This window comes from Melopsittacus undulatus, chromosome 7 (assembly GCF_012275295.1).
Source record: "Melopsittacus undulatus isolate bMelUnd1 chromosome 7, bMelUnd1.mat.Z, whole genome shotgun sequence".
NCBI lineage: Eukaryota > Metazoa > Chordata > Aves > Psittaciformes > Psittaculidae > Melopsittacus > Melopsittacus undulatus.
Genome location: NC_047533.1, coordinates 2,155,647 through 2,417,403, shown reverse-complemented (window position 1 = coordinate 2,417,403; position 261,757 = coordinate 2,155,647). Strand labels below are relative to the sequence as shown.

Genomic DNA, 261,757 nt, shown 5'->3' with positions numbered 1-261,757 from the left:
AAGGCTTTCCCAGGCTCCCTCTGCATCCAGTGCTCATGTAAAGAAGGGGCCATATCCTAACAGCTCATCCTTGTCCTTTCCCTGCAGCAAGCACCATCCTTAACATTTGGTTGCTGTGTTGGCTCCTTCCACCTTCTCTTTGAGATGCATCCAAGACCTCGATGGCCATGATCCATCACCATAGGGGTGTTCATGTGCCTGCCCAGGGGTGTGCAGAGATCCAAAACCACCCCACAGTGAGAGGAGAAGGGAAAGGGATCTTCCCAGAACAGGAGTTGGTGCAATTTTGCCCCCAAGGCTTTCCTTTCAGCCAGGAAGAGACATTTCACACCTCATGTATGGCACCAGGCTGTTAAATGCAGCCTTGCCTTTCCTTTGGGTGCAGGGCAATGCAGAAGCAGATTAACAGCCTGGAGAACACCCAACAGAGAGGTTGGACTTCCTGGAGAAGGAGTGATGTGGAAGGGAAAGGGATACCTGGCAGCAGGACTGGGAAAGGACACAACTATTGCTCCTGCTTCCCAGCATCCTGAGCTTCATTGTCCCACATTTTGAGGGCTGCAAGTGAATTAAATCCATACCAACTGCCAAAGGAAGGAAGAGGAAAGCAGAGTGCTTTGGAAAAGGGGGGAAAGCTGCTGATGGTGTTCCTTGGTGGATCCTCCTGACCTAGATCTTGTCCAACAGTAAACCACCAAATCTGGGTTAAGTCTCTGTTCACTTGACCTGATGGGGCTGTCTCTTGCTGTGCTTTTAGCTTGGATACCTCACCGTTGGCATCTGCCTATGGAAAGAGCTGTCTTTCCCCCTCTCCCATGCATACCTGACTATTATTAGCAAATCCCTGCTGCAGCAATGGGGAAAACAATGTTGGATACAGAGGCCAAAAATAGCTGTTGTTTGCCCCAAGCCGTGCACCTGGAGATGTCCTCCATTCCCTCATGGAAGAGGAATGCCAACCCCAGGCTGGAGGCTGCGCTTTGTTAAGGAATTAATGCATACACCCCTTGCTACTGGTATGTACCCAACCCTTCCCTGCAGAAGGCATTGGCTGTTGGTTTGTCAGCTGCAGGAAGGTTTTGGTGTCCTGATGTATGCCAAGGAGCCATCCAGGAGGACCTTCCAGGATGGTGGACCCCAGGTTACCAGCAGGAAGACCTTTCCCCATCCCTTGTGTTCAACAGGCAGCCCCAGAAATAACAGGGGAAGTTACAGCTCCAGCCCTGGTTCTTGCTCCTGTGCCAGGCAGAGCTGAGAGGCAGCTGGGAACCAGTGGCAGTGACAGCACAACAGCCACAAATAAAACAAACAGAACAGCTCTATGGCTTATACAAATCCTGCTGCCAGCTTCCAGCTGCCTAGGAGCCAAGGATCCATAGAACAGGTTGTGTTGGAAGGGACCTTAAATCCCATCCAGCTCCAACCCCTGCCACAGGCAGGGACCCCTTCCACTGGAGCAGCTGCTCCAAGCCCCTGTGTCCAACCTGGCCTTGAGCACTGCCAGGGATGGGGCAGCCACAGCTTCTCTGGGCACCCTGTGCCAGCGCCTCAGCACCCTCACAGGGAACAGCTTCTGCCTAAGAGCTCAGCTCAGTCTCCCCTCTCTGGGGCAGGTTCAAGCCATTCCCCTTGGCCTGTCCCTACAGGCCCTTGTCCCAAGCCCCTCTCCAGCTTTCCTGCAGCCCCTTTAGGCACTGGAGCTGCTCTGGGCTCTCCCCTTCAGGAGCCTTCTCTTGTCCAGGCTGCCCCAGCCCAGCTCTCTCAGCCTGGCTCCAGAGCAGAGCTGCTCCAGCCCTCGCAGCATCTCCATGGCCTCCTCTGGACCTGCTCCATAAGATCAACCAATACCCCCAAGTCCTCCTCCTCAGGCTGCTCCTTCCAGTGTCCCCCAGCCTCTGTTTCCACTGGGCATTGCCCTGACCCAGGTACAGGACCATCTTTGGGGGCTTTCAGTTCTCTTTCTCTTATCCCTGTATTAGCATCACAGATTCAAAGAGCCATTTTCCCACTCTAACAGCACTAGGAAATAGAGAGAAAAAATGAAGCATGGTGAACAAGCAAGGTAGTTCCCTGCTGCGTTTCACAAGTATTGGTTTTCCTTCCTTCTCTTCAGATTTATGGGATCCTGTTGCATTTATGGGATCCCACAAATGTTTCAGCAGAGCCCACCCTGCAGGCAGGGTCCCCATAGCAGCGGATGCTCGTATCAAGAACAAACTTGCCTCCTACAGAGCTCTCCATGGAAGAATCATGAATAGCACCAGGCAGGGATAAAACAAGAGGGTAATGAAAGTCTCCCACTTCTCATCTCCTGAGGGAGAATTAAATAGTAGATTATTATAGCAATAAAGAACCCCCTACTCCATTCATCCAAGTTCTTCGGGCTATAAGATCTTAGCCCTTCTCCAGTGCTATGCTGGGAGGAGAGATATGATGATTTCCTTTGCCCCTACTTTATTGGTTTATTCTCATTGCAAAAGGCAGCCCCCAAGTCAAAACAATAAAAAGGCGAGCTCATTCTCCAGCAAGCTGAGGTCTGCGTGTTTATATCACCATGAATCCGGCATCGTGCACCCATGGAACAGGATGGAGATGCAGGAGATGATGGAGACACTGAGGTCCTGTAAGCACAGGAAATGTACTACAGAAATAGCAGTGCTGACCCCGAGTTACCCAGGCTTTCATCCTTAGAGCCACCACTCTTTGTAAATAGAGAGTTAACCAAGGGAGAGATGATGCTGATGGTGACCGTGGGGTTTGTTAGGTGTTAGGAGGTTGTAATGAGGTGGGGCTCAGTCCCTTCTCCCAAGGAACAAGGGATGGGACAAGAGGAACCGGCCTCAAGCTGCACCAGGGCAGGTTTAGATGGAGCTGAGGAACAATTCCTGCCCCACAGGGTGCTCAGGCATTGGAACAGGCTGCCCAGGGCAGGGCTGCAGGCACCGGCCCTGCAAGTGTTCACACAGCGTGGAGACGAGGCCTCAGTGCCATGGGTTAGTGCTGGCCTTGGCAGTGATGGGAATGGTTGGATTTGGTCATCTGAAAGGTCTTTTCCAACCCAGCTGATTCTATGAGTCTATGTTTTATTTGCAATAGGTAACTCCATGCAAGGAGGGAATTTGGTGCTGTTTGCAGCCATTGCTGAAGCTGACTTCTTCAAGGATCATTGGAGCAGAGAGGTGCTATTGTAAGACACCTCTTGATGAAAAAGTAAAGATTAGTTTCTAGAGTTCTTTCCAGCTTAATTTCCATAGTTTTGCTCTGTTGGGCTCCATGGAATAAACCTCAAATCTCATCTACTCACTCACTGTGTGACCATGGAGGTTAAAGGCAACACTTTCTAAAGCTGTTTGGCAATACCAGATTGACCACTGTGGGAGTTTTGTGTCAAAACACAGGGAATAATTACCTGGAGTGATGTGCTAGCTTCACTAACACCCTGGGTGCTCTGGAAAGAGGAAACAGCCTGAATATATCTTAGGATCATGGGATCATAGGGAAATTCAGGTTGGAAAGGACCTCAAGAGGTGTCTCCTTCAACCTCCTGCTTGAAGCAGGATCAGCCATGAAGTCAGTCGCTCAGGGCTGGATTCAGTCTGCTCTTGAAAAACTCCAGGGATGGAGACAATGCAACCTCCTGGACCCCATACACCAAACCTCAGTGGGTTCCTTGGGGTCTGCTCCTCTTCATATGCTTGCCCATGGCAACCATGTACCCACCGCCAGCACTATGGCTGGCCTCCTGTTGGGAGGCCACCAGCTCTTGCAGGCCACCAGCTCTTCACCCACCTTTTCCTCTCCCTTTAGTAGAGTTGTTTAAGCCTCAGATGGAAGAGGAAGCCAGGACCTACAGCACTTGCTGTGTGGCCTCCCCTGCATCTTATTATCTCCAAGAACAGCTTCCCATTGCTCCTATCCCTCTTTCTCCAGGGCTCAAATCCCTCTCCTCACTGTGCTTCACCCTTCCAAGAGCCTCCTCTCAATGCTGCCTGGGGATACACTTAAAACACGATTTGAGCCAACAGCATCTGGTTTTAGAGCTCTCCAGCTCGCTCTCAAGTCCCTACCTGTTGGCCTCGACCATCAGGCTGGGGAGAGGCTGCAACTTCAGGCAATGCAATGCTTTCAAAGGCTGGATGTGGAAGTGAAGAGCATCTCTGAGCCTCTCCACGGTGGTCCTGGAGAGCTCAGGGCTTCTCCTAAGGGGCCCACAGAGGGTGGCTAAGGAAATCTGCCAGCAACCTTATACTTTAACTCCATTGCATCACACTGGAAACACACACTGCTCTATGAGGATCTGCATGAGCCATGCTGCCCTGCTGCCCCTCTCCTCTCAGTTTTCCTCTCCTAAAGTCTTCCAGAAGCTGTTTCTCTCCCACTGAGACCATTTCCGAGGAAACAGACACAATTTCTCTTTATCCAGAGTTTTTGCACTCCCTGTTTCCAGCATACAATGGTTTCTGGCTGAGCTGACAAGGCCACGGATGTCAGGAAGGGAAAATCCACCTAAGCATTTAATCTCATTTTGCCAACATTTCCTTTAAGTGAGATATTGATGCTGCTGATGCCAATATCAACGCTTCCCACATAGCACTATGTTCAGCCCAGTGCTGTCCACCTCCTTTGCAAGAGGAGGGAAACACCAACAGTGCATTGGGAAGTGGGATCTAACTCCTCTGAGACCCTTTCTCCCCTTCTTCATCAAAGAAGGATGTTTAGGTCCAAGACTCCATCACTAATTTTCATCCTGCAGAGTCACTGCTGCCTTTCCATCTCCTTTTAAACCTCTTTCAAGGCAAAAATCAGCTCCTGACCAGGGTTTCCCAGATCTCCAAAGAAGCAGTACCTCACTGACCACTTCGCTTGCTGGATCCAGGGGAAGGAAACAGCAATGAGATCATTTGGAAAGCTATTATTTGCTCTGTTTTGGCTTGCCCTGCGGAAACAAGCAAACTAGCAAACACTGAGCAGTGATTGCCTTCACTGTCTGTGATAAATTAAACCCATTTTCACTCATCTGTGAAAACGAAGGTGGTGATAATTAGAACCAGCAGCACTCCATCCTCCCCCATCCTTCCTCAGTCTAGAGGGAGAAAGCTCTCAATTCAACCACATATAGTGGAGGGGCCTTGGGTACCAGCGTGGACCCATGAGTGGGACAAAGCCAGCAGCCAAAGCATTGCTCTGAGCTCAGCTCCCAGGTTTTGTTCAGTGATGGATGGCAACTAATGCATTGTCCCCTCCCCGAGCCATTTATTCATGGATTTGATGTCCATCCTGCATCCCGGTGCTCTATCATAGGCAGCTGGGATGCGCTCAGCAAGCGTCTCTGCATGGCACCATTCAGGGCTCGCGAGCCTTCTGTTACCAAGACAAATTAGAGGAACACAGATAATTTTATGGCTTGCTCTGTTTGGATCTGCTTTAGATCCTAGCAAATGGATCCTTTACAAGTTAAATACATGCTTACAGAGATCTGGAAGGGAACATGCAGGGTAAAACATGTTGCATTGGGTCAATTCACTGCCCTTCATCGTGAGTCATTTTCACATCTGCAAGCAACAGAAACACCACCACTCATGTAGGAAACAATGAGCAGAGCCTAAAACACAGCCTTGGGAAGGAAAGCTGCTGAGAGCTTCCCCATTCCCAATTATCCTTGTGAAATACACAGCTTGGGAAAGCGCCCAGGCGTAACCAGCCCTAAATCTTGGTTTACTAATAAACTCTTCTCTCCTTTCCTCTAGGACAGTTACAGCTGGAAAGTGAAACGCTACAGCCAATTGCTTAACATGCTGGGGGGATCTGCACTGAAAAACAGAGCTGGCAGGCAGGCAGGCTGCAGAGACGCTCTATTCCAACATCAGCAAGCAACCTTTGTTGTGTTTCATGAGCTAAAGGATCTCCAGAGACTTAAGGGAAGGCATCTACAAGTAACAGCCAGTTGTGAAGAGCTTATGGGGAAGACACAGCACTGAGGGACCCTGTAAACACTGCTCTGGCCCAGCATCTTAGGAAACAGCAGCCCAAACAGCTGCTTTTTGGCTGCTCTGGGCTGCAGGACTGGATGCTGAATGTTGGAGGGGCTGGGATTTGTTGGAGCCAACTTCATGACTCAAGAAGCTTCAGGTCTTGCATCACCCCAGCCTCTATCATCAGTTTTCTGGTCCATGATGCAGGACAGATCCATTTGCCCAGAGAAGCTGTGGCTGCCCCATCCCTGGCAGTGCTCAAGGCCAGGTTGGACACAGGGGCTTGGAGCAGTGGAAGGGGTCCCTGCCCGTGGCAGGGGTTGGAGCTGGATGGGATTTAAGCTCCCTTCCAACACAAACCAGGCTGGGATTCTATGACAAGTGTAAAGCATTTGAACTGAGGATTACTTCACATTATTTCCCCTCTGCCAACCTGACCATGTTGTCCCACACCCCATGGTTCAAGTTCAAAGCTCAAACCCATGTCTTTCACAAGAAGAAAATCCCGACTGAATAGGGACAGCAGCACTGATTCCTCACCCCTGGGCACGGGCAGGAATTGTGTCACTGCGACTGGGAGCACAAAAGCCTTTGTGGGCTCTTTATCCCTTGCACTAAACCAGCACCAGCCTCTACAAGACCATGATTTACAACTTTCTATCCCTGCCGAGGGCTGTCCCAGCCAGCAAGGCAGTGATTTGAGCAGGAACAGCCATCCCAGTGGGTGTTGGTAAAGTGGGAGATGCAACAGAGAGGTATCACAATGGGGAATCCCACAGGCCTTAATGTATTATCATTAGTACTAATAATACTAATAGAGCAGCACAGAGATTGAAATACCCAGTGCACAAGCATAGAGAGTTTCTCAGAGCTCTGTCAGCTGTCAAATGGCTTGCTGCAAAGTGATGCCACCACTTCTTTAACCACACAGTGCTGCTCTTTTGTATTCCACCCCAAAGACAGCATCCATCCCCTCGCCCTTGATCCAGAGGGGGGGTTAAATCCCACATACGCCTGTCGCTGTCACCTAAGGTCAGTGCCTTTGATGGGCGGCTGGTTTACCCGTTCCCTAAGAAACGCAATGCAGAGCCAGCTGGGCAGCCTCTTCCCAAAGGCTTTTCCCACTGCTCCGGTTCACACTGCCAGCTTTCCTTGGGAAAGGGGCATTGTCAGCCCTTTCCTGGAAGTTCTGTGTGACACCGGGTGGCAGCAGCTGGGTTATTTATGTCGCTCTGCTTGTTGCCTGGAAATACAATGCACAGAATGGTCTCGAGTGACTCCTCGAGCAGGGATGCAGGGCACACAAGCAAAGCTGGAATCACAGCTCGCATTAAAGCAAAGGCTCTGCATGCTTCTGACCACCAGGAGAGGGAGAAAACAACAAACCCCTTTATAAAGATCACATGCTTTTCTTATGAGCCTCCTTCAACAGAGAATACAGTGAATGAACTGCAGCTATTATAATATTGCCTCATGTAAAGCTTCAATCCCTGAAGATATTGGTTGGATTGAATGGGGTTTGGAGTAACCTGGTGTAGTGGAAGATTTGCAGGGGCTGGAATTAGATGAGCTTTAAGGTCCCTTCTGACCCAAACCATTCTGGGGTTCTATGATTTTATGATCTTGGCCATTACTGGCACTGCAATATCACCTAGAAGCCACAAGAGAGATGTGGATGCACATCACAGGCAGTAGATGCTGCTCCCTGTATCCCCAGCAATAAGCACAACAATGGGGCTCAGCCAGGATCTCCTTTGTAACAGCAGGAGCTGGGGACCGGAGCAGTGATTTGAGCCATGGTAAATCCCTGGAAAAGGCATGAATTCACACAAAGCAACACCCAGGTCCCTGTCTCGCCTTAGATGAACCCCCAGTGCTTTGCTGCAAGCCACAAGCGTGCGGCACAGGCTGCATGAAACATATGGGGACCGAAAGGCAACCTCAAGTGTCATTAAGTGGGAGAATAAATACCCGGTAGGTGTCTGGCCTCCCTTGTCCAGTTTTATATCTGGAACTAATTTTGTCGTCATTCTGAGTGATGAGATAATTGCTGCAGCTGGGCTATTCAGCCCCTTCCAAAGAATCCCTCTTTTCATTAATTCAAGCCGTGATTACATACTCCAAGCCAAATTTCTTCGGCATGTAACACCATTAAGGCAGCTCCTTTACCCCTGGGATGGGCTTAGCCCTCCCTGTTTAAACAGCGTGTTCCCATTTCTTTGTTCTATGGGAGACAAAGGAAAAGCTTTTTTCCTAAACAGAAAACTGGAGGAAATGTGATGTCTTCCTGCACAAAAAGGGACGCTTGAGATGCAATCACAGATAGTGAAAAATGATCCATTCTTGTCCCTGAACCAGGAAAACGGCCAAATTACTGTCTTAAAAACACCTTTGGAATACAGAGAGCACTGGACAAGAGGAAGAAGGAGCGTGCTGCTCACTGGCACAACAGAGATGCTGCCTTTGCATGACAGATCTGGGGACAATGATCAGAAACTATTCCTCGACCAGCTGGGAGAGATTTGGAATCGAGGAATGCTTTATGCAGAGGCAGGGACTGCATAAAAGCAAGGCATAAAGAGAGGAGGGGTGAAGCTTCGTGGGGTGATGGCTGTGATAGCATCTGCACAAAGCCCTTCGTGTTGATGCTATGTGTCTTTTCCCCACACCAGCAGCATAATGCTCCTCTGTGCTGTGTGGGAAATAGAATAAAACAATTGAAGGTTTAAGGTTCAATGACAGAAAATGAAGTTTTATTGCTTCTTGTTTTCCTAACTGTAAACTAATGATGTGAGGAAATAGGATTGTGCTTTGTCTCTGCAAAATGCAGGTGGGGTTTGTGGGAATGGAACTGGTATTATTTACTGGCTAAAAAGGAGCTGAAATGAGAATTAAATCAGTGCTCTCCACTGACAGCACAGAGATAAAATTGCCCTATTGTCTAGAGAGGGGCATGAGGAATCTCCCATCTTTGACCTTGACTTTGACCTTGTCTGCCTTCCCCCTTGTGTTATCCTCAGCTTTTCAGCTCCTGCTTTACCTTGCTCCATCTTTAGAAAGGAAACAATAGGAACGGAGCTGTCAAGTTAAATGGCAATTTATAGCTGTTGCCTGCATCCGAAACAAAGGAGTTGGGCTTTTACTCCACGGCCTCCTGGCAGCCCATAACATGAAAGCCAACCACGGAGCTCATTAACAAACATGCTCCCAAGGCTCAGCTCTTCGGCTGCCAACACCATATGAAGTCTTGCAAAGGCCAATTATCCTATTCTTTGTCAAAAGGGGTGTTTTTACAATCAGATGGTGCATTGGAGATAGCTTTTATTATCACGGAGCTGTGTATAGAGTCCTGTGGGTGAGGAAGGTGGTATTTGGTATTCAGTGCAGAGGTACCTGCCTCTGCCCTGTCTCCATCAGGACTTTCTGTCTGCTTTCCGTGCAAATCACAGTGCTTTTGACCTTCCATTAAAACTATGGCAACACCCTGGAATTCTGTGTTGAACAGCTCGAAACTTGCTATGAAAGCAAAGCCTGAAACGTGTACCTTCAGGCAATGGCTTGGGAAAGAGGACGTTTCATGAAATCAATCTCATTTTCAACAGATAGCTTACACTTAGCTCTGCAGCATCTCCTCAGGCAGTAAGGGTGAGCTATGTGTCATCACAAATCCCTTTGTGGCGGCTAGAGCCAAGCAGGTTTTAATTCAACCATGTCATTGCAACTGGCCTTCATAGAGTCATAGACTGACAGAGTGCTTTGGGTTGGAAGGGAGCTTAAAGCTCCTCCAGCTCCAACCCCTGTCACGGGCAGGGACCCCTTCCACTGGAGCAGCTGCTCCAAGCCCCTGTGTCCAACCTGGCCTTGAGCACTGCCAGGGATGGGGCAGCCACAGCGTCTCTGGCCCAGTGCCTCAACACCCTCCCAGGGAAGAGCTCCTTCCTTACATCTATTCCTCCTAGGTTCACATTGGAACATCTCACTGCTGTTGCTGAGCTCATGTAGAGCAGTAGGGCTGAGGGGATAGGATTTCACTCTTTACTTCTAATTTAAGGGAAAAAGTAATGAAATCACCACACCTCACTTATCCCGTCATAAAATGCATCAGCCTTTGTAAAGCTCTTGATGACGAGTTAAAGCTATCCAAGGGCTTGCTCTTAGCATTGCAATTGCACTGTGAACCTTCCCACAATCAAACAGCCACAAAGAGCATCCTCTGGTGCCTCCCAGTATGCAAAAGTAGTTAGAAAACTCTCCTTGGGTTAGAAAAAAGAAATAAAGAGGTAAATATATGTAATATGTGTAAGGAGTTTCTTAGGAATACATCCCAAGAGAAAACAATGAACCATCTCCTGGTGACAGACAGGATTATGGCAGTGAGAGGTGAGGACCACCCGATGGAGCATTCACGTGTGGTTGCAGAGGATGGGGTAAGCTTCAGGAGCAGATTACACTGGGCTGGCTGCTCCACTGTTTAACAGGAGACAAGATTTCTGCTCTCTCTCGATTTATGTTTTCCCTTCTTAAGTTTCTCTGTTAATGCTCTTTCAATACAATGGAATAAATCAGCACCCGTGCTCAGAGCCGCATGTAGACACAAATGTCAAGCCCAAAACCACTGGGGATGTGCCTATCAAATATCCCCACTTTAGAAGCTGGCGACTGGTCATTTCCTGATCACATTTATGGTCTGAGGAAGATTCAGCCAAAGCACAGGAAAAGGCAGACAAGAATCAACAGGATGAGACTCAAGTGCCTACTGCATGTGCAAAACCCTCACTGGAGATGGGTTTATTTTCTCCCTAGATCAGCTTCAGAAATCAACGTTCAGTTAAATACATCCCATTGTTCACTTAAATAACACCTCCCATGCCCAAGAAAACTTTGCTCATGTAGGAAATTCTCTGCACCAGGAAGGCTTTTACCTCCCACTATCTGAATTCATTATAAACCCCTTTCTTTGTCAGCGCATCCTCTATGTGCATAGGTTGATAAGCTCCCAGTTTCTAAGAGCATCAACAATGAAGGCTGGCCCGAATGTGCTATCAAACAGCACAAAACACTGGGGGCTGGATTTGCATTGGGTCGTGATGTTTCCACCCCTGCAGATGCTTCGTGGCTCTCGCCTGGGCTGCTTGCACATAGTGCTGCTCCAGCTCCTTGCTTCACAGGCACCAGGAGGCAGCAAATACACAATAAAGGTGCAAAGCCAAAGAGAAAATACATCCTGGCTGTTGCTTTGTCTCTGTCACTATTCCTTTGCCTCCAATCACTATTGCTTAGCCGGGGTAGTAGCAAAACGTACCACTATGCTCCTGGTTGTATAATTGCAGCAGCTTCTCCCTTCTGTGTCTGCAGTTTTGCTGGCTCACACGGTCCCTTTCCTTCACCTCCAGGCAAAGCCTGACATTGCTTTTCACCCACAGCACAAGGTGCAGCTGGATCCTGGAACCAGCTCCATGCCATGGTGCCAGGGCTGGAAACTGCAGGAAAGTAATTGCCCCTCCTGACTTCTGCTTGGACACAGAGCCTGCTTCTGGGGGTAGAAAATACAGCCTCTGTTGTGTCACTCAGTGCCTTAAAGTTTGCCTGTTTGGTGTCACATGGGGGCTGTGATTTACACCTAGGAATGCAGGAATGGCTGCGCTGGACCCGGGGCAATCCCATTAGACAGTGCCCATTTGTGCAATGGGCACACACCAAGTGCCTTTTCTCCAAAGCCTCCCATAAGACAGTGATTGGGAGCTGGCTGAAGAACTGCTCTGAGCAGACAAGTATTGATGTCACCCTCAAAAATACCAGGGGGGGCAATCACAGGCGAGAAGCTCCCATATTAAGGTAAGGGATAAGGAGACCGTGCAAAGGTATCACCATGGACCACAAAATACGGGTGCAGCGGATCCCTGGGGCAAAACCACCCTCCTGTGATGGTTACATCCTCAAGGCAAGACATAGTCACGTCTGGAGGACAACACCACTGAGGCCTTATAGCAAAGTGTGAGCACTCAGTGAATTGTTTTCTCTGCTGCTTGCAAAAAGCAGTTTTCCTTTCTCCTCCCTATGCTAAAGAATCAGTCAGTGATAGCGAGAAGCCAAAAGGATGGGTAGAACCCAGATGTTGAAACAAGAACCTTAAGTGATTGCCATTGAGAACAGGATGCCCATCTACAGCAGAACGAACTCACACCAGCAGGCTTTTTCCTTCTGAAGCTATATACATTTGGGAACAGGGGGGTCTGAGCCATCAATGGCATCTAGGAACCAGAGACTCATGGAATCCTAGGTTAGAAGGGACCTCAAGAATCATCTGCTCCAGCCTTTCCAGGCAAAGCATCACCTAGACTGGATGTCCCAGCACCCTGTCCAGCCCAATCTTAACAGTGCTTAGCACTGGGAAGTCACCACTTCCGGGGGCAGATTATCCCAGTGTCTGGTTGTTTTCATTGGGAAGTACTTTCCTCTTGTGTCCAGTTGGAATCTCCCCAGCAGTAACTTGTGCCCATCCCCTCTTGTCTTTCCCATGGGACTACTTGTCCAAAGGGGCTCTGTCTTCTTTGTTGCCACCCTTTAAATACTGGACCATGGTGACAAGGTCTCCCTGAGCCTTCTCTTCTCCAGGCTGAACAGTCCCAGGTCCCTCAGCCTTTCCTCACTCGCTTCCCATTCCTTATTTATTACTTGCAGGATTTACCAAAGGAAGTGACTACCCCAGGTTTAGTTCCTGTATGTATTTTAAGGTGCATGTTTAAGATGTCCTTCTCTTCTGGAAGGGCTGACCACTCAGCAGAAGCCGTACAGTAATGACTTACAGCTACAACATGAACCCTCATGCTCCAGGTCCAGGCATTGGGCTGGGATCCCTAAGAGTGATCCCAGTATTTGTGACACGGGTCTGCAGATGCATGAGAAATAACATTTCCAACCAAAACAGGGAATCACAAACCTGGAAGAGAAGCTTTAAGTGATGTTTCTAAGGAGAAGAAAGACCCCATCGCTCCATCATGGCCCATGGGACTGCTCCTTCACACAGCTTTTAGTATCAACAGGCAGGTCTAAATGAATCACTGATGATCCAAAGGGCATTGAACTGGCCCTTTCTTTTCCTGCAGGAGGCCCTGAAAGCTCCTGGGATGCCTCTCTGAAGCATTTACAGCAAATACACACCTGAGATCTCTGGGTTCAAAGCACTGGGAGGTTTGCTCTGAGCAAAGCATCCAGCTCTTTCTCCATCTCTTTCTAGGGAGGTACCTTAAAGCTATTGACTCAGCAAAGCACAAAAGGAACTAACTAGCAATGCTGTGACTTATTGGTTATTTCCCTACTTCCTGTTTGGTCTCACTGTGGACCTTGAGTGATGCCAACTGCAAACAGCAGGATTGAAATGATGTTTGCTCTATCCCCAGCCTGCCTGCAGCACAGGCAAAAGCCCTGAGGACCCAAGCCCATTTCCTCCCTTAATTTGTATTAGGAATAAACCTATATTTCTTCCTCCCCATGAAAATCATTATCCTTCCAACCAAGAGCTTGAGGGATCCCATCAGGACAGCTGAGTCCATGGCTGGAGTTAAGAGGGATGGAAATGCACAAACTCTTTAGGATTCTACCCAAATTCTCCCACTGTGTAATTCACCTTGTCAGTACAGGATAATACAAACTTCTCTAACTTGATGAATGTCATAGATCATCTGCAGACTAAACAGATGCTCTGCTGAATAAATACACCTACAACTTATTCATTTTAGTGTGCTGAATGACATCCTTACTGCAGCTAGGGAGGAGGGAAGCGGAGGTACTGTAACACCCTGCTTGAAGGGGGCTGCCCTAATATTGATGCTGGATATTGCATCTAGGAAAGAGAAAGTTAGTATTCAGCTAAGCTTCCAGGCCCATTACTTTTCATTTTTAATACTTCAGCCTTATTTCCAAAGCTCAACACCCCTTTGGAATAAATCACTGCAGGAGGCACAAATGAAACTGTAGTTGAAGAGCAACTTGGGTTTATGAGCCTTTCTAATATTGCTGAGGTCCTTGCAATGCCCTGGATTTGTCTTCCCAATACAGATGTGGCAGAGATGCTCACATCATAGAGTAATGGAATCACACAACGGTTTGGGATGGAAAGGACCTTAAGATCATCCAGTTCCAACCCCCTGCCATGGGTAGGGACACCACACACTAAACCATGGCACCCAAGGCTTCATCCAACCTGGCCTTGTAGTGCAGAGTTGGTTGAAAGGTGTTTGAAACAAATACCAAGTTTATTTAAGCTTCAGTCTCTTATGGATTCCCTTAGAAATTTGGTACCCAAATGCTTTACAGGATTAGTGCTGAGTGACCTGATGCAGCTGGGTTAGAACTGAGCTTTCATTGCTGGGCTGCTTGGAGGCTAAAATCATCTGTGCCGGAGCTGTACCTCTGCAGGAGCTTTGCAGGGATTGAAAATCCAATTTCAGGTTATTCAGCCACTGTGAAGCCTTTAATGCTTGCAAAATTCAAGGTTAATAAAAAAGAGAAGGAAAGAAAAAGAAGCAAGAACAACGCATGGGCAGCTTCTCTATTGGCGTGACAGGACAAACAAATCCAACAAGGTAAAGTAATTGTGTGTGTGTCTGACAGGCCACAGGGCACAGCACGTCAGACTCAGAAACTCACTTTTGGCATTGATCTGCTTGGGATCAGAGCTTTTCCCCATCCTTGAATCACAAGCAGTGGCACAGACACGTTTGTGGGGTGCAGAGGAGGTGGGGATGCTCTAGGGCAGAATAGCCCATGCTGTAGGAATGGAGATGGATTTCAGTTTGAAGGGGTTGATGTTCAGCTGCAGAAGCAAAGCAGAGGGTTCATCATGCCCAACAGCCACTGCAAACACTGTGTAAAGAGCTTCTTCCTTAGATCTAATCTCAGTCTTCCCTCTTTCAGCTTATAGTCATTTCCCCCTATGACAGTGGCTCCACAGACAGCCCTGGGCTGATGGCAAAGGTTGGGATAAGAAGAGGGACCTCTGTCTTTAATGGATAAGCTCATACCTGAGCTTCCGAGGTTCAGACCTGCTCCTGTCTCTGCTAACTGCACTAACCCAGACTTAACTAGGAAGCATGAGCACCCAAACAGCAAACAATCCATCACTGCCTGACCAATGCTCGGCTGGGTTTCCTTCTACCTTCCTGGAGGTAGAAGCCAAAAACACCCTCAGCACAACACACTGTGTGTCGATCCCATCTCACACTGCTGCGAGCTGAGTCCATGTTCCAACCTGCAGGTCTTTTTAGCCTCATCACGCTAATGAAGACAACCACCTAGGCTGCCTCTTGTATAGTCCTCAGGCATCTCTGATTCCTATCTCACCACCTGGGTGCTTTACAAATGCCCTCTTTGAAGTCTGATGTGCAGAAATCTCTGCTGTTATCTTAGAATCATAGAATAGTTAGGGTTGGAAAGGACCTTAAGATCATCCAGTTCCAACCCCCCTGCCACGGGCAGGGACACCTCACACTAAACCATGGCACCCAAGGCTCTGTCCAGCCTGGCCTTGAACACTGCCAGGGATGGAGCATTCACAACCTCCCTGGGCAACCCATTCCAGTGCCTCAGCACCCTCACAGAAAAGAACTTCCTCCTTATATCCAATCTAAACTTTCCCTTTTAAAGTTTGAACCCATTACCCCTTGTCCTATCACTACAGTCCCTAATAAACAGTCCCTCACCAGCATCCCTGTAGGCCCCTTCAGACACTGGAAGCTGCTCTGAGGTCTCCATGCAGCTTCTCTTCTCCATGCTGAACAGCCCCAACTTTCTCAGCCTGTCTCCATACAGGAGCTGTTCCAGCCCCTGAGCATCCTCGTGGCCTCCTCTGGACTTGTTCCAACAGTTCCATGTCCTTTTGATGTTGAGGACACCAGAACTATTCTATCTTCAACTTCTGATGGCTGTACCTGGATCCTGAATAAAGGTTTGGTGTCCACTGGACCTGCAGAGAATGGATTCACCATCACTGCTCCCTCCTCCAAGCTCAAAGAGTTTCTCTAGTTGGCTTTTGCCACCTGCCCATGCACTTCCCTTCTACTGCTGCCAGCATGTGTGTACCAGCTACACCCAGGCTACTATAGGCAGTGTTTGTAAGTGCCAAAACCAAGGTGGGCTTCCTCTAGGAAAACTAAAGTCATTCAAATGAATAATAACCTGCCAGGATCTCACAATACAGGAACCAGCATTTTAAGCTCAGAGCTCATGAGGTCTCTACAGTCTGGCCTCGTAGGGCTTGGAACCTGGAAGAAACAGGTCTCAAATCATGGTGTGTTCATGCTTGGATTTTAATTGTCTCCACATGCAGACACTGTTTGAGCATTCCTCTTGAAGGCATGAGTTTGGGATAACCACACAATCCAAGGGAGGCAGTGAGTGAATGATACACTCCATCTATCCATCTATCACCCTCATGCGGTAGGATGAGGGGTGATGGTTTTAAACTACAAGAAGAGAGATTCAGGCTTGGTGGTGAAACCCTGGCACAGGTTGTCCAGAGAGGTGGTGGATGCCTCATACCTGGAGACATTCAAGGCCAGGCTGGACGTGGTTCTGAGCAACCTGGTCTAGTTGAAGGTGTCAATGCTCATTGCAAGGGGTTGGATTGGATGAGCTTTGAAGGTCTCTTCCAAACCAAACTATTCTATGGTTCTATGATTCTATGATCCTATGATCCATCTATCCAGATATAAATTATGCTTGAACGTGATTTCAAGACCCTGTCCCTTTATTAGAACCAGCTCACCCCAGCCTAGTAAACCTATGTGAAGGCAATGGAGAGGAAACCCAGCCCTGAGCTGCAAGGTCTGTAACAAGCTCCCAAACAGATGCTCTGTAAATCAGGGGACTTCCATGATCCTATAAATCATGACCCTGCTTTGGGTCAGAGGCTGCATGTGTTGCACACACCAATACTGCAGGATCGCAGTGATCCCATGGGAAGAAAGCCAGTGTTTCTCTCTATGGCAAACTGCAAATCACTGAGCTCTGCAAAGTCCTTGTCTCAGAGGAGTCCAGCACCAAACAGAATAAATCCTGGTCTTTTAGGGCTTCTGCTCTCACCTGATCGAGACATCCATCTCCAGAGGAGGAATAAGAAGAGCTGCATTGCCAGATTTAATATCTTATAATAGCACCAGTTGGAAGCTGCTCAGAGCTCTGCAATACAATAGGCAATCCTGGTGGAGATGGATTAGCAGGCAGAGTGCAGGAGAAGGGGCAGCCATGCAAAAGACAAGGAGTTTATCCACATTTCTGAGGCCCAGTAGCTACATAGAGCAATAATCTGTAATAGCTTCCCTGCTAGTATCAGCCACCGAAGAGTCTCGGCATGCTTGACATGCAGCAAGGCACTGACATGTGGCCCCATTGTCTGCCAGATAAAGATCAATTGGTTCATTTGAAGCCAAGGAAATAGGAATCCCATTATCCCAGCCAGGTTTGGGTTGGAAGGGACCTTAATCCCATCCAGCCATGGGCAGGGACCCCTTCCACTGGAGCAGCTGCTCCAAGCCCCTGTGTCCAACCTGGCCTTGAGCACTGCCAGGGATGGGGCAGCCACAGCTTCTCTGGGCACCCTGTGCCAGCGCCTCAGCACCCTCCCAGGGAACAGCTTCTGCCTAAGAGCTCAGCTCAGTCTCCCCTCTCTTGGGCAGGTTCAAGCCATTCCCCTTGGCCTGTCCCTACAGGCCCTTGTCCCAAGCCCCTCTCCAGCTTTCCTGCAGCCCCTTTAGGCACTGGCAGAGTAAATCAGCTTCAGTCATGCTCTCACCTGCACATCAAATAAACACAGCATTCTTTTCCCATCACTGCTTCTCTGTAAGAAACCCAATACATCTGTGAGCACTGTCTATCTGAAGGCACAGGATGGGCGCCAGACACAACCCAAGAGGACACAGACATCCAGAGATGCTGATGTTCCAGAGGAGGGATTATGCTGCAGGACCTAATTTATTTGCACAAGCAGGCATAGCTGGGACTCCTTGGGCCAGGCTTCATAGGCTACAGGGGAAGCAGAAACGTGCTGCCTGTTTAATACCCTTAATTTCTTGTTTGTTCAACACTCTACCAGGAAGAGCTGCAATTGCCTGCATTTAATGTGGGGCAGGTTACATCCTGCAGTGTAATTTCTTCAGTTGCTCTGGGTACGTGGAGCATGAATTTGATCGGCTCAAAGCTGCGCTGTGTTCACCAACCACAGCAACGAGGAAGGGAAAATCGATCCCAAACGGTAGCAGTGAATTTGCTGTGCCTGAATGCAAACAGACCCAAACAGCCTCTTAATTAGCTGGAGAGATAATGAAATCACTTGGTCAGGGATGCATGCACACATACACACACATAGATATACACAAGCCTGCTTTGGGAAGGTCTGCCAAGGGCCACCAGTGTAAAACATGGGGTATTTGACAGATCAGGCCTATAGGGAGCTAATAATTTTGGAGGAAGGAGGATCCATAGTGATGGAGTTTAACTCTTCCAGTGCTTCCTAAGCACTGATGCTCTGAGCTTTACTGTGCAGGTGAGACCAAGCCAGAGATTTGCAGAGGATCTGAAAGCATTAGGAACTTGGAATCACACGGAATGGTTTGTGTTGGAAGGGAACTTAAAGCTCCTCCAGCTCCAACCCCTGCCATGGGCAGGGACCCCTTCCACTGGAGCAGCTGCTCCAAGCCCCTGTGTCCAACCTGGCCTTGAGCACTGCCAGGGATGGGGCAGCCACAGCTTCTCTGGGCACCCTGTGCCAGCGCCTCAGCACCCTCCCAGGGAACAGCTTCTGCCTTAGATCCAACCTGAACATCCCCTATTGAAGTTTGAACTCATTGCCCCTGTCCTATCCCTACAGTCCCAACATCATCCTGAGTCTCAGGACTCTGTGCTGCCTCCCTCCTAAGGCTTTCATTTTCCCTATTAGAGTTTAGGATCTGCAGCCTCATGAGACAGCCCCGCATCCCTTCACATCTAAGCTGTAACCAGTCAGTCCCATCTTGCCATCTGCCTCTCCTCACAACCAGTCTCTCCCAGCCATGCCCATCTGACAGCAGGGTAAGCTGTTAGCTGTCGGACACAGCTCTGTTCCATACTCTAACCACTACCCAGAAGCTATCATATTGATGCAGGTGACAATACATTTACATATCAATGCTAAAATGAAAGCTGGAATCTCCTACAAGTGAGTGGCTCAACCCCACAGGTCTGGCTTTCCCCCTTTTCATGCCTAACTTGTGTAAAACACACTCCACATCCCCAGCAGCCTGGCTCAATGCAGCAATGTGTGACCAGTGCAAGCAATGACCTGAGAAGATGCTTTGCTTCAGAAAAGCTTTGCAAAGCTAACAGACATCTTATACAGCTCCTCATCCATAGTGCTGGAATACTGGGTTCAGGTTTGGTTCCCACTATAGAGAAAATCTGTGGATGGGCTGGAGATGGTCAAGGGAAGGGTCACAAAGATGATCCAAGGGCTGGGAAGTGTGTGAGGAAAGGCTGAGAGAGCTGGGAATGTTCAGCCTGGAGAAGGCTCAGGGAGACCTTGTCATCATGGTCCAGTGCTTAAAGGGTGGCTGCAAAGAAGATGGAGACTTCCTTTGGACAAGGAGTCCCATGAGAAAGACACGGGGTGATGGGCACAAGTTACTGCTGGGGAGATTCCAACTGGGCACAAGAGGAAAAGCTTTCCCAATGAAAACAACCAGACACTGGAGTAATCTCCCCAGGGAAGTGGTGACTTCCCAATGATGGACACTGTTAAGACTGAGCTGCACAGGGTGCTGGGACATCCAGTCTGGGTCATGCTGTGCCTGGAAACATTGGAGCAGATGCTGCTTGAGGTCCCTTCCAGCCTGGGGTTCCAGGATTCTATGATACTGCCAGTGAGAACAGCAGTTAGATCTGATCTAACAGGGGATGGAGGAGAAGAACAGACATGGGAAGGTGTTTTGGAGGAGCTGCCTCTTTCCCTAAATCACCACAGGGCCATAGAGGAAATAAAATGAACTAAATCTCCCTGAGAGGATGGAGAAGTCTCTAAAACTCATTTGGGGAAGGGAACACCACATTGTTTGGTCTGAGTCACACCAGGACCATCTGGAATCTGAGCTCAGCACCCCAAGGCACAACACACTTCGCATCCCAGTGCCTACTGCTTTGCAGGATGTGCTGGTGACTTTGGAGACAGGTTGTTCCCGTGAGGCTGAAGCTCTGTTAAAGTGGGACAGCAGCTGAGAGCCAGCACCTATGCTTGAGAGCAAAAATAACCTGAAGCAGGCACAGCCCTAATGGGGGATTGAAGAGGGGAATGGAAAGGAAAAAGGGCTTTTCCCGGTGCAGAAAGCAACTGGAGGTGGGCAGCACACTGCTTTCCTGAAGGATCATGGAGTCATAGGACAGGATGGGTTGGAAGGGAACTTAAAGCTCATCCCATTCCAACAGGCTATAGGCAGCTGTAGAGCTGGAGTCTTCTTTAACCTTGTGTGAAGATGCAAGTCAAGTTAGAATTGCTGAGCAGAGACAGCCCATGGTGCACGAGCCCTGCAAATCAGAACTGAGGCTGCACAGAATAAAGACTCTTATAGAATCAACAGCATGGTTTGTGTTGGATGGGAGCTTAAAGCTCATCCAGCTCCAACCCCTGCCACAGGCAGGGACCCCTTCCACTGGAGCAGCTGCTCCAAGCCCCTGTGTCCAACCTGGCCTTGAGCACTGCCAGGGATGGGGCAGCCACAGCTTCTCTGGGCACCCTGTGCCAGCGCCTCAGCACCCTCCCAGGGAACAGCTTCTGCCTAAGAGCTCAGCTCAGTCTCCCCTCTCTTGGGCAGGTTCAAGCCATTCCCCTTGGCCTGTCCCTCCAGGCCCTTGTCCCAAGCCCCTCTCCAGCTTTCCTGCAGCCCCTTTAGGCACTGGAGCTGCTCTGGGCTCTCCCCTTCAGGAGCCTTCTCTTGTCCAGGCTGCCCCAGCCCAGCTCTCTCAGCCTGGCTCCAGAGCAGAGCTGCTCCAGCCCTCGCAGCAGCTCCATGGCCTCCTCTGGCCTCTCTCCAGCAGCTCCACGTCCCTCTTGTGCTGCTGCCCCAGAGCTGGATCAGGGCTGCAGGGGGGGTCTCCCCACAGTGCAGTAGAAAGGGAACCAAAGCACTTGCACAGGACAGATGCTGTCCTGCAGGGTTATTTCTTATCACTTTAAACTAAAAAGAACTCCTCAGCACCTTTCCCCCCTTGGTTTCCTCCCATCCCTCAAAGACCCTATGAAGTTCTGCTGGATTTGCAGCATCTTATTCACTGCGATCCACAGCGGCTGCAGTGAGTGTGCTGTCCATGGGCAGATTTAGATAGGACCAGCTCTTTAGCATTCTCCTGGCTCTTATGAAATGCAGACAAATCCATCCCCCAGTCAGGTTTATTTGTGTCCTTTTATGTTGCATTTGGAATGTGTCATTCTGTGCATTTTCGCTGGAAAAGGAACGATCTGAAAGACGCATTAAATAATGAACTGCCCTACATAACAGCCCTACTGATACCACTACTGACTAGAAAGCTGTCATCTTTGGATAGAAGCACAACAATACATGGTGTTCTTGTGGATGTTTTAAGCACACATCAGCGAAACATCTGGAAGTTTAAGTTAGTGATTAAATAAACCTCTGAGCATCTTTTAGGGGGATAGTTTTAGAGTTACTGTTTTGATAAATAACCCACAGACATAAAGGGATGTTACATAAATAAACATCCTTAATCTTTCATTTCCTATTTTTTATGTCTCTTCAGTAGCTGGCAGCTGCAAAAATACATTTTTTTTATTGTCCCATTAATAACAGAGCATAAAAGGACAAAGAACTCCAATTCCAGCTGGGTACGGAGGGACTGATGCCAGTGTGGAATCTGGGTCGATTGACGTCTGCAGAGATGTTCAAGTGACACAGTAATTGGCTTGGTAATAATTCACTGAATGGAGGGAGAGCTGGAGATGTCGCACTCCCCACACTCTACATGAGAGCCAAGGGCCATGCTATTCACTTTGCTCCTTGTTAGGGACTGCAGTGATAGGACAGGGGGTGATGGGTTCAAGCTGAAATGGGGGAAGTTCAGGTTGGATCTAAGGCAGAAGCTGTTCCCTGGGAGGGTGCTGAGGCGCTGGCACAGGGTGCCCAGAGAAGCTGTGGCTGCCCCATCCCTGGCAGTGCTCAAGGCCAGGTTGGACACAGGGGCTTGGAGCAGCTGCTCCAGTGGAAGGGGTCCCTGCCTGTGGCCATGGAACTAGATGGGGTTTAAAGTCCTTTCCAACACAAACCATTCCACGGTTCTGTTGTGTGTTCTGGGTTGTCCCACCAGCATTGGAGAAATGAGAGGGTTTCACATCACCATCTGAGCATGCAATGCCTGGTTTCTCCCAAGCCAATATGATTCAGGAGAGCTGGTCCCTTCAACAGCGAGCCTCCTTCTAAATGGCAGAGAACGAACACCAATTGCAGCTATGAAAACAAAAAAGCACAGGACACAAGTGAAGAAACTGAAATAAAAGTCAGTTTTGGGGGTTTCTTATTTGCATTTGCAAATGTCAAAAGAAAGTTGTGTCTGGTTAAGAAGGTGTAAGCAAAGCTCCATCACAGAGCTGCCCTTATCAGCTTGTGATGTTGAAATGCAGTTGGATGATGACAGTAGTAAGATAAGGGGAACATAAGTAATGATGTGCCGTATAAATAACCTGCAGGAAGCTCTGCTGCCCCACCTCATGGGTGCTGCAGGGAGGAGATCTGTGCTGTAAGCATCAACCAAGCCAAAGACCCAGTGAGACTGGTCCAACTGGTGAGGACATTGACTTGTGGTGCAGTGGATGCCAACCCTGGTCATTGTCTAAAGCATTGTATGCAAGGTCAATTTGGATGAGTAGGGCATGGACAGGAGGTGTAGGGGTGAGGTCTACAACCCCCATGGCTTCTGTTCCCCATCCTGAATAAATAATGGGGTGTCCCTTGTGGGCAATCTGGTGGCTCTTACAGACAAGTCTTGACGACTTCCCAATGCAGTGTGATGTTAATGGGGAACCACAGGAAAAATAAAACACATGAGGAATCTCTGGAATTCTGGGATTTTAGGTTAATTCAAGCAAAATGGGGTGAGCTTTCCTTCTGGTCCATTGATTTCAGCTGAGTCTCTGATTTTCTTTCATAGTGGAGCTCTACCCCATTTGCCTTCTGCTTCCCCAAGGATGCTGGAGGAAAGGAGTGAGAGGACTGATCCCAGCAGAGCTTAGTGGTGAGCCCTTAGCTGGGCCTTCCAAGGACCTCCAAGGGGGGAGGCTTAAAGGTGCACATAAGATGTGGGCACTTCTGCTGTAGATATCAGGCCCTCAGGCACTAACGTCTTTATCACATTGTATTCAATAGTCATTCCTTACTGCATATTCATTTGATATTCTATGTCCACATAGAGCAATGTCTTCTTCAATTCCTTTCTTTGATGCACAGAGATCCCCAACCACCTCCTTGGCCCCATTTTGGAAGTGCTTCCCCATGCCCATCATGATGAAAGCTCCTCAGCCTTCTTCCCCATTCAGTCATGCCTCCCACAGATTAACCCATCTTTCTAACCCCTTTGGTGCCAGTTCCACAGGTTCCTTGTTCTCTGAGATATCAATATCCGGATGTCTGTGTGATTATTGCAGCCTCAGAAGTCTACAGCTGGAGGTCACCTCCAGACTTCTCCATAAATAAATCATAAAACATCATTATTTATATAGTGTCAACCATGTGAGAAGTGCAACATGAGGCAAATTCACTGTGGCAGCCAACTCTCGGTCTGTTTTCTCCCTGCACATTTCTGATCCAGCTAAATGGGGTGTTCTCTGTGCAATTGCTCAGCTCTTCTGAGAATCATAGAACCATAGAATGGTTTGGGTTGGAAAGGACCTGAAAGCTCATCCAGTTCCCAGCCCCTGCCACAGGCAGGGATGCCTCACAGTAGATGAGGTTTCTCCAAGCCCCATCCAATGTGGCCTTGAACACTGCCAGTGATGGAGGAGCAAGATTTAATCCTCTTGCAGTCAATGGGGTCTCGCTGTTGATTTCCATCTCATCCAGGATTCACCCCTTGTGTCTCTTCTCTCACATGAAGGGGCTGGGAGCACCTTTGCAATCTCATTTCCCCCCTGAACCATCCAGCCTGAGTACTGATGTCTATGATAGCAGTATCATGATGGTCAATTTGCTTGGCTCATAGACCACCACACCTCAGGATGTGTAAATGATGGGAACAAGTGTTAGAAACAGCTTGAGACAGGAGAGGTTTTCCATTTCTCACCAATCTGCTAAGCAATGAAGGCTGCAGGCAGCTTCTTGCCTTGAGCATCGTATGGAAATGCACAAACCCTCTGGGCCTGCACATGCAATGGAGCAACCATGGAGAGCCAGGGTTCAAAAGAGCACTTCACTCCCACTGCATCACAGATGTCAAGACATTTAGAGGCTCCAGTTAGGCAGAACCTCATCTGGCCAATTAGACACACACTTCCAAGGAGTCTTTCCCACTGAATAAGTTATTTCTGCTGCTGGGACAGTGTCCTATGAGAGGCAATAGCAACAGACTGGTTTATTCTAATTGCTTCGTTTAGTCTGTGTGGATACTGTCAGAAAGTGACCTTTAACATCTACCAGCGTGGTACAAAACCCTTCCCTGCACAAAACCCCTGTTTCATAGACCCTTTAACAACTGTATTTAAATCACCCAGGGGATGTTTCACTCTGAAAAGGAAAACTGGGCACTTCATAATAACTCACTAGCAAACATGTGCTTTAACTGGAGAACTGGTTGTGCTTCTCCTCCATGATGGGTTTGCACCAAGAAAGGATTAAACAGGGGAGGTTTAGATTGGATATAAGGAAGAAATTCTTTACTGTGAGGGTGCTGAGGCACTGGAATGGGTTGCCCAGGGAGGTTGTGAATGCTCCATCCCTGGCAGTGTTCAAGGCCAGGTTGGATGAAGCCTTGGGTGCCATGGTTTAGTGTGAGGTGTTCCTGCTGATGGCAGGGGGGTTGGAACTGGATGATCTTAAGGTCCTTTCCAACCTTAACTATCCCATGAACCCAAAGAGCAGCTGCAACCCAGACTTTGTGACTCTGGTGTTTCCCACAAGCAGACATCAAATAGACCAGCAGACCACAAGCTTCAGCTCCCAACTGACTGATACTGAGAGCTGCTCTTCCTCTGTGGCTGTTTGCATGCAGCTCCGCTTGTCCCCTTACATCTGCAGGCAGCAAACCTTGATCTGAATGCACCAGGACATGGTCAGGTTGAAGGCCAGGTTGGATGGGGAGCAACCTGAATGAGTGGAGGTGTCCACACTTGTGGCAGGGGCTGGAAATGGGTGAGCTTTAAGGTCCCTTCCAACACAAACCAGTTTGGGATGCTATCACTTCCCAGCTCCATCAAGATGAGAGCATCTCCAGAGCAGAGCTTGCTTTGTTCTTGTAGGCTTTGAAGAGAGAAACGCTGCCTGCAATGGCCTTACCTTCAATTTTGAGGGATAAAAAAGCAGCTTATACCTGCAGGGTACAAGGCAAATCCTTCAGATCCATATTTTCTACAGGTCCTATCTCTTAGTGGGCCAGGTTGGAATCACTGCCAAGGCAAATCAAAGAGGTGAATCTCCCTGAGAGCGAAGCTTTCATTAAAACAGGACTTGGAAACAGAAACCTGAGAAGCTCACAGATGTTTTAAAGGCACCAAACCAGAACATTTAACATTCAAGAGCGAGGCCTCTGTGTCTCTCATTTCAGAAGGGCTTTTATGTCAGTGTCTTAGGTACTGAAAAAGAAAACAGTCAAAATAGGAACAGAACAGTTTGATTGACCAGAAGGTTTGGGGGATTTTCAGTGGTACTCTCCAGGAGAGGCTGCGATGTTGTCTCTGACTCAGAGCAAGAACCTGATTTGGAAGTGTGGCATCTTTTCATGCTCAGATTGTGCCCTTGCTGTAACCCACTGGTGAGGAGAGAGGATTTACATGAGCGAAACGCAGGGGAGAAACGCAACCCTGTCATTTAGGGCAGGGAACAAAGAATGTTGGATCCCATGGAGGCAATGATGGGCTGGGAAGTGGGTTGGAAAACTTGGCTTCTCATTGCCAGCTTTTGGAAATAACGTGGACATCTTTCAGCGCTGTCAAGCTGCCCAGTTCTCAGCCTCATCCAAAAGCAGTGCATCCCACAGCATCGCCTAACACAGAACTGAAGAGATGCATCTGTACGAGCTCAGGGGACACAGTGTAAAAAAGCTTGGCATCCCATACTGGGTCAATGGGGCAACGGGTTTCCTCCCCTCTTCTCTCCAACTGATGTGCTCCAAGGGGTGTTGGCTGCCATGAGATGGTCACAGACTCACAGCCTGGTTTGGGTTGGAAGGGACCTTAAAGCTCCTCCAGCTCCAACCCCTGCCACGGGCAGGGACCCCTTCCACTGGAGCAGCTGCTCCAAGCCCCTGTGTCCAACCTGGCCTTGAGCACTGCCAGGGATGGGGCAGCCACAGCTTCTCTGGGCACCCTGTGCCAGCGCCTCAGCACCCTCCCAGGGAACAGCTTCTGCCTCAGAGCTCAGCTCAGTCTCCCCTCTCTTGGGCAGGTTCAAGCCATTCCCCTTGGCCTGTCCCTCCAGGCCCTTGTCCCAAGCCCCTCCCCAGCTTTCCTGCAGCCCCTTTAGGCACTGGAGCTGCTCTGGGCTCTCCCCTTGAGGAGCCTTCTCTTGTCCAGGCTGCCCCAGCCCAGCTCTCTCAGCCTGGCTCCAGAGCAGAGCTGCTCCAGCCCTCTCCAATGACCTTGGTGCAGTCCCTATGCATCCCATGGTCCCAATGGATTTTCTTCCTATAAGACTGAGCTGGAAAGAAAAACAACCCTACAGCCCTGACATTTCTGTTTTGAGGACTCTCAATGCTACCTGCATTGCAGTTCTGCAAATGAATCCTGTGGATGCTCACACACACACACACATATAGAGTCAGTATCAGCAGAGTCTGCACATGAGAACAAACTTGAGACTGCTGGTTGGAGGGGGAGAAATACAGACAGGGAGATCGATCTGCTCCACTCAGTGTATCAAAAGCACTGGAGAGAGTCCTGTCAATAACATACACACCAACCCACAAAACACCTTCACCTCCCTCCCTCCTCACACATTGGATCAGTGAATATAAGAGTACAGAAAGGTCAGGGGAAGAAAAGCAGCTGTAAAAGGTGATTGGCATCTCTGTGTGGTTGTTAACAAGAAAGAGAAGCAGAGAGAGCAGCAAAGCACGGATATCAAAGGGCCTTTGGATAAAAGACAACCTTGTTGGCATCCTTGATGATGAAGGAGTGCAGCTCATGATTGCAGAGACCTAAACCTATGATGTAAGCAGGCTCCCCCATCACTTATGCTTTGTGCCTCGCATTCTCCAGGAGAGAAAACTTAAACTTGAATAGGGGAAATCAAACTTAAACAGAGGAGATTTAGGTTGGATATAAGGCAGATAAGGTTGGATTCTTCCCTGGGAGGGTGCTGAGGCGCTGGCACAGGGTGCCCAGAGAAGCTGTGGCTGCCCCATCCCTGGCAGTGCTCAAGGCCAGGTTGGACACAGGGGCTTGGAGCAGCTGCTCCAGTGGAAGGGGTCCCTGCCCGTGGCAGGGGTTGGAGCTGGAGGAGCTTTAAGGTCCCTTCAACCCAAACCTCTCTGGGATTCTTTAGGGAGCCACAAACCTGGGGGCTGTGAACTGCAATAGGGGCAGCAAAGGACAAAGTAAAAGGTCTGTTTTCTGGGCTAGAGCAATGAGCATTTCCACAACCTCTTCACCTCCATCACCCAGGAGAGAGCAGCTGAGTCAAAATCTGCTGTCGAATTTTCTCTGCTTTAACAGAGATGATTGCAACCAATATGAATTAAAATTCAATGACTTCCCATTGATGCTGCTCATCTGCTGCTTGGCACATTCAGAGTGGACAGCAGAACACACAAGAGCTTTTGAGCCTCGGTGCCTCACTGCTAGCAGAAGGATTTCAGCCATGGACATCACTGTTTGGATTAGGTTTAACATGGAGGGCGCCTTGGATGTCACAAACAATATTCACATCCACTGAGACTGGAAGAGGAATGAACTGAGAAGTGACAGGCAGCAAAGAGCCCTGAAAGATGAGGAAGCAATATCAGAAGTGATAAAGAAGCAAAGAACTGATGAGCTGGGTGACATATTTGGGTGAAAAGCACAGCAGCAATCCCTGTCTGTGTGTCAGGCATCAGACACTTGCTAGGTGAGAAAAAAGGGAATGAAATGGAATTTGAACCAATTCACTGCATATTTTATCTCCTGTTTTCAGCCCTGTTAGCTCAAAAGGGGAAAAAACCAAACCAGAAAGCAACAACAACCTTCCTGGTGCTGCTGTGTTAAATATTCTGCCTTCCCAAACCCATGACAATGAAATTCTTCTTTCTCCTTCAGCCCTCCACCAGCTATTTTATCCCCTGTGCAGGAAAGCACTGTGAATGCATTAACATGTAGATGCACCTGATCCCTGCCTGCGTTAAAGACAAGGAGCTCGGCTGCATGGTGCAGCTGGAGCAATTATCACTTCACCAGCCTCAGAGACAGTAAAATTGGTCTGGGACATCAAAAAAGAAGGGAAAAGGGAGATGTGTTCCTGCAATTTAGCTGCGTGATGCCTCTCAATTAACACAGAATAAAGGGCTCATGTGAATTCAGCTTCATCCTCCACACCTCTGCTGCAGAGAATGAGCAGATCAGAAGAGAGAAATTCAAGACACAGACTTGTTGTTTTCCACATGGTTTTTGTTCAGTGCTTGGGGTATTTTTTCTACCTAGGTAATGAAATGAGAACATGTTCAGATTGGTTTTGGCTTATACAGAGATGTCTCATATCCCTGGTGGCTTGCTCTTTTCCCCACTGGACTGTTATAGGATCACCAGCATCACAGATGCTACACTTAAGAGGTGTCAATGCTATGACTACTTGGGCACTGCTCCAGCAGCTGGGCCCAAGGTTGGAGCCAGTAGTCCATAAAGCAGGTTTAATGAAGATCTAATGATCTCATATGCAAGGGAACAGACTTAGTCTGCAGAAGCAAGAGGACAGAAATGAAACCATCTTTGTCATCACCCCCTTGTGCAACCTGCCTGGGCACTGAATGAGGACATTACCAGGTGGAACAAGTCTTTTTGCAAGATCTCTGTGCATTTCTGCTTGGTTGGATTTTGAATCACAGAATCCCAGCCTGGTTTGGGTTGGAAGGGACCTTAAATCCCATCCAGCTCCAACCCCTGCCACGGGCAGGGACCCCTTCCACTGGAGCAGCTGCTCCAAGCCCCTGTGTCCAACCTGGCCTTGAGCACTGCCAGGGATGGGGCAGCCACAGCTTCTCTGGGCACCCTGTGCCAGCGCCTCAGCACCCTCCCAGGGAACAGCTTCTGCCTTTTATCTAACCTGAACTTCCCCTGTTCCAGTTTTAACCCATCACCCCTTGTCCTATCACTACAGTCCCTAATGAACAGTCCCTCTCCAGCATCCCTATATCCCCCCTTCAGACACTGGAAGCTGCTCTGAGGTCTCCACGCAGCTTCTCTTCTCCAGGCTGAACAGCTCCAACTTTCTCAGCCTGTCTCCATACAGGAGCTGCTCCAGCCCCTGAGCATCCTCGTGGCCTCCTCTGGACTTGTTCCAACAGCTCCATGTCCTTATGCTGGGGACACCAGAACTGTACATGGTACAGTGAAGGAATACTGAGAGTTTTACCACTTGTTGCAGCCCTTAGTGCCTGCAGGCTGCACGGTTGCTTTAGCACAGGGACAAGGCTCACCCCATGGTCTCTGATCCACCTGAGATGCTCATTCCTAACCCAGACACCAACCTGGCTGTACAAAGGCAGCACAGATGAAGCTCCATCCTGTCTCCTCCTTGGGGGAATTTGGCAGCCAGGTGGGATCCTAACGGCACTATCTGTCACTGACTCACTGTTTATATCACTGCACAGCCAATAAAGCTGCTATATGGAGGGGAAGCCACCCTATGCAATGTGGGTGCCATGTGGCACATCCAGAGCCACACAGATGACGGTGCATCCCTGAGGCTGGGTTGGGGATGGAGGAACAGGGAGGACATGGAGACCTGGCCCAATTCCATCCCTTCCCCTCCGTGGACCAGGAGGGCTTCATCCATGTCCAGTGTCCCGAGATGCTCCAGCATCCTCCTCACCTCCTTGCTGGATGGGAGATTGAGTGTTCAGGGTGGTTCAAGAGAGGAAAATCAGGAAAACCATGAAAATAAGCAAGCAATGGTATTTTTACCCTCCATGTACCAGTTAATGCTATGGGAATTTGCAGCTCTGGACACAAAGAGGGAGGCTTAAAGAAAGGCTGAGCAGGAACAACCTCTATTGTAGTGAAAAGGCGTCAGAGATGCTACACAAGCAGGCTAATTAATCACATTAATTAAATGACTGCAAGATACACTGGTAACGTGGCTTAGTGAAGGAAGAGGAGAAGAAAAGAGGGTGGAAATTGTGTATCTCTCAATAGAAAAATGCTGAATTCAGTCTCCCATGCCTTGGTTCAGCCACATGGATTCTAAACGTGCTCCAACCCGACCAAACCCCTTGTTGTCCTATAGACACAGCAGCCTAGGGTTATTTACCCAGGAACACACAAATTCCTTGGGCAAACCCTTCTTTAGGATGTAAGCCTTGGTTTTAATGGATGCTTGAATGCAGGCTGGAGCACTATCACCCTGACTTTCCCCCTTCCCTTGTGGAAACAAGCAAGGCAGTGTGTCATAAATGGGTTCATTTCCCTCCACAAAGAGAACATTTACTATTAACTGTCCCTGTTAATATCTTGCATTGCTGGTAATGAAATATTTAATGCCAAGGTCTTTTATACCAACCCCCAACTTGCCAAGACCATGAGGATGTGAATGAAGATATTAATTGCAGCACAAGAAAGAATAGGCCTGGAGAGGTCAAGGAAGCATCTTGGGAGGTGCCCAGGTGCAACAATAACAGAACATTTGTGATGAGCACGTTATTTCCATGGGAATGAGGTGTCCCATTGGAATACTGAGCAGTTTCATAGCCCAGCTTTACTGGCAAGCACTCACCTTGCTGGGGAGAGAGGATGTGCTAAGACATGGGGAGCCTGGCTGTCCCCAAGAGAGACACCTCCATAGACAGCTCAATGGCACCAGTAGATACTTGATGGCAATTTGATCTCTTTTCTTCACAAAATCCCTCTAAGTGGCAGTGTGAGGCTTCAAGGAAGCTCTTCATGGCTCTCTTCCCATCCAAGGAAGGGATGACCTGAAGGGGCCTACAAGGATGCTGGAGAGGGACTCTTCATCAAGGACCATAGCAATAGGACAAGGGGTGATGGGTTTGAACTGAAACAGGGGACGTTCAGGTTAGATCTCAGGCAGAAGCTGTTCCCTGGGAGGGTGCTGAGGCGCTGGCACAGGGTGCCCAGAGAAGCTGTGGCTGCCCCATCCCTGGCAGTGCTCAAGGCCAGGTTGGACACAGGGGCTTGGAGCAGCTGCTCCAGTGGAAAGGGTCCCTGCAGGGGTTGGAACTGGATGAGTTTTAGGGTCTTTTCCAACCCTAACCACTCTGAGACCCTATGATCCTGTGACTCAGGTTGATATGCAGGTGCAAAGCCTGAGGATTGCTTTTCCTACAGGTTTCTGCCCATGGAAGGGATGCTATTAACTTTTTTCCCATTGATCTAATCCAGGGAACTGGTTTTCCTCTCAGTCAGATGTGCTCTTGAGTCACTTGTAGCTCAGCAAGTGCAGTCATGGCAAATCAATGCAGCCCAAGCCCAGCTTCCCAATGAACCTGACCCTCCTCACAGAGACTTCAACCTCCATTAAGAGAAGCCTTGCTCTTTGACTGTTCCACTGTCAAATCACCTGTGCCCTCTCTGCTTTCATATATTATTCATACAGTTTCTGGCTTTTTTGAGCTGAAGCAGCCTCAATTTAAAGCAGTCACTGCACTCTGAGGGCCACATCTTCGACAGAGAACAGAATGGTTCCTGTTGGCTTCATTCATAGGTTTTTAGGCTGAAAGGGATCATTGTGCTTGTGTATTTGGACCCCCAGAATAATTCCAGACATGGGATTTGGCTGAATTAATCTACAATTCAAACATGGAGGTCTCAGAAGAAGATCCTACAAATGACCATGGGGGTCAGCCTAAAGCTTCTCTTAGCCCTGGATCTTGGCTGTCCCTAATAGCAGAGGGCAGAGTGGTCCTTCCCTGGCCATCCCCAGCTTGCAGCTCTCCATGGCTCAATGGGTGCCAGGGACAAACTGGCTGGTCCTGTGTGTGACAGAGCTGTCTGACTGCTTTCTGAACCAATGGAAAGCATTGGCATCCACATCTACCTACAGAAACCGGTCACACTGGTTAACCTCTCTGTTGGTTTAAACCCAGCCAAGCTATAATCTCACTTGATGGCCCCAAACTTGCATCACAGCAGCATGGTGGCTGCTCAACTCTTCTTTGTGCCTCTTCTCAAGAGCACAGCCCATAGGAAAAGCAAACCAGTCTTGACTTTGACCTTGGAGAAGCCATCACATCTAGGTTAAGGTATAGCTGGTGGTCAAAGGAAATGGGTTCTTCCTCCCAGTTGCAAACTGGAACCTATTCATGAACCATCCACCCTGTACCAGAGGGGTCCATCCTTCCTGAGGCCTGATGTAGTCTCCTCCTCACCCTGTGGCCAGTCCTGCTCTATTGCTTCTCTGAGTAATCACCAGCGCATCCATGGGCTCCCCAGATCCCACCTCATCGGTGGTGAGGGATCCCTGGTGCACCTTGTGTGTACCAGCGGCCATCCCCCTCCCCACTGCCTCCAGGATGTCCCTATAGAGTCATAGGTTAGGGTTGGAAAGGACCTTAAGATCATCCAGTCCCTTCCACAGCCCCTCTAGGCCAGGGGACCTCTTTAACCCTCAACCTGGACAAAACAAGATGGTGGGAGCATGGAAACTGCTCCCATCTCCAGGAATGCTCAGCTTGGTCTTCTCCCAGTGCATTCATTGAGCCCTTGGCCTTCAAACCCTTTCCTGCTTCTCATTAGTTTCAATTCCATTCATTCTCTACTAAAAAGAGAAGGGGAAAAGCCCCATTTCCCTGCACCTGCTTCTCCTGAGGGCAATCACAGATGTCAAACAGGACTTCACCAAACCACCAGTGCCCCAACAAAACCCCATCTACAGGTCCCTCTTATCACGAGCACTGTTGCAGCATCACCAGCTAAGCCAGGGTGACCACTTACCCAGGCACAGGAGGGACAAGTTCATTTCTTCACAGCAATATCCTGCTCTCTGCTTTACAACATCCCTGGCAGTGCTCAAGGCCAGGTTGGACACAGGGGCTTGGAGCAGCTGCTCTAGTGGAAGGAGTCCCTGCCCGTGGCAGGGGTTGGAGCTGGATGGGATATAAGCTCCCTTCCAACCCAAACCAGCCTGGGATTCTATGACACTATGTCTGAAGGAAAGGTCTCCAAACATCATAAACCACACAACACAAATGGAAGGTGCTCCAGGCTTACTCATAGGACACTTCTATTTTCCTCCCCACTTTTTCAACCCAGTATCTTCTCTTTCCACTCTTCCATCCCTCCAGGAAAGCTCTTATCTTTTTTGGCTGATCACCAGGTTTATGGCTGTAAGTGAACAGGCTCATACTGAAGAAACCAAATAGCCTATTGCAGGAATTGCCTGTCTAGGCACTGACATCCAAAGGGGTAAACCCCAACAGATGTCCATCCTTCTCAGTGCCGAAGGCCATGAGGCTCTATAGGAAAGGAGAGCCCTGCACCGCTGCACTTGGGGTGTATCTGAGCAAATCATGTAGGTACCTGCTTCATTTTAAAGTATGTACTTTATTTCCATGCTTAATTCCTTCCCCTGAGGTTTTCTTTCCCCAGCAAGAGCTGAGGCAAGCACCACCTTCAACTTCCATAGTATTCACCTGGAATTCTTCATGAGCCCTGCACTGGGTTAAAGTGCTTTTAATTCCTTCCCAGCAAACAAGCCTCTTTGGTTAATAAAACATGATTCCTCCTAGAGCAATCCAAGGCATCCTTTGATTTGCGCTCCTTGTGCAGGAACGAAGCTGCCTTGAGCTGTCCTTGAAGAGGAGCAGTGGAAAGGGACAGGATAACTTTATAAAGCTGCCAGCAATAAATTATTAAAACCTTTATGAATACAACATATTATCTGTGCTGGTGCCTTCAGGCCTTTTCTGTTCCTTTTGTGCTTTCAAAGCAATTAATCTTGCAACCAAGCATCACATTCCGAGCTGGTCTCACACGTCTGGAGAAGGTGTGAAAATGGAAGACATCACAGACTGCAATGGGGGGCAAGCTCAGGTCCCACCAATGTTGATTCACTGGATGGAAGCATCGTCAACGGGATGGTTGTGCCTATTGGAAATGACAGGTTCCCCATGCTGGGACGTCATCCTTTTCTTGAAGAGCTGTTAGGAAATGCATCTTCCTCAGCAGCCTGTTCTTCCTTCTTCCATTAACCACATTCATCCCAGCTCTCTCATCTGTGCGACCCTGAAGCACTGATTCCTTGTTGGCAATCCTTGTCTGCTTCCCAAGTGCCAAATAGCAAATTGCTCTGTTTTGTCTATTCCTTGTTATAACCCTCCCAAAATCCGTATCTTCATTTATTTCTGTGCTTGTCAGGAAAGTTTCACTTGACATAAAACCACATGGACCTCTATACAGCACACAAAAGACTCAGTTCTTTGTAGTCTTGCTGCTTATGCAGTATCGCACAGTGAGAGATACAGACCAGGGTGCTGCTCCAGAGCCCTAGCCAGGGAGATCCCAGGATCCCAGACAGAGCTGGAGCTGAGGGATGCTCTTCTCTATCTCTCTGCTGATACTGGGTAATTTTGTGTGAGTAATGAAAGAGAAAAGGGAAGGAATCTTTTATTTTCTCTTTTCTGGGAGAATTCCCTGCATTATCCACTAGAGCTGTTCCCAGCATCACCTTGGCAAATACTTAGAATCATAGAATCGTAGAATAGTTAGGGTTGGAAAGGACCTTAACATCATCCAGTTCCAACCCCCCTGCCATGGGCAGGGACACCTCACACTAAACCATATCACCCAAGGCTTCATCCAACCTGGCCTTGAACACTGCCAGGGATGGAGCATTCACAGCCTCCCTGGGCAACCCATTCCAGTGCCTCAGCACCCTCACAGGAAAGAATTTCTTCCTTAGATCCAATCTAAACCTCCCCTGTTTCAGTTTGAAACAGTTACCCCTTGTCCTATCACTACAGTCCCTCATGCACAGTCCCTCCCCAGCATCCCTATAGGCCCCTTCAGACACTGGAAGCTGCTCTGAGGTCTCCACGCAGCTTCTCTTCTCCAGGCTGAACAGCCCCAACTTTCTCAGCCTGTCTCCATACAGGAGCTGCTCCAGCCCCTGATCATCCTCGTGGCCTCCTCTGGACTTGTTCCAGCAGTTCCATGTCCTTTTTATGTTGAGGACACCAGAACTGCACACAATGCTCCAGGTGAGGTCTCACCAGAGCAGAGCAGAGGGGCAGGATCACCTCCTTTGACCTGCTGGTTACACTCCTGTGGATGCAGCCCAGGATACTGTTGGTTTCTGGGCTGTGAGCACACACTGCAGCCGGCTCATGTTCATTCTCTCATCACCAGCACCCCCAAGTCCTTCTCCATAGGGCTGCATTGAATTCCCTTTTCCCCAACCTGTAGCTGTGCCTGGGGTTGCTCTGACCCAGGTGTACATACTTGGTTGAATGAGTCAATCAGGACAAACCTCAAGAGAGCACTGATCCCTGGCAAGACACCAGAGAGCCTCGTTTTATGGCAAGGGAGAAGTGGTTTCAATTTAAGCACTGCTGCATGGATGGTAGGGACTCCAAGACTGCTCCTTCAGACTGTAGTGTGGGGTTGAAGGCATCTTATAGACCCACAGGGCCAGTCCCAGGGGCAGATTGGTGCAGCCATCACTGGTTCACCACTAAAATAGGGCTTCACCAGTGGTACCCTCAACCTCTGTGCCCAGATTCTGCAGGGGTTTGCTTGCCAAAACCCATTTGGTTTGATTTTTCAATAGCCTGAGATCCTAATTTTGGTAATTTTAACCTTGCAGATAAAGCTTCTCATGGCTACAATAGGGCTTCTCCAGACACTGTCATGATGGTTGCAAAGCGTCTTCCCAGTGGCATGGGAGGAGATCCAGTGCTTGGGACAGGGCTTCTCACCACGGGAGGTTGGAGCCATCAGCCTAATCCCCTGGAAAGTTCATCTAGAAGCTGCCATAGATCCGGCTTGATGGGTGAAGTACAGGATGATGGTACCCACCTCCAAAAGGAAGCTGATGGGGGTGATGAGATGGAGCCATTCAGTTTACAACAGGAGCACATCCTGCGGAAACCCCTCTGGGATGTGATTCCCCAGCTCTTTAGGAACGGGATATGCTAGAAAGCAGGGCTGCATGGGAAGTGTGCAGATGGAGCAGAGAAGGCTGGTGCTGTCCTTGCTGGGGGCCTGCAGTGCAGCAGGGCTGGGTGCAGTGGGTTTGCGGAGCAGCCAGGAGATGGAGCCCACATACAGGGCACCAGGAATGGAGCCTGATCCCAAGTCCCGACAGCCCATGGTGAATGGAGACCCGCAGCCTGGTGTTGGGGTGCTCTGCAGAGAGGCATCCATGGGCATCCTTCTGTAATGCAGAATGGCTCATGCCACCTCCCCATCTTCTCGAAGGTCTCCCAGACACAAGCAAAGAGCCACCAATGGCTTCTTGTTGTTGGCCTCAACACCCCTCCTTGCTACAAGCATCAAATGACCCACATGTAACCCCTTGCATGGTGCCGCAGGCACACACCACGGGCTGAGCCTCATGACTGGGGAACAGGACAGATGCTCTTGTGTCAAAGCAGAGGTTTGTGTGACCATTCTATGGCCACATCCGCCTTGTCTTGTGATGAGCGGGCTGGCATTGGGGTAGATCTTGTCATGAAACCAAGGGAAGAAGGAGGAAGGGCACCATTCTCAGAGCCCATGTGGGGTGTGTGGCTTCACCCTGCAGGGTTTGTGGTCCAGCAGTCTGAATGTGGAATCATGGAATCCCAGCCTGGTTTGTGTTGGAAGGGACCTTAAAGCTCCTCCAGCTCCAACCCCTGCCATGGGCAGGGACCCCTTCCACTGGAGCAGCTGCTCCAAGCCCCTGTGTCCAACCTGGCCTTGAGCACTGCCAGGGATGGGGCAGCCACAGCTTCTCTGGGCACCCTGTGCCAGCGCCTCAGCACCCTCACAGGGAACAGCTTGTGCCTAAGAGCTCAGCTCAGTCTCCCCTCTCTTGGGCAGGTTCAAGCCATTCCCCTTGGCCTGTCCCTATAGGCCCTTGTCCCAAGCCCCTCTCCAGGGAAGCTGCCACATGAACCAGCCTCCTCCTCCTGAAAGGCCTCACACCATCAACGAGGTGACACATCCTTCTAGTGTGACAAGAACACAGACAGGATGTGGGAGCTTCCATGTCATTACCAGCTGGCTCAATGAGACAACCCGAGATATGGAGGCAGGAAAACAGCCCTGAGCTTTAGACCATCCTTCCTGAGCAAAGCTATGGCCGGGTGGGCAATGCCCTGTGTCAGCATCTCAAGGCATCCAGACCTTCTGACAGAGAGACAACAGTCAGAGACCCTCCTGCAATGGGACACCAAGTCTGTGATGAAGCCTTCATTGTCTATAACACACTCATGCCTCCCTCCAGAGGCCAGCACTTCTTGCCTATTAGACCTTACTCATGCTGTGAAGTAACCAAAGATAAGGAAATTCCAGAGCCAAGGACCTGATTTGGGGCTGGGATACGATCACTAATACCCCATGAAGCAACAAGGACTGGATTTCACCATTTTCACAGCAAAGCAGGACTTTTGTGGTCTGGAACATCTGATCAGTGCTGCTCAAATGCTCTGCAGTGGAACCCAGACTCCTTCACCCCTATTTCAACCACTACATGGTCACACTCCAGTGGGTCTCACTGAGGCTGTTCAAGTTGGATCTCCCACTCAGCCTCACAAACAGCTTCCCTACTGACCAGCAGGATGCTCAGAGCAGGGAGAAGGGAGCAATAATCCCATCCCCAGCACATGGGAGCCTGGGTCCACACCAGCTCCAGCATAAGGAGATTCCTGCTTCCCGCAGCTCCCTGTAGGGAGAACCACCCTGGCACATCCCTCCTTCCTGCAGGGCCCCCCGCTCATAATGCCCCTTTATAAGGCTTCACAAAGCCCTTCTTGGTTCATATCCAGGCTGCTAAGAAAGGTTGCCAAGGGTGTCTCTGCAAACAATGAGGGGCCTCTGTTTGGAAGGCGGCTGCGGTCACAAGCACTATTTTGTGACTTCCAAAGGAAAATAGCTTCTTCTTTCCCAGCAGATCTCCTTCTTCTGTGTCTTCGAGTCCCATCTGAGTGCTGGAGGACACAAGGGCCTTTCTGCTGTCAGCACTGAGAGCTTGGGCGAAGAGCTCTGTCCGTTTGCTAGCATCCTTGCCAGCTGAGTCCTCCTTGTAAGCTTCTTTATTGCTTGTGGAGCCCAGGAGCCTCAAAGCCCAGTTGGCATCACCCAGCAATGCTCTTCACAGTGCAATAGTGTCAAGTGATTCAACAAGCTAGGTGAAAACACCTTTAAAATCATCACATCCAACCCCATGTAACAACACAAGCCCATGGCACTGAGAGCCACATCTACACCTCTTGTAAATACCCCCAGGGCCAGTGCCTGCAGCTCTGCCCTGGGCAGCCTGTTCCAATGCCTGAGCACCCTCTGGGGCAGGAATTGTTCCTCAGCTCCATCTAAACCTGCCCTGGTGCAGCTTGAGGCCGGTTCCTCTTGTCCCATCCCTTGTTCCTTGGGAGCAGAGCCCAGCCCCTCCTGGCTCCATCCTCCTGTCAGGCACTTGGAGGGAGCCATCAGGTCCCCCCTGAGCCTTCTCTTCTCCATCTGAACCCCCCAGGTCCCTCAGCCGTTCCCCATCTCTCTTGTGCTCCAGGCCCTGCACCAGCTCCAGTGCCCTGCTCCGGCCCCACTCCAGCCCCTCAAGGTCTCTCTTGTAGTGAGGGACTCAGAACTGAACACAGGATTCACAATCCTGCTGGACCCCCCGTGATGTGGGTGCCCCCCGGGCATGCCACCAGATCAGGCTGCTTGTGTGCCTGGAGAGCTCCCAGTTAAAGGCTTGAATCCATCTCCCAGTTGAGGCCACTGCTGCACAGGCACTTGGCACCCTGCATTACTGCTGGGTGCAGCTCCTGAAATCAAGGCTCCCAGCTATGCCACCAAAGGATGCTGTGTCTCCAAGAACCTGGCAGTGCTGGGAGGTGCCACAGTGGCCTCATAAATAATTCATTATCAAATTAATTTTAATTATATTCAATAAAAGAAAGATTTGCTATTGAGCTCTTCCCTGTGAGGGTGCTGAGGCGCTGGCACAGGGTGCCCAGAGAAGCTGTGGCTGCCCCATCCCTGGCAGTGCTCAAGGCCAGGTTGGACACAGGGGCTTGGAGCAGCTGCTCCAGTGGAAGGGGTCCCTGCCCGTGGCAGGGGTTGGAGCTGGAGGAGCTTTAAGGTCCCTTCAACACAAACCAGGCTGGGATTCTATGACAACCCTGCAGATGAATCATTCTGCTGAAATCCCATTTCTGCAGACAGGGATGGTTTTCCTGGGAAAAGGGAAGAGTTCCACACTTTGAAGGAAGGGCATCCGGGCTGCTCAGACATGGAAAAGATACCACTTGGAGCAGAGGCATGTGCAGCTACCTTTGGCTCTGCATTAACGTTCTGCCAACACATGGACTCGCACACTGGATTTGGTATAAACTCAGGCTTAATTTCCTTGGCTGAACTGCCTGGGAGAGCTGAGAACATCACTCTGCAGGCAGAGACACCTGGGGGTATAAATGTATGAGCTCATGTTACTGCACATTTGCCTGACTGATACTTCCCAACCTGGGATGTGTTTTCCTTGAAGAGCATCATCATCTATTAATTAACCTAAATGGCCAAACACATGCTTCCCTCTTAATGCACAACAAATAAAACCAGATGACCCCTGAATGAAGGATAAGATGGTGACATGCTCTGAGCAGCACTGTTGCATGATAAAGAGATACCGGCACAGCAGGATGGATTGCCCTGTGGTAAAAGATCAGGCCCAGGAGTGATGGACTTGGCTTCTTGAGCAACCCTGATATGGGCTTAAATAAATCACTGCAAGGCTGAGAATGGACCAGAATCCACAATGGCTGAGCAGTGATCAAGCATCATTCCAACCAGGTGACCATTAGCTTTGTGTGATGAGTTTAGTGGCCTCCCTAGACAGGTTGTTGCAGTGATGAATTGCCTTCTTTCCTTGTTATCTCATGAGGATTTGGTGATAGAGCCTGAACCCCTCCTCTCCATAAGGTGCAGAGCCAGGTTAGTTCAGGTGTGGGGTGAACTGCTCAGACAGAGACTTGTTCTGATGATGAATCCTTCAGGGACTAATCTATATATAATATAAACTCATTTACACTGGGAAAATTCCCTCCTGACCCACAGCAAAGGGGTGACTGGGTTTTGGCATGGAGACAAGCACTGAGGCATAGCAGCCTATGGCAATCTGTGCTAACCCTGCGAGCTCAGATGTCCATAAATTCACAACCCCTACCTCGAGCCAGCCTGGCATGGAGAACTTGCGGAGGAATTGGAAAGATTTGTCTTCAGGTTGTGCTGAATCCATCATTTTACTCCCATTACTTCATTAATTGCTGGAACTGAAGACCGGGGAGGAAAAGGGAGCGACAGCATCAGGATTTACATGCCAGCACTGCCTGCAGGCACATCAGTCCCTTCCTCTCTGCTCTCCATAGTTACCTGAGACACGAATATGATTGCTCAGGGTACACGGTATGCCTTTGATGGACAATCAGACAGAGATAGACTGGGACTATGCAAGCACTGGTCCTCAACTCTGAGCCATCTCCAACCCAAGCTTGAGGCGATGGCCCTCATCAGAGCATCCTGTCCTCTCATCACAGCTGCTGTAAAACCAGTTAGCATTAATACAACTCATACCTAGTAAAAGACATTAAGCTGCTCTCATAGAGAGAAACAGCATCTTCCAGGGTAAGTATCCCCCTCCAGGGTAAAGTGCAACCATTCACTTTCATGCCAACAGGCTCCTCTGCCCACCTCACTAACAGGGAGAGCTTTACCAAGCCCCTGACAATCTCAGCCCCTGATACCTCCATTACTCTTTGCAGCAGTGTCCTAAATCTGGGCTCGTCAGCTGCAGCCCTGACAGCCTGCGCAGCTCAGCTGGGAGGCAGGATAAATATCCCATCATTTCTATCACATTCCGGAGCCCCCAGGGCTGACACTGGGCTATTAGGAGACAAGGCTTGGAGATAGGAAGCGAGAGGAAAAATTGCTGCCTTGGGAGAGATATAGAGTAATGAGGGAAACTAATGATGTGGCTGAGGTGTCTGCAACACAGGGTCCTGCTGGTGTTGTCAGTCTGCACATAGGCACAGATAACAGCCTTGTGCATGCTGGAGATAAATCCCCATCTGTGGGTTGTGTGGATGTGAGGCTGGATGTAGGACATGGATGCAAGGGTAGAAGCCAGAATCTGCATCCTTTTAGCTGCTCCAGGATGTTGGGCTAAACCCAAAGTGCAGTAACATTTCCAATGAGAGGTTGTAGGAGGTCCCTCACCAGGATAATCCCTGGTGTCATCTGCCAGCATCTGCTTTCAAGCCAGAAGCCCAGGGTTTGTGCTTAGCAAGGTCTATCAATAGCTGCTCCAAGACACCAGGAAGGATGCTCTCTTCTGCACAGCTCAGAAAGCCAGAGATGCCATCATTGCTACGTGGGTCTCTGGTTACTACACTGCATCACCCTGGGGTATTTCAGATCCCAACCATCACTGATGGCCCCACTAAGGATACCTTGACACTGTCCCTTCCAAGGCTTCCAGAAGAACTGGAACACATCATGGAGAAGATACTCTTGTATCCATGGACCAGACTCTCTGCCTGTGCTGTCATTGGGATAAATATACCAGAAAAACATGACATTCCCACCAGTTTTCTTTGGCCAAATGCATATGAAATACACCCAATCCTGATGGCCAAGGATGTCAAGGGTGGCACGGGTGATGGAGATGGGGAGGAGGATGGAGCCACCAGCACTTGCAGACACTCGGGGCTGGAAGAAACACATGAGGATCTCCAAAACAAGGAACTAAAGAAACCAGATGCACAGGTCTTGTATTAATCCTGCAGTTAAGCTTTGGCAGTTCCTGACTCCAGAGTAGGAGAGGGTTAAGAGAATGCTCTGAGCCAGGCCTGCGCTCTCTGACTACATGGGATGCTCAGAAGGAAGAGCTGAAATCTCCCCAAAAGGCCTCCAACCCTTTTGATCAGGCTCAAAAGAGAATGTCTCTCACCATTAAAGTCAGTTCTTCCCTGATGGCAAGAAGGGGCATTTTCATGGCTGATTAGCTATGTAAAGCTCAGACCAATTCAGCTGCTATGGGGAGATACATTGTCCTCCTGCCTTGCAATAGCCAGCCTGGAGCAAGCAATCAGTGATGCTCAGTGTGTGCATGGAGCAGGAGCCACTGCACCAAAATTACTGCACTGGGCAAATAGCAAAGCTTCAAAGCAGGATCTGAACCCCTGAAGTCTCTTGCTTCTTGTCCTGGCTGTGGCTGGTAGATACCTACATTGAACTAAAGCTAAGGCCAGAGCCAAGGGAATGCTGTGAGAACAGGGCAGAGAATGAGTATAAGATGCTGTGTTCTGGAAAGCAAAGTCTGATTTCAATAAGCTTTTCCTTTTTATCTCCTCTTCCTTTTCATTTCCCTTCTGTTCCCCTTCCTTCCAGCAATGCCAATAGGGAACCAAATCCCATAGGACAAATTCCCACCTGGCCTTCCCATAGCATCTCCCATTCGAAGCAGCTCATCTGCTCTTTGGGGAAGACAAGGCTCCTCCAGATGCTGTGAGGCTGTGAAGCTGGTGGGAGCTGATGCCTTCTCCAGGGCATTTCCTGCTGCAGAAGGCTTTGTTCCCAGTTACTGATGCTGTTGATTTAAATGCTGCATGGAAAACCCTTCCTCCATCTGATGCAAACAGGAACTCATTGAACCTGTCTGCAGCTGGAGTGAGCCAGGGAAGGTTAAGTGCAAAGCACAGAGTCTCTGTGTGCAGAATGAGGGATTTCTGGCTATCTGAGATGCTGTACCTTTGCTTGAGCGAGCTGGAAAGGAGAGGTGGTTGCTGACACTGTAGGCATCCAGTGCAAGCTGGAGTGGATTTCAGTGTGATCCTGATGGCTTCAGAGGGATACATCAGGAGTAATCAGGAAGAGATGGGAAAGCAGAGGGCTTTGTCCTGTCCCTGCAAGACTGTTTTGATCTTAGAGTCAGACACCAGGAGCAGATTTACAAGAGAAGCCATGGTACTGGGATGTGTGATGTTCTGTGCAAAGGACAGCTGCAGCATCCCTGGAAATGTTCTTTATGGGATTGACCCAGGCACTTGGTACAGAAACAGAGCAATGCTGGTGGGATGGATGAGTCCTATGGGGAATTACAGAAGATGTGGGGGACACAGAAGATGCCAGGGTGTTGTTTGTGAATGCAGGGTGCTGGCAGAGCCACTGGGCTGCTCTCTGTGTATCTGTCCACATGCAGCTTGGTTTAATTCAGCAGTGAAGAAGCTGGAAACAGAGAACCTCACAGGCTAATTCCTGCATGTTCTTGGTCCTGATTCTATCACCCTGTAGTGGGAACAGGCTGAAGTGATGGTGACCTGAAGTGTGTCTGCGCTGTTCTATCCCAACTCAATGACCTGTGTACAATGGTTTAAGGCAGCAAACACACAAGTCAGGGCATCCTGATCTCAAGACTCACATATGAGAAAAGGTCCCTCTGCTCCAGCACTGATCTGCAGACCTAGTGAGGAAAACCACTGGAACCATGAACAGCTTTTCCAGTCCATACTTTGAGACTTCCCCCCAAATGGCTGCCAACCCTGCTGGTCATCTCCAGTGACACTGCTTTGGTGGCTTCTCCACCCATCTGATATCAGAGCTTCATTACCCTGACCATGCCCTAGGAAATACTCCCTCACTGACTAACTCCAACCTCCTTCATTTCAGCTTAAGCCTGTGTTTGACCTGTTCAATGGGTCATGGAGGACAGCTTCCCTCTGGGGATGAGAGGTGGCCAATGATCCATGAAATCCCAGGGACTGTCAGCACAAGAACCTTCTCCACTAAGTGAAGTTCTGTAACAGAACTAAACCCTGCCTGACAAAGATTAAAGTTCATTATCTCAGTGTCTACAAAGAGAGTTAATTGCTTTGAGAGCACTTGGCTTCTGAGTCACCCTCATCCAACCTCCTGCCTTGCCCCTTTATCAGCCATCAGCACTTTCTAGGTAGATGGGTGACTTTTGCAGCATCATCTCACCCAAGGCAAATCCTCTAAGCGAAGGCAGTGAAGCATTTAGTCGCTGTCCCCAAAGCGATGCTCATCCAAAGGCAAGACCAGCTCCCCTCCCTAAGCCTTTTTAATCCTCATGCCTCTAACGTGAAACATCAGGCTGAGGAAAATAACATCAGAAGTCCCAGTTCTTGGATTGGGTGCTCTCCAGAAACTTTTCTGACCACCAACCATGGGTTCATTGCACTCTGTGGCTTGTGAAGAAGAAGAAGAAGAAGAAGAAGGCGGTGGCATTTAAACACCAGGAGAAAAAGAATATAGAGATAGGAACAATACATTAACATCTCTCACAGGACAGTTTTGCTGTTCTCCAGGGTGAAGTACTCCCTAAAATGATGTCAGTCATGCACTGATCACAGCACAGTGATCAATGGCACAGTACAAGTAGGCAGATTGAGGAGTCTGCGGTGCTAAAGCTATGGCAGAAGAGAATCATAGAATGGTTTGGGTTGGAAGGGACCTTAAAGCCCATCCAGCTCCAACCCCTGCCACGGACAGGGACCCCTTCCACTGGAGCAGCTGCTCCAAGCCCCTGTGTCCAACCTGGCCTTGAGCACTGCCAGGGATGGGGCAGCCACAGCTTCTCTGGGCACCCTGTGCCAGCGCCTCAGCACCCTCCCAGGGAACAGCTTCTGCCTTAGATCCATCCTGAACTTCCCCTGTTTCAGTCTGAACCCATCACCCCTTGTCCTGTCCCTGCAGTCCCTAATGAACAGTCCCTCTCCAGCATCCCTATAGGCCCCCTTCAGACACTGGAAGCTGCTCTGAAATCTCCACCCAGCTTCTCTTCTCCATGCTGAACAGCCCCAATGAGGTTTGCATCTGGGTATTTGCTGTAAAATACTTCCCCTTCACCTCTTTTCTGTCATTTTTATAGGACAAGGTAAAAATCCTTATATTCAACAAAGCCATTTGCTGTTTGTTTAAGTAACAACCATGGAGCTTGCAGGCATTTCCTGCAGATAACCTTCTGGTGAGGAGCCTTCGTGTCTGAACTGCTCATGAATTCCCCAGTGAACATCCTGGTCTGACACCATTATCGAGACTGCTGCATGCTCACTGGTGACACTCGGATGCCATCACTTAATGGCAGGCTGTTATTTTTCAGCACTTTATTATAGCAGGGGGTTTGTTGTGTGTCATTAAAATTACTCCATCAGAAAGATCCCTGTTCTTAACCCCTTGTTCCCACTCCTGACTCCAGCTGAGTTATCTCCCCCTTGTGCTCCCCACTCCAGAGATGATCTGTGCACATCTATGTTTTTGCTCTTCTTGCCCCCAAGAAAGTCCATTCATTTCTGAGCAAAGGGACAGTAGAAAAGATAATAAAACATAATTCATGGGTCTTATTATGAAAAAGAGACACTTTCCATGGTCATGAGGCTTCTGTGCAAGCCAAACGGATGGAAGCTGGCCCGAGGGGCAGCGTTATTTATAGCAGCTCCCCATGAGCATGTTGGGACTCCTGCACAAAGCATTGCTGCTGGGATCATCTTCCCAGCTCATCGCTCAAAAGCAGTGCCCTTGTGACTCCATCCTTCCATGGCCTCACTGGTTGAGCCTGCACAACACAACGGCTCCTTCTTCTCGGTTGTAGCTGCCTCCTCCATGGAGCTGCACACTTGGGACATTTTGGTCTGCTTTTTCCTTAACTCTTTCCCCAGTCTTGCCTGTGGAACTCCCCTCCAAAGCCTCCTCTTGCTGTAGTCTGCAAAGCACAAGCCTGAAATCACAGCTTTTCATAGCATCACAGCATGGGTTGGGCTAGAAGGGAGCTTAAAGCTCATCCAGTTCCATGGGTAGGAACACCTTCCACTGGAACACCTTGCTCCAAGCCACTGTCTGCTTCAGACAGTTTGGTCTTCCAGTGAAGTGGATCATTACCATCAGCCTGAGGCATTGCAGTGCTGAAACCTGAAGCAGGAGCTCTGGAGCTCAGGCTGTGCCATGGGGAAGATACTACAGGCTGTCCTCACGCAGGAATGAGCCTTTCCATTGGAGGTGATGACCCTAAAGGTCTTTCCAACCCAGTGGATTCTATGATTCTATGATTAAAGCAAAACTCTGCCATGCTTCAGTCTGCAGATGACTGTGAGAGGGATCCAGGCAGGTCTGGACAACTTCTGCAGTCCCAGGAGACAGTACATGCCATAGGGCTGCAATGGAGACATCCATGCAAAGCAGCTCAAGCAAATCCCATGCTGAAACATCTACAGTTCCCTGCTGACTACAGAGCAAACCTCTGGGACCAGCTCGGATGGAGCCGTCTGCATTGTCAATGTCTGAGGCCAGCTGAGGTGAGTCCAACCCTTTGAGACAGAGGCAGTGCTATTGAAAAGCTATCAAATAACCTGGAGCTGATGCAGCACTTGCGGGCTGGAGTATCCATGTTTCACAAAGGCCATCACTGCCTACTCATCCCTGGAACAATGTTCAGCCAAGGAATGCATTCTCTTGGCTCTCCCTGGCTGTTCAGGGCTTAACCACAACAACTTCTTAACGCTGACCTCTGCATGCTGCTGGTCCTATCGATTGCCTGAGTCTCAAAGCTGTTCCTTCGAGATGGGAATTACTCTGTGTGCTTAAACAGCACATTTAGCTCCCAATACTGAACATAAGCTGACTCACGGGTCCCCAGATAGTGCCTCTATCCAGTGTTGTTACTAAAAACACACAATAACGCTATAAAGACACTTGTTGATGAAGAGCCCCCTCCGTTTTCCATCTGCACTCCCAAACACAACCGCAGCAGCAGCCACCTTTGTGTGTGCACAGTCAATCCTTTCAGCAAACAGCTGCTGCACAAGATGGCTCTGCTCTTCCCAAGCCAACAATCCCTATTTTGGCAGCTTTCTCTTTGCCTCCCAATAGTCTTCAACCTGCACTTGCACAGCAGGGAGAACACAGTGGCCATAATCCACCTCCAAGCTTGCTCCCTTTGCTGGTGGAGCATCCCAGTGCAGGGATGTGCAACAGGTGATGTGCTGAATGAGGGCAGTTTTGTCCCATTCCTTGCCCCCCATCTTTCCTCCTCTGTTGCCTTTGCTCAGGCTGAGCACTCACATAATAAAGATGATGAGAAGAACTCAAAGCAGTGGAAGAAAAGACCAAAGGGCTTTTATATTTCTCTTATAAATCACAACACATTTTACATTTTAGCACTATTAAACTGGGGAAAATAATGAAACCAAACCCAGCCCCCCAGCCCTTTCTGGATTATAATGAGACACTGTTTCCTCCCAGGAAGCCGAAGGGATTCCACAGCAATGTGTTTCTTGAGCCAGACTTCCTTGAGCAGCTGCACAGGGCTCAAATTGCAGTGATAATCACCCCAAATTGTGCCACAGAGCTGAGCTTTTACAGCAGCACTGGGGAGCCCAGAGCTGTGAGACCCTCTGGGGCTGCAGATGGAATGGGAATATCATTCACACCTTGGGCAGGGGCAACAGGATGGAGGCAAAGAGCTGTGGATGCAGGAAGTGAGCTGCAATGATCTAATGGTCCCTCCTGCCTCCATCTCCATGAACCATCATAAACCCTACACAGAACAGACCCCTACACTCCCATCTGTTTTCACCTTCCCACACAACCTTAGACCCTTGGTTTTGCAATGACTCAAAGCTACTCCCAGCAGTTTACTCCTCCTCCCCATGCCTCCCAAAAAACCATGCCCTGGTGATGCTCCTCTGGTCAGAGTTACATTGAGTTAAACACATGAGGAGTGAGCATCCCTCCTTCCAAGCTTCTTTCATTCCTAAAATTGGCTTAATTCTTTGCTAAGCCAAATGATACGTAGGTATCTGTGGCTGGACTGGAGTTAAGTAGCATGAAGCCATTAATCTTGCTTTAGTGGTCAGAGGTGTTGACTAGCCATTTATTTGCAAGCCCTAAAGAGGGATCTGAGATGGTTTGAGCTGCTTGGTAGGAAGGGAGAGGGTTGGACAAAGAGATTCCTTCCAACACAGTTTTCCTGTGTTTCCACAATTGCTTTCTCCATCCATAAGAAAATTTACCCCTGTATCTGTGCTCTTTAAGTAATTGTGCATCCCCTTCTTTCAGGCATTTCCTATTTCCTAGTGCTGTCCATGCAAAATACCTGCACAAATGCTGTTATTATCCAAGGCTTTATTATCCCAATTGTACTATCACAACTATCTTGCACTGAGGTGCAGACGACATTGGGAGAACTGGTTCCAATTTAAAACCAGTAACTCCTTACTGGTTTGTCCTGTCACGATAGGAGGAAGCAAAATGTGTTGATCTAATCTAGAGGCCACGCTCCTCCTGTGGTGGTTCACCAGGGTATGAGCAAGCCCACAGGGAAGTTTCACTCTCCTTAAGTTGCAGGCACAGGTTTAATTGCATGTCCAGCCACTCCTATGGAAGTCAGCCTCACCATTCACCCTCTTAATTACTAGTCCAGGTGTAAAAGGTTGGGTAAAGTTGCAGTTTAATAAACCTGGTGTCAATGCAAGGCTCCGAATCCCAGAGGAACTCTGCTTGATGAAACCAAATTAGCCTGAGGTGGCTGAACAACAGTGGAACCCAGTCCCCAGACAATGTTAAGTTGATTTAAACCAGCATAATTTCATGAATCACAGAATCCCAGACTGGTTTGTGTTGGAATCAACCTTAAAGCTCCTCCAGCTCCAACCCCTGTCATGACAGGGACCCCTTCTACTGGAGCAGCTGCTCCAAGCCCCTATGTCCAACCTGGCCTTGAGCACTGCCAGGGATGGGGCAGCCACAGCTTCTCTGGGCACCCTGTGCCAGCGCCTCAGCACCCTCCCAGGGAAGAACTTTCCCTAATATCCAATCTAAATCTTTTCCCAGACAGTGAATAAGATTCAGTTGTCTTTCCCAAGAGCTAGAATGAGACAACATAATGTGTGACACACAGAGTTAAAGAGAAAGAAGAGGTAGCAGAGCTAAGAGATGGAAGTAAAGCTAACTGGTGTCTACAGGTGTACTTATGCTTTAATCCCTAGTTAATTACTGCCCGTTGGTGGAACTGTACTCAGTAGAGGTTAGGTACTGCACAGGGTCTGTCTGTGCACAGCCTCAAAGGCACCTCCATCCCTGGACCGGTGCCTGACCTCCCCGTAATCCCTCTGTTGGGGTGACTCCAGTTCACGGGCAGTGAAAGCTGCCATGGAGATGGTGGTGCCAGGGGCGGATTAGGGAAGGTGATTCCATCCTGTGTATGTGAGTCAGTCAGAGCCAGGTTGCATGTCAAGGGTAGAGATTGCGTTTCCTTTTAGCAGTGTCACCCAGGGTTGGGCAGCACTGCTTGACTCCTAGAAAGGGCAAAGTCAAGCAAGTGATGGCGCTTGTAAGAGCCACTGCAAATCTCCCCCTCTGCTGTGCTCTGGGGAGACCCCCCCTGCAGCCCTGCTCCAGCTCTGGGGCAGCAGCACAAGAGGGACGTGGAGCTGCTGGAGAGAGGCCAGAGGAGGCCATGGAGCTGCTGCAAGGGCTGGAGCAGCTCTGCTCTGGAGCCAGGCTGAGAGAGCTGGGCTGGGGCAGCCTGGACAAGAGAAGGCTCCTGAAGGGGAGACCCCAGAGCAGCTCCAGTGCCTAAAGGGGCTGCAGGAAAGCTGGAGAGGGGCTTGGGACAAGGGCCTGTAGGGACAGGCCAAGGGGAATGGCTTGAACCTGCCCAAGAGAGGGGAGACTGAGCTGAGCTCTTAGGCAGAAGCTGTTCCCTGGGAGGGTGCTGAGGCGCTGGCACAGGGTGCCCAAAGAAGCTGTGGCTGCCCCATCCCTGGCAGTGCTCAAGGCCAGGTTGGACACAGGGGCTTGGAGCAGCTGCTCCAGTGGAAGGGGTCCCTGCCCATGGCAGGGGTTGGAGCTGGATGGGATTTAAGCTCCCTTCCAACACAAACCAGGCTGGGATGCTGTGAGTCTATGAAATGAGCTGGGAAAGAGGAAAGGATTGAGAGGCATGAACGCAGTACCACCTCCTTCCCTCCCTCTCTTCCTCACCAATCCGATCTCTCTATGGGAGACAAGACCTCCTCAAACACCCCATACCATCTGCTTGTCTGAGATGCACCCTTGGGACGGTGTTATGAGCAGGGTGTCAGTCTGGCACCCATCAATGCTGCCACGGCTCTCACTGTACCAAGCCACTACGGTCACCAGCTGCTCTGCCAGCCCTGATGTCACAGGAGAGTGTCACTGAGGTCAGACATAGCATAGGATGCTTCTCAGCGAGAAATACAGCACGTCTGGCATGGCCCCTCACAATACACAGCCTATCTTTGCTGTTTTATTCAGGTTTTTGTCTTGAACACACAAAACTCCCTTGCCTCCCTTTATTCCTCCCAAGAATACCCCACACAATGGCAGCAGCTCTTCTCTTTTCAGCCCCTTCGCTCCAGCTGAAGTGCAGAGGGTCACATTAGACCGGGCTTTGGTGCAGGCTCTGAATGCCTTTCGTTATCCTCTCGCTGGGCTCGGTTTTGGGAGGAAGGAGGGAAGACAGAGCTATTTTCATAGCATCTCGGCTCTCTCCAGACTGCATCTCACTTGCTATTGTTGGTCAATGATCTTTCAATTACTTGCTATGCTTGGGACTTTGCTCTGTTCTTACAAAGAAAGGGCCGATGCATTCAACACTCTCTTCCCAAAGAGCAGGCTGGAACTGGACAATTAGGCTCCTCTTGCAAACAAAGCCTTTATTTTTATAAACACCAGAGTTTAAAAGTGCAGTCGGCTTTTGGTTCTGCAGCAGATTTAGCATTCTGTAATGGTGTTCAAACAATATCCATCAAGATGGCATGCTGGAGTGGCTTTTCTCTTCCCAAGAAGCACAACTTACTTACTTTTGAGGTCTTCCCCCCCTTTTTCCTCCTTACACTTTACACAATACTCTGATTTTCTTTATTAAGCTGAGGTTATCTCAAAATCCACCAGGATTTCAGAGGAGTGGCTTTACAGGGATTGTGGCTCCGGGCTGGGAGCCATACTTGCCAGGTTTGGACCTAATTTTAGTCCCTAGCCTATACAAATTGACATTTGCCCAAACAGATGCTCTGTTCTCATAGTTACCCAACTTGAAGCAATCAGATGCTGGTCTTCAGAGCCCACACATCTATCCACTGAAATCAGACGCAGATATGTGGGTCAAATCTTTCCATAAAGCTCTTTGAAGACATCACCTGAAAATAGAAAACCTACAAGGAAAAACAGCAGCAAAGCAGATACACTGTGAGTAACAGTGCTCCTGCGATGCTTTTGCTGAACCTGCATTGATCCAGCAGCCTTTGTGGTGCTGCAGACTTGTACAGTAGGAAATGGAGTTTCTTTTGAATTAGATATAAATCCAACATCCTCACATTTGTAATCACTAGAGCTCTTAGAGGGCTTTGCATAGACACAAGTGCTACAACCCACATCTATATGGGGTTGATACCATCTCACCAACCATTGCTAACTGTTCCATTTCCACAACAGCTTTGGAAGGGAGAAATGTTCTTCCTTTTCTCTCCTATTTTCTGCAGTTCAATCCAGTTTTATCATCAGTTTCCCCTGACCCTCACAATGAAAGATCTAAAGCAGCTGTGCAGATGCAGGGATTTGTCAGCTATTCATCATTACAGTGCCTGCAAATCTATCAGACCTTTGTTCCCGGCAGCACTTCAGTTTCTATATCTCATCCCTTATTAAGTGCATTTTCGAAGGACCTTTGGTCATTACATCCATATCTAAATGAAGGAAAAAGAGAGGTCAAACTAAACCCCCAGCAGACTCTAAGTGTAAGCCTAAATGTGCTTAATAATTGGATGTGTGTTGTCAAACAGGCTCCCGGCAGGATTTCCAGGTGGGTGGATAGAAAATAGAGGGTTTCTGTGCTTACTCCTGCTGTTCTACACTTGTATCAGCTGGGGAGCTGGTGGAAAAGCTCCTGATTTGCATGAGAGAAGGAGGACTTGTGGCACTGTGGGGTCTGGGATGTGAGCACAGAAACCTAAGGAAAACAAGGGTGAGTGTTTCAGGAAGCCTGAATTATGGGCAGCGGAAAAACACCATGAAACAAGCCCTTCATATGACCCAGGGAGTGTTTGGAAGGAGGATCACGTGCAGTTGTTAAGTGTAGGGTTGGCTCGCACACCTCCCAGACAGCAAACAAGCATCTCAGGTGAATGTATTTTGATCTGGTCTGATCCTGCTCAGACTCACTGACACTGCAGGGGTGAAGCACTGAGGGAAGAGGAGCTGTGGGGAAAATGGGGTTTTGTTTTGGGCCATCTTGGCTTGATGTTGCATTTAAGAAGGGTTTTAGTGCTGTGTATGTGAGCTGCTTTTTACAGTAGCAAGGATTCCTTTCTTGCTGTTTTATTCAGGCTGAGGTGAGGAATTCCTGATGGGGTGTGAGGGATGATTTCAGTGGTGGATAATAGGATATCCTCCTTTCTCCTGCTGGTTGTAGAGCAAGGAGGATGTTTTAGATAGACAGCAAGGACACACTGGTGGAGCCAGCTTGCTCCATGTCATCTGGATATAAGCAGGGCAGTTGGAAAGACATTCAACACAGTCACAGACTCATAGAATACTTCATGTTGGAAAGGACCTTAGGATCATCTGTGAGATCTATGGATTTGGGAACATGGACAGTGGTTGCAGAGGGTGGAATCAGCAGGTTGGGTGAGGAACATTAAAACTGGCAATGCTGGGTTATGAGCTAATTGGATATAGCTGGTTCCAGACCCTTGGGAAGGGAGTTATTTCTGGAGTGAAAGGCTCCTGTGAAGCAGCTCATCGCAACAGAAGGTAAAAAACAGGTATAGTGCAGCCTGATGGCTATGGCTTCAAGTGATTTTTGACCCCAGATATCACCATATCTTGGTCTATTTTGCATGGCACAGATAAACAGACCAAGCAAGCAGCTTCCCAAGGCAGCTCCATTGTTTACACACCCAGCGATACCCAGCTCAGCTGTGACTCAGCCATCAGCAATGATGTTCTGACCTTATTAATATCAAAGGGAGTCTTCTTAACGAGGCCATAATTTCACCCCAGAGGCCCATTTGTTAATGAGCATCTCTGGCTATCCTGTCATTGCCCATATGAAGAGGGTAGTAACTTGATTTATATACTGAGCAAATATGTGATGAGTAAATACGCACTCAATTGCATGTACAATGATGGGCCATAAAAGTCTGGCAGGAAGAGTGAACAGGATCCAACAGGATCCAAAAGGATCCAAAAAGGATCCAGTGCTGGTGGTACTTCCTCTTGTCTAAAATCCATGCCTAAGGAAATGCTTCCTTAATCAGTTGTTGATCTCATGTGCAAAAAGACACTTCAGTGCTGCTCTGATGACACTGCATCTTTAGTTGTGATACCCAGGACTAGTCCATCCCTCAGCGCAATCCCCTCCCTATGTGTGGCTTGCAAAACACCATTGTCCTGCTGTGTCTCTTGCCAGGAAAGGCTGTTCTAACCATTGGAGTATATCTATTATGAAATATTTCTGTTTTCTGGAACAAAAATAGCCTGGCCTGCACTCTGGGCTAACCCCAACTCCTCCCCTTCCAAAGTGTATTGTCAGGTCAGGCAGTTTCCTGCTAATAGAAGAAGCAAACAAAAAAGTGTTTTTGAACATTCTTTGCATGTTAAAATTGAACAGATTCAGCTTCATTTAACAGTAATGATCTCCCACAGTTAATGTTTCATGCAGACAGCAACAGGGCACAGTGCGCTCACTAACAAGGTCAGGGAAGGATTTCTTCCATTGCACAACATACACGGATGTTAGTCTTCTCTCAAGTATTTGAGGTTGGCCACAGCAGCTGATGAATCCTCCATTAGCTTGGCTGTTGGCTTGCCACGGTGTGAGAACTCTCCCTTCCTGCTGGAGGAGCTTTCAAAATGCTTGATTTAAGAGAGTTAAAGTTTGCTTGATAAACACCAGCCATCAACCAGTGCATAGATCTGATTATGTTAAACTGAAACAGGGGAAGTTCAGGTTGGACATAAGGAGGAAGCTCTTCCTTGTGAAGGTGCTGGCACAGGGTGCCCAGAGAAGCTGTGGCTGCCCCATCCCTGGCAGTGCTCAAGGCCAGGTTGGACACAGGGGCTTGGAGCAGCTGCTCCAGTGGAAGGGGTCCCTGCCCGTGGCAGGGGTTGGAGCTGGAGGAGCTTTAAGCTCCCTTCCAACACAAACCAGGCTGGGATTCTATTTTAGTTATTTGGTAGTAAATCTGGCCCCACTCCAGCACCTCAATGTCTCCCTTGTAGTGAGAGGCCTGAAGCTGAACACAGGATTCAAGGTGCAGCCTCCCCAGTGCCTATCACAGGGGCACAATCCCTGCCCTGGCCCTGCTGCCACACTGGTGCTGATCCAGACCAGGATGCTGGTGCCTTCTTGGCTGCCTGGGCACACACTGCTCATGTTCAGCTCCATCAATCCATGTCCTTTTCAATGAGCTGTTTCCAGCCACCTTTCCCCAATCCTGGAGCATTGTATGGGGCTGTTGTGTGCCAAGTGCAAGCTGTTTGACACCTAGCACCTCATACAGCTGACCTCAGCCCATGGATCCAGCCTGCCCACATAACGCTGCAGAGCCGCCCTATCCTTCAACACTCCCACCCTACTTGGTGTCAGCTCCAAACCCACTCAGGGTGCACTCGATCCCCTTCTCCACATAGAATCATAGAATGGTTTGGGTTGGAAAGGACCTTAAGATCATCCAGTTCCAACCCCTCTGCCATGGGCAGGGACACCTCACACTAAACCATGGCACCCAAGGCTTCATCCCAACCTGGCCTTGAACACTGCCAGGGATGGAGCATTCACAACCTCCCTGGGCAACCCATTCCAGTGCCTCAGCACCCTCACAGGAAAGAATTTCTTTCTTACATCCAATCTAAACTTCCCCTGTTTCAGTTTGAACCCATCACCCCTTGTCCTGTCACTACAGTCCCTAATGAAGAGTCTCTCCCCAGCATCCCTGTAGCCCCCTTCAGATACTGGAAGCTGCTCTGAGGTCTCCACGCAGCTTCTCTTCTCCAGGCTGAACAGCCCCAACTTTCTCAGCCTGTCTCCATACAGGAGCTGCTCCAGCCCCTGAGCATCCTCGTGGCCTCCTCTGGACTTGTTCCAACAGCTCCATGTCCTTTTTATGTTGAGGACACCAGAACTGCACACAATGCTCCAGGTGAGGTCTCATGAGAACAGAGCAGAGGGGCAGGATCACCTCCTTTGACCTGCTGGTCACACTCCTTTTGATGCAGCCCAGGATACAGTTGGTTTCTGGGCTGTGAGCACACATTACAGCCGGATCATGTTCATTTTCTCATCACCAACACCCCCAAGTCCTTCTCCTTGGGCTGCTCTGAATTCCCTGTTGCCAACAACCCCATTTAACAACACTGTGGCTAACCCCGATCCCTGCAGACACCACCAGTGCCCGGTCACCACCGTCAGGCTCAGCCCTATGGGGTGCCGAGCCCGCGGGGACACCCCCAGGCCGGTAGGGGGCGCACTGATCTCTATGCCCCCGCACCGCAGAGCTGCCCTGCACGGCGCCGCTCTCTCCACCCCACTCTCTGCTCCTGCCAGCGGGGGTGAACGGCAACCCGGCCGCCGGCGGCCTGCGTGCGGGTGACGTCATCGGCTGCGCGCTCCTCCCGTCCCCCCTCCCCTTCTCGGCCACCGTAGAGCGGCGGGGGCCCCCCCCTCGCCGGCCACCGTCCCGGGAGGCTCCGCGGCGGATGCTCCGCGTTGTCCCGGCCGCCCCTTCCCCATGGCTCGGAGGGGCCCGGGCTGGCGGGGCCGGAGGCCGCCGCGGCTGCCGTTGGTGATGATGATGATGGTAATGGTGATGATGATGATGCCGGCGCTGCCCGGCTTGGGCCCCGCTGCAGCCGCCGCTGCCGCCGCCGCTGAGGAGGTGGCGGCGGCAGCGAAGGAATGCGACAAGCCGTGCGCCAACGGCGGGCGGTGCCAGCCGGCCAGCGGGCAGTGCGAGTGCCAGCCCGGCTGGGTGGGCGACCAGTGCCAGCACTGCGGGGGACGCTTCAGGTGAGGGGCCTGGGGGCGGGGGGGACGTTATGGGGGGTATGGGGACGCTATGGGGCGTGCGGGAGTGCGGGGGGGTGTTAGGGGTTGGGTAGGAGGAGTGTTCCTAGGGGTTTAGTGGTTCTGGTTCCAGCTGCCCCTAGGGACACTTAGGGGGAAAGGGGAGGTGGATTTGGGGTCCGCGCACCACCCCCTGCTCTGTTTAATCCCCTCCTGTGAGGGCAGTGGGGCTATGGGTATAGGGAGACAGGCTGCGGTGAGGATGAGGGTGCAGGTGGGAGCGCATGGAGGGGACAGCAGCGGTGTCAATGGCTCTGGTGGAGGCTGCCAAGGGGCAAGTCTGAGGGCAAGGAGGGGATCGGGGGTGTAAAGGGTTGAGGAGGAGACAACAGGGATTTGGGTGCATAAAAGGAGCGTGTGGCTGTGAGGGAGCAGGTTTGAGGGGTGATAGAGGGTGATGGGAGTGCATAAGGCTGGGTCTGTGGTGGGCAGTGGATGGGGCTGCATGGGAGAGGTCGGGGAGCAATGGGATGTGGGATGTTTGTACCCGAAAGGGGTGTTTCTGAGGGGACAGTTTTGGGTGCTGGGGTTGCAGAGAGGTGACAGGGAGTAGTTGAAGGGGCTGTGGCTGTGTTGGAGAAGGGGTGTGGGTGTAAGGCATGGGGTGGGTGGGGATCTGGGCGTGATGGACTGTGCAGGGCTGAGCCTGGGGATGATGGGCTCTGACTGTAAGTGGGTTTGTTTGCAGTAGGTCTGGAGAGAATGTAGGAGGGGAGGGGATGGGGTAAGGGGATGTATTTGAGGCAGCAGGGTTAGGTTTGGGGTTGGGAAGTGTATGAGCGGATGAAGGATGGTGGGTGGATGTCCCATGCCCCATCCCTGGCAGTGCTCAAGGCCAGGTTGGACACAGGGGCTTGGAGCAGCTGCTCCAGTGGAAGCTGTCCCTGCCCGTGGCAGGGGTTGGAGCTGGAGGAGCTTTAAGCTCCCTTCCAACACAAAGTATTCTGTGAGTAAGGACTGGTTTTGTGTATGGAGATGGATGCAGATGGGAGCAGTGAGGAGTGGGTGCTCTCGGTGGAGGACAGTGTGGGTGTGGGGCCAGATAAGGGAGAAAGATAGACGTGGGGATGGGAACTGCATCTGTCAGGGAGCAGTTGAGGTGGGAGAGGAAGGGCAAGCAAGCAGGTGCTACGGCTGGGTGTAGGCAATAGGAGTGTTACAGGGGTTTAAGCAAGCTCATCGTTGCAGATAGCTTAAGTAGGTGTTGGTTTGGGGTAAGGGCAGGTTTGGGAGAGGTAGACGTGGGGAGAGAAGCAGCATCTTTAAGAGGACATCTGGCATGTGGGGAGAGGAGTGTGTGCTGGCTCCTGGGGAGGGACAGTGGGAATAACAGGTTGGTGGAGGGGAATTCCCTGCTTTGCTGGAGGATAAGGCCAGAGCTGGGCAGCTGGAGGGCATCAAGCAGGACAGGTGTGATGTGAGGGCCCTTTGTACTGGTGAAAGTGATCTCTGGGCTCTCCGATCCTGGAAGGCTCCTTGCTTGCAGTGCCAAGGCCAGTTTAGGTGGTGATGGGATGCTTAGTTGGGTTGTGTGCCTGATGCCTATCCCATAGGATGAGACATTGGGAATGTTCATGGGAACAGGCTGTGGAAATGCACTGAAAACTCAGGTTTTCAGTGGAAGGGGTTGCTGTAAGATGGTTACTTGCTTTGCTTTTATCAGCTGTGGCAGCCAGAGAGCCAGTGTGTTTGTGTGCGTTAGGAGAATTCCCTGTGCAGGGCTGGTTCCTGACGAAGAAGGAAATGAAAAAAGGCTGAGTATTGAAGGTAGTGATTGCTTTCTTAGGGAGCTCCTTATGGAAAGTACCAAGCACCCTGCAGCGATGCTCCCTGTACATCTGGGGGAATGAATGCTGCCTGTATAAGCCGGATTCCTGGAGGAAAACCACTTTGTATGCTTTAGGAGTTGAGGTTTCTATTTACTTACTAGTATTTATTTGACAGGCGGTAGATTTGTGTGTGAGCAGCTAATTTGAAAGGAGTTTAGTGTGGAAATGATGCCAGGCTAAGCAAGCCCTGGAAGTCGAATGTGTTTTAATGTGTTTTTTGTCACTGTCACGATAAGAATTTGCTTCTAGTTGATGGAGAGCATTGTGAAACAGCCACTTACCTGTTACATTCCTCAAGCGGTTTAGGCTGTTGGGCACTTAAAAGAGACTTAGATTTGAATATAGGCAGAGGCTTCGTGTCTGAATGGTAAAACTGGTGCTGTTGAGTAAAAGAATTGGTGTATGTGTATTGCTAAAGGCCTTTTATTTTTAGCTTGGTATCTATTGTTCTAAGGCTTCTTGTTTGTTTGTCACATATAATAATGGTCTAAAATGGTAACTGAAAACATAATGCATGTTTTTCTCTCTAGGGGTTTTACTTAGCTGTTCATTTATTTATTAGGGAGCTGTTTTTAAACTTGGAGCTCCCAGATGTGCAAACAAGTGTGTTTAACAATGTTCAGAGCTCTGCAGCCACAACTTTCACATGAGTTTATTCTATTTCTTGTCAAAATGGCACTGGAGGGTTGTTCTTTTGGGGCTTGGTTATAAAGAGCTTGGCTTTAAGTGTTATTAGATGCAAATGGGAAGTAGAAGGGCAGGTGAAAATTGTTTAGTAAGTGTGGTATGTTCCACATGCTTATCTGCTTGCCTGAGAGATGTAATTAAGTTTTGGCATGGTAATCTTCCTGTCCTGATCTAGATGTGTATGATGACTCGATTTGTGGCCTTGACTTTATTTACATTGAATACTGAGGTTGTGATGATACAACTTGTGCTTCGCTGACCTACTAATCCTGCATGTCTTCCAGTTTTAGCTGTGAAGAGAGAGCATCGTAGCTCTGTGTCTCCACTAACATCGTTGTATCTCCACTAACATTCTACTTGCCTTCTCCATTGGGAAAGTCTGTTTATTTAGACTGCGGTCAGAGAGATAGGTAACAAACCTGGGGTGGCCAGTTTCCTTCCTTGGTTCATCCCAACCACAAAAGGGGGTCATGTGCTGTTCTTATGTGGATGTGCAGGGTGTTTTTAAGCTCGTGTGGCATGCTGAGATTTCTTACAAAGGAAAGGGCAGAGCAGAAGTGTACCTGCATGTGATCATTCTTGGTGGTAGGCATGGAAAGCATTGACCTCTGCACACATCAGTGATGCTCTTGAGGGGGCAGAAGATTGAGTTAGGAAGGACTCGAGGTGATTTCCTTGTGTTTAAGGTGTGCAACCAACCACCTGAGTTCTTTAAAGGCGAAGATCTTGGTTTTAAAGGAAGCTGAAGTAGAAAACAGGGGATGTGCCTGATGCGCTTGTGTTTTCTGTTTCTGCACAAACCCCCAGCAGGCTTCTGTGCAGGCTGGAGTCTGCTGCAGGTCAGTGGCTTCAAGCTGGAAGAGGAGAAGCTGTCTGCAGGGAGGGATGAGAAACCTCCCAGTCACAGAGCTGCAGCAACACGCTGGAGATAACATTTCCAAGCAGGGAGAGCTCAGGAGCACCATACTGGAGAGTGAACTTGCCAGCGTTGGGTGTTGTGCAGTCAAAAGGATGCTGCAAGCCTGCAGACCACGGACTCTTCAGTGTGCTTTCTGTAGCTCAGTGACACAACCTCTTGTCCTGCTTGAATTGGATTCTTTCAGCCAGCTGCCTCATCCACAGGCAGACAAAGGATGCTGGGGGAGGTAAAGCCCAGCTTAAGAAATGACCACTATTTTACATAGATTTACTGGCCAGAGACTGGATTCACAAACACAGGCTAGTGCTTGGCTTCTGGACCATTAATTGTGTGTGGATTATGTATTTATGCATAGAAATGGCAGTTTGGTATATGATTGTAGCTGAAAACATGTTCAAGGCTGAGTTGGATGGGGCTTGGAGCAACCTGGTCTAATGGAAGGTGTCCCTGCCCATGGCAGGGGCTTGGAACTGGATGAGCTTTATGATCCCTTCCAACCCATTCTATGATAATAAACCACAAATGATTCCAGAGAGCTGTTTCTTGTGTGTAACAGCACTACTCCTTTCATGGTAATACTTTTGTGGGGTTTTTCTTTTCTGAGGTGGGAGATAGAAAATGCAAAGCAGTGCTTAAAATGCAGCGTGACAGTTGGAAGGGGAGGGAAGAAGAAGATGAGTGTGTCTTTTCAACTATCGTCTTATTAATTTAATGGAGGCAGTTATGGGCTGCTGATTGAACATTAGTAAAGAGTTGGTGGTAATAAAGTGTCCTTGGCCAAAGAATATTACAGTGAAGAGGGATTTTATCTCTGGAAGATGTGGGTAAATCAGAACTTGAGAGAGTTGCTGGCAAGAAGCTATCACAGTTGCAGTTCTTCAGTGAATGGGAGCTTTTGGTCAAAGGGTGGTATACACAAACCCCTTCTCTTTACAAAGCTATGTGAGGCAGTTTAAGGCTTTAGGGAAGCCAGGAAAGTACAGAATATATCCTAAGGATGTAGGCAGTTTGAACCAAATCAATTTAGTTGCTCAAATTAGATGGGAGTGCTGCGTTTGTGCCTGATGCCCCATTCTATTTCTCTTTTCATTAGCACTTTATCATGCTTTAAAATGATCTTTCCCTTCCATGTTGCTGTGTGAAGGGCTCGCTCAAATGTTGTGCACTGGTACTAAAAGAATAAGCCATTCAAGCAGGAAATACTTAAGCATTATCAATTTAAAAGAATACATTGGGGGGGGGAAGAACCTTTTATGTGCTTCCATTTAGTTCTTGGAAGCATTGTTTCCAACTCTGGATTTATAATCTTGCTAGGTGTGTGCTTTTATATCTGTCTGACATTGCTGTTTCTATATATATGTATTTAAATGGCCTGTTCATTGAGAGAGAAACTCGGGGCTAATATTTCTTGTGAGTTCCCACTGTTTTATTGTTTCTCTGGCTGATTTATTGGACAGTGATGTTTTATTAGGGCCATTTGAAGAACAAAAAATCCCTGTGAAATAACTCAGCATTGTTGAAATATCTGCTCTGTTCGACACTTCTCGCCTTGCACTGAGCAGCCAGCATCAATATCTGAATTGCATGAGGCTTTGTTAATGTTTGCAAGGAGCTCACTTCTTACCATGGTTTTTTCAGTCTGCTCTATAGCAAGGAGTGGTATATATAGTGGTAAACTCAGAACAGTAAGATAATGCAGTGCTAGATCCCTCCTGTCATCTCTGCTTCATGCACATCAAATGTCTTCAGCACTGGAGCATTAGTTAATGGAATTAATGAGCTGCTCATGGTTTTAACCTGTGGGGGAGAGGAGTGAGTAGCATCCAGCTGCTGTCTTCCTGCTGAGCACTGGGACCTCCAGGAGTAGTGCAGGTAGAGGATAACATTGCTGTGCCTGACAGGTACAGGAGCACAGCACTGCCTCAGACCAATGCCTCAGACTTGATCCTAAGCATCTCCTTTCCTGCAGTGGTCAATATAAGAGATTTCTGTCTTGTTTCTCTATGACTGAATACTGGGGAGCCGCTGCCTGAGTCAGCTTAGAGGTTGTCAGACACTGCTCTAGATTTTTCTGTTGCTTCTTTCATTATGGATCTAAAATAATCACAGAATCCCAGCCTGGTTTGGGTGGAAAAGGAGCTTAAAGCTCATCCAGCTCCAACCCCTGCCACGGGCAGGGACCCCTTCCACTGGAGCAGCTGCTCCAAGCCCCTGTGTCCAACCTGGCCTTGAGCACTGCCAGGGATGGGGCAGCCACAGCTTCTCTGGGCACCCTGTGCCAGCGCCTCAGCACCCTCCCAGGGAACAGCTTCTGCTGCTCATGCTCTAGGGGTGCAGCCCAACACACTGCTCATGTCCAGCTGGGTGTTTGTTGCCATCTTAGTCAATTTACATTTAATCCAAATAACTCTGATTCAGATATCAAGAAAGGACTGAGGGTAACTCTGTGCTCACAGAACTGGCTTTTCCTTTTGAAGCATTCAGGAGCTTGGACCAGCCATGCTTTTATCGTGCTTCCTGATAAGGTTAAATAACATTTGGAATGCATGTGACAGATTTCACTTTCCTGCCTTGTTCCTCTGAAGCCTTCATGAGCACTCGCATTGAAAACCATGAGCTTACTGTGCCTAACGTAAGGGTCTATGGAGAGGCATGCTGAAAATCCTCTGTGTATTGAGATAATGCTGCTGCTGACCAAGCTGTTGTATTATTGCATTAATTTATGATGCCCTTGGGTGCTCTTTTCTTAAACAGCCAGTTTCCTTGAAGGATTTTTTCCCATTTGAAGTCCCAAGCACAATGCTTGGAATTAGCTTCTTGATCTGGGAGAGCTTTGCTCTTTCCTCCTGCACACAAATGTGCCCAGCACGTAGCTCTTTAGGAGCTCTTCAATCCCATCTTCTAAAGCCTAGTGCAAAATACAGTGAAAAGTGCAGAAGATGGGATGGAGAATGATGTGATTTGGGAGGTGAAACGGTGTTGGTGGAGCTTTGAGTTGCTGCAAGCTGGAATTCACCCTAAGAAGGACCGTGACAATTTCATTGCAGTACTTTGTTCTTATAGAGCCACATGCCAACATCTGCCACTGGAACCACTGCAGAGCCTTAAAGCAGGGCTGGAAAATTTGATAATCAATTTTACAGCGTGGAACAGAGATGGTAATTTGCTGTGTGCATGGCTTTGAATCAAATGCTCATTTAGTCACTGAAAGACTGAAGCAGTAATGATGTTTGCTTTTTGTTTCCTGCTTTTGTTCCCTTGCTTTGTTTGGGGCTGATGCACATGGAGTTCCTTTGGAGTCTACTTGAGGCTGTAATAATGCCCTTCCCTCCCTTTGCTTCCAATAAATATTTAGTTGATAGAGATGCAGCTTGCTGTGAGGGTTTCACTGGATGTGCCTGTGATACAGAGCATGGATTGGGTTTGTGGAACCTGAAATCCTTGGAATGAACAAAACAGAAGGGCTCTGTCCTGATTATGGAGTTGTGAAATCATTAAGGTTGGTAAGAGATTGTAATTGCACACAGAGCAGCCTTCATGTGCAAATCTGATAGGCTAAATCTGGTACATTGGAGCAATGAGGGAATTCTTAGAATAATCTCTTAAAGAAAATGGACTTGGAGTTTTGGGCTGATAACGGCCTTGGTGCATCTCACATGATGAAGAATCATAGAATCCCAGAGAGGTTTGTGTTGGAAGGGACCTTAAAGCTCCTCCAGCTCCAACCCCTGCCACAGGCAGGGACCCCTTCCACTGGAGCAGCTGCTCCAAGCCCCTGTGTCCAGCCTGGCCTTGAGCACTGCCAGGGATGGGGCAGCCACAGCTTCTCTGGGCACCCTGTGCCAGCGCCTCAGCACCCTCCCAGGGAACAGCTTCTGCCTAAGAGCTCAGCTCAGTCTCCCCTCTCTGGGGCAGGTTCAAGCCATTCCCCTTGGCCTGTCCCTCCAGGCCCTTGTCCCAAGCCCCTCTCCAGCTTTCCTGCAGCCCCTTTAGGCACTGGAGCTGCTCTGGGCTCTCCCCTTCAGGAGCCTTCTCTTGTCCAGGCTGCCCCAGCCCAGCTCTCTCAGCCTGGCTCCAGAGCAGAGCTGCTCCAGCCCTCGCAGCAGCCCCATGGCCTCCTCTGGCCTCTCTCCAGCAGCTCCACGTCCCTCTTGTGCTGCTGCCCCAGAGCTGGAGCAGGGCTGCAGGGGGGGTCTCCCCAGAGCACAGCAGAGGGGAAGAAGAATTTACATGTGTTACTGATTGGCTTAGCAGTTTTCATGCTAAAGAAGAGCAGCTGATCTCTAAATCAGACTGTAAGAATCACGCTCAGCACACTGCAGGATGTAGTTAAGGTTCCTGATACTGCTTGTGGCTTAGTTTGGTAAGACATGTTTCTTGTGGCAGCATCAGATTGAGAATTTCCAGTTCTCTGACAATGCAGAAGTAGGATTAAGCTGCTTTAGGGGTGATCATGCTTGTGGAGGCCCATCTGAGTGTTTGAACCAAGGGTTTTCCAATGTGTAAATTCCCTTTTTTTCCCTATCATGTCTGCTGAGCTCATGGTTGCAGAAGAAACAGCATTGCTGTACACCACACATCTCAGGTGTGCTTCTTGCATGTCCAGACCATTCAAATAGGGGTTGATGCTTTGTGTTATATGTCCTTTTAGGGTGAAAATTAGCTGTAATGTCTCTTACCATTAGCCAGTGCCACCGCTCAGACTGTTGCAGGGTGTGTAACACAGCTGTGAACATCTCAGCTCTTCTGTTATTTGTCTTCTCTTTCCATTTCCCATCCAATGTTTTTAATTTGCTGCCTTCTATAATGCAAAAGGACACAAAATGAGGAAGGCAGCTTTAGGAAAGCACCCTTTTGAAGACTTGCTCATTAGTCAGTGTTTGTCCTGCATGGAGAGTTCATACCCATCGCCAGGGTGGTGCTTGTCTACACGACATGCAAGGAGATGGATTAGCATCTTCCTGTAAACACCTTCCATGAGCTCATATGCAGAAGGTGAAAACTATTTTTGCCATTCAGAAAATGGAGTTTGGGTTGAATATTCTTGCATTATGAAGGCAAAGAATAACCGCGTCCTCAATTACTCTGCTTCTAAAGCTGTAGTAGTTTCCATCCCTGCTGTTTTGCAGTCATTAGTATTGCTACGAGGGAAAAAATTACACCTCCAGTGGATTTAGCTTTGAGTTGCTGTTGGTATAATGTAGAGCTGTGGATTGAGTGGGGTTTTTCTCCCCCTCCCCACTATTTCTTTGTGCATGTGTCATTATATTCCTCCTTTCACCGTGTTATAATGCTCAAAGTGTTGCTATTTTGGCGCTGCTGCCAGATATTTTGCATGTAATTGCTTTATCTGGAGAAAACCCCATGATTGATGTTCACCCTGAGTGCAGTTTGTGGATTTCATTGCTTGCTATGACTGAGAATGTGGTTGAGCTCTTCTCAAATAAACTTTTCAGCATGGATTTGTGAAGGTTTCTCCTGTAGCAGTGTGCAGCACCTGCCTCTTTAATGATTCATTTACACCACTGATACCTTATGAATGCAGAGTGGAGAGTGTCATGGGAAGTTTATAGCGATTCCAGAGGTTAGGATCTCTGATGGTTGCTTTTGTTGCAGGCTTTGAGCTGGTGTGGGATCAGCAAAGGCGTGCCAAGAGATAAAACTCCTAGCTATTACAAGACCTGAGATGCAGAGTAGCCTAGGACTGAAGTGCTGACTGTGCAAGTCTGCAGTAAGAGTAGTAAAATCAGGGACAACTTTGGTGTTATTTGCCATCAACTAACTCGGTGCTCCTAGAAAAGATATTCCACTGTATCCAAACTGCGAGAGACATTGAGATTGCTGGTCTGCTGGAAGAGAAATATTAGACTCATACAATCCCAGCCTGGTTTGTGTTGGAAGGGAGCTTGAAGCTCCTCCAGCTCCAACCCCTGCCATGGGCAGGGACACCTTCCACTGTGCCTATAGGCCCTTGTCCCAAGCCCCTCTCCAGCTTTCCTGCAGCCCCTTTAGGCACTGGAGCTGCTCTGGGGTCTCCCCTTGAGGAGCCTTCTCTTGTCCAGGCTGCCCCAGCCCAGCTCTCTCAGCCTGGCTCCAGAGCAGAGCTGCTCCAGCCCTCGCAGCAGCTCCATGGCCTCCTCTGGCCTCTCTCCAGCAGCTCCAGGTCCCTCTTGTGCTGCTGCCCCAGAGCTGGAGCAGGGCTGCAGGGGGGGTCTCCCAAGAGCACAGCAGAGGGGCAGGATCCCCTTCTCTTTTATATTCTGAATAATAAAGTAGGAAATAATGACTTTTGAGGGCAGTGATGGTTCTTTGATCCTTTCATTATTTTTCAGATGGAGATTAGGAACAAGCATATTTGAGCAGTGGCTTTTAGTTTTGTTGAAAAATTTGGAGCTGGATTTATTGTTGTAGAAGGCACTCTGTTCAGTTTTGGTCCCAGCTGTACAAAAGATATAAATGCATATATGTATAAAAGATGTGGATGTGCTGGAGGGGGTCCAGAAAGGATCACAAAGATGATCCAAGGGCTGGGAAGTGGGTGAGGAAAGGCTGAGAGAGCTGGGACTGTTCAGCCTAGAGAACAGGCAGCTCAAGGAGACCTTGTCAACGTGTTCCAGTGTTTATAGGGTGGCTGCAAAGAAGATGGAGACTCCCTTTGGACAAGGACTCCCATGGGAAAGACAAGGGGTGATGGGCACAAGTTACTGCTGGGGAGATTCCGACTGGCCACAAGAGGAAAATGCTTCCCAATGAGAACAAGCAGCCATTGGAATAATCTCGTCAAGGAAGTGTTGACTCCCCAATGTTGGACACTTAAGATTGGGCTGGACAGGGTGCTGGGCCATCTAGTGTAGGTGATGCTTTGCCTGGAAAGGTTGGACCAGCTGGTCCTTGAGGTCCTTCCAATCTGGGATTCCAGGATTCTATGATGCTATGATACACTATTTCCATATGCATTTATTTATAGGTACTGCCTGCTTGCTTGACAGTATGTTAGTGCCCTTTTGTTAACTGATTGATTTATTCCATTCAGACACGTAACAGGCACATCTTTAAATCTGGGTCACTTGGTGTCTGTTTCTCACAAGCACAGGTTGCATCCATTCGTTCGAGTGAGTGGTTTTCATTTTGGGAATGGGAATGGGTGTTTAACTGTGCCCTTGTTCAACTTGGGGAGAATGAATCATTTTGAGGAGGTGTTGAAGTGGTTCAGAGTCAGAAACAGAACTTGACTCTCCGCCTATGCACATGCATCCTAAAACATCCATAGAACGTTGCTGGAAGTTATCTATATGTATTTTTACCAGTGGATATTGCTGATCTGAACTTAGAATCATGGAATCATTTAGGCTGAAAAAGACCTTAAAGAACGTTATTTTACCTAATTTTTTATGGCTAGCCCAAAGAAAACTTGGAGCTCTGTAAAACAACATTAAAATAGTAATTCTTGCATCATTTTCAGCTATTCTCAGTAACTTGAACTCTTGATGATTTCTGGGGGAGCAACAGATAATACGTGCGTGATTCCCTAATGCAAATGGTGTAATGATTTCTCTGCAGGTTTGGTGTTTGCGTGTGAAAGGATGGGGAGTTGGATTGCGGGTGGAAAACGGGGATGTGTGATCCAGCTGAAAAAGATGTGGCTTTGTAGCCTGTAATGTTTCCAATGGCACCTAATGAAGAATAGAAAGGGAGTAAGAGGATGTAAGTCCTGAAAAGGTGAAGGGAATGAATGAATGAGTGAATGAATGAAGAACTGCCCAATGCTGACGCGCTGGTTGATTTTGTTAATCTGGAGAGGGGCTTTGGACAAGGGCCTGTAGGGACAGGCCAAGGGGAATGGCTTGAACCTGCCCAAGAGAGGGGAGACTGAGCTGAGCTCTTAGGCAGAAGCTGTTCCCTGGGAGGGTGCTGAGGCGCTGGCACAGGGTGCCCAGAGAAGCTGTGGCTGCCCCATCCCTGGCAGTGCTCAAGGCCAGGTTGGACACAGGGGCTTGGAGCAGCTGCTCCAGTGGAAGGGGTCCCTGCCCGTTGCAGGGGTTGGAGCTGGATGGGATTTAAGCTCCCTTCCAACACAAACCTCTCTGGGGCTCTGTGATTTTATGACTGCCCAAACTGAAATCCCTTCAGGGCTTTGGTTGCTGTGGGTAGACTTCCGGAGAAGAAAATGTGGGTTCCCCTTATGTAACGCCAGCTGGAAAGGAGGTGTGATGTGTTCTGGTAGCTTGAATATAGAGAGCAGCTTTTCGTCTTTGTCCATGTTTCCTGGTAAAGTCTTCTTTCAGGCAGAGATACTTAGATATTATACTGCTGTAAGTTGTGGGAGTGTCTCCTCTGAAAGACAAGGATGGTCTCAGAGCCAGTGCTGCTTCCACTCAATCCTCAGTTCTGCCAAATTCCAAGGACCACCATATCAGTTCATTTGTGTTCTACTTTGACGACGTTTGGAGTGAAGCTGTCACATTGATTGTATATGATTCCCTTGAGTGTATATGGCCACATATCTTGAGGAATCAAACAGTAGTATGGTTCACCATCTAATCTTCATGATTTGATTTCCTCATACATGAAATAAGGGCAAGTTAGAGGCTTTAAAGATATGCGGATGATGATGCTCTTTAAGTAGGAATTTTGAGGTTTAAAAGCATTTTGAAAGACAGTTTCGTGTGTCAAGTGGTATCCAACTTATTCTGAGAATTCCACTGCCCTATAGAAGAAATATCATTAATTTTACTGTAAATATGCCTAAATCATCTTCACTGAGCCTTACGTAAAAGGATACTGTGTGATAAAAGTGATGAAGTTCAAATGTGATCTTAATTCCCCCCATTCAGTGTTCCCAGGAATTTGTCATGTGGAATTACAAGCAAAATAAGTCACTTGGAGAAAATTATCTGATCAAAGGTGGTCAAGGTGTCAGGTATCTTTAGAGCCTGAGGTTTGCTTGCTTTCAATGCAAGATTTGTATGTATGAGAGTAGGCATGAGATGAGACGTGCTGAAGAACACATCCTTTGTTGTACTCCTGGCCCCCTATAACCTACTGATCTTTCCTTATTACAAGGCAGCTAGGACAGCAACATGATGAAACACCAGTGCAGATGTGGAGTTATAGTGGCTTACCCTAAAAACTGTATCTTAAGCTGTATTTTGCCATAAGGTTCACCAAAGCTGGCAAGATCTTACAGGAGGTGTACTGCTGCTGATGCCATCTACGTGCAGGCTTTATGCAGCCTTTGAGTCAGGAGCTGCGTTTCTGTCATCTCTTGAAGAAGGGTTTGAGATCTTCCCTTTACACCATGTGTGAGGAGGAGGGAAGGATGCTCTGCCCCTGTTGTTCTGCAGATCTAAACTGTGGTTTGGAAATTGAGGTGTACGGAGTGAGCTTCCCCTTTCGAGAGGGACTCTTCATCAGGGACTGTAGCAATAGGACAAGGAGTAATGGGTTTAAACTGAAACAGGGGAAGTTCAGGTTAAGAGATAAGGCAGAAGCTGTTCCCTGGGAGGGTGCTGAGGCGCTGGCACAGGGTGCCCAGAGAAGCTGTGGCTGCCCCATCCCTGGCAGTGCTCAAGGCCAGGTTGGACACAGGGGCTTGGAGCAGCTGCTCCAGTGGAAGGGGTCCCTGCCCATGGCAGGGGTTGGAGCTGGAGGAGCTTTAAGGTCCCTTCCGACCCAAACCATTCTATGATTCCGAGATTCACTTCTGTGTACACCCTCATTCTGCAGCTTTATCTGAAAAGAGATTTATTTTTCCCTCTGTCGAGGCTGGAGAACAGGAGAAGGTGGCTCCTGGAAAGGGATTCCTTGCTTTTACCTGTAGATTTGAAGAAGTAATTCTGTAGGAGACAGCTATGTGAGTGTCTATTGATTTCTGTTTACACTTTATTTTCTCATGCATCTTCTATCGATTTAAAGTTATGATGGAGCCATGGACATCAGCAAACTTGCAAAAGCTTTAGTACTTTATAGCATGGCTTTGTGGGGCTCCTCTTTGGGCTATCTTGCTTTTCTGCAGCAAGGTGAATAAGTGAACTACTGTCATTCACTGAAGGAAATCTCACTCTTCAGGAGTAGGAAGATTACAGGATGCTGTAGACACAATGGGAGGAGAATCGTAGCATTCCAGCCTGGTTTGTGCTGGAATGGAGCTTAAATCCTATCCAGCTCCGACCCCTGCCACGGGTGGGGACCCCTTCCACTGGAGCAGCTGCTCCAAGCCCCTGTGTCCAACCTGGCCTTGAGCACTGCCAGGGATGGGGCAGCCACAGCTTCTCTGGGCACCCTGTGCCAGCGCCTCAGCACCCTCCCAGGGAAGAGCTTCTGCCTAAGAGCTCAGCTCAGTCTCCCCTCTCTTGGGCAGGTTCAAGCCATTCTGCTTGGCCTGGCCCTACAGGCCCTTGTCCCAAGCCCCTCTCATCCGGTAGATAAAGGCCACTATGGATAGTGAATGATATAAACCACTGTGAAGTTCCTCTGGTATCTTTGTCATATCTGAGTCAGAAAAACCCTTCATTTTGAGGCTAAGAAGTATTGTGTTGAAGTTTTTGGTTCTCCTAATTCACACATGTGATAAGCATAGTACAAGGTGCTGTGCCTAACAAACAGACTGAGTATTGGGAGCCTGTTGGCAGTCGGGCTGTTGATGGGCTTGTGATGGGCTAAAGATTAACAGCAGGTCAGGACTGTGATTTGGCACAAGATGCTTTTCCCTTAATCTCCAATTAAATCAGAAACCCCTGATAGCTGTAATTTTAGTGGGGTTAAGTATATACACACATACACATATATCTCTGTCTTCAGTGACTCCCTGGCATCCTGACAGAGGTTCTCCTTTCTGCTAATGGCTTGGAGTAGGAATCACCTTGTAGTTATAAGTCTTTTTCTAAGCTTTTTCCCTTGGTCATGCATGTTCATTATTGGCTCTGTAATAGAATCATAGAATAGTTAGGGTTGGAAAGGACCTTAAGATCATCCAGTTCCAACCCCCCTGCCATGGGCAGGGACACCTCACACTAAACCATGGCACCCAAGGCTTCATCCAACCTGGCCTTGAACACTGCCAGGGATGGAGCATTCACAACCTCCCTGGGCAACCCATTCCAGTGCCTCAGCACCCTCACAGGAAAGAATTTCTTCCTTAGATCCAATCTAAACTTCCCCTGTTTAAGTTTGAACCCATTACCCCTTTTCCTATCACTACAGTCCCTAATGAACAGTCCCTCCCCAGCATCCTTATAGCCCCCTTTCAGATACTGGAAGGCTGCTCTGAGGTAATATATAGGTAAAGTCTTTTAAAACAAATTCTGGGCAAGTTTGCCCCTGATTACTTTTGTGTTCTGTGTGCAATGAAAATGCAGGAGTGGTAAGTTCCTAATTTTAATTGTTGGGATGTTCTTTTGGCAGTTACATCAGTGCCTGTTATGTGTAAAACACTTGTAGGTAAAGCTGTGTATGCTTTACATGTGGAGTTAAAATACTTAGTGTGCAGGCACTTGTTATTTAGTGTGTTTTATTGTATTTAAGTGAAGGAGCTAAGGAGGTGAGAAAACCAGGTCAGCAATGTGAAGCAGTTGTCCAGAGTAGTTTTGATATATATAATGTGAAGTATATCATGTATTATCTCATTCTATCATCCTGTTAGCAGAGGTCTTCCTGATTACACAATAAAGTATCTTAAAGACACAGTTGCTGGCTCTGATGTCATTTAAGATGTGTACTTACACGTGAGCTAAACCCAGACTATCGTATTCTGAAATTAAACCCTGATTGGGATCTAAACATGAATTAAACTGTTGTGCAGATGCCTTTTGAGGAACACTGCCCATGGAATGCATGGGAGGTGACCATGGTAAAAGAGGCACTGAGCATTTTAGGTGTGACTGAAGGTAGGTGATGGCAATATGCCTCTTCAGCCTGATTTAATCTGCAGGAGCTCAGTGTGTGTGGATGAAACACTGCTTCCAGGGCAGACCTGAGAGCAGCTCCAGTGCCTAAAGGGGCTGCAGGAAAGCTGGAGAGGGGCTTGGGACAAGGGCCTGTAAGGACAGGCCAAGGGGAATGGCTTGAACCTGCCCAAGAGAGGGGAGACTGAGCTGAGCTCTTAGGCAGAAGCTGTTCCCTGGGAGGGTGCTGAGGCGCTGGCACAGGGTGCCCAGAGAAGCTGTGGCTGCCCCATCCCTGGCAGTGTTCAAGGCCAGGTTGGACACAGGGGCTTGGAGCAGCTGCTCCAGTGGAAGGGGTCCCTACCTGTGGCAGGGGTTGGAGCTGGAGGAGCTTTAAGCTCCCTTCCAACCCAAACCAGGCTGGGATTCTATGAGACCAGTGAGTGTGAGCTCATGGCAACAAGTTGCATCAGGATTGAAACTGGTGAAAGAAAATCACTGTGCATCTCTCAGTCTGGTATATATTTTTACTTTAATCTTTCTATTCCCCAAGTTGTGGTTTGTACCTTGACCTCCCTGTGTTCTCAGTGATGGTTCACTTCAGAAACCCGTGGCACACTTCCCTCTGCAAGTGAATTCATGCAGGCTGGAGTTACAGCATTGATTTATGAACCGATTAGCTGCATTGATGCCCAGTTGATTCAATACAAGCAGGTACTTTGCAGCCTGTGTAGACTGAGGCTGGGCTGTTGCCAGGCTTCTGATGTAAATCACAGTCGGAGATGTCAATCTTAAGCTGGTCTGAGAGCTGTTTTCCACACCAGTGTTCTGGGGAAGCCAGAGTCTGACTGTTCAACTGCAGAGCTCATCCCAAGTGCTGGAAATGGGAACGTGGTACATATGGATACATATCGTATTACTTATTTGTACGGAGGGAGTATGTAGGAGTCCTAGTCATAACATTGGATTGTGTTCCCCCTAAAATAGTCCAAGTTGTACTTCCTTTATGATTATTTGTACCGACGGGATTCACGTTCTCTGCTTCAAATCTAATTTTATGCCTTTTTCATTGCTACTCTTCTTATATTGATGCTTTGGTTAGATTTTCAGAAGTTGTGTTATAGGCTTTATGTCCTTAATTCACTTTAAAACATACTTCTGCCATGTAATTATAATGGAATTGTGCCTTTGGGTATTCCATAGGCTTTTAAGAGCAGTTTAAAAAATAGTGGGGATGAAGAGCTGGTCATTGAAAGTAACATTGGTTGAGTCTTTGGACTTCGGAGTAGTGATGTGGGGTGTCTGTTTAGAAGGGAGTAGTTGTGGGAACGATAATCTATATCTACAGACATGTCAATCTGACCTTGGGAGCAACTGAGGTTTTCAGGCACGTTAAAGGCAGGAATGATTGGAGATGGACAGAGATTACCGGATAATTTGCAAGGGCTACATCAAGAGGAGCATGCCCAGCAGGTCAAAGGAGGTGATCCTGCCCCTCTATTCTGCTCCCGTCAGACCTCACCTGGAGCATTGTGTGCAGTTCTGGTGTCCTCAGCATAAAAAGGACATGGAACTGTTGGAACAAGTGCAGAGGAGGCCACGAGGATGCTCAGGGGCTGGAGCAGCTCCTGTATGGAGACAGGCTGAGAAAGTTGGGGCTGTTCAGCCTGGAGAAGAGAAGCTGCGTGGAGACCTCAGAGCAGCTTCCAGTGTCTGAAGGGGCTACAGGGATGCTGGTGAGGGACTGTTCGTTAGGGACTGTAGTGATAGGACAAGGGGTAAAGAGGTTAAAAGTGAAACAGGGGAAGTTTAGATTTGATATAGGGAGGTCTTTCCTGTGAGGGTGGTGAGGCACTGGAATGGGTTGCCCAGGGAGGTTGTGAATGCTCCATCCCTGGCAGTGTTCAAGGCCAGGTTGGACAGAGCCTTGGGTGCCATGGTTTAGTGTGAGGTGTCCCTGCCCATGGCAGGGGGATTGGAACTGACTGATCTTCAGGTCTTTTCCAACCCTAACTATTCCATGATTCTATGCTATTTTCAACAAAATAAGTCTTTTGCAAGAGTGCTCATAATAAATGTGTGAAGTGGTCTTTAAGCATTGAGGCTGAAGGCATCTATAACAGAAATACTTTCTGGACTTTGAAAGCCCATTTGATTCTGTGGCACCTGGAGGAGTATTCAAATCCATGACACTATGTGATGTTGGAAGAACTTTCCACCTTTGGTGTGGCAGCCAGGAAAAATAGAATAAGCTGATAAGCAAGTTTATCTTCTGTTTCTATTGACGTAAAATTAATCAGGCTCTTTCTCCAGTAATAGATATTGAAGGGCAGCAGTAGATAAGGTGCTAAATAGGTGGTAGAAACATTATACTTGGTCAATAAGGACAAGTCCAGGTCTTGCCCCTGGGTAAGCACAAGTGTAGCACAGACTGGGACCTGCTTGGCTGGGAACAGTTGTGGAAGGGGACCTGTGGGTCCTGGACACAAGCTCAGCAGGAGTGACCAATGTGTGGCTGTGGCCAAGAAAGCAAACAGGGTGCTGCGGAACATCAACAAGGGCATCACCAGCAGAGATAAGGGTGCCATGGTCTCACTCTGCTCAGTGCTGGTCTGGCCACCCCTGCAATATTGGATTTGGTTTTGGTTCCCACTGTACAAAAAAGCTGTGGATGGGGTAGAGAGGGTCCAGAAAGGGCCACAGAAATGATCCAAGGACCGGGAAGTGTGTGAGGAAAGGCTGAGAGAGCTGGGACTGTTCAGCCTGGAGAGAAGGCTCAAGGAGACCTTGTCACCATGTTCCAGTGCTTAAAGGGTGGCTACAAAGAAGATGGGGACTCCCTTTTTACAAGGAGTCCCATGGGAAAGACAAGGGGTGATGGGCACAAGTTACTGCTGGGGAGATTCCCACTGGGCACAAGAGGAAGATGTTTCCCATTGAGAACAAGCAGCCACTGGAATAATCTTCCCAGGGAAATTGTGACTCCCCAGCGTTGGTCATGGTTACGATTGGGCTGGACAGGGTGCTGGGCCATCCGGTGTAGGTGATGCTTTGCCTGTAAAGGTTGGACCAGCTGGTCCTTGAGGTCCCTTCCAACCTGGGATTCCAGGATTCTGTGATTGGAGTTTAAAGGGAAGTATTTCCTGGCAAGAAGGTGAAGCAGGAATCTGCTTTATTCATTGATGCACTGGGTAGAGCACACAGATGTGCACTGATGACATCATTTATGACATCAGAAGGGAGCCTGGATAGAGGGATCACAGTCAGCCTGGAAAATGAGGATGAATGAAATGACAGAATGGGCATGAAACAGGGCTGTGCAATGCAGTGATGTGCAGAAATCCTCTTAGAATGAAGATATACCACAAAGACCCAGGAACAGTAATTGTTCTTTGAATGGTTGTTATTTGTCAGCATGATGCATTTCCAAAGACACATTAAAAAGGCAGGGAGAAGGGGAGGGAAAATGATGTTATGGTTCAAAACAATGGGAAGAGCATCCCCTGGGTAATATCATCAACCGCTGATCAAATGCATTTCCTTTTAATCACCAGTTAACAAAGAGGATTCTTCTGCTCTTAGTTTTAGGGGTCTGGTTGTAATTTATGCTTAAGTTCTTTATGTCTGTTGATTAACAAATGCTTTTGCTTGCAGCTATTTGTTATCAGCATAAGAAATAAGTGGTGTTCATTCAGCAATGCTTCATGAGTGCTATAAGGCTCTAGGGAGAACTTAGAGCAGCTCCAGTGCCTACAGGGTTAGCAGGAAAGCTGGAGAGGGGCTTGGGACAAGGGCCTGTAGGGACAGGCCAAGGGGAATGGCTTGAACCTGCCCAAGAGAGGGGAGACTGAGCTGAGCTCTTAGGCAGAAGCTCTTCCCTGGGAGGGTGCTGAGGCACTGGCACAGGGTGCCCAGAGAAGCTGTGGCTGCCCCATCCCTGGCAGTGCTCAAGGCCAGGTTGGACACAGGGGCTTGGAGCAGCTGCTCCAGTGGAAGGGGTCCCTGCCCGTGGCAGGGGTTGGGACTGGATGAGCTTTAAGGTCCCTTCCAATGCAAACCAGGCTGTGATTGTAAACAGGAACTATTATTTCAGTTACTGAAGGTGCACTTTGCCAAACGTGTGTCACTTGTCCTGAGATGTGGAAAAATGGAGCAAATACTGATTGATGTATTCTCTGAAACAAGTGCTGTTGTTTAATCCAGAGAGATTATGAATCACTTCAGCACCAGTCACTGATCCTGCTCATCGCTGGCTGTACAACCCAGCAACATCCACTCAGACATGTTACAAATGGATGCCAGTGATTGCATTTTCTCATGCAGTCTTCTCTTTTAAAACTTACTGTTTTCTAAGTCTTTATTTTCCCCACATGCTCTTCTCCAGCTCACAGCTTAGATGGGAACAGATACAGATTCACTGTTCCCAAACTGTTGCTGTTGTCGGGATTTTCCCAAATGGAAAAAGTATTTTTACATTAAAATTTAACTGTGTGGGTTGTTCTAAAAAAACTTGTAACACTCTTAATATAGAACAACAGCCTTGAATGGAAACAATTAAAGCCAAATAATGTGTTTGTGTTATCTCTTGGTATTGTTTGCCGTGGTGAACCTCTGATGGGCTGTGTATTCCCACTCCATGCTTTCCATCCAGAGCTGAATTAACCGCATAACCACTGCTTGAGAGAGCTGAGCTTTTTGGGGACTTCACAACCGGTCTCGGGTGCCCTTCTCTATAGAAATGTAATTTTCAGGCAGTCATTTAGTTGTTTGCAATATTTGGGCTTTTATTTCAGGTCAAGGTTTTATGTTTCCAGTTTTCTGCTGGAGTTTTCTCCTGGGTTTTGTCACTTTTGTGATGGATTCAATAGCGCATGTAGTCAGTGTTCAGGTGATACAGTTGAAGTGTTTAAGTGCCCATAGGGTTGAACATTAATTTCAGCTATTTTAGCTTTTAATGATTTGCAAAATCCAAATAGAATCTGATGTGGGATGTTACATATTGGTGAGGGAGGGTGGAACTTGCACAACAACAGGTCTGTGTTATAGTTCTTATGTAGTATTTCAGTAAAGCATAGAACCATAGCATCACAGTGTGGTTTATGTTGGAAGGGACCTCATCCAGTTCCAATCTGTGCCATGGGCAAGGACCCCTTCCACTGGAGCAGCTGCTCCAACCCCTGTGTCCAACCTGGCCTTGAGCACTGCCAGGGATGGGGCAGCCACAGCTTCTCTACGCACCCTGTGCTGATACAGCCGATGTGATGAGGACAGGCAGGATGCTAACTGTTTTGCAGCAAATGAGTGGCTGGAGGAGGTTTAGGAGCATCAGGGCTGTGCTGACAGAGCACTGTTTGCTTGCTGAGAAGTCACAGTGCTGCTCATGGAGAAATAATTCTACCTCCAGAGAGAAGAGGACAAAGAGCCATGGGAAAGTGCCTGTATTTCAGCTCAGTACAGGGCAGTGAGGATCACAGGGAAAGGACGGTGCTGAGCCAAATGCCTAATGAATGCATCAGCTGGGACTCGTGCTGCCCACTCTCCATGTGCCAATTATTTATTGATTATTAAGCCAGGCAACATTAACAGTGTGAAATCCCCTGTCTCACCGAGGTAGTAAACCTGTCATGCCAACACTAGCTAAATACACTTGGCTTTGGAAGCAACAGCAGCGTTTAACTCGCAAATGTTGTCTGAACTCTGCCAAACTGGCCTGTCTGCTCTCTGATGTTAAAGGGGCTGTTGTGCAAGGTGCTGTCCTGCATTGGGTGGGTGAGTTTAATAATTGTCTTTGGCCAAAGAGCACTGTCTGCTTTCAAGGGTTTCCCATGTTTGCTGTCCATGAAACGTGTCTGAATTTGGTGTTAAAACTGTTGGCCACGCATAGCAGAACATAGATGGCTCAAGTTGAGCTTGTACATGAATGGCTGTCCTGGGTTCAGCAATAGCAGACAGTTTTTCTCCTTGGTAGCTGGTGCAGTGCTGTGTTTTGACTTTCGGGCTGGGAACGGTGCTGATAGCACTGATGTTTGTAGTTACTGCTCAGATGTTTACTCTGGCCAAGGACTTTCTGAGCCTCATGCTCTGCCAGGGAGGAGGGGAGGCCGGGAGGAAGCAGAGACAGGACACCTGACCCAGGCTGGCCAAAGAGATATTCCATACCATAGCACGTCATACCCAGGAGGTAACCTGGAGAGACCTGGAAGGGCTGGAGCTCTGGGGGGATGGAGGAGGTATTGGTCGGTGCTCAGTCGGGCATGGTGGAGTGAGTTATGGGTCGGTGGCTGATGAGGTGTTGTATTCTCTTCACTTGTTATTTGCTTTATCATTATTATTCTTATTGGTGGTAGCAGCAGTGATTTGTGTTATACCTTAGTTATTAAACTGTTCTTATCTCAACCCGTGGGGGCTACGTTCTTTGGATTCTCTTCCCCAGCTCTCCAGGAGTTGGGGGAGAAAGGGGGGAAGTGAGTGAACGAGCTGTGTGGATTGGGATTAAACAACGACAATGGCGCAGCTCTTAAATATGCTGAGCATTCAGTATTTATCAGTTTGCTCTTTTTCTGTCCTTAACATACATACAACCCCAGACTGGTTTGGGTTGAAGGGACCTTAAAGCTCCTCCAGCTCCAACCCCTGCCATGGGCAGGTACCCCTTCCACTGGAGCAGCTGCTCCAAGCCCTGTGTCCAACCTGGCCTTGAGCACTGCCAGGGATGGGGCAGCCACAGCTTCTCTGGGCACCCTGTGCCAGCGCCTCAGCACCCTCCCAGGGAACAGCTTCTGCCTAAGAGCTCAGCTCAGTCTCCCCTGGGTCATCTTAAAGCCATCTATCTGAATGCTTCCACTCTAAAATAGGGGGTCTAATTAGTGGAACAATTTGACCAGGAGCCAGTTTGAACAGCTTGGCTTAATCTAAATAAAACCCACATGCTTTGGGCAAGTTTGTCTCCCCTTTTCCCAACTGGGACTTTAATAAATACATTAAATAATGAGATGCAAAAGCTTAAAATAGCACTGCAGAGCTCTTGTGGGCCAGAACACATCTGTTCCTGCAGCCAGGGTGAAGCGGAAAACCAAACTGGGGCTCCAGCATCATCTTGCTTGGCCTTGTGGTGGTCTGCTGTGATGGCTTTCTTTCATCCTTGAGCTCATCCCGGTTGATAAAGCTCCTGGGAGCAGGGCATCACCTTTCCCTCTGCTTTCCTGTGAATCGTGTTTGCCTTTTGAGGTTGCAGCTTGGTGTATTCGAGTATAAAAGGGCTCTGCCATGATCTGGGTGATGGGATCCATACCCAACCAAGTTTGGTCTTGATGCTTGGGGTGCTTGGAATGGCTCTGGAATTGGATGTATCAGTTTTAAGTTCTCTGAGGAAACGTTATGCAGCCATCATCTTGATGGCATTTTGGTCTTTGAAATCACTGCATGTGAATCTTTTGAAGCCCATAGTTAAAAACAGGGTGTAGAGTCCACAATGAAACTTGTCCACTATGAAACTTCTCCACCGTGTCAGAAGTGGTTGCAAGCCTATTAAACATTCCCAACTGCCTTTAAACTGAAATAGAGCTTTTATTTATACCTTTGCAAAGATAATTTTAGCCTAAGAACAATACAGTTCCTGAAAACTGTTATCCAGTGACTGGTACCTTTGTATTTTTCATGTGTCAAAGAGGAACTTAGTACCACTATCGTCTCACTCCTTGTTCTGTAAATTATCTCTGAGAGATTGATTTAAACACAGGGCATGAGAGGAAGTTACAGACCTCATGATGCATTGATATGTCTGTGGTTAGCTCTGGCAGTCATTCAGCTTGAAATTTCCTCTTTTGAATAACTTGAAGTTTGGTAGTTATTGTGTTAAATAGCAGAAATGAGGAGTAAGGCACCACGACTGCCCTCAGTGCTATGTCTGGGTGCATTCGTCAGCCCAGCAACAAGACAGAGAGCTGCTTTGCGCCAGGGAAGAAGAAAACACCCTTATAAATACACAAGCCACATCACCTTCAAGTCCTACCCATGAAGGCATAGTGTGGTTGGGCGGACAATGCTGCAGTGTTTGTGAGTGCCAAAGGGAAGCACTCGATGTGAAGTGGGTTAGTGCTTTCTGTGCTGGAGAACTCTGCTTGAGTGGTTCTGATCCTTCCTGGTAGGGTACATTGAAGTGTCTCGTCTTAGTTTCCGCAGTTTAAAGGCAGGAATGAACTTCTCTTACAGGGCTTCAGGGTGTTTGCAAGATGTGTTTGATGTTTCTCTTATAAATAGTCATAGAACCCAGCCTGGTTTGTGTTGGAAGGGAGCTTAAATCCCATCCAGCTCCAACCCCTGCCACAGGCAGGGACCCCTTCCACTGGAGCAGCTGCTCCAAGCCCCTGTGTCCAACCTGGCCTTGAGCACTGCCAGGGATGGGGCAGCCACAGCATCTCTGGGCACCCTGTGCCAGCACCTCAGCACCCTCATGGGGAACAGCTTCTGCCTAAGAGCTCAGCTCAGTCTCCCCTCTCTTGGGCAGGTTCAAGCCATTCCCCTTGGCCTGTCCCTGTAGGATAAAAGCCCCTCTCCTAATTTCTTGTTAAGACATTTAAAGGCATCTCAGTTAAAAAAGAGATAACAAAATGAAAACGTAAGAAGGTAGCTGGGAAACTGGAATGAGGCAAAATCCTTCCTTATTTTTCTTAATAAACCCATGTGAACAGAACAACATTTTGTGCAGAATTCCTCATTAGTGCAAAGATGCTTTTTCTGTGGATGTTACTGGAAGGTACTTGTGATGCCTGAATCCTAAATAGGCAGGTGGGATGCTTGTTTAGAGACAGTTAGTTGAGAGCTGGCCTGTAAATCATGCTCAGCTTGGTAGTGAAGTGAGGGGTTACTTCACAGCTCTGTAAGTCATGTTGAGCCACTGTCTTTGTTTTTCTTGGTATAAATCTGTTGGGAGCAGATGGAATTTCATTTTTTTCCTGCTGCTGTCCAAGAATAACTCCTTTCCAAGTCATTTCAGAGGCAACAGGGAAGGTGCACACAGTAGATGTGGAGTTGGAAGCAGTGATTTTTGCAGCTATGCCTTCCCTTGGGGAGTTTGGCTCTTTGTTGGGGGGCTCGAAGGATGCCCATAGTGGTGTTAGGTTCTGGATTGACCCCACTGTTGGTTTAGTACTTAGCCTGTTGGATTTGGTGGTTTGTAGTTTGGGGTTTATGTTGGTTGTTTGTATTTATGGGAGGGTTTCTTTGCTCTGGAGTGGTTGTCAATAGAGCTATATATAAGACACTGCCTCACTACAAGGGAAGAGGGATAAGAAACCCAATCCATGTCTGCACATCCACCTCCACAGCAGAGAAATCAGTAGGCTGGAGGTTGTCACCTTCCCTGCCCTGCTGAGCTGTCTCATAGACAAGCACTCCATAACTACTTATATAAAGATCTTGGATGATACAGATGTTGTAGTGAGTCTGTTGCTAAGGCTGCATTGACACAACCCATAAATTCTGTATCATGTGCCAATGAGTTCGTTGTTTCCAAATTTCCCATGTTTATTCCAAAAAGCTAATGGTTTCTCATAGTATTTGCTGGATGAAAATGCACTTTAAAAGTTTATTCTTTGCCAGAATTATGTTTTTATAGTCAGATTTCTTGCTGCCTTTTCCATCACAGTAAGGAATCAAGGCTTGGTGTTACAATAGCCAAGTATGTGCCTCTGTGGGTTAGGAAATACCTTATATGCACTGTAACACTTATCTTGCAGAAGCGCTTCATAAAGCAGACCAGTTTATAGTGGCTAAAAGCACTGCTTTTCCTAAGGGATTTACACTTGCTGGTCACAGCGAGGCAGACAAACGTGCTCTGGTATTTAAAAATCACTCCAAATCTTCACTTCCATGGGCTCAGAGCTGTTGTCACTGGATGGCTTTCACATTGGCTTTATTTTTCAGGCTCTTAAGTAAGCATTGTGATGGTTTGAGTGGCGTGGGTTTACTTCAGGCTTGCAAAAAGCTGGTGGAAAAGCTTAGGCGAGATGGTGGAGTGAACTGAGTGTGGTTAAACCGCTTGGTGCCAGCAATAGGAAGTTTTCATTTAAGGGATTAAGATGATTTAACTAAATCTGTGTCCCCAGCACAAGAGGGACCTGGAGCTGCTGGAGAGAGGCCAGAGGAGGCCATGGAGCTGCTGCGAGGGCTGGAGCAGCTCTGCTCTGGAGCCAGGCTGAGAGAGCTGGCCTGGGGCAGCCTGGACAAGAGAAGGCTCCTGAAGGGGAGAGCCCAGAGCAGCTCCAGTGCCTAAAGGGGCTGCAGGAAAGCTGGAGAGGGGCTTGGGACAAGGGCCTGTAGGGACAGGCCAAGGGGAATGGCTTGAACCTGCCCAAGAGAGGGGAGACTGAGCTGAGCTCTTAGGCAGAAGCTGTTCCCTGGGAGGGTGCTGAGGCGCTGGCACAGGGTGCCCAGAGAAGCTGTGGCTGCCCCATCCCTGGCAGTGCTCAAGGCCAGGTTGGACACAGGGGCTTGGAGCAGCTGCTCCAGTGGAAGGGGTCCCTGCCCGTGGCAGGGGTTGGAGCTGGAGGAGCTTTAAGCTCCCTTCAACCCAAGCATGTCTATGATTAGAGTCTGTCCTTTTCTCCATTTGCTAAGCCAGGACACTGGGTGCATGTTTGTGTGGAAACTGGCACCCATGGTTTGCCACTTGGTAGCTGTGAACAGCATCCCATCAAAAGCTGTATTTCTTTACAGCAGTAACAATATGAGGGATCTGTAGAGCATTCATGGGGTTGATGACATCTGTTGACTCTTTCAGTTGAATTTAACCAGCCATTTAACTGATAAAAGCCTCCAGAGGGTTTGTATAGAGTGAGGTTTTATGCTCACCAAACATACAGCTTTACGAGGCTGATCTTCAGTATCAGTATTACTGGTGTGGAGTTGAACACAGAGGTTGATGTAAGCTTATAGACGTGCTGGAGCTGCGTTTTGATAGCAGATTGCTTCTTGAGGAGCCTTAGAATTCAATATACTCTTGCCTTACTTTCCCTTTCCCCCTTGTTTCCCATCTGAATACCAGCTTGTTTCACATTGCTATGTGACCTACTTGGCAGCAGTGTGACTGAGTTTGGTGGTGTGTGGAGTCATGAGCCCAGCACACTGCTGCAGCAGCAGCGAAGTGAGAAGATGTAACTGGACAATATCTGCTGTTTTAGTATCTAAATGGAGACCTGCCTAAGTTTGCGTCATCTGAGTTATCTTTTGAGTTCTGTTCGACTTAAAAGGGACTTCTCAAGGAAGCTAACTGTGTACATCTGCCTTAATGAAATACTTCAAGTGTTCAATATTTAGCTCCTGCTTTTCTACTTGGTGTGAAATTGCTTTCATTAAAAATGAGTCATTTGGGGAAAATACCACTTGTGCTTTTCTTCAAGGGGTTGCAAATCATTCTTCTTTCTCCTTGGGATTAAGAATTAAGCACCACAAGCCCTGGGATAGAACAGCTGCTTGAACTGGAAAATCACAGAGTGGTTTGAGTTGGAAGGGGCCTTAAAGCTCATCCATGTTCCATTCCCCTGCCATGGGCAGGGACACCTTCAACTAGAGCAGGTTGCTCCAAGCCCCATCCAACCTGGCCTTGAGCACTGCCAGGGATGGGAGTGTAAGGGAAGGGGGGGAATGGAAGGGGGAATGTAAGGAACAGAGTATTTCGTAACACTTTGTGTGTTGTATGTGACTACAATTTTGCTCCAGTATTTGTGTGGAAATGAGAAGTTCTTTTAAAAGTAGAAATTAGAAGACAAAGCTTTTTGTTCCCATCTTTTCTGCTTCTGGATATTGACAATCTTAAATGTCTGTTTCATCCCTGTCAGTGTTCAAGGTTGGATGGGGCTTGGAGCAAGCTGCTCTAGTGGAAGGTGTCCCTGCCCATGCCAAGGGGTTGGAACTGGGTGAGGTTTAAGATCCCTTCAATCCAAACCATTCTGTGTTTCCATGAGATCGAAGGAGGTGATCCTGCCCCTCTGCTCTGCTCTTGTAAGACCTCACCTGGAGCATTGTGTGCAGTTCTGGTGTCCTCAACATAAAAAGGACTTGAAACTGTTGGAACAAGTCCAGAGGAGGCCACGAGGATGCTCAGGGGCTGGAGCAGCTCCTGTATGGAGACAGGCTGAGAAAGTTGGGGCTGTTCAGCCTGGAGAAGAGAAGGCTGCGTGGAGACCTCAGAGCAGCTTCCAGTGTCTGAAGGGGCCTACAGGGATGCTGGAGAGGGACTGTTCATTAGGGACTGTAGTGACAGGACAAGGGGTAATGGGTTCAAACTGAAATAGGGAAAGTTTAGATTGGATAGAAGGTAGAAGTTCTTTTCTGTTAGGTTGGTGAGGCACTGGAATGGGTTGCCCAGGGAGGTTGTGAATGCTCCATCCCTGGCAGTGTTCAAGGCCAGGTTGGATGAAGCCTTGGGTGATATGGTTTAGTGTGAGGTGTCCCTGCCCATGGCAGGGGGGTTGGAACTGGATGATCTTGAGGTCCTTTCCAATCCTAACTATTCTATGATTCTATGATTCCTATTTGACTGTCAATTCCCAGCTCTTTTCATGACCTTCTCTGTGTCACTTCAGCCAGAAACCTGCTTTAAACCATCCGAGATTGTCATTCTGTCAGTTCACCAAGCCCTGTCTGCATCTTGGGACGTACTTTTACTATTTTAGTGATCTACACCTGAGGCTCTACGTCAGCATCCTGGTTTTTCAGGTCAGCACCAAGTGGAAGTTAACCTTCACGCCGAGCTGTTTCCGAAGTGAGTTTTTCTTAGGGAACAATCTTCCCAGCAGGTAGCGCTGATCCGTAGTCGCTTAGTAGGAATCAGGCAGGAAATAAAAGGAATGATTTCTATCCCTGTTAGGAAAGTGGGTCAGGCCGTGGTATTTATTTATAGGATGTCTTAATACTTTCATTTTCCTTTTCTTGCTGCAAAACTGGCTGATCTTTGCTTGAGCTCTTCTCTAAACGCTACTACAAGGTACTGTGCTCTGCATCTGGCCTGGAAGTCAGCAGTGATGGTGAGGGGCACCTGTGCAGTTAACACTGAACTTAAACATGCTTCTTGAGGGTTTCAATTGAGTATTTTGAGGTGGAAGGGTTAGGAAGAGGTGGGAAGCTTTGGAAAGGGGAAGGGATTGCTGCTGCTGAATCAGTTTTCCTGGTAGGGAGTTGGTGGTTTTTGTATGTGTCTTGGCAAACTGCAGTAGGACAATGGTCATTGCGCCATGGGGATGGCCTTGAATTCCATATCCTTCTGATTCCTGCTGGATGGAAGGTTATATCAGCAGCTCAGCCCCATTTCCAGGTTGGATACCCAACATGGGATGGGGCTTAGGAGCAAGCTGCTACAGTGGAAGGTGTCCCTGCCCGTGGCAGGGGTTGGAACTGGATGAGCTTTAAGGCCCCTTCCAACGCAGACCACTCTGTGATGTTGTGATTTCATTCGCCATACAACACACGTCCCACGAGTGAACACTTTTGCCTGTGTTTAAATGCAGGACTGGTGACTTCAAAGCCTATCAGACTAAAGTGCTCTTCAGCTGGAGGAGAATATTGACGTGTCTGTCAGTTCTGAGTGTGCGTGCTTTAAAAGCTGGAATTCCGATGCTTTATTTCCAAGGTACACAGAGGAGGTGAATTGCAGCAGAAATCCGCATACATGTACTGAAGATACATTTTTGACTAATTAAATGCTTCTAATTTTGACGAAGTGTTGAAAAATCATCCAACAAACCTTGTGTTCTCTTTGCAACCAATGGAGCATCACGATTAACTTCTGAAACAGGAGGGAGGGCGGAATAACGAATGGAATGATGTTGACTGCTGGAAAAAGGGATTCAAATTGATAGAATCAGAAGTGCATCATGAAACAGAATCCCAGCCTGGTTTGTGTTGGAAGGGACCTTAAAGCTCCTCCAGCTCCAACCCCTGCCACAGGCAGGGACCCCTTCCACTGGAGCAGCTGCTCCAAGCCCCTGTGTCCAACCTGGCCTTGAGCACTGCCAGGGATGGGGCAGCCACAGCTTCTCTGGTCAAAGACATAGTGTGTGTCTTGCATATTATCTGTAGTTGGGCTGGATCATCTAATGCCATGAATTTGTTTTCATTTCCCAGTGATACACCTCAATGGTACCTGTTTGGTTCTGTAGATCGTTTTTCATTAGACCTTGCTGATTTTCTTTGATGATCGCAATAATGTGCTTTCTCCTTACTTTCGTCTTGCAGGGTGTTGGGGTTTGGGGTATGCTGTATGGGATGTATTGTGTAAGATTGCTTACGAGGGCTCCTGGACACAGGTTATAAGGATTCATTGTGTGCAAGGAACAGAGGGGATGCTGTATTCCTTTTTCTGCTGCAGAGGCAAATGGTTTAATGGGATCTAACCTCCCAGCCAAAGTTATTGTCTGACTTTATCTAATTTCACCTAAAGGGAACCTACAAGACACTTGGAGAGGGACTGTAGGACAAAGGGAATGGCTTGAACCTGCCCAAGGGGAGACTGAGCTGAGCTCTTAGGCAGAAACTCTTCTCTGTGAGGATGCTGAGGCGCTGGCACAGGGTGCCCAGAGAAGCTGTGGCTGCCCCATCCCTGGCAGTGCTCAAGGCCAGGTTGGACACAGGGGCTTGGAGCAGCTGCTCCAGTGGAAGGGGTCCCTGCCTGTGGCAGGGGTTGGAGCTGGAGGAGCTTTAAGCTCCCTTCCAACCCAAATCAGTCTTTATTTCCTTCTGCTCTGCACTGTTGTCTTCTTCTGCCAGGTGTGAAGCACCCAACTTACTGCTATAGACTCCAGGAGCATTTCAGAACCACCAGTGAAAGACGACAGTCGAGTTTCTTCAGGCATTACAAACACTTGCAGCTAAATTATCTTGATTTGAGAGAACTAGGGCAAGATGCATTAAAGGGATTTGTGAACAGATGGGGAAAGCAGAGTGCAACTGTTAGATCAGCTGAACAGACAACTGTTGTAGCGTGCACCATCTGCATGGCCGTTGTCTCCTGTATGGTTGTTGGATGAAGGTGGGCTTCGGAGGGACGTCACGAAGTGGCCTTTTGTCATGATAACGTTTCTGCTTATAATAGTGGCAGTGGGGAGGGTGTCTGGGAGATAAAAACAGACTGATGATCAAGAGTGGAGCTGTTGCAGTATGGAGGCACAGCAATGAAATGAAGCAGAGCAAAGCCACCAAACCCTGCACTTAACAACAGGTTGCGTGAAGAAGATGCTCCTGCAGTGTAATGATATTTATGATGTCTTTCCTTCTTTGTTTTCCCCCATAAATGTGACTGTGGGGAAGAACTTGCTGTAGTCAAGGTACACAGTAATCTACATTTACATTTCAGCTTGGATGTTTGGTTCGACAGAGGGAGAGCTGAGGTGCTGGGGTGAACAGGGCTGCTTTGTTGCTTTGGAGATGGGGCTGGAAATAAAGAAATGGGAAGATAGACATGGATATACCTTTGGGATGTTTCCAGTTTGATATAATGGGTGGAGAAACTCCGAGGCAAGAGCATTAGGTGGAGCTCCAGTGCGTTTCTGACGTGTCCAAATGTGGGTGTTATTACAGGGCAGTATCTTTAACTAGTGGTTGTAAAACAGGTGCAATGCTGGTTGGTTTGGGGATGCAGTAGTTTCTCACTATTTCTATGTCCTCTGACATGAGGACATGGTTTTGGAGGAGGGAAACCAACTTTTCTTCCTTGTTTGTTTCTGTTGTCTGAGTATTGAGGTTGGGTTAATTTGGTGCCTTGTCAAATGATTTCGCCCTGGATATAAGTCACTGGTGTACAGGGTAAGAGATAAACCAGGCTCCTCTAATAAAGAGGATTTGAAGTGTGTTTCTAGATTAAATGCCTTTGAAATTCCTCTCCTTCTCCAGCAGAAGAGCTGGTTGGGCCAGCAGGATGTTAAAGGAACAACTGGGAGGAGCTCAGGTGTGCCTCAAGAGTACTTAAGGGAAGGTGGAGGAAGCGTTTCCAGATTGATGCTGTTAATGATGCTGAAAGCTTGGGGCAGCTCTGGTGGTATAATGGCAGAGGGACCAGCCAGACCATCACCAAAGAGATGAGTTTGGTGGCATTCACTGTTGGTGATAGCAGAAGCGCAGGAGCTGGACAGTGTGTCATGACTGGGGCATGATGGAGATATTGGTGGCCAACTGGAGAGGAGCAGCCTTTGAAAATGATGGGTTTTAGCCTTTTGACTCACTGGTGGGTTAGTTACTGAAAGCCAACTGTGACCCATCAGTGTGCACTGCAGCCCAGAACCCCCCCGTATGCTGGGCTGCACCCCCAGAGTGTGAGCAGCAGCTCAGGGAGGGGATCCTGCCCCTCTGCTGTGCTCTGTGAGACCCCTCTTGCAGCCCTGCTCCAGCTCTGGGGCAGCAGCACAAGAGGGACGTGGAGCTGCTGGAGAGAGGCCAGAGGAGGCCATGGAGCTGCTGCGAGGGCTGGAGCAGCTCTGCTCTGGAGCCAGGCTGAGAGAGCTGGGCTGGGGCAGCCTGGACAAGAGAAGGCTCCTGAAGGGGAGAGCCCAGAGCAGCTCCAGTGCCTAAAGGGGCTGCAGGAAAGCTGGAGAGGGGCTTGGGACAAGGGCCTGGAGGGACAGGCCAAGGGGAATGGCTTGAACCTGCCCAAGAGAGGGGAGACTGAGCTGAGCTCTGAGGCAGAAGCTGTTCCCTGGGAGGGTGCTGAGGCGCTGGCACAGGGTGCCCAGAGAAGCTGTGGCTGCCCCATCCCTGGCAGTGCTCAAGGCCAGGTTGGACACAGGGGCTTGGAGCAGCTGCTCCAGTGGAAGGGGTCCCTGCCCGTGGCAGGGGTTGGAGCTGGATGGGATTTAAGGTCTTTTCCAACCCAAACCCTTCCATGATTCTATGATTTCTAAGATTGTAGGAACAAATGCTATGTTTGTTCCTCCTGATCTCTCTCAGCCTGTCCATGGTCGTTCATTCTTCTTTGGAGCACAGCAGCTTGTCAGATTAAGGCCTATCTTTCAGGAGCAAAGAGGGATTTAGCAGGTTTGTGAGCACCAGTGCCGCAGGTTGTGACTCAGACAGAAGAGGCTGTGTTGATACCTGCTGCAGTGCTTTACCTGCTGCAGTTTCCCTAAGCATCCTTTGTCAGACCTCGAAGGGTTTTCCAGGCTTTGCCCTTATCTCTGATCAGCAGCCAGGAAATCACTTTCCATATATTTACATATCTCACACAGAAGGACAAACTAATCTTTTCCTTGGGAGAAATCGTGTTTCCCATTTCAAACTGTGTCAGTCATCTGTTTTTTTCAAAGCCAGACACCTCCGTAGCATCAATTTAACTCTGCCATGGAAAGTGGGATGCAAACAGCAGATAGTGAACATAGGGACTGATTGTCCCTCCTCTCTGACCTTGTGCCATGGTGAGATTGGTGTAGTGCAGAGTGACCTTGAGATACTCAATCCTCTCTGGGAGGAAAACCGTGATGAAGGCAATGCAGAGGATGGTTTGTGAGCACTGGAACAGCAGCATCATGCTGTGAGAATGGTTGAAGATGCTTTTTGCTTGCAAAGCCGTCAGGCTTTGTAGGGATTTTGTGGCTGTGTACCTTTGTGTTAAGGAGTATGGCACTTCTGTGGGAATATTGAGCTCGGGCTGTCCAACTTGAGTGTTTAGATGGGCTGTAGTTGTAGCTCACTAATGGAGTCACCTTCATCTGCTTGTAGCTTGCAAAGTGCTTGTGTGCTTTTTGGAGCTGTTGAGGAGTGTTCCCATTGAAGTCAGGACCTTTCTTCAGATCCTGTGTCAAGCCACCATTACCCCAGTGTGAGGAGATGAGCTGGGCTTCTTGGAGATGGAGATGCACACCAGAAGGTCTTACCCCAGAGTTTTGGAAATCACAGGGTAGAGCTGTCCTTAAGGTGATGCAGAAACCGATGTGATGGCACCATGGAGGAGTAATTGGAAAAGCTTTAGGGTGAAGAAGTGACTTTGCACCCTTTGTTGTAGACAGACTGTGAGTGACCTGGGGCTGCTCAGAGAAGGGAAGGCTCTGGTGAGACCTGAGAGCAGCTCCAGTGCTTAAAGGGGCTGCAGGAAAGCTGGAGAGGGGCTTGGGACAAGGGCCTGGAGGGACAGGCCAAGGGGAATGGCTTGAACCTGCCCAAGAGAGGGGAGACTGAGCTGAGCTCTGAGGCAGAAGCTGTTCCCTGGGAGGGTGCTGAGGCGCTGGCACAGGGTGCCCAGAGAAGCTGTGGCTGCCCCATCCCTGGCAGTGCTCAAGGCCAGGTTGGACACAGGGGCTTGGAGCAGCTGCTCCAGTGGAAGGGGTCCCTGCCTGTGGCAGGGGTTGGAGCTGGAGGAGCTTTAAGATCCCTTCCAACCCAAGCCAGGCTGGGATTCTATGATGTGATTCTACAATAGATGTGACGCTCTGGGATTATGGTGAGCAGTGAGTTTTGCATGAGTTCACTCCCCTTGAGGACTCTCTTAGGTGCGCTGGAGGCATTGGAGTCTCTGTACACCCAGAGTTGTTCATCTTTTCCTTTTCCTGCAGAGGTTAAATCCTTATGGAACTTGATTTTGCACTGATACCATTACCCTCATCGGTGTGAGAGCTGGGATATAATGAATTTCTCTTCCCAGCTGTGCCCACGGTGTGGCAGAAGAGGGGATTTAGCTGTTACACATTCAAAACTCATCAAGTACCTGCATAGATTAAATTCATCTGCTTCCTCATCCCCTATTGTTGCTGAGCATCCTTCCCTGCCTTTAAGTGAGGGCATTTGCTTATAGCAGACCCTAGAAGGATATATCTATCCTTCAACCTCAGGCGTTTAGAGAGCAAATGAACAAAGCTAAATTGTTAATCAATTGAGGCTGGAATGCCATTGTTCTGGTAATAGGCTGTAACAGCCCTTTCTTTATTGGCTTCAACTTCAGATTTACCCGAAACAATGGCTTTTAATTGTGGTGTTCTTGAGGCAGCAAAGCATCTCTTGGGAAGGAAAGGGGGGAGAGGAGGAAAACTCATTGTTTGCATCAGTGTCAGATTTAGCAAGTTCAAAATTAGGATGAGAACTGGGTTTGGGGTTTGTTTTTTTGTGTGGTTTTATGGGTGGAAAAGCTGTGCTAAAGCTCTCCAGACAATAATGGTGATAATTCTTCTGTGCTGTTGTAAGTGTCAGTGCAGTTTTAGTGAATGCAGTACAAAGCAATCTTGAGATCCATTGGTGACCTCTTAGAGGTTAAGGTTTAATGTGTTATGTAAACCAAACAAGGCAGTGTGCCTTTTCTGGGTAGTGAATTAAAACCAGCCTGCATTTTACCTCTTCACAGAATCCCAGCCTGGTTTGTGTTGGAAGGGACCTTAAAGCTCCTCCAGCCCCAACCCCTGCCACAGGCAGGGACCCCTTCCACTGGAGCAGCTGCTCCAAGCCCCTGTGTCCAACCTGGCCTTGAGCACTGCCAGGGATGGGGCAGCCACAGCTTCTCTGGGCACCCTGTGCCAGCGCCTCAGCACCCTCCCAGGGAACAGCTTCTGCCTCAGAGCTCAGCTCAGTCTCCCCTCTCTTGGGCAGGTTCAAGCCATTCCCCTTGGCCTGTCCCTCCAGGCCCTTGTCCCAAGCCCCTCTCCAGCTTTCCTGCAGCCCCTTTAGGCACTGGAGCTGCTCTGGGCTCTCCCCTTGAGGAGCCTTCTCTTGTCCAGGCTGCCCCAGCCCAGCTCTCTCAGCCTGGCTCCAGAGCAGAGCTGCTCCAGCCCTCGCAGCAGCTCCATGGCCTCCTCTGGCCTCTCTCCAGCAGCTCCACGTCCCTCTTGTGCTGCTGCCCCAGAGCTGGAGCAGGGCTGCAGGGGGGGTCTCCCCAGAGCACAGCAGAGGGGCAGGATCCCCTCCCTGAGCTGCTGCTCATGCTCTGGGGGTGCAGCCCAGCACACGGGGGGGTTCTGGGCTCAAGAGCTCACTGGAGCTGGCTCATGGGGAGCTTCTGCTCACCCAACAGCCCCAAGTGCTGCTCGTCAGGGCTGCTCCATCCCATCTCCTCCAGTGAACATGAATTTATACAGCACCCCGTTGCCATCACGTACCTTCACTGTTGCAGTGCTTTGGAAGGGAGTGCTGCGGAATGATTTTATCCCACGTTATAATTTATTCTCAACTTTGTGACTTTTTGTCCTCGGCTGTTAACAAGAGGAATCACTTTAGATTCATTAGATGGTAATTAGAAAACAGCTTGGAGTCTTTGCCTAGTTGTGCATTTCACGTCTCTGTAGGAACTTTGTTGCTGTGTGCTAATCTGTGTTTGAGAAATGCATATGTCTGTTATTACTTGTGCTGTATTGAAACATGGATTTATCTGATCTTTTCCAGTATCACATCTGGCTTTTTACCCAGGAGATGCTATTGTTTGTATCCTATTCTCTTGCATTAATGTTGTGCTTGTCAGGGATTCCCAGAACTAGCAGGGAGTAGCTGAACACACAGAACTCTTTAATGTACAGTCTCTCCCTTTGAAGTTCTCTTTTGCTGTCTCCATCCCTTTCCTTGCTTCCCTTTTGCCTTTGTCTTACAAGATACGGAACCAGGCATCACTCAAGGTGGAAGCCCTTGGAATTCAGCTCTCAAATCCCTTTTTTCCCCTTTAAGTATTGCAGCCCATGTGAAAATCAGTGCAAAACTCACACCTGCTCTACAGAACACTGCTTCCACCTGTAAGAGTTGGAAACAAGCCTTAAGTAGTGCGTGCATGCACATGAGGATATGGATATGGTTTTCAATGTGGAGTTTTATAAACAGATCTTTGCAATTGTTTTTGCACCTGGAGGTTTTAAAGTTAATATTGTGGCTTTGTAGGTGCTAAATGCATTACTGAGGCTTTGTGTGTTTTCCCACCTGTGTGTATGGGTGTTTATGCAACAGGAAGCACTTAAAGGACCTTGCTTTTTGTTTTCTTAGAGTGTAGCACCTGCACCTTGTAGGGTAAGAGCTGGAACACCCAAGTAGTGCATAAGTGCTTCTAGCAGAGAAGCATCACATCCTATTAGTTAGCAAAGACAGACAGGAATTGATATTCTCCTTGCTTCCTTGTGTCTAAGTCTTGCATCTGAATGATGAAGTTGTGAATGCTCCATCTCTGTCAGTGTTCAAGGCCAGGCTGGATGGAGCCTTGGGTGCCATGGTTTAGTGTGAGGTATCCCTGCCTATGGCAAGGGGGTTGGAACTGGATGATCTTGAGGTCCTTTCTAATCCTAACCATTCTATGATTCTATGATATAACAAATATGCTGAAGGTATTTAGTAGGGAAAAGACTTCAGAGCCTGGTGGTGTTTGTGGCATCTTACCTGGGGGGTAGGTGTCTTCTAGTGTGTGTTGTGAGAGTATTACAGTATCACAGAATAGTTAGGTTTGGAAAGGACCTTAAGATCATCCAGTTCCAACCCCCTGCCATGGGCAGGGACACCTCACACTAAACCATGGCACCCAAGGCTTCATCCAAGCTGGTCTTGAACACTGCCAGGGATGGAGCATTCACAACTTCCTTGGGCAACCCATTCCAGTGCCTCAGCACCCTCACAGTAAAGAATTTCTTCCTTAGATCCAATCTAAACTTCCCCTTTTTTCAGTCTGAACCCATTACCCCTTGTCCTATCACTGCAGTCCCTAATGAACAGTCCCTCCCCAGCATCCCTGTAGCCCCCTTCAGACACTGGAAGCTGCTCTGAGGTCTCCACGCAGCTTCTCTTCTCCAGGCTGAACAGCCCCAACTTTCTCAGCCTGTCTCCATACAGGAGCTGCTCCAGCCCCTGAGCATCCTCGTGGCCTCCTCTGGACTTGTTCCAACAGTTCCATGTCCTTTTTATGTTGAGGACACCAGAACTGCACACAATGCTGCATGTGGAGTCTCACTTATGTATAGCCCCATGTATGTTAGGAGAATGTCCTGTGCTGAAGTACTTCATTCCTAGAGTGTTTTCGCTCCTCGAGTTACTTGTTTATTCCATTCCTGAGCCTTTCAATGTGGACAAAGCCAAAACGTTGTATAGGATATATCCTGGTTATCAGTGCCCACCAGTGCTGGTGTCATGTAAAGCCCAACCAGGACTGAGTTGGAAACAACAAGGAGTTTGTTTGCCCTTTTTACTAGAGCTGGGACATCAGTTTAGCTTTCCCTATTGAATGTAAAGACAGAATTCCTTCTACATTATGTCTTCTTTCTAAAAGCTTCAGTTTGCTTTTAGTGCTTTGTGTTCATTTCTTTCTTGGAGCATGTCTGTAGGAGGCTGTTCATAGAGTAACATCGTTTTGCTGATGCCCTCCTCATACCAGGCAGTATGTGGGTAAGAGCTCAGTCCCAATTCCTTTTGCTTTCAGAGATGTCAACTCTGATTATTACTACTATTTTAATACTCTTTATTTGCTCATCATGGCAGCAGCTTCTTAAGCTTAGTAAAGAATTTGGTAACTTGCAGTTGAACGTCTTTGATATGGTATTTGTTAAATACTTGGGTTTGGTTATTATTTTAGGAGCTAAATCCCATGGTTTATTTTTATATTGCTGAACTATCATAGAATCATAGCATCCCAAGCCTGGTTTGGGTTGAAGGGAGCTTAAAGCTCCTCCAGCTCCAACCCCTGCCATGGGCAGGGACCCCTTCCACTGGAGCAGCTGCTCCAAGCCCCTGTGTCCAACCTGGCCTTGAACACTGCCAGGGATGGGGCAGCCACAGCTTCTCTGGGCACCCTGTGCCAGCACCTCAGCACCCTCCCAGGGAACAGCTTCTGCCTAAGAGCTCAGCTCAGTCTCCCCTCTCTTGGGCAGGTTCAAGCCATTCCCCTTGGCCTGTCCCTACAAACCACTGTCAAAAGTCCTTATGTTCCCTATAAAAATACCTAAATATGATTAAATTATGCTGATGTTGAAATGCTCTTTTTTCCCCCCATGATATGACATAGCTGGGGCTGTATTACTAACAGCATTGCTGTACTTTTTGTTCCTATCACTCTTGATAGCATTTCTGTGGTGAATGGTTTAATAATAGTTTCCAGAGAAGATTGTTCCAAGGGTTTCCTGAGCAGAGACTCTGTGAAGGCTGCATTAGCTCATTTTGTGCTTGTGGGACTTGCTCAGGTTTCCAGAGTCTCTTTATGCTGTCAGTACCGAAGTGTTGATACAGATGGATTCCTTCCTTTTCCACAGGTATTATTATCCAGGGGGTGAATTTACAGATAAAAAGCCCATATGTTATTGTGTACAGCTTAGAATTGACATCTGGATTTGCAAATTCCTGCTCAGGAAATAACAAATGTGGCTTTTCAAAGCCTTAAATAAATATATATTCAGTACCTGCCTTTTGAAAATATTGCACTGAGTCTGAGGTTGAAAAGTGTTATAAGAAATGGATACGAAGGGGAAGGGGGTTGTCAAAATCTGTGGGTTTTGCCTTGTTAATTTGGATGAGGGATGAACCTTCAAGTGCTTTATGGAAAAGATTGTGGAAAATCATTTGGGCTCAGGCCAGCTATTTCAGAATGATTACATGATGGCATTAACAGATCACTTGGAAAAGACACAGCAATAGGTTCCAAGATATGGGCTGTGGAAACTTCTGATCTTGTTTCCTTCTCTTTTCTGCCAAATACGATTTTGCAGTGGTCTTGGTTTGCTACAAGTGTGTTGCAGGTGGGATGATGTAGGTTTACCACAAGGCTGTGTTGTGCTCCTTCCACCTGCTGATGGTGGAGTTTATCACCTCCATAGGTTCAGGTGCCAGTCCTGCTTCGGGTGCTGGTAAGGGTTCTTCCAGACCATAGTGGTTGGGCATCTGCAAATACCGCTTCCATTTGAGGTCATCCTGCCCTGTTAATGTATCTTCAGCTGGTTCTGCCATACTTCAGCTATTTGTTGAGGACAATCTGGAATACTTTGACTCATGTATATGAGATGGGAGCATGTATCTCAATGATCTGGCTCTTGCCTTTGTCTTGTGCCTATGTATGTTCCTACCAGCCTCTGTGTGAAGGCAGTAGATGCAGAACCTCAGTGCCTGTTCTTTTGGAGCCCAGTGATATATCTGGTACTTCAAATTCCTGCTAGATCCTTCTCCTTCAGCATTGATGAAGTGTGATTGTCGTCTCTGTTGGCCATGAGAATAGAACCCGAGACCGTTTTGTGTTGAAGGGACCTTAAAGCTCATCCAGTTCCAACCCCAGCCATGGGCAGGGACCCCTTCCACTGGAGCCGCTTGCTCCAAGCCCCTGTGTCCAACCTGCCCTTTGGAGACCTTTGCAGAAAATATACCTCATTAGAATCTATGGAGAGGAGAAGCTGCAGCTGCAGCCAGTGGATAGTTAACTTCAGTGATGTGGATGTGTTTGGTTGTCACGTTTGGAGGGTAGGAGTAATGGAAACATGAATGCAGAGTTTGTGTGGCTTCACTCACTCTTTCCTATGTCCCTAATTCGTGGTCATTACATGTGATGAGCATTCCAAGTGCCGAGCCTGAATATCCATTTCCTTGGTACCACAACAAAGGGCTGAACGTAGTTCTGAGATGTGCTGCCAACTGTTCATCAGAGCACCCTTCTGACCTATGGGGTTTGCTGCTTCTGTTTGGACAGCCCTGCAAGCAGTGGCCAGACAGTGCAGTTGTATAGACTTTGCATGACTTTTTGTATGGTGCTTTGCAGATGTTGACACAACTGAGTCCTTTGTTGGCTTTGTTCCCTTCTCTCTTTCAGTGGCACCTTAATTTTTCATGGTTTTAAGTGGTGCAGGTCACTGAGTGTCCTGGGATGACTGATACAAACTGTACTTTCTGCTTTTACCTCCTTCTCCACAGCCTTTTGCTGCTGTCAAGTTGTCAACATGTAATTACAGATGCACGGGGGAAAGGATGTTCATAGAGTTGTCCTGGCACTGTTCTGGCAGTGGGGACCACTCAGCTCTAGGATTTCAGTCACTTAATATGGGATGATATGGGGATGAAGGTGGTGGCTGCCTGCAGCTGCCATGCTCTGGTGTCCTGAGTGATGCAGCTCTTGGTGCTTGAGGAATGAAGGTCTTAATTTGCACTAAAGGGTTATAGGGATCAGTCTTTTGGTCAGGAGGTCATAAAGGAGCTTTGTGAGGAGTCAGGTAGTGAATGGGTGAGAGGTTGCATTCATGGACTTCATCCAAGCCTTATGCAAGAATCGTGTTGTTTGTATAAAGGAATAAGGGATATATATTGTATAGGAACAATTTTAGCTTTTCTGTTAGGAAATTCAACTTTCTGGTTATGTGATGTCTCCATAGATACAGATTTGAAACCATACCATTGGTCTGGTTGAGAAACCATCACTCTCAACTGTTGTTCTTCAAGGGCAATCATCAGAAAGCATGCCCAGAATTTAACAGGAGAACCCAATTGCTCAGCTGTGTTTTGTTGAGCTGTTGGTTTGTTTGTAGTGGCTCTGAAGTAACCAAAACCCTTATGATGGATCTTCCAAACTTAGGAAAACCTTCATGAATGCTTCGTTCTGCTGGAGACTAATGCTTGTCTTTGGTTTTTCATTACAGACTCACTGGACCTTCAGGATATGTCACGGATGGGCCTGGGAATTACAAATACAAAACAAAATGCACGTGGCTCATTGAAGGAAGGTGAGTGCAGAAAACCTAGGGCTTAGTGTTGCTTATTGTGAATTTTAGATGAGGTTTATCTGCATTGACTGATGTTAGATCTTTTGTGCTATCCTTAAAACTAAATAGAGCAGCATTTAGTCTGTTTTTTTGTGCAGCTGAGCCTACCAAAGTGACTTCTGAATTACAGATTTGCTGTGTAAAATACCCCACGTGTTGAGGCTGCATGTGGAACATGAAAATCCATGCATTTGTGTAAATAAATGAAGAATCATGATTCATTTAACTGTTACTCTATCAGGCCATTCGGATCTTGGGCTTGAAGCCCATGAATGGGACTCTTTGGCAGTATGTTAAAAAATAGAGCAAACTAAAGCCTCTTATTCATGAAGAATCAGTTTCTGTATGATGCACTTCAGATGCTTATTTATTCCCTGGGTCATGAAGACTTCAGGGGTACCACTAACCTGTTTTGCAAAGGCTTCCTAAACTGCAGAAGACCCTTGGACCTCCTCCCCTGGTTTGCTTCCTTTCCTGTGTTTGATCCTCATCTTCCTTATAGTGATTTCTTGCAGAGAATTTTAGGAGTAACATATTTAGTGCATCCCCTCTGACTGTCCTGTGATTGATGGTGCAGCAGTTCAGAGCATCTGATTTGTTGGAATACAGTTTTCATAGGTGCATTCTGATGCCAGGTCTGTGAAACCACTTTGTTTAGTTTCTCAGCCTTTACAAGGTCAGTTATGATGCTGTGTGATAACAGCTATGTATTGAGTTACATTCCATGCTGTTCCCTGAATCTGTACGTAGAGCACTTTGTGGATTGGAATGACTCATATAAGAGAGTGGACTTGCATTGAATGCCTGTAAGCTGAGGTCTCTTGGCATCTTAGAACCATAGGAATCCCAGCCTGGAAGGGAGCTTAAAGCTGCTCCAGCTCCAAACCCTGCCACGGGCAGGGACCCCTTCCACTGGAGCAGCTGCTCCAAGCCCCTGTGTCCAACCTGGCCTTGAGCACTGCCAGGGATGGGGCAGCCACAGCTTCTCTGGGCACCCTGTGCCAGCGCCTCAGCACCCTCCCAGGGAACAGCTTCTGCCTAAGAGCTCAGCTCAGTCTCCCCTCTCTTGGGCAGGTTCAAGCCATTCTCTTGGCCTGTCCCTACAGGCCCTTGTTCCAAGCCCCTCTCCAGCTTTCTTATAGGCACCGGAGCTGCTCTAAGTTCTCCCCTTGAGGAGCCTTCTTTTGTCCAGGCTGACCCCGTCCAGCTCTCTCAGTGTTGGAGGATCTGCTCTTGGTGGATGAGAACTTTTTAAAAGCCCAGAGTACACTTTTCCTTAGTGTTCTCTGTGTGTTTGGGATGTTTGATGGGCGAAAGGCAGTTGACATTCACATCATCTGCTTCAGACATTTATTTTGGATGAGTAAGTTACATGCCTAAGCTCCTGAGATACTCCAAGGTGAGGGTTAAGCTGTTCCAGAGCACCATCCAGAACACTGAAACCAGGAGCCTACCACTCACTATTAACCAAATAAGGAGCCCAGTTCTTTAATGTGGTTAAGATCAAAAGTGAGATGCAACACCTCTTCAGTTTTGTAGGTAATAAGAAGACATCTGCAACCAGTTTGGAATTACAAGTAATTAAAGTAGGTTTTGCAGGAATGCTATTGCAGACAGCCCAGCCTCAGCAGTTCCAGTCCAGCCAGCTTAACTCTCAGTACTTCTTCTATAGGATAGCATGACTCATATTTTTATCAGAAGTGCTGCTCATGTGTCCCTGATAATGTCACCATAACTGTTCCTTCAGCCTTTGTTTGCTCTGCTGAGGAGCTTCCTAGAGAGCTATCACTTTGTGGGCTTTCAAGTGAGATCTTACTTGCTGTGAAGAGGTGGGCAAAAACGTTCCTTCTTTCATAGCCAAGCCTTTAAGTCGGTGTCCTTTTCCTGATTGCTTGTCCCCTGCTGTGAGAGGATAGTGGTAAACAGAAAGGAGATCATCAGGCTGATTCAAGCAGCTGAAATAGGCACCCTTGGGAAAATAGCCCAAGCTCTCTGCCAAAAGTGAAATTCCCAGAGAGATGTGGACTTGGGAAACAACATCTGCAGAGCTGTTAAATTCTGCTGGGTGCCCTCACCTCGTTGCTAGCATGTCAGCATATGGAGGGGTTTTGGGGTTAGCAAGTAAAGGTACAACCCAGTCATGCACTGGAGACACTGGATACATCCAGATGTGAAATAAGCCGTGTGTTCCCTGCTATATTCACTCTTGCTCCATTCTTGATTCTTCTGTGCTATGTCCTCATCCTGGGGTGTCCTCCTCATTTTTTCCCAGCAGGATGAGCCAAGGCAGGTGAGATCCATCCAGCCTGAGGATCCCTTCTGGGGCAGAACCTGTAGCCATGCACCTTGCCGTCCTGCAGATGAGTCGTGTCTGATAATGAGTTGTTAGTTGTATCGAAGAGAATCTCTTTTTGTTCTTGGCCTAAAGATTTTATTGATTGTTTCTGCTCTTCAGCTGTCAGAGCATTACATTAGCAGCAACCCCCCTATAATTTCATAGCTGCTCCCTTTTGAAACAAGTCCTCTTTATAGCTTTTCTTTAAACAAGATGTTATGCTTGAGTTGTGCCTGCTGCTCTCTTTCCATAGGTCTGGGGTAGATCATTGTGCCTATCAAAAAGGACTCTCTTTGCAGAATAACTCCCTAAAGAATTACCCTTCTGTGGGAAGGAGGGGACTCTATGGCAGGCTGACACGTTATTAATTTATTTGATTAGGATGAACAAGGATTTCATCTGAACCTGAGGGCAAATGCTATTGAAGACCTCTTAATCACATCTATCCTTTCAACAGCCCCAGCTGTGGGTAGGAAATATCAGGGCTCTATGGAGTCACTTTCCTTTTATCTTGGGGTCCAAGCACAATGCTAGTGTTATTTTCATCCTCCTTGTGCTAAGCCCTAAATTAGGTATCTGCCATGGCTTCTGTGCGATTCTCTTTAGATGTTTCTTTGCTCATTAGCCATGAAACTAATAGTGTCTAAACTTGGTTATGGCTTAGTGAGCATCTTTTATGTGTGGAGTGAAAGAAGTGCTGAGAAGCTTTGGTGTCTGAACTAGTGTTTTCATCCTCAGATCAAGGAGCTAAAACCTTTTTCCTGTTGGTGCATCTTGGAGGATCAAGCATCCAGATGGTCTTCCCTTGACTTAGTGAGTCAACAGAGTACATCATAAAATCACAACATGGTTTGTGTTTGAAGGGATCTTAAAGCTCATCCAGTTCCAACCCCTGCCACCCACAGGGGCACCTTACACTAGAGCAGCTTGTCCAAGCCCTGTAGATGCTTCTTGAAGGGTGGTGTTAACACTGGGGTGTGCTGGGCCAGCTGCATTCATCAGGAAGGCTGCAAGTGAGGGGCAGTGAGTGCTTAGTGCGTGTTGACAGTCTGCGTAACAACCAAAAACCTTCTTTTTGGCTAAAGTTAAAGCTCCAGGGCCTTCCATCCTGTAGAATATGGGTCTCCTCTGCATTCTTCTGCCCTCTTTAGTCACGTTCCCAGAAGATGGAGAGCAAGATGGATAGTTTCTTAGGTTAGCATCCACTGAGGTGTATTTCTGGTTTCAGTTTGGAGGGGCTTCCCTCAGCAAGCTGTCTGTACTGCACAAGTAATAATGTAATAAAAGAAGGATTTCTTCCAGCTTCTGGGCAAATAAATAATCTCAGGTCATCTTAATCATGTCAATTGGTAGAAAACAGCTTTAAACTCTGGTGAGTTCCCTGATGGTGGCTGTGATTTTTCATGGGTAATGTACCTACAGGATTTCCTTCCTTGCCCCTGCAAAGCCTTGACATTGAGTCAGCACTGGTGAAGAGCAATGCTTGTCCCCATCAGCAGAACTGAAGAGCAAGTTTAAGGACATGGTTTTTTTTCTGTCCATGAAGAACATGTTGCTTAATCCCATGAGAACATGGACCTAAATGAAGAAAGCCACATGTCTGATGCACCTACAGTTACACCAAGTCACTCAGTTTTAGTCTTGTTTAAAGCAGAGCTTCACACCAGACAAGTTTGTTGGAGGGACTTTGCCATGTGTGTCAAAGAGGCTAATTACAACCTTGTTGTTCATTATTGTGTTTTTACAGGCCAAACACAATCCTCAGGCTTCGGTTCAATCACTTTGCCACAGAGTGCAGTTGGGACCACTTGTATGTGTATGATGGAGACTCAATTTATGCTCCCTTACTGGCAGCTTTTAGGTAAGTGCCTCTTGGTAAGAATCTGACTTGATGCAATGATATTTCTTCAGTTTAGAGCCTGAAACAAATGTGGCTCCCAGCAGTCTAAATATGTTCCAGTAATCTAAATATATCATACTGCTAAGACAGCACATAGAGCAAGTGTCCTTTTGTGCAGTCGTCATCAGCATCAACAATTAAGGGGTTGTTTTTGCTTGTACAATGGACAAATCATGTTACTGCACTGTAGCATGTAAAGTATTATGTTTTCATTTCCAAATCCTGATTATTTGAGAGACAAAAAATGATTGTCATCTGATGGAGCTTGAGATGCTTTGGTATGCAGGCTGCTTCTCAAGCAGAAAGCTGCCCCATTTAGCAGGTTTGAACATGACTTAAGTTTAACTCATTGTATGTCAATGCTGATGGAAGGCAAAAGCCAATTAATCAGTGTTGCAGATGTACAAGTCTCCCCTCTGGCAGGTTAAAGCCATTCCTCCTTGTCCTGTCTCTACAGGCCCTTGTCCCAAGCCCCTCTCCAGCTTTCCTGCAGCCCCTTTAGGCACTGGAGCTGCTCTAAGGTCTCCCCTTGAGGAGCCTTCTCTTGTCCAGGCTGACCAAGCTCAGCTCTCTCAGCCTATCTTCATCTTATGTACCTTAAACTTTACGTTCCTGAACTCTTTGGAACATGTTCAGAAACAGCAGTGATGGGTCAGGGAACCTGCTAAAAACAAAAGATACTAATCTCTGATGGATGAGTGGGATTTGGCTTGTCTGTCTGTGATGAGAGGCCCATTTGTGGATGCTGGTCAACAGTAAATATGATGAATCCTCTTTGTACCTGTGCCTTTATGTACTTCACTCTTGCAGTGACAATCACCCTCTTATGTTTTCTGGCTTTAGCTGAAATTAGAGAAACTAATCCCAAGTTGTGTATGGAAAAACTAATGTTTCCCTTTGGACTCTGCTTGTTCCAAGTGACTGAGTAACTGTTTCCCGAATTAACCTTCTGCTGTGCTTCCTTTCATTTGTGAAATGAAGTTCTAAAAATACTTCATGTTTGTTCTAAAAAACCCTTGTAATCTCCATGAGAAGAGGTCAGCAAAGGAACAAAAAGTTGATGAAAACATGGAAAACACCATGTGTTTTCCCTTGCCTTCAACTGAAAATCCAGAGTTGTTTTGTCTTGAAAGAATGCTCCCTTGTAAACCATCAGCCTAACTGAAGTCAAAACAGGACACACAAATCAGTTATTGTCTTATTCTCACCACATCTGAAGAAGGGGAAACCTTTCCTCTAAAAGCCTCTAAAAACCTGCAAGTACAGTCTGGAAGCACCCTCCTGGTGTCATGCACTGAACTGATCTGTGGCAAGAGGAAGAAATGTCATCCTTTGAGTCATAGTCATTTTGCTCTTCTCAAGCTCATTTTCAATACACTGGTGATTTGTGCCTATAGTTTCTCTTGTGTTTCCCCAAAATGAATAGGCCTTTGAAACTGAGGTTATAAGTAGTTCATAGCATTAGCAGTTATGGTTCAGGCTTTAAAGTCCTCAGTAAATCATTAGGAAATCTGTGCCTGAGGACAAGCTTAATACAATGATATTTTTGAGGTAGGAAAAGATGTCACCTATTTGTTTAATTGCTTCTTTAGATGACATTAAAATTACATCTTTATTAGTCATGAGCTGTGCTGTTCATAGAATCATAGAATAGTTAGGGTTGGAAAGGACCTTAAGATCATCCAGTTCCAACCCCCCTGCCATGGGCAGGGACACCTCACACTAAACCATATCACCCAAGGCTCTGTCCAACCTGGCCTTGAACGCTGCCAGGGATGGAGCATTCACAACCTCCCTGGACAACCCATTCCAGTGCCTCAGCAACCTCACAGTAAAGAATTTCTTCCTTATATCCAATCTAAACCTCTGCTGTTTCAGTTTGAACCCGTTACCTCTTGTCCTGTCACTGCAGTCCCTAATGAAGAGTCCCTCCCCAGCATCCCTGTAGGCACCCTTCAGACACTGGCAGCTGCTCTGAGGTCTCCACGCAGCTTCTCTTCTCCAGGCTGAACAGCCCCAACTTTCTCAGCCTGTCTCCATACAGGAAGATACTGTTCATTAAACCAAGTGCAGGAACACAGCCTTGAGCAACATGGTCTAGTGTGAGGCATCTCTGCCCATGGCAGGGGGTTGAATCTTAAGTTCCTTTCCAACCCAAACCATTCTATGAAATAGCAGAAGCTTCTTATTGGGATGAAATGCAAAATAAAACTCTGTTTGAAGGCATGTTTTTCTAATAGAAAAAGAAATACACAAGAATTTTTCAAGGGCAGTCTTCATATTTTAGCTGTTTTCTTTGCTTATAACAGATTTTACTATTAACCATAACCACATCTCACTCTTTACTGTTTATGCTCCATGCCAGTGGATTTACAAGGCCAAGCTTTGTACAGTTGGACACTGTTGATAAACACTGTAAATTCCTCCCTCTAAAGCTCAGTTCTTGGTACCTCCCTTGGCTTCTAACAGCACTTTCCCGAGCCCTGTCTTCCTTCCCTGCTCTCATCTTGTATTCTTGACCTTCTGATGCTTGCTTGTGTTTGCTCACAATATGGTGTTTACCCTGACTCTAAATAAGACAATATTGGAAATCCTCAGCACTGGACTATGGAGAAACTTGAAATGGGTTTTATCAGTTTTAAGCTGTGCTGCATCTTTGCATAATGCAAACATTTGCACAGTGCAAGTGTCTGTAGAAGCTGTTTACTAAACTGCTGGTAGTCTGACTGCCCCTGGGGCAGTCTGGGCCTCTACGTGAAGCTGTTTTGCTATTAAAGGGTTTTCTATCAGGCTTGGTTAAAAATATCTTTGCTGGTTGATGTTTGTGATTAAAGGCAACAGGAGGGTGGGTAAATGTGCTGCTGCAGAAATGCACTAAAATAATGGGGAGGAAGTGGAGAGTCCAGCGTGTTCTGCACAGAATGAAGCAATCTGATGCAGGTGACCTGCACTCATCATCTGTGAACTTTTTTAACTCGATTCCATGTTAAACATTGACTGGAGCTGCTTTTGCACCTTTAGTTTCACTTTGTGCTGGGCAGTTGGGGGTGTTTTCCTCTTTAAAACCAATGCTTCTTGTGCAAGACCTTTGGCCGTGGCTCATCCCTTGACACCGGGGGTGAAGCTGCTTGGGAGCACCTCGTGGTTGCTGTCTGATGCCAGATGGATGGGTCTGGTGGCCAAATGGATGGGTCTGGTGGCCAAATGGATGGTCCTGGTTGTCAGGTGGATGGTCCTGGTTGCCAAATGGACAGTTCAGGTTGGCAGATGGATGTCTTGGTGACGGCTCTGATGGATGGCAGTGGCTGCCCTATGGCTTCTTGCTGAGCTATGGTGCTTCTTGTGCCCTCAGAAAACAGGAGCTACTCACCTTCCTTTTGTTACTTGCAGGTGGATGTGACACTTGTCCACCCAGATTTGAGTGTAGGTGCAGAACATGTCCGAGTTGGAAGGGACCCTGGTCTGATAATTCAAAGTCAGTGTCGTGTAGGTTCAGCCCCTTGCTCAAGACTTTGCCCACTGAGGTGGGCAATTTCTCTAAAGGATGGAAATCTCATTGATCCTTTGGAGCAGTGCCCAGTGCTTGGCTGCCCTCATAATCATAGAATGGTTTGGGTTGCTTGGTTAGGCTTGAAGCTGAAAGAGGGGAGACTGAGCTGAGCTCTTAGGCAGAAGCTGTTCCCTGGGAGGGTGCTGAGGCGCTGGCACAGGGTGCCCAGAGAAGCTGTGGCTGCCCCATCCCTGGCAGTGCTCAAGGCCAGGTTGGACACAGGGGCTTGGAGCAGCTGCTCCAGTGGAAGGGGTCCCTGCCCGTGGCAGGGGTTGGAGCTGGAGGAGCTTTAAAGTCCCTTCCAACCCAAACCAGTCTGGGATTCTATATGACATTAAAACCCTGTGCTGGACCGTGTTGCAATACAGTCATCATGATCACACAGTTCATGGAGCAGCCTGTCCTCTACATATTCATTCTTTTGCTCTATTCGTTTTCTTTGTATCCCCAATAACTTCTGGAATATTGAATAAAAGAAGGGATTGGTATAAGGTGAGAAGCAAATGTATTTGTGGTTTTGCTAGAGATGTACCTGCTGAGTGACGTTCCCTTGTTCACATTTACTCCGTAAGCCATCTAATCCTTGGATTGCATGGGGATTGATTAATCAAAGTGTCTTTGTGGTTGAAAGTCAGATTTCTCAGAGAATTATAAATGCATTGTATCAGATTTGCTTTTGTTCACTAAACCTGTAATCCCCTTCAAAACCACCAAATCAGTTTGATGGGGTGGAGCGAGAGAGATGCTATTTTAGGGTTTGGAACAGATAAATCCTCCGAGTTAAATCAAAGCGCATCAAGGAAGTTGAGAGCAGAAAGTTGCTTCACTTCCTCACTTGCTTGATTCTTTTAAACTGTTTCTGAAGACTCTTAAGTTTGTTTTCGTTGATTCAGGTATCCTGTACCGAGCTGCATGGGTATTGGATGAGAAGAACGGTCTTTAGGTTTAATCAAGGAAGGGGATTTGCACTATTGCCGCTAGCATGGTCTGCCTCTCCAGCACTAGGAACTAAAATAACTTTTTGACTTTTAAAGTACTTCTTCACTGTAATGGCAACAAAGGTGATAGAACTGCTTCCTAAGAGCTCAGCTCAGTCTCCCCTCTCTTTGGCAGATTCAAGCCATTCCCCTTGGCCTGTCCCTCCAGGCCCTTGTCCCAAGCCCCTCTCCAGCTTTCCTGCAGCCCCTTTAGGCACTGGAGCTGCTCTGGGGTCTCCCTTCCCTTCAGGAGCCTTCTCTTGTCCAGGCTGCCCCAGCCCAGCTCTCTCAGCCTGGCTCCAGAGCAGAGCTGCTCCAGCCCTCGCAGCAGCTCCATGGCCTCCTCTGGACCTGTTCCAAGAGGTCAGCCACCATCCCCAAGTCCTCCTCATTGGGACTTCTCCATCCAGGGACAGGACCTTGCACTTGGTCTGGTTCAACTGCATGATATTCACACAGTCCAACCTCTCCAGCCTGTTCAGGTCCCTCTGGATCCCATCCCTTCCTTCCAGCTTGTGGACCTCACCACACAGTGTGGTATTGCTGGCAAACTTGCTGAGGGTCTCGATCCCATTGTCCATGTTGCTGACAGAGATGTTGAACAGTGCCAGTCCCAACACCAATCCCTGAGAAACACCACTTGTCCCTGCTCTCATATTGGGCATGGAGCCTTTGACCACAGCTCTTTGAGTGTGACTGTTCAGCTAATTCCTTATCCACTGAGTGGTCCATCCATCAAATCCCTGCCTCTCCAGTTTAGAGATGTTTGCGATGTCAAGGGTGCTGTATGGGGCAGAGTCTAATGGTTTGCCCAAGTGCATGTAGATACCAATCACTCTTCCCTTATCCACCAATGTAACCCCACTATGAAGGCCACCAAATTTATCAGGCATGATTTACCCTTAGTGAAGCCATGTTGGCTCTCACCAATCACATCCTTATTGTCCATGTCCATTGCACATGTTTCAGCAAGATGTGCTCTGTGATCCGGCCAGGTACAGAGGGTGATTGCTTTGTTTCCTTCAAGTCTGGGAGTCATTTTGCTGCACGAGTATTGGAGCTTTTCCTTTAAGAGAATAAATTTGAGGTCTCCTTATTTTCTCCCTCCCTTTTGGATGTTTTGGCACTGATTTACTTGTAGTCTCTTGTCATTCCTATTTTGGGCTTGTTTATTTTCAGTCTTGTCGTTGTGTGTATAAGGTGAGATGCATGAACTGTTTTAATTAGGGAGAAATGGTGTCGTTTTGCTTATGTGTGTGGCCAGATGGATCAAAGTATTGAAAACTTAGGGGAAGAGCATTGCTTAACATTGCATTTTGGTGGATTGAAAATACTGATTTTTCACTATCCTCTTTATCCTTTCACTTCTCCATGATCCATACAATCTGATCTAGTTGAAGATATCCTTGCTCATTGCAGGGGGGTTGGACTAGGTGACCTTTGAAGGTCCCTTCCAATCCACCCTGTTCTATGATCCATACACTGTCTTTTCATCCTTTCCTTTCATGGCTCCCATCTTCTTCCTTTGTGGCTCTTTTCTTCTCAGCAGATCTTCTTGTGCTTTTGATCTCTGCCACTCTGGCAGGTTGTGTCTCAGGAGAAAATGATGAATACACCATCACCATGCTGCTTGCATAGCAAATGAAGGAAAAATAATAGAGGAGATGCTCTTTGCTTGAAATAATGGCCATTATTTTCTATGGTGTAGCGGAGAGAACAAAGGAAGTGGCATATGCATGGTGATGGAGAAAGTTGGAGATGCTCTTTCTCACTGTGCCACTGACTGCAAGCCCAGCACACGTTACACAGGAGCTGTTTCAGGGCAGAGCAGAGGCTTGCCTTTCAGTGTGTGAGGAATAACGTCATTAGACAGCTTAACTGAGTAGGAGTATTTATTTGCTTTGGAGTAGTGATGATTGTGAAATGTTTGGAAACCTCATGAAAAGAAACAGAAAGGGGACGTTGTGAAATAGCTGCTCTGGGCCAGCCAAGCTCCAAGACATTCCGGGTTGGAGTTTAAAGGGAGTTTTGCATAATCCTTGATCGTTCTGATTCTGTCTGGGCTTTTCTTCGGGGCAGATCACATAAAGTCTGCTTGTGCTGGTGTATTCAAAAGGCTGCTGTGCACACACTGGTTTATTTGTGGCTTTCAAGGTTCTACCTTTCATGGACCTGATTGTTGTTGTGTTCGGCTCCCTCATGGCTTTCTCTGGAAGAAATTACAATCTCCATAGGTTTTATCCGGCTGTTTTGAGCTGGTGGAGGTGGGATAACGTCCTCTTTAACATATTTACGTGTGTATCATCAGGAGAAGGAAAGAAAAGGAGCAAGTGGGAGATGCGGTGAGAGCATCTGCTATGGAGGTACCTGCCTTCATCTGAAACAGATCCCAAATCAAGATCTGTAAGAGAAAACAAACTGTCCAGTGCTATTCCCTTTATTAGGAAAGGTTATTGGGAGGGATCTTTGTCTTCTCTCACTGCCACTCTTCACTCTGGACTTTTATTCTTTGCTGTTATTATTTTCCCCTCTCCAGAGTCTTCCTAGATTGCCCTGTAATATCAGTGATGAGCACTGCAAGAATAAGACTGGAGAAGAATAAACCAGAACAAAGGAATTTTCTCCTGTCCCCCAGCTGCACTTTGCCTTACCCTCAGTTGTGTTCACTTGTCTGTTTTCCCGTGGCACACACATCTACAGTTTGCATTACAAAGGGAAACTATGAACCCAATAGCAAAGTGAAGTTTATTAGCCCTTTTGTTCTTCAGCATTGCAGGAGATGGTCTTTTGGGAGAGATGATCTTCACATCACAAACCTATGGAATAGGCTCTTACACATGGAGCAAAAGGCAGTGAATTTTACCTCTTAACCCTGTATCCTTGAGGTCTGCAATAGGACATGAACAGCTGGCTTTCTCACAGGGAAATACTTCTTGAGCTGCATGTCAGCAAATGTGCTGGAGTTGTTTGGCCAAAACATGGGATCAGGTTACTCTGGTATTATGGCGTGTTGGTAAAATGAAGGATTTCTTTTTGTCCACAGGAAGATACATTGTGCAGAAAGGGCTGTTTGCAGCCTTGTCCAGATGTAGGTAACCCCTTCATCTGTCAGTGCTGGTGCAAACATCCCCAACTTCAACCCTTCATCAGGGACTGGACAAGGGGTGATGGGTTCATACTGAAACAGGGGAGACTGAGATGGGCCTGTAGGGCCAGGCCAAGGGGAATGGCTTGAACCTGCCCAAGAGAGGGGAGACTGAGCTGAGCTCTGAGGCAGAAGCTGTTCCCTGGGAGGGTGCTGAGGCGCTGGCACAGGGTGCCCAGAGAAGCTGTGGCTGCCCCATCCCTGGCAGTGCTCAAGGCCAGGTTGGACACAGGGGCTTGGAGCAGCTGCTCCAGTGGAAGGGGTCCCTGCCCGTGGCAGGGGTTGGAACTGGAGGAGCTTTGAGGTCCTTTCCAACCCAAACCAGGCTGGGATTCTGTGATGTATTGTGTGATTCTGTCATCCTTTCTATGATTCTAACTTCTATAGCAAAAGCTTTTAGAAAGAATAACAGACACTCAGTGATCCTTCGAGTGCAGCAGTGTCTTCTGTTGCATTTGAACAGCAAAATTCAGGTCACAAAAGAGCACTTTGCAGGCAATATGAATGGGCTGCTGTGGAGAGCTGTGAGTGTTTTCTTTGGGAATGGAAACTCATTTATCCTGTCCTCAACTGCATTTGCTTTCGGTTCTGAATAGATGTAAGAAGAGGAAAAGTTCTTTTCAGGGGGGAAAATTCTTTACATCGTTGGTTTTTAGTCAGTGGTACCCTCGGATATTCAGAAGTCACAGGGCACAAAACCAGGCTTGGCAGCTTTCCCAAGCCTTTCTGGGGCTGCCTTTGGTTCTCGGCATGAAATGCTCCTCTCTGGGATGTGAAGTCCCCCCTGTTTGTCAAAAAGCTTCAACTTTGCCTCTGTGAGTAGGGCTGAGGCTGAGGAAAGATGCTTCTGTAGGAGGGAATGAGAGCTGATATGACTAGTTGATGGTAAACAGCATTCTTTGCTTAGATAAAGGCTCTTGAGAATATAAATTCAATAGACTTCAAATTTATGCTTGCTCTTATGTCTTTTGTGTGAGGGAAGAATCGACTACTTTCTCTTGTTGTCAGGCTTCTGTTAAGAGGGATAAGCATTCCCTTTCATATACAAACTATTTGCTACAATTGGTAAATAGGTAGTAGTTACTCTATTCAGGAGACATTCAGTCTCTGTGTCAGCTTACTCCAGTTCTTTTGGCAGATCATTGTATGGGTCTATACTGTGTCCAGTCTCAAACACTGTAAGTAGTCTTGCCCAGCATCCTCACTTCTCTCTGCCAGCCCTGGAGAACTAAAAGACTGGAGGATCTCACGGAACATGGAAGGATGTAAAGAAACAGCCAGAGACATCCAGAAGTGTGAAGCAATGAGTGAGGTGGGAATAGAGTGTGAGAGTCTTTAGGATAGGAAAGAAATGTGGATGTGTGGTGAGTCAGATGGAGCTTTATAAGACAGCGGGTGGTGGGAAGATGATAGAATCACAGCATGGTTTGCTTTGGAAGGGATCTTAAGGCTCCTCCAGTTCCAACCCCCTGCCACGGGCAGGGACACCTTCCACTGGAGCAGTTGCTAAGCCCTGTCCAGCCTTGCCTTGAGTAATTCCAGGGATGGAATACTTCGAATCCACATTTACCTTTCAGGAGAGCCACGTTGATCACTTCAGGGTTTTGTATTTACACTTCTTTCTGCAGCCATTCCTTCTTGTAGAACGAGTGATAGCCTCAATAGCCTCTACATCCCAAGTTGTCTGCATTCCTTGGTCAGTGACATGGCTGCTGTAGTGCAGATAATTAAGCCAAGCAAGAGGGCTTAATAAACAGATCCCTAAAGAATGTGGCTTTATCTTCTTGAGATGGTCTTAAGGGTTCTTACACCTCTGAGACTGGGCTTGTTCTGAGGGTTGGTTGGCTATCCATGTTCACATTGGTCAGGTGTTGGAGTACTTAAGGAGTGCTGTTAAAGAAAAACAATCTGAGAACACTGCTCTATGAAAATGGTGATTACTCAAATTCATTTTACTACGAATGCACATAAATACCTTCAGTTTAAACTGTTTTGTTAATACTGATACATTTCTTGTTGTTGCTTTGCTCCCTTTTGTCTCCCTTCTAACGTTGTTTTCTTTTTCTTCTTTTCCAGTGGTCTTATTGTTCCTGAGAAAGAGAGCAATGAAACGGTACCAGAAGTTGTAGCTACTTCTGGATATGCTCTTCTGCACTTCTTCAGCGATGCTGCTTATAATTTAACAGGGTTTAACATCACATATAAGTAAGTAGTCCCGCTTCAGAGTGATGCTGCAGGTTGAGTAAAGGAGGTTTCTCTTTTCTCAGTTCTGTCCTGAAATAAAGCAATTGCCACTGAAGCACATCATTATGAGTAGATATTTATACTTATATTTGTATCTTTATTATAGCCTTGCAGCAGCTAATAACTGTAATGTACTCGACATTACCTTCAGTTGTCAATTGCAAGCGTGGGCAAATGTTTGCTCTGAAAGGCATCGTGTTGTGTATTTTATGTTATTAGCTGTGTTTGGTTGTATTCAGTCAACCAGAATTGATGTGTATTGTGCACGTGGGTGTTCTTATGCATTCTGCATAGATACGTCTGAGCAAACACACCTATGCCTAAGCACGTTTGCCTTGGGACACTGGACTGTGCCTGCAGTTGAGGATGCTCAAGCAGTTTTCTTTGGGATGCTCTTACTAAGTCCTTGGATTGAATCACTTACTCTGGCATCCTTTTTGCTATGGTCTTTGCTTCATATATTAAATGTTATAGGCAGATTGTTCTGTTTCGAATCATAGAATAGTTGGGGTTGAGTACCTTAAGAGCATCCAGTTCCAACCCCCCTGCCAATGGGCAGGGAACCCATACCTCCAAGGGAGACATAGACTACTAATATACATTTAATCCTTATTGATAAGCTTTTATAAATTGTTCTAGGGTATTCTCTAATTCATCGACTGCTTTTGGAAAAGTTTTGTTTGGAATTAAATGATGCCAGTGTGGACATACTAACAGAGATAGAATATCCAGCTTCCTGTGAGGATCATGTATATGTAGGAACAAAAACGTTCAAAGCCCAATTCGTGCTCATGCTGCTGTGGGAGATGTGAATTTGGGTGTAAATTGCAGAAGTTCTCATCACTTATTTCAAGAAGAAATCCTTGGTCACAACGGGAATTGTGCAAAAATTGAATGTTCTCCTTCACATGAGGGGTTTGAACACCCATCTTGGTGCTTTCACAAGCACATAAATGTACAGTGGACTCTTAGCCTTTGAAAAGTGTGGGGTATCCAGCACCCCTCGAGAGCTCCCGAAGGAAATGTAACCCACAGATTGCTTGGAACAGCCGCTGCGGCTGCAGCGTTGTCACAGTCTGGTTGATCCCATAAACCATGTCACCATCTACTGCCCGTTGTGTGCATTGCACCCTTACGGTACAAGGGGGATGATCTCTTCGGGAATAACGTGCCGGTTATAAATTCCTTTCAGATACTCTTTTATTTCGTTAACTCTTCTTATTGATTATTTCAAATACAAGTACTGGGTTGTTTGTATTTTTTTTGGGGGGGGGGTGTTAATGTCCTATGTGTTCTGGTCATAAGGTTTGCTAATACTTCTGCAGGCAGCAGATAAAAAGATGTATCTGTTCCTTTTCAGTTTCAGAGAGTCCCAGCCTGGTTTGGGTTGGAAGGGAGCTTAAATCCCATCCAGCTCCAACCCCTGCCACGGGCAGGGACCCAACAAGCACTAGTGAAGTTAGGGTCTTGGAGCCAGTGACTCCACTTGTCACATGACAGTCAGGATATTGTGAGTTATGCTGATTGATGCCCTGTCAAAAACTGGAATTTAGAAATGAATAGGATCTCTGAATCTGGATCTTCACCAAGGATGTGTCTGGTGTTGCCCAGCTACATTACAGATACTGTATAATTAGAAATGATGCAAAACAGACCCATCTTTGGCTCGGGATTCATTTCAAGTGTGTTCCCTTGCATAGCTGATCCCAGAATAGCACCTAATTGTGAGTAGTTTAAGTATAAATTGCATAGACACCACAAAAGCCTTATGCACTGATTAAACTCCTCACTGTTGGGTGTTTTAAGGCAATTCATTCGCATCACCAATGGCTAGAAACATTGATACTTGTTTCAGAGGAGTTGTAAGTTTAACTCATTAGGTGAGTAGCTGTATAGATGATAGGCAACAAATCCCTGCAGGTCCATGACCTCAGGTTGTAGATGAGGAGCTCTTGTGGGTTTGTACGTTAACACACAGCTGTAGTAACTTCTATATTGTACTCATTAATAAGAGCAACAGCTTGGGAATCTGTTTCATTACTGACAGAGCTCCTTTCCCTGATGTTTGCAGTTTCAATATGTGTCCCAATAATTGCTCGGGCCGAGGGGAGTGCAAGCTCAATAACAGCAGCAATGCTCTGGAATGTGAATGTGCCAAATACTGGAAGGGAGAAGCTTGTGATATTCCCTATTGCGCAGATGACTGTGGGGCACCTGAGAGAGGACACTGCAACTTCAATGATACCAAGGCATGTTTGTGCTCTGCAGGCTGGCAAGGTGAGTCTCCTGATCAATGTTTGATGCCTTATCTATGCTCTTTCAGGTTAATTCAGAGTGTTTGAGTGTTCTGCTGGACATATATTAGCATTTCAGCTAGAAGCATTTTAGCTAGAAGCAGAGCATTGTTTTTATACCAAAAGATCATACTTGATTTGTATTAAATGCCTTTAAAAGCAACTATTATAGGTTGGTGCTTTTAAAAGGAACTGTTACAGATTGGTGCTTTTAAAAGTACCAACCTGTTGTGTACAGGCATCGGATAAAAGCCTTAAACCTTGTTCCTGTGTACCTAAAGCAGATTGAGCCTGGTACCAGCATTAACCTTTTTAAACACACAAAATGCCTTTTCATGTCAGCTGTGCTGGACAGCCCTATCTTAGCAACAGTTTGGACCAAACTTGCATATTCCCTTTGCAAAGATAGACTGATGTGCATGAATTAGTCTTATATGAAATGCAGTCAGCTTCAGCACTGGCAGCACCTCCTTCCACCACTGAGCTGTGCTGCAGAAACTGGCAGTGTGTTAGGCAGTGTGGAAAGAATCCAGGTTACCAAAATGAGCATCCTGATGAGAAGGAACCAGGTACTGATGTTAGCACATCTGCCTCTTGGATATAAAACCAGCCACAAGTGTACTTCAGGGCTTGTACTCAGCTGGGGAGACCACATCCCCTTATCACAGAATCATGGACTAGTTTGGGATGGAAGGGTTCATAAAGCTCATCTCTTTGCCAGCCCTAGGAAACTAAAAGGCTGGAGGGTACCACAGAACATGGAAGTGTGTAAAGAAACAGCCAGAGGCATCCAGAAGTGTTCAGGAATAAATGAGGTGGGAATAGTGAGAGCCTCTAGGATAGAAAAGAAATGTGGATGTGATGAATCAGATGGAGCTTTATGAAAGAGCAGGTGGTGGGAAGATCATGGAATGGTTTGGGTTGAAAGGGAGGTTAAAGCTCCTCCAGCTCCAACCGCTGCCATGGGCAGGGACCCCTTCCACTGGAGCAGCTGCTCCAAGCCCCTGTGTCCAACCTGGCCTTGAGCACTGCCAGGGATGGGGCAGCCACAGCTTCTCTGGGCACCCTGTGCCAGCGCCTCAGCACCCTCCCAGGGAAGAGCTTGTGCCTAAGAGCTCAGCTCAGTCTCCCCTCTCTTGGGCAGGTTCAAGCCATTCCCCTTGGCCTGTCCCTACAGGCCCTTGTCCCAAGCCCCTCTCCAGCTTTCCTGCAGCCCCTTTAGGCACTGGAGCTGCTCTGGGGTCTCCCCTTCAGGAGCCTTCTCTTGTGAGGCTGCCCCAGCCCAGCTCTCTCAGCCTGGCTCCAGAGCAGAGCTGCTCCAGCCCTTGTATCATTTCTGTTGGTCTTCCTTTTATGCAGTTTAGTGCCTTCGAGGCTTTTCTGGAGTCTGGTTGGTCACTGACAGCATGGAGAGGTCACAGGGAACTGCCTGGCAGTGAGGAAGATGGCTTTGAAAGCAGCAGAAATACAGGAAAAAAGAAGTGAGCAGTTCATGACTGGGAAGGAGAGGAATAAAAAGAGGGGAAGAGAGTTATAGACCCTTGGGTTTTTACAGCATGCTGCTGAGCAGCAATTCTGAAGCTTTTGCAAGCTGTGTTGGGGCTTTTGTGGTGGGCACATGGTAGGTAGGAAAGTGCTGAAGATACCCAGTTAGTGTGGAGGGGGAAGGGGTATGCATCGTGCTGCTTCAAATCACAGGAGGGGAGAGCTGAGCTCTATTACCTGTTTGTCACCCTTGGTGCAGGTTATTGACCTTTAGCTAAATACAGGCTTTGGAAAGGAATCAACCTGATTTTAAAACCTTATTTTCCCAGGTCCTGGCTGTTCAATCCCTGTTCCTGCCAACCAGTCATTTTGGACCCGGGAGGAATATTCTCTTCCCAAACTTCCTAGAGCATCTCACAAAACAGTCATCCACGACAATAAAATGTGGATTGTTGGAGGCTATGTCTTCAATCATTCTGACTCTCAGAAGGTTTTAGCGTGAGTATAAACCCAGATAATAAAGTCTAAGTAGAGGAACTCAGATATGGGGATTATTTTTAGCAGATGCCATCTGACATGCTGTGCTTTGTCCCCAGGGGAAAACAGCCCTAATAAAAACTGGGATTCATGATTGAGGGGTGGGAAAACGTTGCTGAAGGGTGCTAATTTTGGAAGAGGAAAGGTATGAGGTTCCTGATGTTCAGTGAATCTTTGATTCATTGGCTTCTGACAGCATTTAACTGTTCACTGTGGATTTCTAGGCTCTCTCCTTGATTATATCTAGTATTCCAAGATTATATCTTGCATTCCAAGAGGGGAGGTCTGCTTCAGTGTTATTAGCCCTTCTTTCTATTATATCTGTGCGACTTCAGAGTGCTTGGTTCCTTAATTAATGCATACTGATTGCTATAGATGTTTACCCATAATGGTTGGGATGCCAAACAGGTATTGACATTTGGGATGATGACATGTATGCAATTAAGAGATTTAACAGTAACTAAGATAGCAAATGGAAATCCCTCATTAAATATAAAAGCAAACAACCCAAACAGAAAGAAAAGCCCAAACATTTCAGGTTCCTCTTGTGCTTGATGGGATTTGGGCAGATTTAGGCAAAAGCTGGGTTTTCTTTATCAAGGTTACCTGCATACCTCACTTTAAAGGGCCTAAGCATGAGCTATGTGTCCTGTATTTGGGTCCAGAGGTTATAGTTCCTGTAGAGGAAGTTCAAGAGGAGCTGAAAATGCACCCTTAGTTATAGAATTACATGCACGATGCACCCTTAAGTTGCTGATCACATCCACAATTTACTGTTTCAAAGTCATGCCTGAGTTTTCAGTATATACCCTGTGGCTTCATTGAGTGCTCTCTCAGAGGTGATTTTATCTTCTAAAGCTGTCAGCCTGGGCAAGCATAGTTCATGCTTTTATCTCGAAAGCCACAGGCCATTTTCAGGGCAGAGGGTTTATCTTGTTTCAAGTTCACAGCAAAAATACACTTGAATGACAAAAGCATAATTAAAAAGTGCCTTTAAAACCAGGGCAGGTTTTATTTAATCAAGTAGTTGGAACTTATCTGAGCTTAGTGTAAAGTTGTTCTGCTGTTCTGGGTGGACCATGTGGTATAAGTTAAGTCCTAGCTTAATAGACAATGCATTGGCATTCCCACAAGCAGTCAGTTTCTTAACTTCAGTACATCTCAGAAGGTGAATTCAGTTTGTATTATACAGGTATGATCTGATATCTGAAGAGTGGCTCCCACTGGCCAACACTGTGAACTCAGTAGAGATGAGATATGGTCATTCCCTGGCATTACATGAGGTAAGTTCAGTGCTGCAGCCTCACTTCCCAGCTGGTTTTCCCTTCTTCTGCTCACCCCTTGGAACAAATCAGTTTTGCTTTGGGAGAAGCATTTCTCATTCAAGGCTTGTCCATGATTGGCCCTATGTGTACTTGTGCTCCAGGCAGTCCTTGTGTTGGTGTCAGTGGAATTCTGTAGTGCTTTTGCTGTGTGTTGCTCCTTTGCCCTTTCCTCAGAGATATTAAGGCTGACTGAGGTCAGTGAGTGCATTATTTCCTTGCTGTCTGTGCTTACAAGACATGCCTGATGTCTGGAGTCTGCTGGAGTTCATCTGCTTCCCCATCAGCCTTTTGTGTAGACCACATAAATATGTTCCTGAGCACCCTTGTCCAAGGCACCAAATCAGAGCTGGTGAATTAAGGACTTACGGAGCCTGCTTTGCTTCTGCATTAGACCCATGGATGTGTTCTTCCAGCATCTGAAACCAGAAGTGGATTTGCCTGTTGCTCACCTCATTCCTCACCTGCATGCCTTGCTGTGGGTACAGACCTGTGAGAGCAGGATGGCAAGGTCTTTGAGAAGGAAATGAGCTCATCCTTTACTGACCTTTGGTTTTGAAATGTTAATTAGCTCAGTACACTGCAAGCCTATGTAGAGCATAATTAGAAACACTTGAAGCAACTCCAGGCAGCACTGCTCACAAACAGAACACTTGAGGAACCTGAGAGGATGGAAATCCCCACCTGTGAGGGCTCAATGCACAGTAACTGTTGGAAAGCAGGGAATGGTGAGTGGTTTATCACCAATGATGGGCAGCAGTTCCCAGGAAGTTCCCAGGAAGCACCAGCTATAATAGAGAATTTCCTTTTCCAAGGTTGCCACCTTGTCCATACGGAGACAGTGGTCCACTACACACTTCGGTGGATTCCGAGATGCCTGGAGAACCCTCACAAAGGAGACTGGATAGGGTTTTGGAACCTAGCTTTTACAGGATCTTTACTATAACTATCCTGGCTCTTTTTGTTGCAAAGGGTGCTCATTTTTTGTCAGTACATTAACTTGGACTTGGTAGACAAAGTACTTTTAATTTACATACACAGGCATTTCCATCATAACTGCCTTTCTTATCAGCTATCTTCTGCTGCTTGCGTTTGCAAGCTGTGGGAGGGCTTCAGACTGACTTCAGGTGCTAACTTTGAGTGCCTTTGAGACCCTCTGAAGCTCCATTTATAGTGAAAACAGACCTAGTCAGGACAGGTAGTGAAATCCAAAGGGCAAGTCAGCTCACCCCAAAGTAGGCACATCTTGCCTCCTTTTGATAGCTGAATTATTCTCCAGGCTCCACTATATAGCCTGTATCAGCACCAGTGCGGCAGCAGGGCCAGGGCAGGGATTGTGCCTCTGCACTGGGCACTGGGGAGGCTGCACCTTGAATCCTGTGTTCTGCTCTGGAATCCTCACTCCAAGAGAGACATTGAGGGGCTGGAGCGGGACCAGAGAAGGGAATGGAGCTGGTGCAGGGCCTGGAGCACAAGAGAGATGGGGAACGGCTGAGGGACCTGGGGGGTTCAGATGGAGAAGAGAAGGCTCAGGGGGGACCTGATGGCTCCCTGCAAGTGCCTGAGAGGAGGATGGAGCCAGGAGGGGCTGGGCTCTGCTCCCAAGGAACAAGGGATGGGACAAGAGGAACTGGCCTCAAGCTGCACCAGGGCAGGTTTAGATGGAGCTGAGGAACATTTCCTGCCCCAGAGGGTGCTCAGGCATTGGAACAGGCTGCCCAGGGCAGGGCTGCAGGCACCGGCCCTGCAAGTGTTCACACAGCGTGGAGACAAGGCCTCAGTGCCATGGGTTAGTGCTGGCCTTGGCAGTGCTGGGAATGGTTGGACTGGATGAGCTTAAAGGGTATTTCCAACCATTGCTTTTCTGTCTGTTACTTGAAGGCCAGTCCTGCCCCACACACCTTTCCTCTCCATACCTTGATACTGGGTGAATTGTGTATCTTTTAGGTATTCTGACATTACAGAATTAACTACAAACCCTGGCAGTTGTGGGTGCTTTCATATAAAATGTGATTGGTGAAGGGGGCATGTTTCTCTTCGAGAGAGAAGAAGAGCTTATGCTGAGAGATGATAAAGCATAACATCTTTATTATGTGTGTATTAGCAAGTTGAGCTGTTTCCTTAATGCCAAACTCACTGCCTTTATTTTCAATGTTAAATCTGCTTCCTTTCAGGATGACATCTACATGTATGGTGGAAAAATAGATGCGACAGGGAACGTGACCAGCCAGCTGTGGGTGTTCCACATTCCCACCCAGACCTGGGCTCAAGTGACACCGCAAGCCAAGGAGCAGTATGCAGTTGTTGGCCACTCAGCTCACATCATCAGCGGGCCAGGGGACAGCGCAGTCATGCTGGTCATCTTTGGCCACTGCCCTCTTTATGGGTATATCAGCAACGTCCAGGAGTACAACCTGAGTGAGTGGGGCCCTGTCATAGATGGAGTCTCTCTTCTCTCATAAGAGAGAAGTGGCAAGATATTGATACAGAACAGTGATTTTAACCAAGTTTGGTGTTAAATGTGACAATGATTTAACGAGATTCAATAGGAAGTGAATATGCAGGTCAATTCTTATTGAGTCATGAGGTTTAGAAAGGACCCCTTTGTGTTCTAAATTTCTCAGAGAGCCAGAGCTGGATCCAGAGTTAGTCTTGACTTGGTCAGTGGTTTATGTCTGAAGGATTTAGATTTAGACTTGTAGGTTGTTTTACCCAGAGAGGGCATGTACTGGCAGGACAAGGGGGAATGGCTTTAAACTGACAGAGGGGAGTTTGAGATGAGATCTTAGGCACAAGTTCTTCCCTGTGAGGGTGGTGAGGCGCTGGTTTTAGGGTCCAAAGGTTTCTGGTATTGCCAGTGGAGAAGTGTAGGAATATCTCCAGATGAACTGAGCTTGTGCCTAACTTAGCTGCTCTGATATGTCACTCTGGAGCCACGTCCCTTGCTCTGCTTGCAAGAGAACACAGTTAAGCACAGGATGTTCCCAACAGGGATATATTGGTTATTGCCAGAAACAGTGGCCCTACCTGCTCATTGGACCTGTTATCTCTGTCCTTTGGTTCATCCTGATCCAGAGGTTCTATTGAGTCCACTGCTGTCCAGTTGAGTGAGTTCTCCTCCCCTGGAGAAAACCAGGATGTGTGTGGCAGTGATTTGGTTTTCCCATATGTGACCTTGTAGACTATCTAATTCCTTTGCCTTTTGTGTGCCTGATCTTTCCTGGCGTTGGGAAACCTGTGGGAGGTTTTCATTCTGCACTTGCTCCAGAGATTTGATATGTAATTTGACATTTTTGTTTCAGCTGCCATTATATTATGTCTAGAGTGCTTCAAACCAATGTTATTTTAGTGAGTGAGATATAGGACCATTAATCACATATTAGTTTTTAACTGCAGTGTTCTTCGCAGTCATACTTGTCTTCAGTGCTGCCTGGCTTTATATATATATAGATATAAAATGAAAGTGCTCTTGGGTGCTATTCCAAATCAAGCCATTTTCATGTCATTGAAATACAATGTATTATTTCTGTGTTTTTTCCCCTCATTTTTACTTAGCTTGTCTGAAAAGAATGTAAGAAATGGCTGTAGAAGAGATATTTCTGCTCTAATTAAAGATACTTGACAATAGTTCTTGGCAACAAACTCCTTGAAGGAGGATACTTCTGGGTATGAAGTGATAGAGACAGTGTCTAGATCCCAGTTAAGAGAAAACCCAGTTTGTTCCACAGTGAGATTTGTTAGCAAGTTCTTATTAATGGGGATGAATTAACCATATTCTATCACCTTTTTCATTTCTCAGCCACAAATACATGGAGCATTTTACAGACGAGTGGAGCTTTGGTGCAAGGAGGGTATGGTCACAGTAGTGTTTATGACACACATACGAGATCCATTTATATCCATGGAGGTTACAAAGCATTCAGTGCCAACAAATACAGGCTGGCAGATGACTTGTACAAATATGAAGTTGATACCCGTATGTGGTAAGTAGTTCTTCTTCCTGTATGCCACTCATCATCTGTGTTTGTCATGGACAGGAGGATGGGGTATTGGATAAGGTTGCAGTAGTACAGTTATCTGCATTCAAGGTAGACACTGTGCTCTTCTATCTGTGATTGTTATGTCCCTTTATGAATAGGGAATCATGTAATCACATATAATCAAGGCTGTGAATGAGCCGAGAAATCCATTTTAATCTATTGTTGTATTAAAGATGAAAAGAGAAACCATTGGCTGGGATTTTCTTGTCAGCAGTACAGACTGTGCAGATGAGTGTGGCTGCTGCAGTCAAGTGAGTGATAATTCATTCCACAGTTAAATCTGCAACAGGATTTCTATTATAACCCCATTTTCTCCTGGCTCTGTAATGTTCATTTCTTAAGCTGAAATCTTCAGTGATTTATTTCTGCCCAAAGGTGAGTTTTATTAAAAACCTACAGCAAAACTTCACAACTTTGAGCTGTGGAGGTGAAATACATTTTCCTCAATTCGGAAAGTTGTTTTTCAATGCTCCTGACAAAAAGGAGACTGAATTTTGAGCATGGGAACTGTATTTTGAACATTTACACATGTAAATTAGGGTGACCGTATCTCTTCTGTGAGACGTAAGAAATAGCCTGTACTTCTGCAACAACTGGGAGTCCATACGATGAGTAAAGTAACCAGTGACTAATTGCCAAAACCCTTCCTTCCTGCTCCATTATACATCCAGGAATAGCCATGCTTCCTTCTGTGGTTCATTCAGTCCTCTACTTCAGCCATGAGCAGCCAAATCTGGCTGAATAGGCAGCAAATGATCACAAATGTGACAGTATTCCCCCAAACCACTGCAGCATCGACTTCCTTTATTTTGCCAGTCTCATGAGGGTGCTGAGGCACTGGCACAGGGTGCCCAGAGAAGCTGTGGCTGCCCCATCCCTGGCAGTGCTCAAGGCCAGGTTGGACACAGGGGCTTGGAGCAGCTGCTCCAGTGGAAGGGGTCCCTGCCCATGGCAGGGGTTGGAGCTGGAGGAGCTTTAAAGCTTCCTTCCAACCTAAACTGTTCTATGATGGTATGGATGTGGCCACATCAGGGCTTCCCTGCAATCCCACCCTCTCAAGGTAGGAGAGGAATTCCACAACAGGTGACCCTCTGTATTCAGTGCCATTGATCAAGCTGACTAAAGGTGATGTGAGCAGCAAGTCTGATTAATGCTCTCCATGATTTAGTCATGGATGAGGCTTTGAGCTTTGCAGGTATTAAGCTTGTCAGCAACTGCACAGATTGCGTTAAAATAGGAGGTTTATTTTAGTTTTGAGCAGCAAATGATGCCCAGTTTGAAAGGATTCTTTAGGCTGCTCTAAAAGTAGAGTTACTATGATATTTGTATGACTATTTAATATTTACTATGAGTATTTCATGCTTACTATGAAATTACTGGACTGTTCCCAGGCAGTGCCTGAATCAGCAGGTTTAGCCGATCATGCTCAAAACCCCAGTTAGTGTGAAAACTTGGCAATGCCTAGGGAAGGAATTGATGGATTTCAGCTCCATAGCTTTGGAAAGAAGCTTTGCTCGATTATTTCTCCTAGAGACTGGCAAGCAGGTGGGCAGATGAGAGAATGAAATTACAGAAGGAATTAAACAGCATGGGAATGAAGTTAAATACTTCCCCCACACCTTTTTGATCCCCTAAACCTGCTTCAACTTAGATGTATGGATGGTCCTGTCTTTTCCAGCTACGAATCAGTGTTATTAACACATATCCCCTTATTTTTGTAGGACTATACTTAAAGACAGCAGATTTTTCCGCTACTTGCACACGGCTGTGATAGTGAGTGGAACCATGCTGGTGTTTGGAGGAAACACGCACAACGACACCTCCATGAGCCACGGTGCAAAGTGCTTCTCTTCCGATTTTATGGCGTATGATATTGGTAAGTTGTCACAAAAATGATCATAATAATAAAAAAGCATCTTGGATAGACAAAAAGAGCTGTCATGGACTCGTTTCCATGCTGAGTAGATTATACCAAATGCTACTAAGAGTGCTGCAGAAGAATGTGTAATGAGCAGAGGCTCATTTACCTCGCTATACATTACCAAGCATATGAGCTGGTGCAGTGATTTCCAGGCAAATACAGCAGCAGTTATTTGGTCAAATGTTCAAACCTAACCTTGGCTATTAAAAGTTATTTCTTAAATGGTAAGCATATTGTTCTACCATCTCAGCCATAAAGCTGTCCTGATGCTTTAAGTGTGTTTTAATCAATGATTTATCAAAAGTGCAGGCTGTTAGGACAGTTACAAGCACTGGACCCTGCTGAAACTCCACTTGTATAATGCACGCTCTTGTTTTAACTGCAGCCGGGCTGACTTGTTTGGCTGTGCTGTTTGTAATGTCCATTTGTTTTATAAGCACAAATATCCCCATAAGTGCTCTTAAACAATAAAGCCAAACGATTAAATTTTATTTGGAAGAATTGGGTTCAGTGAGTTTGAAAAGCCAGAAGAGGGCAGCATTTATTTGTGAATTTGGAGTTCAGAGAAGGTGCAGTGAAGAAGAAGAAACAAAGATATGAAATTATATAAAGGAAGGTGGAAGAGAAGCTCCCCTTTACCCAGCCATGTACACTGCAGTCCTGCATCCTGCTCTGGAGCATGGATGTGGAGCTGCTGGAGAGAGGCCAGAGGAAGCCATGGAGCTGCTGCGAGGGCTGGAGCAGCTCTGCTCTGGAGCCAGGCTGAGAGAGCTGGGCTGGGGCAGCCTGGACAAGAGAAGGCTCCTGAAGGGGAGACCCCAGAGCAGCTCCAGTGCCTAAAGGGGCTGCAGGAAAGCTGGAGAGGGGCTTGGGACAAGGGCCTGTAGGGACAGGCCAAGGGGAATGGCTTGAACCTGCCCAAGAGAGGGGAGACTGAGCTGAGCTCTTAGGCAGAAGCTGTTCCCTGGGAGGGTGCTGAGGCGCTGGCACAGGGTGCCCAGAGAAGCTGTGGCTGCCCCATCCCTGGCAGTGCTCAAGGCCAGGTTGGACACAGGGGCTTGGAGCAGCTGCTCCAGTGGAAGGGGTTGGAGCTGGAGGAGCTTTAAGCTCCCTTCCAACACAAACCAGGCTGGGATTCTGTACTTCACAGGCAGAATGTTAAGATAACTTCAGAATGCAGTTTCTGTGTTAAGTAACCATTCTTTCTTATTTCTAAGCAAGTTTTTACTTTATGTTGTTTTCTCTTTTCAACCTCAGCATGAAATATTCATGTAGTGGCCATACTTGTATAATGATCTGTTCTCCCCACAGGAGGGAAATTAAAACTTTTTTATTTATCCCATCAAAAATTCAGTTGTGATGACAAACTGGATGTTTCTATAGCAGATGTGTTCTGTTTGAACAGCATGTTTAATAAATCCTGGGCTTTGTAAGGTTTAGGCTTGGCTTAACCCTTTAGTCAGGAAGGAGAGGATTCTGTGTACTTTCGGACTTGTTCATTTTTTCCAATACTTGAGCTTTGGTTAAAGATGGGGAAGAAGCTTAGAAAGCAAAACATTCCAGGCCTTCTATTAATCCAGAATAATATGTTCCTTGGCCTCACATAACTCACAGCTTAATGGATATAAAATTGCAAATTGCTGTCCAATTTTGCTTAGGTCTCCTGTTAAGAATTGGAACCAGGCATGTTTGTCTCAGGAGTGATGCTGGACTCAGTTTAACTCTTTGAGAAAGGCTCAGATGATGTCTATAAACCAAGTTCAACATCACAATTTGTATTAAATCCAGCCAACTGGGTTCTCTTGTGTTTATTTATCAGCCCTCTTGAATGGAAGCTTCTGCTGGATCAGGGATTGGGGTCAGTGTTTTTACCCAGCTAAAATGGGACAAAAAAGAAAGAGGTTGTTTTTCTTTGCCCTCTCTATGTACTAGTTTGGGGGCTTTTTATTTTAGAGGTTTGGTCCATGGCACAGCAGTTTCATCTTGTATTTATCTTTTCATCATGGACTGCAATGATAGGACAAGGGGTGATGGGCTCAAACTGAAACGGGAAGTTCAGGTTAGATATAAGGAAGAAGTTTGTCCCCATGAGGCTGGTGAGGCACTGGAATGGGTTGCCAAAAGCAGTGGTAAATGCTCCATCCCTGGCAGTGTTCAAGGCCAGGTTGGATGTAGCCTTAGGTGACATGGTCTAGCATGAGGCATCCCTGCCCATTGTGGGGGGGGTTAGAACTGGATGATCTTAAGGTCCTTTCCAACCCAAACCAGTCTGGGATTCCATGATTCTATTAAAGCATCTTTTGAGTATTTGAGGGCTCTGCAGATCTTTACAGCAGATTGACTTTTCTGTTTTAATTGCATAAATTGCATACAACAGCCTCCGGGGTACTGGCCACGGAGGTGATCCCATGCACTGCCCAAAGTTTAAGTGATCAGAATTAGACTGACTTCTCCTGCTTTTGTTTCTTTGATTGCTCAGTGGCTTATATGTTTCTTAGGTTGTTTCTTTTGCTGCCTAAAGGAAGAAATTACCTGAGAAACCAAGTCAAAACTGAAGCAGAGCTTAGAAATGTTATGCTAATAGAAAAAGGGTGGAATAATCTCACATTATGTTAAAAGAGAAAAACAACCACAAATCCTAAAGCTATGACGAGTGAAGAATATTTCGAAAAACATGGATCTCTGCCCTTTAGGAACATAATTGCAATGGAAAAAGAAAAAAATAAACCAGATAAGTCTCTGTTCTCGGTGATGCTGGTTTGGGGCAAAACTGCAAATAAATCACTTCGCAACAGATACAACCTGAACTTGTTACACAGTGAAAAATTCCACTAGTAATGAAGAAAAAGCAGCTCAAGCCAATGCTGTTTGATTACACGTGATTGCCAAAAAGCTAATAACCCCTTCATCACAGTGCCCTGGAACTTCCCTTTGATGAGGTGTTTAGATGATGGAGCAGAGCCATTGCATCCATCCCTTTTTGTCGCACTGTGGCAGCTGGGGTGAGGACTGAGCATTCTGCCTTGCGAAGGAAGATAACGCAGAGCTTCTGTGTACTGATTCACTCAAGATCTGCATTTTGGTGGTGGGTGGAATGGTTTCTCTATAGACATTAGAGTGGAATTGTAGAATCATTGGTTGGTAAAGCCCTTCAAGCTCATCCAGTCCAACCATTCCCAGCCCTGCCAAGGCCAGCACTAACCCATGGCACTGAGGCCTCGTCTCCACGCTGTGTGAACACTTGCAGGGCTGGTGCCTGCAGCCCTGCCCTGGGCAGCCTGTTCCAATGCCTGAGCACCCTCTGGGGCAGGAATTGTTCCTCAGCTCCATCTAAACCTGCCCTGGTGCAGCTTGAGGCCGGTTCCTCTTGTCCCATCCCTTGTTCCTTGGGAGCAGAGCCCAGCCCCTCCTGGCTCCATCCTCCTCTCAGGCACTTGGAGGGAGCCAACAGGTCCCCCCTGAGCCTTCTCTTCTCCATCTGAACCCCCCAGCTCCCTCAGCCATTCCCCATCTCTCTTGTGCTCCAGGCCCTGCACCAGCTCCAGTGCCCTGCTCTGGCCCCACTCCAGCCCCTCAATGTCTCCCTCCATGTACAGCCTCTCCAGTGCCCAGTGCAGGGGCACAATCACTGCCCTGGCTCTGCTGCTGCACTGGTGCTGGTACAGACCAGGATGCTGGGGGCTTCTTGGCTGCTTGGGCACAAGTTGCTTATGTTCAGCCACTGTTGACCAACACCCCCAGGTCCTTTTTCCTGAGGAGCTTTCCAGCTGCTCTTCCCCAAGCCTGGAGTGTTCAATGGGGTTCCAAGTGCAGAAGATCCTGAGTATTTAGGGATCTATCAGGAAGAAATGTGCTACGTAAGTTGAGTCATGACTTATACTGAGAAACTACTCTGACATGAGCTTTTATTTCATCCTAGCATGTGATCGGTGGCATGTCCTTCCTCGCCCGGGTCTCCATCACGATGTGAACAGGTTTGGACATTCCGCTGTGCTGTACAACAGGTAAGGTTACAAACAAGCTGTGAGCTGTTGGCATTTCTCATACATCAGTAAGTGTCTGCACGTTGATCAGTAACACTGAGACTGGATCTGTTGCAAATCTCTCAAAGCTCCCAGATCTTCACTCTTGTTATGTCTTTAGTATCTACCCGTTCCTGTCAGCCCTTCTTCAATTGACTAAATTGTTTCAGCTCATTTCTTTCTAAAATCTGTGGTTTTTGTGATATTTCTATTCCTTATTTATCTTATAATTTTGTGATTTCATTTATTTCATAATTCTATATTAGCTGCACTGACAACTTTTATCTTCCCTCATGCTTTCTAAATCTGTCCCTATTTCACTTTATGTAGTTTGTGATTCTTCTTTACATTCATGTGAGGTACAGTATTTAGGTGCAATGATAGGTGAGATTTCTGTTGTTAAGCATTACATCATTGTAATAATATCTGTGCTTTCAGCTGAGCATCTGTTATTGTGTTTGAGTCTGTGGAACCAAGCTTGAGGAGTGATATTTCGTAGGAGTCTTTCGTTCTGGTTCCTTTATCCTTTGAGGATACTTTCTGTAAATCACTAACGTTATTTAAAGCTCAGTTTAAGCCAGGCAGATAACTGTCACTGCCTTGGAAAAGAGGGCTTGCTTCTAGATACTCCTTTTGCTTCTGAAAACTCACTACCTGCTTGTTTTGGTGTACTGAATACCAGTCATACATTTACTTCCATGAAGGACAGCTAAGCCTTTGCATCAGTCCTTTTCATCCAGAAATAGGATGAAAATTGTATTTATAAATACTTATTATTCAACCAAACCCTTTCTTTTCAGTTACACTGACTCTTCTTTGCTCTCTTTTAAATGAGCATTTTACAGACATGGATGCACAGAGGCTTTTCTTGGGTGGCATTTTTGTGTAGCTAATGAAATTTGGTGTTTTCCCTAAAGCAGTTGAGATACTAAAGAAGGCTTAAAAACCCCCATCTTCCCCCTCCTCTAAGTATTATTTGGTTTTGGGGTTTGGTGGTGTTTTGGTTTTGCTTTTGGTTGACACAATGACTCCTTGCTCTGTGTCTGAGAGCCATGAAAATGACTGATTTTGTCACAGCAGCGTAGGGAGATGTGGCAACACTGAGTAGTTCTGTCACAGTTTCTGCACGCTGGTCTAATGGTGTGAAACCATCTCCCTCATATTTAGCCTTCCTCCCTCTCTTACCACTGTTCTTTGCAGGAGGATCTTGCATTCCTGCAGCATTTCATGTATAGTCACATTGATGAGGTGCCACTCGGAGCTTTGGCTGATGGGAGAGGGTTGGTCCATGACCTCGGATAGGTTCGACTCATGCAGCACCCTTGTGTTGAGACTTTGTGTGTTCTCTGAAACAGTGGAACTCAACTCTCCTTGCCTTTAGTGTCTTCCTTAACCATGAGCTGTTTATCTGGATGTATACATTCTGGAGTGTTGTAAACCACTTTACTCACACCTTGGATCACATTGACCCAGAGCAGCACGTGGTCCACAAACACAGATGTGAGTTTTTATCCCCTCTGTTTTGTCTAGCACCATGTATGTGTTTGGAGGCTTCAACAGCCTCCTCCTGAGTGACATCCTGAAGTACACACCTGAGAAATGTGAAGCTTTTGACAACGAAACAGCCTGTGTGAGAACAGGTCGTGGTGTCAGATGTGTGTGGGTCAGAGTTCCCCCTCACTGCATCCCCTGGGAAATGGCATCCATAAAGCAGCAGCAAAAGGTCTTTGAAGACTGTCCTCCCAAGCCAGGTATGTGCCACGTTTCTCTTTCCAAAAGGCATGAAGGGTCCTTTTCTTTCCCATATTCTGCTCTATATTAGTTGTATGCCATTATCAGACCAAGTATAAAATGATGGGGTCACGCTTCCTTACATGCCCTGGGAGACTTTCCTCTGACCAAGTGCCTGCAGTGATGTGGATATGTTTCCATCTCTCACTCCTTCTGAAGCTGCTTGCTCATCGGATTTGTTTTCTACCATACTGCTTGTACTTACTTTCCCATCCTAAACAGACATCATCAGTCGGGAATCAAGCTTGGACCATTGCTCTGTAGATGTTTGCTCCAGGAACTGGCCCTGTGAGAGGCACCAATTCGCTGATGGGCACCGTGGGGCAGGGGAGGATGATTTGGGTCCTGCAGCGTTATCCCATGCTCTTCAAGACAGACAGCAGGAATAGTGTTTTAAAAAGTTACTTTATTTTTCCTTCTACAGTACTATAAGGATAAGGGCATACAAAAAGAATGCTTGTTTTAAGGTCCAGTTCCTGTGTTCTCCGTAATGATAATTTCTAGATAACTTCTCAATGCTTTATCCTGATGCATTCCTTGCTTGGAATTGAATTGTATGAACCTTGATTCTGGAAGAGATGGCAGCCTTTAATTATTTAATAGAAATTGATGTAAAGAGACATTGCTTTGATGGGCTCTCCATGTACAGTAAATTTTCACAATACACAGGCAATAAGCCATTGGAAAGATGAAGTGGAAAGTTCAGGCTCTGCATGAAAATGCTCCATGCAGTCGAAGGCCCAGGCTTGCTGCAGCATGGTGGGAGATGTTCCCTTTCCTTGTGGATTGTCTTCTGGCATCATTTGCATGGGCATTGACTGAACATGCTTAGATACCTTGGTGCATTTTGTGGTGGTGTTTTACTGCTCCTCAGGCACTAAAACTGATTGATGCTGCAAATGAATGTGCTTTTCTATCAGTTCAATCACATGAGAGCATCTGATTCACCAAGTAGCTGATAACGGAAAATCCACAGGCACTGCTGTTTGGTTGTATCTTTTGCTGTATGTAATCAAGTTCTTAGAGCTCTGTCAGGAAATGCCTGTTTTTGGTCATGCAGGTTTTTTTCTTTAATAGCTGTAGACAGTGAAAAATGTGATCAGATTACAGACTGCTATAGCTGTACAGCCAATACAAACAACTGCCAATGGTGCACTGACCAGTGCGTCTCAATACACAACAACTGCACAGAGGAACAGGTAAAGTCTCTCTAATACTTCTGTAGTTTGAACGAATTTGAAATAGCAAATGTCTGTCTGTCAGTATTCTGACCCTTGTTTTGTTATTTCTAGCTCTAAAACTGGTTTTGAGTTGGTCCAAGGGCTTTTGGTGGGAGTCTGCCCCTTATGTTGGGAGGATGGCCATGGGTAGGGGAAGAGGTGGAGGTTTCATGATGGTGTGGTTATCAGTAAGGCACCTTACTTGGGTTTGCTATTAGTAGAGTATTCCTTAAGGAAAAACCCTTTTGTAGCAGCTCTGGTAAGGATAATGTATAATGATGGCTTGGGGGAATACCTTGGATACAGAGTACAGTCTATGCCCAGAGTCACAGCTTTTGAATACATGGGTTGCTATGTAGGTCTGAACTGTGAAGTTTAGTGTAGTAAGGATGGCTGTTATAAACTGGCTTTGTTTGGATGGGGAAAAAGCCTCACCTGTGCTATTTCTTGTAGGTTCCTATTACTGTCTATGACAATTGTCCAAAGGATAACCCTGCCTATTACTGTAACAAAAAGACAAGTTGTAAAAGCTGTGCCATGGATCAAAACTGCCAGTGGGAACCTAGGAATCAGGAGTGCATCGCTTTACCAGGTGGGTACTGGTTGTATTTGTATGAGAAAAAAAACCCTAATTCACCCAGTCCAAAAGCTGTGGGGCTTTTTACTGTTATTTTTGGGTTTTTTACCTCCCAAATGTGTAATATTGAGTGCTAAGCTGGAGTAAATAATGTTGCTCAATCAGATCAGCTTTAATATGAAACTTTATTTCCAGTCAAGCCTGATGGAATATTTTTCAGTCCCAATTGTCTGAAGAGGAGTCTGATCATTTGTGTAATTATAAGGCTGTATTTCATCTCTCTCTTTTCATTTGATGAAAGTGGGACTGTTGATATAATAGGCTTCTGCAAGTTATTAGATTTAATAATGCATGCTATTTAATTTTAGCAAGTAGACTTGTGCAAAGGCGTAATGGCACATACTGGACGAATTAGCTGAGTAACAGCTAAAGTGTATAAGGGAAGTTCTCTTATTAGACTGTTTCCAGTGGGAGATCATCAGAATAGAGTATTAGTCCCCCTGTAGTAAGTCTTTTTCTTCTTTCCCCGGTAGTTGGGAAATAAATGTAACATCTTCAGTGATTAACGTCTGGAGTTAATAAAGAATAGGGAAAGGGGAAAACTCAACCCAAACAGGACCTTTTAATGGGCATGGAAAGCCTTCCCCTGGTAACTCTGGTACATCTGATGTGTGCTAGTCTGGAAGTGAGACAAAATGAAGAGACTTCGGAGAATCACAGAATCCCAGCCTGGTTTGTGCTGGAAGGGACTTTAAAGCTCCTCCAGCTCCAACCCCTGCCACGGGCAGGGACCCCTTCCACTGGAGCAGCTGCTCCAAGCCCTGTGTCCAACCTGGCCTTGAGCACTGCCAGGGATGGGGCAGCCACAGCTTCTCTGGGCACCCTGTGCCAGCGCCTCAGCACCCTCCCAGGGAAGAGCTTCTGCCTAAGAGCTCAGCTCAGTCTCCCCTCTCTTGGGCAGGTTCAAGCCATTCCCCTTGGCCTGTCCCTACAGGCCCTTGTCCCAAGCCCCTCTGCAGCTTTCCTGCAGCCCCTTTAGGCACTGGAGCTGCTCTGGGCTCTCCCCTTCAGGAGCCTTCTCTTGTCCAGGCTGTCCCAGCCCAGCTCTCTCAGCCTGGCAGAGGGGCAGGATCTCCTCCCTGAGCTGCTGCTCACGCTCTGGGGGTGCAGCCCAGCACACGGGGGGGTTCTGGGCTCAAGCGCTCACTGAAGCTGGGTCATGGGGAGCTGCTCCTCACCCAGCACCCCCAAGTCCTTCTGCTCAGGCTGCTCCATCCACTCTTCACCCTCTGCAGTTTCTCAGGAGAGCCATTAGAGTGAGAAAACCATCTTTTAATGAGATAAAGAACTTAGTCTGTTTAATTTGTTGTAGAAAAGGGGGTGACTTGATCATAGGTGTAAAAAGCCCATCTAAAAAACTGACACTTGAGAGCTTTTCAATCTGTTAAATCTAAACCAAGATGTTGGAGCTAGACGTCAGCTCTGCAGAAATTCACACTGAATATGTCCATCAGGTTTGCTGTCAGGGAAATAATTAACCCCAAAGCATAAGGAGTTCTTTAGTAGCAGGGATGGCTGTGCTCAATCTGAAACAGGGATTAATCCTGCAAGTTGGAAGCTGTTGACAGGATTAGCCCATCAACCCTCTTCTGCTGCTTGGTATCCTAATAACTGTGGTTGAATAAGTGGCTTTAAACCATCAGCAAAATACTCATTTGCTTTCCTCTGCTTGCTCTTCTCCAATGGTTTTACTATTTGATGTTGAAACGAGTGCTTTGACCACCTACTGTGGATAACTGAAGTACTGATGTCACACTTCAGCTCCCCTAAAGAGCTTCCCTTTTCCTCTGGGATTATCCTACATAGATACTGGTGAGCATGCCAATAAGTCATGCTCATGGGATGGGGCTAGAGGTTTTCTTGTGCTGGAAGGTTTCTTCCAGTGCTTTATATGTCCTGAAGGTCACTTGCATCCCTTATCCTCCCCTCTAGAAAACATCTGTGGAACAAACTGGCATTTGGTTGGCAACTCCTGCTTGAAAATCACAAACGCAAAGGAGACCTATGATCACGCCAAACTGTCCTGCAGATCCAACGGTGCTTTGCTGGCTTCACTCACGACCCAGAAAAAGGTGGAATTTGTTCTCAAGGAGCTGCAGAAGATGCAGTCTTCGGTGAGTGTTTCTCTTTTCTGTCTCCTGAGTAAGCTCTATCTGCAGAGAAGTCCTTGCTATGGTATGGTATGTGCGGTGCAGAATAGACATGCCTCTTCAGTGCTCTTTCTTTTGAAATTCAGCATCCCCTCTGGGTGCTTTTGAACTGAAATTGTAGAGAATGTAAATGGGGAAGATAAACATAAACACACACTGTGCCTCAAAGGTATCGCATCTGTAATGGCATCACACACACACACGTCTCTTGTGGCGATACATGACTGCGGCAGGGCTCCTCTCGTGACTTGTACACAACAGTTGATAAAGAAAGGTCCCTTTGGGGCACCAGAGGTGCTTCATGTAAAGCATTTAAAGTTGTTTATTCTGCTTAGAAAAGGAGCTGTGTAAAATGTTGGCTTCTTACACCGCAGAGCTACATGGCTCATTTAGAATTTAGCTTTGGTTTAGTGGCAGGTGCTTTTCTGTTGGAACCAGTGAGAAGAGAATTGGAATCTGTCCCTCTTTATACATCAAGAAAATAAATACTTATTTACTTCCTGGTCCCCAGCAGAAATTCATAGAATCATAGAATAGTTAGGGTTGGAAAGGACCTTACGGTCATCTAAATCCAACCCCCCTGCCATGGGCAAGGACACCTCACATTAACCATGGCACCCAAGGCTCTGTCCAGCCTGGCCTTGAACACTGCCAGGGATGGAGCATTCACAACCTCCCTGGGCAACCCATTCCAGTGCCTCAGCACCCTCACAGTAAAGAATTTCTTCCTTATATCCAATCTAAATTTCCCCTGTTTCAGTTTGAACCAATTTAAACCAGTTTGGAGGTTTTCAGGGCAGGTTGTGTAGCTGATGCTGAAGCCCTAACAAGAGTGAAGCTGGGCGGCTTTGCTGAAAGCCTGGGTTAGACTGCAGAGCTGCTGAGGCTTCATAGCACATCAGGCTAACTCCTCATGGGTCCCGAGGATGCTGTGGGCTGGGCTGGCAATCAGGGAGAGCTTTATATTGGGAAAGATTGGGCAGTAGGAAGGAATTCTTTACTATGAGAGTTATGAGCACAGAGGAGCTGTGGCTGCCCCATCCCTGGCCGTGTTCAAGGCCAGGTTGGACACAGGGGCTTGGAGCAGCTGCTCCAGTGGAAGGGATCCCTGCCTGTGACAGGGGTTGGAGCTGGATGAGCTTTAATATCCGTTCCAAGCCCAGATCCTTCTGTGATTCTACGATCCAATGAAAAATGAGGCTGGAGGCAGTAGCATTGCTGCTTTCCACAGAATACACTTGAATACTAAAGAGCAATACTGAAAAATATCCCTGCTTTGATTCTCTTTGTCATTTTAAAGTGGCATTTCCACAATTACGGGGTTTTAGAGGGGTTTCAATTTAGCCAGAAAAAGGTAAAGTGCGATTCCAGCAAGATTGTTTGTTAAATCCTTTGTAAAAAGGGGAAGTCAAACCTGGGATGCACTAAAAGTGTGTGGGTCGGACAGCTCCAGGTGTTTCTGGGTGTGCCAGTTGTTAAGTGTAGTGTAAATCCCTAAAGACACATGGCAACTCTTGCCTAATAATGTTTGAACCAGTACACTGGGGAGAAGAAAGCTGATAATCTACAGGTTTTTTTGTTCTATAGTGTCTTTTAAAAAGAGAGCCTTGGAAATCTAAAGGGACTGTAAGTTCTTTTTGGTGGGTATCAGTAGGGAATGTTTGTAATGTGGGAAAATGCCTTTGCTAAAATCCAGCCTGTGTCTGGTATGTGAACCTGTGCCACTTCCTGGCACACTGTGACTGTTCTAGGGGCAGGCTGTGGTTTGCAGTTGTTCCTTTAAATAAGCTCTGTCTAGATGTTTTGGAGTAGTATCTGTAATATAGGTGATAACACCAGTATTCCACTAATGGGGCTGCAAGAAACCTGGAGAGAGGCTTGGAACAAGGGCCTGCAGGGACAGGCCAAGGGGAATGGCTTGAACCTGCCCAAGAGAGGGGAGACTGAGCTGAGCTCTTAGGCAGAAGCTGTTCCCTGTGAGGGTGCTGAGGCGCTGGCACAGGGTGCCCAGAGAAGCTGTGGCTGCCCCATCCCTGGCAGTGCTCAAGGCCAGGTTGGACACAGGGGCTTGGAGCAGCTGCTCCAGTGGAAGGGGTCCCTCCTGTGGCAGGGGTTGGGACTTTAAGCTCCCTTCCAATCCAAACCAGTCTGCGATTCTGTATCAAAAGAGTTAAACTGCTTTTCCCCAATATGAGTATGCTAAAAAAGAAATTGCCAGTAGGAATAACTGTGTTATGAGTTCCTCATATGGAGAATTTTATTACCAGCAACACAAATTCAGATTTGCCCTGCTCTATCTCTCCACCCATCCATATATACAGGCTGTTAAAAAGCAGAGGTCTCCCAGTCACACTGTAGAGTAAGAAGATTGTATCATTTAAATTGTACAGGGGACAGCTAGTTTTCTTCCTCATGTCAAACTGTAGCTCCCAAATTTCTTTTCCTATCTCTAGCCATTTATAGGAGTCACAAGCATATAAAGAGCAATGAAACTTGCAGTTAATGTCAGCCACTGTGAAGGTTTGATTTGCTCTCCTCTTGGTTCGGATAACAAGAAATTTAGTTGGGGAAAGAACCAGTGGTCTTTCCTGTAGGATTTCTCTGTCTCTGGCATTTAATCCTGATAGCACTGGGAAACAGCTACTCCCCTCATCTGTTTTTGCAATACCTAACCTGGCAATGTTGTTATGAGCATTATATGGTGATGTGTATTTTCTTTTCATACCCAAGGTAATAAAACTGAGCATTATATCTGCTGTTTTCCTTTATTTCTAGCCCAAAACTTTGACTCCGTGGGTTGGCCTGAGGAAGATCAACGTGTCTTATTGGTGCTGGGAAGACATGTCGCCCTTCACCAACAGCCTCCTCAAGTGGCTCCCCAGTGAACCAAGCGATGCTGGCTTTTGTGGTTATTTAGCTGAGCTTTCCAATGAGGGCCTGAAGGCAGCAACGTGCATCAATGAGGTCAATGGCAGTGTCTGCGAGAGGCCAGGTGATGAGATCCAACTCGTGTGTCGCATGGGAGCAGGGGAGCTGATCAGTATTTATATGTCCTATAGAGAGCAAGGAGGATCTCATTCATTAGATTGGCTGCATCATGATGGGTCCACAGAAAGGCACTGGAGCTGGTGCAGGGCCTGGAGCACAAGAGAGATGGGAACAGCTGAGGGACCTGGGGGGGTTCAGATGGAGAAGAGAAGGCTCAGGGGGCACCTGATGGCTCCCTCCAAGTGCCTGAGAGGAGGATGGAGCCAGGAGGGGTTGGGCTCTGCTCCCAAGGAACAAGGGATGGGACAAGAGGAACCGGCCTCAAGCTGCACCAGGGCAGGTTTAGATGGAGCTGAGGAACAATTCCTGCCCCACAGGGTGCTCAGGCATTGGAACAGGCTGCCCAGGGCAGGGCTGCAGGCACCGGCCCTGCAGGTGTTCACACAGCGTGGAGACGAGGCCTCAGTGCCATGGGTTAGTGGTGGCCTTGGCAGTGCTGGGAATGGTTGGACTTGATCCTCTTAAAGGTCTTTTCCAACTTGGCTGATTCTCTGTTTCTATGACATTGCCAAAGAAAAGTGGTTCTGGAAAAGTGTCTTGTGTAGGTATTTCATGCAGGAATTGGAGATCTTAATTTTACATTGTTAGCTGTAAACTGCTCCACGTACATTATAGTTTAATTATTTTTATCTAAATTGCATACCTGAATGTGACATTTAGGTTAATTATAGCATGGAGCAGTCTCCCATTTATAAATGAAATAAATCAAAGCTACTTTCCAGCTGAACTCCCCCTTCCTTCCTCCCTTGCTCTGTAGCCAGAGGAGGATTTTATCAGACTTTGAAATGAACTGGGAAGAACACTTTGGAAATGTGAGAACTTTGACAAAGAACCCCTGTGCTTTGGGGAGAAGCCTTCAAGTGTCATTGGAACCACCTCTCCTTTCTAAGGGCTTGCTCTGTTACCTCTCCATCATAGCTGATTATTTCTGAATGCCTCTTTAAGTTCTAAGAAAGCTGGCTGATTGCATGGAATTTCTACAATTCCATGTAATCAGCCACCACTTTAAATCATTCTCTGTGGAAGAGCAGGATGCAGATCATGGATGTGGAACCTGACCTCAAAGACTTGTATATTTTGACTTGCAGCACTGCGAATTCATTTAAGCTTTAACTTGTTTTTTATGGTCTGAGAACAGCCACTTGAAATGGTTGATAAAGCATTGGCTCACAGCAGAAACTCCTGAGTTAGAGCTGCTTTCAGTGCTCATTTTATGTGTGGAACTGATCAAATAACTTAGAACACGTCCCAGTGTGCTCACATAAAAAGTGGGATTCCTTCCCAGAGCTTTGGTTGAGAGGACAGCTAAGGAGACCATTTACACAGCTGCAGACAGATTAAGACCACATTCATACACCATTTAAGTTGTTTTCTGCCCACCTTAGAAAGGTATTAACACTTGGAGAATACATGAAGAGGGAAGTATTCTGCAGCACATACTGCATTTCTAATACTCACTATTGAAAAGCTATCTCCAGCTCCATCCAGCATCACCGCATCCCAGAGGAAGTGTTTCAGATCTCTGATACTGAACTGTTTTTCATCCTCAATATTAGTCAAGGCTTTTCTATCTTCTGTCTTTCCATCTTGGGGCTTGTTGCCTGTTTCCTTCTGAGGAAAGCTGACTGTTGTGTGTGTGCCTCCTGCAGCTAACCACAGTGCCAAGCAGTGCCGCACACCCTGTGCCCTGCGGACCATGTGCGGGGAGTGCACGAGCGGCAGCTCCGAGTGCATGTGGTGCAGCAACATGAAACAGTGCGTGGACTCCAACGCTTACGTGGCCTCCTTCCCTTACGGGCAGTGCATGGAGTGGTACACCATGAGCAGTTGTCCACGTGAGTAATTGCTTCTGCGTCTTGGTGGGTGGGATGGAGTCGTGTGGCTGCTGACATGTCATGGAATGGTTTGTGTTGGAAGGGAGCTTAAAGCTCCTCCAGCTCCAAGCCCTGCCACAGGCAGGGACCCCTTCCACTGGAGCAGCTGCTCCAAGCCCCTGTGTCCAACCTGGCCTTGAGCACTGCCAGGGATGGGGCAGCCACAGCTTCTCTGGGCACCCTGTGCCAGCGCCTCAGCACCCTCCCAGGGAAGAGCTTCTGCCTAAGAGCTCAGCTCAGTCTCCTCTCTCTTGGGCTGGTTCAAGCCATTCCCATTTTCCTGTTGCTCCCTTGACCTGCTCACACTCTGGGGGTGCAGCCCAGCACATGGAGGGGTTCTGGGCTCAAGCACCCACTAAAGCCGGGTCATGGGGAGCTTCTCCTCACCCAACACCCCCAAGTCCTTCTCCTCAGGGATGCTCTCTGTGCATTCTTTTCCAGGCTAGAGATGTGGTTGCGATTGCCCTCACCTAGTACCTTGCACTTGGCCTTGTTGAGCTCCATGAGGTTTGCACAGTCCCATGTCTCCAGCCTGTCCAGGTCTTTCTGGATTCCATCCCTTTCCTCTAGTGTGCACCACACAGCTTGGTGTTGTCATTAAACCTGCTGAGGGTGGTAGCAGAAGTCATCAAGCCACACATCAGTCACAGTGAAAATCCACTGGACAAAGGTGACAAGTGCCTGACCCCAAGAGCTCCGTGTGTCCACCTCAGTCTTGCATCATATAAAGCATTAAACAGCATTATGTCCCAGTGATGGGAACTATCAGTTAAGCGAAATGGCACATAGTGAAGGCTTTCATGTGAGATGATGGATCCTCCACTTTTTGTTTTACATGAAGTACTCGTGTCGTTATTTAAATTCCCATCCTTCAAATTAATTGTTGCATAATTTCATGTGATTAATTGCTTTTATAGCTCTTCTGCATCTCTTTTATTCACATATGGAGCCGTGTAATTTAATATTAGACTGTCAAATCCAGGTTAGGGTTTACAGGACTGATTTATTCTGAAGTATTGTCCACATACAGCCCAAAATAGGAATTTCTGACTTATTTTAAATGAATCATTTCCTTTTTACCCTTTAGGTTGATGTGAGCAAAGCACCAGAGATTGATAGTGCTTTGGAACATTGTTTTTTGGTTTCAAATTAGGGTGAAATAGCCTAGAAATTAATGAAGCTTATGAAGAGCTTTAGAAGTTATTTCTCTTTGAGTCCTTTAGGAGCTGTGTGTAGGCAGGAGAGTTGGGAAAGCCAGGAGTGCCTGGATAGCATAGGGAGAGAAGTGCGTGTGATCCCCAGGAGGGAAGTTGGGCAGTTGGAGATTGCTGTGTTTTCTCCAGGAACATTTGGAAGCTGATGAGAATTAGCTCAAAAGTGTTGCAAAATCCAGGAAATTAGTTTCAGGTAACAGTCACACATGAGAGTGTGAACTTCCCATATTGCCAAAGGTCAGGAGCTGAAGGAAGCATCAGGCAGCAGATGCATTATTTCAATAGACTGAAATAATGGAAAACAATGGTTTTCTACTGCTTTTTCTCTTAAAGGCAAATACGATTTATTTAAACATTACTGTTTATTTAGCTGGGTTCAGTGTGTACTCACAGCCCAGAAACCAACTGTATCCTGGGCTGCATCCAAAGGAGCGTGACCAGCAGGTCAAAGGAGGTGATCCTGCCCCTCTGCTCTGCTCTAGTGAGACCTCACCTGGAGCATTGTGTGCAGTTCTGGTGCCCTCAGCATAAAAAGGACATGGAACTGTTGGAACAAGTCCAGAGGAGGCCACGAGGATGCTCAGGGGCTGGAGCAGCTCCTGTATGGAGACAGGCTGAGAAAGTTGGGGCTGTTCAGCCTGGAGAAGAGAAGCTGCGTGGAGACCTCAGAGCAGCTTCCAGTGTCTGAGGGGGGCTATAAGGATGCTGGAGAGGGACTCTTCATTAGGGACTGTAGTGATAGGACAAGGGGTAATGGGTTCAAACTGAAACAGGGGAAGTTTAGATTAGATCTAAGGAAGAAATTCTTTACTGTGAGGGTGCTGAGGCACTGGAATGGGTTGCCCAGGGAGGTTGTGAATGCTCCATCCCTGGTAGTGTTCAAGGCCAGGTTGGATGAAGCCTTGGGTGATATGGTTTAGTGTGAGGTGTCCCTGCCCATGGCAGGGGGATTCAAACTGGATGATCTTAAGGTCCCTTCCAACCCAAACCATTCTATGGTTCTATGAAACATCAAGATGGAACACCAAGAATCTAAAATATCTTTTCTAAGATGGGATGGGGAAAGGAATAGAGAAACATTTCTGTATGGAAAGAATTTGTCACCACTGAAATGCGATACCATTTGGGAAGGGAATGGTGAAAGGATGAGGATGGATTTTACCTGATATAGCTGATTGCTGGACCCAGGCATCTATCTGCATGTGACACTCTGGGCATCCTAAGACAGATCTCAATCTCTATTTGTGTTCTATGAATATGGCTCAATAAATACTTTCAAGAGTAGCATGGGATATTAAAGCCTATGGTAAGAAGAGACTCAAAGCGAGTAAACAAACTGGTTTTTAGTCTTTGCTTCCAGATGGCTGATTTTATCATCTGATGTGTTGTAAATCAGACATCTTTTGTAGCTGGGAACATTAACCTCTGGTTTCAGTGGGTGGTGTGCAATGGTTAGAAAAAACCTTTATGTGTGTGTATTGTGTTGTTTCATAACATCCAGCTCCAGCCCTCTGCCATAGGCAGTGACACCTTCCACTAGAGCAGGTTGCTTCAAGACCCTGTATCCAACCTGGCCATGAACACTGCCAGGGATGGGGCAACCATAACAAATATGCTGATATGAATGAATATATATGTATTAATTCAATGAGTGTGTATGTGTATATATGTATATGTATATCTATATCTATGTACTCATTCAGGCATGTAAGGCTCAGACAAGGAGAATGGCCTTAAACTGACAGAGGGGAGATGTGGATTAGATCTCAGGCAGAAGTTCTTCCCTGTGAGGGTGCTGAGGCGCTGGCACAGGGTGCCCAGAGAGCTGTGGCTGCCTCATCCCTGGCAGTGTTCAACTAGAGCATTGGAACTGGATGATCTTCAAGGTTCCTTCCAACCCAAACCGTTTTATGATTCTCATATATATGTTAATGTGAATATCAGAATAAATATTTACAGATTTGGTGCCATAAATGCTTAAGGTCGGAAAGGACATCAAAGGGTTTCTATTTCCATTCTTGTCTGTGTTTTGGGCCAGTGATTTATGCCACAATTTGATGTTTGATTTTGTCTTTATAGCTGAAAACTGCTCAGGTTACTGCACGTGTGCTCACTGTCTGGAGCAGCCTGGCTGCGGTTGGTGCACGGATCCGAGCAACACAGGCAAAGGGAAGTGCATTGAAGGCTTCTACAGAGGTCCGGTGAAGATGCCAACCCCATCCTCAACAGGGAAACATAGCTTGGAGCCCATCCTCAATGTCAGCATGTGTGCTGTGGAGAAAAACTCTAATTGGTCCTTTATTCAGTGTCCAGGTAAATGAGCAATGTTTAATTGTTCAAATAATTCAACCATAGCAACAATTAAATGCGAGGGGAGAGACTGTTTCAGACTGTTGTGTTGTCTGTGGTCCCTCCTGTTCATGGAGGGACGAAAAGAGCTTGGAAGACAAAAATAACACCTTTTGAGGTGGAAGGAGTGATGCAAGTATCTGCAGGGGAGCTGAATCAAGGCTTACTATGCATTACTGCAGTGAAATGTTCCCTTTCTGTGCAAACCTTTACTGAGTTTTTAACTTTAGTTTGCTTATTTGGCTTAGGGTTGTTGGAAAAGAAGGCAGTTCTCTCTCTGAAGGGTGATTTAGCTGTTAGTAATGCTCAGGGGGGTTCTGAAATAACACTTTTGACACCAAACGTATGGAGTGAAATTACATGGACTGCTGCTAAACCCTTTCTTCTCCATTCCTCTTTGTAAACCTGTCCCACCAGCTGCTTCCCATCCTGTCTTCCCAGTATGCACATAATGTTTTGGAGCTTGGTTTTTCATGTATTACTTTAAATCTCATGTTTTCAACACACACCTTTCTGAGCTCATGGGTCTCTAGCAAGACTGCATGAACCAATTTGGAAGGTGCATGAAACGGGTTCATTCAGGCTCTGCAGAACACAGAGCTCTGAGGATCTAATGAACTACTATGAGCACAGATACTCATCCTTTCCTCTTTCCTGCAGCCTGCCAATGTAATGGGCACAGTAAGTGTGTCAATGAAAGCATCTGTGAGAAGTGTGAAAATCTGACGACTGGCAAACACTGTGAAACTTGTATCTCAGGCTACTACGGTGATCCTACTAATGGAGGAACATGTCAGCGTAAGTGATGCCTTAAATCTTCCTGCACTGAAGTCTTTGGTGTTTTCTCTCTTTACTCATTCCTCTGCTATCTTAACCAAAATGATACCCTGATAATACGTGATGGCTATCCTGCAAGCAAGGCACAATCCTTGTTTCTTCAAATGAAAGATAGGCAGTGCTTGATGAAATTTGACTTCATTGCATGGGATGAAGATGGTTTTTTGCTGTCCTTCATAAACTTGAGGTGACCACAGTGAAAACCATGTGATTTTTAGTGGCTGACAGTCTCATTTTGAAAAGAAACACTGTTAATCCCAATGTCTTGAACAAATTCCTGCTTATCTAAATCCCACCTTCTATTACATTTGGTTAATGTGTTGTGTGCTTATTGCTGTAATTGTCTCGGCATAAAAGGCCATATTGCACGGAGGAGTTGGCTGGATTTCAGTTGAGGATTAGGTGAACCCTTGTTAAAACTGCATCTTAAGTTTGTCAAGTGCTGTGGGTCTCTTTGGCACGAAGAAGTTTTTGTGGTTGTGCAAGATCCAGTTAAGAAGCAGGGAAATAATCTTTCTTGAGGGAGCAATCCAGGTAAATACTGAGAAATGAACATGAGGGATTGGGAATTTTGCCCTTGAACCTTGCAACATTATTCAGAATTACTGTGAATTTTGTAGTTGTAGCATGGGAAGATGAGTTGTAAACCTGAATCCAGCTGTCATAGGTGATATACAAGTATATGGGAAGGTGCTTCTTACTCTGAAGAGCTTTAATGGACTGTTGTTAGGTGGAGTGATACAGTTCATAGAATCCCAGCCTGGTTTGGGTTGAAGGGAGCTTAAAGCTCCTCCAGCTCCAACCCCTGCCATGGGCAGGGACCCCTTCCACTGGAGCAGCTGCTCCAAGCCCCTGTGTCCAACCTGGCCTTGAGCACTGCCAGGGATGGGGCAGCCACAGCTTCTCTGGGCACCCTGTGCCAGCGCCTCAGCACCCTCTCAGGGAAGAGCTTCTGCCTAAGAGCTCAGCTCAGTCTCTCCTTTGGCCAAGGTTAAAGCCATTCCCACTTGTTCTATCCTTGCATGCCCTTGTAAAGGACCTCATTTAGTCCAGGGCATTGCTGGAAATCAGTGCTGCTTGAGTAGAACCTCCGGGATCAGTTCAGTCTCACATTCTGGAGACATCCCAAAAGCAGCTCTGCTGCTTCATCATCATGTAACCCTCAGCCTCCTCCTCCATGGCTAGATACAGTGATGGGAAAGGGAGAACCAAATAACATCATTCACTGTCAGGGTGATATCAGAGATAAAAGAGTGCGGATGTTTTTTAGGCATCTCAGAAGAAATAAGGGAACACAATTAATGAGGGGACATTGAAGACTTTGAGTTGCTCCTTCCAAGTGTGGAGACAATCCAGTAGAAAATACTTGGAGATACATGAAATTCCATTGACCTTTTGGGTGAAGATGAGAGTCAGTAGCTGGAGCACGAACATCCTGTTTCCTAAAGGAAGAGCATGTTGGTGGCAAATGAGGCAATGAAGAACCTTCAAGTGGATGCATTTGAGGAGGGGGGTGAAAAGATCACAGACAGGGAGGAGGCTGCTTTGCTTGGAGAAAAGGGTGCTGCAGTAGGGATATGGATATGAAATTACAGCAGGCAGCACAACAGCACGGCTGCAAAGGAGAAGGTGCATCTCTGACACTTTATTCCAGAGCATTATCTGCAAGATTAAATACCACTGATATATGTAAACTCATTTTGTGTGAAGATAATTTGAAGTGCAGGAGTGAATAAATTGAGGCTGAGTTGGCCTGAGAAGAGACACAATTCTACTCATTCAGGTTTAATCACTGAATCGCAACGTGCCTTTTGATATTTGTTGCTTTTCTATGTGTATGGAAATTGAGAGTAAGTTCCTTTGGACTCTTTCACATCAGGATTGTCCAAACCCCGTTTATTGTAGAGATAATGAATGATAGACTAAAGTCATCCAGATGCCTGAAAAAGAAATTCAGAGATGTGTTGAGAGACTGTGGAACAGCATTCATTTGTTATCAGATGAAACCAGTAGCTCATGTCAAAAGTGCTTTGCTCTCAAGTGCTTTGGACCCAGGGTTTTAATTTGCTGTGATTTAACAGTATTTACTGTGAAGGTGAAAGAGAGAGGAAAGCAGGAAGCTGGGCAGAAAGACTGAGGTGGGTTGGAAAAGGGAAAGCAAGAGGAAACCATCTGTCTGATGCAGTCAGAGCCACTGCTGTATATTTTCCTTGATGAGAAGGTTTCCAGAGGACAATTCCTCACGTAAGGAATGGCTGATGGGCAACAGAGCCAACTCCAGCTTTTTCCCTCCTCCAAGCCTAGTCCTTTCCCATTAATGATGTGCTGATTCCACTTTGTGTATTCTATGTCCAGTGTTTTGTGTTGTGCTGTTTTTAGAGCCCATGGTTACATCTGTGTTGGAGATGGTTGTTGATACCCTCCACCCTGATGCACAAGCATCTGTGTGTTTGTGCACACATGAATGCCTTGTGTGAGTCCTTGTACTTTGAGGTGTAGATCTGTAGCATCAGCCCAGTGGCCCCAGCAACATGGGGACCATAAATGTCACAGAATGACAGCATCATCAGGGTTGGAAGGGACCTCTGATAAGCTGTAGTTACTTCTCTGAAAGAATTGGTTGCATATCATCATGGGCATTGGTGTTTGCAGAGCTGGGCAGATAATAACTAAATGGGAGGTAAATCACTCCTCAGCAGTTGCTTTTAGGTAGTGTCCAACGTAGAGGAGTGTTAATCGGGAAGAGCAGGAAATGCAGCACATCAAATGTAAAAATAGCTGCAAGGGACTTTCTCTGCATTCAGGATTTAGAATTCTTCTGATTAAAGTTTCACAGGAAAATATGTTAGGGGTAGATAAGGAAGTCATTTGCAAGAGAAGGGAAGGCACTATTATGCCTGAAATCAGATTGCTGCGGCTGTAGCGCTTCTGAATGCCTCTGTGGAGCGTGTGCTGGTGGCCCATGATGAGCTATAGTGCTGTGGCCCTGCCTGCTCTCTGCTGCCAGGTTGGCCTTAGAGGATGGTCGGAGCACTTGGAGCGGATAAATGGGGTTTTGGTTGGATAAAGTGGATAAATGGGGGAAGCTAGACCATTATGACTGCAGGAAGAGGAGCACAGATCCTTGTGAACATCTTGGAACAAGATCCTGACCCATGGCTTGGGAAGAAGGTGGAAAGAGACTCATTGTGAGGTGGTTCATTGTCAGACCATGCTTCACAGTTATAGGATCATTGAATGGTTTGGGTTGGAAAGGACCTTAAGATCATCCAGTCCCAACCCCCTGCCATGGGCAGGGACCCCTTCCACTGGAGCAGCTGCTCCAAGCCCCTGTGTCCAACCTGGCCTTGAGCACTGCCAGGGATGGGGCAGCCACAGCTTCTCTGGGCACCCTGTGCCAGCGCCTCAGCACCCTCCCAGGGAAGAACATCTTCCTTACATCTAACCTGAGTTTCTTCTGTTTCAATCTGAACCCATTGCCCCTTGTCCTGTCACTGCAGTCCCTAATGAAGGTCCCTCTCCAGCATCCTTGTAGGCCAGTCAAGAAGTTATTTCCAATAGTTGTGCCTTTCTGCTCTGGCATCAGACTCTGGAGAGAAATACTCATTTGTAGATGGCAGTGTCTAATACCTCTTGTCCATACTTTGTTTCCAAACTCCATAGTTGTTTGAAAATCCATGGGAAGATTTCTCTTTGGGCATATTCTAGTCCTTTAGTCAATAATCTCCAGTTACAGGGCTCCTAGGAAAAGACATGAATAGACTCTGTTGTTTTAAGTAGAGATCTCAGGGTGTTCGTTCTCCTTGATAAGCATGTGGTTATCACAGGGTGAAGAAACATCAATGTGAGTACTCGAGATACTGTGATCTGCATCTAAACATCATGAAATTCAGGATTTCTTAGTTGTTCTGTATGTTAATGTTGACTATTGGTCAGGTTTCACCTTGCTTACCTTTTGCAGAGCGTAAGGAAGGAAGTACAGAGCATCCTCAATAGTATGAAGGGCTATTTTTGTTGAAGTGCCACTAATGAGAATTGTGTTTGCTTCACAGAGTACAATTATTTTGTCAAATCTCCCTTCAATCTACTTGTTCCCACAATAGGCCTTTATACTTCTTCCTATTTCGTTCCGTGTTGCTGCTAGGAAACCACTCATCCACATCTGAGAAGCACAATTAAGTGTCCCTGATACAATAGAGCTTCCATTACATGCCAATATAAGGAAGACATCAAAAGGGTTCATAAAATAAGCTTCAAGGTTGGCAAGGATATATAGGATGGGTACTTCATGTCTAAGAATTTGCTGGTACATTGAGTGGCTTGTGTCTTCTTAATGAGAAGGCATATGTCTTCATAGCAAGGAGGTTTGGCAGCCTTTGAAGCATGCTATTTCCAGCAAGCTCAGGGACACCAAATGAAGGATCTTCTCTATGCACTTTTCCCCTTCTTATATTGTACGCTCTCCCATGTGGAGCTCAAATGAAAGCATCTTCCAGTTTGTTGGTAGAACGACATATAAAAGGCATCTACCTTCTGGGAAAAGATGTTATATCCATTCTTGTAGTTACAGTGAACATTATATCAAAGACAACTGCTTGTATTGGTTTTGTTGTTGATATGTTGGTTTGGTTTTGGGGTGTTCTTGCATGTACTTTCTCTACTTCTTTATGAGTAAAAGGCTTAAAGGGTATCAATGGTAGCAGCTTAATGTTGATTGAGAGTGTTCTTTTGGAGCACATCTCCCTTACATCCCAATGTCATATATTGGTTTGCATCTCAAGCAGGCTCAGAGCATATGAGCTGGTCTGTTTTGGGCAGGACACAAACCTGATGTAGTCTAGGGGCAGGTTGCTTTGCTTCTAACACAACTGAGTGGCGTTGAGTTCATGAGACCAGGCTAAAGCTCAGACACATTTGGTATATGCCTCAAACCACTTACAGTGTGGTTTCATAGCATTGTCCACTTCATGCTGCAGATACATTGACGTTGTTGATAATGCCATTATTTTCTAAAAGGCCTATTTGTCTCTGGAAAAGTCACCACGAGCTTTGCTTGATTTGCAAAAATAGTCTCCGCTCAAGAGCTTTGAGTTAGACTGAAAAGTGGTACCAAGCCCTAAACTATTCAAATATTGGCTTTTTCTTTTATGTTATAGAACCATAGAATAGTTAGGGTTGGAAAGGACCTTAAGATCATCCAGTTCCAACCCCCCTGCCATGGGCAGGGACACCTCACACTAAACCATGGCACCCAAGGCTTCATCCAACCTGGCCTTGAACACAGCCAGGGATGGAGCATTCACAACCTCCCTGGGCAGCCCATTCCAGTGCCTCAGCACCCTCACAGTAAAGAATTTCTTCCTCATACCCAATCAAAACTTCCCCAGTTTCAGTTTTAACCCGTTACCCCTTGTCCTATCACTACAGTCCTTAACAAAGAGTCCCTCACCAGCATTCCTATAGCCAACCCCCTTCAGACACTGGAAGCTGCTCTGAGGTCTCCATGCAGCTTCTCTTCTCCAGGCTGAACAGCCCCAACTTTCTCAGCCTGTCTCCATACAGGAGCTGCTCCAGCCCCTGAGCATCCTCGTGGCCTCCTCTGGACTTGTTCCAACAGTTCTACATCCTTTCTATGTTGAGGACACCGGAACTGTAACAGAACTTTGCACTATCTAACAACAAGAGAGGAAGTTAAGTAAATTTTGAGGCTAAAAAACACAGTCTGATCATGATTTCATGCAAATCATCAGTCCTGGAGCCCTCACTCAGTTTTGACGCACAGTTCTATTTCTAGCTGCCTTCTGCATCACAAAGAAACCAAAGAGCACCAAATGGGTTTTTGTATCCACTTCAGTTGTTGATGTCTCTCAGTTTGGCAACTAAAGCACTTAATTGCTATGGAATCAGTGTCTTTTGCTTCATTCAACATTGCATCTTTTTCTCCCTCTGCTCAACAGCTTGCAAATGCAATGGCCACGCGTCCGTCTGCAACACAAATACAGGGAAATGTTTCTGCACCACAAAGGGAATAAAAGGAGATGAGTGTCAACTGTGAGTTCATTTCACTTTGTTACTTGAAATCAAAAGGCTGTGCACATACTGGCATAGAATCCCTGCATTTTTTAATCATTGTATTTGTGATGTATCTGCTACTGTCTTCCTGCTGACAGTTGACTGACTCCATTGATGGTGCAAGCGGCCATGCTTCCCCCAGGGGCATGACATGAACAAAATGATTTCCTGAAGATTTCCATTTTTAAGAACATTTCAACCAGGAATGTCATGCAGAAGGGATGGGGTGGAAAAATAATGCCACCAGCCATACAAACTGTACATAGAATGATAGACTGGTTTGGGTTGGAAGGGAGCTTAAAGCTCCTCCAGCTCCAACCCCTGCCACGGGCAGGGACCACTTCCACTGGAGCAGCTGCTCCAAGCCCCTGTGTCCAACCTGGCCTTGAGCACTGCCAGGGATGGGGCAGCCACAGCTTCTCTGGGCACCCTGTGCCAGCGCCTCAGCACCCTCCCAGGGAACAGCTTCTGCCTAAGAGCTCAGCTCAGTCTCCCCTCTCTTGGGCAGGTTCAAGCCATTCCCCTTGGGCTGTCCCTACAGGCCCTTCTCCCAAACCCCTCTCCAGCTTTCCTGCAGCCCCTTTAGGCACTGGAGCTGCTCTGGGGTCTCCCCTTGAGGAGCCTTCTCTTGTCCAGGCTGCCCCAGCCCAGCTCTCTCAGCCTGGCTCCAGAGCAGAGCTGCTCCAGCCCTCGCAGCAGCTCCATGGCCTACTGTGGCCTTGCTCCAGTTCACTTTATCCCTCTTAATTGTTAGATTTTTATGATCTGTGCACTCTGATGCTGTTCTGGGGGAGTGTAAATATACCTGAAGTAAGAATGTGACGTTCCAACATTTTAATGGAGCAGTTTGAGAGCAACAAATGTGCTGCAGGGTTCCCTGTAACAGAACAGAGATGCTTTTTAGTGTAATGTTAGTGGGAATAATTTCATTCCAAATAATTTCATTGCCAGGTTTATTTTTAAAGGCTTGTTCACATGAGTAAGCGTTTGTAGGACTAGATCCTGGAATAGCCATAAATGTAAATGGAGACTTTGGTTTGGGTGTTTTAATCCAGTTCCATGCATTGCAAAGAGCTCATAATGAAATCATGGGTTGGGTTGGAAAGGACCTTAAAATCATCTAGTTCCAAACCCCTTGCTATGGGCAGGCACACCACACACTGAACCATATCATACATACATTCCATGTGATGCAAAGGTTCATAGCCAGGATTTCATATCTAATTCTTGCTGCATAACTTGTTTTGACCATGGATTTTCTGGCCTGGACCATGGTCGTGACCATGATCTGGAGCAGTCTGGTGTAGCTCCGAAATGCATCTACTACTTTTAATTGCATGCTGTTACATGCCTGGGTGGTGTTTTCTGGTTTGTAGTGGCTGGGAATAGATAGAAGGAGAGAGAAAAAAATTCATTTATTAAAAATATGTGTTCTTTTTAGGTGTGAAGTTGAAAACAGATATCAGGGAAATCCACTTAAAGGAACGTGTTACTGTGAGTACTCTTGGGGTTTTATTTGTCAGATAGAAAATGTGTTTGAAGTCTAAAATATCTTATTTGAAGCCAGTTTTGGTTGCCTCAGCACCTATTTAAAATACAGGGGATTAAGGGGAGGATTTAAAACGAGTTTAAAAACCTTCAGTTTTCACAAAAGTATTGTTTAAAGAGACTGAAAATACTTCTCTTGATAAGGTTTGTGTGATGATTGGATCTGTAAGAACAAACTTGTGAATGTTTTTCACACAGCTTTGAAATGAAACCTGGTCTTTTGGAGAATAACACTAAACTATATAGCTAAGAACTCAAACCCAAAGCGTGTCTTCAGAACTGTTGTAAGTGTAAAATAGTGTTGTTTAACATCCTGCTCCATGTTAGCCTGGGTAAGGTTTCAAACTTGCCACGTTTCCTCTGAAATGAACAGTTGGATTCTTGTGCAACTCCACAAGATCCTTTGCCAAGATTCACATTACTAAATGGAAACTCTCCAACTTCTATTTGCAAATATTAGCAATCAGCTCACTGGCATGCACAGATCTTAAATGACTTAAGGATGCAAGTCTCAAATAGTGATTTTGTGCAATACAAATTATCCTCATGCTTTCTTTAACAAGTTTAGATTCCCCTTCCACAGGCAAACAAGTGCTCTGATGGCTTCTCACAACAGTCTCATTGGAGGAACCATAGAATGGTTTGGGTTGGAAAGGACTTTAAGATCATCCAGTTCCAACCTCCTGCCACAGGCACACTAGACCATGTCACCCATGTCCATGACCAAATTCATTGCTGCCAGTGGGGATAAAGTGGGAAAAAGAGGGAAACAGGCAGAGCATAACAACTCTTACAGGAACAACCTTGTGTTATAACCTCGCTTGGTTTTCTTCCTTGAAAGTTCCTTAGTGTTCATAGATGTTAGGTAGAAGGTGGTGGTGTTCATCAGAAGGTCATCCAGCTTGTGTCTATCCAACAAGGGGTCTTCAGGAGGCAATAAGAGAAAAATAACACCTAGTCTATAGCTTCATATGTATTATTGCTTGGAATCTATGCAAGGCTTTGGGAATATGTACAAGTCCTACAAGTGTGTTTTAACAGAAGGATGCTGAGACTGGTGGATGTGTCCCCAGACTGGCTGTTCGCTGCTGGTTGATGGAGAGGTGATACCCCAGCCTGAGGCAGACATGAGTATAGGAGGGCATAGACCAAAAAGTGGTCCTGGCATGACTGAGGATGATGTGATTTGGAGTAGGATGGTAGCTTGGTCCATTATCAAGCTGCTGCTCTGTAGAAATCCCCCCTTTGAAGTCCAGTGGTGTATAGAAACATCTAATGTGTGGAACTTTGTCCCCTGCAAGTGGGGATTACACAGCTATTTCATTGTTGTAGTATTCCCTTAGAACATAGAGGTATTGTGGTAAGGAAATAGTAAATGTCTTGGCATGCTTATGCTTTTTACAATGTATTGGTGTGAATGTTCATTTAGGTTAAGGCTGGGGGCTCTTGCTGGAAAATCTAAGTTGCCTCTTTTCCCTTTTTAGGCTTAACTTAAATCTTTGTCCCTTTTGTACTGGAATCGTTTGTAGCAGTGTGGTGACTCCTGGTTATGCTCTTAGTGCAAGAAGCACTTCAGCAGCATCATGCCTTGCATTACATGATGCAATATACTTTGGTATATTCCAAGACATGGAATAATTCTGTCCATGCATTCCTTACAGATACTCTCCTCATTGACTATCAGTTCACCTTCAGCCTTTCTCAAGAGGACGATCGCTATTACACAGCAATCAACTTTGTAGCAACACCTGAAGAGGTAAACTCTCTATTTTCCCTTTAAACTTCATCCTTTCCATGTATTTTTGTCCTGTCTTGGCCATGGAGGTGATGAATCATTACAGCTCTGTGAGTCTTCAGCTTTAGTTTGGTGATGTGCATGTTTGCCCAGTTCCACAAAGCAAGAACCTTTTGACCTTGGTTTGGCCATACATATGCACACCTTCATGGTAGAATTTCACAACGAACCACAATTGGTTCTTTACAGTTGTTAGAACCTCTGAGTTACTCCAGTTCTGCTTATTCACCCCATACTTTGTGTCTCAATTCATATTCTAGGCACGTGTCTTGTTCTATCCTTTATTATGCTTTCCTTGGGGAGGAGAATACTGCTTTCAGAAAATGTAAATAGCTTTTTGCTTGATGTCTTCATGTCAGTAACAAATTCCAAGATTATTTTATTTTGCACCTAAGATTTGTGAGGAAACAGTAAAATTGCTTATCCTAAAAATGGGCTTTCGTTTTCTTCCCTCTGTAGCAAAACAGAGACCTGGACATGTTTATCAATGCATCTAAAAACTTCAACCTCAACATTACGTGGTCCACGAGTTTTGCAGGTAAAATGAGCATGATCCTAGTTGCTTGGTAGCTTGTTTCAGTTATCTGTTTCTGAGAAACACAGATTTAATTGGGGAAACAGTTTTGGTTTTCAACCTATGAACTTGTTGTTTAGTTCTTAAATGTTGGCCCTGGAGGCAGAGATAGACTGTTAAAAAGAATTATGTTTTCCATCTCAATAATGTATTTTGGAAACATCAGAGGTGCAAATTTGATTATTAGTAATGCAATAGGTTGGCATATACAGCGTCAGTTGTGGAGACCTCAGAGCAGCCTTCCAGGGGGCCTATAAGGATGCTGGGGAGGGACTCTTCATTAGGGACTAGTGATAGGACAAGGGGTAACAGGTTAAAACTGAAACAGGGGAAGTTTGGATTGGATATAAGGAAGAAATTCTTTACTGTGAGGGTGCTGAGGTACTGGAATGGGTTGCCCAGGGAGGTTGTGAATGCTCCATCCCTGGCAGTGTTCAAGGCCAGGTTGGATGAAGCCTTGGGTGCCATGGTTTAGTGTGAGGTGTCCCTGCCCATGGCAGGGGGGTTGGAACTGGATGATCTTAAGGTCCTTTCCAACCCAAACCATTCTATGATAATCATTTAGAATAGTCATGTTCAGATGAGTAATTGATTTTGTAACATTAGAATCTGGGATGATTTGCCTTTTTGCTTGTCGTTTAAAATATGCATTAAGACATCTTTTGTTGCTTTCTGACATTTGATACAGCTGGCACACAGGCTGGGGAGGAGATGCCAGTCGTTTCGAGAACCAATATAAAGGAATACAAGGACAGCTTCTCCAATGAGAAGTTTGATTTCCGCAACAATCCCAACATCACTTTCTTCGTCTACGTCAGCAATTTCACCTGGCCGATAAAAATCCAGGTAGGAGCTGTTACCATGTGTATCATCACTTGGAAGAGCTTTTTGGTTTCTCTCAGGGCAATTTGCTTTGTTCTTTGTGGTCCAAGCTCTAAGTACAGCTCCGCAGCAGACAGAGGGGTTGATGTTGCTGATTAAGAGCAAAATGTGTTATCCTCTGACATTGTGTTCTCATCTAACATTGCGTCGCCTTCTGATGTTGCCTCAGCCCAGTTGGGCTGTGTTTCACTGGAGGGGAGAGTTAGTTTCCTTCCCAGTAGCTGGTTATGGGGCTGCATTGTGGATTTGTGCTGGGAGCAGTGTTGATAACTTAGGGGTGTTTTTGGTATTGTTGAGCAGGGCTTGCACAGGGTGAAGGCGTTTTCTGCTCTTCACCCCACCAGTGAGGAGGCTGGGTGAGGCATAAGGAGTGGGGAGGGACACAGCTGTGACACAAGAGGTATTCTAAACCAGATGGCATCACACTCAGCATATAAAGCTGGAGGAAGAAGGAGGAAGGGGGAATATTTGACCTCACCTGGAGCATTGTGTGCAGTTCTGGTGTCCTCAACATAAAAAGGACATGGAACTGTTGGAACAAGTCCAGAGGAGGCCACGAGGATGCTCAGGGGCTGGAGCAGCTCCTGTATGGAGACAGACTGAGAAAGTTGGGGCTGTTGAGCCTGGAGAAGAGAAGGCTGCGTGGAGACCTCAGAGCAGCTTCCAGTGTCTGAAGGGGGCCAATAGGGATGCTGGAGAGGGACTCTTCATTAGGGACTGTAGTGACAGGACAAGGGGTGATGGGTTCAGGCTGAAATGGGGGGGGTTTAGGTTGGATATAAGGAAGAAATTCTTTACTGTGAGGGTGCTGAGGCACTGGAATGGGTTGCCCAGGGAAGCTGTGAATGCTCCATCCCTGGCAGTGTTCAAGGCCAGGTTGGACAGAGCCTTGGGTGCCATGGTTTAGTGTGAGGTGTCCCTGCCCATGGCAGGGGGGTTGGAACTGGATGATCTTACCGTCCTTTCCAACCCTAACTATTCTGTGATTCTATGATTTGGAGTGATGGTGCTTGTCTTTGCAAGTCACTGTTACCTGTGATGGATTCCTGCTGTCCTGGGGATTGCTGAACACCTGCCTGTGATGGGAAGTGCTGAATAAACTCCTTGTTCTGCTTTGCTTGTGCACAGCTTTTGCTTTACCTGTTAAATTGTCTTTATCTCAAGCCAAAAGTTTTCTCACTTTTACCTTCCCACTTTCTCCTCATCCCACCAAGGAGGAATGAGTGAGAGGCTGCATGGGGCTTGGCTGCCAGCTGGGGTTAAACCTCAACATCAGTGGCTCTAAAACTGTGCTGTGAAATGAAGTAGGATGCTCACTTTACTAACAGGGCTGTGTTCTAACAGGGTGTCTGACTTTAAACATGTAGATATTGATGTTGAAGAAAACTGAGTCATGCATCCAAAACCTGAGCCTGGAATGAGCAAACAGAGGAAATGTTCTTTGTGTCTCCTTTTAACATCTTGTTCTCAGAAGTCACAGCTCAAGGGCCATCCCCTCTCTCCTTGTGCTGCCCAAGACTGGTGGTACCTGCAAGAATGAAATGGAGCTCATTCTTTCCCTTAATTTAGTGCAGTCCATTAACACATGTGTTGCCTGAGGTGTCAGACTGACTGTGATGATAAGGTTAGTGCTGATGAAGCTTGGTGGATCATGAAAACACTCATAGATCACAGAGTGCAATCACAGAGGCTCTGCAACCACCACAGCAGCTAATAATTCAGAGAAACCTCAGCCACCTTCTTGCTCTGGGCTAACTCAAGTGTCAACCCATCGTGTACTCTGTGATACAGAGGCCCTTTGAAAGGCAAAAGTATTTCTTGGTCTGGAACTGACTCAAGTGAGACTCTGAATTCTTCCTTTTAAAGTAGCTTAACCAAAAGTGGGGACCAAATTCTTCCACCTTCACCCTTATTCAACCAATTCTATGAAAGATGGTAACTTCACAGTTACTTCCTTGATAGTTCAGACCCATCAGTCACACAGTCTCACCATAGGGATCACTTCCAACAAGAATAATGCACATTGTAATATTGAGCAAGGAATTAGGTCCTCCTGGAATAAAGATCTTTGTAATGATATTTTTCAAGGTATTTCCTGAACTTTCTAGAAACTCGTAGGGATACTTGGGCTGCATCACATAGTGGTAAAGACAGTGGGGTTTAAGTACTGATAAACCTTGTCCTGTTGCTCAGTCCATTTGGTAAGCTGACTTAGGGCAGCATTTTGGTACTTTGGAATATCACTTATAGTACTGGCAATTATCTTCCAGCTGGAGAGGTTTTACTTACACATTGGTAAAGTCTTGCTTCATTGTCACAGCCTCATTTTTACGTATGGGGGAGTTTGCAAGAGCTGCAAGGTAAAACATTTGTGTCACTGGATACTCAAGCAGTGAGTACTATGCCTCATAGTTTCATTTAAGTACTGCTTCCAATAGAGAAAGTAACATTCTGTGTACAAAGCTGGGCACTGTGATCTACTTAATGGCTTATTTAAATAGTCAGGCTTCTCTGTTATCAAATTGGTAATCACAGGGGTCAGAAAAAAGTCATATTTTATGTGACTTAGAGGTTCTGTTGGCTGATAGTTTGCTTTCCATAAGCAGTGCTGTACTGTACCTTCCCCTGATTTATCTGTTTGCTATTTCTTGATGCAGAACTGTGTGTTCGGACTTTGTAGGTGTTTGAGAGCAGTGCTTCCTCCTGTCCCTTAAGTCCCTTAAGCTTTCCTGTGTTTACTGCAGCCTCCACCCCACCTGTACTTAGAATGAATTTCTGCTAGCTTTTCCTATGTCCGTGTTGTCATTGAGCTTAAATGTCCTCTCCATCGTCTTGTTTGTCTCCTGCTTCCCTGGATGAATTAGGACAGGTCATATCCTCTCTCAGCCTTTACTGTTTGTTGGCTTGAGCAAGACAAACCCTCTTCATCTCATCCTGTGAAACAGGATATTCAGGTTCAATTGCCTCATTTGTTTTTCCACTGCACTCACTTATATTAATCTCTCTTGTATACTTTTGGTCAGCCATGTGTAAGGTCATGGAGATCAGTGCTTGCCACTGCTTTGCAGAGTGGTATCTCTGAGTTCTTACAGACCTTACTAGATCTGCTTTGTATTGTGCTAGAACTGTTTTGTTTTGCTCATTCTCGTGGCTGCAGTAATTAATAGTCCTTATTCATTTTCAAATGGACTAATACACCTTGTTCTTTCACATCCTCTGCTTCCAGATGATGAGCTCCCAGTCTTGGTAGTGAACGTTCTTCTCAGTCCCTAATAGCATCACAGAATCCCAGCCTGGTTTGTGTTGGAAGGGACCTTAAAGCTCCTCCAGCTCCAACCCCTGCCCTGGGCAGGGACCCCTTCCACTGGAGCAGCTGCTCCAAGCCCCTGTGTCCAACCTGGCCTTGAGCACTGCCAGGGATGGGGCAGCCACAGCTTCTCTGGGCACCCTGTGCCAGCGCCTCAGCACCCTCCCAGGGAAGAGCTTGTGCCTAAGAGCTCAGCTCAGTCTCCCCTCTCTTGGGCAGGTTCAAGCCATTCCCCTTGGCCTGTCCCTACAGGCCCTTGTCCCAAGCCCCTCTCCAGCTTTCCTGCAGCCCCTTTAGGCACTGGAGCTGCTCTGGGCTCTCCCCTTCAGGAGCCTTCTCTTGTCCAGGCTGCCCCAGCCCAGCTCTCTCAGCCTGGCTCCAGAGCAGAGGTAAATTGAGAAATGTTATCTCCCTGGTGTTACTGGATAATAACAGCAGTGCTGAAGATCATCAGGGTGTTCTTTTTTTGTGGTTCTTTTGTGTATTTTCATTGATGGACCCCTTCAACTTTATCAGCAGGTTGTGATGTTAGCACACTTTCTTTTTGGGTGTGTAATTAATGGATATATCAGCAAAATGTCTAAATGAACTAACTTCTATACTGTTTTAAGTCCTGTGATTCTTGAAATGATCTTCTCCACCTTCATCTTGCCTAGGAATTCCCAATGTATTGATATCCATAATGAAATTTGGAGTAGCTCAGCTGTACCGCTTAGGTCTATACAATTAATTCTTATTGCAGGCAGAAAATACTGGGCTAGTATGGTGCAGATGATTGTTGTCAGCTCTGTTGCTTGATGGGTTTGGTCTTTCATTGACTATTTCAGCTCTCTATTCAAAACTTGTCCTGAAACTTTGCATAATGTTGAGGTCTTGGAAGCATGGATATCTGGATTCTCCTTCCTCTTCTAAATACAAGCTTTAAGTGGCTCAGCTGGTAGATTCCTTTAACTGTCTTGCTATCAGATGTGTTATTTCACGTGCCATTTGGGGTGCTGGGATGCTCACTGTCTGCTTTCAGTGACTTCAAACACATGGAAACATCTAAGTTCTGTCTCCACCTTGGTTGTGTGTCTTCTTACAACCTCCTTCCCATTCAACGCTTTGCCTTGCACCTATGTTCAGTGCCCTTGTCCTTAATGAAAGCTCTAAATCAGCTTTAGGGATGCAGCTGACTGGTTTTAATCTCCTGCCTATCCTCAGAGCATGCCCTCTTCCCCTTTCCTTTCTGGTCTCCTTTACTTGTGTGGCTGAAGCATCTCATGCTATTTTGTTTATCCTTTGCTGGGGTCTAGCACAGCCTGACATTTAGCAGTTCTTATTTTCTCTCTGTACTACTTGCTGGGTTCTAAGGCATTGCTAATGAATCCTTTCCTCTCCATAATAAGTAGACTCTTTAGTTGTTCCTGATGTCCTTTTTAAGGTCAGTTCTGAGGATACAGCTTTCAAATCGTTTTGCATCTTTGACCTGAAAGAAGTACTTAGATGGCCACTTTCCCATTCCCTATCTCCTCAGTCCACTTGATTTTACTGTCTTACTTAATTTCTCATAGTTAAAGAGTGAACTTTGATTCTCTTACAACACTTACCTCATTTTGCCCTTAATTTAATGAATGTGCCTCTGTGCACTCAATCCAAGGTAATTTTGTAGCACCAGCTCTTCTTAATGTCCTTGTTACTTGCCAAAACACAGCCTAAAATAGCATCAGCTCTTACAGGTTGAGACCCTTTTAGTGAAGAAGCCTGGCAGTGATGCAGCATCCAGGAGCATGTGGTCCTTATGATTTCTAGTATCTTGTTTTTCATTTCATAGTGAAGAAACTTGTTTCCTCGCACTAAAGTTTTTCTGTCTTATGTCTACAAATACTGATTGGTGTTGGCTCAGTCCTTTCTCCTGTTTGCAGTAACAGTTCTTTGTTACTTTGCTATGGCTTTGTTATCCTTCTCCAGGAAGCCCACCTGTACCTCCTTTCGCTGGATGTACCATCATCACTCAACACAGCATTCATCCCTTCTTCCTCAAAGCAACCCAGCAGTGTTTGAGTGTGAGATAAAACCAGTGGTTCTGAACTGATGGAAGGCTTCCCTGCTCACTGCAGGGGGGTTGGATTAGATGAGCTTTGAAGGTCCCTTCCAACCCAGACTGTTCTGTGACTCTGTGACTTTGCATTCCTTAATTTGACAAACAGCCTGATCATCTTCACAGAATCCCAGCGTGGTTGAGATTGGAAGGGACCTCTGGAAGTCATCAATGCAAACTCCTGCTCAAACAGGGCCACCTAAAGCTAGCTGCCAAGAGCCATGAACACACAGCTTTTGAGTATTTCCAAGGATGGAAGCTCCACAACCTCCCTGGACAACCTGCTCCAGTGTTAGATCATGCTTGTAGTAAAACAAGTGTTTCCTCATAGAATCATGGAACAGTTTGGGTTGGAAAGGACCTCCAAAGATCATCTAGTCCAACCCCCTTGCAATGAGCAGCAGAGTCATCTTCATTGAGATGCTTGTCACGGATAGGCACATATGGGACTGGTCATTGTACAGATGTTCTTACGGTCAAAGAGACCCTCTGTTGTGCTCAGTTTGTGCCCATCACCCCTTGTCCTCTCACTGGGCTCCCCTGGAAAGAGCCTGAAAGGTCTTTTTTGCGCCCTCCCTTTTGGGGTTTATACACATTGAGCCCTGTGCTGAAGCCACCTCTGCTCCAGGCTGAACAATCCCAGCTCTCTCAGCCACTTCTTATAGCAGAGATTCTCCAGCCCCTGAATCATCTCTGTGGCTCCTTGTTGGGAGTTCTCTCTGTCCATGTCTCTCTTGTACTGGGAAGTGCAGAACTGGACCCAGTACTCCAGGTGCTGATATGCTTTTGGCTGGTATCACACTGTACTTTGAGTCCATTCACCACTGGGTGTAACAGCACTATCAGATTTGATGCCACATGAAAGCTTTTCCATACTGGCTACTAAGATGCTGTAGAATACAGTTGGACACTGCCCTTCTCACACCGCTCTGGGGTTCTGCTTTACTCCAGTTTCTTCTCCCTCCTCAGCATCCTTATCAGTTTCTCAAAGCAGTTGATGAGCAGGAGATGGATTATGAAAAGTAATGGTTGCAGAGAGGAAGGACTGGAGAAAAGTCAATAAAAAGGTATGATTTGTCTCCAGGACTCCCTGTGTCCTTTCAGGTCCTGTGCAATCTTCTGTGCTGGATTGAGCTGCCCTCAATTGCCCTTAATAGCAATCTGTGTCCCTGCCTGTCCTTGCTGTACCTCCTTCCTATTTGCTTTCCCTGTTTTTTCTCCCTTTCTTGTAAAGTCTTGGCTCTCTGTAGAAGTTTATCTTCCATGAGATAAAATAGAAGATAAATCGTGGTATGGATTTTCAGGGGGAAAAGACTTCCCAGCAATCAGTCCTTGGCTGGGGTTCACCACAAGATTTAAGAGAAAGCCATAAAGAGACTTCTTCCTTCTTGACCTCTCTGCTTCCCATGACTGCTCCTTCAGCACTTGTCTCACACCAGCAAAACTACTCCTTTCTTCTCAGGAAGAGTTTGTACTCAGAACTTTTCCATGCTCATAGCATCCCAGCCTGGTTTGTGTTGGAAGGGAGCTTAAAGCTCCTCCAGCTCCAACCCCTGCCACAGGCAGGGACCCCTTCCACTGGAGCAGCTGCTCCAAGCCCCTGTGTCCAACCTGGCCTTGAGCACTGCCAGGGATGGGGCAGCCACAGCTTCTCTGGGCACCCTGTGCCAGCGCCTCAGCACCCTCCCAGGGAACAGCTTCTGCCTTAGAGCTCAGCTCAGTCTCCCCTCTCTTGGGCAGGTTCAAGCCATTCCCCTTGGCCTGTCCCTCCAGGCCCTTGTCCCAAGCCCCTCTCCAGCTTTCCTGCAGCCCCTTTAGGCACTGGAGCTGCTCTGGGGTCTCCCCTTGAGGAGCCTTCTCTTGTCCAGGCTGCCCCAGCCCAGCTCTCTCAGCCTGGCTCCAGAGCAGAGCTGCTCCAGCCCTCGCAGCAGCTCCATGACCTCCTCTTCTAAGTTACTGTCACTTATTTCACTGCATAAAAGTTCCAGTGCAGTTGAGTTTAGTCCTTCAGGGCAAGCTAAGGCATTAATTAAAGCCCCATGTTGCACTGTGGCCAGAATGCAAACTGCTTTTCTTATCTCAGAGACCATCTCCTCCAGGTTTGCTTACTGCAGCTACACAAGATGTTTCAGGTTCCCTTTGGAAAACGGGTGGTTTTAATAGAAGAAATAGGATGAAGTCAGTGGAACTCTGTTACTGCCAGACTGCTGGAAAATACTCCCTGTGTGTGTGTGTGTGTGCATCACCTTGTAGCTTACGCATGTACTTGGGTTGTTCCTGTATGTGTCCAATGGGTAGTTTGGGGGTTTCTTTGTTTGAATAGAATAATAAGCAGTCATTGTACCTACACACTCTTATCCTGGCTTATTTTCAGTTTAGGTACAGTAAGTGTAGCTAAACAGAAGGATTTGTATCTACACAAAACCTTGCAACAGAGAACTTCAGAAATGAACAGGCTTTACTGCAGAGCACTGCATCTACACAGTGTAATTTTAAGCATTAGGAACTTAATTCTCAAGTCCCTGATGGAAATCTGTCTCTCTTTCCCACTCTTCTTGCCTGTTAAAGTGTGGACTTGGAGAGTATAAATGCTCTTTTGTGTTAGAGATAGCCGTGTCCCTGCCAATGCTGAATGCTGGCTTTTTCCCCCCCTCTTGCTCCACCTCCCTTCAAAACCACTTCAGTTGGGGTGTTGTTAAGTGCACTGGTTTAAGATGTCTTTCCCTGCTGCCTTTAATGACTTGAAATGATGATTTTGTAAAAGCACTAAAGCTGCAAAATGCAGCAAGCCTTTAAACACAGCGATCTGCTTCCTAACACCTCTTGGCTGAGTGGATTCAAGGGATGAAGGCTGCGCTGCGGAGTTCTCTTACAACCTGTGCTTGCCAAGCTCTCGTCAAAATCCAGGTAAGGTCTTGTTGAGAGCATCTCAGGATCTCCATTCTCTGCTTTGCAGCTCCTCCTTGCTGCCAGACTTGGTCTGGAACAGCCACAGAGGCTTCATAAGCATCGTGCAAACTCCAGCTCTTCACTTACGTCTCTTTTCCTTGGAAAGAACTGCCCTAAATATTCCTCATCTGTTACCCAGCTGTGAATGCACCCATTAGAAAAGGACATTACTGGATGCTGCTATGGTTGATGCTTTTTCTGGAGTCATGTAAATCTAGGATTATCTATTTCCCCCACTATTTTTTCTGTTTTCTTAATCTTCATTGCAAGTTTGCTCCATAATTCTTTCATAGTATATCTTAGATTACAAAGGGGCTATGGAACACAAAGAACCAGCTCTACCACATTACACCAAGAGCAAGGAAATTCAAATGCAGAAACTTCCAGAGGATTCATTTCCATGGATTTCAGTCCACACGAATTGGCTCACCCAGAAGTGAAACATCACTTCTGGAGCTGACAAGTAGTTAATGGTCAGAGTTTGAACCTCTCTTTAATAGTAGTGCACATGTCAGCAGTTCTGAACATTTAAACTGGTGTGTATTTACCTGGAGCTGCTTCCAGTGAGTGAGTCCCTCTCATGAATGCACAGGGTGAAAATTAGACTTGATAATACAGCAAACTTCAACCCCTTGTAATGCCTGTAAGCTTTCTGCTCCATCACAGCTTACTGCTGATGGTGTTTTCTACCACTCACTGTATATAAGCCTGTGTTCTTGTCTTGTTTCATTCCCAAACTATTGTTTGCATTAACATTCTGTCCCATGTGATTTTAGATCTTTCTCCCAAATCCAGAGTCCTCACTAAGGAGTCCTTTTGCATTGATCTCTGCTTTCTGAGTGTCTGGAAGTCGCCTAGGAGCTGATTAAGGGAAAGCCACAGTTTGTAATTGTATCATTAACTGTCAATTGCCTCTGCTCTTTCCCTCACGTTGGTTGAAGTATTTTAATTTCAATGTGCTTAAACCTTAATTATGAGCAAATGCTTCAAGGAACAAAAAGAAGCGAATGGATTTTACAACCTCTTGCATACAAAAGACACCATTTGTAAAATCTCATCCAATAGTCACTACATGTTCTTTGCCTGACAATTCATTATAGAATCCCAGCCTGATTTGGGTTGGAAGAGACCTTAAAGCTCCTCCAGCTCCAACCCCTGCCACAGGCAGGGACCCCTTCCAATGGAGCAGCTGCTCCAAGCCCCTGTGTCCAACCTGGCCTTGAGCACTGCCAGGGATGGGGCAGCCACAGCTTCTCTGGGCACCCTGTGCCAGCGCCTCAGCACCCTCCCAGGGAACAGCTTCTGCCTAAGAGCTCAGCTCAATCTGCCCTCTTTCCATTTAAGCCATTCCTGCTTGTCCTGTCACTGTAGGCCTTGTATCATCACCATGACTACGTAGCATCTCTGCACATGCTGCTTGGTGGAGCACTGCAACACCATTAGACAGCTTACACTGTTGGAGGACATAATTGATAATCAGTGGAAAATTTCCAAGTCACTTAAATTGTTTCCTTCCACTCTGATTTCATAAATGCTGTAGTAGAAAACCAGCTAAAATTGCTTCTGCTGTCTACAGTTTGTAGTTTCCCAAAGTTTTGCATGGGCTGTTGAAGCTGTTTCCTGGGTTCTTCCAGTTGATTTATTTCAGGACTGTGGGTCTGTATAGTCTCTTCTAAAGCTTAATTCCCTTCTACACAGGAAGTTAATGCACTGTGGATAGTTTAATTCATAGAATCATATCAAAGAATTATAGGTTGGTTTGTGTTAGGAGGGATCTTAAAGCTCCCCCAGTTCCAAACCCCTGCCATGGGTAGGGACACCTTCCACTAGGGTGCTCCAACCCCATCCAACTTCACGTAGTGAACACTGCAGGTATGGGGCATCTACTTGAGTTATCATCATTGCTCTCAATGTTTCAAAATACACTGTCTGCTGCCATAGGGAAATATTTATGATCCCAGCCCAAGTGTTGAATTGCTGCCTAGTTCCTCTACTGAATCTGTGAATGGTGAAGTGAAAGGTGGAAGCAATCCCTCTCCCTTAACTTGATTGCTGCTTTCCAAGGAGAAGGTCCAGCGCAGAAACCATACCAAATGGGTGACCTGGAGGAGAACCTCAATTGTTCTGTCTTCAAATCAGTCTCTTGTGCTTTTGGAGCTGCTCTGGGAGACCATCACTATCCTATGTGTGCACGCAGTGCCACGTGTAAGGAATGCAGTGTGAACCACTGGATGCAAACCACTTGGATGATGTTCTCTACAACAGGCTACCTGCCTTTGGGTCCCTCCCATCACTGCCTTAGGTTGCTGTTGTTCTGGCAACAGACATTGCCAGGATGACTCCATCCAAGTTGGGAAGCTGAAATGTGCATTTTAGTGCTCCAGTTAAGAGCTGCACTGCTGTGATTGAATAAGATTTCATATAGATGTGGGAGTACGATGCGGCTCTGGGTAAAGCTTCCAGCAATGACACTTTCTTGGCTTTGAATGCTTTGTATATTATGCCTGTGACTACTAATTCTGATACAGTTTTAAGACCTTTTCTTCTTTCCTTAGTTGTTAGATTAAGGGAACAGACTAAGCTCTGTTTATTCCCGTGCATCAAAGGACTTCTCCTCTGCCTCTCATTTTGAGTTTGCTCTGGGATTGTATTATTTTCTCTAATGGGCTCCTTTGACCTGTATTGCTGTTCCCAGTGGTTTACAATGATATGCTGAACATCTATGTAGGAAGGTAAGAGAGCAGATTCTCTGCATCTGTTTGGCTTTGCAGAGCTGGCAGTGACATTGTAAATGTGTCTTTTCCTTAAGCCAGTAGCTATTCCCTGTGTTAGTATGTAGGCAACGTTCACGCGGAGCCATATGCTGCTGGTGTCAGCTGGATTTCAAAGTAGAGATGAATTATAAGCTGGGTTCTTCTAAGGAATAGCTGTCTGGCTGATTAAAGCAGGTTCGTTTTCTCTTATGCTGAATGTGGCTTTTTAAGTGGGAAATAGTAGCCAATATTTTCTAAAGCACCAGGAATTCCATTCCTGAAAAGACTTCACAATCCCCCAAGCTCTTACTCTTTAGCATCATTATCTTAATGTTACATGGTTCATGTGTCCAGCGGTGTGCCAATACTGACATCTTCCCAAGTTCTCATTTTTCAAAGGAGATCTCCTTCATTAAAGCAGCTTTGGATTGAATTTCTTCTCCTGATGTTCCTTCCCCCATCCTTCTATTTTTATTGGCTCTGTTACCCATAAAGCAGGTGGTCTCCATTAGCACGGATCTTAATACCAGTTTCAATTAAGCTTTCATTTTGCCATTCTGTGTTTAATGTGGTTCAGGAAGCATGTGTTTTCTTGCAGCATTAAATGATGGATGGCACTTTGCTACAGCCAAGGAAGGTGTCGGGGTACCCTTAGCTCCTGCCAGGCAAGGAAGACTCAGAAACAGAAGCGGAGGAATGTCACATCCCATGCTCCCACCTTCCTTTTGTATTCAGCTTTCAGCCTCTTTAAGGTGACATGAATAGCACCAGCAGTGCTGCTCTCTAGGGTTACCTCAGTGGGGTTTACAGCCTAACGAAAAGGCTTTGATAATGCACATAATAAGATAGAGAGAAGAAACAGAATCACAGTTAAAAAGTCTGTAGCTGACTCTAATCCCCTGATTTGTCTCTGGGGGAAGCACTATGTATTTGATACAGGGCATAAATATCCCTAAGGAACAGATATGACCCATGGAGGTGTCCAGCTTTCCTCTAAACTAATGTCGTTCTGTAATGAAAAGCTCTGGGTTAATCGAATGAAAGCTCTCAGTAAGGGTAAAGGGAATGAAAAAACATCTTTGTTGTTGGCCAAAGAGAATGAAATACATATAGATAGGTAGTGATTGCTTTGATAAAATAATTATGTAGGCTTGAAACCATACTGAGGCTGGTGATCTCGCTAGCATTCCTGCCAGGTCCTCAGCGTGCCTCATGCACCGTTAATGAGGAATAGATGTAGGTGGGGAGATAAAATCATCCTTAGCTCTCTGGGACCCTTCTGTTCCAAAAATGTTCTTTTTCCTTTGCTTCGGAAAGCAGTGGAATGCCAAAGTTGTTTGCTAATGATGTCCCTTGCCTTTATTTAGCTATAACTGCAGGTGCTTTTGAGCCCCTTCCTCCGCAGCCCGCTCGCTGCGGTGAGCGCTTTGCTTTAAACCCAACAATGAAACGTAAATCAATTTGTTAATCTGATGAAATTTGCTGTTGGATGTAATTACTTTTTGGAGACATGCAATTACATGCTGGGTTTTCAGAGCAGGCAAACTGACATCTTCTACCGGGGAGGGAAAGATGTAAACCACAACAGTTAAATGGTACTTTAAAACATGAAACAGCTGCTTCCTTTTTATCCGCTCCCGCCGCCTTATTTTTGGCATCACCCGGTGATATTTTCCCATTATAGAAGTTGTTCCCTTTCATACATAAGTAGTATTGTTGCAAGCAGCGTCTTAAAATCCTAAAAACTGAGGGTTTCTCCCAGAAGCTGTTAACCCTTTTGTAGGATGGGTTGGTAACTTCAGGACTTTTCACTGGAGATGGTGGTTTCAGCAACCTTAAAACTGGCTCACTAAACTGTCACAGGATCCCAGCCTGGTTTGGGTTGGAAGGGAGCTCAAAGCTCCTCCAGCTCCAACCCCTGCCACAGGCAGGGACCCCTTCCACTGGAGCAGCTGCTCCAAGCCCCTGTGTCCAACCTGGCCTTGAGCACTGCCAGGGATGGGGCAGCCACAGCTTCTCTGGGCACCCTGTGCCAGCGCCTCAGCACCCTCCCAGGGAACAGCTTCTGCCTAAGAGCTCAGTTCAGTCTCCCCTCTCTTGGGCAGGTTCAAGCCATTCCCCTTGGCCTGTCCCTCCAGGCCCTTGTCCCAAGCCCCTCTCCAGCTTTCCTGCAGCCCCTTTAGGCACTGGAGCTGCTCTGGGCTCTCCCCTTCAGGAGCCTTCTCTTGTCCAGGCTGCCCCAGCCCAGCTCTCTCAGCCTGGCTCCAGAGCAGAGCTGCTCCAGCCCTCGCAGCATCTTTATGTTCACCTCTGGGCTCACTTCTGGAGTGTTGTGCAGTTGCATTGGTTTTTTAATCCTTTCACCCATTGAGATCTTGGGGGTTTATATCTACGACTTGTGCTATACATGGATGAACTGTAGTAACTCACCTATCGTTGTTTGCCAGCTATACTATAGCACCTTCGTGCAGCTTTGGAAGTCTCCTCATGTGGCTGTTGCAAACCATCAGCTGCATAAATAAGACAAGTTAGAGGAGAACAGAGAGACGCAGACTGAGAGTCAGATTTAATAATACCAGGAGGATTTCTTCAGATGGGTTTTTTTTCAGATATGAGCATAAGATATGTATGGATTGTCCTATTTTTAAGGCTCTTTTTTCTGCCTATTTAAGATGCAGGGCTGGGACATGCTATCAAAACACTGCAGAATTAATGTTCTATGGAAGCAAAGTCCACATTAGGCAGGTAACTTCTCCTGGGTGAGGCTGGGGGTGATGGTGTGCTGGTTGCTTGCACTTGGTGTACTTCGGTGCTGTATAGCTCTTGAAAATACAGTATGCCACTGGCTGAGTGTAAATGTAAAGCTCAGGTTCAGGTGTGTTGCAGGAAACGAGCCATGTGGGCCATGGCTGGGAAGCTTTTACAGCTATCAGAAGAGCTGGATGTATTTCCTTTTATACCAAAGCTTATTTAAAGAGTCAAAGAATAGTAAGCAGAGTTAATGAAGGGGAGAAAAGCACGCTGCTAATAAAAGGGAAGACACCAACAGGCTCAGATGCAACAGGAGGTAAAGCATGGGTAGATCCTGGAGGGGGGAATGTGTCCTGGGTGAGAAAACCAAAAAGCCTCAGGCTTGTTTAACCACGAGACGTGAAGACAGAGGCACCAGTGCTGGAATAACAGCTCTCAGATGGCTCTGTGGGTCTGCTCTTGTTCAAAACAAACCATTCCTGGAATGTCACTAAAACTCCTTTTTCTTTCCCTTAGTTTCCTGATTTCTTATATGATGTTTTCTTTAACCATACTGGCAAATCTTGCTCACAGCAGCCTTGGCAGCCAGCGTGGAGAGCTGGGATCAGGGGGTTAGTGCAATCACAGCCCTGTATAATAGATTCTGGGATGACTAGGGGGTTTTGGTGGGTTGTTTTCCCCTAAATTGGTTTCTTCTTTCCTTTTTTCACCTTATCTATGAGTGTCATATATAGTTTCTTAAAACAGTCTGTTTTGTGTATGGGACTAGCACCATCCTGGTTCCTATACCTGGCCCCAAACTATCTTTAGGCTACATGACTATTTTGACTGTGGGGATTGAAATGCATCAGAATAGATTGATTTATCAGTTCACTTCTTTACCAGGAAGTTTCTCAAGACACAGTGGTGAACTAGATGCTCTAGAAAGCCCTTAGTGGTAGATAGTAACTACCTCTCCTTAATGCCAACATGAGAGCTCGTATATGTAGACATCATTTTTCCCTACCCAGCAGTGTTATCTTCTTCATATTAAGATTTCCTTAGCATAAATTCATAGCTGCTGCTCTCAACAAATAAAACCTGGAGTAAAACAGCCCAGGCTGTGATTTCTGACTTCACAGCTCCCTCAAAGCTGAGGCTGCAGGATGAGGCAGCCCTTTGATCAGTCCTTGCGTGAGCTCAGACATGGTGCTCCACAGCATCAGATTACCTTTCAAAGAACATTGTGGTTTTCCTCAGGTATGATGATTGAAACACAGATCAAGCTCCAAGTGCTGCTGCTTATGGATGTTCATTAACGCTCTGAGCATTTTAATTGCATAAGTATGTTAGTGTGTAGAATCATGGAATGGTTTGGGCTGGAAAGGACCTTAAATCCCATCCAGCTCCAACCCCTGCCACGGGCAGGGACCCCTTCCACTGGAGCAGCTGCTCCAAGCCCCTGTGTCCAACCTGGCCTTGAGCACTGCCAGGGATGGGGCAGCCACAGCTTCTCTGGGCACCCTGTGCCAGCGCCTCAGCACCCTCCCAGGGAACAGCTTCTGCCTAAGAGCTCAGCTCAGTCTCCCCTCTCTTGGGCAGGTTCAAGCCATTCCCCTTGGCCTGTCCCTACAGGCCCTTGTCCCAAGCCCCTCTCCAGCTTTCCTGCAGCCCCTTTAGGCACTGGAGCTGCTCTCAGGTCTCCCTGGAACATTTGCATTTAAAAAAATCCTAAAATGAGTTAAAGACAGGCACAATAATTTAAAGTTTGATTCTTTTATCGTATTTTTTTTCTCCCTCCAAATATGCAGTTTGAAAGTAATTTTGGCTTTGGTTTTTACTTTTTATTAGTGTCACATCACTTCACATAGTAATGCAACACCAGGTTTGAAATAGCGTGTGGCTTCTGTATTGCTCAGTAATGTGAGAAATATTGTCACTAAAAGGTATTTTTACTTGGTAATTTATATAAATCTGTACCTGTTTTACCTTGAACTGTATATATAGTTTGTCTATTCAGTGTATATAAATATACGTACTCATTTTACTACTATATTTTATTAAGGATATAAAATACTTAGAGTTGCTGTAGAGCCTCCTGCAGCTGGTGCATTGCAAAGCCTTTTGTGATACAGATTGATAAGCATTTTTAATCTGTCATCACACATGATCCTGCGAACTCAAAGCATCCGTAGCGAAGGAGGCAGAGCTTTTCTCCGCTAATACCCACTGCAGCACCGAGTTCGGGCTGTCGTATGTTCCTAGTGTTTTGTCTGGTCAGAAATGATGCAAGACATAAGGTTTGGCCCATTTCCATCTGTCAGCTAGTTTGCAGCCTAAAAAGAATGGATTTGTTGCTTTGCTTTTTTTTCTGTTCTTGTGTATTTCCATTGCAGGCTCTTTAGGAAAGCAACTTTTAATCCTTCTCAGCTTCTGACAAAGCACAAGTTGGAGATTGTAAAGCTCATCTTTTTGCTGGACTTTCAGGTTCTGAGGGAATCTTTGAGCTGTTGTGTGCTGAGGTTTTAATGTTTTCCATGTGGAAGCTCTGCAGAAATAGTTGGTATGCTGACGAACTTCACTTCTCCTGCATGCAGATGGTGTCAGAGCTCTGCTCGGCTCAAAGCCAAGGAATGGAATCCTTCACAAGTGCATCCACACAGCAACATCTGGTACTTCAGGGAGGGATTTCATAGAATAGTTTGTGTTCAAAATGACCTTAAATCCCATCCAGCCCCAACCCCTGCCACTGGCAGGGACCCCTTCCACTGGAGCAGCTGCTCCAAGCCCCTGTGTCCAACCTGGCCTTGAGCACTGCCAGGGATGGGGCAGCCACAGCTTCTCTGGGCACCCTGTGCCAGCGCCTCAGCACCCTCCCAGGGAACAGCTTCTGCCTCAGAGCTCAGCTCAGTCTCCCCTCTCTTGGGCAGGTTCAAGCCATTCCCCTTGGCCTGTCCCTACAGGCCTTTGTCCCAAGCCCCTCTCCAGCTTTCCTGCAGCCCCTTTAGGCACTGGAGCTGCTCTGGGGTCTCCCCTTCAGGAGCCTTCTCTTGTCCAGGCTGCCCCAGCCCAGCTCTCTCAGCCTGGCTCCAGAGCAGAGCTGCTCCAGCCCTTGCAGCAGCTCCATGGCCTCCTTTGGCCTCTCTCCAGCAGCTCCACATCCCTGTTGTGTTGGGGAACTTCTTTTTCCTCTTCTTTGAGGACTTGCATCTAGGGAGAGTGGAGCGTTTTAATGCTCGCAGCTCACTTGCTGTGTCTAGTTAGGGCATTAGTTTAGTTTGGGCATTTTTATTTGTACCAGTATTTTCCAAAGTAGCTCAGAACTGCCTTGTCTCCAGAATTATTTTTGCAGTCGCATGTAAATCCACATCCCTCTAAAATAAGGAACACATCAGCATTTTTCTCTTTAAAGCCTCTCACAGTGGCAAGAAAGCTCGCTCTGTAACCAAAATGTTATCCTCAGCTGCAGATTATAGCCTTTCTCTTCTTTCTGTGGCTAAGCTGAGTGCTTTGTGCTTTATGAGTGAGCCCAGCTTTGCTGCTGGGGCTTGTGTTGGGGTCCCTATTCTGAGTTGATGCACCCTTGCAAGCCTCCTGCAGCTATCCATTGCTCAGGGCAACACATGGGTGCAGGATCCCTACTGCCAAGATTAAGGTAACTCTAACCGCATCTGATGTCCAATATAAGGGTTGATGTTTATACACATTCTGAATGAGTCTTTCCCTTTGGAAGCTGCTGCTTTTAAACCAAGCAGTGGAAAATGTGCATTTTTATTTGTTTTATAAATGAGGGGGTTTATTGCATTGTTTTTCTCAGCTGAATTCCTCTTAAAGGAGTGAATTCCGTACCTGCACTTCATTCAATATGCAAGACTGTTTAGCAAAGAGGTTTTTCCCTCTAGTTGAGCATTTACCGTAGAAATGGCATGAAGTTTCTCTGCTGTGCTTGTGAAGGTACCATTGCCTGGGTATTGCAGAATTAAGGCAATGTAGATTGCTCCAAGAATCCCTTTTCAAGTGACTTCTACCAAACCTATGGGTCAGTCTTCATGGTTAAGTGCAGACTAGAGTTTGTAAGCAGCAGGGGTTCCCTTCTTGGACAAAAAGAAGCTCTTAGGAAGTGAGTTGTTTAGGGGCAAAAGCAATGTGGTAAGTGTATCCTGGCCTGCACCCCCAGAGCGTGAGCAGCAGGTCATGGAAGTGATTCCCTCTACTATGCTCTGGGAAGACATCTTCCCCCTTGCAGTCCTGATCCAGCTCTGGGGCAATAACACCCTTCTCCTTCTGAATTTCAAGCACCAGATTTGCATTCAGAGTTATTCTTATGGGCCCCTCACCAGTGCTTGGATTTTGGGAAGGCCAAGGGTAAGCACAGATTTTCTTCTACCAGCAGTGTATGAGGTTGAGGGAGTCTTGACCATTCGATTCTGTTCCCAAAGCCTTAAATACTCCTAAAGGAGATATTCCTTTCTATACGGAAATCTGTGGTGCTGTTTACTGCTAGAAGTGATTAATGTTGTTAGTTTCTGTCTCCAGTTGATGATAGTAATTTGTCTGAACTTAATTGCCGTTATCATGAAATGCACTATTTTTAACTTCAGTCGTAAGCATGAGTGATTATGTGAAGATTCACCAGGATTCAACAACAACAAGTTGAAACAACTGAGTAACTGGTTCACTTGTTTGCAGGAACACAAATGAAGCAGAGTTCTTTGAGTCCTGTGCTCTTTGCTTTGGGGAACCAAAGCCTGGGGGAGTTGAAGTGCACCTTAGAGGTCATCTTCCCCATGGAAGGGAGCTTAAAGTGCATCCAGTTCCAGCCTTCTCCCATAGGCAGGGACACCTTCCACTGGAGCAGCTGCTCCAAGCCCCTGTGTCCAACCTGGCCTTGAACACTGCCAGGGATGGGGCAGCCCCAGCTTCTCTGGAACCTCATGGAGCTTTTCATGGTAACTTGGCCATCTCAGGTTGTTGCATCTCCTCCTCATCCTCTCATCTGCTCTCATCCTCTGCCTCTTTGCTGAATGTTCTCTCAAGCTTTACAAAGCCAATGGGGATTTTTGGTGAAGTACTTTTAGAAGGTAATACCTACATCTTCAATCTCACTTTGGCCGCTGTGTCTATGGAGTCACCTGCAAGGATGGACTTACTGCTGCAGCACAAAACACAGGGCTCTGGTGGAAAGTCACCACCTTGTAGATCAGCCTGAGAAGTTTGCATTTGCAGTTCTTGGATAGAATTAGAAGTGTGAATTCCTTCTCTAACCCTCCTTGGAGGCTGCTTACCTCCTGATTGAGGACAGTACCTCTTAACCCGCTGTAGCAAGGTTTATCAGCAGCCTTTCCCATCATAGAGTCCCAGACTGGTTTGTATTGGAAGGGACCTCAAAGTTCATCCAGTTCCAACCCCCTGCTATGGGCAAGGACACCTTCTACTAGAGCAGGTTGCTCCAAGCCCCTGTATGAAACCTGGCTTTGATGCTGCAGAAGTCTATGGGAGCAAATGATCTTCAGCTTTACTGTATTTGCCTGACATTCAGAACTGATTTTTTTCCAGCCCTACCTTATGTTTCTTGTGGCATTTGGTGCTGGGTGAGTGTAATGAGTACGTGTGCAGGGTCTGAGCTGAGATTGCTATTCCAATTACGGGACTTTCCAGAACATTGTTTGCTAGTGCACTTTAAATTTAGATGAGCATCCCTCTTCAACCCCTGGCTGTTTATTGAACAAATACTTCCCCTTTGTCATATTTGTGTAGCAGTTTCTTTTGATGCAGAGAAATGAGGGACTAAATCTCGAGCACTCTATGTAATATACAGACAGCTATGCCCATCTTTACTCTGCTGAGCAACCTGAGGGTTCACATGGGGAGACAAAGCCTTTATAATTGGCATTTCGGAGCCAACTGCCAACTGCACCAATTAGCTGAAAAGTGACGATTTGTGACTGCTGCAGAAAGGCAGCACAGTATTGGAATGTAAATCGATTTCCATCTCATGTAAGTTCAGAAGTGAACCAAGTTTTCTATTTGCACAGGATCAAGTGTTTGTGCCATAAAGCTCAATGGCTTAGTTAATATTGCAGCAAGTGAGGAGGAAGACATTTATCTCTTTCATTGGTCCTTCGCGCAGGAGCAACGTGGCTTGTAGTTGTAGGTGTGAAAATCAAATTTTAGTGGGGGTTTTATTGGGGCTTGTTGTAGAATGTAAATCTGAGCCTGTGAACCCCTTCAGCTGCACCAAGGAGGCAGGAGTTTATCTTCTGCAGAATGTAAAGCAGCAATCTGTTGAGTGTGCTTGGATGCAGATTGGGTTTTAAGCTTCTGATGAGCAATGAGTAATTCCTTTAATGCAAGCAGTGACAGCTCAATCTGGATTTATGTCTGGGACTTAAATGCTTTCTATGACCCAAGTCTCCTGGTCTTCTAGCTGTCAGGTCAGTTGGTGTTGCAGCTATGGATGGATATCCCGTACTCACATGTGCCGACTTGCAATTGAGCATCACAACTCTTTCCGACGTCCACACCTGCACCATCAGGTGTAGGTTTGTGTTAGAAACTCCAGGATCTCCCACCTCTGAATCATAGAATCCAGGAATGGTTTGGGTTAGAAGGGACCCTAAAGCTTATCCAGTTCCGACCCCCTGCCATGGGCAGGGACACCTTCCACTGGAGCAGCTTGCTCCAAGCCCCATACAACTGGGTTGTATTGGTGAACACATGAAACAGCAGCAGCAGTATGTGGCAGAGCTGATACCACCTTTTAGGTGGTGGAACTGGATTGCTGGCTTGGCTCAGTGTTCCTTGAAATCCCATCACCCAGGTTGTTGGACTTGGCTCACTACTCCTGCTGAGTGGAGAGCACCAAGAACAACACATGTTCTCTGCTATGTGTTTTACTAGAGCGTGTTGTGTTTGTGTTTAAAGGAGAACTGAAGCAGGGAATGACGTTTGTCTTGAGCAGAAGAGCAGTTTTTCCCTCCGTCACTATCACAGAGGGCAGAGTGAATGTTTTGATGACTTTGGCATCACTCAAGAATACTTAAAACCCATTTGTTTTTCAGCAGGTCCTTTGACAGCAGCACAGGCACTCAGCATTCAGGCCACAGCATCCTGCTACTCTTGTCTGTATTCTCCAAGGTCAGATTGAATCCTTGCCTCTAACCATAAAAATGGATAAAAAAGGAAGAGGCAGTGGAGATGCTGAGGAAGAAACAGAGGAAGATGTACATACATGTCACCTGCAGCTTGTTTGGCTGTTGGCTTTGTCTCTTTGGGAGCCTGTGGAGCTCCCAGGCTTTCATTCTTGCATGCTGCTTCTTCATTCATTAACTTTGTCATTGGGGCTGTATTCACATAAAGGCAAAGCAGCCTCAAATCCCTGAATTCCCGTGCTTTTCCATGCTTTGTGGTCCTGTAGACATTAGAAACACGAGTGCTGTAGCATCCTCCCACCTGCTAGCTGAGGTTAATGGATGTAGCAGGAGGGACCTTTTGATATCTCCTGAATGCGCAGCAAGCACTGAGCTCCATAGCCTGCTTCACGTTGTGCCTTCTCTGTTGTGCTTCTCTGGTTTCATAACTTAATTAGACTTTCACTTCCCTCTCCTTCATAATTCTGTTCTAAGAGTGTGCCCTGTTGAAAATATCATTTCCAATTTCCCTTTTCCTCATCCCTAATGCAAAGTAGGGTTTGAGAAGAAGGGCAGCACTGATACTGAGTCACTTAATACAATAGTTGAGAAAGGCAAAAATGCAGCCTATGAATGCCCCTGAATTGTTAGCAGGGAAAGAAGAGTTGTAAAAACAACGTTTTCTGTCTTCCTTTGTGTTCTCTTAAGCATTTAGATCCCCAAAATGTACCAAAATATGTTAGGGAAATGCCATTCTTAAGTACATCAGGAGTTCTGCAGTTAAGAAGTTTAGGTTAAGAGTACTGATATTATGTATAGTATTAGAATATTATGTAGAGTAGTAGAAATTATTTAGGTTTGGATAGAGATTTACCCCATCCCTGCTGTGGTTATTAGTTGGGCTTTTATTTCTCTGAAATAACAGAAACTTCCAGCACAAGTGAGAAGAGTTATGTTGTGGTGCAATATATATATATATATATATATATATATATATGCTGGAGGGAAGGGATGCCATTCAGAGGGACCTCGACACGCTTGTGAGATGGGCTGATGCCAACCTCATGAAGTTTAACCATGCCAAGTGCAAGGTCCTACACCTGGGTCGGAGCAATCCCAGGCACAGCTACAGGTTGGGCAGAGAAGAGATTCAGAGCAGCCCAAGGACAAGGACTTGGGGGTGTTGGTCAATGAGAAAATGAACATGAGCCGGCTGCAGTGTGTGCTTACAGCCCAGAAACTAACTGTACTCTGGGCTGCATCAAAAGGAGCGTGACCAGCAGGTCAAAGGAGGTGATCCTGCCCCTCTGCTCTGCTCTGGTGAGACCTCACCTGGAGCATTGTGTGCAGTTCTGGTGTCCTCAACATAAAAAGGACATGGAGCTGTTGGAACAAGTCCAGAGGAGGCCACGAGGATGCTCAGGGGCTGGAGCAGCTCCTGTATGGAGACAGGCTGAGAAAGTTGGGGCTGTTCAGCCTGGAGAAGAGAAGCTGCGTGGAGACCTCAGAGCAGCTTCCAGTGTCTGAAGGGGGCTACAGGGATGCTGGGGAGGGACTGTTCATTAGGGACTGTAGTGATAGGACAAGGGGTAACGGGTTCAAACTTAAACAGGGGAAGTTTAGATTGGATAAAAGGAAGAAATTCTTTACTGTGAGGGTGCTGAGACACTGGAATGGGTTGCCCAGGGAGGTTGTGAATGCTCCATCCCTGACAGTGTTGAAGGCCAGGTTGGACAAAGCCTTGGGTGCCATGGTGTAGTGTGAGGTGTCCCTGCCCATGGCAGGGGGGTTGGAACTGGATGATCTTAAGGTCCTTTCCAACCCTAACTATTCTATGGGTTATGTTGTGATGCGAGATATATATATATGCACATATATATAATATTATTAATAATATATATAATATATAACAGCTAAGTGAGAGGAGTTACTCAGATTTGTTTCTTGCTGTCTTTATTGAAAAACCATATTTCTACAGCATTTCTCATTGGGTTGGTGTAATTTTTCTTTGGGGTATGTGAAATTCAAGTACTTTTTAATGAGTTGAAAGTGTGTGGAAATGAAAAGAATTGAGGCTTAAATAACATTATGGTTGCATTTCCAGGCTTTAGGCAAACTTGTTTCAAAGTAAGGACTTGAGTATGAGTCAGCTGGACCCATTTTGGTACAGAATTGTGCTCTTGGAATGATTCTCAGGTTTCCTTTCTCCCGAAGCACAAACCCAGGTACTGATGCAAAGCAGCTCCTGGGTTTTAATCGTCGCAGTTTGTTTGTCAAAGCTGATAGTAGTCACAGGCTGTAGTTTTAACTCCAGAAGCATTTGGAGTTTGAAATACCAACTGTTACTGGAACATCAGTTGGGTTCAAATTGCTTGTCCTTTACTCAGAAGACTGTGGGGCTGAGTACTTGGCCGGTTCACTCCATTGAAATGTGTGTGTGCTGATTACAAAACCAGGGCGCTTTGAGATGTAGGGGCAGCCAAATTTTCTCCTTGGCTTCATATTTTATGCTAATCAAATAATAAAGAAAATAAAGCTCAAAACTCTATAGTTTTACCCGTTCTATAGCCAGCTATTTCTGTTCATCTGGAAAGCAGCCAGATTTCTGCCTTGCTTCAAATGATGTGGCATTAAAAGAAGCGTGGTCGCCTGGTTTGCTTTTGCAGGTACTTCTTCAGATCAGATAAACACCGGCTTTATAATATTCTCTGGAATTAATGTAATTAAATTTTGGGTGTTTTTTCATCTCAGCTGCTTGAGGATGCTGCATTTATTCCTAAGAATGTAGCATAAAGCATCCTTGAAGGAGGGTGCTGAGGCGCTGGCACAGGGTGCCCAGAGAAGCTGTGGCTGCCCCATCCCTGGCAGTGCTCAAGGCCAGGTTGGACACAGGGGTTTGGAGCAGCTGCTCCAGTGGAAGGGGTCCCTGCCCATGGCAGGGGTTGGAACTGGATGGGATTTAAGCTCCCTTCCAACCCAAAGCATCCCACGATTCCATGACATGGATGTTATGGAAGTGGCAGTTTGATTTTGCAACTGAGCTGAAGTTCTGCTCAGTACCTGCTGGAGGCTCTCCCAGCCCTCAGCATAAGGTACACGGTGTTTTCCTGCTTTTCCGCTGCTTATTCCTTTGGTACAAAATGAGTTGCTTGGAGAATGGTTAAATGAATCTCTTACTGTCATTTAAAAGTAATTAAAAATCCATACAGCAAAGGAATTTCTGCCATATTTTTCCTGTATCCAGACTGAACCTTCTACTTCTCACAGCTATTTCGAACCAAACTTTGTCTGTAACTGAATTAATTAAGTCCTAGGAACAGATTATATTAGGGGAAATTAAGCTCTAAGTAAGCAAACCATTAACAATTATGATACTAAATTGCCTGTGACACAGATTGGTCAGGTTTAATAACACAAAGTGTTTTCAGCTTGTGAGAAGTAAATTGCAGAAACCAACCTAGGCTCTTGCTTTTTTAACCCATGTATGAGGTACAGATCCTCTGTTGGTCCTTGCAAGAGAAGAGCTCTGACAGGTAGGGACAAGAACCAGCATTGGGAAAGCGTTTATAGTGCTTCTGTGTGAAGAAACCCACATTTTCCTTCTCTGTTTTGTTTGGTTTCCTACAATTGTATTACCAAAAATGAGAAGCCCTTCTCTGGTGAGTCGAGAGATGAGATTTCAGTCTCATTAATCTTTCATAGAACCTTCAAATGAGCAGATACTCGTTTCTTCTTCTAATTTGGAGCAGGCTTTGGTTTCCATCACAGCAACTGGTCTATCAGTCTTCAAAGGACTGGCCTGCTAATGGTTTCTTTGTGCTTTTAGTTTTGAATGTAAGCTGTTGGTACATAATAAGGTCCTCATTTTGGAATGCATCTTTTACAGTTGGTCAGCATCGTCGTTATTGTCAAGCTGTGTTTCTATATGCTGAGTGTATGTTTGTGGTTTTGGATGTGATATTGGTGCACTTGGGCAGTCCTGGGGTAAAGGTTGGACTTGAGGATGATGTGAAAGGTCTTTTTCCAAGTTAGTTCATAATTCTGTGATTTTAGGAAGGGAATTCTTTGCCTTAAAGAGACACCAGAATAGTTCCGTGGATATAAAACCATCTCTCTGAGTTTTAGAACACAAAGTGAAATCATGCTCTCTTTTCCTAATTGGAAAGCTATTGGGAAGCACTTTACAAAGAACAAGATCAGCAAGAAGCTATGTGTTTTCTTGTCTTTTGTAGGCTGCAGTAACTGAGGTCCCAAGCATCTGGTCTGCAGGTTTTGAGCTCGCTTTCCAACGAAACACAAGTTATGTGCTGTAAAAACCTTTCAGCTTTAGAGCATTTTGTTATATTTACAAGCAAATTGGCTTTGGTCAGCTTCTGTGCCAAGTGACAGTGGATGTTTAAAGCAAGTACGATGCTAGAAGGTGTTCCAGAGCAAGAGAAATCCAAGCAACAACTCCTTTTGCCTGTATTTGTCTGTTTTGCAGTGTGATTATTGCTGGGTGGGGAGTTTTGTATTTATGCTAATGGCACCCTGAAATGCAGTTCATTAAGGAAATAAAGAACAACGACTAATGCCTTAAATGAGTTCCATATCCATGGAAAACTTTGGGAAGTGCAGCGTTCAGTTTGGTTTTGAAAGCAGCTCAGTTCCTTCCTGAAAGAGTTAATACCCTGTTGTGGTGCTGAGATTGATAGTCAGAGGAAATAGGAGGTACCTGGAAAGAACTTCTGATTCCTAATGCAGAAGTTGCCTTTCTGTTGGCTTGCCTCCCCTCGGCTTTGTGATTTTTAACCAGGCTCCCTAATCTTTCCCTTTGCCTCTGACCACCTCCCAGTTTCCTGTTCGCTTTCTTCCCTCTGTTTCTCATCCAAAATACTCGGTTGTTTTCCACTTTCCTTTGCAGTTGGAGTGGATTGGAGGAAAGTGAGTTAAGATGAATGCCATAGCTGTTTTTACAGTATCTATTATCTTCTGTGTTTCATGCCTCTTTGCTGCTCTCGGTGTAAGTTCCTTATTCAAGGAAATTTCAATGTATGACTATTGTTTGAATGGGAGCATGTGTGTGGAACTTTTAATGCTGTACTTTGGGTTGCTGTGTATACACTGATTAAAACTGCTCTGTTTTTAGCTTTATATAACTTGTGTGTTATAACTTCTTGAGCTAGTGTTTTCCCTGTGGTAGCTAATGTGCACTGAAGGTTATTCCTGGGACATCGCAGGGAGGATGCTCCTTGTTTAGGCTTATTTCTTGGATATATGGTTTCAAAATGATGGGAATTTACAGTTTGTTTTCTTTTCCCTCAGCATATTTCAGTGCTATTCCCAAATTAACAAAAACATTCACTGACTGAAGTAAAGGTGTATTTTATTGTCATTTTTCAACCCAGCAACAAGGCAGCTGAAATATGAATTTCCTTTTCAGTAATTGAAAGCATTTGCTTTTCTCTTGCAGATTGCATTCTCACAGCACAGCAACTTTATGGACCTGGTACAGTTCTTTGTGACATTCTTCAGGTACTTTTCCTTTATGTTTCTTCTTTAGGAAAGCTCGTTGGGTTTGAGTGTGGTGGTTGGTTTGTTGTGGTTATGGGGTTTTTACTTAAGCATCCTGCTTGCATCACGGCCCAGAAAATGGCAATCTCCACTCTGTGTAATGTATTTAATGAGGAAATATGCTGAGAAAATTGGATGCCCATCTGTGCATCTTGTGCTGTGCATGCAGGGAAGGGGAGTTTGGAGGTGGGGAAGGTGTTTTCAAAGGGAGAGCTTCTAAAGTGCTATAGAAGATGCTTCCTAAGTTACCACCTCATACAAACAATGTGTGACTTATAGAAGCTGCTGATACTCATATGTGACACAAATCATAAAGTAAGGAGGTGATTTTGCAAAGAGTTAAGCACTTGTTGGTTTCAGGCTCTTTAGGTGGCACCTTTTGGTTTTCAGCTGGACTCTGAAAGCACATCAAGGTAAATACAAGCATACATCTCAACGTTGAAGCTAAACACCCTCCTGTCCTTCTGCTGCTTGGTGAAGTTCATGTGTAGTAAGAAGCAAATGGATTATTCCACAGGAGTTGGAACCACCAGAATCAGTTTTAATACTTGTTTTGGCTTCCATCCTTCAGAAAGAATATAGCCCTAACAAAGAGGTTAAATATCTCCTGAAGCATAGCAGTACATTTCTATAAGGCTTCTAAATCTACTGTGTTAGCCTCTGTTTTAGGAACTGTTAATACTTCACATATATAAACCAACACTTGATCAATAAGAAGTCCCTCAAAGGGATGTACATGGAGTAAACAGTACTCCAGATCTTAAATCGTGGTTAAAGGAGGCAATATTATGCCTATTTGAAAATGAGCAGTGGGAATAGTATCTTAGAATCATAGACCAGTTGGGGTTGGAAAGGACCTTATGGGCAGGGACACCTACACTAAACCATATCACCCAAGGCTCTGTCCAGCCTGGCCTTGAACACTGCCAGGAATTCCATGCTAAATTTAGTTAAAGCAAGGAGCTTCAGATGGGTCCTTCAGACTAATGGTTTATATCAGTTTTATGTTTTTAGGATGTAGCTTTTGCAGAGTTGAACGTGCTTTAGTACAATCCTGGATACACAGCAGGCTGGGATCACCACTTCCACTGATAGGGTGTAAATGCTTACTCCTGGACCAGACTTAAGCATTTGTTCTGCTGAATCCATCACAGTCAAGGTCTTCCCTAAAAATCTTGGTGACAGGTAATTGCTTATAAGGGGAACAAATGAGGAAGCAGTAGGTTACTTAATTCCTTTTTGAAGGCATAAGATCAATCCACGCTATAAAAACCTCCCATAGTTCTTTCCAGACCCAGATCCACCTGCCTATGAGAGTTTGCAACTCTTCAATAAGGGTGATTCCTTCAGTCCCATTGCTGGAAGAGAATCACAGTTTGAAGCAGAAGAAAGGTGAATTATATATCCCAATGAGCACATGCAGCTGAAAACACATGTCCAACAGTCAATCAGGCTGAAGATAGTCAACAGTGCTTTTCCTTCCCTCCATCACTGGAGGGATCACATCCATCACATGGATCTCCTTGAGAAGTAATGTTGCAGTATTAAGATTCTGCTATGCCAAGGGAATAAGGAATGTGTATTTGGGAGAAGAGAGTTTATTGGTGTTTTCCAAGGAAGCATTTATGATGTATTAAAAGTGCTTTGATTCTTTAACTGTAGCTACTGCTTAGTTCCTTTTCCTCTTTTATTTTACAACTCACTAATTAAGCAGTATATTAGAACAGCATGATCCATCTCTGCTATTTGTAGGGGAAACTACTGAAACGCTGGCATTTTTAATGCTCCAGGGTGCATTTCGTAATTACACTTGAATCCAAGTTGCATCATAAATAAGTAATATCTGATAGCCCCCTGTGATGTTAATGAGATGGAGTTGGCTGAACATTTACACATGGAGTAGAGGCAATGAAAATGTTTCCTGCAAAGCCTAAAGGTAGGTGGTAAAACCACCTTTGGGATACAGGCCACCTCTAACTAGGAAACTGAGAGGTATATCAGTACTTGGAGTGCAATCATGGAATAGTTAGGGTTGGAAGGGACCTTCAAAGGTCATCTAGTCCAACCCCCTGCAATGAGCAGGGACACCTTCAACTAGATCAGGTTGCCCAGAACCACATCCAGCCTGGCCTTGGATACCTCCAGGGATGGCACATCTACAACCTCTTTGGGCAACCTGTTCCATGTTTTACCATAATGGACACAAAAAGAGAGTTTGTTCTGGAAAACGGATGTTTGGAATCACTTTGTGTTGGCATGTTCAAGGGGCTTGCTTCATTTTGCCCTTCTGCAGGTAGTTTAGGGGATTTTTTCTGTGCTGGTGATGCTGTGGCACATTGCATCTTGTAGAGGCCACATCCTCCATTGTAACCCTCCATTTGGTTTAGTGTGAGGTGTCCCTGCCCATGGCAGGAGGGTTGGAACTAGATGATCTTAAGGTCCTTTCCAACCCTAACTACTCTGTGATTCTATGAACCCCATCCTAAACGTGCTCTTCCACCATGCTGCTGGGAGAAACAGCTGTGCCTTGAGCTGCATGGGGAACCATGTACTGAAACATGGGGGTTAGATTTTCAGTGTCATTGCTGACACTGGTGATGATTGAGGTCAAATCAGTCCTTCCTATGGGCACTGCAGACCAAGCTGGATTCCCACACTCCAGCACTGCTGAGTTTATGGAGTATGTCCAGCATTGGCTGGACGTGGTGAGGCATCTAATGTGATGGAGAAACCAGAAACCTGACTATACAACATCAATGTGGGGCAACATCAATATGGGGCAAGATGAAACAAGTCTCATGGATCTGATGCCATTTCAGGAAGGGCCAGATTACTGTGGGTTAGAGGTGGGGTGTTCCTCACATTTGGAGGTGCTGTTATACTTGTGGAGCTCCTTCTGGAGTCAGTGTTCAATGCAAAGCAGGGCATGTGGCTGTGTGTTACCAGTATGTGTGTTGCATCACGTTAATGTTTTATTTCAAGCTATGAAAATGTCAGTGGATAAAGGTTGGGTAGAACGGTGCAGTTAGGGGGTCATTAATACTGCGTTGTAATTGGAGCTGCAGGAGCAATGATGTTCATATTTGCAGAGCTGAATAAATTGCAGGCAAACTGGGTTCTTCTGTTTCCTCCTCTTTACTTTTCATAACACAGCTCTTTAATTTACAGATGTCCTGGGTTAACAGATGTTGCTTGGAAGGGACTTCCAGGATCATCTGGTCCAACCTTTCCAGGCAAAGCATGACCTAGACCAGATGTTCCAGGACCCTGTCCAGCCCAGTCTTAACAGTGTCCAACACTGTGGAGTCACCACTTCCCTGGGGAGATTATTCCAATGGTTGTTCTCACTGGCGAATATTTCCCTCTTGTGTCCAGTGGGAATCTCCCCAGCAGTAACTTGTGCCCATCACCCCTTGTCTGACCCACAGGACTCCTTCTCCAAAGGGAGTCTCCATCTGCTTTGAGCCACCCTTTAAATACTGGAGCATGGTGACAAGATCTCTCTAAGTCTTCTCCAAGCTGAACAGTACCAGCTCTCTCAGCCTTTCCTCTAAAGGCTTCCCAGCCCTTGGATCATCGTTGTGTCATTTCTCTGGGGAGGAGCTTCGCTGTTGTCTTTCAGCAGATAGTTTGAGCTCTTTTGGCAGTCTCTAGTGAGTATCTGTGCTTCCTTATCTTCCAGAAAATCCATGCATGCCACCGCACCTATCTAAGAAAGATGGGAAGAGACTTTTTAGTAGGGCCTGTAGCAGTAGGACAAAGGGAATGGCTTGAACCTGCCCAAGAGAGGGGAGACTGAGCTGAGCTCTGAGGCAGAAGCTGTTCCCTGGGAGGGTGCTGAGGCGCTGGCACAGGGTGCCCAGAGAAGCTGTGGCTGCCCCATCCCTGGCAGTGCTCAAGGCCAGGTTGGACACAGGGGCTTGGAGCAGCTGCTCCAGTGGAAGGGGTCCCTGCATGTGGCAGGGGTTGGAGCTGGATGGGATTTAAGCTCCCTTCCAACACAAACCAGTCAGGATCTGATTCTTTCTAGAATCTTATCCTGAGCTTTGTTAAACTGATGTACTACAGAGTTCTGATGTCTTCTGCTGCACTTCTGTGTCCTCACATGCATAGTTTTACCCCATTTCTCAACTGCTGTATGTCTTGTTTTTCATGTCTGCCCTTCAGGCATCCTTCTAAGGGTGCTCATCGCTGACTTTCTCTAGTTCCATCTTATTCTCACAATGATTATTAGAGAAATGGGCCTGTTTCCTGAAAGGAACAAAAGTTGCCAGTTTTGTGTTTCCATCACATCAGACATCTTGTGTCTCTCCTAAGGTCTGAATATCGAACAGTGTAATTTTAGTTCAGTGCAAATAATTGAACTAGTTCCTCAGAAGACTTATGGGAGAGCAGTATTGGTCTCTGTGCAAGTCAGGCAGATGGTTTAATGTGCTGTATATTGTTTTTCCTGGCTGTAAGCACTTACCCAGTGTTTTCAATAAGTGGGAATGACCTGTGTCAATAATTCAGATCTAAAGTTGTGCTGCAGGTATGTTATTTACTCTTTTTACTTATTAAGTATTTTTTTACTGCAGCACAAACGTCTAAAATACAGTCTGAAGTTGGAGGAAAAGGAAGAGCTTGGGAATATCTTCATATTATATCTAATGAGAAGGAAGTTTAACAGTTCAGCATCCCTCTTGTTTTCCATGTTGTCTTATAGAATCATAGAACAGTTTGGGTTGGAAAGGACCTTAAGATCATCCAGTTCCAAGCCCCCTGCCATGGGCAGGGACACCTCACACTAAACCATGGCACCCAAGGCTCTGTCCAACCTGGCCTTGAACACTGCCAGGGATGGAGCATTCACAACCTCCCTGGGCAACCCATTCCAGTGCCTCAGCACCCTCACAGTAAAGAATTTCTTCCTTAGATCCAATCTAAACCTCTGCTGTTTCAGTTTCAACCCCTTACCCCTTGTCCTATCACTGCAGTCCCTAATGAACAGTCCCTCCCCAGCATCCCTGTATCCCCCTTCAGACACTGGAAGCTGCTCTGAGGTCTCCACGCAGCTTCTCTTCTCCAGGCTGAACAGCCCCAACTTTCTCAGCCTGGCTCCATACAGGAGCTGCTCCAGCCCCTGAGCATCCTCGTGGCCTCCTCTGGACTTGTTCCAACAGTTCCATGTCCTTTTCATGCTGAGGACACCAGAACTGCACACAATGCTCCAGGTGAGGTCTCACGAGAGCAGAGCAGAGGGGCAGGATCACCTCCTTTGACCTGCTGGTCACACTTCATCACTCTCTACTCTGTCCTCTGCAGTGATCACATTCAGGCCAAAGCACTGAGGCCATTTGGTCTCTCCTCCATTCCTTAGTCCCACCATTGTCTGCACTTATTAATACTTTTGGACTTGAAAGTCTCCTGTGACAACATCGTGGTTTAGAGGGTGATAAAACCACTTTGGGGTTTTAAACCTTTGTTTTGTGGGATTTAGTTTATAGTTTTTACACTCTTTATTTAGGTTTCTCTGTGTTGAAGCTCTTTTAATCAGCACAGCTGACAGACACCAAAGAGCAGGTTGGTCAGCAGACATAGTGTCCACATCGCTCTACACTGACTTTAATTCATTTTGGTATTTATGATGAGTTAAGTTGTCAAGATGAGCAGGGTAGTGGAAAGACTGCAGAAAAGGAGAAATAAGAATGGAAGGAATCACCATGGCCAACACCATGCTCGGTCCCCAGTCCTACTCATAGCTACAGCCTGCTCAGACTTCCCTGCCTTTGGAATAGCTTGTTTTCCTATCTGAAAATAGTATAGGGAAAAGCCTTCAAAGCACAGGTCAAAATAACCCTGATTTCCATTCCAGTTTCATGATGTGTCCCATGATTTTTAATGTGTTTGCTTGAAGCTCCATCTTCTAGACCTGCAAGATGACTTCTTCCCTTTATCTAATGTTATGCTCAAGAAGGATGTGCAAATCTGAATGCTAAAAAGCAAACCAAACCCAAGTTAAAATATGCAAACAAAGAAAATGCAGACAAATATACTAATACCTGCTTTCCCAAAAGACCTCTGGTTAGACTGATGTATTTATGGAAGCTGCCACTGTTTCACATAGTGTCAGATGGTTTGTGCTAGCCAAGAAGTAGCTTCTTAAAACAGACACAATGAGAAATAGCATCCTCTGCTATAAAGAAAGTGGGTTGTGGCTTGTTAAACCTTGGTGCTGTCTGCTGTTGGCTGCAGATACCTGTTTGGCAAACCATGGGTGCTCCTCCTGCATTATGTACATACACCAATCATTTTGAGGTTTAATGCATCAGGTACTTAAAAATGTGTCCTGTAACTCTCCAGCAGATTTAAATTTACTTTTAAATAGCCCTTCAATAGCTCCCAATTCATCAAAATAATTTGGGATGTGTTTCTAGGAATCATTGCAGTGCTTCCTGATATTATTAAGTAACCTATATATGTTAAAGCATATTAGTACTGATGCTGCTGTATATCTTGGCATTTAAACCTGCCATTTTTTACTAGCAATTTAGATGTTGATAAACATTGTAGGAGAGGTTAATAATTGGGCCCTAATATGCCAGATGGATTTCCTTCTCTCCTCCTGAGAATGCATCATCTCAAAGTGCTGATGAAGTTTTCCAGCCTTTTAGAAATGAAAAGTAGGTATTTGAAGAGCTCTAAGGATACCTGGAGTGGAGAAAATATCTTCCCTGCTATGAAAAAAGAGCTTTGAGTATAGAATAAAACCAGACAGGGGGGTAAAGTTCAGGGTTTTGGCCAAGGTGGGAATACCCTGTGGTATAAAGAGAGCTGAAGGTCTATCAACTAGCGATTAATGGACGTGTTGAGGACAGCTATGGGGAGATAACTTACAAGCCTGTAGCTTGTTGACTGGACTTAAATAACCTAAGAAATAGTTAAGAATTACTTAGGCTATTTATCAAATAGAATAATGTCCATAAAATATAAATGGGACTTCCCCCTATATTCCAGTATTTATGCTGCGTAAGCATAAGTCTTTATAACTTGTATAGATCAATGAAAGTTATCTTGTACCTAAAAGATGAGTAAAAGGATGAAAAACTCTCAAGGGGTGTTATATGGCTGCAGACAGCTTGTTCTTTCCAACTGGTTTCACTGAATCACAGAATGGTTTGGGTTGGAAGGGACCTTAAGATCATCAGGCCAGGTTGCTCCAAGCCATATCCAACCTGACTTTGAGCACTTCCAGGGATGGGGCAGCCACAGCTTCTCTGGGCACCCTGTGCCAGTGCCTCAGCACCCTCACAGGAAGAGCTTCTTCCTTATATCTAACCTAAATCTCCCCTGTTTCAGTCTGAACCCATCACCTCTTGTCCTGTCGCTACAGTCCCTGATGAAGAGTTCCTCCTCAGCATCCTTGTAGCCCCCTTCAGATACTGGAAGGTTGCTCTGATGTCTCCACACAGCTTCTCTTAAGGCTGAATTTTCTGGTTTCCTCTTTTTCTGTTGTAAAATTTGAACTGCTCTCAAATGGGGCTCATCAGTGGCCTTAGGAACATGAGAATACAAAAGCTGATAGTTCAGGTACAGCTACTGGATGTGCTGTTTTGCCCATACGTGCTTGCAGGAATGCACTGGGATGTTACAATCCCAAGAACATTTCCATCTCCTTTACCTTCTGTTCAGTGAGATGTGTGAGGAGAAGCAATGTTTGAGATAGAGGAAGGTGTAGAAAGAGGACTTGAACCAACAGGGATGAAGGAGGCTCTTGGTAGGCTGTTATTTTTGGTGGAGCAAGGAACAGATGGAGAAGGTAAAGCAAGTCCTGCAGTGAAGGTTTCTTTATAAAGCCATTTGGAAATGGGTGGCACATTCATCACTGGCACAGAGATTGCTGAGGCAGTTAAGGACAGAGCATGGACCAGGACCAGGACTCTGCCAACCATAGGCTTTCACTCCACATCATGTTCCAAGGCAGCTCTCATTCCATGCAGCAGTTTCTTTCCACTGGCTCCATATTTACACAGTTGCTTTCCAAGAGAAAGTATGGAGAAAAATAAGCTTCTTTAAAGCTGCTGATGTGAGGACAAGTCTTCATACCTTATTTCAGGAGAGTTTAGGCTGAGTAAACCCAACACATAGATCTTGACTTTGCTCTACCCGCAGGGCTCCTCCAGTAGGTGATGGGCTGAAGCCCAGCAAATGGGTGCTGCATTTTATTCCTCCCTTTGCTGCCAAAGGGATGTGGTGCAAGGGGGAAAATGTATTTCTTTAGAGATTTTATAGCTTTTGTGGGTATTTGCTGCCTCCTTGTGACGGTACAAAGATGTATGGTGCTGTTCCTGTGAAATACAGGGGACTGTGGTTTAGGAGGAGTTTTTATTAGTCCCTAATTGTTAATTCCTGACTGTGCTTTCTTCAGGAAGTCTTAGCTGTGGTGCCAGAAGTGAGGCAGGAAAGAGAAACCTGTGAGGTTCTGGCATGTACAATCTCATGCAATGTTGGGGGATTTAATATAAGGATATAGAATTATTTAATATTTATATTATATATATATACAAGATATATTTAAGGGTAAAGGTGATGCTCTTAGTTCTTCACTCCAGCCTTCTTCTCTAAGAGACTAAGCGTAAATGAGTATTTAAGGAGACACCATATTCAGAATGTAGAATCCCAGACTGGGTTGGAAGGGACCTTAAAGCTCCTCCAGTTCCAGCCCCTGCCATGGGCAGGGACCCCTTCCACTGGAGCAGCTGCTCCAAGCCCCTGTGTCCAACCTGGCCTTGAGCACTGCCAGGGATGGGGCAGCCACAGCTTCTCTGGGCACCCTGTGCCAGCACCTCAGCACCCTCCCAGGGAAACTTCTCCATACCCGACATGGACAACTCACTGAAGTCACATTTGTCCTAAAAAGGAGCCATCCTGATAGGAACTCAGCATGTTTTGACATGTGTCCTCAGTTTGGTGTGTATGTTGCTGATGCTGTCTGATAGTTACATGTGAATGGAGCAGATACGCCTTATAAGGGTCACCTACAGAAAGGTGGCGATCTCAGTGACAGGATGTGACAGCATGGCTTCATCTGTATGCTTGACCACCTGAGAAATTCCTCCTGAAGGTAAATCTCTGTAAAATGGATCTTTATAACACAGAGGTGCTGGAGATTATTGATTGATTGTCCATCTCTTTGGATTTCCATCCCCTTTCCCTAAATAAAGGGATATTGAGGAGGTTGACCTGGCTAAGCCATTTCTGTAGCTGTTGCCCATAAGCTGCATCTGAAATGCTTTATTCTAAGATAGAACCTCTCACTGGAGTCATGAGATGAACATGATGGCCTTGTAGGCATTGAGCTTTGGCAGCCTGTCCTGGGGACTCCTGCACATGTTTTGTATGTTGTTGTTTTCATGATTCAATCAAATGAGGAGCCAGGAATGCTTTTCCCTGGTGCTTTGAAGAGTTTGATTTGTTTCCACCCTCCATTTGTATAATGATGTTAAAATGATACTGAAACCAAAGCAGACCAAAGATTTATGGTATGATCTTAGCTCTGCTGGTTTGGCATGGAGACATCTCAGACTTTTGCTTTTCAGGGAGCACTGTCCTCTTTTGGCCTTAGGGATAAATCAAACATTGCACTTTAGGTTTCTTGGAGGAAAAGGGAGCTTAAAACAAGAGGAAGAAAGCTTAGCAAAGGCATTGCACAAGTGTGGTGGCATTCATGCCATGGGGAGCTGACAGGAGTCCTAAGACAAATGTGGGCACTCAGAAGTTTGCTAATCCATCATCCGCCCGTGCCTGCCCATCTGTGACATAAGTGAAAACCCATCTAGTCCAGAAGTGACCTTGTCCAGGAGAGATGCTGTTCCCAGGTGGTCCAGTCTGCTATTATACTTAATGCAGCAGTAGGGAGCTTTGGGAAAGCTGAATGTGTTAACAGGTACGGTGAGGATGGATGGGACTTTCAGCAGCCTGGTCTACTGGAAGGTGTCCCTGGCTGTGACAGGGGCTGGAACTGGATGAGCTTTAAGGTCTCTTCAAACCCAAACCAGCCTGGGATTCTATGAAATCCTCAGTCATCAATAATGCATGTTAACTTTGTTACCATAATAGCAATTAAAGATTTAATGTATATGCTTTATTAGTTAATGGGGGCACCTTTCCCAGTCTGATGCACTCTACAGTGAGGTGTGCTGCCAGCTGGGGGTCGTATCAGGGATGTCACCAAGAAACCAAACCTTGTGCATTATCCACTGCTGTTGTTTCATATGGGCACCAATGTCATAGCCAGGACCAGTCTGAGGAGTAACAAGAAGGATTACAGAGCCCTGGGAGTGGTGGTTGAGGGACTCTGGAGTGCAGGTAGTTTCTCATCAGGCCTTCCTGTCCAGAGGGCCAGTTCAATCTGGTGAGTCAATAAATGATTACAGGACTTGTGCCACAGCCAGGGTTTCACTACTTAGATCATGGAACTGGCTTTGAGGATCCTGGTCTGATGGGGTCCATCTGTCAGAGAAGAGGAAGAGCATCTTCAGTTACAGGTTTACCAGGCTGATGAGGAGGGCTTTATACTAAAAGTTGCAGGGAGAGGAGCCTCAATCCATCTCATTCCCATGAGTTTGATACCATTGCCAGCAAGAGATGCCCAAAGCCTGGAAAGGCATCACAGGTCAGAAGGAGAGCACCTGAAGAGCAGCACAAAGGAATTCCAGCCCCTCCAGCCAGAAAGCTGGCTTCACTGGGGCCCAACTTAAATGCCTCTATGCAAATGTATGTAGAGTGGGTAATAAGTAAGAGGAGTTAGAGATCATAAAATCATAGAATGATCTGGGTTGGAAAGAGCCTTAAAGCTCATCCAGTTGCCACCCTCCTGCCATGGGCACAGACACCTGCACCTAGCCCAGGTTGCTCAAGACCCTGGCCAGCTTGGCCTTGAGCACTGTGTGCACACCTGCAGGGTTGTGTTCTTACTGGTATCACAGAGATGTGGTGGGATGGAGTTTGGGAATGGAAGGATGCAGGCTCTTCAGGGAGGACTAGGCTGAAGAGACAGGAGGTGTCACCCTCTGTGTCAGTGACCAGCTACAGTGCATGGGGATGGATAAGGAGCCAACTGAGTCAGGATTAAAGGGAGGGCAAGAGACATTATAGTGGGATCTGCTGCAGGCTTACCTGACCAGGAAGACCAAGTGAATGAGGCTTTAGGCAGGTAGGTGCAGTCTTGTGTTCACAAGCCCTGGTCCTTATGGGAGACTTCAGCCACCTTGAAGCACACACCAATACATGGGAAATCACAGAGGTTCTTGGAATGCATGGGGATAAACTCCTTCTCCAAGTGATAGAGGAGCCAGGAGTGGAGGTGCTATGTGGACCTTGTTCTCACCAGCAGGAAGGGGCTGGTGAAGAATGTGAAGCTCAAGGGCAGCCTTGGCATCAGTGACCATGAAATGATGTTCAAGATACTTAGGGCATTGAGGAGGGTGCACATCAAGCTTGCTTCCCTGGGCTTCAAGGGAGCAGATTTGGTCTGTTCTATGATTCCATGAAACAGGAAAATAAGAGCCACTAACAATGCTTGTCTAAACTATTTTTGCTTGCAGAAAAATGGCCTGGCTTTTACAGTGAAATAATGTCAGATTTTAATATGTCGAGAAAATGTGGGGGAAGTGATGGGAATACATATGTCTTGAAATGAGAAAGGCCCCCAAAAAATCTCACCATGATCCTGCTTAGGTTTATAAAGAAGTAGGCACTGTAGGAGTCTTTCAAAGCTGTGCAGACGTTTTAATGCTGAAGTGACACAAGTGCCAATATTTTAATCTCATGCACTATATGATAGTAAAACACATTCCTGTGCATATCCAAGCCTGAGAGCTGCAGTCATGATGCCCCTTGAGTGTTCATCGCCCGATCCCATGCAGCTTTCATAATATATAGGCTGTGGATAATGACATGTAGTGAGGAATGGGCTCTCCTTGTTTTGCATCTCTGGGAACGGTTCCTGCTGTCTGTCCTTTTTTTAATGATACCTATTTCCAAGTCTTTGCACTGCTCACTGCTACAGAGTTTGCTGTTGTAGAGTAGGACTCCCGGTTGTTGAAGTAATGCTTTAAGGCCAGAATGTGCAGCACTTGCAGCTCGTGTAAGGCAAACAACATGTTAGGAAGAGAGGGACCAGCAGGGAACTGATGGCATTGATCATTATCAGCTGGGTTTTTGGTCAGCAGTGCAGCAGTGTCTTCATTTCCAATGAGAAGCAGTCTTCCAATAGCTAACAGGGCTACAAGAAAGCTGGAGAGGGGCTTGGGACAAGGGCCTGTAGGGACAGGCCAAGGGGAATGGCTTGAACCTGCCCAAGAGAGGGGAGACTGAGCTGAGCTCTTAGGCAGAAGCTGTTCCCTGGGAGGGTGCTGAGGCGCTGGCACAGGGTGCCCAGAGAAGCTGTGGCTGCCCCATCCCTGGCAGTGCTCAAGGCCAGGTTGGACACAGGGGCTTGGAGCAGCTGCTCCAGTGGAAGGGGTCCCTGCCCGTGGCAGGGGTTGGAGCTGGAGGAGCTTTAAATGTCCCTTCCGACGCAAACCAGGCTGGGATGCTGTGATCATTGTAGTCATGGATATTTGTATGAGTAGGGTGGGAGAGCACAGTGGAAACCATGATGTTGTTTGGAAATAGGAGCTCGGGGAACAGAGTTTTGGAAGCAGAGCTGAGTTTCTTGTCAAAGGCAGGGAGTGCTGAGTGGTCAGGAGCTTTCTTCCACTACAGTCTTTCCTTCACTGCTGTGGTCTCCATTGAATGGTGAGAACCAAGCCGTGCCCAGAGGCAGGGAGAGGGGCACGCCAGCCTCCTCTTCCACAGAAATCCCTGTTGTAACATAGAGAACCCAGCAGTCACTGTAAATACTGCACCTTAGGAAATAATTTGTCTATTTTCATCTTCATTTAAGCACTGTCTTTAAATATACCCTAGAGAGTGGGCAGGGAGGTTTGGAGACATTATCTCTTACCCATCGATGTGATACTTGGGAAGAGAGGCTTTCCGTTGGGTCCAGATATCCAAAAGGAAAGATTCTGATCTTAGAAACCTTGTGTGACTTGAAGCTGATCATTGAGCATTCAGCATGATAAGATCTGTCAATAGAGTCAGCAGCTATTATTATTTATTAGTTTTATTATTATTACTGCTTTTTGTTAAATCTGCTTCTTTGTTAAATCTTTGCACTTACCTTAGGAGTTGATGAATTTATTCTTCCTTGTCTTCTATTTAGATTTAAGGAAAGGAATATAAGTGGGGAAAGCAGGAGATGCTTATAGTCTGCAACAGCCAGTTAGAAAGAACCCAACTACTACACACTTTAGAGAAGAATAAATACTCAATTTTCTCTGCTTCTGTTGAGGCTTTTTTTGGGTGTTCTCTCCCTTTAAATAACAAGTTAGGAAATCCTGGCTTTTCCAATTTGATTACATCTTTCAGCCTTACTGATCTGATTTCCTGGTGAAGACTGGTGGATGTCCTTATAAGCAGGTCAAATAGGTAACATGGGAACAACAGTCTTCCCTGATAAAACAGATGTGCATCACTCCTCACCCAGTGTCATAGGCACTGAAATGTGCAAGCTGCTTTGCTGTGTTATCTTCTATCCAAGCACCTTTAAGCATTCTATGAACCTTTAGTCTGTTTCTTTGATTTACTAGGATTTTTCAGCTGCTGTCACGTTCTGAACAAGGCCAATAAGATATTGTCTCTCTCTTTTCCCTTTACAGTTGTTTCCTGTCTTTGCTCCTGGTGGCAGCTGTGGTTTGGAAGATCAAGCAGAGTTGCTGGGCATCGCGGCGAAGAGAGGTTGAAATGACAAAACTGAATGCTATCTTTCCACTGACTTCTTTTATAGTTGTTCTCTGCTGTATTTATTCACATATGCATAGCATTAACCTTCAGTTAAGGATAAGCTCCACTAATCTATAAGTGCTTCTGTTTAGGGGATTTATAATAGTGTACGTTCGATTGCAGTCTCAGTGACAAATGATGCTATTTTAGTATCCTGATGCTGCAGTTTCTGTGAAGCACACAAAAAAAGAGGGGTGAATGTCCTGAGTTCCAAGAACTGAGCTTCTAGACTGAAATGTGTTTGTAGCAGAAATATAACCCCACTATAATTTAGGAGATTCTTTACATCTGTGTCGAAAGAGGAGGTTTCTGTGCTGAGCCTCTGACCCACATTAGCCCCTGCTTCGATCTGTTTAAAGAGGCTAATCCCCATTTTCAAATTAAAAGCCTATCTAAATGGTTTGGGTGGGTGTTTTGGGGTGGTTTTTTACCTAGTAGCAGAACAGGAAGGTGGGAGAAGGTACACAGGAGTTGGAAAGCTCTTGTGTACTCCTTAGAACATGATGTCTGCCAAAGATTTATCCTCTTCATCCCATACCAGTTTCCCAACTCCTTCCTGTTTGCAGCATGTAAGAAAATACATGCTTTACACCCCCCAAAATGTGGTTCCTTCTTGTTTAATCTTGATGCATTTGGTGGGGGGGTTTCACTGCTCTTTTTTCCTGCTTACCAGTTGAAGCTAATTTCATGTTAGACCTAAAGCACTCGGGCTGACCAAGATAGGATGGCCAAGATGTTATTGCTCCAGAGTATAGAGAACGTGTCCTTATCTGTCATATTTATGTAAGAATCCCGGACTGTTTTGAGTTGGAAGGGACCTTAAAGCTCCTCCAGCTCCAACCCCTGCCACAGGCAGGGACCCCTTCCACTGGAGCAGCTGCTCCAAGCCCCTGTGTCCAACCTGGCCTTGAGCACTGCCAGGGATGGGGCAGCCACAGCTTCTCTGGGCACCCTGTGCCAGCGCCTCAGCACCCTCCCAGGGAACAGCTTCTGCCTAAGAGCTCAGCTCAGTCTCCCCTCTCTTGGGCAGGTTCAAGCCATTCCCCTTGGCCTGTCCCTACAGGCCCTTGTCCCAAGCCCCTCTCCAGCTTTCCTGCAGCCCCTTTAGGCACTGGAGCTGCTCTGGGCTCTCCCTCCCCTTGAGGAGCCTTCTCTTGTCCAGGCTGCCCCAGCCCAGCTCTCTCAGCCTCTTTTCACAGGAGCTCATTCCCCAAGACCAGATATCTCCTAAGGAGTGAGGTGTGTTTCTCCCCTGCTTTAAGGTTTTAGGTTGAAATCTGCTCATTCCCATAGATTGTCCTCCCATGCTGCAGACACTCAGCCCTGTAACTGTTCTAGTCAAGGGTAGTTTATTCATATGTAGTAGTTGATCGAGACTATTCTGTGGATCAGTTTTTACAGTGCTGAAATTCAGTGCAAATGCCCATTTCATGCATCTCTTCCAAACTCTGTATCTGGTTGTACTTTCTAGGGCAGCAGTGGGAACAGGATAAATTTATTCAATCTGAGGATCTCCCTTCTTCTAATGAATTAGGGTGATGTCTGATAACTCTTCCTCTTTCTGCTTCGGATGTTTTTGCTCTTACTAGAGAACTCAAATGCATAATATAATCAGTGGCTTTCAAGCAGATAACCCTTCATCTTGGAAGTAATTTAAGTCTTTGAGGTTTCCTGTACTCTCTGAAGGTAGATAAATTTTTACTAGGGAGCCTGGATTTTTCCTTCTCACTTTCTTGGCAAGCAAGAAAGCTGAAGTCAGTGTAGCATTCCCTGTTGGTCCTGGGGTTAAATGTTATCTAGGAGTGTATGAGGGATATAGACTGAGAAGGAAATACAACGCTTTGGAGCTCAGTTAAACTACTTTAGCAGGGGCCTAAATGAAAAATGTCTCTATAAATTAAGCTCCTTTCAGTCTGATGTGTGTTTTAAGCAAAAAAGCTGAAGTGCTCACGACGTACTGATATGTTTTAGTTCAAATTCCATTTACACCTGTGTCTGTTTGATGGGTAGTTCATTGGTGTGTCCTTTTCCTGCCAGATTCTTGTCTTTTGCTGCTATTTGTCTTGCTCCGACTTCTCATCTCAATCTTGTAGGTCACAGATCTCTGGTATTCCATTCCTGTTTTGTTAGAGATACCTGTACAGCTCAAGGGAGTGGAGAGGGGCTCAGGACAAGGGCCTGTAGGGCCAGGCCAAGGGGAATGGCTTGAACCTGCCCAAGAGAGGGGAGACTGAGCTGAGCTCTTAGGCAGAAGCTGTTCCCTGGGAGGGTGCTGAGGCGCTGGCACAGGGTGCCCAGAGAAGCTGTGGCTGCCCCATCCCTGGCAGTGCTCAAGGCCAGGTTGGACACAGGGGCTTGGAGCAGCTGCTCCAGTGGAAGGGGTCCCTGCCCATGGCAGGGATTGGAACTTGAAGATCTTAAGATCCTTTCCAATCTAAACCAATCTGGGATTCTATGAAACCATTTTCAGTCTTTGCCATGCCATTATTAGATGCATTAACAAAGTCTGTCTTCAGAAACAGAAGTCCACCCAAAAATTCTGCAGCTTTTTGATATAATCTGAGATGATTTTATAGCTTGCAGGGGTTTTATTTTATACAGACTCTCAATACATTCTAGCAAGCCTCTCTTTAAACATTAGTAGTTAATCAGAGAATCTCAGATTGGTTTGGACTGGGAGGGACCTTAAAGCTCCTCCATTTCCAGTCCCCTGCCATGTGCAGGGACATCTTCCACTAGAGCAGCTTGCTCAGTGATTAGTAGCAATTTACTGCACTGCAAATTTGAAGTGTACGAAAATTGCCCTCTGTTCTGAGGATGCTCCTGAAGTGGGTCTGTTTCACATCTGCCATTCTCCATTCCTTTAGTGGTGGCTGCTCTCTTTGGGTTTCCCCAGTACCCTTGCAGGGCTCTTGTGTCACAGTTTGCAGGCTGGACTGGGAAAAACAGCTTTTGCTTCCCTGCCTACGGCAGGGGATTGGAACTGGATGATCATAAGGTCCTTTCCAACCCAAACCATTCAATGGTTCTGTGATTCACTATGTATTCCTCTACAAACTGCTGACACGTTTGATGGAGACCACCTCCTCCACCTCCTCCCATTACAGTTTAGATGCTGGGTGGATTAAGCAGCAGTGATAGGACACTGGATGCAGACATCATCATCAGCCTTTGAGTGAATATATGCTGCAGCTCTGGAGGAAGGCATCTCTCTGGTTTGGGCTGTATTTTTAGAAGTAGTCATGTTACAGTTGCCTGTCTCCCATGGGTTGTGCTGTAGTAATTCTGTGCTCATTCTTTAATCTTAACCCCAAAGTAAGTAAAATATAACACAATCTGTGAGTAATTCCCAGCTATCAATCACGTCTGCTTCCAGTATAAGCACTGCAGTGCCTAACTTCTTATCACAGTGCAGAAGGAGAAGGAGATAGCTAGATCTGAGATATGTATAGGACAGGAGAGGGAGGGAGTGTGTTGAAAGGTCTGGTAATCAGAATTATTCAGTATAGCTGGGAGAAGTTGTACAGCTGGGCTTGGTGTGTTGGGTTAATGGAACAGAGCAGCATCATTTGGTTCAATGTGAATTACTCCTTCCTGAGAAAGCAGTGTGCTAAATCCAGAATCTACGTCAGGATCTTGTACACTGTATTTAAGGTCCCTTCCAACCCAAACCATTCTATGATTCCCTAAGATTCTCCCTTTTTTCCTCCCCTTTTCATTTCTGCAGCTAATCCTCTTTGACCACGTATCAGTGCTGATGCTCCTCAGCTTCCTGGCTAAAGGGTCTTTTGGGTGTGCAAACAGTGTGTAGCAAATGTCTAGTTGTAGGAAAATGAGTTTGGAGCACTGGGCAAAAGTTCAGGCCTTGCAGAGTATAAAGCTTGACCCAAAGTAAAAATGGGAACAATTTGTGTCATTTCAGGCATGGAGGAGATGGGATTGTAAATTGTGTGTTTATTCCCTCTCCAGTGAGCACCAAGTTTAAGTACCTTCAGACATCTTAAAGAGGGGAAAATGGAAATCAAATGGCAGCTTTTATAGGAGGCTTAGGAAGAGGTGAATGACATTAGGAAATAGGGATAGGAAACCTTTCTATCTTGTCTCTAGAAAATGACACGTTAAATGTATCGAGGTGGTAATAGAGAATAATGCACAAAATACGAGAGTGGCATTAGAGATTTAATATGCTCATCTGCTGTCGTGAATTATTCCAGCATCCAGCTTCTGTTCTCCTCACCCTCAGTCTGCTTCAGCTCCTCCACTTTGAGCAAGAAATAATTCCTCTTAACATTTCCAGCAAATGGAGCATGGGTAGTGATGGCCAACCCAGTGTAATTGCATGAGGAATGGCTGTGCCCCATTGGGATGTGTGGGGAGAAAAGTGGTAGGAAAAGGGGGAATGGTTTTAACCTGCCCAAGGGGAGACTGAGCTGAGCTCTTAGGCAGAAGCTGTTCCCTGGGAGGGTGCTGAGGCGCTGGCACAGGGTGCCCAGAGAAGCTGTGGCTGCCCCATCCCTGGCAGTGCTCAAGGCCAGGTTGGACACAGGGGCTTGGAGCAGCTGCTCCAGTGGAAGGGGTCCCTGCCTGTGGCAGGGGTTGGAGCTGGATGGGATTTAAGGTCCCTTCCAACCCAAACCAGTCTGGGATTCTATAATAACTAAATTTGGGTGTCTAGACCTCAGTTGCACCTTTAATATACATAAAATTGTCTTCATTTTGCCTCCCTTCTTGCCAGGACCATCCAGGACTGAACGTTTTCTCTCTGTGCACTACCCAGCTTATTCAGGATGGAGTTTGTGAATTGATTTACTGCAGGGATTATCCTTCTCCTTCCTGACCTCATTGCTGAAACCTTTTTCCGTCCCAAGTGGATAAAACTGTATCAGTGCTTCTTTTCCACTGGCATCCTCCTCTGTAACGTCCGAGAGCACAGAATACCATTTAGGGAGGCAGATTGCTGTGTTCAGTTGACAGCAAAGACTTTCCAAAGGATGTGTGCTGTGTTATTGCCCTGCCTTCATTTTCTTCCCTTTCCTGCTCTCACCTGTTTGTATTTCGTTCACCTCAAGTCAAGTCCTAGGCTGTGATTTAGAGCATCCTTTGTCAAAGCAAAGGATTCAGGATTGGAATTTTTTCCACCTGTAACTGTAAATCAGGATCTTCCTCGCTCCCTAGAGCCCACAGTGGTGTTTTGGAAGGATCTGGTATCAACTTTATGCAGGAACATGAAAGGTCAACCTACAAACATGCCTAGGTTCAGGCAGCCCCTGGTGCTTCGAAGGGCTTGTAAGAAACGAGATGTGCTGGTGCTGAAAGTTGCTGCTGTATTCTCCAAGCTCCCAGCAGTCATTTAGCATGTAGACCTTCTTGTTCGATGAAGCTGACAGTGCTATTCAGTGTCTGTCAGGGAGAAGGAAACGTTAACTTGGTGCTGGTGTAGTTTGTAGAGGAAACATGAATTGGAGGAGGGAGAAATCATGGCAAGCAAGTAACTTTGAAGGAGGGCTAGATGACATGGTTAGTGTACTCAGTTGTGTCATTGCATGGTGAAACCTAAACCTTTATGTATTCTTTAAGCAGGTAAGGTGAGTTTACTTCCCAGAATGCCTATTCCTGGAAACCAGACTGAAATGGTGATGGCAGTGGTGGTTTAATAACACTACGTCATTTCCCAGTTCCTGTATTTATAAGTAGAGTAATAATAAAAGAGCATAGTGTTAGTGTTATGAGTAACCAGTTATTGGAGTACTGGGTCCACTCTGGTCTCAGTGATGTCTTGGGTGTTGCAGATGGTAAAGAACAACACTGCAAGAGACTGAGCTCTGAAGGATGCTGTGAGGGCTGGAGCCAGGCTGAGAGAGCTGGGCTGGGGCAGCCTGGACAAGAGAAGGCTCCTGAAGGGGAGAGCCCAGAGCAGCTCCAGTGTCTAAAGGGGCTGCAGGAAAGCTGGAGAGGGGCTTGGGACAAGGGCCTGGAGGGACAGGCCAAGGGGAAAGGCTTGAACCTGCCCAAGAGAGGGGAGACTGAGCTGAGCTCTGAGGCAGAAGCTGTTCCCTGGGAGGGTGCTGAGGCGCTGGCACAGGGTGCCCAGAGAAGCTGTGGCTGCCCCATCCCTGGCAGTGCTCAAGGCCAGGTTGGACACAGGGGCTTGGAGCAGCTGCTCCAGTGGAAGGGGTCCCTGCCCATGGCAGGGATTGGAGCTGGAGGAGCCTTAAGGTCCCTTCAACACAAACCAGGCTGGGATTAATTAGTTGTCTGAAAGATAAGCAAGAGACTAAAGCATCACAAAGGACTCATTTTATCCAAGGAAGAACATGCAGAGATGTGATGATGTGAGTTAGTGCCTGTGAAAAGAAATCAGAAAAGATCCATGATGGAATGAGGGTCTTCCAAACCATCAGCCAAAGGCAGAACACCCCCTGTCTGCAACTGGAGGTGTAGAAGTCAAAAGCCTTTAGAAGGTTGTTTTCTAGGATGGTTGCCTGGTGAAATTCAGTGGCTCATACTATGCAGGAGGTCAGCTCAAATAGTCATAACTTTCTGCTATCCCTAAATTTACAATCTATGAATGGGAACCACCTCATAGTACCTGTGGGCTTTATCCAAATAAGAAACTTCTGCAGTGATCTGTGTGGCTTTGGTCACCAAGTGGAGGAAATTGTAGCAGAAATAAGATGCTCTGAAGAGGAAAAACCTCCCAAAATATTGATGTTGACAAGAGATTCCAGCCTAGGGCCCATTTCTGTTTGAACATGTTTACTGTCACATCTGTGCCTAATTGAGCTCATCTCTGGTTGAACTTGCAGTTCCGGCTGACCATTTGTAGCTTTAATACGTCCACATAGGACCCCATCATAGCAGGTTGGCAGTCTCATATGCAACGTTGGTACCCAGCTGAGCTCTTCTCACATGGTCTTTAGTGGTGGTGTTGTTAGAGAGTTAAGTTGGGTTTAGTATATCCCAAAAACTATTGAATGGTTTGGATTGGAAGGGACCTTAAAGCTCATCCAATTCCAACACCTTCCACTAGAGCAGGTTGCTCCAAGCCCCGTCCAACCTGGCCTAGAACACTTGGCCAGTATTTGCAATGCTGAAGCTCAACTACCATCAAATCTAACCTTAGCAGAGTTCAACCTCATTTAAAAACCCCCACACTTGTATGTATATTGATGCTGTTGTTGTTTCAGACTCCTAGATCCCTCTCTGATGATAGGAATCAGTGGTACAGGTATCTAATTTAGCCATTTGGGAAAATCAGGGAGAGAAGCAGTGTTGTGTCATCAGGCTAGAAGAGTTCAAGTCAATCAAAGGTGTGCTCTGCTATTGTGTAATTATCTGCTCTTGGTATATATTGTAGTCTGCATAGGCCATATACTTCTGATCAGTTTAAGAAGAAATGATATCTTATTCTTCTTATTAAAGGTCAGGTTTTTCTGTGCCCTCCTACTAGGCATGATTACAATGAATAGCTTATTTCTCTTAATCAGCCCTGAATTAAATCTCTTCTGTCATTTCAGCATGAGGCAGCTTCCCAGCAGCTTTGGCTTTCCGGTTTGTTACGGTTTTGAAGTGTGGACATGCCTGTTCACAAGCATTTGAACATTAATTCTCTCCTCCTCTCCCTTTCAACACAGCCTGCAACGTCAGTTGCAGAACTAATTAACTGATGTTAATATGTGCAGGGCTCTAGGGGCTGAAAAACTTCATTTTCAGTGATGATGGAAGCGTCAGAGCAAATGGTTTGTTTGTTGACTTACATGGCAGTTAATGTAATTGTGGCTAAATGCTTTAAATCACTGATTTCTGAGACAATGGGGCTTGTCTTGGTGCAATATTTATAGCTTCTCTCTTTATTTCTTTGCTGATGTCCCTTTGTGTTTTCTGGGAAGCTCCATTGTTTTCTTCCCTTTCCCTTAAGGTCACTTGAATGTAAAGCAAAGGTTTCCACGCTGGGATATGTGTTTTACTTAGACTAATGCACAGTGATGCCTGTTCACCCACCAGACACACAGCTCCATCTGCCCACCATTGCCACTGCCACTGAGATGGGCACCAGCTCCAAAGTCCTTTGGGAACCCCAGGAGAGGTGGCCCCTTCCACACTGGCCATCAGCAGCCTCTAAGCTGTTGTTTGGGCAGATGTCATTACAGGAGAGCTATGGGACAAGTTCTGCAGACAAGGTTCTCTAAGTCATGCCTGCAGATAGGTAGTTGGTAGTTGATGTGCATACACAAAGATGTATTTGTGCACAAATGGGACGAGCCGCCTTCTGAATTCAAATGAAGCCTTTAAAGCAATGTAGGATGTGCAGGAATAAGCTCAAACTGCCTGTCTATCAGTGCAACCACTCTACATGATGTGTTTTGGAAGGACAGGAATGCTCTCCATCCTTTGACCTCAGCCAAATCCCTGTTAATCCTTGCTATCAGTAAACGGCCAAGTCAGAGCTAAAGAGCTTTGCTGAGAGAATTCTGTTACCCATTGGTCGGTGAATGCAATGAGACCTTTAGGTATTCAATTAGATTGTGTGTTTTATGTGCCTTGGAGGGAGCATGTAAGAGGATTGACACTCTTTAACTAACTTTGCAGAACTAATGCTATATAAAAGACTGGCCAGGAAGAAGGAAACATCTCTGGTTTCTGGACCACCCTCTGTTTAACTTGGAAGGGAGTGGATGACCAGGCTTGCAGAATCCATGCTGGAGAATCTTTAGCACTGTGTAGTAGAGCTGCAAACTTCAGCTTGATACAGAACATCAAAAATATTCTGTTCTGCCCAAAATATTTCAGTTTTCCTACATGTCTTAAAATGAGTTGTGATTTGCTTGGTCCTTTCCTTGTCTTCTTCATCTTTCTATCTTTCTCCTCTTTTTGTGACAATGAAGCTGTTCTGTGAAGTCACTGGGTTTTGGCCAGATAATCTGGCCAGTTTTGGCCACTTTATCTTTACGATACAGACAGGGTAGTGGTTCAAAACCCAGAGCTGATTTCAGAGTGTCCTGGTTCTTAAAGCTGGCTGTAGACAGCATGGAGAACACAGGAAGGGATTTTGCTTCTTCATAAGAGAGTGAATCTTGATGTTTTTGATTTGGGGCTACAGAGACCTTAAATCCCATCCAGCTCCAACCCCTGCCACGGGCAGGGACCCCTTCCACTGGAGCAGCTGCTCCAAGCCCCTGTGTCCAACCTGGCCTTGAGCACTGCCAGGGATGGGGCAGCCACAGCTTCTCTGGGCACCCTGTGCCAGCGCCTCAGCACCCTCCCAGGGAACAGCTTCTGCCTAAGAGCTCAGCTCAGTCTCCCCTCTCTTGGGCAGGTTCAAGCCATTCCCCTTGGCCTGTCCCTACAGGCCCTTGTCCCAAGCCCCTCTCCAGCTTTCCTGCAGCCCCTTTAGGCACTGGAGCTGCTCTGGGGTCTCCCCTTGAGGAGCCTTCTCTTGTCCAGGCTGCCCCAGCCCAGCTCTCTCAGCCTGGCTCCAGAGCAGAGCTGCTCCAGCCCTCGCAGCAGCTCCAATGGCCTCCTCTGGTCTCAATGCAGCATGCCCACATTATTCCTGCTGTACCTCCTGTCTGCTGGACATAACTGCTCCCTTTCTCATGGGGTCCTGCGTGCTTTGCGTTTACTCTGCCTTAAAATGCAAGCTCCACTGTGCCCATTGTTCACTTAGCACACCCGTGGTTTCTTCCTCCTTGAGTTTCTACCTTTTTCCTTCTCATCTCCATTGAAAACCGAGATGAAATACTCATGTAGACTTTTGTGTTCATTACAAGCTGTAGATAGTGGGTTTGCTTAGCTTAGTTTTTTAAAACCATCCTTTATAAGGAGCAAATAAAATCCAAACCATGTGGCTTTCTTCTGGAAGAATCATCACCCTTTCATGGCTGAAGACACCAGATCCCCAGCCCGAAAGGCACTGTGCTCATAAAAGAGCCTCTGCAGGGGGCAATTGCTGAGATGGATGGTAGCAGCATGGTTATACAAAGAGTGGTGACTGCTTTATTAGCATGAATAACATGTTCAGGCTTTTCTTGTCAGAAAACACAGCATAGGTTATATTAGTCAATTAACCTGGTAACCTGAAGAGCTGTTTTTCTTTAACGTGAGAGCCTGTGCTATTGCATGAAGAGGGTTTCCTCAGTTCTTCCAGTGCTTTTCCTCCCATCAGCAGCACACTCTTCATTTTTGGATGATCCATTCCTCAACATGTATGAGCTTAAAGAATCCCTGGTATAAAACATTGCAGTTCTGCACTGTTTGCTCCCTACTGCACCTCTGGTGCTGGCACAATGAGATGAGTGACATTGGTTGTCTCCCCACCTCGCTGCTCTTTTCCGCTGTGGACTCTTGGGTTTGTTTATTGTCAGGTTCTCTTAGTGTGGTTGCACCAAAGCCTTCAGGCTTTGTTTCAACACTTCCCACTCTGCCATTGCTTTAACTTGTGATTCTCTTTGAGCAGAGTTTTGCTAGTGATAGAGGGAGGAAAAAAAGGAAATCAATGCAAATGAAAGTTGCAGGTTCTCAGTTTGCAGTTACTTAAATATTAAAGGCCAGGGGCTCCAATTCCTGCTTTTTGATGTGTTTTTATTGTAAGCCTGTCAAACGTTTTGCCTTTTAAATCCTCTTCAGACCTAAGTGATTTAAAATATTCCCAGGTTGTCTTATTAATTGTGTGATCTAGAAACCAAAGCTTTGCTTGAAAGAGCGTTGAGATTCGTTATGTCAAATCTCAGAAAGCCCATCATTAGGAATGAGGGTGAGCCAGCTTCATGGTATCTTGATGTTAACTGCTGCTGATTTCTAATGCTGTGCTCGATGTCTCAGCTAGGGAAACGCCACGATTCCTCCCTCACAACACAATAACTTCTCTTCATTAAAATTCTAGCATACCAAAAAACACTGAAGGATGTGCAGGTGCACAGGTGATGGGTTCAGGCTTAAACAGGGGAGGGTTAGGTTAGAGAACAAGGCAGAAGCTGTTCCCTGGGAGGGTGCTGAGGCGCTGGCACAGGGTGCCCAGAGAAGCTGTGGCTGCCCCATCCCTGGCAGTGCTCAAGGCCAGGTTGGACACAGGGGCTTGGAGCAGCTGCTCCAGTGGAAGGGGTCCCTGCCCGTGGCAGGGGTTGGAGCTGGATGGGATTTAAGCTCCCTTCCAACCCAAACCATGCTGTGATTCTAGGGTTAAACATGCACAGTGCATGCACTGGGGAAAGAGTCCCATTCTGGTGACAGGACAGTAACTTCTCAAATCTCTTCTTCATTTTGAGGGGTTTGGAATTGAGTATCATCACTTGTGCTGCGCCATAAACTGATGTTAGGAACAGGATGCTCCCTTAGGCATTTGCTGCTCTGATTGTAGCTGGGACCTTTTGTCTTACCTGGCCTGACCACTGTTTTATTGAGGCTCAGCTGGGACATCCCCAAAAGCAATGCCTCTCCTCAGCCGCTTCACAACACAAAGGCAATAACGAGGCTGTCAGCACTGCTTTCCCCACTGCTCACGTTGTGTCACACCTCTGCCTTCACAGCACTGCTCTGGGTTTTATATCTTGAAGCTACTATTGACTTCAGTAGGAGTCATGTTGCCAAATTGCACATTTCCTTGAGTAAACTATGCTTCCTTCAAAGAGCTGATAGCTTTTAGTTCCCAAGTCTCTTGGACATCTTCATCAGGACAGCTTGTTCTTTGATTTTATAGCCATTCAACAAAGCGCTTTATGATAGCTGAAGGGGACAATTGCAGAAACAACAACCCAGCAATCTGTTTCACACTTGCTTTCGTCTGCAATCTGCTGGTGTGCTTTAAATATTCCTAAACTCCTCGTGTTCTCTTACCCAAGTGTGAGTTACCCACAAGTTTGCTTGCAAGTGCTTAGTACGGCTCCGTCGGTGTCACTTCGCTGGGTTTTTTGCTTTGTGACAGTATCTACAATCTGCTCCAAAATATTTTCTGTTTTCCCTTCTTTTTTTTCCTCTTTTCTTTCATAAATGAAGGAAAACTTTGCCACAGGCCTTTATGACAATGACTTGTTGTGTTTTATTAGTGTGAGATCCATATGAGAAGCATAGAGGCTTATATACGCCCAAAGCTTAGTTGTATTGACCTTGTTGTGCGTGCCTGCCACATTGCCTGAGTCCCAAGCTCCTTAAAGAGACAGCATTCCAGTTTTCTGTATGAAAACCACTCCAAAACCAAAGGGTGGGTTCATAGAGAAAAGGCCATAGAAGGTTTATGAGTTTAAGAAAAGGGTGATGTAATAAGTAAAGTCCGGATTAATTGCAGGCTGGATGGAATCATATAATCCCAGCCTGGTTTGTGTTGGAAGGGACCTCAAAGCTCCTCCAGCTCCAGCCCCTGCCATGGGCAGGGACCCCTTCCACTGGAGCAGCTGCTCCAAGCCCCTGTGTCCAACCTGGCCTTGAGCACTGCCAGGGATGGGGCAGCCACAGCTTCTCTGGGCACCCTGTGCCAGCGCCTCAGCACCCTCCCAGGGAAGAGCTTCTGCCTAAGAGCTCAGCTCAGTCTCCCCTCTCTTGGGCAGGTTCAAGCCATTCCCCTTGGCCTGTCCCTCCAGGCCCTTGTCCCAAGCCCCTCTCCAGCTTTCCTGCAGCCCCTTTAGGCACTGGAGCTGCTCTGGGCTCTCCCCTTGAGGAGCCTTCTCTTGTCCAGGCTGCCCCAGCCCAGCTCTCTCAGCCTGGCTCCAGAGCAGAGCTGCTCCAGCCCTCGCAGCAGCTCCATGGCCTCCTCTGGCCTCTCTCCAGCAGCTCCACGTCCCTCTTGTGCTGCTGCCCCAGAGCTGGAGCAGGGCTGCAGGGGGGGGTCTCCCCAGAGCACAGCAGAGGGGCAGGATCCCCTCCCTGAGCTGCTGCTCACGCTCTGGGGGTGCAGCCCAGCACACGGGGGGGTTCTGGGCTCAAGCGCTCACTGAAGCTGGGTCATGGGGAGCTGCTCCTCACCCAGCACCCCCAAGTCCTTCTCCTCAGGGCTCTTCTGCATAGACAACATCTTGTAGCATCGTCTTCCTTTAGCCCATCTGCTCTGTCCTCTTCTGCTGTTCTGGATGGAGGTTATTTGGGGCACAATTTATTTTGTTGTGTTTCTTTAGCCCTTTTTGAGTGCTCTAAATGGTCAATTAGGACTTGGAACGTCAAATGGTCCAGAATTAATGGGGAAATGTGGGTGGTGATGGTGGCAAGTACAGAGGACGTTTGATGGTGCCTCAATCTAGCTTAAAAATAGAGTATAACTAGTATTGCTGCAGCTAAGTAGGAATGCTAATTGTGTGAAGCTGCATACAAGTGATTCAGTAGGCAGTTGCTGCACTTAAGGGTAAGTCTGCTGGGTTTTTCCACCCTGTACAAAGTGGATGCCTCTTCCCTTATTAAATAGGGGCACTGAGTTATATCAGACCCATTGCTTCTGGGAATTAGGGTTATGGCTTCTGCACCCACTTCTGGGTTGTGCAGCTTGCTCTTAGTATTAGAGATTAGGCACCAAAGCCAACAAGAAGCATTACCATGGCTCAGCTAAAACTGAAATGCTGTTTGCAGCCCAGCCATGTAGGAAATGTCTTTTTTCTGTATGTATTAAAGAAAGGGAGCTGCATCGTAATGCTTAAAAGTGCTTAAGAGGACAATAAAAAGATGCCTCGTGTCATAAAGGCCTGCAGAGATTTACCCAGGAAAAGGTTTTCTCTTAATAAAACACATTGCAACAAGGACGTGTTCTTCCCATTTGATCCATTTGCTGCATTCAGGAGGAAACAAACACCAAGAAAATGATGATTATTCAATAGAAGCCTGACAGGGTTTTGCTAGTGCTGTTATAAACAATAGCAAATCCTGTCTTACTGTAGTTCCATGCTGCTACTAGTTGCATTTTCCAATGGTTCCTACAAATTCTATGGAGTCCTGTCGTGCCCCAGCCAGATATCAGAGCTTAAAAAGTAAATAACTTCTTTGTGGACAGTTAAGCTGCTGCATTTGCCATCACAAATGGGTCAGGCTCAGGCTGTGTGTAGCTTTACTCACAGTAACCTATTCCGTTGTAGTAATGTGAATGTTTATGATTCTCTCTCTGTACCCTTAAGCCTGCTAAAACACCAGGAGGTTATTTCTTTGTGTTCATTGGTATCCCTTCGTATGGGGTAAAACCCCTCAGATACATGTGGTGGTTTTTTCCATCTCTGTGTTGGAACAAGATGATAATAATATTTTTCTGTTTATTAAATTAGCAACTACTCCGTGAGATGCAACAGATGGCAAGTCGCCCCTTCGCCTCCATCAACGTTGCCTTAGAAACAGATGAAGAGCCGCCAGATCTCATTGGGGGAAGCATAAAGGTGAGAGCTGGTGCTTGAGGATGGTCCTCACAATTAATCATGGATGCTTCTTTTCAACTCTAGTTAACTCGCTAATCCCAAACCCTCTGTTATATACCTGCAAGAAGCAGGAAGTTTGGGAAGGCCAATAAATACTGGTTTGATTTGCTTTTATCCCTTCAGGAATGTGATTACTACTTGGGGGCTGGTTTAGATTTAAAGTTATACTGTGTGTAGGGCATGGATTTTGTGTTTGCCTTGTTAGTTTTTATCCCTTGTAATCTAGACGGATGCAACTTTACTGAATAGAACATTTGGCTACAAATAGCTATAGGTGCTGCAAATAAAAGCCATTTTTCTGTGATATCTCAAAGTAAACAGGAATATAATCATGTCTGTGTACTACAATAGAGTTAACATATTTCAGATTATATCATGTGGAAGTTCAAATACATCTTGTGATGTGTAAAGAGAGTGGGGAGAAATCACTGTCTTGCGCCAGGCTGGTGTGTTCTTAGAACACACAGCTTTAAGAAAAGCCTGTTTAAAAGGAGACTAATGAGTTAAAAGACCTTTTTGATGTGGTGCTTTGACTAGTAGACTTGTATATAAAAGGAAAAAGCTAAGAACCTGATAACACTGATTATTTTCTCTCCTAAAGTGGCTGGTTTATCTCATTTTATTTAGACTTAAGGTGTTTTACAAGCCATTGATCCAGGCACTAAGTTTCTCATGTTCTGTTACTGGGACAAGAGAGCAAGTTCTGGTTTTCTATTAAAAAGATGTGTATTTTAATTATTGCAAAGCACATGAAAACAGTCTGACCCCAGGACTTCTGTTTGCTGGGTAGGGATATTTAAATCTTGGCTTTCGTATCAGGAAATGCCACAATTAAGGATGCCTGGATAGCTTTAACTTTTCCTTATTTATGTGAGAATATAGCATTTCATGGCAAGTTGTAATACTTTTTCCATCTGATTGATTTCCTGAACCATGTTCTGTGTGGGCACTATTTAGAATCATAGATTAGTTAGGCTTGGAAAGGACCTTAAGATCATCTAATTCCAACCCCCCTGCCATGGGCAGGGACACCTCACACTAAACCTTGGCACCCAAGGCTCTGTCCAACCTGTCCTTGAACACCTCCAGGGATGGAGCATTCACAACCTCCCTGGGCAACCCATTCCAGTGCCTCAGCACCCTCACAGTAAAGAATGAAGCTTTTTGATGCATTCTCCTAGTTTCATTGTTTGTTCTGGTTATTTACTGTGTTCCATCCAAACCTTTAGTCCCAAGCTTGAATAATGCCTAAGCTCCCCCTTACCTTTCTCTGAAGTCAGGGATTAATTGTCCCATGTTTTGCAGAGGTGAAACTTGGAGCATAGTGTGAAAATGAAGTTACATTTACAAAGGTACTCAGTAATTTGGGATATTGGGATACTCAGTTACTGGGCAGCTAAGCTCACCTGTCTCTCTGGGACCTCTCCTTGCAGGTTCCAAGTAGTTCTACTTCCCGTTGACTTTCCTTTGACTGCAGACCACTCAGTTTTGTGAGTTGCTATAATTTCCCTTACGAGGCTGATAGGCTCTGGAAGTCATTAGCCATTAATAGCTCCCCAAGACTTTGAAATACAGGCTTATAAAATAGGGTTGTCACTCAGCAAATTAGGATGAGCCTTTCTTCGGTTCCTTCATTGGAGAACTTGTGGGTTCTGTATGGATGTTCCCATCAGGCTGGAGGTGGATTTGTGAGGTTGCTGATGTTCTTGAGTTGCAGTCTGTCTGTCTGGGGCTCCTTTCCTTCTCCTCTTCCCCTTTTCTGGAAATAAGGTAACTAAGAGCACCTCTTCAGTAGGATCAGAACAGGACAAAGCCATCCCTAACTTTTGGATCTCTCTGACAAGTTTGTCAGCACTCAGACCTGCAGAGGAGGTAGATAGGGAACTTGGATCTCTTACCTTCTGATCAGTGTGTAATTTCTCCTCTAGTTCAGCTGGCAATGCTTTTTCCCCTTTTCATTTGGGCTTTATGGTCTGATTTCTCCTCCGTGCCTCTCTGTGTTTTGTCATCTTCTCAATTACTTTTGTGATCATAGGAATGTTGAACTCTTCTCTTTTGAAGTGCTTCCATAGGCAGCACCACAGACAGGATTTCCTCTTTCTCTCACTCACAGCTGAACCTCCTTGCTTTCCCATGTCTGTCATCTTCCATATCTCACTTCTCTAACCTCCTTGGGTTACTCAAGAAGGGATGGAGAAGCTGGTTTTAAGCATACTAAGACTGTGGACATATGTCCCCTTTTAGACCCAGAAACTGTTACCAACTGCTAATTGCCCTCTGTGCTGGTATCTCATACAAATGTTTCTCAGTCAACTTTAGGCATAAATGAGATGGTCTGATTGAGGCAAATGGCACAAAACCTGGGCAATTACATGAAGCCAAATACAGGCTAGGGACATAGGCTGTTGTGCCAGCAGGTACCTTCATCTGCTGGAAGATGTGGGTGCAGAACAAGGATGCTTCTCCATGGCAGGAAGAATCACTACATTTTGGGGGTGCTTTATATAGTTTTTTACCATCTTGGAGAACTGGGATAAGGGATAAAAGTATGAATAAAAGTCTGGAATGTTTCAGCAAAGTCAAAATCACAGGGAGAGGAGGCTCAGGAAGTATGGGGGTTGTGAGAAGCTTGGGGAATGACACTTCTTAGTCTAGCCTCTTGGATACTGCATCTAAATAGATTTAAATGGAAGTGAAAAAGCAGTTTCAATATCCATGGGGTCAGCTTTGGTTTTTCTCCTCATCCTTTTTGCACCTGCATGGGGAAAAAGGCTGTTAGCAGGAGGGAGCTAAAGAAAGATGGGCTGGGATGATACAGAGCTGTAGAAGTACATTTAACTTTGTGTTTTGCCAGTTACTAGCCAAGAACAGAGTGAAGTGGTGCTGCGATGCTGACTAAGCTATTCTTCAGTTCCTCTGCCATTCACTGTGTCCAAATCTGAGTGCTTTCATTTTAAAGCAAGAAACCCAGCCTTGTGTTATCATAACTGCATTGGTGTTTTTCTTTCCTCATGTGAGTCAAAGCCTTTGGTTAATAATGAGTTGATTTGAGGGCTACAAAGGAGAAGTGGAAAATGGGACGTCTTGTCTGCAAGAGATTAATTTCCTTTTCCATTGTGGAAGGCCAGTTGGCAGCCAGTGTCAAACTAGTTTCATCCCAAGCTAATGTTTTCCAGCTGGACAGTATTAGAACCATGTTTTCAATTAGTATTTTTCCTGGGGTACTTAGAAGTAATAGAAAGTGATTTACCTGCAGGGAGACTATTCATATTACAGACTGCAGCTAGGCAACACGTAACTAGCTGCTTGGGTTGATTTCCCACTCAACAAATACCCACTGGATTGCAAATCTACTGCTAAATTTGCTTAGTTATTACAAAATCCATTGGCTTTGCTCTGCAGCTTTTGTGTATTTGGAGGTGCTGCATATTGCAGTTGTCTGTATTTAACATCCCTGGGTATCTGGGCCTCATCCAAGTGTCTGAACCGGTATTAATGTAACTCAGGCCTTTTTAGGTCTTGTTATCTGTTTAATCTGAGTCCTGTAGTCCTCTGCAGCCACTTTTAGAAGCTTTCCAGAAAGAATCTGGGGACAGGCTGAGAACATTTGAGCTGTTCAGCCTGGAGAAGAGAAGCTAAGTGGAGACCTCAGAGCAGCTTCCAGTGTCTGAAGGGGGCTACAGGGATGCTGGAGAGGGACTGTTCATTAGGGACTGTAGTGATAGGCGTGATGGCTTCAAACTGGAACAGGGGAAGTTTAGATTGGATATAAGGAAGAAATTCTTTACTGTGAGGGTGCTGAGGCACTGGAATGGGTTGCCCAGGGAAGCTGTGAATGCTCCATCCCTGGCAGTGTTCAAGGCCGGGTTGGATGAAGCCTTGGGTGCCATGGTTTAGTGTGAGGTGTCCCTGCCCATGGCAGGAGGTTGGAACTGGATGATCTTAGGTCCTTTCCAACCCAAACTATTCTATGATTCTGGGTTTATAATTCTGACATTGATTTCCAGATAGCTTGAAGTTGGTATTGGCACAAAGTTAATGCTTGTAGAGTCTTGGGGAGAACCACATACATAGCACAGCAAATGCTTAGCTTGGGCAAAAACACCTACAGGCTTAACAAGAAAATTGTTGCATTACAGAAAAAATAGCCTTAAGTTAGAAGAAAAATACCTTGAAAGCTTTTATAGGATTTGACAAACAACATCCACAGAGGTGGATGTTCACCTAGCAGAGCTGGTGAATGTATGCAATACATGGAGCAGCTTTTGCTGTGCTGTGTTTAAGGGATCCAACGTGTGAAGCCAATGCTGAGAAGTGATTATCTTTGCATCTGCGATCGACAGGCTGTCCACAGCTCTTGAGGGAAGGATTGAGTGAGCAAACTCCTCATGAAGTTCATTTAGCACGTTCTGTACCTTCATGCCAATGTGCGTTTAATTCTGCTGTGTTAGGCTTCTGAGGGCAGAATAGCTTCAGTGCAGATCCTTCATCAGCTCACCAGGCTGGCCAATCCCTTAAAAATAGCAGGGAAAAATGATGGGAAATAGCATCTTACTCCAGTAATTGTTTGCTTTGTTAGGGAAGAAAGTGCTGTTGAGTGGTTTAAAGAGTGCCAGAAGATCCCATCTGTTCGAGAAGCAGGGAGATGAAGTGGTGGGCTGAGTTAGGAGTGGGCAAGGGATACCATGGATTTATATTTTCAGTCTACTTGTATTTGCATCTGAGCCCCTATTAAATTCCCTTTATGCTGCAAGGAAGTTGTGACCAACAGAGGAATAGGATTCAGACTGGACTGGATTGAAAGGGACTTTATAAACCACCCAGTTCCAGCCCCCCTGCCATGGGCAGAAAGCAGATGAGTAGTTAAAGGCATGTCGCACAGGGCAGTGGGTTTGGGGAAGCTTCTGGGGTACCACTGCAGTTAGGAGTGACTTGAAATGAAGCATCATCCAGCTCCAGTGCTTCCACAGCACAACTTCATGTTTACGTGTATCTCTGCATTGGGTTATTTCACTTAATGGAGAAGTTCAGTGAAGAACAACAAAGGGCCAAGGAACTGGTTTTTTAAAGCTTTTAGCCTGTTTTGGTTATCACTTCTGATGACTCATTTCCCCCCTTTCTTCACATGTTAGTGACCTCCTATTAGTCCATCAATTCACTGATGAGCCAGCTTCTGTGACCCCCTCCCAACCCACTTCACTTAAAATGAGCTGGCTTAGGGGAAGCATGGTGAGCACATAGTCACCATGCCACTGAGCTAAGAGACATGGGGTCCTCGTGCAAGTAGATAGGTTTGGAAGGCTGACAGGGTTGAGCTGTGATATATATATATAAAAGTAGTCTTAAGCAGAAATGGCCAGGCTATCAAGATGCATTAGAGGGGGGCAGAGAGCAAATTAGGGTTTTTTAAGGATGGTATAAATAAGCTGAAAGGGAGAATCATTCATTATCCTCAAAAGGGTAATGGTTGGAGGAAAGGGAATGAATTTGAGGAGAGAAACCATAAACTAAGTAAGCTTAATGTGATGTGGCAGTTGCTGGAGATGGTTCACATGCAGCCTCTGAGGCCAGGAAGGTTGCTTTCATTTCACCTGACCTGTCTGGGGCAGGCTGCTTGGGTTTGGTAGCTTGCCTTTTGGAATGCAGTTTGATTTCTAATGTATTATTTCTGGGGTTTCTAGCACTGGCTGCTTCTAGGAGCTTTACCTTGCATTAACATGAAGGTGTTCAAAGCATGTCAGTGTGTAGCTGTCTCCTTCCCTTTAGAAAAAGCCTTTCCACTTGTTAGACTTTGTGTGTGCAAGTGGAGGCAGGAGGCTTCCTGTGGTATCAGGGTGATGAGGGAGCACAACAAGACTCATACAATCCCAGGTTTGGGGTAGAAGGGACCTCAAAGCTCATCCAGTTCCAGCCCCCTGACATGGACAGGGACACCTTCTGCTAGAGCAGGTTGCTTCAAGCCCCTGTGTCCATCCTGGTCTTGAACACTGCCAGGGATGGACATTCCATCTTGTACTCTACATTTGGTGTTAATTCTCCTTATGCTGTCCAACTTTTTAATCCATGGAAGAGTGTGTGACCCTTTTTGAAGGATCCCCATACTGGATGGAATAAGAAGGGAGTAACATAGTAAGAAGGGAGTGTTATCTGGGCAGCTGAAGTGTGCAGAATGGATTAGCTGCGCTACAACTGCACATAGCCGGGCTGTGATCCCTGCTGAGAAACCAACAACAGAAAACACCTGATAAAACCTTCACCTAATGAATTAGTTCCAGTTAACTGGTGCTGGGTACCTTGTTGTGATTTCTGTTGCAAAATTAAGGACTTGGGGGGGGGAAACTTTTGCTACTTCCATAATATAGTACGGAATACAAATATTTGGAAGGGAGGTATCTGTTAAACCCACCTTGTATTTAGGGACTATTTGGCTGATAATTGAGATTTAACTGGCTGTAGATTTGAGGACTGTAACTGTTTCAGTAGGAAGGACCCTGATTTTTAGCCAATAAGGAGGAATTTGCTGGAGGAAGAGGATGGAGCTCAAAGCTTCCCACAGGAAAGGGTTTTCCTAAGCTCTTTATCCCCTCTAATACAAACGTCTGTTCTGATTGAAGTACTAATAACACCAGCAGCTTCTCCAAAACATTACCAGAGACCTGTTTGCATTCCTTGATGCCAAGTAGTTGTTCTGTGTGTCTCGTGTTTGCCATCTTCATCCAACTGTCCTATTTTGTCGCGGTTTTAGCTTATACTTTTTCATGTGCAAAACCCAGCCAAGTGGTTGAATAGAACCAGAAAAATCCTGCCTCTTCACCCATGTAAAATCAAAATAAATAGCCCACCCTTGGCCATATATATGTATATATATATGTTTCTACCCATGGCCTTGTCCATCCCATCCCCTCCCCAGGGCATCAGCAGGGAATTGCAAAAGGAGGGCGAGCGTTGGTTTATGTGAGCAGCAATGCTCCAAGCTGTGACATGAGACTTTGTCATTTCAGGGTGACTGCTTTTGAAATACAAATCCTTCCCTTCACCCAGAGCTTGTGTTTCCATTTTGCTGGCTTGACAAAGGGTGCTTTAGAATAGAAAGCAGTTGTTAAACGCGGTGGGAGCAAACTCGGTGCCCCGTGGAAGCCGCTTTGCGTGTATGCTCCCTGTTATTGGAAACTCGGGATGCTCGGGTGCGTGTTTTCAGTTTCAGCCTGTGAGAATTCATTGAAGATGAAGAAATCGTTGCATATGATTTTCACTCGGTTGATTCAGTTCCTCATACGCAGGTTTCGGGCTGAGTTGTGAGCAAGTCGTTCCCCAGCCCTTGTGTCGCTTCCATCGTAGCTATCAGGGACGAGGTAAATGTACATTTTTAATGTAGACTCATTTACTGCAAATCATTGCTGAAGTTTCATTCATCTCGATCCTGGAGGACGTACTGAGAATATGATTTCTTTAAAGCTTAATACTCTCTTCTTTAGAGAAAATTGCTTGTAACTGATTTTACAAACGTTCGCTCCGCTTTTAATGGCACCATTTGGAGACTTGCAAATGCAGTTTGACCCTTTTTGCTACCGAGTAAAACATCATCTAAAGAAGTAGAGTCAAATAATAAAGTTGAACTGTTTCAGTAATGTTCCTCTTCTCCCACCATAAGATTTTCCCTTTATTTTAATTTCCTTGCTGGAAATTGAAAACCATGTCCGGGTTATTTGATCAAACCACAGAATAATGTTTTCTTGTTAAGGACAGAAATATTCTCTACAGTATTTCTTCCTTAATACATGCTGAAAAGCAATATTCCGGCAGCGCATTCCGGGACCTGCCCAAAATTGATGCTGTGTTTTTGAAATGACACAGAATATTTATTGTTCTGGCCATTAGTTTTTATGGGGCACGTTATTAACCTCTTGAATTTGTCAAATGTAAGCAGCGCAGATAGAAACAATGAGATGAAATAAAGAGAGATGGGGAGGATGAGCATCGCGCAATTCAACTTGATGGGGGAAAGCGTTTGGCTGTGAAATTGTCTCGCAAGGGAACTGGTGGTGTACTCTATACCTGGGTCACCTAGAAACAGCCCAAAGTCCTGGAAATTCCCAGTTTGTGGAGGAAATCCTGCTGGAGGAGCTGGACTACTTAGATGACCTAATGGGTTTCCTTGCTGCTTTGAATTGCTTGGGTGACCTGGCTTTTTTGTGCTGGTTTTGGACAGTAAAGTGGAAAACAGCTGAAAACAGAATTCCCTGCATCTGGGAACACTGACCTTGCGTCACCATGTAGTAAAATACCAGGAACTTTATGTTTTCATCCAAAAGAGGGTATTCACTCCTTCCAACTGCTGCCTAACACCAAACATGTGGTAGTGCTTCCCCGTTAAAAGCCATATGCTGCAGTGCACCTTCCTCAGGGTGCATATTGCCCAGTAAAGCCTGTTCAGATCTGCATAAGGTGAGAACTGAGAGGTCTTTGCTGGGGTTTTTTTTGGTCTTTGTTTGAAATTTGCACTATTCTGATTCTTAGTTGTTGGTTTTTTTCCCACTGTTTCCACTGATCATAGCTTGGGTGGTGTGGAGGAGCCATCCAAGTCCACTGCAGGAGGAAGGTTGAGGCTGTTTGTGAGCAGCAGCTCAGGGAGGGGATCCTGCCCCTCTGCTGTGCTCTGGGGAGACCCCCCCTGCAGCCCTGCTCCAGCTCTGGGGCAGCAGCACAAGAGGGACGTGGAGCTGCTGGAGAGAGGCCAGAGGAGGCCATGGAGCTGCTGCAAGGGCTGGAGCAGCTCTGCTCTGGAGCCAGGCTGAGAGAGCTGGGCTGGGGCAGCCTGGACAAGAGAAGGCTCCTGAAGGGGAGAGCCCAGAGCAGCTCCAGTGCCTAAAGGGGCTGCAGGAAAGCTGGAGAGGGGCTTGGGACAAGGGCCTGTAGGGACAGGCCAAGGGGAATGGCTTGAACCTGCCCAAGAGAGGGGAGACTGAGCTGAGCTCTGAGGCAGAAGCTGTTCCCTGGGAGGGTGCTGAGGCGCTGGCACAGGGTGCCCAGAGAAGCTGTGGCTGCCCCATCCCTGGCAGTGCTCAAGGCCAGGTTGGACACAGGGGCTTGGAGCAGCTGCTCCAGTGGAAGGGGTCCCTGCCCGTGGCAGGGGTTGGAGGGTTGGAGCTGGAGGAGCTTTAAGCTCCCTTCCAACCCAAACCAATCTGGGATTCTGTGATGAGCTGCATTCAGTTGTCACTCCAGCACACTCACAATACTTCTATGAGAACAAAAAGAACCTTTAGGGGAGGTGTCTCATGGGTAGACCAGCTGTAGTTCTCTTTTCATAGCACAGATACAACCAGGGCAGTGCAGCATCCCCCTCACTGACCTCCATCCTGGCAGCAGCCAGCAGGGAGATAATCTGGCTCCGCATTTCTTGCTGCTGCTGTGCAGTTGGCCAGATGCAGGAGTGCTCTGTGTTTTATGAAGGGCATGGCTCCTTTCTGATGGGCTCTTGGATGGCAGTTTGGCTCATACAGATTGACCCAATCCACTGAAGCCAAGATCCTCTTATCCCATTAACTGTGCTCTTTGTCCATTGCTCCAGCAGCTGGGCTCTGCTTTCGTCTCTGTGCCCCAATCCCAATGTGGGACTCTGCTGTTCAGGCACTGCTCAAAGCAGTCACTGTGTGCCAAGTGTCTGAGGGATGCACCTTATTTGCATAGATTTGAATAATGTCTACTTTATTGTGCCATTAAGCCTTCAATAAAAAGGAATTGCTTCTATAATTCAACAATGGGTTTATCAAAACACTCCAAATAGAAGTCTCTGGCAGAGGCTGGTTTTAACCATCTCATGAAAGGTCTTACAAAGTTTGGAAACCTACTTTATTTCCTCTTTTTCCTTAAGTGGGCCATTAAAAGCCACCTGTCTGACTGAAGCACAAGCATTTATAATGACCTGATCTTGGTTCCCAAGTCCAATCCCAAACCTTCTTGAATATCAGCTTGGATCTCTTTCAATGAGAGCATTCAGAAACCACGCAAGAGGCAGGCTCACTGCAGAGGTGGGGAAGGAAAGGAGGCATAAGCTCTTCTTAAGCCTCCCCATGAAAATGTCAGCTTGATGTAGTCAGTCAGCTTCTCCTTAGCTGCTTTGTGCCATGGTAGCATCTACATGGGTCAGGTAAAGACACAAGCAGGCTTAGAGCAAGGCCAGCAGTGAGTGAGATCTGCAGTCCCATACTGGTTTGTGTTGGAAGGGACCTTAAAGCTCATCCAGTTTCAACCCCTGCCATGGGCAGGGACCCCTTCCACTGGAGCAGCTGCTCCAAGCCCAGTCCAACCTGGCCCCCAGCATGCCACATAGCTCAATGTAGTCACCATTCAGTTGCTGGTTGAATTACCCACGTGTTTTCCTCCCTGTCTACAAAATACAGTCCCCAGGCTGCCCCATTGGGTCGCTCTGTGTCCCACAGACCTCACAGTGTGCCCTTCACTCTGGGCTGACCTCTTGCTTGCATCCAGTTCATCATCCCCATCACTCCACGTGTGAGTCATTTCATCAGGCTGCGCTTTGTCTCTTGGCCTGGTGAGCACACGCTTTGGAGATGAGATGCAGAATGAGTCACAGTTCAGAAAGCAGGTGCCTGAACTGGTGCTGTCAAAACCAAATTGGCAGGATTTGATTCTTTATGCTGGGGGTTTGCTGCTCTCAACTGCAGCTTGTGTCAGGAAGGCGGCTGGTGTTGATGGACAAGGGACCACTTTTCCCCCTTTGGGATTCAAGGTCAAGAGGAGTTGCAGGAGGATGATCTTGTGCTTAATTCCTCCCAGATCAGCTTGTAACTGCCTGATTTTGCATGCATGTTTATAGGGAGAATACTTCCTTGTTATGCATGGGAAATAGAAACAGAGTACCCCATGCAGAGAGATCTGAACAACGTGTTACTAATGCTTAGCTTCTCTGACAGAGGAAGGAAAGATGCTCAGAGGTACATCCTCTGCCCTCAACTATCCATGGAATATCAGATGGATTAAAAAATCACTGCAGCATAAGGGTCAGACTCATCGCCATGAAATAACACTGGATTTTAGTATTGATATGACCACTGTCTCTGTGTTTTGCTGGGGGATGGCACTTGGCTGCCAGGCTGGGGGGGGTTCAGCACCAATGGCACCTGCATAGAAGCTTCTTTCGGTTTAGACTGGGATCAGGAGAGCAGAGAGGAGGAAGATGTTGGCCCTTGAGGAATGAAATAGAAATCACATGGGAAGGGAAAGATCGTGCCCATAGGGACTTATACTGAGAGTTTCTGCTGAATGCTCAGGGTTTGTTAGTTGGAAAGGGCAGAGGAGGAGAAAGGTTCCTGCTTGGGGCTAATGGATGAGCTAAATTACCTCAAAATCCTTTCAGCTGTGTGACTGAGAGCTGTATAATGAACTACTTCCATTCCTTACCATTTTATGGTGTGCAGGATAGTTAGGGTGGGTTTGATGCTGTTACAGCATCCTTGCCAGAGCTTGAAACACTTCTCAGGTCACCCATGGTCCAGAGGAGCAAATGAGGTGTGGAGGGATGGTTGGGAGAGCTGGAGAAGGGAGTATTTGTGTTCAAAGAAATGCAGGGTTGCTTATTCAGATGAGCCATGTGAAGGCCAAGATGTGCAATAGGGTATAGCCCAGGGACAGGCTGAAGGCACAGAGGAAATTAGGTGGATGAATAAATTTATGTGGGAAAGGATATAGGTTAGAAGAAAGTTTCTGGTGTCAGAGCTGTGAGAGCCAAGAGCCTCTGGAAAGGTCCCACAGAGGTGCTGACACAGGCTGAAAGTGGAACTGCTTTTAAAGCAGAGCATTGCACTTGTATGTGCAGTCACCTGCGTAAGTGAAGGGCTGGATTTAGTGACCGTGAGAAGGGTTTTCCATTCTCCTGTTTCTGCATAGTGGCTGGAGGATGATGAGCATGCTGCTGAGCATCCCCAGGCCATTACAGAGTGTGTTGGAGTACAGATGCCCTAAGTAATGTATGTTGGGGAAGGAACAGAGTTGCAGAAGTGTTTTGATTAGAATCAGAGTCATAGAACGGTTTGGGTTGGAAAGGACTTCAGCAGTCACCTAGGCCAACCTTCCTGCAGTGAGCAGGGACCCCTTCCACTGGAGCAGCTGCTCCAAGCCCCTGTGTCCAACCTGGCCTTGAGCACTGCCAGGGATGGGCAGCCACAGCTTCTCTGGGTACCCTGTGCCAGCGCCTCAGCACCCTCCCAGGGAACAGCTTCTGCCTAAGAGCTCAGCTCAGTCTCCCCTCTCTTGGGCAGGTTCAAGCCATTCCCCTTGGCCTGTCCCTACAGGCCCTTGTCCCAAGCCCCTCTCCAGCTTTCCTGCAGCCCCTTTAGGCACTGGAGCTGCTCTGGGGTCTCCCCTTCAGGAGCCTTCCCTTGTCCAGGCTGCCCCAGCCCAGCTCTCTCAGCCTGGCTCCAGAGCAGAGCTGCTCCAGCCCTTGCAGCAGCTCCATGGCCATTTATCCAATAAGAATTAAAAGTGAATACATTTAAGGATCTCAGAAAACACAAATACTTCTTGGCTTGTTCAGTTGCTCCTTCATCCTCCTCTTCCCCCACTACTTTTCCTCTGCTTGGTTCTTGCCGCTCACTCTGCTCAGTGTTGAAGATGAGCACAAGTCCTCACTGTAACACTCCAGCACTCAGGGATTCAGCAGGAATAATGTTTTATCAACAGTGGCATAAATAAAGTACTTGGCTCTCTCCAAAAGGAAACAAACATTGTGCTTTGTGCACACTTGCACTCCTGCTCCAGGAGTCCCTTGGCTGTACTTCTGCAGTTGCCTTGCCTGTGCTCTCTCTGTTCCCTCTGCTAATTGAGTCTCCTTGGGATACAGCACCAGGCTATGCTTGGGTGCCTTATGGGAAGAGCATTGTTTGGAGTTGAATCCCTTTGTTGGGGAGAAGGAAGAAAACTGCAGTCATAAAGCAGGCAGACAGCAGCTTACATCATTACAGCCTGTGCAATACGTATTTATCCACCTTGCACAGGCATACAAATTGTTGTTGCAATCATTACAGCAGATATGAGATATGAAAACAGTTTTAAGTTTCATTTTGCTTGCTGTCATCTCTTTCTTTCTCTTTTATTGAGCAGCAGTAATTGAATAGCATTGTTTGAGTCCTGTTTTCTGTGCTTTGCTTTGTATTGAGTTTCTGTTGAACATTTAAGTACAGAAGAACAATTTTATGCCTAGTGGAAAAAGCAATAATTATTTCATTAATACCAGGGTAGAATTTACTGCATCAGAAAGTATTGAGTGTATCAGCTAAAATTGGGCTTCGCAGCTTTTTTTGCTTATGTAGAACAAAAGAAGGCATTTGCCTGTACCTGTATTCATAGGCATAGTCTTGCATTCTCATATTAATCTCGTGCTATGCAGCAAGGATGTGTGTGATTCTGTATGGGATCATGGCCCAGCTCAAGTAGAACATGTTCTAGCTTGACTTTGCTGTTGCATTTTGTCTTTTAATGACATATCTTTGTAAGAATACAGAGGGAGGGTGATGTTCAAAGACACTGAGGGTCAACAAGGGAGCCAGTCCCTTGCTCCTCCAGGGTGGGAGAAAGGGTGCTCATTATATCCTATAGAATCATAGACTGGTTTGGGTTGGACGGGACCTTAATGCTCATCCAGTTCCAACCCTCTTCCATGGCAGGGGCTCCAAGCCCCATTCTATTCATATCTTATCTGAAGACTTTATTTCGTGTCCATATTTGTGTGAAATATTTGTATTCGAGATAAACAGGCTTTGGAAAAGCATGTTAAGAGTGGTCCATCTTAGGTCATTGCAACCATATATAGAGCCAGGATCCCAAACCCACCCTCAGCCCTACTGATCTCAGTTTAACAAGGGCAGTACCATCCAGTAGGCTTCCTAAAGCACTTCCAGCTCCCAGAGCAACCAACTACCTCAGAGTATAGTCCAGAGTGGTATGGAAGATCACTGGAAAATTAATACAACTGCTTGGGGAAGATCATAAATGAAAGGCAAAGCTGAGGGAACAGCAAACAACAGTGAAATAAAGTGTTTAGGGGTAAATTTTCTTTATCATGTGTAGAGTATTGTGTGCAGTTCTGGTGTCCTCAACATAAAAAGGACATGGAACTGTTGGAACAAGTCCAGAGGAGGCCATGAGGATGCTCAGGGGCTGGAGCAGCTCCTGTATGGAGACAGGCTGAGAAAGTTGGGGCTGTTCAGCCTGGAGAAGAGAAGCTGCGTGGAGACCTCAGAGCAGCTTCCAGTGTCTGAAGGGGGCTACAGGGATGCTGGGGAGGGACTGTTCATTAGGGACTGTAGTGATAGGACAAGGGGTAATAGGTTGAAACTGAAACAGGGGAAGTTTAGGTTGGATATAAGGAGGAAGTTCTTTACTGTGAGGGTGTTGAGGCGCTGGCACAGGGTGCCCAGGGAGGTTGTGAATGCTCCATCCCTGGCAGTGTTCAAGGCCAGGTTGGACAGAGCCTTGGGTGCCATGGTTTAGTGTGAGGTGTCCCTGCCCATGGCAGGGGGGTTGGAACTGGATGATCTTAAGGTCCTTTCCAACCCAAACCATTCTATGATTCAGTGTTGGTTCTTACAGTGCTGTGAAGGTGTTACATGAAGCTAAAGTCTGAAAGTAGGAGTTGAACGGCCAAATTACATTGGTCAGATGTGAATATATTTGTGATCTATGTCCTGATGGGTTCCGAGGAAAACAACCCTCCATCCTGTTGTTTTGTATGAGCTGCTCTTTCGTTGCTGAATTCAGGGAGAAATACAAACCCTGTGCAGTGCTTGACTTTCTAATAGTTAAGTAAATGTGGGGTTTTGCCATGACTGGGTTCTGATTGTTATTATTGCTGCTTTGAGCTTTGCAGGCTTCATGCTGGATATTTGCCAAGCACAGAAACATGGTTCATGCCCTGAAGCTTGTATGATCTGAGAGAGACAGCACAGGGGGAAGAAGGGAGGGTGTCAAACACTGTATAACATTTGTTTTCTCCTCTTCCTTCCCTCGCTGCAGACTGTACCAAAGCCAATCGCGCTGGAGCCCTGCTTTGGGAACAAAGCAGCCGTTCTCTCTGTGTTCGTGAGGTTGCCTCGAGGACTTGGGGGTATACCACCACCAGGACAGTCAGGTGAGGAATGTCATTGTCTCTGCTGGATTGGTATTCATAGAGTCACAGCATGGTTTGGGTTGGAAGGGAGCTTAAAGCTCCTCCAGCTCCAACCCCTGCCACAGGCAGGGACCCCTTCCACTGGAGCAGCTGCTCCAAGCCCCTGTGTCCAACCTGGCCTTGAGCACTGCCAGGGATGGGGCAGCCACAGCTTCTCTGGGCACCCTGTGCCAGCGCCTCAGCACCCTCCCAGGGAACAGCTTCTGCCTTATATCCAACTTAAATCTTCTCTGAGTTTGACCCCATCACCTGCAGAGAGACAACAAGTCCTTTCAGAGCATCTGTGTTCTTCTCTTAGCAGCCCAGGATAAAGAAGCTTTATCCCTCTAGCTTAAGGTTTCCTCAGCCTTTTTGTGCTGAAACCTGAGGTCAGGACACTGAGTTATCATCTCCTGGGCAGTTTGTGATTTCACTGGGGTTTCTCCAATGCCCAGGGAGCACACTGGAGCAGAGCATTAGCTGGGTTTGAGGTGGGAAGCTTGGTTCGTGAACTGTATTGAGCCAAATCCCAGTTGCCAGCAGTGTTTGTCAGTGGATTTGCTGGGAAGAGGTTGCAGAGATGATGGATGTGCAGCAGCACAGCGAAACCTCCATGCACTTGTGCTTGCAGGATTTATTCCAGCACATCCACTGGTGGAAGAGGAAGAGACGTCCCTTCCATATGATGGGTTTCATTAATACCCATACTTCTTATTGTCAGTTGCTTTGGATAAAACATGCAGTATTTAAAAGCTTATTTCAGAATAGAATCACAGATTAGTTTGGGTTGAAACAGACCTTAAAGCGTATCCAGTTCCAAACTCCTGCCACAGGCAGGACACCTTCCACTAGAGCAGCTTGCTCCCGTCTCCATCAACCTGGCCTAAGAGGTTTAATCTCAGAAGCCAAAATGCTTTTTTAGTTTGCTATTTTTAAGAAAAACTCAGAAAATGATATGAATTCTGTGGTTTTGGGGCTTTCTTGGGCTGTGGTGGAAGGATTTATCTCTGTGACTGTTTCATTCAGTGCCTGTTTCATTTGTTGCCTCAGGTCTCGCAGTGGCCAGTGCACTGGTGGACATTTCACAACAGATGCCAATTGCCTACAAAGAGAAATCGGGTGCAATACGAAATCGGAAACAGCAGCCCCCTGCACAGCCAGGAACCTGTATTTGATGCATGGACATCAGAAACTGCATAGGGTTTTAAACAAAATGGAGAAGTAATACCTAGGAGGAGGAGGAGGAGGAGGAAGATTTCCAAGTTGTGTTCCAAGAGACTAGAAGATGAAACACAACTTCCTTGAACCCAACTTTTTCTCTCATCTACGTGATAGTTGGCTTTATTTGACAACTGCTCCACTTAAGTTTTACTGACACGTGGCTTCAGATTGCTCCTTTGTTTTCTTCCAGTTTAAAGTAAAATGATTTTATTGCAGGTCCAGTAACATCCAGTCGCCACCATTCATGGTCAGTGTAAATAGAACAGTAGTCCAATCTGAATGACACTCAGGTTTATACATGGAAAGTGCTTTGTAGTTCCTGTATTTATCAAACTGTACAACAAGAAAAAGATGCAGTGTTTACAGGTGTCAGCTCTCAACACATAAACACTACTATTAATCTTCAAAGCATCTTCATCCTTTGTTTTCATTTACTATTACATGTCTGTTCCCTCATTATTTAAGTGGAACTCTCTTCCAGATGCAGCGGTTTTGTAGTCATCGTGGTCCAGAACATGAGGAATGCAGAAGCTGGGATGGTTTAAAGGTTGATGTCACGTGTTGCTCAGCCCACGTGCAATACCTGGAGAAGCTGAATGTCACTTTGGAAGGACTCAGTGTTTACATAGTCTTAACCTGCTTGGAGTACACCACACACAAGTGCCTAGACTTGAACAGATCTAGGGAGTGAGGAGACTGCGACACAACTTTCTTTTTGCCATCGTTATATTCCTTTTAAATATATGTGTACACGCATAGATACAGTCACCCAAGGCAATCTGTGTTCTCTGTAATACATCACGTGCAGTCAGGGGAAAATGGCATTTTCCTGACCAACAAACTAGTCAACCAGATGGAAATATCTGGAGGGAAAGGAGAGTTTCTGTATCTCATAAGAAAACTGGTCTCACCAGTGCTTTTAATAGAAGCAGTTTGTTTTCCAGGCCAGATACATTATATTTCTTCTCATTTTCTCTGCCCATTTCCTTTCTTTCCCTCCCTCTGCCTTCCTGCCATTCTTCTGGATGAGAGCTGAGCTGTGCCAGGGCTCAGGCATCGTTCCTCAGCAGTAAGATTTGCTCTGTCTCCTTATAGGGCGTAAAAAGCAAGTCTTTGGGTGCCAGATCATTTGAAGATGAAGTGAAAAAGCACTTTAAGTAAAAGGCAAGCAGAGCAGCTTCGTTTGGCCACAGGTTCGAGTTCTCCAAGGTCAGTTACTGATGTGGTCAGTTCCTGATATTCCCCATTGGGGCTGAGCTCTAGGATGCTGAAGGAGGTGGCTTGTTGGTGAAAGGAAGGCACTTACAAACAGCAAAGAGAAGGCTTAGCTTTGAGGGGATGTATCAAACCATCTTAAGTAGTCTGATTGGTTGGGTTACGCGTTTTGAGGCTCAGGGTTGGACTTAACACCTCAGTCTGTGCTGGCTGCTGTCTGTTGTCTCCTTGACTCTGGAATGTGGCGCAGTGCTGGAGCCAGCTCGCACGAGGTTGTGATGTTGAAGCTGGTAGGAAGATGTTATACGAAGGTGCCAAATGAGGGGTTATAGTTATTGCTTAATCACAGTAAATGTGGTTTCATTCAGGTCATGGTATCTGATGAGAACATCGGGTATTTAGGAAATGAAGAGAGAACACATGGAGAGGAGCAAAGGAAAGTGCTCTCGAATCTTCTGGCCAGGTAGCATCCTTTCCCAAAACGAAACCCAAGGAACTGCATCTTTTTTTGTGTGCATGTTTTGGTGATCAATCACATATCAGCCACTCATTTTTGCTTTGTTTGGGGGTTATTTAACCATGTATTTTGAAGAAGCTCTTTGGAGCGCGGTGGCATCGCAATAAAGATGTGAATGGTTGTGCGTGTCCAGACGGCAGTGATGGGGTAAAAGGCTGCTGGTTTAAAGACTGTGGTGGGTTATAATTCTGATTTAATGTGTCATTTAACAACTACAAGAGGACTGCAGAAAAGAAAAGATATTGTGGAAAAAAATGCATTTTTATATATATATATGTGTTTGTGTATAGATATATATATAAATAAAATGCATCCTTTTCTAAACCAGAAGTTTAAATGCCCTCTGGGGGAAAAAGTTATGGAAGGGGAAGGGGTGAGCTTTGTCTTTTAGGATGAAGGGGTTTAGGCAATTGAAGTTTTAACTGATGCACAGATTACCTCAGACAGATTCATCTCCTGAAAGTATTTTCTAACTCCCTATGTGTATAGTGATAACCTGAACTAGAGAAATAATACCGGACTAAAATCCCTTCCCTGTTATCCCTTTCCATGTCGTGATGCACATCCTCATGTTCAGAGATGGCTTCTTGCTTCTCCAGTGCTGCTTTGGGAGCAGAACTGCCACCCCAAGCTGTTGTGCTTAAGTCTCCGTAGTTAAAACAGCGCTTAAGCAAGTGCTTAAAGTCATTGCTTGGGTTTTGCTGGATAGAAACAGCTTTCAGATCAATGGGCCTAGAGGGGTGATGTATTCTTACATTACAAAAAGACTTAAATGTGGGTTTGGTGGTGATTTCACCCTCCTGGAGAGCTGGGTCTTAATATTGGAATGTGGCCATAACCATAGCCACCAAGTGTCAGATATTGGAAAGAGAAGCAAAAAATGATCAAACTTTGAGGTTTAGGTGAACCAAATGACGTAAATGGAGGAACAAGACTTATTTATATAAATAAAATGAAACTGCTCCTTTAGGATGCAGCTCTGCTCTGCGTCTCATCTCCATACTGATGAGGGGGAAAGACAACTCTTGCATATGTGTCTGCTGCAGTTTCATCCCAACTTGAAAGGTAAAATAGAGACAAAGGTGGGAATGGATGGGGGGAAGAGAACTGCCAGTGCTTTATCACCAGGCCAATATCAGAAATGAAGGATTTGTGGGTTCAATTCTTTTGGAGGTGGTGCTGGGGGAAAGAACAACCTTATTTCATGGGAGAACCTGTAAATAGATGACAAATAACACGCCAATCTTGCACTTGTACATAACGTCTACAGTAGCGTGCAGAGCATTGGAAGATTTAAAGTGTACATAAACCAGAAGAAAACCTATTGAATGTATTTTTGATGCATTTTAAATGATGTATGAGGTTTGTCTTAATAACTTCTTCATCTGATCAGTATTAGGTAACTTCCCAGAGCTTTAAAGAAACATCAAATTATAGTCGTGCTATCTTGCAGTATAAAACAGGGAGGCATAACTTGACTTTTATGTATTCAAATGCAGTTCACTTAACTGTATAAGCGAAGTAAAATACAGCCCTTCCATTTGAAAAGGGGAGAAAAAACCCCAACACTTGAAGACAAGTAATAAATGTACTTAAAGGAGTCATTACTTGGAGGATTAAGTCAGCAGTTTGAGCCTCTACCATTAAGATTGTGCCTGTGATTTCCATTCGGAATCACTCTCCTCAAGTGTTTATAACTGCCTGAACTTCAGCGTTCAAGGTCTCAACCCTCCAGTTCTATTCATTGAAAGTAGCCTTTAGAAGGAAAACCATAAAACCTCAGAAATATTGCAGCCCTTTTTCTGTGGAAAGCTCCAAATAACACCTATTTCATCATTCTTCACCATTTTCCCTTTTCTTTAGCCCAGAATTCCCTCTGGCCTGTTATAGCATCAGTGACAGTTTCTCTGCCCCAGTGTGGGTCAGTATGTTGGATGCAAGAAGATTTATGGGACACGAGTTTTGAGTTATTGCCACCCTCCCTGGGTTTAAAATGTGCTGTATTGGAATTGCCAAAATAAAGCTCTACATGATGGGATGATGCCTGTGATTAGCATAAAGTTATAGCATATAATGTACCAAAATGTGATGGTACGGTACCAGAAAAGCATGACGGCCCCTGTTGGCAGATACACACTTCCTATGGGGTGGTTTCTATAGTAAATATTGCTCATAAACATCATTAAACTGGGTTTATGGTATGGTTTTCAAAAGGCAGCTCAGCTTGCTAGGCCCTAAATAAGCTGAAAAGAGCTTCACTTAAACCTCAGGCTTCTCCCGTAACCCACCAAAAGCCCAGTGCAGCAAAGATGCTGCTGATGCTCCATCCTTGACTTCTCCCAATGTCAGCAGCTGCATTCCCTTTTCCATGCTACCCGAGTTAGGGATGGAGCATCAGCTGCATCCCTGAACCTCTAAAACCCTTTCCCTGCAAACAGGGATTTACCAGCACTGAGCTTGTGAGCAAAGAACAGACCCTGCGTGCCAGGAGCAACTCAACCTCATCCATCCAACTCTGCATCACCTGCAGATGGCTCTTCTTTTCCTGCTTTTTCTCTTCATTTGGGAATGCCATAGGGACAAGGGTGGAATTCCGGAGCCTCCTGAGCTAAGCTGCATGTTGGGAGAGGGAATTGTGCATGTTTGACATGGGAAGGGGCCGCTGGAAGATGCGCGAGCACTCAGGGATGCAGGAGCAAAGGGACAGAACCTCAGTTTTGGATATCTTGCTGGCAATTTAACTGTAATTCCCCCTTTTTCTGTTGATGGCTGCTTAAATCAGATGAGTTTCCCCTGCTAGGATACCAGTGCAGAGGTATGGCATGGTATACCACGTTTTGTTCAGTTTATTCCTTCATTCTAACACTACACACGCTCTATTTGTGTGCATCTTCCAGGTACTATAATTCTTCAGGCATTTCCTCTCCATTTATCATTGATTCCACAAAACCTCACCAGAAGAAAGAAGACAAATAAAGAACAGGGGAGTGTAACATATGTCAGCCCATTTCTTTTTTCTTTTCTTTTTAAGAAAACAACAAAAAAGAATAAAAAACAGAGTTTTCTATGACTCGGATTTGTGCACAATAACTGTTCTTTACACCAAGATCCTTGAGTTAATTGTATTCCGGATTATTCCCCCTTTGTTGTGTAATTATTGACGATTCTTATCTGTGTTCTGACTTGAGCTTAGTTTGTTAATATGTATAATTCAGCATTTCTTGCATTCACATGTAAATACGAAGCAAGCATTGTAAACTATTTCCTGGCCGGGGATTGGGGGTGTTAGGCAGACACACGTTTAGGACTGCAGGTTTTGGTATCATTTTTTTGTATTGTAAAATAACAGCTGATTTAAAGCAGGAAGGAGGAAATTCTTGGGAGGTCTGTGCATTTTAAATAGAAAAATGTGAAGTCCGTGTACATAAATCAAAGTAAATAACGCAAATCTTTCCTCTGAAATAAAAAGTAGATGACCTGGTTAAATTTCTGTTTCCTCTGCTTTTATCTTGTGCTTTCTTAAAGCGAAGGGAAGGATGCTCCGACCGCAGCGCTGGGGTTGTGAGTCCTTGCTGTCAGGATAGAGCACAAGAGGGACATGGAGCTGCTGGAGAGAGGCCAGAGGAGGCCATGGAGCTGCTGCGAGGGCTGGAGCAGCTCTGCTCTGGAGCCAGGCTGAGAGAGCTGGGCTGGGGCAGCCTGGACAAGAGAAGGCTCCTCAAGGGGAGAGCCCAGAGCAGCTCCAGTGCCTAAAGGGGCTGCAGGAAAGCTGGAGAGGGGCTTGGGACAAGGGCCTGTAGGGACAGGCCAAGGGGAATGGCTTGAACCTGCCAAAGAGAGGGGAGACTGAGCTGAGCTCTTAGGCAGAAGCTGTTCCCTGGGAGGGTGCTGAGGCGCTGGCACAGGGTGCCCAGAGAAGCTGTGGCTGCCCCATCCCTGGCAGTGCTCAAGGCCAGGTTGGACACAGGGGCTTGGAGCAGCTGCTCCAGTGGAAGGGGTCCCTGCCTGTGGCAGGGGTTGGAGCTGGATGGGATTTAAGGTCCCTTCCAACCCATGATTCTATGAATCTGTGTTTATCTGGTTCAGTGATTGTGTTACTGCCCCAGCGCTCAGGGCTTCTGCATTCAGTGTTTAAATAAACCCAATGGAAATACACAATCTCAGCTCGCTCATTACTAATTTTCCCACTAAACTGCTCCTTCCTTTGAACCAAAGGAGGGCAATCCCGGAATCCTGTATCTCCAAAGAGCTTTGCTGATGATGTTACCACCGTATGGGATGTTGGTGCCAGCTGGTGCTTGAGACACACAGGAAAGCTGGAGAGTGATGCCAGAGGTGACCTCTCCTCTGCCCACCCTGCCTGCAGCACTCCCTGGCATCCCAAAGCACATCCCTGGTGAGACACAATCCGTTGTTCTCCATTTAGTTTTATGTCTCTCTCCAGCTTTGGAATCGAGCACCGCTGAGATGAAGCAGAGTTGAACCTGGCTTTTATGAGCCATGAAGTTTTCAGTCACTGCCATCTCCGAGGACCATTGTGCTGCTTCATCCCATGGCATTAAACTTGGATGCAGAAGCCCAGTTGCTACCGAGCGGAGTGGAACATGCCAGCCTGCAAGCACAGCGTGGTGTGTCCAGACTTGAAATGAAGTGGGCAGGGGGTAGTGGTTTTACAGCCGGTGTAAACTCATGTTGAACAGCAGGATCAAACACAGAGGTTCGGGGCCATGTTCCATCTCTGCTCTGATGCTTTCTTCTTGTGTTGCAGCAAAGGAATGAGGTTTGAAGGGAAGGAATGGAAGGTTGTATGGAGGCACTCCAAGGCTCTGTGTGCATCCAGGATGATGCTCTTTGCTGTCATCCCATCGCTGTTGGGTGAGTAAGCAGTAAAGTGTTTACCATGGAGCTTTTCTTCCCACAAGACTTAAATATCAATTATTTATGGGAAGAGGGAGGCAGTTTTAAGTCATTTTACAAAGCCACCAATTTAACTCAACCACCCTACAGAAAGCCTGGACCAGAGGCTGGTGCTGTTCCCCTTTACCCAAGGAACCCCAGGGTTGGGTTTTGCATAACTTTTGGATGATAAAATCTTCCCCCAGCCAAAAGCAAGATCATAGAATCATGGAATGCTTTGTGTTGGAGGGGACCTTAAAGCTCCTCCAGTTCCATCCTCTGCCATGGGCAGGGACACCCTCCACTACAGCAGCTTGCTCCAACCTGCCCTTGATGGCTCAAAGATCCAATGATTCAAACCACCCCGAGATGCACAATCAGACCCTTCCTTCCCCTTTTCTTTCTTCCTAAGTCCCCACTCAGACCTCGTGCACCTCCCAGAAGCCACATCTGCAGGGAATTTAACCCAAATTACACTGCCAAAAGCACCTGTGGCCCCTCTGGCTCTAACAGGAAGGATAACAACTTGCTGCTCTTTATTTCCCTGCTGCTGGCAAGGAGCTGGGCTCACAGCTCTGTAAGCCTATAGCCTGCAGGACTGGGGCTGGTTCTGCTCTCACCCTATATTAGTGATGATCAATGATGCCATGAGAGGGGGGGATTTAATCCATCCTGGTCCTCAGGCTATCCCCTGAATTTAATATGGAAACAGGTTTAGTGGGGAGGTTTGGACCATGACAGCAGACTGCAATGGGATGGGGTCTTAAAGGAGAGAGTGGATCTAACTGGTTTAGTTGAAGGTGCTCCTCTTCGTTGCAGGGGGATTGGACTGGATGAGCTTTGAAGTTCCCTTCCAACCCCAACTATTCCATGACTCTACAACTCTGGTGTCCACATTTCCCCATCCATCACCAGTAGCCCCCTCAGTGTTCTATCAGCTCAGCTTTCCAGTCTGCAGCCTCACTGTGCCTCCGGCAGCAGGCCTGGCAGGAATTCCATTGCCACGTTCCCTGGGATCCCTGTTCCCATCGGAAATCATTTCCACTTCTCCTTAGATTCAAAAAGCCCCAAATTGCTTTGAACATTTTTGATGTCAGAGCTGATTCTGCAGCGCTTCCCTTTGGCAAAGAGCCACAGTTTCCGTGCTTGGCATGGAATGACAATGTTTTAACAGCCGAAGCGAGGTGCATCCAGCCCTATCAGCACAGGAGCACTGTTTGCATGGAGATAACGGATGGGAAGCTGTTGTTTCTGCTGTAAACGTCCCCTCACAGCGGTTGAACACCAGCTGCAGGGCTTGGCTTGTGCTGAGTCTGTGTCGTGGTGTGATGGGGTTGTTGGTCGCTATCAGGTCCTGTATGCAGACAGATACCCAGGGCTCTTCTCCATCCTTGGGGCTATAGAGGTTGTAGGGTGTTTTCTCTGGGAATTAGGGTAAATCACTTCACCTGCTCTTGCTTCAGTGTTTGTCCCTGCCTGGTAATCATAGAATCAACCAGATTGGAAAAGACCTTTAGGATCATCAAACCCAACTACTACCCCAGGACTGCCAAAGCCACCACTAACCCATGGCACTGAGGGCCTCATCTGTACAATGTCTGGTTGGAGGAGGGAGTGGGGCTGGGCACAGCCAGCACCCTCACAAACCATACCCAGAGATGTGATAGAAGAGGGGTTCAGGCAAAGCCCCTTTAGCTATTGATGATGCTTCTGGTCCAAAATCTCTTCACCTTATCTTTAGATTGATGCCCAGGCTTGCTCGAAGCCAGTTGCTATTACCCAGAGCAGGGATGCTCTAACCATCCATACGCTTTGCCCTGCATCCATTAAACCAGCACACAAAGCCTGCAGCAGCCAGGACAGGTTCTAAGACCATGAAAGTCCCAAGGTCTCCTGCAAGGCCATATACCCCCTGCAACCCATGAGCTGCTGTCAACCCCTTCTCCATCAGCCCCGGACCATCCCACAGCAGCTTTCCAAGTGCTGACCTTGAGCAGCCTCCTGCCAGGAAGCAGGGAAAACCCATCAGACCTGCAGCATTCCCACAGAGTATTCCAGGTCCAACCAGCTGCAACTTTCCCAGGGAATTCTCCATTGTGTCAGCAAAATCCCATCCACCAAAACGGCCCAAGAACTATGAGGAAGGAACTGGTTTTGATGACAGTCCCAGTGCTGGCCATAACCTTCAGGCTGCTTTGTGCATGTATAGAGACAAACATGATTTTGGGGAGGAAAAAGTGCAACTTTTCTAGGTTCGACCTTGAGCTCATTGTGTTTAGGAAACAGCTTGAATTTCATTTGCCTTTTTAATATAAATTTCATATACATTTGCTTTCTAGATTCCCCCCCCCCCCCCCACCAAAATTGGCAGGAAAACATTCAATTTGCCTCTAATCAATTTGCCTGTGATTTTATGGGGTTTTTCTAAGTTGCCAAAAATAACTCACAGATGTGCATGGCACGAACAGAAGCCTCCCAGCTGGCATCAACCACCCGTCCCTCCTCCTCCAGCTCCCTCCTCCTGCGCCCTGCAGGAGGATGCAGCACCAGCCACACCACTTATTGCCACCCACCCAGGATATACAGTGGTATCATAGAGCCGTAGAATAGTTAGGGTTGGAAAGGACCTTAAGATCATCCAGTTCCAACCCCCCTGCCATGGGCAGGGACACCTCACACTAAACCATGGCACCCAAGGCTTCATCCAACCTGGCCTTGAACACTGCCAGGGATGGAGCATTCACAACCTCCCTGGGCAACCCATTCCAGTGCCTCAGCACCCTCACAGTAAAGAATTTCTTCCTTATCTCCAATATAAACTTCCCCTGTTCCAGTTTGAACCCGTTACCCCTTGTCCTGTCACTACAGTCCCTAATGAATAGTCCCTCCCCAGCATCCCTGTATCCCCCTTCAGACACTGGAAGCTGCTCTGAGGTCTCCACGCAGCTTCTCTTCTCCAGGCTGAACAGCCCCAACTTTCTCAGCCTGTCTCCATACAGCACCAGCATCCCCAGGACTCACAAGGGTCCATGTCCCATTCCCAGGTGGCACTGATGTCTCTCCATCTCAGAACAGTTGGTTTCTCCCCTGCTGCCCCTTCTTGCTGGGAGGCTTTGCATCAGAGCTGGGTTTCTAGCCAAGCACAGGGCATTTGAATCCCATAGCTCTGCTACCCCCCCAAGGACATCCCCCTGTTCCTTCCAGCTGCCCTTACAGCATGAGACCAGGACATGCAGACACGGACATCCCAGTGTCACAGACAGGAGCAAAGGGCTCAGGAAAATGCATGTGTGCTTTATTCATGGATATATTTGAATATTGACATGTACAGAAGAGATAAGTACAATTTATACCCCAGTAGTACAGGCAGACATCAACCACCCTCCCTATGTGCATGTGTAATCACACACACACACAGCCCTCAGCATCACCCTGGTACCCATGGGGTTATTGCTCTGAAATCAGCTCCCCACCACGGTGTCTCCCTCCCTGCTCATGCTCTGGCTTAGATGACGATGTGGTATTTGTACACACACACAACATTCCATGGGCTTTCAGGATGCCAAACCATTGGGAACGGTGCTGAGCAGCCAAAAACACAGAGTTCAGTGGCTGGTTTGGTTTGGTTCTTTTTCTTATTACTTGTCCCACGCGACTCTTCTTTGTGCTTATGGAAGTCCCCAGATATGGAGCAATCCCTAAAGGTATCGTTTCCTTTCCTCTCTTTTGGCTTTCCCTATCCTTTGCCTTTCCAAGCAGCTGCTCTGACTTTGGTGGTGACTCAGGAGACTTCAAAATGAAGATCCGTGGTTCACGTCACAGAGTTCAACAGAGATGGAATTTCATCCCAGAAAATGACTGACTTTTCACCAGGGAAAAGAAGTGTCCCATGCACACACGTGTCTGCAGGTGGGGAGGAACGTACTCGGGTTTCCTTCCTCCAATGGGGCTGCTCAGATGCCATCCTTTTGTAAAGTGTGATTCATGAATGGGCCTGGAGGGGGATTTGACATTAAATGGTGGCAAAAGGGGTGAAATGACCGGTAAAAGTCATGCAGGTTTGGGGATTATTACTGGCTTTAATTCTGTGTGATATGAGTGCCCATCCCACCCCCCTGGCTCCTTCCTGCTGGATGAGAGGCTCAGTACTCTGTGCCCTACTCCATCTCAGAGCATCCCCAGAGCCCAGTGTGCAGGACTTGGCCTAAGACAGTGCTTGAAGGATGCTGTATCCAAATCACAGCACAGGACAAAGGCTGAGGACACTTTGAGACCTACACCCTCATCTCTACAGATGATCTGAGGTCCCTCAACCAAGGACATAAGGAGGAAACCCCTCTCACAGACACCTATTGACACAAACTCACTGCAGTTTGTGCAGGGATTCCACTAGATCTCTGCTGTGGGGTTTGAGTTTCTCATGCAATGGCTCTGATATGATCCATGGCAGTTGGCTGTCACCTTCCACAGCCACTTTTAGCTTTGCCATCCTTCCATAACGGAGGGCTTGAGAAGACAATGTAATGGCAACTGAGGGTCTCATTGGCCTGTGATGCTTGGAGACAACTAATATCCTAAGGAGTCTTTAAAGCAAGTTATAAACCCAGGGAAGAGGAAGATGATGATGATGATGATGATGATGATGATGATGTGTTTCATTGAAATTGTTAAAAATCATTTAAGATAAATCTGCCTTAAAACATAAACAGACCATTGGTCCTGATGTGGGACATGATAATGGAGCAGGTAAGATCCAGAGGTCTCCTCCATCCTCTCCAGTCTCAGTATGATTCCCCATGTGTGTTTTTCACAGTCCTATGGGAGACCTGAAGCGGGGTTTTCATCCTGACCACCCACAAGAAGTCTGTCTCTGTTGGATGTCAATCAGTCAGAGAAGGAAACAGCAAAGTGTCATTTCAGCATCACCAGCAGTGAGTTATGAGAGGCACAGGAATGGAGCTGTGAGTGGGTACTCCTGGAAAGCAGCTGACACTTCGTGCCCATCCTACACAGAGAGATTAAAGGCTGGTGGAGATGAATGTGTAGAAGAGCAGGGAATGACCACAGGACTTGGAAGGAAAGAGGCAGCAGAAGGCAATTCACAGCCTGACCTCGTGATGTTGAGGTAGTTCCTTGCCTTTGAAGGGCTGAGCATCAGGGTTTAACCCCTTTCTCACCTGTGGCTCAGAGGACACCAGCTTTGCAGAGCGGCAGCTTGTAGCTGTGTCACTTGGAGCAGAGATGGCTCCATGGTCTCCCAGAGGACACTGATGTCCTGGGTAAAAGGGAGATGTTCACACTCAGAGCACAGCTATGGCACTGGGAAGGGAGGTGAGGGCTTTCCTGCCTGTAGCACTTCCTCCCTGCCTGCTTTTCTGCTCTTAGCAACAGAGATCTCCCATCCAAGCTTCAGTTCAGAGTGGGACTTGGCACCCTGCGCACAAGACTTGGATCTTGGCAGGTTAACTGTTGAACTCAGTGAGCTTAAAAGGTCTTTTCCAACCTAAACAGTTCCATGAACCTAGGAACTGATGTTCCTCGCACAGCCCTGGATTAAGACAAAAAGGTCCTACAGCCTATAGAATGTCAAGGAGCAGAACTTTGGGTAGGATGCAGCCAGAAGGATTTCTGGGCATGTTTCACACATCCACAGGTGTTCAAAACCGAGTGACCAAAACCCAAGAAAGCTGCTGCAGCTCTCAGCAAAATCAGAAGCAATAAATGATGGAAGATGTTCTGCAACAAATGGGAATAAGAAGCACTGGACTTTGCTGCATCAGTTGCTCTTAAGCGTTTCTATGGATCCAAATGCTAAGGAACTAATTATGTTCCTTAAGGAGCATAAACCAAGGAATAAATGGGCTCCTTCAAAGCCCAGGCCCAAATACTCTGGATAAATCTGAAGCTATTCCTGTGCCTTCCACGATGGTCAACCTGGGTAAGCTTTTATCCTGGGAAACCTTCTCACCCTTCCTCACCATCTTCCTTCTTGGCTTGATCTAGTGAGGGGTAAACCCCTGCAAGAAGGCACTGGGAGTCCTCAGCTCACCTCCTGGACAGAAGGCCCCAGTGCTCTGGTAGCCCAAAATCACATATCTGCCTCCCTGTGCCCTGAGAGACCAGGGGGATGCTTGTCCTCACCCTCCAGCTGGGCTCTGGTTACAGCCCTGTGGAATGGGTCACTTCATCAGCCTTTGCTTAAATGACCTCTCAGCTTAGTAAATCGGACTTGCCAAGAGGCAATGTCCTTCACCTGATAACCTGGATACAAGTGATTGTATCTGCCATCAATGAAAGGAGGGGAACCATAGAAATCCACTCTCTACCCATGAAATGATTCATGACTTGGCCTTTTCAAACTGGCTGGGTATTTACATCCCCAGGGTGGTATCTGGCAAACCTTTTCCATCCTATCTCTTCCCAGGAGAACTAATGTAATCCTGACTTAGGAACCTCTGTCTCTGCAGGACTGGTAGACGCACAGCATGAGAATGGGTTACATTGGGCTCACATTGAGTCCTGCCCATGGGCTCATGTATTCATCCCTCATGGAGAAAGGTTAGCTTGGAGTGGGACAACACTGGCCTCTGGTTGTTTGGATGTGACAGAAAAATACCCCCCATCCCCAGACACTTTACAGGACCAGTGAGCAGGGATGCAAGGGTTGGGGCATGAGGGAAGCCAGCAGTGAACGAAACGCAACACACGTGTTTCTTCCTGAACACCACCAATACAGGACACATGTTTCTCTAAAAAGGAGGGCCCAAGGGGTAGGTGACAGCTTGGAGGTGCATGCTGGTTGCACTCTGGCCATGGTTTCAAGCCAGTTCTTGGTGTGGTTTCTTGGTCCAACCCAAAGGTGCTTCAGGATCGTCTCTGGTCAACGGAACCAACCACCTTCTCACTGGTGCTCTGGTTTCAGTCTGAACCAGCTGGGATGCTCTTTGTGTCCTGAGCAACCCTGGAGACAGTCCGAACTCCACATTGCTTGTGTGCTGTCAAGAGCCCCCCAGTGTGAGTCAGGGCTTTAGGAAACCTCCTGACAGCTCATCCATCAAAAGTCTTTCCCCCCTTTAGCTGGGGCAGGCAAAAGCATTTCCTTTGCAGATCTCATTTCTTGGCTTACCTCTCTCCTTCACCTCTTCCAAGGGAATTAATTGTCCATGGCTCCAACCCCATCCACAGAGAGCTGGAGAGACCCCCAAGCCATGGGGTGGAAAGGTGGCCAGGACCAAGCATGAGCTGGTTGTCAACGATGCTGATTGTATAAAACCAAACCAAGTGGCAGACGGATGAGGAGGAGGAAGGGATGCCCACACGCTCACGTCTCCTTCCCATCCCCTCCCTCCTCCCACCCCCTCTCCCCACACAAGTTTCTGGTTGTTTTGTAAAGAAACCAACACAAAGAGAGTCTGTGCCTGGCGTGTGCCCGTCCTGCTTCACATGGCAAAGAGGCTCAGCTTGGCAAGAGCCAGGAGAAGCCACATCTGCAGGGGAGAGGATGCCCAAAGGGAGGGAGCTGCTGCATTGGAGGTCCCTGATGACAGACGAGTGGAGCCCCGCAGGAGCCTCTCCTCTCCGGCCACCTGAAAGAGGGAGAGAAGGAGAAGGAAGAGGAGGAGGAAGGGGGAAAGAGAAAGAGGAAGAGAAAAGGAGAAAGAAAAGAAAGAGAAAAAGAGACAGAGAATAAAGAGAAAGAGAAAAAGAGAGAGAAAGAGAAAGAGGAGAAAAGAAAGAGAAAGAGAAAGAGAAAGAGAAAGAGAAAGAGGAAGAGAAAAAGAAAAAGAAAAAGAGAAAGAGAAAAAAAGAGAAAGAGAGAAAGAAAAGAAAGAAAAAGAAACAGAGAAGAAAGAGGAAGAGAGAGAGAAAGAGAAAATAATGTGAAAGAGGAAAAAAAATGAAAGAGAAAGAGAAAGAAATGGAAACAAGGAAAGGGAAACAAGGAAAGGGGGAGAGGAAAAGGAAGGGCAAGGGAAAGGGGAAGAAAAATGTTTGTATAGGATGTACATATAACCCAGTGAAAGTCTGCCTGTGCTGCGCATGGCCACCAATGCCCTGAAAAGCAGCAAAGGAAAGAAGCTGATGCCACATTTCTACACTCCCAACCTGCTGCTCTGAAAACAGACTGGTGGGATGTGATTTGAGTGACTTCCCAGCAAAAGGAACAGGGAAGGGGATTCAAAAACCACATGTGTGGATGCTCCCTGAAGGGATCCACTGAACCCAGTGCAAGGCCCACGCTCAGCCCTTGGAGTCTAATTACCTGACAGCTTCTGCTACCTGAGCGTTCAGCAAATCAGGGTCACTGTTAATTATTCAACAGTGAACTAATTCAATCTGAGAATCACTCTGGTGGGTGACAAACCAAGGTCAGTGTGATTTTACTTAGAAATGAAATATTTAATGCCTGCTGCTGCCACCGTCAGTAAATTCGTCTGTCATTTGGGTTGAAATAATTTAAATTTCATATCATTTTGATACTAACAATTTGCTGATGGCCGGAATATTTCATCTGCAAGCCTCAGGCAGCTAAACCTTTACATTGTGACCTCCAGGATCCTCATCTAACAACCTGTGTCCCAGGCAGCTGAAACGCTTGTATGAAGACCTGCAGGTAGGTGAGGAGCCAAACCAGTGGAGTGGTCCTGGCTCCCTTCTATACTCCTGAAAAGCCCATTCATGTCCCAGTACTTATATTAAAACCCAATATATCTCTCTGTAGCATCTATAAGAGAGAAGGTGATCAACAGGCAGGAGGGAAGAATCAGGGGGAGGAACATGTTGCCCTGTGCTTGATGTTGGGGAAGGATATGTGAGGGTATGAAGAAGAGAGTGAATCATGTACTTCAGGAGGTGAATGCCTGCACTTAACTGATATAATACAGGTGGAAGAGGCAGCTGAGGATGGCTGGAGGGCATGGAGTAGGTATAGACACAGCCAAGCAGGTCTTAGGGCCATGCTCTCTCCTACCTTGGTGGGCTGGAGGTGGTCGAAGATGTTCTCTCTGAGGGTGGCCACGGCTCTGTTGGCATTTTGCTCCTGCTTGTACATCTGTGTGGTGGGGGGGATGGATGGGGCCACGGCTGCATTCAGGTAGGTCCCATTGCCAAAGGCCAGAATGGCATTTTCTTTGTGTGGGGAAGAGGTGGAGAAAAGTGTTGTCAGGGCAATATTTCCAAGGAAAAGCACATATATCCCTTCCCCAGGCTCCTCTGACTGCATCACCCAAATGCATGCCTGTCTTAAGAGCTGCTTTACTGAAAGAACAGGGAGCTAAACACCTATTGACTCAAGGACGTGGGCATTTTCATCCTTCCCAACATAAGAAAGATATGGAAATGCTGGAACAAGTCGAGAGGAAGCCACAAGGATGCTCAGGGGCTGGAGCATCTCCCATATGGAAACAGGCTGAGAGAGTTGGTGCTGTTCAGCCTGGAGAAGAGAAGGCTGCGTGGAGACCTCAGAGCAGCTTCCAGTGTCTGAAGGGGCTACAGGGATGCTGGGGAGGGACTGTTCATTAGGGACTGTAGTGATAGGACAAGGGGTAATGGGTTCAGACTGAAACAGGGGAAGTTCAGGTTGGATATAAGGAAGAAATGTTCTCCTGTGAAGGTGCTGAGGTGCAGTGCTCAAGGCCAGGATGAACACAGGGGCTTGGAGCAGCTGCTCCAGTGGAAGGGGTCCCTGCCTGTGGCAGGGGTTGGAGCTGGATGAGCTTTAAGGTCCCTTCCAACCCAAACCAGGCTGGATGCTATCACTCATACTCTCATCACAAGCAGCCTGAGCAGCTTGCCGGTGATGCTGCAGGAGCAGCAATGTTCCAGGGGTTATACTCACGGAGACAGATGTTGTCAGTGAAGAGATGCAGGAAGCTCTCACACTCTTCCTGCCTGTTGCCACTGGCGTTGCACGTACACCAGGGAGCTATGCTGGAAGTGGAGTTGTCAATGTAGTTGGGTGTGATGGGGCTGCCTGCCGGGAGGGATGGACAACTGTTATGGCAAGGTTGGTACATCATAAACGGACAATGATTTCCTTCCTTGCTGCTTTGTTGTGTCCCAGGGAGGAGAAAAGGGTCAGTCACAACCCTTCTGTTCACCCCACAGCCAACAGAGCCTGCAGTCAATTAAAAAGTGCTAGCAGCACCAAGGAATGGGCAGCTCCTGGGATCTCAGGTTCCCTAATAGCATTCCAAAACCATATGTGAATGTACATGAAAGTTTCCATGTTGTCAATAGAAGAGCCAAAATCAATCTCCAGAATGGTCAGAGAAAACAAAAGAAGGATTAAAGCAGAATGAAATCTTGACCTGAATAGCTGACAATCTGTCCCATTCGTCGAGATGGACCAAGTCCAATGGTCATTGGCACTTCTTTTGGGACTCTGCATGTGCTAACTGCTACCAGCTGGGTCTCTGGTGTATCTGAAAACCCAGTTTGACAGCCTCTGAAGACAGCAAGATGGCAGTGGATGGTGATTTCCAGTGGCATCACTAGTGATGGCATGAGGGAACCCCTCACAGAGCAGACACCCTGGGATGGCCCATCTGTTTCCACCTGAGAGAGAAGCTGTGATTTGCAGCATGGTTTTTCTCCCTCTGCTGCAACTATCTTAAAGTTGCCTCATTTTCATGGCTTTAAGTTGGGAGATTGAGGTAAGACATCGGGAAGAAGCTCTTCCCTGGGAGGGTGCTGAGGTGCTGGCACAGGGTGCCCAGAGAAGCTGTGGCTGCCCCATCCCTGGCAGTGCTCAAGGCCAGGTTGAACACAGGGGCTTGGAGCAGCTGCTCCAGTGGAAGGGGTCCCTGCCTGTGGCAGGGGTTGGAGCTGGAGGAGCTTTAAGGTCCCTTCCAACCCAAACTATGCCATGATTCTATGGTATTTCCCACCTAGAGAGGGAACCAGCAGTAGGGCACATCTCCTACCTATGATCCCTGTATAGGCCAGCAGACAGGCAGCATAGCTCTCCCTCCGGCAGCCGCTCGCAGTCTGCAGTGATGGCTGGCAATTAAACTGGAACTCTGCGTAGCGTGACCTGATGCAGCAAGAGAGCAAAAGGGACATATCAGCACATCTATTTGGGGCAAAAAGGCACACAGTGACACACTGGTGGTGTTTATAGAAGGGGACACATTTGCAAAGTCCTTTGCTGCTGTGGGTGTTACTAAACGGGGTTGAATGAGCATCATTTTATACTCCCATGTTCTTTTATACTCTCCTCACTCCAACAAACCCTGAAGTAGGTTTTATCCCTTTGAGATGAGACATAAGTAGGTGTTGTAGTGAATGTTCTGCAGGGTTGCTGTGGGGCTGCAAAGATGCTGCGAGGGCTGGAGTAGCTCTGCTCTGGAGCCAGGCTGAGAGAGCTGGGCTGGGGCAGCCTGGACAAGAGAAGGCTCCTCAAGGGGAGACCCCAGAGCAGCTCCAGTGCCTAAAGGGGCTGCAGGAAAGCTGGAGAGGGGCTTGGGACAAGGACTTGTAGGGACAGGCCAAGGGGAATGGCTTTAAACTGACATTGGGGGATACCTAAGCCATTCACATGGGGCTTTCAGGTAGGACACAGGACATGCTGAAGGCTCAGATCCATCTGAACAAGCATCCTGTGGGCAGGCAAGAAGGCTTCTCACATGGATTTTGAGCTGCTTAGGAAACCCAAGCAAGAACCAGCATTGCCAACACTTGAAGATAGGACCCTTTAGATGACAACCTGCAGGGTTTGAGCTGTGAACTGAGTATGTCAAACATTGCTCTTCATGGGGAATCTCATAAAATCTGAGCACATGGATCCCCTGGAAAACCTCTCTTTTCAGGCATTTTGCCAGTGCTCCTGGTCAGTGTCAGCATTCCAGCTTGTTTCCCCCCTACTTTCCTCCCTTTTAACTCCTTGTTCCCATGTTTACCCCACACCAACCCTTTTCCCCTAAGCCATGTCCAGACAAACCTTTCCTGCCTCAGTTTTTGCTGCATTATTTAGGGGAGGGAGGTACTGCTTGCAGGTTTGTATCATTCATAGTATTAGACCCCATCCCTCCAAGCTGGGCCATGCAAGGGGTTACAGCTGGGAAGAAGCTGCAGGAGGATTAAGCAGTGCAGGCTGGGTTAGCCCTGGGGTATTTTACTCTCTTCCTTTCAAGTGCCATGATTTGTGCCTGGCTTTCCTTGTGGTTTCTGCACCGCTAGCTTTGACCAGGTCACACGTCAACCCCGTGCTCCTGCTGTGTCTCTAGAGGATGTTATATATTACATATTCAGAGACCAAGGAACCAGATAATGAACAGCTGTGCTGCTTGCAGGAAATGGCTCCCACCCTCCTGGAAACCCCTTTAAACCTCTGTGTTCCCTCTGGGCCTGATGTCTTGTTAGGGAGAGGGCAGTACCCATCCTTTTTGGACTCCCTGGGTAGCTGGGGGAAACGTGGTGTGCTCAGAGGCTTTGCATCCTTCAGGATGAGCTTCAGATGTATAGCTTAGTTGTTCTGCTCCATCCACATTCCTGGGGTTGAGAGTATTAGCACCAGTCCACCCTTCCAAGAGGATGCTGCTGTTATCACCTCCCTTTGTGAAATGATATTTAAAGATGATGTGCTGGTAGCGGATGGCTCAGGAAGTCCCAAAACCCACCTCTAATTAGAGACAAGGACAATAGTGGGACATGTGTCCTACACTTGCTCTTGTGCTCTTCCTCAGGTGTCTGGTCCTGGCCACAGCTGCACACAGGATGCTGGGCTGGGACCACCATAATGCAGTAAGGCTTCTGTTATAGTCTTACATCTCCTACTGACAGATGGGCTTCCCTCCTGAGAGCTGTATGGATAAACCTTTTGGAGAAATAAAGGGGTGAAAATGATACAGCCGAGGGAAAAACACTTAAGGGGTATTCCTGTGGGTGTGCGCATTGGGATGGGTCTGTGCATGTGTGCATGCATGCAGTTTAAATGGAAACAGAAGGAAACCACCCTGGCCACATACTACATGGTGGATCTGGAGTGACAGCTGTGATGCTGAGACTCCTATCACAATCACTAGAACATCCAGCCTTGCAGCAGGAAGGTGTGTTTTTCTATACATCATTATGTTTTCTAATAAAAAAGAAGAAAAATGGATTTTTAAGGTATCTACAAGTGCCTGTGACTGTTGGGATAGCTTGGGTCCTCCTGTAGGATGCTCTGGACTAGGGGAGACAGGCAGTGGGGAAGCAGATCGATGAAAGTGGCTGCACACACCCCTTATCACATCCCTGCATAGCTTTTACCTTTCTGGAGCTATTTCCAGGTCTACTATGCTATGCTATATATGTACTATATACTATATATTAGCATAGTACGGTATTAATATTGGATGGAATGGGATGGGATGTCATAGCATAGCAGTATAGCATAGCAGCATAGCATAGCATAGCATGGTAGTCCTGGAAATAGTATATATGTAGTACATATATGTACTATATGTACTATATACTATGTGCCATATACTATATACTTGTACTATACTGCTACTATACTATACTACACTACACTACAATATACTACACTACGCTACAGTATACTACACTACACTACACAACAAAATGTCTTTTTCAGGACAAAAGCCAAAAACCCATTGAAAAGATCTAAAAAACCTGAACATCTCAAATCTTCTCCTGTCTGTTAGCACTTTATGTATAGAAATGCAAGACAAGGACATGGGTCATGGGAAGGAGCCATTCAGGCAACAGCCTGTCAATGGGTTGTGATGGGATGTGTGCCTCCAGTCATCATCCTTCAGATGAGTGCATTGGCTATGGGCAGTCACCAGTGGATGAACCCAAGGCTTGTCCAAGGCTTGTGTTGGCCACCCCGGTGTATGCCAGCCTTACCTGCAGACATAGTTTTCCCGGCAGGAGTCCAGAGGTGCCAAGCAGTTGGGCTTCTCCTTGGACTCATAGGAGCAGGCAGGAACGATGGTCTGCCGCCGGCGCTCGGCACAGGCTGTGTCTTCACAGGGGCAGAAGAGCAGCTCATGGGTGTACTCCGGTGGCACACGGTCGAAGAACTTGCGCAGAGCCTTGTGGCACTTGGACCGGTTGCAGGTATCGGCCCGTGCCAGGCGCCGGATGCAGAAGGACACGTACTCGGTCCGCAGACGCTGGCACATCTCATCCACATTGCAGGCTTTGGCTGCGTCCAGACACCGGTTCACCTGGGTCACCTCGTTCTCGGAGCCTGCAGGAGATGGGAATGGGGTTTTGTGCTCATCTCCCCACCCAGCAGCACAGATACCTTCATCCCCATCCTGCTCTCATCTATGGCCACCTTGGTGAGACCATCATCAGCTCAGGAAGGCAGTGACCAGGGTGAGGTCCACATTTGCTCACTGTGCCATGGCAGCACTGAATCCACTTTCCCTACTCACCTTTCCCAAGAGGTTCCATGGCCACACAACAAACCTTACACCCCAGAGACTGCTCCTCCAAGCTCCTACATTGACATGCCCCATCCTTGGAAAGTGTTCAAGGCCAGGCTGGACACAGGGGCTTGGAGGAACCTGATCTAGTGGAAGGTGTCCCTGCTCTTGACAGGGGGTTGGAACTGGATGAACTTTAAGGCCCTTTCCAACCCAAACCATCCTGTGAGTCTATGATTTAACAGAATGAAGATTTGCAGTACTCTGGTTATCTCATAACACTTTCCCAACATGAATTAACTAACTTGAGGCCTGGGAAGAGAGCATCTACTTCTGGCCATGACTTGAATCACCAGTGTGGTGGGATCTCTTCTAATGGCCCCTTTTCCCCCAGACTGTGCTCAGAATCACTGAGTTAGTGGCAATGATACATGGATGGTCTGTTCTAACCCTTATACCCCACACTTGCACCCATATGCTGTGCAATGAGTTTCCTCAGGCCTCTGTACGGCCAAGTCTGGCTTTGTCAGCAGCTGTGCTATGTTCATGCCCAGCCAAGTGAGAGCTATCTGGGTCTCAAAGTATCACAACAGTGCACTGGTTTTCCCAGTTCAGACCAGTACTGCCCAGTATGCCCATGTCCTTAGTCATAACACTGCCCTTTGGGATGGGAATCAGAGCTACCACCCAATGTGATGTCCCTGGGACATTGATGCTGCCTGCATGTGAGTACATGTGGGTTCTCCCTGTGGATGGATCACTGGCTTCAACAAGATCACTCTGCATTTCCATCCTCTTGAACAAGAGGGGAAAGGAAGCCCCAGGTTAACCTGGGTGGGAGAGCAGTGATATGCCATTAGGATGCAGGGAAGGTGGAGGAAAACTTGCATCAGGGGAACAATCAGGAAAATGAAACAAAAACTACAGTGACAGATGAGAAACACACTGTCTTCAGAAAGCAAATAGATCTCTCATGAGTTTATATGCCAACAACCTCCTCTACAATTGTGGGGAATAGGTAAGAGGGAAAGGTATTTGTCTAACACTTGTTTTAGGGGTCCTTCAAAAGTGAGTTGGTCTCTGTTTTATAGAAGGGGAAATGATACAGGTAGGACTCAATTGAGACATTAGGCTCTGTCTGATCAGACCGATAAGATGAAGATCCTCCAAGCATAAGAGAGAAAAGGAATTTGAAGCCATTTTTCCCCCCTCTGAATGAAGCCCACGACCTGAAGCACATTGGAAGGGCTTTGTCCCCAGCACAGAAGGATTTTTGTCCCCAGCACAGAAAGATACATTTCCAATGCAGAGTCAAGCCTTGTCTTTGCTCAGGAGTTAAAACCAGCCAGTCAGTGCTGAACAAGTGTTATAACATTGACAGTCTCTCTGAGCACTTCAGAACTGGCTCCTGTTCTTCATTTTCACTGACATTATCAGATGCTCCTTATCCTAGCACTTATTTTTCCCATCCTGTTGTCCCCTCTGCTTCCAGTGAGCTGGAAATCAAACCCCAAGTGTTGAAGTTACTTTATGATGGGTGAAACTTTGCTTAGTGTGTTCCCACCACAAAAGTCCTTCCCTTTAACATACCCAGAGGTGAATATTGTGAGAGAACCAGTTTACACAGGGGAGCTGTCAGCAAAAAGTTGTTTGGAAGGGTTTCATTACCCATTCAGCTAATGAATCACAAGGAACACACTCGTTTGTCTCCTCTTCCCACGCAATAACAGGATGTGCTTTTTTAAATCACTGCTACAATTAGAGCAGAGAGATAGAATTCCATTTGTGTGCTTTTTACAATTAGAGCAGAGAGGTAGAATTCCATTTGCACAGTTTGAATAATTGATATATATTGTTTATGTAAAATTGGGTTCAATATATCTGTTGCTCTGACTTGACATGTGGTCATGAGGATGTCTTATGTTTCTATAAGCTCTTGGGAACTTTTGTATTTGGGAGGTTTAAAGAGGCTTCTTTGGCAGTGTTGGCTGTATGACCTGGGCACTGGTTAGTAGGTCATTGATTATATTATTGAAGGTGTTGAGTATAAGTAGGGAAAAAGAAAGGATAAACCAACAAACTTGGCAGTGTTCAAGGCCAGGTTGGATGAAGCCTTGGGTGCCATGGTTTAGTGTGAGGTGTCCCTGCCCATGGCAGGGGGGTTGCAACTGGATGATCTTAAGGTCCTTTCCAACCCTAACTATTCTATGATTCTACGCTGAGTCCTTTGGCAGATATCCTTGCTGCTCTGGGCCCATTCGCTTCACTGCCCAATGGGTTTCGGTCTGCTTTAAAAACCTGCAATGTGTTAACCATGCACAAAAATCCCCATCCGTAGATTCTGCCGTGCTCTGAAGAGCCCTGCAGGACTCTCAGCAAAAGGGAAAAAACTCTGGTAAAGAAGGCCATGACCCTGCAAACAGCTTTGTGCATGCTTCACTTTCCACACTTGAATCAGTCAAGTGGAGTCAATAAGAAGACGTGAGGTCAAGGAGCATCCCCTTTCCCCTCTCTGCTCAGATTGTTGAGGGCTGACGGGTTAATTTGCTCCTGGACATTTTCACCTAACAAGTGCCTCTCCATAGCGGGGACTGCAGACATCCATCGGCTGCAAGGACCTGCTGCTCCTTACTCGCTTGGGTGCACTCCATCTGTGGATGCCACAGTGGAGTCCGGTGCGCATCTGTGATGAGCTGCAGCAGGGCTGGTGTTTTGGTACATCTGCCATAAGCACATGAGGAGAACATTATGTGCTCCCATATTGGGTTTTGGGTGAGAAAAATCACTGCTGATAAAGCTTCCCCATGTCTGTGGTGCATAAGCAGAGTCGAACAGTGACTGTGGTGGCAGCTGTGATGTTGATGATGGATGGCTTAACAGCTACCACACTGACCTTTTAACTGCTGAGCTGGGGTTCGTGTCCTCAAGGGGGTTAAAAGGTGTTGGGCAGCTCTGCTAACATTATTAAGAGGATTACATGACACAGAGCAGAACATGGGTCTGAGTCCTGAGGTTGCCCTCAGGGTATGGGGTTAAATGCTGTGGCTGGGATTCACCCATAGGTCAGGTTATCGACCTTTTTGCCTGCAGAGTTTGATCCTGTGACTGATGTGGAAACACCTTCTCATCCCTAATGATACCCCAGCAGGGTGTCTGCATGACACAGGTCATCCACCTGCTATGTATGGAGAATCAGCCCACCCATTATGGCTCATTGGAAAAGATCTTCCTACCATGTTCCTCAATCCCAGCCATTCACTGTATGGACATGGAAAAGCCAAATGATGAAAATCACAAGTATTTTTCCTAGGACATGTAAAAGTTTAACCCAGGAATCATAAGCACTTCCTTGGAAAAGTGATTGCTAGTCCTGAACCATGCAATGCTGTGCGAACAGACCATAAGAGAGCACAAAGGTCTACCCTGTTTGTAACACTTGATCCCACAGCCAGCTCCCCCCAGTGTGAACCAGTAAGTGTAGGAGCATCCTCCCACCACCTACCTGCAGTGATGGATGCCAGCCGGACATAATCAAAGCCCCTGATGAATGGCTCGTAAGGGGAACTCTCCAGTACGTTCATGCCTGCGGTGAAAAGAGAAGGTGGTGAGAAGGCAGCTGAGGCTCCTGAGGGATGTCTGGGATGTACAAGGTTCAACATCTGCAGTGCAGGTTTGCTTGATGGGTCCAAGGGGACGTGCCCAAAAGGCCATATGTAAATGGATACTCAGAGTCACAGGAACTGATGCGTGGCCATATCCTTAGAGAAGGGAATAGGATATAACTGGCTTTTAAAAGTACATCACAGCTTTGGAAAGCTTTGCAGGGAACTGCTGAGTTGTAACCCTCTGTAACTCAAGTCTTGAGCCCCCTTATAGGGCTTGCCACTGAGGACACCAAACTGTAGTACAGGCTCATGGGCAGGATTCAAACCACCAGCTCCCTATATACATGCGGTTTCCATCACCATTGCTGCTATTCCCTATATGTCCCTCCCTGGGTCAATGGTCCTCACCTGGACAGGGTTGTGTGTGCAGCAACACATGCCTTCCTATTTATTACACCTCGTCCTTTCTCCTTGCCAGCAGCCTTTTCTTACTTGGCATAGAGCTAATGACCCACAGCTCCCACAGAAACTTCATTTTTAAGTTGTTGGGAACCTAATTTTATTCACTTGGTGCTTCCCTTTCGTGCAGTCAATGCTCTGTAATGCCCCGTCACCCTGATGGATACCACAGACTATTATTGAAGCAAACAGTTCAGTATCACTTTTTCCTTTATTAGACATTTAGATGGATATGAACAGTAGCAGCAGATGTACTGGCTGGGATAAAAGGACTATCAAACCTCATGCTCCGGGCATATGCTGATCACCAGCTGCGGTCAGGAAGAAATAGCTCCCAGGGTACAGAGCCCTGTGCAATTACTACAGGTGCATTTACAAGGCAGCTTTACACCTTCATTGAAATATCTTGCATCGTTACTGACTGGAAAGGGGCCCATTTGTATGTTCCAGGGTAGCAGTTTTATGTCCTGATGATATAGCACCTTATCAGAGAATTGTTATCGGGTTGTCATCGTGTTATTGTGTCTCCAAATGGGAAGGTGGCTAAACACAGGCGCGCTCAAGAGGAGCTGAGTAAATAGTATGCCTTGCAAATTCCCTAACGCACACTTCCACAATTGATTTTATAAGAGGGCTTCTAGGAAGCTTTTTACAGCCTCGTGGGTATGGAGGACTGAGAGACAAAGCTCTACACGGAGCATGTGGATTGGCTTCCTTTCTCAGTCAATTAAACCTGTGTAAGGACTCTGAAACCTGGGTCTGTTATGAAGTATATTTCCTTGGGGAAATTAAGGTAAGGGAATCAAAGGGCTGGGAGCGTGAATATGCATTGCAAGTGAACTCTGAGCTTGAAAATATGTGGGGATCAGGACAAGACAGCAGAGGACAAGTAGGGCAGAGGCTTGGCAGTCTGATACCAGCCTTCTCACAGTGATTCCCTAGATGGAGGTCCCAGGCTGCTGGGCAGGAAGTGCATCCATTCTGGCCATTCAGCATCTCCTGCTCTGCATCTGCAGACGCATGCCTGGCCCCGACCTGCTCCTAGCACTCCCTGCTGTCCTCATGCTGCCCTTCCAGGAGTGGTCCCGGACCTGGAAGTCCTCCTGACACCACTGTCCTGCACAGCCAAGGTGCAGATGAGGCATGTCCAAAGGTTCAGGACATGCAGGTCAGCCTGTTCTGATGCATGGAGAGGCCGGATTGCCACCTCTTCTGGAGGCTTCACTTCATAGAATGATAGAATCCCAGCATGGTTTATATTGGAAGGGAGCTCAAAGCTCCTCCAGCTCCAACCCCTGCCATGGGCAGGGACCCCTTCCACTGGAGCAGCTGCTCCAAGCCCCTGTGTCCAACCTGGCCTTGAGCACTGCCAGGGATGGGGCAGCCACAGCTTCTCTGGGCACCCTGTGCCAGCGCCTCAGCACCCTCCCAGGGAACAGCTTCTGCCTAAGAGCTCAGCTCAGTCTCCCCTCTCTTGGGCAGGTTCAAGCCATTCCCCTTGGCCTGTCCCTTATAAAAGTTTGCTTCAACACAAACAGCTATCTGACATAATTATATATCTGGCATATAATTATGGGAAAGATTTGATCCTGGATGGTGCTGGAGCTTCTTATTTCCCCAGTCACTTCATAGCCCCATGCTCTGCTCCCTCCAAACTGTGGCACCTGACAGCGTTCTGGGAACATGATCAAGCAGTTTCCATTCTGGCAAAGCCTGTGCATTAGAGTCAGCATCCTCTTTGTTTTGCTTGGCCTTTTGGCCTGTGTTATCACCCTGCACCTTTCCCTTCAGTGCTCAGCCAGCAGTGTTTTATTAATCTGTATCGCAGCCCATAGGTGGAAGGTTCTGTTTTATTCCCCATTTGAATTTTCATGGTGCATAAAACACCAGCCTGACAGGGAAGAGTTATGGCCACTGAGGTGTGCTTTTATGATGACTCTTAAAAACCATCAAAATCCAAACTTACTAAATACTGGCTCTGGGAACACTTTAAATTCCAACTGATGTCACCAGCCCCAAATCTTCACTAACCCAAAGACATTGGTGCATTTGAAAGCCTCCAAGAGAGTGATATTTCTTAAGTTCATGCTGTTTTTTAGCTCAGTGCCCATGCTTTGTGTACTATATCCGTGGCTTTCATGGTCTTGGCTAGCATAGGTAGATGGAAAACATAGCATGTATTTCTGCAGCAAAAGATATCAAGGTATACTTGGAACACCATAAAAAAGAGGGAAGGTTATAAAAACAAAGGAAAGAGGGATTGCCTTCCCCAAAACATCTGTACCATAGGGATCAGTAGGTTATGAGAGGGAATGGGATGCTGCAAGGATGGCCTTCTTTGCAGCCACTTTTGGGGAGCTCTGTAGAAAGCCCTAGCAGTGATTCCCTTTGAGGAAGACCATCAAGAAATGAGCACCCTGTTTGACTGACCTTCCATCAACGTGTGGTGGATGCTCCAGTAGACACTCAAGCAGTGCTTCTCCTTTTTCATGCCACGCTTGCACTTGCAGCCATACAGCTGGCTGGAGAGCAGGGCTGTCACGGTGCTCCTGCACTGGTTCTTGGCATCAGGGCCCAGCTTGTTGGCTCCGTTGCCTGCAATGCATTGCCGGAGGGTCCTGAATTTGGCACTGCAGATGGGGTCGTTGGTACAGGACTCGCCTGCTTGAAGGCAGTCCCTGCTCGAGCTGACAGCTTTCGCCATGCCTTCTGCAAGAAAACCAGACAAGTGTCTTAAGGGTGATGGAGCAACCCCAGGTGGGACATGAATTGTGTCTCCCATGAGTTGGACCAGGCTGGGATATCCATCTTAGAATCATACCATGATTTGTGTTGGAAAGGACCTTAAAGCTCCTCCAGCTCCAACCCCTGCCATGGGCAGGGACCCCTTCCACTGGAGCAGCTGCTCCAAGCCCCTGTGTCCAACCTGGCCTTGAGCACTGCCAGGGATGGGGCAGCCACAGCTTCTCTGGGCACCCTGTGCCAGCGCCTCAGCACCCTCACAGGGAACAGCTTCTTCTTATATCTAACCTGCACTTCCCTTGTTTAAATTTAAACTCTTTATTCCTTGTCCTGTCACTGCAGTCCCTGATGAAGAGTCCCTCTTCAGCATCCCTGTAGGCACCCTGCAGATCCTGGAATGCTGCTATGAGGACTATAGAACTTCATATGCAGGGATGGAAATCCCTCTAATCATCAGCTGCTCTACAAGCAATGACTTTGCTTCTGAGATCTCTAAGTGGGCAGATCCCTCCCCAGCAGGTCAACTGGAGGGTTTAAATGCTCAGTCTTACTATTCCTACTCATGGATTGCCCATGTGATGGAGAGCACTGTCTGCAGCACTGCACAGCATCATGGCAGAGGAACAGGAGTGGGTAAAAGGAAGTTGGAAGGGTGTTAAAGGGACAAGACACAACCTGAGATCCAACACCTCAACCCAACCCTCTCTCTTATGTTGATGGGCCACCAGTAGCAATGTGGCATCCTGTTGAGGACCCAGAAGGAGAGGTCACCTCTCTCCTGGAGACCAGGCTCTTCCTGATTTGAGAGAGAGAGATCCTGGACAGGGTCAGCCTGGAAGCCAGATTATATATGGCAGAAATATGGCCAGTTCCTGTGCTTGCTCTTTCTTGGTGCAGATAAAGCTTTCCAAGCCTATTGCTCCCCCAGCTCTCCCTCATTTTGCCCTCCAAAGTTAACAGCATCCCAAATGCTATGGAGATCCCAGCCTTTCCCCCTTGGACGTGGCTTAACCCTGCCTACACCTCACTGCAGCTATGGATGGCTCTGTGTGGGGTGATTTGACACGGAGTCAGCTCACATGTGTGCCAGCAGTTGGCCCATGTTTGCTGTCACCACCTCCCTAGGACTCCCACTGTTCTGTCTTGGCTTTTTCAAGCTTTTCTAAGTTCTCCTCAGAGTGTATTGTAAAAACACCAAGTGCTCTCTTCCACATACTGAGAAGAGAGATGAAAGCATGGGAGGAAGACGTTATTGCTACTCATACACCAATAAATTAGCTCAGCAGGGCTCAATGATGCTGTGTCCCCATGGCCTGGAGCAGACCAATTCCATGCTATTAAATGTGCTTCCTTTCTAAAGCAGGCTGGCCACATCCAGACTGACTCCAGGGGATGTTCTCATTCCAAGGCTCATGGTTGTATTGTTCCACCCCAGCAATGGCAATGCCAGGGGCTCAGCTGTACTCAGCAGAGCATGGTGGCACCCAGAGGAGATGAGGACCAGGACAAGGCAAATCACACTCCTAGCTGGTGTGATGCTCTGGACCATGCTGATATAGATTGGGCATGACTGCACCATGGCTTAGGGGTGTGATGAAGAAGGAAACCTGGTTTATGGAAGGGGAGAATCAGTCCCTGTGCCTGAAATGTTAATTTCAGGTCCTGCTGTATTATAAAACCAGAAACTGCTGTCGTGACCTTGAAGGAGGACTTCTCAAATACATCTCAAAGGAACTCTTTGTCTCTAGCTTAACTTGTCCTCCCTTTAGATAGGAACCAGAAGAGTAAGGATACCTTACCCTTCATGGGGTAGATGAGCTGGGGGCATCTTCTGGTTTCTGAGCATTTCCAGAATCTGTTCCTCGTGAGATCCAAATTGGACAATAGTAGAAAATCAGGGGCCCTGATTTCCATTTCTGGGGTCATGAGATCTCCCTTCTCTCCAAGACTCTATTGATTTTTCCATAAAGCCCCTTTCCCTATTTCCATTTGCTACCTCTCCTGTCCTTAATTTCTGTGTCTGCCTCTGCTGCCTTCCCAGCTGGAGGGTGTTGAGCCCATTGTGGCCATTCACCTTCCCTCAGCAGTCACAGGGTGTTTGCTAAGAAGGAGCTGCTTCTATTGCTCTTGATTAGAATAGGAGGCAGCAGCTGGAGTTCAGATATTTCAATTACGTTTATTACAGACTTTGGGTGAACCCACCAGGAGGTTTCCTCCTGAAATATCCCAATAGCATCTCAAATGCAAAACCTTTCATCAAACTCCAGACTTTTTCAAAGTGCCTTGTGGCCAACATCGAGCTTTCAGTTATTTCAATCTCACATCACCTCCAATTCGAGTTCTTCTACCCCTGATTTATTCATAGACCTGGTTTATTTAGCACTCAAGGCTTGTTTGGATCTGCCAAATGTGGAGAGAAAAATTATTTCCAACGTGTAACAAACTCTGCCTTGGGCTGTCGTATCTTGAAGAACTGAACACAAGGAACCAGTTTCCTTGAAATATCATTTGGTCTCTGCAATTTCACTGAGATCCATAAAATGAGCCAGAGCTGCTCTGCTTTCAAACACCTCTGAATGTTCCATGCACATATCTGAAGCCACAGAGAAAAGAAAGCAAGTCCTTGACTTATTTTACCCTGTTTTTCTCCAAAGGATCTCCTCTGGACAAGGAAAACACATGGCTGGTTTAAATCTAGAAGAGATGACTTTGCCACTGTCACATCAGCTGCTAGAAAAGTAGGTTGAAATAGAAATGATGACCCTCCTTTCCCTTCTCTGCTCCATGAATTGTGGAAGATACTCCCCAGGATGGTTATAAACATAGCCAGCCTGTAAAAGCTGTAAACCACTTTGGGATCCCACTTTAAATAAATCAAGCACATCGACCATCTGAGAGATTTCCTGTGAAATTCTAAGTAAATATATCCTCAAGCTGAGATTTGCCCCATAGAACAAAGGGCAGGGGCGAATATTTACAGCCTGAACCCAAAGCATAAAACACCCCTATTCAGAATTAATGCCAGAGGTGTTTGAAGCAACTTGGAGCATCACTAATGACCCATTCCATAATCACGTCACTTAAAACCCAGATCATTCAAGGGCTTTTATTGTTGGCGATGTCTTTGCAACTGAGACAACATAACACCACGTTTTCCTCTGCACACTACCCCTGGGAGAGTAATTTTATGCAACATTAAGAGAGTGCCTCTTAGGGGGAAAAAGATAATAAATCTCTGTAACTTATGAAATAGATGGTGCTTCCTAACAGGCAGGGACAGAAGCAAAATCAGGTCTTCTCTCCTAAAGGCAGAGTGTTCTTTATGGTTTTGCCTTCAGACATATAGCACCTTATCCCTTGCTGAGGGATTTTCCTCCACCTTTACCCCTTGACTGACCAGGGGCTCGGGGTACACATTGGGTTGTGAGTAGTTAAGAGCTTTCAATGCCTCTGCTTTTCTAATAGCAGACCTTCCAGCTCCCTCTGCTCTCTTTAAAAGGCTATTTGTCTGCATTTTTATTCCTCGCTTGCTGATAATTTCACACTGTTTACGGTGGGCAGATGGAGTAATGAGCTTATTTTCACATCCTGTTTGTAGCTGTGCTCCACATCTGTTTCTGCTCTTGCTTACCTCAGTGACACTTACATGAAGTTACTCCTAATGCACAGGAGTAAGAGAAAAATCTGTCTCTTCCCATTGCCTTAACAGACCCTCAGTTCTTACACAGATATCTCAAAGTGCGTTTTGTTCAATGGGGAGATCTGACTCTCCTCCAAGGAGACCATTTCCTTCTCCAAGGGAAGGCGGCTGTGCCTGAGGTACAGAAGTATTAAGGTAGAATCATAGGATCCCAGCATGGTTTGTGTTGGAAGGGACCTTAAAGCTCCTCCAGCTCCAACCGGGACCCCTTCCACTGGAGCAGCTGCTCCAAGCCCCTGTGTCCAACCTGGCCTTGATGGGGATGGGGCAGCCACAGCTTCTCTGGTGCCAGTGCTTCACCACCCTCACAATAAAGATGACCTCGTGTGGTCTGAAAACAGTGAATATAATGCCCAGAGAGCACCAGCGCTGGTCCCCTTTGCCTTCCTGATCCAACCAACACTTGTGCTTTGGATGTTTAAGGAGGAACCAGTTTCTCATGGTGCTGTTCGACCTGGTGCTCTGGGATACATCCCCCTCCCCTCCAGTTCTGTGTGTATTAGGTGTGACGCCTTTGACATCCCTGATTCACACACACTCTTAGGGAGTGATGAACACTGCTATTTCCATGACAAGCCATTGACTCCAGAACATTTGGTGTTTGCTTTTATAGTATCTGCTGCAAAGGGGGAAATAACCACCCAAAATCTCCAACAAAGCATCAGGAGTGGTTTATCACCCCTTTAGGTTATTTGGACATGTTTTACATAATTCATCCTAAATCAGGCCTGTCAAATCTTGCCCTCATTGTGCAGTGAGTGATGCAGAAGGCTCCTGCCTTTCACTGCCCTTGTGTTCAGGCCGGATCTCCTGTGCACATGCATCCTCCATGGTATGGGATCCCTTCTGCTCTACCACCTCCTGTACCTGCTGCACTGCAGAGGTCTTCTGTTGACCCAACCTATCACATCCAACATGTCATGGTGTGTGAGAGGCTGTCCCTCTACAAGCCTTGTTTTGCCTGAAAAGGTGGATGCTTCTCTTCATGCCAGAGCCACTCTTGCAGCCAGCACATGTAAATGACTGGGAGAGGACATTGCAAAGTGCACTTATATCCTGTACTAATGTGACAGACACCTATAGAAACAGGGTCTAAGCCTGAGGTGGGCACCTGACCATGCCTCTGTGTTCAGCTGGTAGAAATGGCCATCATTGGGCAACCCTGATGGTTTGGGTCACATTATATCCGCAGGACAGATGCTGATGCTTGCTGATACCCAGAACCTTTCAGCTTACCCAGAGCTGTCAGAAATAAGTTGTTACACACTGTGGTCCTGAGTGAAAAGTGATGGGAAAGGGAGTCTGGAAGAAATATTCCTTGTATTTCCCAGCTATCCATAAATCAACAGTGATGCATGAACGGGGCCAGGTGGCTAATGCAGGTGGTCACTGTTAAACCTCTTTTAGACTAGGTTCTCACGTCATGATTTTACAGTCAAGTGCTTACCTAAGGGAAGAGCTCAAGCTTCATTTCCCATTTACTGTAGACATAGCTGCAGAGTGAGCACCTTTGTTGTATCAATGGTTTTCCCCCTAAACCTGCTTGAGAACAGCCCCTCCAGGAGATCCCATGCTCCTTGTCCAGAGCTCATAGTTATTCCCTCAATATCATAGCGCCCAGCAATTGACTCAGAATCCCAGACTGGTTTGGGTTAGAGGGACCTTAAAGCTCATACAGTTCCAATCCCCTGCCACCTTCCACTACACCAGGTTGATACCCTTTGGGATGCTGCTCTCTAGGCAAGGTAAGGTTTCCTTCCCTTTTACCCTTCTTGCCCTGAGCTTAGTGCATGCTCAGTGCTCCAATACTATGGACACTTTGAGGGCTGACTCACTGTTCTGCTGGATTAGACCAGCAGCTCATGCAAGAGAGATGACACCACTCACTGTTATCACTGCCTGCAGTCCTCTGTGGCCTTAGATGGCTTTACAGACATTACACACACATAATGAAATCCCATGGTGCAAACTGATCTCCTTTTGCCAGTGGTTCTCCCCAGCCAGCACTGGGGTGGTGGAATTTGCTGAGAACACCTCAGGAATGTGATGTCTGAGGGTGTCAAAGCAATACTAGGGAGTTCAGGCCAACAGCATACTGTGTGTCTGGAGTGGGTACTGAAAATGTACTTCCTGACTGTAACTACAGCTCTGACCTTTCTCCCCTTACTTTCAGGTTATAAGCAACCTTATGTCTGTATTTGCTCAGTGCCTTCAAGCAGGACTTCGAAGGCACTGGGGAAATACAAATAAACACAGTAACATTCACTATGTGTTTTCTTCTCTAATAGCTGATTCGCATAGAAGATAATTTACTTATTGTATAGAATCAGAACCAGAAGAAACCACATTCCTCTGATCTGCAATCCTGCTTATCATACATGACACCTAGAGAAGCCTGAAAACTTGAGATGTCCCATGGGTCAAGACCCCTGCCTAATCTTATCAGGCAAACCATCCTACCTGCCCTTTGGCATGATGGATCTGAGCAAGTCAGATGACACCCAGTTCTCTGCCCTATGAGGACTTACAATGCAAAGTGAGAGTGGAGTGTCATGGCTGCAAGTGTTAAAGGCAAGGAGGGCTCAGTGAGCTGGGTTTTAGACATCTGCTGAGATGAACTCAATAATCCCCTATTTGTCTTTGGCAGCCCTTCTCTCTAAGCTATTTGCCAAGGAGGCAAGTGTCACTGTGACTCTGACTAAGCCCAAATAGATGAAGCAATTTATTTGACCCCCACCAAGTCAATGACTAGAACCTGACTGGAAGAAAATACTAAACCCAAGTGCTGAGGCATTAGTTGTTGGATTGTGTTTGCAAACATTCACATTGGAAGAAAATCCAGAGCCTTCTGGGTGTGTGTGGTCGAGTGAAGTTACATTGTGCCTCCATTACCCTGAAGGAGAAGAGAATTCATCCTGAAAGCTCTCACTATAACTTGGGATGAAGTCTCCCTAGAGATCATTACTCTCCTGCAGTAACACGTCCTGTTTGACAAGGCTTCAGCCTTTGTTTTCTAAAGATGCCTCTGTCCTGCTGAACTGACTCAGCCAGAACAACCATCAACATCAGCTATCAATGATACTGTTATGGGAAAGGAAGATGCAAATCAGACCATTACACTCAGTGCATGACATGGCTGCAAATAGTTCTGTGTCTACTCCAAATAAGATGAATCCATCTGATCAGAAAGAAAGCTTGAAATTTATGAACATAGAATCATAGAATCATGGAATAGTTAGTGTTGGAAAGGACCTTAAGATCATCCAGTTCCAACCCCCCTGCCATGGGCAGGGACACCTCACACTAAACCATGGCGCCCAAGGCTCTGTCCAACCTGGCCTTGAACACTGCCAGGGATGGAGCATTCACAACCTCCCTGGGCAACCCATTCCAGTGCCTCAGAACCCTCACAGTAAAGAATTTCTTCTTTATATCCAATCTAAACCTCTGCTGTTTAAGTTCCAATCCATTACCCCTTGTCCTATCACTACAGTCCCTAATGAACAGTCCCTCCCCAGCATCCCTATATCCCCCTTCAGACACTGGAAGCTGCTCTGAGGTCTCCACGCAGCTTCTCTTCTCCAGGCTGAACAGCCCCAACCTTCCCAGCCTGTCTTCATATGGAAGGTCCTCCAGTCCCTGAGTACATGCTCTTCTGAGATGTGAACTCTGAACCCATATCATCAAACAAGATACAAGTTTTGGCAGTGAACATGATCCACAGCATGTCCATTGATTGCCAAAATCTGGGGACACCTTGATCTTGTACTGGGAGGCTTCAATCCCTGATTTCTGCTGTAACAGAGGAGCTTCCCCCATCCCAGTGCTAACCAGCTATGCCACCAACAGGAGATGGGAGTAAAGTAAGCATCCGGTGGGATAACTGAGGGTCTTTGGATATGAGCTCCTTGTCTGTGAAGATAAGAGCACATTTATCAGAGAGCTGTACGGACAACTGCATTAAAGACTGTAAGGTCTAAAGGGCTCGAGGAGATCTTTAAATACTTAAAGTGAATATATATAAGACCACAAGCTCCAATTAAGTTTGAATTTACAATGTCCTGGCCACATGATAGAGACTTGAATATTCTCTCCTGAGGCACAGCAAAGCAAATTTAGACCCAAGAGGTCTCCTTTTTGGGTTTAATTCTGGCTGGGTCTATTCAATCATACCACCTTGTCTTCTTCCCCTTTCTGACATCTCATATTCCTAGTCCAGAGATCAATTATGTGTTGGACAAGGCTCAGACATGCCCCTATTCACCCAAAAGATGATGATGAGCAAGGGCTTTGATTGCACGACTTCCTGTGGCTTCAAGTCTGGTATTTGACTTTCATACACTTTAGACAGCACATCCTAAGGAAGGTGACTTGATAAGAATACTGAAGTTTCCTTATATTCAGAATGATCTTTGCTATTCCTATTAGGCTGATCCCAAGAACACATTGTGGGCATCCTGTCCCTAAGAGAAGAATACATTATGCATTTCCTTGGAGAGGCATGGCACAGCAAGGTGGTGTAACTGACCATGGCTGCAAAGTGGGAAGCATACAGGTCACCTGCATCTCCTAGAAAACCTCATTTGGATCTCTCCAGAAAACAGGGAAGAGAGAATGTGTGTGTGTATGTGCATGTTCAAGTGACTCTATGTGTGTGTGTGGAGGAAGGGCTGTGGAAAATGCAGTGAGTATTGTTCCTGCCTAGCATTTATCCCATCAAAAATACAGCTGATGGGAACATACATGGACTTTACAGCCAAAGCACTAAATGTATTGCTTTGAATGTATATTTATTGCTAGCATTTTAAAGCAACTCTTCCTGGCATATCAAAATACTTGGAATGAAAGCTGCCATTGAAAGAGGAGTCATTATCCCTTCAATTGGTGCCTCATTCGGGTGAATCGAGAGAGATCTGAAAAGGAGAGCAATCATCAGTAATGCTTCACACATGGGTGGCTTCTGTTTGCCATCCAGTGCTGTGACATTTCCTCTTTGATGTCCTTGAGAAGACTGTGAGACATATCAAAGCTCTCCATTGCAACAGTGAAAGCAACAGTCCTGATGAGGTCCTTTTCTAAGCAAGATCTGAATATAGCAGCCCCAAAAGTAGAAGTTCATCCGCCACTGGAGGGGAAAAGGATGTTTTTAAGCATGTGACCAGCCTATATTGTGGCAAAAAGGAGCAATTTTAGGTTGTAAGACAGTGACTTCAAAAAGATCATAGAATAATAGAATGGTTTGTGTTGGAAGGGACCTTAAAGCTCCTCCAGCTCCAACCCCTGCCATGGGCAGGGACCCCTTCCACTGGAGCAGCTGCTCCAAGCCCCTGTGTTCAACCTGGCCTTGAGCACTGCCAGGGATGGGGCAGCCACAGCTTCTCTGGGCACCCTGTGCCAGCGCCTCAGCACCCTCAAGTTCATTATCAGTAATTGCTGTGGGGCCCATTTTCCAGTCTTTGGAGGAAATAGAGTGCTACACACTCCAACTATTAGTACAGGCTCTAATGCTTCTAATGACTACATTTTCCCTTCTAAAGCAGAGCAGTGATAAGTGTATGCTCTTTAACTATAGTCACTAAGCTGTGAGATCCCCAAAGAGCTTAGTGCTGTGGTGTTTGGGGCTCCTCAACAATCCACACCTTATAGGAATATTTATATTGAAAATATAGGAAATTTATGGAATAAAGAGGAAGACTTATATTGAAAAGAAATGCT

General features: G+C 46.7%; 2 protein-coding genes across 2 annotated transcripts; one reads left to right on the top strand and one right to left on the bottom strand.

Annotated features, from left to right (window-relative positions):
* The first annotated feature begins 56,251 nt into the window (after nucleotides 1-56,251).
* On the top strand, nucleotides 56,252-229,745 carry ATRN (attractin). The gene is made up of 29 exons (XM_034064576.1): nucleotides 56,252-56,596; nucleotides 97,506-97,589; nucleotides 101,711-101,824; nucleotides 111,612-111,740; nucleotides 113,851-114,056; nucleotides 115,888-116,056; nucleotides 117,288-117,378; nucleotides 119,592-119,835; nucleotides 121,217-121,400; nucleotides 123,179-123,333; nucleotides 127,298-127,382; nucleotides 128,931-129,151; nucleotides 130,269-130,390; nucleotides 130,865-131,003; nucleotides 132,981-133,162; nucleotides 135,974-136,190; nucleotides 137,896-138,081; nucleotides 141,414-141,647; nucleotides 142,344-142,481; nucleotides 148,478-148,571; nucleotides 150,034-150,086; nucleotides 151,802-151,896; nucleotides 152,395-152,473; nucleotides 153,198-153,355; nucleotides 179,793-179,854; nucleotides 193,639-193,717; nucleotides 207,994-208,101; nucleotides 223,174-223,288; nucleotides 224,357-229,745. Exons 1-29 carry the CDS (start codon nucleotides 56,319-56,321, stop codon nucleotides 224,479-224,481), a joined length of 4,146 nt encoding a protein of 1,381 aa, XP_033920467.1. The 5' UTR covers nucleotides 56,252-56,318; the 3' UTR covers nucleotides 224,482-229,745.
* An 8,849-nt stretch (nucleotides 229,746-238,594) lies between these two features.
* Nucleotides 238,595-254,148, bottom strand: GFRA4 (GDNF family receptor alpha 4). Its single transcript, XM_034064778.1, has 8 exons — nucleotides 254,142-254,148; nucleotides 252,031-252,309; nucleotides 249,039-249,119; nucleotides 245,010-245,355; nucleotides 242,081-242,190; nucleotides 240,994-241,128; nucleotides 240,127-240,284; nucleotides 238,595-238,741 (listed from the first exon to the last, which is right to left on the bottom strand). The coding sequence occupies exons 1-8, from the start codon at nucleotides 254,146-254,148 to the stop codon at nucleotides 238,595-238,597; spliced, it is 1,263 nt and encodes a 420-aa protein (XP_033920669.1).
* Nucleotides 254,149-261,757: the final 7,609 nt, after the last annotated feature.

Coding starts and splice junctions, on each gene's coding strand:
- ATRN (XM_034064576.1), top strand. CDS start 56,319: ATGGCTCGGAGGGGCCCGGGCTGGCGGGGCCGGAGGCCGCCGCGGCTG. Junction 119,836..121,216: donor CGTCCAGGAGTACAACCTGA/GTGAGTGGGGCC, acceptor TTCATTTCTCAG/CCACAAATACATGGAGCATT. Junction 121,401..123,178: donor GAAGTTGATACCCGTATGTG/GTAAGTAGTTCT, acceptor TTATTTTTGTAG/GACTATACTTAAAGACAGCA.
- GFRA4 (XM_034064778.1), bottom strand. Junction 242,191..245,009: donor CGGGAAAACTATGTCTGCAG/GTAAGGCTGGCA, acceptor TTGCTGCATCAG/GTCACGCTACGCAGAGTTCC. Junction 238,742..240,126: donor ACCACCTCCAGCCCACCAAG/GTAGGAGAGAGC, acceptor TCCCTCTTTCAG/GTGGCCGGAGAGGAGAGGCT.